The sequence below is a fragment of the Tursiops truncatus genome, chromosome 3 (assembly GCF_011762595.2).
Source record: "Tursiops truncatus isolate mTurTru1 chromosome 3, mTurTru1.mat.Y, whole genome shotgun sequence".
NCBI classification, from domain to species: Eukaryota; Metazoa; Chordata; class Mammalia; order Artiodactyla; family Delphinidae; genus Tursiops; species Tursiops truncatus.
The window spans coordinates 147,915,612-148,203,969 of NC_047036.1; the positions used below are offsets into that span (position 1 = coordinate 147,915,612).

At 45.7% G+C, this 288,358-nt stretch overlaps 1 protein-coding gene, 1 long non-coding RNA gene and 1 pseudogene across 11 annotated transcripts; 2 read left to right on the top strand and 1 right to left on the bottom strand.

The window, feature by feature from the left end:
- The first annotated feature begins 3,123 nt into the window (after positions 1-3,123).
- On the top strand, positions 3,124-5,471 carry LOC101324213 (CDK-activating kinase assembly factor MAT1 pseudogene; annotated as a pseudogene).
- Positions 5,472-66,578: 61,107 nt separating this feature from the next.
- Positions 66,579-80,575, bottom strand: STC2 (stanniocalcin 2). Of its 2 annotated transcripts, none has more exons than XM_033853576.2 (4): positions 80,424-80,575; positions 78,217-78,359; positions 75,212-75,423; positions 66,579-70,151 (listed from the first exon to the last, which is right to left on the bottom strand). In XM_033853576.2, exons 1-4 carry the CDS (start codon positions 80,572-80,574, stop codon positions 69,749-69,751), a joined length of 909 nt encoding a protein of 302 aa, XP_033709467.1. In that variant the 5' UTR covers position 80,575; the 3' UTR covers positions 66,579-69,748. The 2 variants fall into 2 exon arrangements, with proteins under 2 accessions (XP_033709467.1, XP_033709466.1); XM_033853575.2 differs by having other exon boundaries at positions 66,579-70,187.
- A 1,367-nt stretch (positions 80,576-81,942) lies between these two features.
- LOC117311657 (uncharacterized) lies at positions 81,943-222,431 on the top strand. Of its 9 annotated transcripts, XR_012330971.1 has the most exons (8): positions 81,943-82,118; positions 85,470-85,575; positions 91,120-91,214; positions 93,306-93,435; positions 96,549-96,931; positions 136,217-136,412; positions 221,789-221,869; positions 221,980-222,431. It is a non-coding gene; the product is annotated as an uncharacterized lncRNA (long non-coding RNA). The 9 variants fall into 9 exon arrangements; XR_012330970.1 differs by lacking the exon at positions 93,306-93,435; XR_012330972.1 differs by lacking the exon at positions 93,306-93,435 and having other exon boundaries at positions 136,217-136,400.
- The last annotated feature ends 65,927 nt before the right edge of the window (positions 222,432-288,358 follow it).

The window sequence follows — 288,358 nt, forward strand, 5'->3', positions numbered from 1 at the left end:
TTCAAAAGATGACTGTTTGGGAATTAAAGAAGACAGTGTAGTAAAGCAAAGATTCTTTGGCCCTTCTCCCATGGGGGGTGGGGTAGGTGGGTATGTCCTTTCCCTTTGAATGTGGGGCAGGTTTGACACTGCTTCAATCAATATAACTGGTAAAATACTATAGAAGTGACACCACATGACTTCTGTGGCTAGATCAGAAAAAGCCATGTAACTTCTGTTTTTCTGTTTGCTGGAACATTTGCTCTTGGAGCCATGAGGTAACAGATAAGAAGTCTGAGTACCCTGAGGCCACCATGCTGTGAGGAAGCTCAAGCCATAGGAAGAGACCACGTGTAAGTCCGCTGACTGACAGTTCCGGATGAACCAGCTTTCTAGTCATTCCAGCTCAGGAGCCAGACCTGTGAGTGATGCAGCTTCCAGATGATTCCAGCACCCAGCTGTTCCAGTTTTCATAGCTGAGGCCCCAGACTTCATAGAGCAGAGACAAGCCATCCCTGTTATGTTCTGTCCAAATTCCTGACCCACGGGATCATTGAATATAATAAAATGGTTGTTTTCATATCACTAAGTTTTGGGATGGTTTGTTAGGCAGCTGTAGATAACCAGAACATTGTTCAAGCAAAAAGATTTAGCATACTGTTTGCTTGGTAGTAGGTGCTTACTAAACAGGGGCCCTTAATAGTATTATTGGTGACGGAGTTAACCTGGAATGGAGAACACAAGGCTGTTAAGGGAAAAAAAGCAGACAGGCCTGCCGTGGGAAAGTTGATCCAAGATGATTTCAGGCCTTCCACCTGTACTGTGTCTTCATTTTGGCTCCAGTGTTAGACCCCCTTCCCTCCATAGTTCTAAACTGCAAATAACCACAAAAGAAGGTGGTTGGAGGGCCTTAGCATTTTCTCTTTTTGCACCCCCTGTCGTCTTTTTTTTTTTTTTTTTTTTTTTTTGTGGTACACGAGCCTCTCACTGTTGTGGCCTCTCACTACTGTGACCTCTCCCGTTGCGGAGCACAGGCTCCGGACGCGCAGGCTCAGCGGCCATGGCTCACGGGCTCAGCCGCTCCGCGGCATGTGGGATCTTCCCGGACCGGGGCACAAACCCGTGTCCCCTGCATCGGCAGGCGGACTCTCAACCACTGCGCCACCAGGGAAGGGCTCCCCCCTCGTCTTTTAAAAACATTCTAGAGTGGCGTTGGCAAAGGTTGTAAGCTGGAGTGGAGCTTGGGGAATGTAGGGGTGAGGAGCAGAGGAGGTGTGAGAAACCATTCTGTTGCTCCATCTATAAAGCCATAGTACTACAGTAAGCATAAAAATAATTGTGCAGAGTAAGAGTAACCCCTTGCCTCTGGGCGCTGCTTTTCCGTTTAGGAAGTGCCCGTCTTCCCGTGCGTTACCTTGTCTTCAGGGATTTGAGGGCAGAGAATACATTCTAACACAATTCCAGGCAGGTTGTGGGTGTACAGCAAATGCTTTCGGATAGATCATTTGAAACCCACCCAGCAGTGACTCTGGACGAAGTCTCTGCGCGTGCGCAGTGCCTCCTGCACAGGAAGGGGATCTTTCCGTGGTTGTGATTCAGCCTTCCAGTGCGCCCTGATCAGGTTCACCTGCTTATGTCTCCCTCCTCGGGGGGCTCAGGGGAGACAACTAAGGGGTGTTACATCTGGGGGCTCAGACCTGCAGAAGGGAAAGCCTTGGATGAAACACACATGGTCAGATTTAGAGCTGCAGCAGAAGTGTCGGAGATGGTGTCCAGGCCCCGGCAACATCCTGGGGCAACATCCTGGGCGGGGTGGGGGTGAGGGGGGGTTCCAGGAGAACTGGGCCTGGGCCTGGGTGCCGAACCTTCTCGGGTTTCCGTGGTGAGCGCCACCCAGCACTCTTTAGATCTAAGAGGCGTCTCCTTCCTCTGAAGAGAGATAAGGCAGAGCAGCACCAAGGGAACATCCGGATAGACTGTCACCGCGGCGCAGGCCACGCCCCGCTCCCGGGCTTCCTCCTCGCTCTCGCTTCTCTTGCACCTCACCTTGACCTTCTCACTTGCCGAGGCTGCCCCACACACGGGTCCGCCTGCCCGCTCTTCATTCTGCTGGGCTGCCTTAGCTGCTGGTTGCTTTTCCTAGAGGACCGGAAGAGAGGAAGGGAGGTTGAAAGAGAAGAGAGAGATTGAGAGCGGAGAGAGATGGTGATGGAGGTGTCGATGGTGGGGGGGCGGGGAGGCGGGAAGCGCGGGGAGAAACTTCCAGGGAAAGGAGTTCCCAGGTGTGACGGAATGCCCCCAGCCTGGCCTCGGAGGGCTGCTGTGGGTGAGGCGAAGGAAAACTCTCCTCTCCCTCCTCTCTCTCCTCTACTAGGAGACTGACAGCGGCCAGGTGTCAGGGAAGGAGACTGGGCATCAGATGATTTTTATTTTTTATATTAGCACTTTAATATCCATGCTTTTCAAGGTGGAAGTGAAAGGTATCACATACTTGACATTGTGATTACTTCTGTTTTTTCTAATTTTTGAATCTTATTTTATTTATTTTTTTATACAGCAGGTTCTTATTAGTCATCAGTTTTATACACATCAGTGTATACATGTCAATCCCAATCGGAGAGTGGGCATCAGGTGATTAAAGGACATTTAGCTTTGATGAAAACGTTCATCTACTTGTTTAACTATGGTGAGAGGGCCTTTCTTTTAATCGGCTAAAAGTGGCTGAGTGGGGGTGAAGTAGGCAGTAAATCATTCTATGTCAGAGGGAACTCTTCTGTGTGAAGCAGGGGCTCGAGCTCCAGCGGAGGAGTCCAGTGGATAATCTGCCTCTCACTAGCTTTGCGAGCCAGCCAACTCCTTCCCTTAGTTGTGAAGATGGGAAGAGTAACTATACCAGCTTCTCGTTGTTGTTGTGAAAATGAACCGTGACCCTCTGTATTCACTACCTAGCTCAAGACCAAACAGGGAGGGTAAAGGTTAATTTCTCCCTCCCCACACTTCCCCAGCTCGCTTAACCTCCTGTCTTTTTTTTTTTTTTAATGAGGATAATCACACCTGTCAATTTCAGGTTATTGACCAGAATAACCAGAAACCAGGGGAAAGATATTATACACAGGTAAGCAATAACTTTTCACTATTGGGAATATGCCTTTGAAGAAATTGCCTCCCCAGGGGGGCGGGGAGAGGTTTGTGAGAGGAGCTGGAAACTGCCCTGAGTGTGGCACTCCACTTAGAAAGAGCAACTTCAGGGTACAACTCTTTGAAGATCCTACTGTTGACAGGAAATTGAGATTCAGAAAAACGTGCTAAAGATATACAATAAAAGGGAAGAAGACTTTCCTAGTCTAAGAGAATATAATGATTTCCTGGAAGAAGTGGAGGAAATTGTTTTCAACCTGACCAACAACGTGGATTTGGACAACACCAAAAAGAAAATGGAGATAGACCAAAAGGAAAACAAAGATGTCATTCAGAAAAATAAGTTAAAGCCGACTGGGGAACAGGAGGAATTGGAAGAAGCTTTAGAGGTAGAACGACAGGAAAATGAACAAAGAAGACTATTTATACAAAAAGAAGAACAACTGCAGCAGATTCTAAAAAGGAAGAATAAGCAGGCTTTTTTAGATGAACTGGAGAGTTCTGATCTCCCCGTTGCTCTGCTTTTGGCTCAGCATAAACATAGACCTACCCAGTTGGAAATGCAACTTGAAAAACCTAAACCTATAAAACCAGTGACATTTTCCACAGACATCAAAATGGGTCAATATATTTCATTAGCACCCACTCAAAAGCCTGAGGAAGCTCTATATGAATACCAACCACTGCAAATAGAGACTTGTGGACCACAAGTTCCTGAGCTTGAGATGCTAGGAAGACTTGGGGCTTCCCTGGTGGCGCAGTGGTTGAAAATACGCCTGCCAATGCAAGGGACGTGGGTTCGAGCCCTGGTCCGGGAAGATCCCACATGACACAGAGCAACTAAGCCACTGCGCCTGCGCTCTAGAGCCCGCGAGCCACAACTACTGAAGCCCACGTGCCACAACTACTGAAGCCCGCGTGTCTAGAGCCCGTGCTCCGCAGCAAGAGAAGCCACTGCAGTGAGAAGCCCACGCACCGCAATGAAGAATAGCCCCCACTCGCCACAACTAGAGAAAGCCCACGCGCAGCAACAAAGACCCAATACAGCCAAAAATAAAGAAATAAAATAAATTTATTAAAAAAATACATTTGAACGATTATGGAAATGCCATGAATAATAACACAAAAATAAAATGTACAACAGTTAGTACAAAGGATAGGAAGAGGGAAAAAACTTTGCTGTTGTAATGTTCCTACACTATACATGAAGAGGTATAATAGTATTTGGAGATATTTAGTATAAACCCTAGAGCAACAGCTACAAATGTAAAGCAAAGAGGGATAGTCAGTAAGCCAGTAGCAGAGTAAATAATGAGATCATTAAAAATACTCCATTAATGAAAAGGAGGGCAGGAAAAGAGAGGCAAAAAATAAAGAAATGGTATAATTAGGAAACAAATAGCATGGTGGTAGATTTAATCTTAACTGTATCCGTAATTACATTAAATGTAAATGTTCTAAACAAGCACTATCCAATAAAGCTTTTTAAAATGGGAAAAAAAAAAAAAAAAAAGAAATTGCTTCCACGCGCCCTCCACCCCTTTTAAACAGTGAATTGCATGTTTGGTTTGTTTTAAGAGAAGGAAAGAAAAGGATGTAAAAAACAACAACAAAAACCAAATAGACACAAGGTCTCACCTTAAGGGAAAACCTTCCACCCGGATGTCCCAGTCTCCTGGATGGTGGAAGTAGAAAGAAACACCTTTTGCATTCCCCCAATAGGAACAGGGGCTCAGGGCAGGCCTTGGTCCACCAGCCTGAGTCTTTGATTTGGAGCGTTAGAAGCAGGGCTAATTCTGGACAAGGCAGTCTTCACCAAGAGATGGCCTGTTTCTAAGTTGCGGGGTCTTTAAGCATCATTCAGTACGTACAGTGAAAGAAGATCATCTTCCTGTAGGGTGGGGCAGGGGAGTTCTGAGTGGACTTCCTATCTTCCACCAGTTTTTGGCAGCACGATTCTAGATGGAATCAGATTCTAGCCAGGAATCTGGCAGTGCAAAGTTAGCTAGAAGAGAAGGATGTTCCTTTGTATCCTAGTTGGGCTTAGGAATCCCCTGGAGTTCTTGTATATTACAGATTCTTGGGCCCCACCTCAGAAACACCTATTTTGCGGGCCTCGAGAGTCTGCTCTTTAAACAGGCTCCCCAGGCTATTTTGATCGCACAGGTTTTCCTGTGTGCACATTGACAGAGCTTCAGTCTAAGTATTTGAGAGCAGTGTCCTGTCTCTCTGATGTGACAGACTCCTCAGGGATGCACCGTGGTTCCCGTTTCTAGGTAGAGAACAAGCAAGGCGGTCCTCAGGAAGCTGGCTTTCAGCGGCTGGGCAGGCTGGTGCAGCCCCATGGCTCTTGAGGCTGGCTGTGGCCAAACTTAATAAAAATGCAGACACTCTTTGGCTGATGAATTGATTTTATTCTTACTTATTTATTTTTGATGCATTGATTTTAATACTGTGTTTCCACAAAGCTCATTCATAGATTTTGTTAGTTTCACATCTCATGTTCTGGCTCCTTATTTTTAAAAATTTCCAGTTCTTGTTGTTTTATAAAATTATGTAAGTAGTGACTATATCCTCATTGTAAAAATTTCAAAATCCTAGATAAATCACTCCATTTTCCTAATCCCACTTCCCTCTCCAGAGATAGCTTGTTACCTGGTATGCGTCCTTCTAGCCCTGAGCTGTTGAATAATACCGTAACCGTACGCCACGTGTGGCTTCTGAGCCCTTGAAATGTGGGTCCTAAGAATTGAGATTTTGCCGTAAGTGCAATGTTCAGGATTTAGCACAAAATAAGTGAAATAAGATTAATACTTTTCTATATTGATTTACATCATAGTTTGGGTACATTGGGTTCCATAAGATAAATTTCACTTTGTAAAAACGTGGATCTTGAAAATTTTAAATTACATAGTGGCTCACATTATATTCCTATTAGACGGTGTTGTTCTAGACCTTTCATATATCTATACTCACAAGGACAAAGAAAAGACAACTGGGATCATTCCTGTGGCATTGATCAACCATTTGCTATTTTTCTCTGACCAAACTGCCTTGGAGATCGTTCCATGTTAGTATATATCGATCCACCTTTTTCTTTGAAATTGATGAAGAGTATTCCATATTACAAGCCTTGATTGATTAAACCATTTCCTATTGATAGACATTTGGATTGTTTCCATGTTTCCCTGTTACAAACTAACGAACATCGCCGCTCTTTGGCTTTTTAAAATTTATTTTTGAAATATATGTTATCTCTGGCTTTTTTTTTAATCCCCACATCTCTTGGCTTGCCGGGCTACCTGTGGCTTTCCAGATTCTTACTGAAAAGCATAGGTGGTGACCGGGCCAAAGGTAGAGGGACTGCCTAGTTTATTGTCCAAACAGGGACTTCTGAGAGTGAAAGGCAGTGATATCAGTGACAATTCTGGGACAACAAGAGGAACAAACTGGGACTGTCCTATGCGGAGTAGGGCATATGGTCACCAAAGCCACAGGAGTCCCTGCGTGTATCTTTACAAGATAAGGATGGGAAGCTCATCTAAACCCTTGTTTCAAACAAATGCTGGACTCTAGTCTCCAATTCCTTCGCCTCTTTCTGATAATGGGTGGGCACTGGGACCATCTTCTGAGGCTGGCAGTGGGGAAAGGATCAAAATTTCCAAAGAGAAAGGCTCAGTGAATGGGGAGGCCCATCTGCTGGAGGCCCCACCTTAAGGAAGCTCTTTGTACAAAGTAGATGGTGGACAAGTCAGTGGAGGGTTTGCAGAGGTTGATTTCATTCTTGACCACTCAGTGCTAACTCAGGGACAGTCTGAGCTGTTGTGACCTCGAGGTGAAACAGCCCAGATCTTGTTACTGGTTCCTTCAGGAAACCTCCACTGTCTTCCCTCCCTCCTTTCTGTGACTAATTTCTGAAATCTCTGTAACAGAGAAGGCATTGGATGAAGTTTCCCACTCTGGGAGGGCTGTGGGTGCCAGACTGGGGCGGGGGTGGTGTGGTGTGATGATGGGTGAGGGGTAAGTCCTGTGCACTCACATGTCATCCCTCAAGAGCAGGAACGGAGGCCCCCGGATTGGGTGGCGGCAGCTGGTGGGGTGTTGGGATAATCTTGCTGATGACTGGGTAGATATGAACCTCTTGTGTTAGTGGATTCCAGAAAGCAACGTGCTCCTTGATGAAAAGGCCATGGTCATTGTCTTGTGGGATCGGCCTGGCCTGGCTTTGACAGTTCTCAGCTGCTCCATAAATCTCCCATCAGTTCCATCTGGCCAAAAAGATGTCATCACCATTTTCTCATAGCGACAAAGAGTAAAAGGTAAATATTGAAGCAGCTCTGCCACCCCTGTTCAAGCCAAGGAGGTTGAACTTAACTTTTTCAGTGGAAGGTGAAATCAGTGTCATGTTGGGTTGTTTATGCTGTAGGATAGTTTATATTCATATATTAGAGATTATTATAAGGAGGTTGATTATGGTTCAGGTATGATCAACTATTCTGGGCACCCAGATACTTAATACCCAGAACGAGGAGTCTGAAAGTTGGAAGGAACCTTAGCAGTCATCCAGTTCAGTTGTTTTCAAAGTTTTGTTCTAAAGCAATGGAACCTTTATTGAAAATGATCATTTTATGAAGAATCCCAATTCATAAAATAGAAGGACTGAGTGCAGGGGAGTCCTCCTGTCTTCATGGTGGCTTCTGTTTGGAAACCGCTGTGTTGAAATTCTCTGTCTAGTTCCTAAATGCCCCAGCAATTGGTTGTTAGTGTCTTGCCTCTTGCCGGCATAACTCCAGTGAGAGGGCCTCGCTACCTTGGCAAGCTGCCTCTACAGTGCAAAGATCGGGCCAATGATCAGAAAGATTACTTTAATGCCAGTAAAGTCCTCCGACCTCCTCCTCTCCCAAATCTGTGCCCCCGCCCTCCGGTGGCCCATTTAGTCCCTGCCTTGGAGATGGTGAATATCTCAGGCTGCTGAGCCATTTTTGTGCTGAACAAAGATGGTTCCTTTTGTTGGATCATGTGGTTTATCTAAGAATCAGGAAAAGTTCATGTTGTCTGGAATGGAGTGGCCACTGTCGGGGGTCACACATCTCCCTCGTCCATCAAGAGCTTGAGGACCCATCTGGCCCTGGGCGGGAGGGTTCCTGGAGCGGGAGGTGGCAGAGACCCTGTTCTTGCAGTTTCCCCTCCAGCCAGAGGCTCCTTGGTACACAGGGACAGCGCAGCCTTCAGTGTTCCCCTGTGTAGCACTCTTGAGGTATTCAGCTCACAAGCTGTCTCAGTAATTTCCAGAATACACAAAAGCAAAAAACCAGAGGCATAGTTATCAGATGGGACACAAGGGGAGCTTGGGAACTTGACTGTGTCCTGCCTCTGGTTTTGCCTGAAGGTTGCAGAGCACTGTGTGTGTGTGTGTGTGTGTGTGTGTGTGTGTGTGTGTGTGTGTGTGTAGGTGGAGGTGGTTTGAAAGACAGGGGTTCTTATTGCACCCTGCGTGCTTTCTGCTGGCAGTCACCGGTAGCAGTGTTGTCCCATTCTGCTTCTTTTAAAAAATTTATTTATTCTTTTCTTTTATTTTTATTGAAGTAGAGTTGATTTACAGTGTTGTTTCAGGTGTATGGCAAAACTCCTAATTTATCCCTCTCTCCTCCCCCTTCCCCTTTGGTAACCATAAGTTTGTTTTCTATGTCTGTGGATCTATTTCTGTTTTGTAAATAAGTTCATTTGTATCACTTTTTAAAAAAGATTCCAGGGCTTCCCTGGTGGCGCAGTGGTTGAGAGTCCCCCTGCCGATGCAGGGGACACGGGTTCGTGCCCCGGTCCGGGAAGATCCCACATGCCGTGGAGCGGCTGGGCCCATGAGCCATGGCCACTGAGCCTGCGCGTCCGGAGCCTGTGCTCCGCAATGGGAGAGGCCACAACAGTGAGAGGCCTGCGTACCACAAAAAAAAACCTCTAAATGGGCTCTGCTAGTAATTTTTTTAGCCTTAAAAAACCATTTTATTTAATATGAACTTCCCTCCCATTTCTTTCTTTTTTTAAAAAAATAAACTTATTTATTTATTTGTTTTTATTTTTGGCTATGTTGGGTTTTCGTTGCTGCCTGCGGGCTTTCTCTAGTTGTGGTGCGCGGGCTCCTCATTGCAGTGGCTTCTCTTGTTGCGGAGCCCAGTCCCAGGCCTGCGGGCTTCAGTAGTTGTGGCACCTGGGCTCAGTAGCTGTGGCTCACAGGCTCTAGAGTGCAGGCTCAGTAGTTGTGGCACACGAGCTTAGTTGCTCTGCGGCATGTGGGGTCTTCCCGGGCAAGGGCTCGACCCTGTGTCCCCTTCATTGGCAGGCGGATTCTTAACCACTGCACCACCAGGGAAGCCCCCCCCCAACCTCATTTATTTCAGCTAGTATCTTTTAAATAATATTTATTTATTTATTTATGGCTGCATAGGGTGTTAGTTGCAGCATGTGGGATCTCTCGTTGTGGTGCACAGGCTTCTCTCTAGTTGTGTTGCGTGGGCTCAGTAGTTGTGGCACGCAGGTTTAGTTGCCCCGTGGCATGTGGGATCTTAGTTCCCCAACCAGGGATCGAACCCATGTCCCCTGCATTGAAAGGCAGATTCTTAATCACTGGATCACCAGGGAAGTCCCTCTGCTAGTATCTTTAGTAGCAAAAACAAAAATAAAAGAGCCCTCTGGTTCTTCCAGTCCAGCTCCCAAGGAGGGCTGGCTGCCTTCCCAGCTTCCTCTCTGCCCGGCCTGTAGACTCTGTTGTGCAATAATAGCTGCTCATGTTCCTGCCCCCTTGACAGATGGCACGATTCTCTTGGGAGTAAAAGGATTATTTCTACTAAACTCCATTATGAAGGAGAGAGTTCTGTGTTCAGGTGAATGACCAGAGACCAGGGAGAGGCGAGGTGGAGTGGGGGAGGGATACTTTGACCTCTACCATCTTTCGAGCCAGTGTCCTGGGCATGTACATTTGTCTCATCTGGTTGCTCCCTTTAACCAGGGATTCTTTTTTTTTTTTTGCGGTACGCGGGCCTGTCACTGTTGTGGCCTCCCCCGTTGCGGAGCACAGGCTTCGGACGCGCAGGCTCAGCGGCCATGGCTCATGGGCCCAGCCGCTCAGCGGCATGTGGGATCTTCCCGGACCGGGGCACGAACCCGCGTCCCCTGCATCGGCAGGCGGACTCTCAACCACTGCGCCACCAGGGAAGCCCCACCCTGGCCTTTTTGGCACTCTGCCCTGAGACCATGATGGAAGGAGGTTGGGCTGGCCTCCTGGAGGATGACAGGCCATGTGAGGGAGAGCTGAAGCCCCTAGCCAGCTGCCAGCACCAATGCCAGACATGTGAGTGAGGGCATCTTGAATTTCCTGGCTCAGGTGACTCTCTAGTTTGGGTTTCTCAACCTCAGCACTATTGATATTTGGTTCCTGCGTACCACAGGATGTTTTGCATTGTCTCTGGCCTCTACCTGCTAGATGAAAGTAGCACCCACCAACAATGTCTCCAGACATTCCTAAGTGTCCCCTGGGTGGAAAGATCACCCCTAGTTGAGAACTGCTGCTCTAGCTGAATGCAGCTGCATAAGTGAGTTCAGGGGGAACGAGCAAAGGAACCACCCAGCCAACCTACAAAGTCATGAAAAGTAATAAATTGTTGTTGCTTTAAGCCATTATGTTTTGGGTGGTCTGTGTTGCAGGGATAACTGAGCTACTTCTCCTCTAGGAGTTTCTCCCAGAGCTCTTTCTCTTTGTAAGCCTTAGCATCACATGCTAAGGATACTAATTCTTTTTGTTGAAGTGTTTGCTCTTTTTTCATTCCACTTTTATATTTATCATTTGACCTTCCCGTAAAATGGTTGGACAGACATTTTATTTATTTATTTTTAACATCTTTATTGGAGTATAATTGCTTTACAATGTTGTGCTGGTTTCTGCTTTATAACAAAGTGAATCAGCTATACATATACATATGTCCCCATATCTCTTCCCTCTTGCGTCTCCCTCCCTCCCACCCTCCCTATCCCACCCCTCTAGGTGGTCACAAAGCACCGAGCTGATCTCCCTGTGCTACGCGGCTGCTTCCCACTAGCTATCTATTTTACATTTGGTAGTGTATATATGTCCATGCCACTCTCTCACTTCGTCCCAGCTTACCCTTCCCACTCCCCATGGACAGACATTTTAAAATCTATCCCTAGCAGAGAAAAATGAGGAGCAAGACATTAAGTAATTGCTCAAGGTCACATGGCTCCTTAGAAAAGCCAGCGTCTCCGAGAGTCCTAGCCCAGTGTAACCCAGACCCTGAGATCGGGCTCCCTGATAGGAACCTTGCAATAAGTACCATCTTGGGCAAGTCACTTAACATCTGATGCTCCATTTCTTCATCTATAAAATGGGGAAAGTAATATCACTTACTTCATGGGTTTTTAAATTTTTTAAACAATTGTTTTTAACCTCATGGGGTTTTTATGAGGTTTTAATGAGATAGAGCCCAGGTTGGTAAACTTTTTCTCTAAAGGGCCAGATAGTAAATATTTTTGGTTTTCTAGACCATAAGGTTTCTGTTACAACTGCTCAGCTGCTGTTGTAGGTGAAAGCAGCCGTAGACAGTACATATTCGAATGGGTGTGGCTGAGTTCCATTAAGACTTTCTTCCCAAAACCTGTTTGTGGGCCAGATTTGACCCACAGACCATAGTTTGTCAACTGCTGTGATGGAGCGTGGAAAGGTCTTGGTCTTTGTTCAATATAAGGGGAGCACTCAGTAAACAGTAGCTATTATTGTTATTATTATACTATTATTATTACTTTATTCCTTCAGCAGTCCTGTTCTGCTTTTTATTTTTGTCCTTTTTCTTCCAGCATTGTTATTTGTTTCCATCTATTGGGAAGTAAGGAAAAATTCAGTTCCATTCTAGCCAGCTGTGGTAACCAGTTCCCAAGATGGCCCTCAATGATCATTGCTTCCTGGTATTCTGGAAGGATAAGAGGCCAAGTGGGGAAGAACTGAGGCCCCCAGTCCCTCTCACAATGAGTAGGGCTGAGCTGGTAACCCATAAGGTATTTAGAAATGATGATATGACCTCTGGTGCTAGGTCATGAAAGACATTGTGACTTTCTCCTTGCTCTCTTTCAGACCACTTGCTCTGAGGGAAACTAGTTGCCATAGTGTAAGGACACTCAAGCAGCCCTGTGGTCTATGTGGCAAGTAACTAAGGCCTCCTGCCAACAGCCAGGAACTTGCCAACCGGGTGAAAAGTCTTAAAAGTGAACCTTCCAGCCCCAGTTAAGCCTTCAGATGACTGTAACTGACTTCAACCTCACGAGAGACCCCCAAGCCAGAACGACCCTGCTAAGTTGTTCCTGTATTCCTGACCCACAGAAACTGTATGACATAATAAATGTTCATTGTTTTCTAAGCTGCCAAGATTTGGGATAATTTGTTACGCAGCCATAGACAACTAATACGCCACTGTCATCACTGAGAATTGCCTATGTTAGCTGACTGCTGTTTAGCTTGCGTCAGAGCAGAAGGACGCTTTCAGGTGAGAGTTTGCTGATCCCCTAATGCTTTGAGTGACAGAACAATTTGCAGAGCTGTGGTCACTTGGCCACTGCTGCTACCTGATTTTGAGGGTCCCCTGACCTCAAGTGTTCTGACTCCAACCTGACCATCTAGTCACATCTCCCAGAAACTTCTCATGCACCCCACATTCTAGCCACATCAAATGATTAAAACTGTGACTCATTATACATGTGTAATTATTATTAATTCGTATTAATAACATTACCACTCATGGCATACTCACAGTGTGCTTTGCCCATTCTCACTTAATTCCCCGCACAGTCCTACGAAGAATGTACTAGAAATAATTCCCTTTTTCTCAGATCGGGAAACCACTTTTCAAAAGGTTACAGAGCTAGGGGCAGAGCTAGAATTTGAACACAGCATGCCTGACTTCTGGGTCTGGGCCTCTCAGATACTTTGCCCTTTTTATTGCTTCTCTGTCTTTGCTCACACTGTTTCCTCTTCCAGGCGTTCCCTTCCTCCTTCTCCAGTAGGTGACACTTATATTTCATGACCCAGCTCAAATATCACCTCCCCGCTGACACCCTCCCTGACATTCTTAGCTGGTAACACACATTTATTGAAGACCTGTTCAGCGACAGTCACTGTTCCACCGTTGAGATGCAGTAGTAAAAATAAACCATACAAAAACCAAAAGAACAACAAAGTTCCTGCGTTTAGGAAGATGACATTCTGGTGGAAGAAAATGAACTCATGGACTCAAACTCATACATAAGATCATTTTAGAAGTAGAGCCCAATCCTGTGTTGATGGGATTTGGGGAGAATGAAGGAAAGGGAGAATTGAGAATAACACCTCAGTACTTAAGTGCCTGATTTAGGTAACTAGCATCATCTCTGGGGGTGCGGAAGACTTGAAGAAAATCAGGCTTGTGTGTGTGTGTGTGTGTGTGTGTGTGTGTGTGTGTGTGTGAGTGGGGTGAGGGATATGAAGCAGGAACTCAATAGCTCTCTTATAAATGTGTTAAGTCTTAGATTCTTATAGACATCCAGGTTTCTAATGGGCAGTTGTCTTCTGGGTCTGGAGTTGTACAGATGTGGAGTCCACCAGTGTACAGATGGTAATTAAAACCATGGCAGTGGATGAGATTAAGCAGAGAGAAAGATAAGAGGTCTCAGGACTAGTCTTTTCTTTGCTCAAGTTAGTTTTCCCCTCCTTCTAACTCCATCACGCCTTATTTTGGTACTTGTTGAAATGGTTTGTTCCTCAGTGGACTGGGAGTGTCTTGGGGGTGGGCACCAGATCTTACCTCTGCATCGGCCGTGCTCAGTGCAACGCCTGATCCATGGTAGGTTCTCACTAACTGTTAACTGGTGTCTTACTGTCATGTGATTGAGTAAGGAACTACTGTCTTCCTGGAGCTCTAGGTTTGCCATGGTCAAGTTCATGCTTTTGGTCTCCCAGAATATAGCTACACTGCAACCTTAAGGCAGTCAGGTATCTGATGCATCACTGCAGAAAAGACAGGTGGTCATCAGCCTTACATGTGTGGCAGTCAGGAGGTGGGATGGCCAGAGCGATGAGCTCTGCCTTAGAGGGGCTGTAATCGAGTGATCCAGACAGGACAGATAGGGAGAGCTCAAGAAGAAATACCACTCAGGATGGTGAGAGAAAGCTGACCATTCTCTAAGAAAATTTAAACACGTGTAATAGAACTATGGTTCAGCAAATCACAAGGACTTGAACTGTACAAGAAAAAATGAGAGAAGGGGAACAAAATGTATCAATGATGCTTATTTGAGGGGATATTTGAGATTTGTTTCTCAGGGAGAAACAAAAAAAAATGAGGGAGCAGGGATTCAATTGTGTTGAGCTGTTAAGTACCAGATGCTTATACAATTTCTATTAAATTTTTCTCTTCCGTGTTGTACGGAAAGATAGCAGAGGCTTGGCATCAAATGGCTAGCATTTGAACTCAGGTTTGTCTAGCTGTAGAAGCCACTAAGAAATGAAAGCTTGGGTGGCAGCATAGTATAGCAGAAAGAGAACTAGATTTGTAGATGGGGACTTGAGTTCTTTTGACCGATTGAAGATGCAGTCTTATTGCCTTCTGGTTTCCATTGTTGCTGATGGAAGGTCAGCTGAATGCCTGATTCCAGCTCCTTTCTTTTAGGTAATCCATCTTTTTTGCCCCTCTAGCTGCTTTTAAGATTTTCTCTTCATTTTTGGTTTTCAGCAGTCTTTTAAAAGAAATGTGCCTAAGTGTGGACCTCTTTTTATTTATCCTGCTTGGGATTTGTATAAGGCTTCTTGAATTTGTGGTATGATGATGTCTTTGATCACTTTGGGAAAATTCTCAGCTGTTATCTCTTCAAATATTGCTCCTGACATTTTCCCTCTCTCTTCTCCCTGGGCTCTTAATAACACACATGTGAGATCTCACTGGCTTTTACGTCTCTTGCCCTACCTTCCGTATTGCTATCCTTTTGTCTTTCCTACTGTTTTCTGGTAATTTCTTCTGACCTAACATAGTTCACCAATTTTTTTTTTTAAACTAAAACCATCCTTTGAGTTGTTAATTTTAGTTATCATGTTTTTCATTTCTAACATATCTGTTTGGTTCTGTTTATAGAGTTCAGTTCTCTGCCAAAATTCTCAGTTTTATGTTTTACTTCTTTTATTTCTTAGAATGTGGTAAGCATAGTTACTTTAATGGGAATATCTAGAGCTTATGTGGGTCTGTTTCTATTGTTTGTTGATTTTCCTATGTTTTTCTTTTTTTTAAAATACTGCTTTGTGTCCTTTATGCCTTAGTATTTTTTATTGTGTGTTGGGTATTGTTTTTGCAAAATTGCTTGCAGAATCGGTTTGAGACCTATTATTTTCCTTCTGAGAAGGTTTGTGTTTGCTTCTGCCAGGTTCCTGGGCCACCAACAATCAAGGATTACTTAAATCTAACTTCAGGGCTTTGGAATACCTAAAGCTGAGCTGTAGTCTCTGCAAGGGCCTGTCTACTTCTGGTTCACACTACTTGTAGAGAGCATCCCTTTGGAGTTCCAATCCAAGGCAAGTCCCAATCCTACTCTTGGTGGGCCTCAGATTCCCTCTCTGCCCCCTTTTCCCTTTGAGGCTGTCAGAAGTACCACTCAGCCTCTCAGCCACCACTTGCAGAATTAGCAATTGCCCCCAGGCCTTAAAGCAGCTCAAAGAATGGTAAGCGAGTTTTCTGTTTGTTTTTTTGTTTTGCTTTTTACTTTGAATAATCTTCAGTTTTATTAAAAACATAAACAAGTATTTATAAACAACAACAACAACTTAAGCTGACAATATATTTCACTGGATTTACCCCTTTTCTTTCTCAAAAGATACTCTGGCAGACAAAATTCTTACAGGGAAACCACTTCTAAAAAAAAAGCACATATAGATTTTTCTTTCAGTTTATTCTACCTTTGCATGCTTTAGTGATAAATCCTCCCACCTGAGGCAAAGCAGTCAGTATATAGGACTAATAGTAATAATAAAAAATAATACTTTGTTTTTACATTTACCAAGAAGAGGGGCAGGGTAATCTTGTTACTGCCTTTGAGTCTATTAATAATCTTCCAATTTTAAATGTGCCAGGGAAAGTGACAGACGGAGATTAGCCATATTTCTCTTCTTTATATATTACAAGAAAATTCATAAATTTCTTCCACTTGTTCATTTAAGAATTTGCTTGTTCTGCAGCATTGCTAATTATCCTCAGTAGAATGGCAGGTGGTCTCAATGACCTAGTTTCCTATAACTGGTAATGCGGGTTCACTCTTCCAGATTTTAGTTCCGGTCTCAGTTCTGTCACAAAGTACTTGTAGGACTGTGGGGCCGCTGGGCTTTCCTTTCCTCATTAGTTAAAAGAAGACAATAAGGGAATTCCCTGGTGGTCCATTGGTTAGGACTCTGAGCTTTCACTGCCGGGGGCCCAAGTTCAGTCCCTGGTCAGGGAACTAAGATCCTGCAAGCCGTGTGGTGTAGCCAAAAAAAAAAAAAGAAAAGAAAAGACAATAACAGTGGGCTTACTTGCCTCACAGATTACCATAGAAGCAAAGGAGATAAGCTACGTGGAAACATGGGACCCAATATAAATGAAAAGTGCTAAAGTCCATTTCTCCTTGATCCTCATCCTGAAATTTCCAGAGGCATCTGAAATCGTTGGGAAGATGAGCCCATGCTGACTCCAAGCCCGGGGTGATGGTGTCAAAGCAGTTTGCATCAGGCAGTCCCTTCTGTGACTGTCCAAGCATCAGGCCAGTTAATGGTACACGGTTCATTACAGCAGTCAAATAAATCTGGACCATCAGATGAGTTTTTATTATACTTTTTCTCACTCCTTTAAAAAAAAGAATTGCATTTCAGGAATCATGCCTGGATCCTTTCTTTTCTTTCATTTTTATCCCTAATAACTTTCCATGAGCAGATCCACAGTGGGCAGTAGCAAGGAACTTAGTTAAGAGCAAGCCTCCAAGCCTTGGCCTCCCTCGGCCAGCCAGGCCTGCCACCCGCAGGGGCCCCTCTGTGTCTCACTCTTATTTTGGCCTTGGTGCACTGTGCAGAACCAGGGCTGACCCTGCCGATCTGTGGATGTGTGGCCAAGACAGGTCCCAGTGTCCTGCCGGGGCTGTGCGTGTGAGGGGAATCAGTGATGCAACGTGATGGCATGTGTGACAGGGTGAGGGAAAGAGATTGCTGGCTGGGGCTCTAAGGGGTGTGATTAGATTACAGCTGGAGTTGCCTGTCTGGCAGAGATGGAAGACCTGCGTCTGTTGATTTCATATGGGGTGAAACCCACATTTACATACTGGCCAGTAGGCAGTGGCCCAACAAGTGCAGAGCCAGGAAGCTAATTCCACAGTGCTTCCCCATGCCTTTGGTTTTGAGCCTTTGTTCCTTTTCCTTCTCTGACTTTCTTTTTCTGGGCTCATGGGTCTCCCCAATGTTGAAACATCTGGGGAGAAATATTGTCAGCTACTGGGAAACTTGTCAACCTCAGCTCATGTTCCCCCTCCTCCTCTTACCTCCTCGTTGCCTTCTGTACGTAGGTAAGTCCTTTCAGAGGCAGGGTGCAATGCAGTTTGGTGCAAAGACCTTGGTGTCAGATTCAGTAGGTCTGAATCTTTGCTTGGCCACTTCTAGCTGGCTAACCTTGGATGAATTATTTAAACTCTCTGAGGCTCAGTTTTCTCATCTGTCAAATGTCTGCTGTGAGATCCATCTCTTAGTTGTTGTGAGGGCTGCAGTAAATAAAATGTATCCTGTTTCTAATATAGTGTTTGGCACACTGTATGCATTTAACAAATAGCATTTCCTTTTATTCTCTTGTTAGTTTGGGGTTCATTTCTGTTAAATATCTAAGGAAAACCTTTTATTATGAGGAGGAAGAGATTCAGATGTAGTTAGGATGCACTGTAGTTACGATCTCAAATGTCATCTTTGATGTCAGTCTTCTGGGGTCTGTTACCAAGGGTCTGTGGCAGATGAGCAGTATCTGGACCAAGGCTGAAGCCAACTGGACCAGGAAGGAACTCCATCAGGAGCCTCATGGATTCACCCAGGGTTGAAGAGGGAGCTGAGTGTTGACCTCTGTTTAGGGGCCTCCAGGCCTTCCACATGCTCATTGTGGAGCTCTGTCCCTCTCTCTGATTCTTTCTGTGGGTACCCTTTATGGGCCAGGAATCTCAAGAGTGGAAATGAATTATCCCTCACCAAGTCAGATACTGGTACATTTGTTTAAAGTTAATCCCCTAATGTAGAGTTTCCTAAGCATCAGTTGTTTGCCACAACTAGGCCAATATTATTTTTATTTAAAATTTTAATTTACCTTTAATCGAATATTTTAATTTGACTCTTTTATATTTTTTAACTTGAAAACTTTTCTCAGCCTTAACCAAAACAATCATATCCAAGAAATCATGGGTTTCTTTAATGCACAGGTGATTTTCAGGCCCAATGCTACTTCTTTAGAAAAGAAACTGGGGAGAAACCCATGGCATGATGAGTTCATGCAATAGAAGAAAAAAGTTATAGTCTTACTAAGCAACAAAAAACCAGGAAAGGCGGTCCAGTGGTTAAGACTGCGTGCTTCCAAGGTGGGGGGCGCGGGTTCGATCCCTGGTTGGGGAACAAAGACCCTATATGCTGCGCGGCGTGGCCAAAAAATTAAAAAAAATTTAAAAAGCCAGGAAAATATTTAGGTGTGTGGCTTTGTTATCTTTTTACATGTATATTTTACATAACTGAGACCACATAATACGCAATTTTTCCACTTAGTATAAAATTATAAGCATTTCCCCATGTCATCAAATACTCTTTTCGAATTAGATCTTGGTGTCTGAGCTTCCTGTGGTGGCCCTGGTGGCCTTTCAGCCTCACAGCCCCCTCTTTCGACAGGGTCTCCATCTCCCATGGGCCTGGGGGCTCTGAGGTGGGCAAACCTTCCGTCTATTCCATTTGCCACCTTGAGTCGGGGGATCAGACACTCGTACAGCTCAGGGTTTGCTCTTCACTGAGACATTTGTGGCTGGTCTTCATGATTATATTACGGGGAGAGAACACAGTGACTTTCTTCTGCAGTGACTATATGAAAGTCTGTGTGATAAAGCGACATGAAACTCCAAACAGAAATAACATTATTCATAATGAGTTGGATTCTCCAATCGAGAGCATCAGAGAACAGCCTCTCAGAATCCAATCAGGAGGAGTCTTGTTCGCTGCCACCCCTGGTTTGTGCAGAGATGACAAATGATTCCATTTCCTATTCTTTCTGGTTTACTCTGGACTATTCCCGCCCCCCCCCACCCCGCTTTTCCTGGATAGACAGAGGATGGTCATGATGCTTCCATAAGGAATCAAATGTACCCAAACTCACGAAGGACATATCTCTGAGGCCCAGCTGCCACCCTTGTTTCTGAGCCCCTCTGTGGCCTCCCCCATCAGCCTCCATCCACTGCAGCCCAGCCTGAGCCGACTCCAGGGTCGCCGGGCTCTGTTTGCAGCCGAGTCTGAGCAGGAGAGCGCCTCACGACCATCAGAAGGGATGAGTGTGCAGGGCCCTTCAGAAACACAACTGGGAAGTCAGGACGAACCACAGAGAATGTGGGGGTAGACATGACTGGAGGCTGGGGATTGCTTGTCCATCAAGCAGAGAATCAAGGAGCACAGTGAACCGGGCAGGGGAGGCCCGAGCTGTTTACACCATCTCCACCAGCCCTAATTAAATGTGCTGCTTGAACAGAATGGCTGAGAACAGCAAGCCCAGCAGCTTCTCCCAGACGGACGGTGGTCTCCGCAGGAGCAGAGGTGGCATCATTTGGAACCTCAGTGGCAACCACTCAGGGCAGCCAGCGTGTCAGATCTGAGCTCAAGAGCCTGTGGTTGGCGGCCACAGACCGACCACCCTGGCACTCAGGACCAGAATGTGGGAGGGACGTGGGAGAGGCTCCGACCTCCCAGATTGGAGGACCATAATGACACCAGTGATGGTAATAATACCCAGAAGTTTAAAAAAAAAAACAACTACAAATCTAGATGATTCCTTGTATATCATCACATGTCTCAACTAAGACTGGGAGACCAGGTTCTCATTGCTGCAAGCTCAGAATTTTCATGCTGCTTCTAGAAAAATCATCTCTTCCCAGACAGAGTGGCGATTAGAGGTGTTTTTCATCAGGTCTCTGTCTTCCAGTTGCTCCCCGCCCCCCCACCCCAACCCCCAGCTTTACGCTGGCTTACACTCTCAGCCCGGGCCACCCAGGGGCAGTGGGCTGCTGAAGGGGGCAGACCCCACAGCTGCTCCCTCCAAATTCTCCGGGATTCCAGGCCGGGCGCTGGGTGATTACACTGCTGTTATCTGGGATTAGCTATTTTCACTCCCTGTATTTATATCGTGGAAGCTGCAGCGTGATGCCGCCAGATGCCAACATAGGCAAACTGTGCCTTCCTCGTGGACCCACCTGCTGTTCTGCTCACAGCCGGCAAGGTGGCAGTTGGTGGGGACCAGACCTGCCAAGCCCTCCGCCCCCTTCCCCAAATGTTTAGAGATGTGAACTGAGACACACAGAGAGGCTGGGCTCTGGGGTAGTGGCAAAGGCTGGACCCAGGCTCCGGGAGGCGTGGGTGGGGACGCTGGCAGTGTTCCCTGCAGAAGACGCCTGTCACTGTCCTAATCCCCTGAAGTCTTCGAGTCTAGGAGGCCGCTTGCCTACCCCCCACCCCTGTTCCACTCCCACCCATGTGTACTCCCCTGCTCGCACGTGAGGAGTGCTGAAGGGCCCTCGTTTTAGGCGGCCCGGAAAAGCGCCAAGTGCCCGAGAGTCCCAAACTTAAGTGCAGGGGGATTAAAAGGCCCTGCTCTATTTAGCTTGGTCCGTCTTTGTTTCCACCCCTCTTTCCGCCCCCTCTGCCTTGGAGGAGCTGGGGAGATCCTGGCTTGCCAGCTCTTCTTTCAGGAAATGGAGAGATTTTTCAAAAGTATGTTATATCTCACGAGGATTGGGCTGGATGACCTCATTAGGTGACTTAAAAATGCAGTCTATCATTTAGCAAGTGGGATTTGCTCCCGGCCCCGCGGCATGGTGAAGGGGCTTCTTCCACCACCCAGAGAATGTTGCTTTCAGACTCATGCCTTCTCCTGGGTGAAAGGGGACAATGGCACGCCTTGGCTGCCCACTTTGGGTGCTTTCGGACCGGGTCAGGAAGATGCTCCGGATAGAGCCTGGTGGAATTCTGCCCCCCTGCGGTTTACCTGGGGTGTGTGAGGGAAAACAATATATTCACCGTGGCCTCCCATATACCCCTAGTGGGGCTCCCCTTCTGTCTGTGCTTCTTTGCCCAGGCCTGCCTCTTGGGGTGGGGAATCTCCAGGATGATAATGAATTATCCCTTCCAGGTATGCATTAAAAAATATTAATACCCTAATGTAGAGTTTCCTAAACCCCACTGTTTGCCATAACCTGGTAAGATAAATCGTGTATAAATAAAGGTATATAAATAAAGATAAACATAGTGAGTAAATAATATATTTATTGAAATACTATTTTTATTGAAATGGACCTACATGTTTTTTTATTTTAGCCTTGCCCCAAGCAATAATGTCCCCAAAATCATGGGTTTGAGACCCTAGTTGTATTTTGTCATAATATACTTTAAAGTCAATACTTATTAATTTTTAAAAAAATCCAGGTAATAATCAATCATGCATTGGAAAAATTCTGGCCTAACTCAAAGAAAGATGGGAAAATGTGGGAAATTCATGGAACCATGCTGCGCTGGCATACGGGGTGGACATACCTGGATGGGGGCTTATTGGTGGGTGTGGGCCGATGGGGAAGCCGAGGTGGGTGGTGGCAAAGGAGAAATTTCTTTTTTTTTTTTAAATTATCAAACTTTAATTGACAGAGTTATCTTACAGGATAAACAATAAGACAGCTGTCAAGGTTACACTTATAAAAAGAAAATCCAGCAGTGCAAATCTGATAGACTAAATACTTCCATCTCTTCCCAAACAGGCATTTGATCAAAAACAAAAATCAGAACAGCGTGTACCCCACAAGGAAATCATGATACTTACATATAAAGGAGAAACGTCTTGATTGACAGGAGAAGATAGCGCAGCATTTTATCTGGGGAATATTCATTCCTTGGGGTGAAAGGAGAGATACAATGAAAGCTCCAACCCACTCGTACAAAGACTCTGTCTCTGATGCACCTACCTTAACCTGGAACGGTGATTTCCCAGCTCAGCTTTATGGGACCAGAGATCATCTGGGGAGCAAGCTGAACAGAAGCAAAGGAGAAGGTAGCATCAAGGCCTGGGGCTGAGGAGTTGCAAGCAGAGTAAAGGAAAATGCAATCCAGCCATTACTCTAACCCTCCCAGTTCAGGGTCGCTTTGACATGGGAAGGCGCCCAGACACCTTGGAGGTACCTCTGGAAGGAGGTGGGTGGGTATATGTCTCCCTCCCCTGTCTTATGCCCTCCCCTATTATGTAGAAGAACTATAAGCTCATTGCTGTCATTTTGGGAAACAGAGAAGCAGAAGAAGAAATAATTGCGCCGATTGAAAAAAAGCACTGCTGATATTGAGGTGTGGTGTTTTCCTGTCATTTTCTGTATGTATTTTTTACATAGCTGAAGACACATTGTATTTCTGATCTGATTATTCCACTTAGTATAAAATCATAAGCATTTTCCCATGCCATGGAATACTTTTTACAAATTTAATCTTGGTAGCTAAGTTTCTTGTTTGTGTGCATTAAGGGTTTCTCCCTTCCTTCCTTCCTCCTTTCCTCCCTCCCTCCCTCCCTTTCTCTCTCTTTCTTTCTTTTTCTTTCTTTTTCTTTCTTTCTTTCTTTCTTTCTTTCTTTCTTTCTTTCTTTCTTTCTTTCTTTCTTTCTTTCTTTCTTTCTTTTCCTTTCTTTCTAGAACTATTATAAATAACACTGCAATTAATATCTTTGGTCATACAGCAACATTTCTAGTTATTTTCTAAGAATAGATTCCCAGAAGTGGTACCACTGTAGAGAGGTGGGTGTAGAATGTAGAAAACTATTTTGTGTAAATAAGAAGCAAATATAAGCATCTATATTATACGTGCATAAAGAAATTATTGAAGAATCCACAAGAAACCAATAACAGTAGTTACCTGGGGGCTGAGGGTGGGATGGGATCTGGCCATGTGAACTTAGAATCAAGGGAGACTTGGGAATTCCCTGACTGTCCAGTGGTTAGGACTCTGCGGTTTCACAGCTGAGGGCCCAGGTTAATCTCTGGTTGGAGGAACTAAGATCCCACAAGCTATGAGGCACGGCAAACAAACAAACAAACAACTCCCCCCCCAAAAAAACAACAAAAACCAAAAACCAAACCAAAACAAGAAACACAACAGAATCAAGGGAGACTTCTCGTAATACACATTTTTGCATATTTTGAGTTTGGAAGCATGTGTGTGTGTATTATCTATACAAATTAATTAAGGACAAACTTTCCTTAGTGCTTGATTGTAGAACTGAATGAAGCAAGGAGTCCCTCTGTAACTGACTTTTGTGTTTTCCTGTCACATCCAGTGCCAGGAGTTCACAGTCAACACTTGAGTAAGACAGGCTGGGGATTCTCAGTAGCTGGACTGTGGGTCAGGAAGGCAGTTCTGCTCCCCTACATCATCTGGGGCCTCAGACTCCTTCTGTCTTGTTGGTCATCATGTCCATGAACCAACCTGTGTGATGGGGGAAAGAGAAAGGATGTGGAGGGTAGGCAGTTTTCTTTTGAGGAAGTGATGTGGAAGTCACACACATCCCATCTTCTCAAGTCATTGTAAGCACTGGGTCAGGGGCACCCCTGGCTGCAAAGGAGGCTGGGAAATGTAGTCTTTACCTGGGCAGCCAGGGTCGGGTGGGTGTTCTATGATTAAAAGGAAGATGGGGGAAAACGAGACTGGTGGATAATTAGTAGCTTTGGCCACAGGGGCTTTTATTAAAAAAGGATGGCTAGAAATTATTGGCCATACAGGATTATTTTGCAGTCTTTTATTTTATCCAAACCCATAAAACTCTGTTTCTGTGGGAGCAATGAAAAGGACTGGGTAGTAATGGTTTATTATAATGATATATCTTTGTTTTCTTATAATTAACCCTCAATGAAATACTTTCTCTCAGATGACCAATAAGTCATAATAGCCAATTATTCAATTTGGCAGTTTTGTCAGATGATATACTTTTCACATACTTTGCTGGGTGCTGGGTGGGTGGGTTATGAAAGAAGCAGAGTCCCTGCCCCCTAGAAGAAACAAGATGCCATTCATGTGAAACAGGAGTGAGAAGAGATCTCCCATTTATTTACCATCTGTGAATACATTGTGTCCTTGTTGCGGACTAGGTAGGGATTATTAACACAGAAGAAACTGAGACCAGAGAAAGGAAAGAACTCACTCAAGGTCATCCAGCTTGGAAATGGCAGAACAAGGTCAAATCATGTCTAGACTTCAAAGTCAGTGCACTTAAGATAATTTTTAAAATTTTGTCAAAATTATCTTGCTCTCCCCCCTCCGCCCAGGCCACTCAACCGATGCTGACCCCCTTCTCCCAGAAAGAATATCTTTCAACCCAGTTAACTATTTATTCTGGCATTGCTTCCATGTTTCTAAATAGTATGTCTATTAAGCTATCTCTTGATTCATTAATTTGATGCATGGCAGATGAAGATTTTAGCTCACTTATACCTTCTCTTTCCCTTTCCCTACAATATAATTATCTAAATATTTTATAAAATCCTTATTCAGTATTTACATTTTATGACTTTGTAAGCATTGTCCGCTATTGTATCTGATAGTCTACTGTGATTAAATTTCCCTTCTTGTACAATATTTTTGTTTGCTAACTTTTCTTTGAATATTTGACCAATCATGTCCTGCCCTTCAACAGACCTGTAAACCTCCCCATATAATTTTTTATATGGTCAAACCTATTAGGGAATTCATCAGCTCAGTATTTTTCTCAAAGCCTTCCCTCCTCCTGCTTCTTAAACTTTCTGCACAGCTGTTGGTTGTCTTGGTATTTCCCTTCCTTCCTTCCTAGGATATCTGTTTGCCTTTCTTCCTGGATGTCTGTTTGCCTTTCTTTTGTGTTGGTTCCTTTCCCCCTTGATCCCTTGTTTTCTTGGAGAATATCCTTCAGTAGTTTTCTCAGAAAGGGTTTACAAGAGGTGAATTCTTCAGATCTCTTCAGATCTTCAGATCTCTCATACTTAAAATGTCTTAATTTTAATCTTTTCACTTATAGTCTGGCAGGATACAGAGGTTGAAATTCATTCAAATCTTCCTAAGATTTTGAAGTCATTCTCCATTTTTCTCTAGCTGTTGAGAAGTTGGTTACCATTTCATTTCTTGATCTTTTTGTATGTGACTTAGTTTTTTTCTCTGTAGGTGCTGTCAGCATCTTTTATTTATCCTTGCTGTTCTGCAGTTTCAGAATGATATTCCTTCATAAGATTATTTTCTCATTTATTGTGCTGGGAACTTTGAGGGCTTTTAAAATCTAGAGACTTATATCCTACAATTTTTGTGAAGTTTTCTTTATTCTTTTATGATAATTTTCCTTTCACCATTTTATCTGCCCTCATTTTCTGGAATGCCTATAACTTGGATTTCATGTTAGGTTTCCTGAATTGATTCTATAATTTAAAAAAAAAGTTAAAAAAAATTTTTTTGGAAGCAAGCCACCTAAACATTCATCAACAGAGAAATGGATAAAGAAGATGTGGTACATATATACAATGGAATATTACTCAGCCATAGAAAGGAATGAAATAGTGCCATTTTCAGAGACGTGGATAGACCTAGAGACTGTCATACAAAGTGAAGTAAGTCAGAAAGAGAAAAACAAATATCATATAATACCACTTATATGTGGAATCTAGAAAAATGGTACAGATGAACCTATCTGCAAAGCAGAAATAGAGTCACAGATGTAGAGAACAAACTTATGGTTACCAAGGAGAGATGGAGGGTGGGACGAATGGGGAGATTGGGACTGGCATATATACACTGCTATGTATAAAACATAACTAATGAGAAACTACTGTATAGCATAGGGAAGTCTACTCAGGGATCTGTGGTAAAAGGGAAGGAAATCTAAAAATGAGTGGATATATGTATACATATAACTGATTCACTTTGCTGTACAGCAGAAACTAACACAACATTGTAAAGCAACTATATGCCAATAAAATATATATATATAATTTCTTCTTAATCTTTTCTCACCTTTTGCCATCTCTTTGACTTTTTATTGGGGGAGGGTATTTCAGGAGGACACACAATTTAATCTTCTAATCCTTTTATTGAAAGATTTATTTCAGCTATAATTAAACAAAAAATTTTATTCTAAGAATTTCTTGTTCTTTGGCTTCTCTACTCGTGCTCTTGCTTCATGGGAGCAATTTCTTTCTTCTCTTATCATGCAGGGCATATTAATTATAAATATTTGAAGTTTTCTTCTGAGCCCTGCATTATCTCTGCTCTGAGTTTCTTTATGGTCTTTGTATGTTTTTGTCTCTGTCTTTCATGGTCAAGATGTTCTTCAAGATTCTGGTGATCCTTGTCTCCCGCTTCAAATTTAAATCAGAAAAAGCTGATCAGAAGTTCTGTGTACTCTTTTTTAAAAAATTGAGATATAATTCACATATTACAAAATTTATCCCTTTAAAGTATGCAGTTCAGTTGCTTGTAGTATATTTACAAGGTTGTACAACTAACACCTCTCTCTAATTCCAGAATATTTTCATCACCCCAAAGAGAAGCCCTGTACCCATTAGCAGTCACTTTCCCTCCACCCTCCTCAGCCTCTGGCAACCACTAATATACTCTCTGTCTCTCTAGATTTGCCTAGTCTGGGCATTTTATATAAATAGACTCATACAATATGTAACCTTTTGTGTCTCGCTTCTTTCACTTAGTACAATGTTTTCAAGTTTCATCTCTGTTGCAGCATGAATCAGTACTTCATTTTTTGATAAGCTGAATAATATTCCATTGTATGGATGTATGACATCTTGTTTATTCATTAGTTGATGGACTCTGTGTACTCTTTAAAGAGATTAAAAATTTTTTTTTTTCTATTTTCATTCCCTGTTCAGCCTCTATCTAATGTGAAAGCTTGAGACTTCCTGTTCCTGAATCTTTGTGGAGTTCTGTAGAGCAAAGTGTAGGTCCCTCCAGCCAATCATGCAGATCCTTGAGTTTGCCTTGCTTCCCCTCTGCTGGGTCATTTACATTTCTCTATGTACTTGAGTTCTTCTACATTGGGGTTAGTCTTACAGTTGTCTCCTGTTTCACTGAAAATGAAGTCTGTTCATGTTTCTTCTTTTTTGTCCTTGTGTGATTCCTAAGAAGAAAATCCTACCCCACCATCTTGAAACTGGGAGTCCACCCATGGCTGTACATCTTCACTGAAAGTACACAATGTGGGGACTTCCTTGGTGGTCCAGTGGTTAGGTATCCAAGCTTCCAATGCAGGGGGTGTGAGTTTAATCCCTGGTCGGGGAACTAAAATCTCACATGCCACCTTATACAGCCAAAAAAAAAAAAAAAAAAAAAAATAATGTGGATCAGGTGGTAAGTGCTGGTCATTCATGTAATCAATTCATTCAACAAATACCCACAATCACCTGCTATCTCTGGGCACTGTGCTAGCTCCTGGGGAATCGAAATAATAAGAGAGGTGCATCCCTACCCGCAAGGAACTCACGCATTAGGGAAAGATCTAGATCAGTAACCAGACAATTGCAATGCAGTGGTAAGTCTAAATTGGTAAGGGCAGAGAATGAGTGCACAGAGGGAGACGCAATTAGCCCAGACTTGGAATAAAGCTTTAACTTTCCAGGACACTTTCACGCATTCAAAAGAATCTGATGAGACAACAACCCTGCACTGTGTCCTTCCTGCTGCCCAGTAACATCTTCCTTTGGCGTGGAGACGGTTCCCTGAGTGGTCCCAGCTCCCTGCAGCCTCTGGGAGATAAAGATGCTTAACACACCGACTCTGCTTCTGTGGGAAGTTGGCCCAGAGCCTGATTCTCTCCTGGATGTAGTGTGGACACGATGCAGAGATCAACACTGATGGAGGAGGGCTCCAGGCAGGTCTGGCCCACGTGCTACGTGGTCCTCTGGACAGAAATGTGTTCTGACCCCAGTCCTGTTTGCCCTGGTTACTCTCAGTGCCTGAGTGTGCTAGAAAAGGAGGGTTACTGCACAGAAGCCCCTAGAACAGAAACCAGGACAAAGACCTCACTCCGGGGAAGCTGTGGCTGTCAGGGAGAATGAGTTGGGGGTTGAAGCTGAGAAATCGCCAAGTGTCACGAACTGAGATTCATCACATCACAAAGTGCTCCAAACACAACTGTCCTTTTTATTTTCAATATTATGCTTCCCATGTCTTTTCTCCTTCCATTCTGTCAATGTAAGACAAAAGGGGATCACCTTTGCATTAATATTAGCCGAGGTCAGGGAAGTGGCAGGGTCCAGCTGGACGCTGCATCCTGTTCTGGGCTTCTAGGGACGGGGATGCTGAGTAGTGAGGGGGCCCTGGAAGGGGCACAAAGGGCAGGGCTCCTCCTCGGCTTGGAAGCACTGCTGGGAGCGAGAGACTGGCTTTATTCAGTCTCTCTTCCAGGGCAGAAATAGACCTGGGGGAGGATGTATGTCGTGGGAGCCAGATTTAGCCAAATATATTAGGAAGACATTTCTAATCATGAATGTCTTCATGAAAGAACAAGCCCCTCATGGAGCAAGGATGATTCCTTTGCAGTTTAAGCAACTGGAAGTTGTTGTAGGGATGTCAGACCAGGTCACTTTGGTCCTTCCAAGTCTTGACTCTATAATCTCAATAATAGTTAAACAACAACTACTATCTGTTTGAGTGAGACCATGTACTGCTTTACATGAAGGAACTTATTTAATTCTCACAACAACCCTCTGAAGTAGGTGGTGTTATTATTATTTTTATAAATTTATTTAATTTATTTATTTTGGCTGTGTTGGGTCTTTGTTGCTGCACACAGGCTTTCTCTAGTTGTGGAGAGTGGGGGCCACTCTTTTTTCTATACATCTTTATTGGAGGGGCTTCCCTGGTGGCGCACTGGAGTATAATTTCTTTATAATGTGTTAGTTTCTGCTGTATAAAAAAGTGAATCAGCTATACGTATCCATATATCCCCATATTCCCTCCCTCTTGCATCTTCCTCCCACCCTCCCTATCCCACCCCTCTAGGTGGTCACAAAGCACCGAGCTGATCTCCCTGTGCTATGCGGCTGCTTCCCACTAGCTATCTATTTTACATTTGGTAGTGTATATATGTCCATGCCAGTCTCTCACTTCGTCCCAGCTTACCCTTCCCCATCCCCGTGTCCTCAAGTCCATTCTCTACGTCCTGTGTCTTTATTCCTGTCCTGCCCCTAGGTTCATCAGAACCATTTTTTTTTCTTTTTTTAGATTCCATATATATGTGTTAGCATAAGGTATTTTTTTTTCTTTTTCTGACTTACTTCACTCCGTATGACAGACTCTAGGTCTATCCACCTCATTACAAATAACTCAATTTCATTTCTTTTCATGGCTGAGTAATATTCCATTGTATATATGTGCCACATCTTCTTTATCCATTCATCTGTTGATGGACATCTGTTGCTTCCATGTCCTGGCTACTGTAAATAGTGCTGCAATGAACATTGTGGTACATGACTCTTTTTGAATTATGGTTTTCTCAGGGTATATGCCCAGTAGTGGGATTGCTGGGTCTTATGGTAGTTCTATTTTTAGTTTTTTAAGGAACCTCCATACTGTTCTGGGGCTACTCTTCATTGAGGTGTGCGGGCTTCTCATTGCGGTGGCTTCTCTTGTTGTGGAGCACGGGCTCTAGGCGCGCAGGTGCGCTTCAGTAGTTGCAGCATGCGGGCTCAGTAGTTGTGGCTCATGGGCTCTAGAGCTCAGGTTCAGTAGTTGTGGCACACGGGCTTAGTTGTTCCACAGCATGTGGGATCTTCCCGGACCAGGGGTTGAACCTGTGCCCCCTGCATTGGCAGGCAGATTCTCAACCACTGTGCCACCAGGGAAGTCCCAGGTGTTATTATTATTATTGGCCCATTTTACAGATAAAGAGCCTGAGGTGCAGAGACGTTGCTGTGAAGTTTTTGTTCTCTTTTCCATCTAAGCAGTCTGGCACAGTGGAAGGCATTATATTGTAGCGGTTGAGAGCTTGGGCTCCAGTGAGCTTGGACTCGAGTCTGTCACGCTTTCCCAGCTAAGGGGCTTTGGGAAGTTCCTTCCAGTCCTGGATTTCTCATCTGTGAAACAGACACAATAACAGTGCCTCCTTTGTGATTACCTGGACATACAAATATTAGCTAAAAACCAACCCAGCCCAAATTACGTCTCATGAAAAGTTCTCTCTTTTAGCCCTTTGCAGATTGGCCAACACTGATTTCACAGGCTCTGCTCACCTGAATTCTGGGGGTATATGGTTTGAATGCAACTCTTTGACCTTGGAGCTTTCCCACCCAGGCAGGCGCTCAGGTTTTGTACTCTCACCCATTGATGCTGAGAGGCAGGAAAACCAGAGCAAGGGAACACGAGACAAGCAAACGTGGAGACTAGGACCCACGAGCATCTTCTGAAGATGTTCCTGCCCCCTCCTGCCAGCCAAATGCTTTGCTCTGATCCCACCCAGCAGCAAAAGTGTCCAGAATCTTCTGGCACACGGATGTCATTTGTGTCGTCATTAGGATGAAGACAAGGGTCTCTCGTGAAGCTTTTTGCCGCCCCCCCTTTTTTTATTGGAATAAAAATTTTTATTAGTATAGTTGCTGTGCAATATTATATAAGTTACAGGTATACAGTATAGTGATTCACAATGTTTAAAGGTTATACTCCATTTAGCTTTTTGCCCCCTACTTGGTGCTTAAGGCCAAGCTCAGGTCCTGCCCATCGTGGGACCCTTCCGGTCTCCTCTGTCTGCCTCTCCGAGCAGTTTTGTGTGTGTGTGTGTGTGAAGCGCAAGCTTCAGGAAGGGAGACCGACCCAGGTTCAAATCCTGACTTGGCCACTAACAAATCATGCAACTTCAGCCTCCAGTTTTCATCTATAAAAAGTGGAAAGTAAATCCTACTGTCTCACGAAGTTGTCGAGTGCGTTACACGGGGTAATATACATGATGTGCCCAGTGTAATGCTAGGTACCTAACACATGGGGACGCTTTATAAATGGCAAATCATTATTGAGACAAACCTGGTCTGCCCAAATTAGGGATTATTATTATGGACTAGTATCTCCTTCCACTTTCTTCCATTCTCTTCCCCTCACGTTGAAATCCTGCTTTTCTATAGTAAAGAGAGATAACCTAATAAACGTACATGTTCTTATTTTCTACTGTGTTTTAATGAATCCTGGACCAGTGCTTGCCCCATCCCTCCAGTGGAACAGTTTCTCAGTCACTCTCTGGAGAATATGTGTATCTTAACCCACAGGTGTGTCTGTACTGTGGACGACCCATGACTTCAGTGGGCACAAGCGTCAGGACTGTGTTATTACAGAATCTGTGTGTTTTCTACCACATTATGCTCCACCAACGGCTGTCAACAGTCCTGAATATTAAAAAAGTGAATAAACAACACAAATACAAAACAGACTCTATGAAACCTCTAGTCCTCTCACCTCTGCAATTTAATTTTTAATTTATTCTTGTTTCCTTTTTCCCCCTACAAGCATATATAATTTTTAGATGGCTGGAATAAAAATATAGAGAAAAATTGCATTCTTCTTTCCGCTTAGGGAATTGTCTCACATTGCTGTGTTATCTTCATCATTAGAATTTTAAAAGCTCATTCGAGTAGACATATTATAATTTACCTAGCTATTGCAGTCATTTACGTCGCTTGTAATTTTTTATTGCTCACAGATAAGTCTGCAAAGGTGCACACAGGTCCCCTCTCCCCATCTTATGTTTGCTCCTTATCTGCCGAAACCCCTTTATATTTTCAGCTGGTGCCGTGTTTAGGTGGTGGAAAGCAGCACGCCTTTTCTTTGTCTCTAGAATTGCTCTCTCTGTGTTATGAGCAGCCTGATTCTGTTAGTCTGTGATTTGGTGATGGAGGCTGGAGAATTGAGGAGGGTGAACACTCCTGGGCAGGTTGAAATCTGAAGCTCAAGGTTGCCTTCAAGTGAGAACAATAGGAACTGCAGGGTTGGGAGCTGAGCCTGCGCCTTGGATGGAGTGGTGGTGAGTGTAGGGGTGGGGGAATGGGCAGAGTCCCGGGTGGGGACTTTGGTTTCACAGGTAGGGTTGAGAGAGGGGCAACATCCTCTGCACTCTTTTTTTTTTTTTTTTTTTTTTTTTTTGCGGTACGCGGGCCTCTCACTGTTGTGGCCTCTCCTGTCGCCGAGCACAGGCTCCGGACGCGCAGGCTCAGTGGCCACGGCTCACGGGCCCGGCCGCTCCGCGGCATGTGGGATCTTCCCGGACTGGGGCACGAACCCGCGTCCCCTGCATCGGCAGGCGGACTCTCAACCACTGCGCCACCAGGGAAGCCCTATCCTCTGCACTCTTGAGGAGACACTGATCTGGTTCAGAGATGGACCAGATGACAGTCACCAAGCTGGAGACTTTCTGGATTCAGTTTTCATTCTATTCAGCTTTATGGTTGATTTTCCTTCTAGGCGAAGGAGAAGGAGATAATAATGATGGTAATGAGTGTGGTCACCATGCATTAAATGTCTTCTATATGCCAACCTCTTTCTTAGGTGGTTTACGTACATCAATGCTCCCTTTTTGTTTCTTTTAAATTTTATTGAAGTATAGTTGATTTATAATGTTGTATTAATTTCTGCTGTACAGCAAAATAATTCAGTTATACGTGTATACACTCTTTTGCATGTTTGTTTCCATTATGGTTTATCACAGGATATTGGATATAGTTCCCTGTGCTATACAGTAGGACCTTGTTGTTTATCCATTCTATATAAAATAGTTTGCATCTGCTAACCCCAAACTCCCAATCCTTCCCTTCCCCACACCCCCCTCCCCCTTGGCAACCACAAGTCTGTTCTCTCTGTCTGTGAGTCTGATCAACACTCACTTTTATAACAGTGTTCTTATAACTGCTATTTGACAAATGAGATAATTGAGGCCCAGAGAGGTCAGGTCAGTTGCCCAAAGTCACCCAGCTGTCAGATGCAGGAGCCAGGTTCAAAGTCAAGTCTGTTGGGTTCTGAAGCCTCAACCATTTTACTACACAAGGTCCATCTGCCGCTGAAACTGTTAGGACAGTGTTGACTCGAGCCCAGTTTGGATTGGCAAATCCCCAGGTCATACATACCTGCTGCTTTCATAACTCCATGGGCCCTGCTGTTCACCCAGAGCTCCGCTTCACAGGCCCTGCTGTGTTGGGGGCAGCGGGCCTTACTAGCAGGATCTGAGCACCAAGCCCTCAGTACCCCGTGGATCTGTCCTTGTTCCTCAAAATCAGCCTTGGAAAATCAGATGGTGCCGGCCTCCCTGTAGCCTGGGGTGCCTGGGCCCTGTGCTCTGGGGCTGAGTCTGCCACCCTGCCCTGGAGGGAGGGTACCATGCAGCCAGGTCCTGCCAGCAGGGCCTCCTGCCTGTAGGGTGTGGGGAGTTAAGGAGGCTGGGCTAGTAGCAAGCCCTAAACTACCCTCCTCCTCCTTATCGATAAGGTTAAAAAAATCAAGAAAGTGTAAAAAATGAAAAGGAGACAAGCAAACAAAAGTCTCCACAAATCCCAATTTCCAGGTAAGCCCTGTTAATTAAAAAAAAATCAATACATTCCAATGGCAAAAAAATGCTTCAAAAGCACAGAAAGGCTGAAAAGCAAAAGTACAAGCCTCTCCTTCCAAACATAGCTTTCGTGAACTTTATTTTTTAGAATTAAGAAAACATCATTTTGGTAAATGTATGTTCTATTTTCTAGATGTCTCCCGAAGAAAGTCTGTAAGTACTGTGGAGTCAGCTGTCTAATTCTTCATGAGTTTAAGGCTATGGAAGAGAAATTTGTGAAAGCAAAGGAAGAAGAGAGAAAATTTTATCGAGGAAGGGTTGAATGTGAAAAGAGACTTCAAGAAAAGCTACAGTCTTTTAGCCAAGATTTTTTTTTTTTTTTTTTTATTCGGTACGTGGGCCTCTCAGTGTTGTGGTCTCTCCCGTTGCGGAGCACAGGCTCCGGACGCGCAGGCTCAGCGGCCATGGCTCACGGGCCCAGCCGCTCCGCGGCATGTGGGATCTTCCCGGACCGCAGCACGAACCCGCGTCCCCTGCATCGGCAGGCGGACCCTCAACCACTGCGCCACCAGGGAAGCCCTTAGCCAAGATTTTGAACGGTACAAAATTGACAATGAATCCAAAACGGAAAGGTTAGAACATGTTATTCTTTTCTGTCATTTATTTAGTTTGGAAGAAAAGTACAGAAAATAGACTTGACTTTGTTTTTCTAGAATTTCTCTATACCAAGTATAATTTACACCTTAATACATTTGAGTTTGTTCATTTATTGTTACTGATGACTAAATATAATTCTTAAATGTAATTGAGCATTCCTTTGAGGCATATATTTCTATCTGAATAATTAGAAACCAATTCATCAGTAACTATAAGTTGAGATGCGTTTATTTTACTTTTCCACAGGTATATATCTTAATTTTATCATTAGGAAGATTTGTCTATTAGAAATCAGGGGAATTTTGGTAGTTTTGATATCTGATATTTGTTTTTAAATGTCCTTGAATGTTTAGATTCATAGAATAAGTTTTTCATGTTATGGAAAGGATGCCAAAACATTAAAATTAGCACATGATTCTAAATCCCTGAAACTGGAATAAAATTAAAGATTGGGTTCTTAACGCCGTCAAGTCTAATCAGCAATTTACTCTGCCTAAAGACACCTCACTGAGCTTATATGAACACGTTTACAAAAGAGTTTTTGCTGTTGTTTCATGGCTTTTCCTTTGAATAAATATTTCTCCCTTTAAAATATCGACAGCTGATGTTAGTAGAACATGAACGAATGAATGTAGTGAGCATTGTGTTCTTGTAAAGTAGAAACTTTCTTAAGGATTCAGTACTTCTATTAAATTGTATTACAAATTTGAATAATTACATTAAATAGTGTAAATTCTCAGTTCTTTGCTAAGAAAGCTTGTTATATTTTCTTGAATTTCAAGTCTGAATAGTAAAGTATTTAATAATATTTGAGTGGAAAAATAAAAAGTTTAAAGTATTTAGTTTAAAATTTTAAATTTGGAGGGGTTTTGCCTGTCAAATTTTTTTGTTTGGTGTTTCCTTTACTTTCTTTAATGGTATGTTTTATTATATAAGTAATACATAAACATACGAAATAAAAGAAGTATATAGAAGAAAAGGCAAAACAAACAAACGAAAAACACGACCAAAACAAACAAAAAAAACGTAGCCTTCAAACGGCTGCTTGGGATTCCTTCAAGAATTGTCTTTTGCATAGACCAGCACACAAATAATACATATACTTATGTACACGTGTTTACAATTTACACAAATGAGGTTGCTCTACACCCATGTTCGGCACTTAGCTTTTTCTCATCTGACGTATGTTGGGGACTTTCCCGCATCAGCAGGGGCCACAGGCTTCATAAGGGCTGCTCAGGGCTGAGCCGTGTCTGCCGAGATCATTTTAGGTTGCCCCCTAATGGCAGGCACTGAAATTTTGGTTGTTCTAGTGTTTTCTTAAGCACTCCCAGCCAGGGTTCCCCCGACCCTAACAGCGCACGCAGGCTTAAACTTACAGGGCGGAGCCAGTGGAGGGTCCTTGGTGGAACTTGCTCACCCAGCAGTAGCAGCCTCTTGACCCAGCCCTGCCCGCCTGGGGTAGGCAGATGCGGGGAGATGCTGCCCCCTTGTGGCCTGGTGAGGGGGACCCTCTTGCTAACCAGGTGGGGCCCAGTAAGCCAGAATCCCACCCAAATCCTCCACCCAGAACCTCAGCTCATCAGCCCGTTCTTGCCGTGAGGGAGGGAGGAGAATCGTTGGTCCTCACTCTAATGGTTCACCCTTGCCTGTGGCTGAATCCAACACCCAGCCTTGTAGCTATGGAAACTGGTCGGAGCAAGTGTGCTCGGCTGCTGCTGTGTGTTTGGGGTAATGTTTGACAGTGATTGGGCCCCGCCCTGTGCCTGCTCTGGGTGCTAAATGTAGGAGCTCGCTTGTGCTCACATGGAAAGACCTCACTGGAGTCAGGTAAACCCGGATCTACCACTGATTTGCTGTCTATTTATGCACCCACCCGTCCACCCCATTCATCCACTCACCTACACACCCGTCTAACCATCCATCCATTCTTTCAATCATTCAGAATTATTTGTTGAGTGCCGACTTGTACACCTTGAGTGCTAAGCTCTGTGATTTTGGGTGAGTTACTTTGCCTCTCTGAACTTTTATTTTCCACATCTGTAAATTGAACACAATGACATCTAAGTCACATGGAGTTGTTGAGAAGATTAAATGGAATAGTGTAGGCGAAACACTTGGTACATGGTGTATACTCAGTAAATGATATTTAGTAGATCTGAGAATTAGAGAATGCCTCATCTGGAAGCTTACATTTTAGTGAGGGAGAACTGATGTAGGTACGTAGAGCAGTCAGGGAATTTTAGCAAGCACAGAATATTGTAAGACCATTGTGCATACTTGTGTGTGTGTGTGTGTGTGCGTGTGTGCACGCGCGCACATGCACATGGTGTGTCACAGACTGTAGGTCTGTGGGCTGAAGCAATGCAAAGTGAGGGGTGGGCTGGTTTGGGCTTCTTGGAGAGACAATTCTTTGATCAGGGTTTGAAAGATCGAGATTGCTAGAGAGAAGATGAGGATGTGTGTCAGGAAGAAGGGGCCGCACAAGCAAAAGTACTTTCTCCCACAAAAGTCCCATGCCATGGTTTTACTTGCGTCTCCAGCCAAGGCACCTGCCAAAAAAAAAAAAGGAAAAAACAGTGGTGGGCCCTGTCAAGACAACGTGTTTCCTGGGGGCAGTGAAGCAGCCAGCCTATTCTGGGATCAAAATCAGTCACAGCCATTTTTACTGCCCTCATCAGTCAATTGATGGATAAATTCATGCAATGACATTGCTCCGGTAGTCCCCTGTGAACCCAGATGGAATTTGTTAGATTGATTGCAGAGGGAATTTGCAGGGTTCCGGTTTAACCAATGATTTTTGAACACTGGCTATGTGCCAGGCCTCAAGCTGGATTCTTCACGTGCTATGAAGTCAGACTACTACATTCATTTTCAGAGGAAGAGACTGAGGGTCAGAGAGGATACATGACTTGCGCAGGACCACACAAGTAGTAGATGTAGAGTCAAGATTCCAACCCAGGCCTCCTGATTCATTGGTTTTCCCCTCTATCTCTTCTGTCCTTGACCATATTCTTTCTTGGAGTTTAGCTCCAGTTACAAATTACTTCCCCATAATTGAGTGTTCCATGTTGGCCTGAGTCTCCCTCCCATCAGGGAGGACACAGTGGCTCCTCCCCGTCCAGAGTGATTGGAGGGGACTCAGGAAAACCCCCACGGGGCTTCCTGCTCTTTAAAAGTTAACCCTGAGTGCAAGCTCTGAATTTTAGTCCCAGAGTCTATAAAGCAACTGCACATACATCGTGATAAGTCGTGATACCTGCGGGGGTCACGAGGATGTTTTTTATTGTTTGTGAGGTCCACTTTCAATTTCTTCACTTTTCTTAGCAAATACATTTTTTTTTTGTTTGTTTGTTTGTTTTGTTTTTTTGCGGTACGCGGGCCTCTCACTGTTGTGGCCTCTTCCGTTGCGGAGCACAGGCTCCGGACGCGCAGGCTCAGCGGCCATGGCTCACAGGCCTAGCCGTTCCACAGCATGTGGGATCTTCCCGGACCGGGGCACGAACCCGTGTCCCCTGCATTGGCAGGCGGACTCTCAACCACTGCGCCACCAGGGAGGCCAGCAAATACATTTTAAAATTAAGATAACTTGAATAAATCAAAGAAAATGAAAGGACTCCTAATTTCACCAGCCATTCTGACTCAGCATTTCCACATCTAAGAATTAGCCAGGTATGAACATCCCCGTCCCCCTACACCTTCCTGGGCCTGAGTGACTAAAGCTATAGGTATAGGGATGCTCTTGGTCGCTCTGTTTGTGTCTGCAAAGAAACTGGAAGCAATGTCCACCTACAGGGGGCTAGTTTCAAAAATAATGAAATTCTGTGGCACCATTCATAAGAATATGGTAGCAATATGCTAACATGGAAAGACGTCCAAGACAGAGTGAATCAGAAAGATAGCTGCCATGTGCATCTGGTTCCCATTTCATAAAAAAATACCCTACATAACTTCTGTTTTTATGTATAGAAATAATTATTTAGTTGAATATGCACGAAATTATTTATGGGGATGGGGGTGGTGGTGCATTTTCTGCATTTTTAACATTTCTCTAATTTTAAAATTCTGTGTCATGTGAGAGGCTGGCCTGCAATCTCTCCTGCCCCATGCAGGCAGGCAGTCTCCATCGTGGGAGGTATGGGGACGAGGTCAGCAGGGACTCGGGGTGTGTGGCCTCCACGGTGTTTGTTTGTCCTGACATCACAGGCTGTGTGAGTGGAAAAGCAGGACGTGGGGAGAGCAGCTGTGAGATGGGCAGCTGGCTGCACAGGATTGGGGGTCCTTCCCTTCTACCTGTCCTGGCAGACCATGGGCTAAGGCCACCTGTGTGAGGAGGCTCCCACATCTAGAAGGTATCTTACAGTCTATCAAGCTTGGTCCCTGCAACCTTTTCATACAGGGCCCAATAACCCTGTGACACAGGAACTATTATCTCTATTTAACAAATGAGAAGATTAGGGCCCAGAGTGGGTAAGTAACTTGTCCAAAGCCACACAGCTATTGGTAGAGCCCAGCCTTGGACTGTGGGTTGTCACTTCTCTCTCTCTCTGTCTCTGTCTCCATTTCTTTCCTTGGAAATTGGAAGGAGGCCTGACAGACTGAAGAGGCTGTACTTGACTGAGACTGAATCCCAGTGAGGCCAGAGATGGGGCCAGAGAGTCAGGAGCATTGCTCTGCATCAGAATTGCAAAGTAGCGGCTCAAAGGGCTGCTTTGTTTGGTCTGCACAGTGTTTTTAAAAGCTTTGAGTTAGTTACCAACATTTGAAAATCAAATTTCATGTTAAATTTAGATTTCCAGCTTCTCTTGAAAAAAATCGCATCCTCATCCCTTTAAGGCAGCCCATCGGCGGGACGCTTCCTCCCTTAGTCTGAATGTGCTGTTTCCAGGGCACTGCAGTCCCCACCGCTCCTTCTTGTCTCCTACCCTTGGTCTGTTTCACTCACTGACTAAAGCATAAGCCATAGAAATAATAGGTAAGAGTATGAGCCTGAGTGGATTTGAATTTTACCTCCTGGCCGTGTGACTTGGACAAGTTAGCGAAACTGTTTGCTGCCTTGGTTTACAAACCTGTGAGATGAGAATGATAATAGTACCTATCTCACAGGGCTGTTTGGGGAAGCTTAAGTGAGTTACTATATAAAAAGTGCCTGGTGCACTGAAAATTATATAAATAATTATATAATTAGTATATATATTTATATATATAATTATTTATATAACTATATGTAATTATATAAATAATTAACTATTATTATAATTGGTTTTGGCTGTAGGTATTTGCATTTTTAAACTGTTGCTCACAGTGACAAGTGCTTTTTTCTTGAACTACGAAGCTCTGTTTCGCTCTGGTCTCTTGTAAGAGTTTGCAGAGAGGGCTCTGAACTTGCCTGAGATGCTGGAAGAAGCAGAGCAAGGACACCGGTGTGAACCTGGGCTGTCTCCGGCCCTGGCTTTGGGGGCCGTTGCTCCTGGCTGGGATCCCGAGCTGACCCGGGGAAGCACTGAACAGGCTGTCACTCAGCGTCCCCAACACCGTGGCCTGTCAGGCTGAGCCCAGTTCCTTCTGCCCAGCACCAGACGCCTCCAGACCCCGGAGTCAGGAGGCCACCGAAACAAAGGACTTTATCTCACTCCGGCTGTCCTGCGGCTCAGCAGGGCTGCTGGGCCCTGCTCTGGACAGCATAAAAAGTCAGGCTCAGATGACAGAGGCAGAATTTAGAGCCCTTTCGGATGGCAGCTGGGATTCAAGCTGTCAGCTGGAGGCAAGTGATCACAGTCGGGCCGGTGGGGACTCTGGTGCGTGCGAGAGGGCAGGGGTGATGCTGTGCAGAGCTTGAGCCACCCTGCGCCCCCTTCTATTTATAATTCCCCTTGATAATAGGGCCCATTCATCCCCTCTGCAGGCCACTAATTGCTCTGGAGCGGAGGGATGACAGCCTAATTATTAACTTCACAAAAATTAAAGTTGGGCCGTGTCAACAGGGTCCATTTGCTGTCACCCAGATGCAGTTCGTTGCCCTTCATTGTGGCAAAGGGCAGTTAGAAACAAACCGAAAACCCTGGCCTGGTTCCAGCTCCAGCAGACTTTTATTTTCTGGCCTCAAATTATCTTGGGGAGGTTCTTCTTCGAGGAGACAGAATGCCTCTTTCCTCTTGGCTGTAAGCTGCGGTCAGCCTGCCACTGCTTCTCTGACAGGAGCTGACATTTTAGTCCCTGGGAATATGGGATCTGAGGGTTAGAAGGGACCTTAGCGAGATTAAAAACTGGCAACCACTGGGCCCAGTTCAGCCCACAGATATGTTTTATTTGGCTAGCAGAATGTTTTAAAAACTTGAAAAAAATTGAGGTAAAATTCCTATTACATAGAATTAACCATTTTAAAGTGCACAATTCAGTGACATTTAGTACGTTCGCACTGTTGTACAGTCATCACCACTATCGAGTTCCAAAACATTCTGATCGCCCCAAAAGGAAACTCTGGTCACTGCCCCCCTCCTCCTCCCCCTGGCCATCACCACCAATGCTTTTTATTTTTTTTAATTGAAGTACAGTTGATTTACAATGTTGTGTTAATTTCTGCTGTATGGCAAAGTGACAGAGTTATACGTATCTATACATTCTCTTTCATATTCTTTTCCCTTATGGTTTATCACAGGATATTGAATATAGTTCCCTGTGCTATAGTAGGACCTTGTTGTTTGTCCCTTCTGTATATAATAGTTTGCAACCACCAGTGCTTTTTGCCTGTTCGGGATATTTCATATAAACAGAATCATATGATAGGTGCCCTTTAGTGACTGGCTGCGTTCACGTTGCATAATGTTTTCAATGTTCCTCCACGCAGCAGCATGTATCGGGACTTCATTCCTTTCTAAGGCTGAATAATTTTAGAAAGCTTCTGAATTCGCTTATAGCAGCTCTATTGAGATGTAATCCATATACCTTCCAATTCACCGCTTGGAGCGTACAGTTCCATGGCTCTCACAGTGGCGTGCGTGAATCTAGAAGAGTGCAACCATCCCCGCAATTAAGTTAGTTTTCAACATGGCAAAGTCAGGAGGTTTCACAGAAAACCTTGAAAGACCAGAAGACCTGGTAACAACGGGGCCTCCCTCACAATACGAGGAGGGAGCCTGGCCTTCTAAATGGACTTGTGCTCACGTGTGGCCCCATGACTGGCCCGTCACTCGTTTGCTAACTGCCTGGGTCTGGAGGCGTGTGAGTGTGGATCCTAGCCCAGAGCCCTGCCTGAACAGGTGAAGAACCCGAGACCCAGCCAGGCTTCGCTGCTTGCTCAAGGTCACGTGGGACAGGCTGCAGGGAGAAAGCCTGTCTTCCCTCTCCCAGCCCAGGCTCCTTCCATTCCAAGGTGCATCTTGGCACAAGTGTCAAAGCTAATTATCAGAATCTCTGTCTTAAGAGAGGTGTGACCCTATGTCCGTGGCAGCCTCTGTGCTATGTTATTGATGAATGTGTCTGTTGGGGATGTCTGCCGTTTATTCCTTTCTGTGGTAATTGTACCCCAAATTTCCTTTGGGTAAACACCCCCAATAATCACATTGTTTGAGTAGGACAGCCTCTGACCACCTTTCCCAGGGGAGTGCTTGTGACTTCCCAGGCCTGACAGTCAGACCCTTGACCTCAGTGTTTGGATTAACGTTGAGGAAATTTTGTTGGAGTTCCTGGGAAATAGAAGTGCTCTCCCTGTTAAGGGTCTGGAGACTTGAGAAGTTGAGATGTGGGCTGAGGCCTGCTGAGGGCATCTTGCCACTTCTAGGAAAACCCTGCCTGAGATTTGAGCCAGTACAAGGGAAAGAAGAACCAAGGAGATGGAGAAAAGAGATCTCTAAAGATAACATTCAAACAGCTTGATACAGCTGTGCCTGAAACCGTAGTGTTTTCAGTTTTGTAACTTTGTAATTCTGTCCTCTTTCTTAAACTGGATTAAGTTGGGTTTCTGTCACTCGCATTGAACTTCTCAATACTAAATATATAAAATACTATTCACTCAAAAAAACATTAAGACTCACTCTGTACCAGTATTTTCACATACATGATCTCATTCAGCCCTCAGACTAACACTGTGAGGTAGGTAGCTAAAATTATTTCTAGTTTATGGAGGACAGATGGGGGTTAGGGAGGTGGCTTGCCCAAGGATACCCAGCCTGTGAGTGGATGACCTGGGCTTTTGGCCTCAAGTTCAAGGCTAGTTCCTCCACCACAGCTCCACTGTGCATCACAGGAAACGTTCTCAATTTTCCAAAGAGCGTAAACATGTCTTCCATCTTGCCCTCTCCCCCTCCTCCCCATGATAAAGGTATTCCAGGATAACTGTGAAAAAGTTGGAATATATAGAAAAGTATATTAAAAATCCCACCACGCACAAGTAACCCTCATTAACATTTAACATACTTCCAGATTTTTAGTGCAATTTTGTAACATGTGAATGTTTATGTAAAAAGAAGAAAGATCACCCAGTACATACAATTTTATATCTGCATTTATCACTTAAAACGATGTCATAAGTATGTGGACTGTTCTCCGCGTGTTTTTCTCTGAGTTAGAGGAAAGAGTTCTCCAGGGCTCTGGGGTAGTTTTAGGGATGAGCTCTCCACTGGTCAGTTTAGAGCTGCGTGTGGCACCTCTGCTGGGGTGGCCTTTTCCCTGCCTGGGGCCTGGCAGACCACTGGGACTCCACCAAAGGGCTGGCGTCCCCTGGTTTGTACTGGACTGGGCCCAGCAGACACCAGAACCCACAGGAGACCACCTGGTGATGAGGGAAGGCTTCCGTGTCTATTTCCTACACGGGCAGGGCGGGCTGTAATGGAGTTAGTGCAAATGTGAGTCCCATGTGGAGGTGGAGCGGGCTGTGCCGGAAACACTGGTTTTGCTGTTGGTGTGACTGACAGATTATCTCCTGACCTAGAAGGCGGTGAGGCTTCTTCCCTTTGCCCACTTGATCAAAAAAGCTCTGTTTTCTCCATGGCCGCAAGGTGGCGCTATGGAATTGGAAACGAATTCGCCGCTCAGGCTGTGGGAGAAGAAATAAGGCAAAGACAGATCTTCAGAGAGAAGAAGGAAGCAAGCTGAAAATGTACAGCTACTAGGGGTTTGTGCACCATGCCGGGCGAGGAGGGTGAGCAGATCCCAGGAAAAAGTAGAAGAACACTGGGAAAGAAAGATACAGCATGGGACTTCCCTGGCGGTCCAGCGGTTAAGACTCCGTGCTTCCAATGCGGGGAGGGGGGGGGGTGAGGTTTTGATCCCTGGTAGGGGTATTAAGATCCCACATAACAGGTGCGGCCAAAAAAAAAAAAAAAAAAAAAAAGATACAGCACGAATGGGATAATTAATGCTGTCATTGACACCTAACATGAGAGGTAGCGTGATGTAGAGGGAATTCCTGTAGGTTGTGGGGCCACACAGACTGGCTGTGGATCCAGGGTCAGGCACTTCCTAGTGGCGTGACCAAGGCTAGCCGCTTTGTTTCTGAGCCTGAGTTTCCTCATCTGTAAAATGGGCGGCCCTCGGGGTGTCGTTGCGGTAGGTACTGAGTTCTAAAAGGTTGGGCTGCAGGGCAGATGAGGAAAGGAGGCAGGGACTCTTGTCTGGATGGCTCCCACAGCCTGCTGGGAAGGTGCAGTGATCTCAAGTTCTACACAGTGTTCCATCCTCAGGATTCTCACTGGGGGTTAGGGTCCTGTCATCTTTCACAATGTCTGTCCTGCTGCCAGGTACAGAGAAAGTGCCCAATACATTCTGTTATATTGAATCAGTTGAGCAAACGTATACTCTCGAACATGGTCACGGGTTTCAAGTTGTGAAAAGGACAGTCACTACTACAGGCCATCAGATAAGGGGTCCAGGAATGCTTCTTGGAGCAGATGAGGTATGAGTCAGGCCTTGAAAACAGGTGGGGATTGAATAGGGAGATTGGAATCCCAGCCTGCTGGGCTCAGGGAACAGCATGGGCAAGGCCAGGAGGTGGGAAAGGGGGAATGGATGTGGTGTAGGGACCCGCTTTGCTGGTGTTGGGAGAAGAGGGGGAGATTGGAGCAGTGAGGAGGGAGGGGGGCCACGCGGGAAGCCCGGTGGCCCCAGCTGAAGCACTTGGACTCGTGCAGGCCACTGGGCATTCAGGTCCAAGGTGCCCGTCGTTGGGGTAGCCACCACATCAAGCCCATCTTGGTTCTGGTCCCTCCCGCCTTGCCTAGCTGCAGAGGCTTGAGGTCTGGAAGAACTGCTTCCTGTACGGCCACCTGCCATGTCTGAAGGGTGCCAGTGCTGGAAGTGGGGTCTGGATGCCCAGGGTCTCTTGAGGTTCAAGGCCTACTGCTCTCTAAGGCCTCATCTGCGAGGAGAGGGGAGGGCCGGTCTGACAAGTTTGGAGGGACTGTTCTAGCCCAACACACTCTCTGTCCGCTCCTCTATCAGATGGCCTCATGGAATGGGAAAGATCACAACTGCCGCTCTCCTCTCGGGGTGTGTGGTGAGAAGCCAGGAAGCCAGGCCGGGCAGCTGGCACTAGGTCTGTGTAAAACACAGAGCTTGGGATCTACGGCCGAGCCGGGATAGGGTTGCGTTTGTTAACAGGCAGCTCCCCAGACCCTGCCTATGGAGATGCTAATTCAGGGGCTTGTTGGAAGGACCTCAGTGCTGTTAATGCAAGTGGTCACTAACTGTACTTGGAACAAGAAGCAGGGACTTTGTGTGATTGTTGAAGGGAACCCACACCACTGCCGGACGGCATGGGTCTCCTGAGAAGAGGAACTGACATTTTTTGTGCTCCAATTCTTGTGCCAGGAACACACACATTATCTTGTTTAATCCTTTTCAAGCCCAGTGAGTCAGGTATTATTTTCCCCATTTTAAAGCTGAAATAGGGCTCAGAGAGGGTAAGTGACTTGCCTAAAGTCACACAGCTAGTAAGTGGCAGAGGCAGAATTCTAACCCAGGCCTGCCTGTTCCAAAGCCTTCTTTTATCATCACAATAATGATTTTGATAACAATGAATATATATATATACATACATACATATGTATTAAATGATTTTTTACTCATTTCTTTTTGAGCTATAATTCACCTACTACACAGTTCACCCATTTAAAGTATACAGTTCCATGACAATTTATATTTTTTTCCAAAGTGCTTCCCCATCCAGATATTATTTTAATAATAACGTTAATTGACATTTTCTTCAAGAGTTTATTTATTTATTTTTAAAATTTTTCGCTCATTGACATTTACTGAGCACTTTATTTTTTTTTTAATAACTTTATTTATTTATTTTTATTTATTTATTTTTTAACATCTTTATTGGGGTATAATTACTTTACAATAGTGTGTTAGTTTCTGCTTTATAACAAAGTGAATCAGTTATACATATACATATGTTCCCATATCTCTTCCCTCTTGCGTCTCCCTCCCTCCCACCCTCCCTATACTGAGCACTTTAAAATACACAAAATGCCTTTGCTCATGTCCTCTCAACTAGTTTCAATCCTATGATATCCTAGGAGCAAATAAAGCAGTTTAAAAAAAACATCACCCCTCTCTTACAGATAAGGAAACGGAGGCACAGAGAGTTTGTGGCTTGTCTAGCAGACAGCTGACTGACGAACAGAGGAAACGGAATGAGTCTGAGTCTGTGGACCCAGGTTGGTTAGTGACCATCCCACCTCACACCGACAGAGGCAGGCTGGAGTTTCTGCTCCATGTGGAGGCCTGCAGGTGCCTGGGGTGGTCAAGAAGGGTATGTGTGTGATCAATGGCTGTTGGGTAAGAGCACCCCAAGCCGGGGCCCTGGCAGGCAGCTGGGGTGGGATTGTGGCCTGGAGTGAAGGGGAAGGGACTTGCTGACTATTATATCATCTAGGCTGCTTTTGGCTGCAAGTACAGGAAACCCCACTAACAATGGCTTAAGCCATAGAAACATTTAATTATTTCACCGATAAAGAATCTGGAGAGGGCAGTTCCAGGTCTGGCTCAGCAACCTCACAATGGCTGCGTGAGACCGAGGCTTGTTCTTTCTTTCCACTCCACCAACTCTAGCATTGGCATTTTGGCCTTAGGTTTGTCCTCTAGGTCACAGTATGGCTGCCGATGCTCCAGGCCTCATGTCTTCACACAGAGCAGGAAGGATAGCAAAGAGGGTTTTTCTCCACAGTGTTCTTTTTTTAGTCAGCAACCTCAGAAAATCTTGGCAGACTTCTTACATCTCAATGACCGGAGCTTGGTCACATGCCCATTCCTGGACTCTCACTGGCAAGGAGGAACAAGATGGCCACGGTTGGCTCAGACGAAGCATAATTTATCCCCTAGGTCTGGGAGAGGGAGAGTCTGGTTTTACCCAGCAAGATGTGTAAACGATGTCCATTTTTATTAGCACTAACAAAAATGGGGCGGGCAGGTTGGGAGGTGATGTACGAGAATGCTTTTGGGGTGGGAAACTACCAGAGTCCCCCTAGATTGTGGTGGGGCTGAGTCTAGCATGGCCTGGTGGGGGTCCAAGTTTGGGCGAGAGGGGGCAGGCTGCCATGGCAGGTGTGTGCCGTTGATATGGGCCCACCTGTGAGTGAGGGCCTGGGTAGTTCCTAACTCAGCTGCCAGCAGGATGACACAGGTGGGAGGGGCTGGGTGCAGGGAGCCTTGCCTTGCAGTGGATTCAACAAGGCTAGTTTCTGACGTGGGGCCACTTGGCCCCTTCAATGGGGGAGAGAGCAGGTTCTAGTGTTTCTGACTCTTTACCCTTCTTTGGGCTTTGCTACTTGCCTTTGTGATCACTCCACATCTTCACCACCTGTCTTTTTTTTTTTTTTTGCAGTACGTGGGCCTCTCACTGGTGTGGCCTCTCCCGTTGCGGAGCACAGGCTCCGGACGCGCAGGCTCAGCGGCCATGGCTCACGGGCCTACCCGCTCCGCGGCATGTGGGATCCTCCCGGACCGGGGCACGAACCCGTGTCCCCTGCATCGGCAGGCGGACTCTCAACCACGGAGCCACCAGGGAAGCCCCCTCACCACCTGTCTTGATGTCGGGGTAAAGCTGGGGTGACGGCTGCCAAGGTAAGAGAGGTGGAGTTGGAGAAGAGCACGCAGCAGGGATGGATGTATCCAGGGCTGTGGCTCAGGGCTGCCCTTTTTCATTGCACAACCCATGGGGCTGCCACTTGCACGAATCATGGCATTTAGGGGCCCCCTGGAGCTGTGCGGGCACGTTCTGTAAGACCTGACAAAACCATACGTGTGATCTGCAGTGTGCGGACACAGGGCATGTAGGGGCTTGTCCTCGGCTTGGGTTTGGGACAGTTGGGGACACTTGGTGTAGCCCATAGGGCAGGGGGAGTCTCTGCATGGAACATGCCAACTACCCTCTCCTTCCCCCCATCCCGAGTCCCAAGGTGGATTGTATCCTCAGGCCCTCCTCTTTCCCCAGGTGCCTCTTGTCACCTTTTCCCTTGCTTCCATCTCCTTGCTTTTCTCTTCCACTCCCCGAGCCACCTTCACACTCAAGGAAAGACTCCGCTGCTGGAACCCCTGCCCACTAGGGTGAAAAGCTGGACAATTTTTGGTCCCTGCCTGGCTTTCCTCCATCTGTCTATGCCCCAGCATCCCTGAGCAACCTCCCTCCCACCTCCTGCTACCCTCGGCATCAGCCGCTGTGCTGGAGGGGTCCAGCTTCATCTTAACATCAGCCGAATCAAAGGCTCAGTGAAGGAGCGGGTGTCACCTAGGGTCAGGTGAGGCTCCTTCCCCCTTGGACCCTCTAGATTTCTCTCTCCATCTCAGGTCAGGGACTTTTCTCTCTGCTTCTCCATGACCCACAGATGGGCACCGTGGTTCTTGGGCAAATGCAGAGGGGGGCCGAGGAAACTTGGAAGAGGATCCGTGAAAATCCCTCTCCAGGTCTTGCTAAGGCTCTGGTGCTTGAGATTGCAAACAAGTAATGTCATCTTTCTATAGGAAGAATGACACATTGTTACCGCACGGCTCCTGGAAACCACCAGACTTTTTGTAGTCTGCAAGCCCCCAGAAAATTGGGGGGAAAATTGGAAAATTGAGTGTGTGATCTGTGTCAGACAGCCACAGGGACACTACTGCTACCACCACCCGTGTCTGAGAGCTTCCGGGGCACCCACTCATTTGACCAGATGCCAACATTGCAAGTCAGTCTGGTTTTCAAGCTGCTGTCTGTTATTAGCTTTTTTCGTTTCCTTGTCTGAACTTTTTACCATCGACTTCTGGACTGCTGAGGGACGGAGGGCAGATGTTTGGGCAATCTTGCAAACAAGGTGCCCAGGAGACAAGAAAGCGGAATAATAGGTAAAGGGGCAATAAAACTGAATGTTAGGTTCTAAGCCACCTCTCTTGAATCTGTGAATTTTGAAATGTTTTGCTGAAGACCTCTTTTTTAAAAATATTTATTTAGTTATTTTATTTATTTGGTTGCGCTGGGTCTTAGTTGCAGCAGGCGGGCTCCTTAGTTGTGGCTTGCGAACTCTTAGTTGTGGCATGCATGTGGGATCTAGTTCCCTGACCAGGGATCAAACCCAGGCCCCCTGCATTGGGAGCGTGGAGTCTTAACCACTGCACCACCAGGGAAGTCCCTGAAGACCTCTTTTCATCCCCTAAGCCTAACAACAACAACAATAACATCAATGATAGCAGTTACCAGCACTGAGTGATTTTTATGTGTCAGTCGCGAAGTTATTTAATTTAACATAGAAAGTATTATCTCCATTTTACAGATGGTAAAACTGAGGCCCAGGAAGGCAGCCAGGGTGGCTCTAAAATGCAGGTGCATTGTCGCTTCCCAGCAAGCTGCACTTCCATTCCGATCAGGAATTCCGACTCAGAGAAGGCCGGTGATGGGCCGAGGTCAGCTGCCAGGGGTGGGCCTGAGGGGAAAGAGCTAGAGGTCTTTTAAGAGTTGCCCCTCAGCTCCCAGGCTGGGTGTTCTTGCCCCAGGGGTTCCCCTGGCTGGTGGGTGGAGCAAGGAGGAGCCCCTGAAGCTTCCCCCAGGCTCACAGCCCTAATGGCTTTCCCTGCCTCATCCTGCCCCTGTCTGGGCCCAGCACTGGGCAGAGGTGACCGGTGGTTATTCCAACTTTCTAGGCTAGGAAATGAGACTTGCCCAGGGTCTCTAAACCCAGGAATGACAGAATCCCAGAGTCATCTGCTCACACCTGCTCTCCTGCAAGTGCTCTGGTGCAGCCCACCTCCCCTGCTCAACTGCTCTGACTGCACTTGGGAAGGTCTGGAGGGGAGTTCTCAGTGAAAAGAATCTTTTTTTTTTTTTAAAGAAATGTATATTTATTTAGGCTGTGCCACGTGGCATGTGGGATCTTAGTTCCCCCATCAGGGATCGAACCCGTGTCCCCTGCAGTAGAAGCGTGGAGTCTTAACCACTGGACCGCCAGGGAAGTCCCGAAAAGAATCTCTTGAAAAGGCAAAGGCAAAGGGAAGGAAGGATGGGTGAGGTTTGGGGATGGCCTCCCCAAATTGGTAGCCTGCTCTTTCTGCCTTGTGACGGCTCCTAACTGGATTCCCACCTGCATCTGAGCCATGATTGCTGGTGTCATCGTGTGGTTCCTTTCCAGGAACACTGGGTGGAGTTATCCTGATGTTTTTCTGAATTCAAAGAATTTCTCTAATCCCTAGAACTCAGGGATGGCCTTGACTTGGCCCTGGAGCTGCCAGGTTGTGTTTTCCTGGCCTTTGGTGAGTGGTTGGATTCCTTGGGTCACTCCTCTGCCCCTCATCTTTGCTTCCCTTTCCTGTTTCCACCCTGTCACCCCAGTCGTCCTAACCCCATTCCTGCCTTGATGCACCCGAGGTGCATTCTTGGAGGCTCTGCATTTGGCTTTCCCAGGGGCCCTGCAGTTTTGATAGCTCATGATGCTTCTGGTAGAACCTCCCTCTCCAGCCTTGGCATCCTGGCTGGCACCTGGCATGGCCAATCCCTGCCTCCCAGCCCACAGCTGCAAGGTGGAGCACGCCAAAGGGAGTGGAGGGATGGGTATAATAAGGCCCGGCAGCCCAGGCCCCTCCTCTCTCTTTAGTCCAGTGCTTCCCAGGACTCTGAGTAGTGCCAAAGGGTGAGCCTCTGGCAGTCTTAAGGTAGAACCAGGAAAAGGGGAACTAAAGTGAGAAACAAATAGAAAAAAGGATAATAGCCACTATTTGCTGAGTGCTCTGTGCTAGGTACTTTACGTAAGTTAGCTTACTTGGTCTCCACAGCAGTCAGCTGCAGTAGGTGTTGTTACTCATTCACAGATGAGGAGACAGAGGTTCACAGTGGGCCACTGACTTCCCCGATGCCCCACAGCCTAGTAATCGCAAAACTGGTAACTTTGTCTCCATCTTTATCCCAATGAGTCCATTTTTTATCTCCAGCCCAGTCTTTTCTCACAGCGTTCCAGACCCTCATGTGAGACTCAGTACATGATTCCAGTCTGACCAATCACTGTATTCCTCACCCCCCGCCCCCCGCCACAGTGATGATGACACAAATGGAGTCCATGAGGACCCTTGGGAAGGAGAAGCTCTTTTTCCTCTTTGATTGCCAGCAGGAAGGAGATTTTAAGCCTGCAGCCTCCAGGGTACGCCACATGGCATCTTAGAATGAAGCTGGTGTGGACGGAAGCAGGGCTGAGAGGAGGTGGCTGAGTCCTCATGGCACTGTCTGAGCCTGGATCCAACTATGCCTGAAGCTGGAACCCCTGACTTTTTTAGTCCAGTGAGGCAATAAATTCCCCTTGTTGGCTTAAGCCAGCTTAAGTTGGGCGGCTGCCCTGGCAACCAAGATCCTCTAATACAATTGCCAGGACTTGTCCTAATTCCCATTTAAGCAATTTTCTTAGATGTGTCGTTTGGAAGCACCTTCTGTACAAGGGCCTTATAGTCAGTCTTGCCCCCAGCTGGGATCTGCCCTTTGTATTTAGCTGTATGCTCCCTAGCCTAGTACATAGAGACGTTTTATCCAGATTTTTTTCTTTTAATTTTCTACTGCCTTTTTGAAAAATATAAATAATTTTGAGTTCTAGACTAACAGCCAGGAGCCCCTTCTCTCTTGCCTGTTCTGACCAGTCATATATTTGGTTCTCCTCAACCCCCTCCCGAAATGTGCAGCCCCTCCATCTCTCTGGTTCCTGTTGCCTTTATAACTACATATAATGCTCTGAGCAGGTACATACTCAGGTATATACTCTGCTCCCAGGTATGATGTAGGAGGCCAGGCCCCAGGTTTTGGGACACTTTGGTCTGTCCTGCTTCTAGCTCTCTGCCGGCCTCCTGTCCCCTCTGAGAGATGCCTGGGGAGCTATAAGCCTTCAGCTGGTGGCTCAGTTTTCCAGATTTCTGCTTCATCCAGTGCCCAGTTTAGACCAAAAATTAAAGATGCAAGCTCAGCTCGACTGCAGTTCTCCCTCCTAAGGTAGGTTTGGCCGTCTAGAAAGTTCTCTATAAGAAGGGTTGGCTTGGTTTTGGATGGCTGTTGGACCCAGCAGAACCTGGGTGGAGAGGTTCCTACTGTATCATACACTGGCTCACTTCCCTGAAATGATCCCCTCTTTCCCCATTTTGCCAACAGCAAAACTGAGGCAAAACCCCCTAAACTGACCTGCTTACAATCATAATTGAGCATCTGACCTTTGGACCTGGAATCCCACGCTGAGAATTTCTGCACCACGTAATTCCTCCTGCTGCTTTATTTGGTCTCTTCCCTTCCGAGCCAGGGGGAAACACAGCTGTTGGAGCTTTGGGGGAGGATGTCATGCTTATTAGGACCCCTGCTCCCCAGGCAAACAGTTCAGCGGGTGAACTCCTGACCCTTGGGCTGCTGCAGGAAGTGTGACGTAGTGACTCCGGCTGGATTCTCAAGTCTGTGGGGAGAGGAACACAAGCCCGACTGAATTCTTTCGTCCAGGAGGTTAAAAATATGTAAGGGAATGGCAGAGCTGAAAGTGCTGATGCACTGCGCTCAGCTCCCTGAGGAGTGGGCCCTGCTGGAATGCTGTGTGAGCATCCGTGTGCCTGCTGCTGGGAGGATGCCGGCAGGATCTGGTGGCCCTCAGAGGCTGCAGGTGTGGGCGCTGGGCCTCCAGGCCGCCGTTGGACACCTGCAGTCTCCCTGCAGGGCCAGGAGGTTTCACAGCTGGGAGTCTTGGCCAGAGCAGGTGGTGAGCTGCAAAGATGGGGTGAGGGGGGCAGATCTATCCTTGCTCTGGGAGCCCCAAGCTCTCTTCAGAAACCCGGCTTTCACTTCGGGAATCTCCTGTGGGGAGGCAGGGAGTGCCTTGGAGGGAGGGGAGCCATCAGACAGAATGGTGGGCCCCAGACGTAGGAATGGTTGGTGTGAAGTATGCCCAGCCTCCCTTCACCCTTCTGTCAAGTGTGTGTTAAGCTCTGCTGACTTTTGCTGCCCAGGGAACATTCCCCTTTCTTTTTGGTAACAGGATCTTGATATTTCTTTGAGGAAATCTCAGACCACATGATTAGGGTGGGGCTGGCCTCAGTTCTCTGGTTCCTGGCTTGGGCCTGTAACTCAGTCTGGCCAATCAGAGCACCATACCCTGAGTCAGCCTAGCCAATCAGATCAGCATATCCTGCTGGCTATAGGGGTGAGCCTGTGTCCCAAGCTAGACCAAGGAGGCATGTATTAGTCAGGATAGGCCAGATTAAGCTGCAGTAACAAATAAACCCCTCAGGATCTCTTTACAACAGAAGTTTTCTGTTTTTAATACCCCTCAACTGCTGGAAAAGAGAAGCTTTCTCTTTCTCTTGGGGTTGCTAAACTATAGGATCTATATCTAGGGAGCCACCCTAGAGGGACCCTGCCTTGGGATGACGCTATCACAGAGGAAACCAGAATAGAGAAAGGCGGGTTCCTGATAATCCATCTTTGAGCCCCAGGATCCAGCCATGCCTTCATGCAGTATCCCCTATATTTTTTCTCCTTTACCCCTTCCCTCCTCCTTCCTTCCTACTTGTTCTTTTCTTTCTTGGGTTAAGCTACTTTGAATTAGATGGTTATTGCTTGCAACCAAAATCATTCTAATATATAAGCCCAACCTCTATTTCTCCTAGTAGCTGGTTCCAAACTCACCTTCTCCAAGCACCTTCCCAGATTAATGCCCCTTCTTTCTGATTCACTTATTTTTCTGTGCTCCCTGGGGATTTATGACTTTTATTTGCACGGCATCATTTCATGCTTGTTTGTAGATTGTCACTTTCTCATGCAGTTCTTTTAAAATCTTAACTAGATTATTTTCAACTCAAAGACAAAGATATTTACTGAGCTCCTTTGAGTATACTGCATTGTGCTGGGTGCTGGGGTTGAGTGAGAGTAAGTCGTTTTAAAATAACAATAGAAGATTTGAATTGGGTCACAGATAAAACTCATGCATTAGGAAGGTCCATTCCAGCTGGGGGTGTCCAGGAAGGGGTCACGGTGAGCAGAGCTTTGTTCTGAATGTTGTCACAGAGTCCTGGGGCTGCTTTGAAGGTCACCTGCTTAGCTCTGATGATTTGGAGGAGAAGGGCCTCCTGAGCAGGGGGATGGGAGGGAGGTGGCCGGGCACATGCAGCTTCCTGAATTGCCTCTGAGGCTTCCCTGTCCTGTTGTCCTCAGACTTTCAAAGCTGCCTCAATTACAGAGTCAGGCATAGGTTCCATGACCGATCAGGGAGTATAAAAATTTCCTCTAAGCTCTCTCTGACTGAGAGCATTATGTCACCTCACTCTGACCTACAGCCCAGCAGGCCCATCTCCTGTCTTATTTCTCAACGACCAAACCTCAAGGTTCTACCTGGATCCTTCATTTGAGAGCAGATTTCTTCTGGGAACAGGGTCCTGCTGTGGCCCAAGTCTTTGCAGGGGCTGAGCCCTGTCCCTGAGCCTTGGGCTGGATCCCTCCTGCTGGCCTGCACACTCTCTGCCCATCCTTCCCTGTTGGCCTGCTGCTTTCCTATTGGGCCATCTGGGCTCTGAGCTTTGGCTGGTCCCCATGAGCCTGTTGTATCCAGACAGACCTGATAGGATGGGTTCTGGAGGCAGTAAGCTCCCTCTGCCCTCTGCCAGATCACCTTTGTTTCCCTGAGAGCCATCTTCGTCTCCCCTGAGACCTGGGGTGCAGGGAGAGGAAATGACTGCTCCAAGGTCACATGGAGGGTCTGCAGTTTTATCCAGAAATAGAGGTTAAACATTTTGGGATTCTCAGATGGGATGCAGCAGAGAAATATTATTAGAGCAGTGCAGAAGGACCTTCCCTTCTGGTTTTGGAGGAATTGGAAGGGGAAGGTTTGGAATTCTATATCCTTAGGCTCATGGCCCAGGCTTGACAAAAGCCCCTTCAGGATGGAAATAACTCTGCAGCTCCCAGCTCTGCTGTCCGTCTCCAGGACCAGCAGCACTTTTTCTTAGTCTGCAAACTGCTGTGCTGGTGTTTGCAGAATGGGTTCCTGCTTGCTAACTGTGTACTCTTTCAGTCCTACAGAAGGTGACTTCCTAGGAAACAGGACCTCTCATCCCACCAGGCCTCCCTGCTGTTTATCTTGTCTTCAGATGAGTCATTACATCTTGTGACTTATTGACAGGCCTGATGTGGCTCTGCAGAGAATCCAAAAGCCACGGGTGGCCACCCAGACCCCTCGGAGGAGTGCCTGTGTCATGGAGGAGAGAAACCAGGACTCGGTCTTAGGGATTCCTGAGGTCAAGTCTTAGCTCCTCCAGATATGACTTGGAGGAAGTTACTTAACCTCTGGGAGTCTGTTTCATTTTCTGTAAAGGAGGAATAACAATTTCCACCTCTCTGGGGTGTTGTGTGATTTTATCTTTTTAAACACTGGTCTAAACGTGGAAGGCTGGGAAAGATTTCAGACCTTGGGGCTATCTGCAATGTTGTTGTCGTGGAGTTATTTGGCCCTCTGGTGGGTTCTTGGCCCTGTGTGCACCACCCAATAATTTAATTCCGTATATCACCTCCTTAGTTTTCCTTCCGGCTCCCCTATTGTGGTGGGGGGCCTGTGGTAGTGGTTATGCACTCATTAGGTATTTGCTGTTGCCTGCCCAGGTGTGTGCTCAGGACCAGTGCAGCCTGCAATGCTGATCCAACCAGCAGAACTACTCTTTATTTTGTCTGTTGACTGCTCATGCTACTTCTTTTTGTTTCAATTTTTATTTTTTAATCAAAGTAATAGCTATATATAGTGAAAAATTTTAAACACAAGTCCTAATGACAGATTCTCCCCTCTTCCATGGTTGGCACATGGCTGTCCAGATTAGAGATTTTTTTTTTCCAGCCTCTCTTGCAGCTAGGAATGACCATGGGACTCAGTTCTGACCAGTGAGATTTAAGCAGAAGTATTGTGGGGCTGCTTTGGGGAAATATCCTAAAAAGACAGCTGGTAGGCACCTTTTTTCCATCCTACTGGTTGAAACGTGGATTTGATGGCTGGAGCTGGAGCAACCATACTGAACCATAAGGTGGTCTTGGAACTGTTACTTGTATATGGTTTAGCAGTGAGAAAAAGGAGGCTGAATCTTTGACACCTTTGTGGAGCAGCCCAGAGTTTTCTATCTGCAGACTTTTACATTTCTGTTTTAATTAAAGGATTTTGTTTTGGGTTCCTTTGCATTTCTTTCTGCCAAATCAGATCCAAATGACCTGCCCCACACCTCCCCACCATTGAATCCTACTCCCTAGAGACAACCACTTGCTGCCCTTTAGCTCATATTTACCTTCAGAAGTCTGAAGAACACAACTCACTGTTATTTCTTGTTTATTTGTGCACTTGATTTTAGACATTATCTATTGACTTCCTACTACAAACTATTAGGATTTAGCTCTCTTTGCTCACCCCCCAACCCTCTGCTACACACAGACGCTGCCCTTCTGCTCATCTTGCCAATATAGATTTCTGGTTGAATCCATATATGGTGTATTTATCCATTGTTACAACTGTGTAATTATTGTTCACAGCCAAGCTAGGTCCATACTACAGGGAGTGTCCTATGATTACATTTTCTTTTTTAATATAAGTTTTTACTTTTCATGGAATTAATAATGCATCTCTTTTGGTTTGTTTCATTTTCCTTTTCTTTTTCCAGTATGTTATTGGAGAATTAATTACATGTAGTAAAATGTATCATGAGTGCCCACCTTAATGACTTTTACATATGATATGCCTGTGACACCAGGACATATCTGTCACCCTAGAAGATTCCCTTGTGTCCTGTCAGTTAATACCTGTCTGTCTTGGCCCCCCAGAGAAAAACACTATTTTGAATTCTCACCCCATAGATTAGTTTTTCCTGGGTTTGAACCTTCTGTAAGTAGACTCATACCGCATATATTCTTTTCTGTCTGGCTTCTTCCCCTTGTCGTGCTTTGAAGATTCATCCACGTGGTTGTGTGTGTCACATTCCTTTCAACTGCCAACTCGAATTCCTTGGATGGAAGTATCATGCTTGGTTTATCCATCTCCTATTGGATGGACATTTGGGCTGGTTCCAGTTTTTGGCTATTATGTATAAAGTTACTCAATGTTCTTGTACTAATATATATATTTTTTAAAGGAAGGATTCTTTTTTTTTAATTAATTAATTAATTTATTTATTTATTTTTGGCTGTGTTGGGTCTTTGTTTCTGTGCGAGGGCTTTCTCTAGTTGCGGCGAGCGGGGGCCACTCTTCATCGCGGTGCACGGGCCTCTCACTATCGCGGCCTCTCTTGTTGCGGAGCACAGGCTCCAGACGCGCAGGCTCAGTAGTTGTGGCTCATGGGCCCAGTTGCTCCGTGGCATGTGGGATCTTCCCAGACCAGGGCTCGAACCCGTGTCCCCTGCATTGGCAGGCAGATTCTCAACCACTGCGCCACCAGGGAAGCCCCTATTTTTTTAATATTCGTACAATGTTCTTGTACTAATATTTTTGTGGCTCTATGTATTCATTTCTGTAGACATAGTCCTAGGAGTGGGGTTCCTGGGCCATAGGATGGGTATATGTTTAACTTTATAAGAAACTGCCACAGAGTTCCCCAAAGTGCTTGGACCATTGCTGCCCCACCAGCAACATGTGAGAGGGCCAGTTGCTTCATTCCCTTGCCAGCGCTTGGGACAGTCTGTCATTCATTTGATCTATTCTGCTGGGTGGATAGTGATGATCACGGGGGTCTTAAATTTGTATTCCTCATAGTGACTGATGATGTCGAGGCCTTTTTCATGTGCTGATTGGCTATTTGGAGATCTTCTTTTGTGAAATGCCCGTTCAAGTCTTTTGCTCATTTTTGGTTTGCTTAGTTTCCTGTACCTAATTTAACCATCACTAACTTACCCCCAAGCTCTCTGGCAGAACCAGGAAGTGATCGTCCGCAGTCCCAGTTGGACTGGCTGCTCAGCTGCCACCCTGGACTCGTCTTACTGTCATCCTGGGAAGCCCCTTCCCTCTCCCCTGTGCTAGGTCTCTGCTTCCTGGATCTGATTATGTCTTTGTTCTAATTTTAATCCCTCATTCTGGTGGCACACAGCCTTCAGGAGCTTCCTGTGGAAGGATATTTCGGAAGGAAAATTTTTGAGACCTGGCGCGCTTGAAAAATATCTGGATTGTACTCCACTTAATTGATGACCTGAATGGGGGTAGAGTTACTTTCCCTCAGGCTGCTGAAGCATTGCTCCTTTGTCTTCTGGCTTTTCCAAAGTCGCTGGTGAGAAGTCTGAGGCCGTACTGATTTTTTTTTTTTTTTTTTTTTTTTTGCGTTATGCGGGCCTCTCACTGTTGTGGCCTCTCCCGTTGCGGAGCACAGGCTCCGGACGCGCAGGCTCAGCAGTCATGGTTCACGGGCCCAGCTGCTCCGCGGCATGTGGGATCTTCCCGGACCGGGGCACGAACCCGTGTCCCCTGCATCGGCAGGCGGACTCCCAACCACTGCGCTGCCAGGGAAGCCCCGTACTGATTCTTGATTCTTTGTCATGTAATTCTTCTCTCCTCTTTGGAAGCATTTGGGCTCTTCCCCCTTTACCCTTAGGAGTTTTGAAATTTCACAAGGATGCATCTTATTGGGGAGTTTTTCATTCACTGTCTTGGGTCCTCTTTTGGCCTTTTCAGTCTGAAAACGCTCATCCTTCAGTTCTATACTATTTCTTAGATAATTTTCTCCCTACCATTTTCTCCATCCCCTTATTCTGGAACTCTTTCTGATTGGATATTAAATCTCCTAGACTGAGTCTCCTTCTCTTTCATAATTCATCTCTTTCTGAGGGATTTTCTTAAATTGATCTCCCAATTGTTTTATTGATATTTTTCATCTTCCTCTCTTATATTTTAATTTCCCAGAGCTCTTTTTAGATTTTCTAAATGTTCCTCTTTGTATCCACCTAAGAAATGGAATGACCGTGAATGGCTGAGGTACATCCATGAGGGTAGGCAGGAGGCCTGCTGAGGCAAGTCTGGTCAAGTATGTGAGTGAAGCAGGTAGGGTGCGAGACAATAGGGAGTGTTGGGACTGTGGTGGACTGGAATGTGGGCTCAGGACTGATGGATGTTTTGATCCTTTTTTTCTTTTTAATTAATTTATTTCTGGCTGCTTTGGGTCTTTGTTGCTGCACACGAGCTTTCTCCAGTTGCGGTGAGCAGCGGGCTACTCTTCGCCGTGCGTGGGCTTCTCTAGTGGTGGCTTCTCTTATTGCGGAGCACGGGCTCCAGGCACGTGGGCTTCAGTAGTTGTGGCTCACAGGCTCTAGAGCGCAGGCTCAGTAGTTGTGGCGCACGGGCCCAGTTGCTCCGCGGCATGCGGGATCTTCCTGGACCAGGGCTCGAACCCATGTCCCCTGCGTTGGCAGGTGGATTCTTAACCACTGTGCCACCAGGGAAGTCTGATGCTATTATTTCTGAAGAAAAGCTGGAAGTTTGGATTTTTGTGGCTTGTATGTGCCGGCAACTAATTTAACTTAAAAAAAAAATCAATGTTTGAGTCAAACAAAACCCGCAGGTCATACGTGACCTGTGAGACACTATTTTGTGAACTTCTAGTGTAGGCCTTCTAGTTTGCCAATCACTGTTACCTTCGTTCTCTTAACTTGTTTTGCACACAACCGACAAAGCCTCTTGCCAAAGGGCTGGTCATGGGTAGAACCTGTCTCAAGAATTAAGTGTTCTGTTGAAGGTTTTTTTTTTTTCGCGATATGTGGGCCCCTCACTGCTGTGGCCTCTCCCGTTGTGGAGCACAGGCTCCGGACGTGCAGGCTCAGCGGCCATGGCTCACGGGCCCAGCCGCTCCGCGGCATGTGGGATCTTCCCAGACCGGGGCATGAACCCGTGTCTCCTGCATCGGCAGGTGGACTCTCAACCACTGCGCCACCAGGGAAGCCCTGTTGAAGGTTTTTATTTTTTAGTTGTTGTCATTTTAAAAAATTAATTAACTAATTATTGAAGTATAGTTGATTGACAATGTTGTGTTAGTTTCAGGTGTAAAGTAAAGTGAGATATATATTCTTTTTTACATTCTTTTCCCTTATAGGTTATTACAAAATATTGAGTACTATACCCTGTGCTATACAGTAGGTCCTTGTTGTTTATCTACTTTATATATAGTAGTGTGTATGTGTTACTCCCAAATTCCTAATTTATCCCTCCCCACCAGCTTTCCCCTTTGGTAACTATAAGTTTGTTTCCTGTCTGTGAGTCTGTTTCTGTTTGTAATTAAGTTCATTTGTATCTTTCTTTTTTTTTAAGGTTCCACATATAAGTGATATGCTTGCCTTTCTGTGTCTGACTAGCTTCACTTACTGTGAAGCAGGTTTTAAAAAGCATTGACTATTCGGTAGCTGTGGGAGTGTGCTGCTCAGACCTCCTTGCTGTGAAGTGTGCAGTTAGTTCAGCCTCCACCTCCCACTCCTTCCAGGCCCATCGGCGTGTTGGGGCTGAGCCACCCTCTCCCCAGGCTGCTCCTGGAGATGACTGAGCCCACGAATAGGGGACCAGAGCCAGGCACGCCTGCCTGACACAGAGCAGCACGCTTTGCCCTGGGCTCCCCACTATCCTGGCTGAGACTTTCTCAGAGCTGCCCTGCGGTCCTACTCAGCCCTCCTTCCTTCCCTCTCTCCCTTCTCAGGTGTCAGCCCTGCACTGCGGTCTGAGGCTCTACCTGCCTGCTTCTTCTTTCCACTTGATCCTTCACAGTGTTTCTTCCAACAGATCTCTCGCACTTTTAATTCTGTCTCTGCCTTCCCTAACTGGCCCAGCTTCCGAGGCCCCAGGCCCTGGAAATACAGGTGTGTAGGTGCTTCCGGTGCTGCCTATGGAGGTCTGTGTTGAAAGTCCAAGGTTGAAGGAACCTCAGGGCAGCTACAGCTGGCAGAAGGGGCCTCAGAGGGCAGCTGGCCCCATTCTTTCTGTGTAGCTACAGTCACTAGGTGCCCGGAGATCCCCCTGCCAGGTGCTGGCAGCCATCTGAATGGCCCATAGGGACAGCATCTCTTCTCAGAGGTGCCGGGATAACCCAGGGTCTGGAGGGCCAGGAATTCTCTGCCGGTTTCCTGTTTTCTGTTAGAATGTCGGGTTATAGTCAGAGAGCTCTCTCACAAAGGGTCGGGGGAGGCTTCCCACCCCAGCCTTGCTTCTGGACAGTGGGGCAGTGGGGTTTGGTCAGCCGACCCCCTCCTGGGTCCTCCTCTGCATCTGTCATTGTGCTCCCCAGCAGGCTGACTTTCCTGCTGCACATCCTCCCAGGAGGATACACGATGATTTTCCCAATGACGGGAGCCTCTGGGTAAATGTTGAGTGACTCAGAAAGGCCGACGGCATTGACATGCTTGTGCGAGGGGTTCATAGTTCTTGGGCCATGCTGAGCTGAACTCTTCCTCCTAATCTCCCCTCTTCTAGAAATGTGAGTTCAGTGCTAAGGGAGAGGTGGACCTCAGCGTGAACCCAACGTTGGATAAGCCGGGGGGGAAGGAGATGCAGAGCTGTCAGACAGCAGCTTCTCTTTATTCTCATATCTCTTCTCACTCTCCATTGACACTTTTGCAATCAGGGTCATCTGACCTTGGCTGTTGGGAGTGGGGGATTGGAGTTGTGTCAGCTTCTGGGGAGGGAACCTGCTTCCACACCCCTCCCTTCCCCCCCAACCCCCAACCAGGGTTCAGTGGATAGAATGGAGCAAGGGAGGCGTTGCAGGGCATCATAGACCCTCCTAGGAAAGGATGGGGCAGCTTATCCCTTCTGTGCTCCTGACAGCTTATCCCTTCTGTGCTCAGGCTTGCCCTGCTGGGTGAGTGTGAGCCTCAATGTGAAATGAGTTTTTCCCTAACTCCTCTGTTCAAGAACTGCCCCCATCTTCAGCATCAAAAGTGTGGAGAAGTTTCTACCCTGCCGGGTCCTCCCCAGCATTTGTCCTGCAGAGGCGGGCGCCAGCCCGTGGGGACCACGGACCTGGAGGGCTTCAAGGGCAGTGGGCCTGGCAAGCCTGGAAGACACTCTTTATTTTAAAGGTGCTATTCTTGGTCTGCCAACCCTAGTGAGTCCACTAGCGTTTTGCAGATTGGCCCCACTTCCTCTGAGAAGGCATTTGGACCCTATCCTGGGGCTCCATCTCATTCCTTTGTGCCTTTCATCGTTTCCCTTTTTAAAAATACATTCCTCTTCATTTCAGCTGAGTCATTTTCCTCCCCCTCCTTCTCTTCTTGACAGTCCCGGGAGCCGGAAGGAGCCCGGTCCCAAATCCTTGGCTATTCCAGGCCAGATCTTTTCCAAATGTCCGACTCTCAGGAACCTTGGCATCCAGTGGAGTGGGCTCTGGCCCCAAATCTCTCTCCTCCCTCATCTCGGTCAGTCTCTGCTTTCTTTCTCATTAAGGAGTTTATGAACCGGCTTTTCTGTGGGTCCCTTGCCTTGAGGTTTGCAGAGAGAGATCATGGCAGGAAGGCCCTCTGCTCCCAGCGTGTTGGTTGCTGCCTGGCCCAACCTACTGCTTGGAGCTGCTCAGGGGCTACTCTCCCACCCTAGAGAGGGTCCCCACCTAGTTAGGCTCTGCCCCCTTATGCCTGGTTCAAATTCCCACTATGTGGGGCTGACCCCTCTATCCTGGCGATAGAATACTTTGTACCTGCCTCAGACAACCGCCAGGACAGTGGAAAGGATGGGGCAGCTCATCCCTTCTGTGCTCTTGACTCTAGGCTCAAACCTTCCGAAATGGCCAGGAGGAATAATCCCCACTGTTGACATGGCATCCATGGTCTTCAGAGCATCTCCTGTGTATTGTCGCTTTCGTATAGCTTCAGTCATTTCTCCTCACTACCCAGTGTGAGGGAAGCTGTTAGTTTCCTTATTTTGTAGCTGAGGAAACAGGCTTACAGAGTTTAACTGATTTGCCAAGATCTCAGGGTCAGTCCTGATTTATTTTTTCAGTCATTATTTTTTTTTTAAAAAGAGATTTACCGGGTACAAGACAAGTAAAGTGTCTGGATCAATATTATGTCTCCTGACTCTAAGATTATTAGGTTTCCCAGTGACTTTTAATTCTGACACCCACTCACTGACTCTCTGACATGTCAGTGCCCCTTACAAGGACACAAGGTTATATTTCCTTTAGGAGTTAAAGTGAATGGAAACTTATCTGATTTGACAATTTGGCATCCTTTTAGGACAAGAGGTTTCATTCATTCATTCATTCCCACTGTGTGATGGCCGGGCCTCTGGAGAGACATGAAACTGTGTGCAGAGGTCAGTGTCTGCCCTTGTGACAGTCATTACCAAGGATGAACTTCAAACCCTAGTTTAGATCTGCAGAATGTGCTGTAAAATCCTCCAGTCTGTCTTGGGGAAGCCAGTTACCATGGAAGAAGGGAGACTAACCACCCTGAGACAGCCATGGTTTGGGAGGCCTCGGGGGATGAGGTGTCACATGGAGAGGGAGAGAGAGAGAAGGGGATGAGGTTGGGGGCCAGGAGTACTGAGATGCCATCTTAAAGGGCCCATCCATCCATCTGTGAAGGCAGCTGAGGCCATCTGCAGAAGAGACCAACCGCCCAGCAGAGCCCTTTCTAAGTTTCTGACCCACAAAATTGTGAGCAAAATAAAATCATCGTTTCAATCTACTAAGTTTTGGGGGTTGTTGTTAACATTGCAATAAACAACCGGGACAAAATTCCAGGGCCTGGTCATCCGCCCTGCACGAAGCCCTCTTTGGTGCCCCCAGTCCTCTGCTGAGTATTCTGCATGACTCACCAGGGCAAGCAGGCAGGTGGTCTCCATTCTTATTAGGTTGTCACTTCTTTTTACCTGGCCACTCCCCCTTAGCTTCAAGAACTATAAACGATCCTGGAAACTCTCCAATGGAACATGGAGCTAGCCGATTCTCCTCGGCACCTTGTGAACAGTTGCCCTGCCTCTGAGAATTCCTGGAGGGGCTTCTCTTGTCTTTCCCATGCTTTAGTTCGCCCAGGCAGACCTGATGTTACGTGGTGGTAGGTGGGAATACACCCTCGAGTGCCAGGAGGCTTGGGTTCTCTGGGACATCAGAGTTCATCCTGGAGGGGCTCGTTCCACGCATAAGCTTAGGTTGGCTTTGTGGCTTTTATTCCCCCCATTCTCTTCAGTGAGTGACTTTTGAGTGTGTGTTCTTTCTGGGGAGTGATAAAAATTGAACTGCTTATGCTAGCAGCCATGCATGACTCCCAGCTCAAAGTTAGTATTGCTCTTTCCTCCTTTTTCGCCCCCCCCCCGCCCCCCTGCAAATACTTTTACATAAAACGTGTTCTCTGGACAAGGCTTGTCCCCTCCTCAGTAGGGTGCTTTCTTTTTTTTTGACTTTAGAATAAATTCAAATTTCCGTCTCCAGATTGCGGGACCCACAATTGCTCCTTTTGGAAACTTTGCTTAAATACTAGCATGTTTGGAAGATCTTCTAACCCTCCCACAGCCTCGTCATTCCTGAACCGGTGGACTGGAGCAGTCCTGAAGGTTGCGGGGAGGCAGCTGCATTTCTGAACTCGGGGGAATTAAACCCACATTTTCACATCAGGGTTGATGGATGGTAAGGCAGCGCAGGGTGAGCCCTGCCACCCCCTGGAGCTAGCTAGCCTTGCGATGGGCTCTAGGCAAATTAAGATGCCTTTGAGACTCAGTTTCTTTCTATGTAAAATAAGGCTCAGAAATAATACCTGTAAAGCACCAGGCAGCGCCTGGGGCACATAACAGATCCACAAGAAACTGCAACGATCACGATGAGGGTGATGACAGTGGTGAAGATTTCAGGGAAGCCTGACGTCTCAGGCAGTGCCGGCGATCGGGTGGGTTTAGTGGAGACAACTCAATATACATGGTGACACAAGCCAGCCACTCCCCAAATGATTTCCTCAGGGACACTTGAGAAGCACCTTAAAAAAAAATTACCCACATGCACAGAAAAGCGATGAGATGCCGTGATTTTCCTGTTCTTCCTTTAACCTGAACCAAAATCTGAGTCTTTGCAGAGAGGAAAGGTGAGAGCATCAATTTTCCTTTCCGTTCTAAAGCAGAACTCCTCAGAGGCCTGGTGCTATAAAGCTAAGAGTATAATTTATTCTTCCTCTAAGCCCTGTGTAAAATAGGAAGAATACTGACTTGTTTAAATTTAAAAAGAAATCAAATGTGGAGAATCTAGGCCTGAAGTGGGGGAAAGCATGTGGGCTTAGAGTCACACATCTGGGTTTGAGTTCAGACCCCGCCCCCCTCACTAGCCACATGGTTTGGGAGAAGTTGCTTTACTTTTCTATACCTTGGTTTCTTCACCTGTAGAATGGGGATAAGACCTGCTACTTGTGGGACATACTGGGGATGAGATTACGTATGCAACGTGCCTGGTGTGGTCCTGGGCACATAGTAGGTATGCCAATGGAGTAAATCAGGGACTCCAGCTCTATTGTGTTGAGGAAGAGCTGGGGAGCAGGCTTCCCTGCCTGTGCAGAGCCACTGAGCTTTTATTCCGGTGGCGTCCACTGCAGGCTCAGTCTGAAAGAAGGGGTGGCCAACTCCAAGGTCTGTGCACTCCAGAGGGAGATGTGAGGACCAACCTGATGGCCCTGGGCTGGTCACAGGAAGCTCATCCTCCTCTTTGTCTGGGTGATCCAGGCAGGGATTTTTTTTTTTTTTTTTGCGGTACGCGGGCCTCTCACTGTCGTGGCCTCTTCCGTTGCGGAGCACAGGCTCAGGACGCGCAGGCTCAGCGGCCATGGCTCACGGGCCTAGCCGCTCCGCGGCATGTGGGATCTTCCCGGACTGGGGCACGAACCCGTGTCCCCTGCATCGGCAGGCGGACTCTCAACCACTGCGCCACCAGGGAAGCCCCAGGCAGGGTTTTGAACAGAGTCCCTGTGATGGAGGAGAAGCCCAGGGCGGTCTTCTTCCCTGGGTTCCCCTCCCTGTAAACTGAACATCCAGAATTTAAAAAAAATCTTTATTGAAGTATAGTTGATTTACAATGTGGTGTTAATCTCTGCTGTACAGCAAGGTGACTCAATTATACATATAATATATATTCTTTTTTCATCTTCTTTTCCATTATGGTTTATCACAGGATACTGCGTATAGATCCTTGTGCTACACAGTAGGACCTTGTTGTTGTCTTTTTTTTTTTGTCTTTTTTTTTTTTGGCAACACACAGCTTTCAGGATCTTGCCCTGAACCTGGGCCACCACAGTGAAAGCCCGGAATCCTAACCCCTAGGCCACCAGGGAAGTCCCAGGACTTTGTTTTTCATCCATCCTATATATAATAGTTTGCATCTGCTTATCTCAAACTCCCAATCCTTCCCTCCCCCAACCCCGTCCCCCTTGGCAACCACAAGTCTGTTCTCTATGTCTGTGAGTCTGTTTCTCTTTTGTAGATATCTGAACATCCAGCATTTAAAATGGACTCAAACCCCACTTGCTCACAGCCATCTCCCTTGGCCCATCCAAAGCCCTCTCAGACAATAACGCTACTCAAGGGGAAGTCAATTATTTAAAACCTTTATTAACGCTTGGAGAAAGATAATGCAATGTGACAATGTACAGGTCCTGCTGCCTAAATCCATAACAGAAACAGATATTATGACTTAGCAAGCTCACGTGGTACCAATGTTGAGATCGGATGAGGGTTGTTCTTCCTTAGGAAATGGGCCCTGGAAGCATTGTTTTCCCATGTTGTTCTAACGAAGACTTTTCCTTGGTTCGAGTTGAAATTTCTCTCCGTGTGTGTGTGTGTGTGTGTGTGTGTGTGTGTGTGTGTGTGTGTGTGTCAAAGTATGACTATAGCTCTGGGCTGGCGTTTTCTATTTTAGTTTTGAGTGTTAGCATTTCACTCTACTCAGGCCTCTCACTTCAGAATAACAGGACTATTTATTGATACAAAGGAGAGGTGTTTGGATCATCTTGTTAAGATGCAAGGCTCAAAATAAACATCATATCTTTATTTGGAATCCACATCCTTCCTCAAAGGAAGGCTCAAGAGCAAATTTGTATGAAGTACGAAGCCCCAAGTTCAGGGCCTATTTTTAAGGATGACTTTGCTTACATTTTAGATTGTACAAATGCCTCTGTCCATGCTTACAGGAATTTGGATTTTCCTCAGTTTTGAGATAAAGAATCTCAGCAATAAATACGATTGTAGGCTTCAAAACATTAGGAACCAGAATGCAAGGATTTCTACCTGACTTTTGAGAAGAAACAAAACAGTGGCATGAAAAATATACAACAGAGATCAGGGAGGCGGTTCAAATCAACACAGTAAGCAATTTTATGCCTTGGGGGAAAACACTGAGATAATAAATACAAATGACACATATTTACAATAGAAGCAACACATGGGACGTCAGGAGCGAACACGAAAAACAGTTACACTGAGGAAAACGTAAAAGTGATGCCTTTCCCCCATCCAGCCCAGGAGCCGGCGAACAGATGAACAGCTGACCCAGCAACGCGAGAGAATTTGTTATTGCTTCAGCTTTTGAGTGATGTAAGGAAAACAGTCCACGTGCTGCGTGGCTTGAGACACGTTCTCAAGGCATAAGCAGTGAGGGCATCCACCGCTTACGTTCGTGGCTTGAACATAAACCGAACACGGTTTATGTTCGGTTGCCATGGCAGAGCCTGACACACTGGTCCTCCTCCCTCCGAGGGCAGAGCCAGATTAAGTGCACGGTCTCCTCCTCTTTCTGCAGCTCTAGCTCTCTCTAGGTGCTTCTCCCAGCCTTTTGTCCCCCTCCCCCGACACCCAAATGGTTTCTTTCCCACATGGATCATGAAAGATTGGGGAAATGACGCTCCGGCACCGGCACCGTGTCCTGGCAGCAATGAGATTGGATTTGGGTTATATAAACACTAGCTGTGCTTTGGGTGCGGGCATTCTGTGGAACAAATCATTTTCGAGTAGATAAATTTAGCTTCTTTATCTCTGGCCTCAGGTTGCTTTCAGGGAAAGCTATGAGCTGATGTAAATGGAGGATGCATACTTTTTTGCCCAGTCACTAGAACAGCAGTCAGCAAACCCAGGCCCAAGTGCCAAGTCCAGTTGGGTCCCTGTTAAATAAAATTTTAATGGCATGGAGACAAGCCTATTTGGTATGTGTTGTCTACGTATGTCTGCTTTCAGGCGACAAAGGCTTAGTTGAGTAGCTGCAACAGAAACCATGCAACCCGCCAAACCGAAAATAGTGTATTCCCTGTCTGGACCTTTATAGAGAAGGTCTGCCGACCCCTGCTCTAGAAGGACCTGGCCCAGCACATCCATCCACTCCTTGCAATACTGGGCTCCTGTCTGAGTACTGGCTGCAAGAAAGGATAAGCTTTAATTTGTGGCCTGTTGGGAAAGAGAAGTAAAGTCCTATCTCTGAAACCTCTTCAGTAACCACAAGACATCCACTGCTGACGATTTCTGTTCTAATCTTCTCCCTGTATCTTTCCTTCTGTCTCTCCTCTCTGCCTTTCTTTTGTTTACTCTGACTCCTTTTCTTATTGCTAAATTTTCAATCTGGATCTGGGAAATCTCGTCCCTCAGCGATTTTCAGCAGTCTCCTCCATTTGTGCAAAAGGTCGGCATTCCTTGGTGAAAATTACTGAGTAGTCCTTCTGTGTTCCCCTTTTCCATCCTCCAGCGTGGAGAGGCCAGCTTTCCAACTTGGCCTCATGGAATCCAGGGTGTGGTGCTTTATCTGTCTTGGCTGAGGTGAGATACCGAAATGCAAAAGGAAGTCTGTCCAATGCACTCCTCCTGTGTGCATTTTCCTCCAGGTGTGGCTTTGCCCTAAGTGGCAATGAGCCCACGTCAGGCCGTCAGATGTACGGCTACACTGCTCTTTGATTCCTTTTAAAATAGCACTAAAAACGATTCAGCCCCCAAAGATGGGTTGTTTTTTGTTTTCCCTTGAGCTGGTTTTAATGACCCAGTTGCTTTGTTTGAAAGCTATTTATTTAGACGACAGATAGGGAGATGTAACTGGATAAATAAAAAAAAAAGTGAAATCGAGACTTGAAGCAGTGGTTAAAATACAAACACACGGGGGCCACTCCCTCGGACAGGGTGCCCCAGACAGAACAATGGCTCAGAAATTACACTTAGAACCCTCACCCGCCCCTTCCCAAGTTGCTCCAAACCTCAAGGTCCCATGCAAGAAACTGGATTTGGTTTGGCCAAGCACCCACACGGCCCCTGCTTCCTCTCCACCCTTCTCCCGATTCCCAGGGAGATTTTCACACCCACTCCTAAACCGGAATCCAGCTGCCCTCCACCAAGACAGCACCAGAAGCTGCGGTCTGGGCCGCGATCCAGCCCCGGGGGTCACCCCCGCCCCTCCCCAACGCCTCCCACAGCAGAGGGAACCGCAGGCTGCCACCCAGGGGCTCCGCGGATGGAAAGAAGGCAAAGTTGCAATGAGGACGCCGGGTGGCTCCCTCCCTTCGGGATGTGCCGGTGCGGGACCCAGCGGGCACAACCGAGCCCTCGCTGCCGCCCAGGGAGTCTCCGCTTCACCTGTCCATGCCGCTTACATACACCTCCATCAAGTCCGCAATCCCCATCACATCCTGCGTGTGACATCCCCCCTCTTTAATGGCAAATGTTTTGGAATGTCCAGAGAGAAGAAAATGGACGGCGTGGAGGAAAGATTTCCCGGCCGGGCCTTTCGTTTCACCTCCGGATATCAGAATACTCAGACTGTTCATCCTCCCACTCGCTGCTTCCAGAAGTTCCCTGGGCCCCGTGGCCGGCCGCTCTGCCCCGGGTGTGGGCGTTTGCGTGGCTCTTGCTACCTCGCTCGCCCTTGGCACCTCGGCGGGTCTCCTGACTGCTGGGCTCCGAGAGGTGGTGACCTGCTTCGCCGTGGTGGCCCCTGGAGACCTTGGCCCTGTGGCCCTGGAGCTGGCGCTCGGGAGGCGCCGTGGGAGGCCTCTGGATGGCCGACGTGCAGAAACTCAAGATGGAGCACAGGCTTCCCCAGTTCTGCTCACACTGAGCCTGGACGCTGTGCGTGATGGCCTCCTTCACCTCCTCCCCACAGGTCAGCAGCAGGTTCACCAGGTCCACGTAGGGTCTGGAGATTGAGAGAGAGACCCAGGATGCGGTACGCCTGCAGAGGGCAGGACCGATATACCAGGGGAGAGGGACGTGACCAACGCTCGGCTTGGGTTTGGTTTGGTGGACGATCTTTCTGGAACTACCTGAAGCCTATTCTTTGGAGAACTGGTCTCAACCAACATTGACTGGGTGGCCATTACGTACGGGGCTCCATGCCAGGCATTGGAGAGAACTGGAGGCTGGGGAGAGAGCCTACCACAAGATAAAGGGCCAGTGAGGGACTTCCCTGGTGGTCCTGTGGTTAGGAAGCCACGCTTCCACTGCAGGGGACCGGGTTCGATCCCTGGCTGGGGAACTAAGATCCCGCATGCCATGCACAAATAAAAGGGCCAGGGACAATTCACAGGTGCATATGCTAGAAGTCTAGGAAGAATCTCTGGGGAGGGGGGCCAAGAATGCCAGCTGTGTGAATAAGACGGCAGGGGAGCTCTGGGTCTGTTTAGGGTGTGCTAACTAGGAGGGTTTTAGCAGGAGTGGAGCTGGGTCTTGGAGCCAGTGGAGTACTTAGGCAAATGGTGAAGGGCCTTAAATACCAAACTGAGGAGTGTTTATGGCAGGGAAGCGAGGTTGGCTGGCTTTGCACTGGGTATCCTTCTCCTAGGTGAGCTTTGTACGTGAGGCTCCCAAAACACCATCTAACCCATGGTCCGTGTTTGCCCCTGGTTTGGGCTCATGGTGATAAAGGGTGTTTTGGGAAGTTTCTGGGTGCACTCTCCTCTGTATCTGGAGGAGTCCGGAACAGGCAGAGAAGGGTGGGGGGATGTGAATTCCCACAGAGCTCTTCCGCTCCTTGGTAGCAGAGGCCGAGGTGGGGGAGTGGCTGTCTAAGCACCTCTATGCTTCCAATCTGCGCTTCCCCACAACGGGAGATGAGGGAGGGGAGAGCTGGCTGACAGGGGTCTACGTGCTTGGGACGAGAGCCAGCTGTCTGTGAAATAAGCACGCTGGGATCCCAAGGGGAGGGCCAGTTGCTCAGGCCATCCCAGCTGCCCCGGGGTGCTCTTTAGGAAAGTGCTGGATGACCACGTCATGCAAACCTTCCTCCTGAGGGTGGGAGGTGTGTGCAGACAACTGGAGCAGTGTGCCTGCTTCTTATATTTTGGGGCCCAGCTGGCAAAAGGTACCCCCCGGCAATGGGCTGTCCTGGCCCACTCACTGGCCTTTTTAAGATCCCCAAGGCGGGAGAGGGGTATGGAGTGTTCCACGTGGCTAACCAGCTTTCTTAAGCAGTCCTCACTGGCAGAATTTCTGGCTATCTCTGATCAGGAACATTGAAGCTCTGGGCCATCCCTTGGGGCAGGAAATCACTCTGGAACATGAGATCATTTGTAAGAAGAAGAAAAGAAGAATTTTTTTCCTCTGCGAGCCTGGACCACCTGGGGGGCTGCATTATAGCCCATTTAATCTTTTCTCTGCAAGTTGACAGTTGTCGCCAAGCAGGAAGAGCAGATTGTGTTTTGAGACTTGTGAAGTAGTTTACTGCCATTTTTATGAATTAGTCCTCAAGTTGTAATTGAGTGAACTGTCCTCATTTCATCGATATAAAAAAGGAGACGAGGCGGGTGTGTGTGTGTGTGTGTGTGTGTGTGTGTGTGAAAGTGGCTTTGGAAGCTTCTGGGCTGGGAAGGCCTGGGGCTGGGCTGAGAGTGGAGAGGAGGACTGTTTTGGCTGATAGAGATCAAGCTGCCTTTTAAGGCCTCCTTGATGCCTTCAGAGTCAGAGAGTCTGGGCACGGCTGATGGGCAGGGTGCTGGAACTCTCTAAGGCAGGCCCCTAACTGTGACGAGGACAGCAATGACCCAAGGCTGCTTGAGTTAAGAGATGAGGGCAAGGGGCAACACAAGGGACATGCTCCCTGCAGGTCTGTTTCCTTCCATCTTTTGAAAACTAGCAACTGACTGCCTCAGGGAGGTCAGGGTCACCGAGTATATCTGCTAGAGCAGCGTCGGGATTTTAGCGCCCGATCCTACCTGCCACCCCCTGGGGCTAGATGGGCAAATCGAGGAGGCTGAGCATCTGTCCTTTTGGGACGCTCTCCTTCACGTTTCTTTCCCCAGAGCAAGGGGAGGGCCCTCTTGGGAATGCACAGACTGCCTCTTGGCCTCCTTCGCCAGGGCGTCCTGCCCACCAGATGAGCTCTCCGAATCCCGAGGCGGTCCCGGAAGGCTAGCCCACGCTCTCTTCTGCCCTCAGCGCTGTCGGCTGGGGAGAAAGCTGTGAACTGTGGGGAGGGCTGTGTGTTCATCTAAGCTTGTTTCGAGCTGGCATGGTGCCTTCTCCGGCTGCTAGCTCAGCCCGTGTCTAATGACAAAGCCCAGCTCTCTCCACTGGGAGTCAGCAAGGCTAAAAGATTTTTTAAAATACTTGGAGCGGGACGTGGCTGGAGGCTGCCAGCACTCAGTGACAGGGTGTGTGGTGGCCAAGCCGTTGATATGGAGGAAGTGGGATGGGAAGGGGTGAGGGGAGCAGAGGGTTTGAAGGAAGTCCTTTTAACTGAACGTGTTTTGGGGTGAATGAGGATCAGGTTGAGGGATGCGGGTGACGTGCATTCTGGAGTGACTATGATTTCCTCCTCTCTAGAGGGAAGAGCAAATTCAGTTTTCATTTTCTTATCTGTGGCCAGTGTCACACATTCTTAAATGGTCTTCTTGATATTTGGGGACTGATGGGATCTTTTGTGCCCAAATCAGTTCAGATCGTTAAAAAACAAAAACCTCAGTTCAGCTTGAAGCACTAGCGGACGCAGTGTGTAGTCGTGGCTTCAGAAGGGAAGGTAGTGGGGGTTTGTGGGGAGCTAGGGGTGCCGGCTTAGCAGGAGGCAAGATGTACTTGTACGCAGCCACACTGAGAATTGAGAAAATGGCCCAGGTTTGCTTTCGGGATGGACCACCAGCATTTCCAGAGCAGGCCTGGGTGGGGGCTATGTGTTGGCTCTAAATGATGTAAGGAGTCCTTTGGAAGTCAGGGTCCCGTGGCCCCATGGACCGTGTTTCCATAGAGGAGATGTCAGAAAGCCACAGTACTTTCCCTCTCCTTAAATTCAAGGTGGGGAGGGTGGCAAAAAACCTCAAAACCTTCAGTTTCCCCACAGAAGACGTTTCTCCAGAAAGATAAAGTCTTCTTGGCTCCAAAAAGGTACCATAGAATTAAAAACAAGTGCCCCGTCATCCATGCTTGAGGCCAATAAACTATCTCTAAAGGATGATAGTGGGCTGAGGACAAATGAACTTCATGAGTTTCTCAGCCATGGGGTGTCTGCCTCTTGCAGGGGCACCTTGAAGGAAGGAAATTTCCCAGTGCTTTGCCAGTGTAATGGGGCTGTTTCTAAGAAAAGGGAAAAATCCCGCCACATTTGGGGACCACTGAGCCTTTAGCTGGTCTGGGGGGGAGAACGCAGCCTAGGTTACAAGGAGGTTTGAGGTCTATTCCCGACAACTGGCTTCAGAATCACCAATTCCCAAGTTGAAGAGTAGGAATTAAACCTCAGAGTAAGACCTTTAACCACTTAGCTTCACTTTCTTCCTCTGTTATATGGGGACGGTATTCTCTGGCTTGTGGCACTGTTGGGAAAGATAAATGAGATAATCCAGGCAAAGTCTCTGGCCAAAGGGCCTGGCCCACTGAGAAAATGATAGTTATTGTTATTGTTGTTGATGTTATTGTTGCTTTGTTTTTCTCTAGGGATTTGGAAGAATAGAAAATATTTTATCAGGCATTAGTGTAATTCAAGGAAAAGCCACATCGGTTTGCTCTTGGCAAGAGCTGCTGGCAGAGATTCATGGTGAATCTTATAATTCTAACACCGCACCAAGGGGTGCTGCAAGATACCTAGAGCCTCATAATCAAGTGGAAAGTGACAGGTGACGGTTGCTGTCCTCTGTGATCTAAGTGGTGTATGTGGGGGTGGGGAGTGGCCTGTTTAGCGACATAGCTGGGGGAGGCCGTGGCACAAACTAAGGAGCAAGAGTTCATAAAATTGTACTGATTTGGCTCAACGAGTCACTGTGTAAAGACTAACAGTGCTATGACTTGTACTGGGCTGCTTAGCTAGTAGCTTCCTTTCTAAGTCCCCAAGGAAGGCGCCATTGTAACCTTCAGGAGCTACTGTGTTAGAAGCAACTATGTACCCACATGCTTTACTACTCTGCAAAATTAGGATCCCATAGGGATGTTTTTTAAGGAAGGAGACGTTCTGGGTTTATGATCGAATTGCAAGTCTTCCGATAAGTACGTTCCTATCTCCTCACTTTGGCATAAAGGCGTTTAGCTGATTAAAGTTTTTGTCATTTGTTTTGCATTTTCTCTGGGAGGGCGTTAATGTTAGAGAAGGTGACTCGGACCTTCTAAAGGAAAGGAGAGCTTATGGAGGCAGGAAAAAAAGCGATTGGTTCGTAAGGGTGTAAGTTCTGGAGCCCGACCGCCTGGCTCCTTATCCTGGCTTTGCCTTTCATTGTCTGTGCAACCTTTACCGCAGTGAACCTCAGTTTTCTCATCTGTAAAATGGAGATGAGAATGGTACCCAGCTCACGGCGCTGTCATGTGGATCAAGTGAAAAATGCATATGAAGCCCTTAGCACAATACCTGGCACTTAGTACACGCTCAGTATATATTATCAGCTCTCGGCCGTCTGCCGGGGCACCTGCACGGCTACCTGGAACACTCAGCACCATTGGGATCTGGCTGAGGGGAAGACGAAAGGTATTTCCGAATTCTACACATCTCACGGTCGGTGAAAAGATTTCCTGTGGCTACTGCTTAGGATTTGGAAACCGATGGTGGAAATTTCTTTTGCTTTTCCTGAAGGCCAGCTGGAAGGGGACTCCCAGGGAGTCAGTGCGCAGCTTTCTGAGGTAAACCACAGCCTTCCCAGTTTGACAGGAGAGTTCAGCCTCTACAAGCCAGCCCCTCAAACCGAGGAAGACTCGCCCTCAGCCCCAGCAGGCCTCCCCTTCCTCTATCCTAGTTGCACCATTCCATTCCCCCCCAGCCCCCTGCCCCCAGAGGGCAGCACTCACTCGTGCAGCAGTAAGTCCTTGAAGTGGATCATCTCCACCATCACCCGGGTGTTCTCCTGGGCGGCAGAGCACAGGTCGTGCTTGAGGTAGCATTCCCTCTGTAGCTGGAACACCATCTCCTTGATGGCCGGGCACTTCCGGCTTATGCAGCCGAATCTGTGCCGCAGAGCGTGGGCCTTACACTTCAAGGCATCTTTGATGAAGGACTTGCCCTGAGAGCAGAGGGGACAGTGGAGGGAGAGGGGGGCGGAAGAGACCAGTCCTTGTTACACACTTCGACTTTTTTACCCTTTCTGGGCTTACAAGGGATTTTTCTGACAACTGAACTCCAAGGCCCTGCCGCACACAGACACCCTGGCAGGTGACAGGCTGAGGCTACATCAGGAGGTCCGTCCAGAGGGACGTGATACCCCCGCATTCGGGAGACAGACGCATCGGCCTCCTTCCTCCTGGCGCGCTCTGCTAGCCTTCCTGGTCCTGGGCCACCCATGACCCTCCATCCTCAAGGCGGCCCACTGTTGGCCGTTTGGTGGCAACACTTCTGGAACACAGAGGGGAATTTGGCCAGGCATAAATCCAGAACTCCTTGGTGGCGCTCAGCAGGAGTTTTTCTCAAGTAGAAGGTGCCTGCTTGTCCAAATCTCACATCTCTCCCCTCGTTCCTTCTTGGGATGTCAAGATCCGGTGCTAGCTGGGCCTCCCTTCTCTGTCTCAGTGCCTCCTGCCACCCCCAGCCCATACTCTCTCTTGTCTCCTCCTAGCCTTTAAGGAGGAGCATTCTTTTTCCTTTTTGAAAGCAATTCGACTCCTTGAAACTGTTAGGGTTATTGCCTCTAAAAGGCCCGCCTGGCACACTGCCTGGCAGCATCTGGGGCCTGAACTGCCCGACTGACGGCCCCTCCCCCATGCTCCCAGCCTCCGAGTGGCGAAGGCAGCCAGGCATACATCTGGCCTACAGTCCTCTTTCTTGGCAACCCCATTAGATCGCTCTTATCCTAGAAAGGAGACAGCTGTTCGGGGTGTGGCGGCGAGCCCGGGCCGGCAGCTCCCTTATCAACCTCTCGGGGCAGAGAGGCACTGTGGGATACCTACCCAGGGATCCCCGCACCCCGCTTACTATAGAAACAAGCTGTCGTTGGAGAGGTCACCCCCTGTCTTTTTAGATAGGCCCGGACGTACCGGAGTTGAGAAAGTAAATGGGTTTAGGTTGGAAGTGGGAAGCCAGACAGCATGTTTATTTCAGTTCTCTCCTTTAGAAGCAGTTGAAATGTCTACAGATAGTGTCTGATCACTGAAAAACCACCTCCCCGTAGCCCCCTTTCCTCTGACTCTCCAGTGGGAGCCAAATAGGATGGAGGGTAGGGTGTGCCAGTTTATTAAGTAGTTATGGCCTGAGATCTGACTTGAAAGGGATGCTTCTAACTTGAGAACAGACTGCTGTTGGTTGAGAGAAAAAAGGAAGATTAATTTATGCGAGGGCTGCAGTAATACGTTCTTGGTATTCTTCCCTGACATCCTGTGGGATTGCCCTGAAACACACATCTTTCCTCCGGATTTCCTAGTACGTTTCCTAATTCCAGTTAATCCAGAAGGGATGCTTTATTCGGGAGTCTCAAGGAGTTCAAACGTTCTACTCCTCTTTCCTTCCCCGGTTTCTGTTTCCCCTGCTGCCACCCCACATCCTCTGTAGGGGAGGCTGCCAGCCCCGTCACATTGCTTTCTGGTTCCCAGGCGTTGCTTTGTCAGGCTCTCTACAGGATGTCAGTACACGGTGACTGGCGATGTCCATAAATCACACCTAAACTGTTGGCCTCATCCAAACACTGTCATGGCTCGCCAGTGAAATGGGAGAGGAAGTCTGTAACAACTACGGGGCACTTCATAGTGCACATGTGGGCTGGGGAGGACATGAAGGAGATGAGCCTAACGCTACACTCCATCGGAAACGTGTTTGGATCGTGGGTACTGGAGCCATGAAGTTGCTTGTTGGGTTCATTTCCCGCCCACACAGCAACTGGGCTTTACCCTGGGGACCCTGGGATAACTGAAGTGGGTCAGGCGCCCTGACTATATTTATTATATAGAGCAGGACTCATTCAGGGTTCCGACTTTTCGGGTTGGGAAAGGAGGATCTGCTACTTAGGAGGGAGAAAAGTCTGCTCTTCTGAAGGCCCTGATTTATCCATGTTACCTGCCCACATGCCCTCAGAATTTATTTATTTATTTATTTATTTTTGGCTGCGTTGGGTCTTTCTTGCTGCGCGTGGGCTTTCTCTAGTTGCGGTGAGCGGGGGCTTCTCTTGTTGCGGAGCATGGGCTCTAGGCGTGCGGGCTTCAGTAGTTGTGGCTCGTGGGCTCTAGAGCGCAGGCTCAGTAGTTGTGGCGCACGGGCTTAGCTGCTCCGCGGCATGGGGGATCTTCCCTGACCAGGGATTGAACCCATGTCCTCTGCATTGGCAGATGGATTCTTAACCACTGCGCCTCCAGGGAAGTCCGCCACATGCCCTCTAGGAGACGATGAATTTCTACAAATTTTGTGTCTCTTTTATTCTTGAAAATAGCTTTCGGCATGGTCAGTTGGAGTCCCTGCCCTTCCCCCCTCAACCTACGCTCCTAAATGTGATGGGCCTCGCAGACTGGGTTCTGGGTAGCCAGACATCCTTAGGTGTCCCTTAGAAGGTGTTTATTATTTATTATGACTTCTGTCTTCTCTGCTAAGAATCCTCAGATAAGTGTTCAACTTGGTCTCCATTCCACTCTGTGTGTGGAGACACAGTTGAAGAGTGGAGAAGGATTTAGCCTACATGACAGGTCCAGAAAGCTGAACTCCAGGAGTGGAGTGGGGAGTCATTGGCAGTCTGCTGCTCACCTAGAAGGTCTCTGGCAAGTGCTAAAACCCACCATGACCATCAGCTAAGAAAATCTGTTAACAAGTCTTTCCAACGAACGTTTCGATCACGCTACGCTAACACAAAACATTCTTGGCGCTCAATGTGGTTTTTTACCTGGGCATCGAATTTTCCAGCGTTGTGCAGAAAAGTCATGCAAATTCCATGTAAGCCCCGTATCTCACAAGAGTTGTTCTCGAAACATTCAAACACGCCACACCCCACATCGCCAGCGTTGACCAAGCAGTGCTGGATTTCCGCTAAAATGAGAATTACATACAATCATATTCAAAATTCTCAGCCACGCTGGGGAGTGCAGAGAGGCGGGTTGAAATAAAAGTAATGACTAAAAGAAGATTTAAGAGAAAAAGTTAGGAGTGACTATTTCAGGATCTAAAAAACCAGGGAAAGAAAATTTCATCACTTCATCTACTTATGAAAATGTATTTGTAAATATTTGTAAAAAAATTAGCCAAACCTACATTGCGAAAGTCGCAATCAGAGGTTAGGTCTGAACACTCCATTTTTCATCCTTCTCATCTTATTAAAGTATTGGTGGGAATACTTAGTCTGAAAGCATAAGATATTTCAGCTTTCTAAACCCACAGACAAAAATAAAATTTCAACCCATCCGCTTGCTCTTTCCTTTCTGTACTTCATCAATGAAATACCCTTCTCTACTTGGATGGAGCTGCTGCTATTAAATGAAGGCCATTTCCTTCCTGACCCCCAAATGAAAGCGTCCAAAAAGCAGTTTCAATTCAGCTTTATGATTCAACATCTAAAAATCAAAACAAAATTCCTATTAAGGCAGCGCCTCCAAACCGTCCGCATTAAAAATACCAGGCTGGGGAAGCTGCGGTTTGCAAGCAGGCTCGGGGATAGAGTCAGATGGGGGCTCGTCTGCAGAAACGCAACCTTCGCAGTTAGAGGCTCCTTTTAAACAGAGATCCGGTGTGAGGTGACGCTTCATCCCCTAGAATTCCCGCGACCCGGGAGTTTGCTGCCCCCCTTCGCAGAATGTGGCTCTAATTCGTCTCTGTGAAAGGACAGGCTGAGAGGGAGTTAACTGTCAGGCTGCCGCGCGCAAAGCCTGTCTTCCTTCCCTCCCCCTACCCAATTCCTTGACTTAAACCAACCACAAAATTACATCAGAAAAGTATATTTTGGAAGAAGGGCGGGGTCGGAGGAGATAATCCACATTCAGATTAAATCTGCGGAGAGAATGAGGGGCGTGTATTTATTGAGGGTCACCAACTAGCGAAAATCACGTTCTATTCTCAGGGAAAGCTCTGGGACTTTCCCTGAGGAGAGGGTGGGCGAGGGTCCTAGGATGAGCGGGGCGCGGGCCGCGGGTGCTGGCACCCGCCTACGGAGGTGGGAGCCTCCCGGATGACCCCACGCGCGGCCCCGGCGCGCCGGCCAGGAGCGCGCAGGGCCGCGATTCACGCGCTCCGGGCGTCGCTAATGGGCACTCGTGCATTCCTGCTCGTGCGGTGAGCGCACGCACGCCGCCCCCGGTTTCGCAGGCCCCCTAAATAAAGGGAGGGCCGTGAAGAGCGAAGGAGCTGTAGGCAGATTTTCTTCCTCTCCAGGAGGCTGGGAAAAGGGCCAGCCCCGAGCCCTGCACGCCTGGCTGTGCTCGGCAGCTTGTGGGTGAGCGGAGAGCCGGTCAAGCAGCTGCGGCGCACGGTTCGGGCCGTGTCACCATTTCTTCCCTTGCTGACCTGCCCTGGAGCGGGGGACGGCGGCAGCACCGCAGAGGTACGCTTTTGCGCCACCCGCCCCTACCCCTTCCGAAAGGAATGCCCCCTAAGGGGAAAGTTCAAAATGCAATTTGTCTCGCCTACAAAGTTCTCGGATGTCGGGCATCTTTTGAGGAAGGGGAGAAGCGGTCCTGCCGCGGCCCGCCGGCTGGGAAGAGAAGTTCTCCGGGTTCAGGGCGCAGCCCCGCTCCGGGGACCCTCCGTGCCTCCCGCAAGCCGGTCAGGATGGAGCAGGGAGCTTTGAACCGGACCGGGGACTCCGGAGCCGGCACTGGCCGCGTCAGACGCTGCTTCACTTACCCTCGACCCAGGGAGGACAGCAACAAGTCCTGCCCCAGCCATTTCATCACCCTGCCAGCACGTGCGGATTCCGGGCGCGCGGAGCCCGGCGCGGACCTCGCTTTGCCTCGCGCTTTCCTTTGCACGTCCTACGCCACCCCAAGAGTTTGCGCGGCCCAGGGTGGGCGCCCAGTTCCGGGCGAAGCGCCCGGGGCGCTCTGCGTGGGAGCCGGGTGTCTTCTCCCAGCAGCTCCCCGCCGCTGGGGCGCACGCACTTACCTGTGTTCTGCAAGGACAGGCGGCCTTTCTGCTGGGATCCCCTGTCTTGGGGGCCTTCGGGCGGATTGGTGGCGTCGGTCCCTCGCGCCGGGTCGAAGGTAGCCAACACCAAAGCCAGGGTCACGAACTGGCGCAGCCGCTCGGCACACATGGTTCTTGGTGTAAACCTCCCGCCCGGAGACCTGGATTCTTTGTGCTCCCCTCCTCCTCTTCCTCCTCCTTCGCCGCTTCCCCTCCTCCTCCCACTCTTCCTCCTCGCTCGCCTTTTCCCTCCTTGCGGCCGCGGCTCGGATAGAGGTTACCCAGCGCCCTCCCGTAGCTCTCTGGAGAGCATGTGACCAGGCCGTTAGCGGCGCCGCGAGTGCCCGGCAGTGGCAGGGATGGTGCCTCAAATATCCCTGGAAGCTCTGGTGTCACTTGAATGAAGGAGTCGAGCAGGTGTTGTCCCGGCGGCTGGACCAATCCGAGACCCCCGCCCGTTTGACAACACGGTCGGGAGGCGTGGCCTGTGCCCAACTACTACGGGAGGAAGCCGAGCGCCGCTGGGAGCGCCTGACAAAGTTGCAGACCTGGCGGCGGCCACGCGTTTGCGTGCGTGTGTGAGTGTGTGAGAGCGCGGCCGGAGATGCATGCGCGTGTGCGGGTGCTCGAGGGCAATGGCCGAACGGACTTAAAAAAATAAAAGCGAATTCCAGCTCCGGTTGCAGCTAAAGAAGGGCGAGAGGGGACAGTTTGCGCTGGGACAGCGTCCGCCCGGTCTCCTGACTCGCATCACACCCGCATCGGGCTGGGAAAGTTTCCTCTTTCTGCCTGTTGGAATTCACTTGAGATTCCCAGCCCCGAGGATTGGAGAAGTTTCCTGGATACAGTGATGCTGGGGCCAAACTGGGCACATTTGGGAATTCCTGGCGTTGTGACGCTTTGCATTAAAAAAAAAAAAATCCCTCAAACTATTTAAGATAGGATCAGAGCACTAGATATAGGACTTAGCCTGAGCGACTGCCCCATCTCCCTCTTTTCGCCCCTCTTTGGTGGGCCTTGGTGCCAGATTCTCGCCCCTCCCTCAGTCCAGACGGATTCCGGGCTGGGCTGCAGGGATCCAGGTGACTGACTGGACCTGCATCATTTCCAGGCGGGGGGCTGGGAGGCCCAGGCAGCCCTGAGTCAGCCCGCCGAGGAGCATCGCGTGCCCCGGAGGCTGGAGCTTGAAAGGCAACTTTACGCGTCTCCAAACATACTCTTCCATTTTCTCAAAGCGCTACTCGCCACCCCATTCTGGTTCCCTTTACTCTTCATTCATCGGATGGAAAAGGTCAAAAAATTCTCCCCAAACCCTAAAAACAAAACCCGAGGAAATTCTCTCCGTCTCTTTTCCTTGTTCGAGCTCCCTCCCCAAGCACGGCCGGGGCTGGATTGCCCCCAACCGCTTTCTCCCCCGGCCTGCGGAAGCAGGGAGAAAGTTGGGCGCCGCTCGGAGCGCCTCTTCCCCCGCTGTGTGTGTACGTGTGCACGCTCACGTCTCCCCGGCGCCTGGGCTGGGGACAGGAACTGCTCCGGGCACCGTCAGTCCGACGGCGCTGCTCTGGGGGCTTGCAGGGCTGGGGGAGGGCGGGGACGCGAGCGCCGCGCCACTCACCCCGGGTTGACGCGCCCTCGCCCCTCCCCCGCCGTCTCCATCCTCCTCCTGGAGAACAGGTGAGCCCGGGTACCAGCTCCCACCCCCCGCGCCGGCCCCGGCCTCGGCCCCGCTCTGCTCCCTGCCCTCTGCGGTAATTCGCCGGGGAGGTTTCATCACCCACTGCCCGTGGCGACGCGGCCCTGGGTCTCCGCGGCGGGGCGCACTGCGAGCCTCGTTGGGGCAGCCATGTGACACGGTTGGGGGAGGGGGTGCGGAGACGCTGGGGCCGGGTCATCCTCCGGCCGCCGTTCGGCTTCCAAAGCTCCCTTCCCAGGGTTCCGGATGCACGAGGGCGTTAGGAAGGGGGGTGGGGGCAGGGTGGCCGCCTCTGGCCGCGGCTGTCCAGCGCATCCAGTGGCCTTGAGGTGGGAGGAATGAAAGGAGGGGGTGGGGAAGGCGCCTTCGGGTGGGCTCTCCCCGGGGTTGCAGCGCCTGGGACCTGCTGTCCACCATCCCCACCCGATTTCAGAGCCCAAGGAAATGGTCACTTTGAGGGTCCGAGTCTGCAGCAGTGGCAAGAAACTGGCCACTCATGCCCATGATTCCAATAACAATTACTTCTTGCAGCCTCAGAGCTTTGGGGGAAGGAGGTGGGGTACAAGTACATTCAAATAGGTGGTTAGCATTTCCCACCCTGCTTTTGTTTGCGTAGTTAACTTCCTTTATTAGTTTATGAAACACCGTCTCCTGTAGATCCTGAAAAGACAAAACGTAACCAAAAAAAAACCCGGCAGCAGTCTGGCCTCCCATGAACTCCATAAGCCTCTGAATTACCTGGGTAGGTTTTCTTTCCTTGGAGAGCCTTTTCTGTAGGTGAGAGCATGAGCTATATTGGCATTTAAAAGGGCATCTGGTCTCTTGGTTCTTTGAGCCACAGAAATAGGAGAGGTCCACAGGGTGGGAGCAAGCCGACCTTTGTTGGATGAAGACTCTCGGAGTCTTCTCGGCCACCTGGATCAGGGGCCAGGCAGATGGAGGTCTCTGGGCTCCTGCCTCCCAGAGCTGGGGCATGGCCTTTTGCCACCATGAAGCCCTGGGGCTGCCCTCAGAGGACCTGCATAATGGAAACATTCATCTTGGGGCTTTTTGCTCCAGTCTCACAGGGGACATTCTGGTCTCCTACCTTGTCACCTACCTGAGCCACCTGTCCCTTTAGAACTAAAAGGAAAGTAGTGAACTGTATTTGAGGTGTTGCAAGTTACAGGTACCAGTTCTTAAAAGTTTTATCGTCAGGCCTCTTGGCCAGGGCCAGACATCCAGAGAAGAATGCCCACCCCAGTCCGTCCCATCAGGGCTGAGAAAATTCTGCAGAATCAGGAGGCAGTTTCCTGGGATTACCAGTCTAGGCCACAGGCCTGGGGTGGAAGTGGGGAGGGGAGCTCAGGCTGGTGACTGTGTTGTGATCTCCCCTCGTTCCTTCTTCTAGCTCTGTAACTCAGGACTGGTTTGGCAGACTGCGGCTGGTGACAGTAGGGAGTGGGGAAGGGGCAGTAATAATGGTAGTAATTATTATTATTATTATAATAAAGGAAACATGAATTGAGAATAGATACTGGGCCACGCATTGTGCTTGCAGCTTTGGTGTCTCTCTAGGTGGGCATTGAGACTTGGGAGATGCAAGGACAGTCCAGCTGGTATTGCCCTGAGGCTCAGCAGGGAGTCTTGGCTGGCCGGACCCTCCTTCTCCGTTTAAGACCCAACTGGCAGTGGAAAGGATGAGGCAGGCTCACCTCGTGACATCCTGGGGCTTCTGTGGTTAATGCGTGGAACCCAAGTTTTCCTCTCTAACTCCACCAGTTCAATCCAAACAATAAGTAGGTTAATTCGAGTTAGACTTTGAAAGGGGAGAGGATACTGACAAGTAGAAAAGGAACAGAGGGTATCACAGGAGGGAGGACCAGCAGGGGTAAATGAAGGGAGGAGATATGGTGCGTTTTGTATCGGGAATGGGGGTTGCCCAGTTTGGTATTCAAGTGGAAGATAAAGCTGCCATCTGGGGCCTTGTTGTGGGGCCTTTGTGACAAATCTGTGCTCACCAGAGATCTTGTTTTCACATCCTGATGGCATTTAAGGATGAACCTCCAGGACCCTCTTAGACTAGATTCCCTTTTGGAGTTAGGAAAAGGTCAGGGGCCCAGTGCTGACACTGTGAAGGGGGATACGGATGAGAGGAGTGGGAAGTAATGAGTTGGAATCTTGATGTGGGTTGCTATGCCTAGAAAGGTATTCTTGGAGGATGGGAAGGTATGAGCAGGTGGGGCCTTGGAGGATGGGAAGTTGTTGGATGATGAGGCAATATCGCATAGGTTGATACTTGGTGTCTGGTCCAGGCTGTCTGAGTTCCAAAGCCAGAGTGGAAAACGTGGCTTCCTCGTGGAGAGCTCTTCCTCCTGCAAGCCACGCCCCCTTGGGGCCGACTGTCTGGGCTGACGGCGCCACCTTATGGTTAGAGAGGGAACTGTCTGACCAAATAGTGGACTCTCTCTCCCTGGCTCAAGGGCCTAGGGCACTAATACTGGGTCTTCCACCTGCTCGTCAATTTCCTTAGCAAATCAGTTAATACCGATTTAGGCAATCTCCCCCTTGCAACGACGTGCTTTAATCGCCCCATCAAGAAAATCTCTCTCAAACTTTTTGCTTTTCCTCCCCCATCCTTTGCTGTGAGCCCCAAATCTACCCTCATCATGGCTCCTTTGTGTCATGCCTCTATGAGGGAAAATGAAAAAAAGGTATCCAAGTGAAACTGGACAGACAAAATAACAATAGAATGCTGCTATAAGGCTCCGAAATTCTTGTAAGTAGAGGTCCCTCCCTAAAATGTCTCTGTCTTTCCCTTTATCTCCTTTCATTAAACCAGTGGTTTCATTAAATAGAATTCAGGAGAAAGGAGACTATATCTTCCATATTTGAGTTTGTTTATTGGTACTACAACAAAATTGCTCTCTACTAATTTTCACCGTAAAAGTCCAGGGCCCCAACAACATTATGAGTTAAGAGGGCTTTTGTGGGGCTGGTCTGGAAACCTCACCATCATTTATAATATTGTTTATTTAAGGAGAAAATATTCTGAGTTCCCGAAACAACCGACTTCCAAAGGTTTGGAATACACCACTTTTGTGAATTGGACATTTCCTCTGTGTTGTAGATTAACTGTCAAACCATAGTCATGGACTGACTGGAAACACAAGAGATGAAAAAGAATTTAAAAAAACCCCAAGAGAATAGGACCACTGTCTCCTCACAATAAATCCATTTACTGGAAAGAATGTAAAGCAGTAAAGTTCGGTGTCTGATTGTGGTCTGAGTTTTGTTAATGCCTTGCTCTGAAGCCTGCGGAGTATTCCAGAAGTCGTCTCCGTTTTCCTCAGGTCATGATTTTTGCTTCCGCACTGTGTGTGGAGACAGACTCTAGGAGAAAACGTCCCAGGCCAGGAGCAGCCTGATCTCCGTGGGGAGTGCTGGTGGAGCCCAGAGGTGAGCATCTATGGTCTTGGAATACTACGGAGCTTTCTCTCTGACTGGGTTTGGTCCTAGAACTATGGGTAAGGGAAGGGTCTTTTTGTGGGGCAGTTTACCAGGGAGTCAGATTTTGAAAATTTTCATGAAATGACCAAATCTATTAATGTGATTTAACCATCAGTATACCATCCGGGTCCATGGGACTCAATTTTAGTGTTTGAGTTTTTTTTTTCTGAGCAGTTCTAACTATTTGTAAAGTTTTATGTATCATGACTTTGGCTCTTTTGAAAGGAAATTTTTCAAAGATCAAAGAGAACGTTTACTTTTTAACAAGAACAGAATAAAACTCATTCTATCTTGAATGTACCATATGGGACCATTGGAGCCATTTATGAATCTAAGACTTCACGGGATCTTAGTGATCTGATTTTTCTTATATCTTGAAATGTTTTCCATTTTATCATCCTAGGAATTATTTCATCATTACCCATCAATTATTGCCAATTATGCTAAAAATACTAAAATAATAAGAAAATGGAAGAATGATGGAATCACCATCCAGAAGGTTGATGCAACAGTGAAATAAATCATCACGATTGCATCACCCTTCAGTTTTCTTATTACATTGCTTAGAGTATTACATCATCTTTCAAGAAGGTATAAAAGAGGATCTTCTTTTAAAAATAAATTTATTTATTTTATTTAATTTTATTTTTGGCTGTGTTGGGTCTTCGTTGCTGCGCACGGGCTTTCTCTAGTTGCGGCGAGCAGGGGCTGCTCTTCGTTGTGGTGCACGGGCTTCTTATTGCGGTGGCTTCTCTTGTTGTGGAGCACAGGCTCTAGGCGCACGGGCTTCAGTAGTTGTGGCACGTGGGCTCAGTAGTTGTGGCACATGGGCTTAGTTGCTCCGTGCCATGTGGGATCTTCCCAGACCAGGGCTCGAACCCGTGTTCCCTGCATTAGCAGGCGGATTCTTAACCACTGCACCACCAGGGAAGCCCCGAGGACATCATCTTTGTAGTTTTATTATCACTTTCATTGCATGCCATGGAGAATACAGAATTTTTCATTGCCTGCACAAAATGGTGAAGAGAAGAAAATTGACAAAGGAAAATGTTTTACAGTAGTTAGACAAATCAGAAGGGACAGCAGTGACGTTGACTCTGATGTTAACAGTAAAATTCACTCTGTAAGCAAAGTCTCAGAGTCTGAGTTTTACCATACAACAATCTGGATCAATTTTCTCACACTCCAGAATCGATCAATAAACAATGTATTTTTGAGGACAAAAAATATGGTATTCTCATCCAGTTAGTCATTCAACAAGAATGATTTCATCACCCAATATTTTGCAACAAGAACCTGGACTGTCCTGTTTTGCTCAAAGAAGGGGAGGCCAATCTTCTTGTACCTCTTGTGATGTTTGTTTAGCAAAATTTCCTTGATACAGTTTGAAAGGGACAAATGATGAAGTCGGGTGTGTTTACAAAGGTGATCCAAAGAATATTCTTACTAGTGTTTATAAATGTAAGAAAGAAAATGCTTTGCAATTATGGAGAAAAGAAGATGCCCGTCTTCTCTTTAGGAAAATTACAACCCATCAAAGGTTTGAAAAGTACTAGTTTTATGATGCAAGTGCAAGAAGAACCAGAAATAACAATAAATTAGAACTTATTAGAGATTTGCTTGAAATCTGAAATTAGTATTTGTGAGTTGGATCTGCCCCTGGTGCAGCTGATGAATAGTTAGTTGCATGTAGAGAATGTTGCTCATTTTGAGTTTATATACCTTCAAAGTCAGGAAAAGAGGGAATGAAGATTTGCTATATTTATTTATTTACTTTTGAAATATTTATTTATTTTGGCCGCGCCTGGTCTTAGTTGTGGCATGCAGGATCGTCTTTGCGGTGTGTGGGATCTTTGTTGTAGCGTGCGGGATCTACGACCCCGACCAGGGATCGAACCTGGGCCCCGTGCATTGGGAGCGTGGAGTCTTAACCAGTAGACCACCACCAGGGAAGTCCCTGCTATGTTTAAATTATTCAATTTTGTAATAAAAATTTAAAAGCTGTCCCTTTATTATTATTTCTGTAAATTACTCAGAAAAAGAAAAAGGCTTCATTGGACCAAACGATGATGACAGTTTTTTCCTGCTGTACTGGGGGCTGAGGTTACAGACGAGAATATTAAAACAAAAATCAAGTAAACTCCTTCAGGCAAGCAGGAGCCAGTGTAGAAGGAGCCAGTGAAGAAGCCGTTCCCCCACACCATCTTCCTTAAAAGTCCCTGTTAAGGATTGATGCCTGTTTTACAGTGGGGGGCTTTGAATGACAGACATTGTCATCTAACCTCTCTGTTTATTCTCCCCTTTAGTGGAACTCAGTACTTCTCAAAATTCAGTGGGGATAAGAATTATGTATAATAAAAACATGGATACTGTGTTTTATGTGTGGTAGGCAGGATTTTTAAGATTAATTTTGACCATTCAAGATTTTTACTTTGTTTGAAGACTTTAGAACCTACTTGTCTTAGTCTTCTGGGGCTGCCATCACAGAGTAGCATTGACTGGGTGGCTTAAATGACAAACATTTCTTTCTTTCTGTTTCTCTTGGCTACACCGCGCGGCTTGCGAGGTCTTAGTTCCCTGACCAGGGATCGAACCCTTGTCCTCGGCAGTGAAAGTGCAGAGTCCTAACCATTGGACAACCGGGGAATTCCCACAAATATTTCTTTTTCATAGTTCTGGAGGCTGGAAGCCTGAGATCAGGGTGCCAACGTGATTGGGTTCTTAGTGGAGGCCTGCTTCCCTGAATTATGCATAAAGAGAGGGAGAGAGGGGGAGAGAGAGATATTGAGAGAGAGAAAGAGACAGAGAGAGAGAGATCCATCTCATATCTCCTCCTCTTTTTATAAAGATATTAATCCCATCATGAGGGTCTGACCCTCATAACCTATCTAACCCTACTTACTTCCCAAAGACCCCACCTCCAAATACCATCACACTGGGGGTTAGGCTTTCAACATATGAATTTGGGGAGGACACAAACGTTCAGTCTATAGCACTAACCCACTCTGACATTCAGTCATTCAGTCAACTCTTGTGTGTGTCTGTGTGTTAGACCCCGTGTTGCATACTGGACAGCAAGGAAGAGATAAACCCAGGCACTGTCCTTACAGCAGTACAAATTTAGAGAGGAGGAAATAATAATTTTTACAGCACTGTGTGGTTGGCATTATGATGAAGATGAGGGCAGGGTACTATGGGAACTAAGAGAATGGTTGCCCTCAAGCACTGACCCCTCAATGGTTGACACCTCATAAAATGTGTCAAAGATGAAAAATGTTTAGTTTTTACGTTCGCTTGAAAAACAGGAACTGAAGAATGGTTAAGAGAATGGTTAGGAGGCATTTAGAAGGTGGAAACAGGGAGAAAAAGCATCCCAGGCAGCTGGACCAACATGCACAGAGGCCCAGAGGAGTGAGTGAGAGCAGGCAGGATGGAGACCTGGGTGGCCTGGTGTGGCAGGGAAGGATGGTGTTTTGGAGGAGAGGACTCTTGGCCGAACGTTGACTGGGATTTGATCCCGAGGGCCTGGTGTGTCTGTCTTCATCTGCAAGTAACAGAAAACCCAATGCAGAAGTCTTAAACAATAAAGATGAGTGCGTTACTCCCCATTCCAGAAAGTCCAGAGGTTGTGGGGCTAGTGAGGGTGCAGAGATGGTTTGGAGGAGGAGACCTCCAGGGGGGAAACACCTTGAGAAGTCACGTGGCAAATTGGAGATGCGAAGGTAGAGGCAATTTTTACAAGCTTGTGGGGGACAAACTGGCAAGATAACCAGCTTTTGCACTTGAGGGGTAGATGGGGAAAATGATGGAAGTTTAAGCCTTTCTCTCTCCTTTTTTTTTTTTGGCCGCACCGCGTGGCATATGAGATCTTACATGTTCTCCAACCAGGGATACCGAACCAGGGATCGAATCCATGCCCCCCTGCATTGCAAGGACAGACTCTTAACCACTGGACCGTCAGGGAAGTTCCTAAACCTCTCTTTTACCTCTCTTTTACCAGTTCCCCCTTCACCTGCCCTGTGCTCTTCCACTTCTCTTCCATCTCCCACCCCCATCTCAGTCAGTGCTATCGCTGCTTTTCTGGTTGCTCTAGCAAAAAAAAAGAAAATCCCAGGAGTCCTCTTTGTTATGAAAATGAGCCATTTTCTCCTTCCCTTCACACCTCTGTATGTAACTCATCACCAATTTGTGTTGTTTCTGACTCCAAAATACCTGTCCGAGTCTGTTTGCTTCTCTCCATTTCCACCATCCAAGCCTCAGTCATCTCTGTCTTGTCCTACCGTGGAGCTGACTATCTGCTCTCTTGCTTCCACTTTCGCTCACCAACACTCTCTCCAATCCTAATTCTCTGCACTGTGGCCAGACTGATTAAAAAAAAAAAACAACCAAACCAAGCAACCAACAAAAATAAACCCTCAACCCAATCCTATCACTCCATCGCTTGACTCCAGAGGCCTCCTTAGAATCCAATCCACACTCCTGACCACGGACCGGAAGGCCCTGTAAGATCTGGCCCTGGTGATTTTGCAGGCCTCAGGGGAACCACCCCCTCACTCATTCCCTTCCAGCATCTTTTTTCTATACTACAAATAAGCCAACCTCTTTCCTGCCTTAGGGCCTTCATGCAGGCTGTCCCTGCAAATCAGGGGCCTTGATCAGTTATTATCTTGTTTATTTATTTATTTTCATTGTTTGTTGTCTTACTGTTTTTCCCATCCAAAATGCATTATAAGGGCCCTGACGGAGAGGACATTGTTCGGCAAGTTCAATGTCAAATCCCTAGCACCCACTGCAGTCCCTGACTCACAGCAGATTAAGTGTGTGTGTGGTTATTGAATGATGAAATGCCTTCTGGTTCCATTAGCAGAACTGGGACTTCCAGAGAGGAAACCCCGTTTGGGGGAAAGGTCGTGGATGTAAAGAGTTAGTGGGCCACCCAGGTGCGATATCCAACGCACAATTCAACAGCAACCTCCCCTTTCTTGTGGCATTTCATAGTTTGGCCAAGCCCCTGATTCCACACTGCTTTTTGCTGAAATTATTTCTAGGTTGAAAGTGCTTTCATATACACGGCTTTTTTAAACCTCTCTACAGCCTTGGGAGGGAGTAGAATTATTATTCCCATTTTACAGATGAAAACCTCAAGCTCAGAGATTCTTGTCCAAGGCACATACAGCTGGAAGGGTCAAGTCCAGATCTGAACTTGGGTATTCAGATTGCCAGATCTTTGTATTTTATTATTGTTCTGAAGTCAGAACCCACTTCGCCATCCCCACCAGTGAATAATAAGTATTATACATCATGTTGCAAAACACTTTCATTTTGATGATGAACAAAGTGAACTTAGCCTGACGGCCAGAGGAATCCAGTGCCCATGTATGTGTGTGTGTGTGTATATATATATATATATATATATATATATATATATATATATATACACACACACACACACACACAAATATATATATATGTATATATTTTTTTCTCCTTAAGACCTTAAAACCTTGAGAGGCAGAAGAAGTAGGAAGAAGTAAAAGAGAGAAAAGTAAAAGAAAGTCCTCAGAAGAAAGAAATGCACAGGAACTAAGGTAAGATTACAATCTAAAAGGAAGCCAAAGAATGTTTTTTAGACTCTTCTTGTTTTTTTTTTTTAAGTTTTTTATGTTTTAAATTTATTTATTTATTTTTGGCTGCGTTGGGTCTTTGTTGCTGTGCGTGGGCTTTCTCTAGTTGCAGTGAATGGGGGCTACTCTTCGTTGCGGTGCGCGGGCTTCTCATTGTGGTGGCTTCTCTTGTTGTGGGCTCTAGGTGCACAGGCTTCAGTAGTTGTGGCACATGGCTTAGTTGCTCCATGGCATGTGGGATCTTCCCGGACCAGGGCTCGAACCCGTATCCCCTGCATTGGCAGGCGGATTCTTAACCACTGCGCCCCCAGGGAAGCCCACTCTTCTTGTTTTTTGGCTAGGTAACAAACAAAAAGAAGTGGGTAACAAGATAAATTAGGCATACAAAACTAAAGCAAGAGGGCTGATAATTGATGAGAAAAGAGCCCTCGGGGGATAAGGCAGAAGGAGAGAGAGGGAGAGGCGGACCAGAAGGGGATGCTCTGCAAGAAGCCTGGGTCCATCATCATCAACCTCGTGAAGGTCACTGCAGGCTGGCCGGTGCTGGGTGTTTAGGAGGGACAGAAAAGAGGAAGGTGTTGGGCCCTTGACGTCAGTTACTGATGGTGGAGATGAAGAAGGGTAAGGAGAGCTAATCTATGGAGTGTGGAGGGGAGGGACAGCTCTTGGGTAGGTAGGGATCTAGGCACTGTGGCCTTCAAATCTCAGCCTTGATGCCAGTTAGCTGTGTGATCTCATCCAGGTTACTTAGCCTCTCTGTTGAGGCTTGAATTTATGTCGAGCAGCCTCAGTCTTCTCAACATAAGTTCAAGGATAATAACGTGTGCTTCGCAGGGTCGTTGTAGGATTATGTGAGATAGCGTGTCAAATGCCTTGCTTTTGGCACCTGGCACTCACTGAACAGCCATTGTTTGCCCCAGTGATCAAAGCAGGCAGTGGTGGCTGTGGCCACTCTCTGACCCACATCCCAGTGTGAGTAAGAACCGTGACCTTCTGTTGCTTTGGACACTATCAGGTCCTCAGAGGACAGGAAACAGAGTTGGCGAGCTGCCCCCTCCTTCTACCTTGGTTGATGGTGAGACTGGGGTGGGTTTCATCTGGGGTCAGCTGTGTGGGTAGCAGCTGGGTCCATTTTTATTTGCAGGTTATCGTGTGCCGTTACTTAGCACATTTGCTTTTTCAAAATGCCTTAATGGAATGCTATAGTAAAAAGAGAAAAATCTTTCATTCGTATGTGTGTGTCATCCAAATGATATTTTTAAAGATTTATTTTTGTGTGTTCACGATGTTCTTGAATAATCTTTCCATAAGTACGGTCAAAGATAAAACACGTGGTACACAAAATCTGGTCGTGCATAGTTTAGAGTATGACTGTCTTTTGACCAGCCCTGGGCTACATTTCCCGAGTTCTGCACTGTGTTTCCTTAGGAGGGCTTGCGTGAGCTGGTTTGCTGACTGGGAAACTTTTGAACGCAGACCAAGCTAATGGTGGTACCCTCTGCCAGTGTCACCCTTTCCCTTTTTCCACCCACAGTCTGGCTCTCTGTCTGGACTCGTGGAGGCCAGACTCTTTGTGTCTCAGTCATTTATTCAACAAATATCCGATGGACACCTTTGCTGTGCTGGGTGCTGGGCTGGGCTTTGTGGGATATGGTGGTGAATAAGATGGGCAAGGTAGCTCGTCTCATGCTGCACATAAAGTAATGAGAAAATAGAGTGTCTAAGGGCCTGTGTCAATGAGCGTGGTCTGAGAAGGCTTCTCTGAATAAGGATTATTTCTATAAAAATCTGAATGACATGAAAAAGCCCACCGTATGAAGACAGAGGGAGGCTACTCCCAGCCAGAAGCAGAGTAAGAACCGAGGCCCTGAGGTTGGAACTAAGGTTGACTTGTTCGAAGAACTGAAAGGTGGTTAGTGTGGCCGAGGTCTAGTGAGTGATGGGGAAAGTGGCAGTAGATGAGAAATTTAAGGCCAACGGCCAGGGCAAAGGCCTGCTGTAAACAAAATACCATAGACTGGGCGGCTTAAACAACAGATATTTATTCTCTTCCAGATCTGGAGGCTGGGAAGTCTGAGATCAGGGTGCCAGCCTGGCTGGGTTCTGCTGAGGGCCCTCTTCCTGGCTTGTAGATGGCCATCTCCTTGCTGTGTTTTCACACGGTGGGGAGAGAGAAAGAAAGAGGGTAAGCTCTGTGGTCTTTTCTTTTAAGGGCGTTAATCCCATCATGGGATGCTTCACCCTCATGACCTCATCTATCCTAATTATCTCCCAAAGGTCTCACCTCCAAACAACCTTTCCACCAGGGGTTAGGGTTTCCACATATGAATTTTGGGAGATACAAACATTCTGTCCATATCATGAATTTCACTGTTAAGCATTATGGAACCCTTGAATCCTGTGCAGTTATCTTAGAGAGGGAGGGAGAGGAGGGCATTGTGGCAGCAAAAACACTTGGCCAAGGGCTGGGGGAGAGCATGGCTTGTTAGGGCTTATCTCTTTTTGCCTTACATCTCTGCTTCTCTCTGCGGATCCACTTTCTCTGCATTTCTGCGCCACGTGGCCAAAGATGGCCTCACCTAACTGTAGAGTTTCGCATCTCTGCCATCCAGAGATCAGCCCAGAGTGAGCTGGAATCTCTCTGTTGTAATTCCAAATTCCAAAAAGTTCCTAATTCCAGGGAGAGAATCTGATTGGCTCAGATCTCTGCTCTGATGCTTCGTGGTCAAGGGGGTAGGGCCGTGGGATGTGATCTCATGGACGGGTACCCACCCTGGGACTCTGTGGATATGGCTGGGGGAGCAGTTCCCTAAGATGGAGCCTCACTGGAATCAGGGCACCAAGAGGTACCCAAAGGTGTCAACTCTCAAGAGTTTGAGGGAAACGCAGCAGTTGTGAGTCTGCCTCTGTCCCCACTCAGCTACACCCAGCTCTCTGGGTTCCTAGGTCAGCTTCAGACTGGGAAGGGAGATGGTCCTCCCCAGGCACCACAGAGAAGACAGCATCAGGAGTTTGAGAGCCAAGGGAACCACACAGGAAAGCAGAGAGTAGGCGGAGCCTGGCTAGAGGGTGCTGAGGTCCTCGGTGCCACCACAGAGGAGCCTTGCTGTGTGGACTCCGCAGGTGGCTGTCAGGATTATAGAGCTGCCCGGGACGTGACGTGCTGGTGTCCGCCCTTTCCTCACACCTTTAGAAGTGAGGTCCTCTGGGGAAGACTTTCACTGCCACAAGGTCACCAGGGTCTGGAGTGACTCTTGGGATCCAGGTGATGAGGTTGGAGCAGAGGGAACATTCCAGGCTCCTCAGAACTGATTGAGATCTCCATGACTCATCCTGAGCCTCACCTTGGAGTCACCCCAGTGAATCCCGGGCTCCCTTTTCTTGTTCCCCCGCCACTGCTCAAGTCTGCCTCCCTCTCTTACACACTTCTGTTCCGTTCTCTAGCCGTTTCCTCGAGCGTAGACCTGTTCTTTCCAACGAGTTAACTGAAAGCTACCCGAAGTCAGGGGTGGCTGTGGGAGGTTCCCTTTTCTGTGTGACTCATACAGTCCTGGCAAATATTTGTCCACTGAATTGAAAATGGTTTGTGAGGGGACTTCCCTGGTGGTTCAGTGGTTAAGAATCCGCCTTCCAATGCAGGGGATGCGGGTTCCATCCCTGGTCGGGGAACTAAGATCCCACATGCCGTGGGGCAACTAAGCCCACACACCACAACTACTAAGCCCGCACGCCACAACTACTGAGCCCAGACGCCACAGCTACTGAGTCCACACGCCACAACTACTGAGCCCGCGCACCACAACTACTGAGCCCACGTGCTGCAATGAAGACTCGACACAGCCAAAAATAAATAATGAATAAATAAATATTAAAAGAAAAAAAAAAGAAAGAAAATGGTTTGTGAGTCTGACCTATTCTCAATTAACCGAGGACCAAAGTGGGTCTATGGGATGGGTCCATATCTATGCAGTAAATGTCAGAATCACCAATCATCAGTCATTTACTTATCGCCTTTGCGGCTTTTGCCATATTTGCATTCTACCCATGCAATTACTACTTACTTTCTGCTTTTCTTTAAAGCGGCGCACATTTTTCACTTAGAAAATTTATTTTAACAGGAAACTTTCTTCCATGACCGTGCATGAAAACGAGTATTTACCTTCCTGTAAACAGAAGGTGATTGTAAAAATAGATACACGTCTCTTAAATAGAAAGCACGTGTCCGTTGCCCTGTGAATCACCTTGAGAGGTCCAGTAACACACACATCACACTGGCCCCGGACACACTTCTGCATCTTGGGCAACTTGCCATTCTGTGATGTGTGGGCATGGCAGCCAGGGGCTGCCACTTGCTGTGGGCGTCACTGAAGAGGCAGCTTGGGTTACCAGCAAGAAGGCCCAAGGAAGGCTCTGATGCCTTTCTCTTATCTTTGGGGACTCCCTGCTGCTTCCCTCCTGCCCTGTTCCAGGCTCCTCCTGCCGGAATAGAGCTCACTCTTCTCCTTTCCCTGTCAGCTGCTAGTCCTGAGAAAAGCTATGGTGGAGGAGGTGAAGGAGGTGGATGAGGAGGAAGAGGGGGGAAGGGGGAGGAAGAGAGGGAGGGGGAGGAAGAGGGGGAGGAAGAGGAAGAGGGGGAGGAGGGAGAAGAGGGGGAGGAAGGGGAAGAGGGGGAGGAGTGGCAGACGGGGAGGAGGAGGAAGAGGGGGAGGAGGGGGAAGAGGGGGAAGGGGGGAAGAGGGGGAGGAGGGGGAGGAGGGGGAAGAGGGGGAGGAGGGGGAGAAGGGGGAGGAGGGGGAAGAGGGGGAGGAGGGGAGGAGGGGGAAGAGGGGGAGGAGGCGGAAGAGGGGGAAGAGGGAGAAGAGGGGGAGGGGGAGGGGAGGGGAGGCCTAGTGGCATGGGAAGGGGAACTGGGCCTGTAGAACAAAGGCTGGACAGTTGGCTTGGAGGCAGAGAGAGCAGGATGAGGGCCTGGAAGATGGAGGGGAGGGGGCTGAGAGGTGCAGAGGGTTGACCATAATCTTTTGCCCCAGGAAAGTGGTTTTGGCTGAGAACAAGAAGACAGCACCGTGCATACTTGTTTCTTGAGCCTTGAGCTGCTGGCTGGGTAGACAAGCACAAAAGCAACATTTTGGTTCTTATCTTGCAATGGGTAACCCTTCTGCAGGATGAAGGGTTTTACAGTACAAGGCAAGGTACAAATGTAAAAACAATAGGGTTGTTCTTAGGGTAAAGATTCTCTCCCTCGTTCTCTCTGTCTTGGATGTTTAGACTTGGCCTAATGACCAGTTTGGATTTCAGCAGGTTAAGAGGTCAGATGACGCAGCAGATCATCAATAAACCTCCAGATTCCAAGTCTGCCGTGTTCTGGCTCACTGTAGACACAGAGGCTCCTATTGCTGGCAGGGACCCTGGTGTGAAGCGTCTCTTCAGGGCCCCTTGGCCGAACTACTTCCAGCGCATCCGGCAACTCCAGAACCTGACCATGAGGCTGGTGAGGGACTCTCCCGGCAGGTGACCTCCTAGCTTTTCCAGGCTGCCGATGCCTGAAGCTGCAGCCCCTGCCTACGGGACCCCAGACCTCCGGCTCCTGTGCAGATATCGTAGTTTAGGACAAGTCTTTGCAAGGATGTTGGGAACCCGTGTGCCTGGCTGAGGACTGGAGGGGCCCTTGCGAGCTCCTGGTGAGTGTTCTTCTTGTGCCTCTAGATCAGGTTACTCAGAGGGTGACCCAGGCTGGTGTGCTTCTGCGTGGGTAAACCAGCCACCATAGGTATATGCTTGTGTTTGAGTTCTGAATTTATCTTTTTGCTTTATTTCAGACAAGTCGTTTAACCTCTCACATCTAAGTTGACTGTCTAGTTTGAATGCCAGTTCTGCCACTTGCTAGCCGTGTGACCTTGGGCAAGCTCTTAACCTCTCTGTTCCTCTATTTCTCTGTAAAATGGTGATAATTATTGTACCACATCTCTTAGGGTTGTGATGATTAAGAGGCTTGACGTACATTAGTATATAGAGGTCCTAGAGTTGTGTCCGCTGGGCCTTAAGGACCATGCAGAAGTGTGAGCTACTGACATCCTCTGGGGCTCCCGCCTCCACCACCCTCTTTTTTAAAGTAGTCTTTTATTTTTTCAAGGTACAGGTGTACCTCTTTTTCCACCACCCCTTTTGTGCTCGGCAGGTGTCTGAAGCAGTGTTGGTTGATGCCCACGTCCTGATACTGCTGCTACACTAACCTTTCATCCTTGAGCCTGGGTATCCTGTATCCCGCTGTGTGTGTATCATCCAGTTTGCGTCTGTTCCCCCACCCTCCTTAATTCTGTCAAGTAACAAGGCTCTGTTCCCCCCAGTCTTCCTGCCCTGCCCCCCATGATCCCCTGCCTCACCTTTCTCCCAATTTACTGCTGTCTTCATCCCTCTTCCTGCTCCTCCGCTTTCAGTAGCCCCACCCCACCTCCATCCTACTAGGTGTCCAGGTGTTAAGTAGGCTTCCACTGAAGTCTGGTACAGATCCACCCATCGTCTCCTGGGGGTCCTCTGCTTGCCCCCTCAGGGCTCCAGAAGGGCTGACTCCAGGGAAAAATTCTCCTCTCTGCCTCACACCCCTCCTCAACCACATGGCCCGTGCCCTTGGCCATAAACTCTTCTCTCAGGTTCCCTTGCACGTGGGAGAAGCCCTGAGGGCAGCCCGTGTTGCTTCCCGGGGTCCCTCCTAGCTGCTTGGTCACTGAGTTGCTTCTGCCATTTTGAAGGCCTTTCCTTCCACCCTGGTCCTCACTGAGGCTCTCCACTCCCTCTGTGGCCTGGCTGGCATCTGTGGACGGCCTGACGTTCTGGTTCCGTCCCCTTGGTTTCTGGGCTCTTTGGAGCCACCCTTCAAGGCTCAACTCTCCCACCTGTTCTCCTTTAGGTCTCTCCCTTGGAGACGTCATCAGTTACCACGCATCAGCACCGCTGGTTTCTCTCTATAGTGACCTTGACTCCTGCTCTGCGTGTGGCTGTGTGTCCCCGCTGGTCTCAGCGCGCGTACCCTCGAGACATCAAGACCCAAGCTCCCCAGCCTGCCCTCCAAGCTGACTGTTCCTCTTGATTCCCTCTGCTAACCACGGGGACAGGGAGGTCCTTTCCGGCTCAGTCTCCCAGCATTGTGTCCGCCCCTCCCATCCCTCTGGGCAGCCTGCCTCTTGCAGCTGTTCTTCCGTCCCCTCAGCTCCTCTCCTCTCACCAGCCTGGGATCTGGTCCTTCCCTTGGGTGGACTCGTGCAGATTTCTCAGTGGTCTGTTCTTCCTGGTCTATCCTCAGGCTCCCTCCAGATTGCAGTGCTGCCCATATCCTGGGAAACCCTTAACGACTCCAGGGGCCGGGACACAGGCCCCAAACCTCTCAGCACAGATTTCAGAGTCCCCGAGCTGAATCCCAAGCAGCAGTTCCCTTTCTGCTCCCTCTCTGGAGGCATCCTAGGAGGTTAGTTTTGTGTGTCAGCTTGTCTCGGTCATAGTCCCAGCTGGTTAATCAAACGCAAAGCTAAGTGTTGCCGCGAAGGTATTTTGTGAGTGTGGTTAGCATCTACAGTCCTTTTACCTTAAGTAAAGAAGATTGCCCTAGATGATGTGGATGGGCCCCATCCAGTCAACTGAGGTGTGCCCGAGAAGGAATTCTGCCTGCACACCGCGGTATCAGCTCCTCCTGCGTTTTCAGGCTACGGTCTGTCCTAACAATTCAGACTTGTCAGCCCCCATGATCACGTGAGCCGGTTCCTTACAAGAAATCATTCTGTGTGTGTGTGTGTGTGTGTGTGTGTGTGTGTGTATGTGTAAATATACATATACACATGTATATACATATACATGCCTATAGATATGTATGTATGTGTTCCTGTAGGTTAGGGTTTGTTTCTCTGCAAACCCTAACTGGTATACCCGCTCTGGCTTGGCCCAGACCTCACTTTCTGGAACTCTTCTCTGAGTAGCCAGCCTCTAGAGGCTGTGCCTTTCAACCTATTCCGAGTGCCTTGACTGTCTGGATCCCTCCTTGACTTTGCTCACATAGTGCCTGGTGGGGTTACATAGCTTTAAGTTTGTACACTCACTACTAGATTCTTTTTTTTTTTCCTTTTTCTTTTTTTGGCCACATCGTGTGACTTGTGGGATCTCAGTTCCCCGACCAGGGATTGAACCCAGGCCACGGCGATGAAAGCCCAGAATCCCAACCACTGGGCCACCAGGGAACACCCCACAATTCCATTCTTGAGGAGAGGTATTCCTCTTGTGCTTCTTGTTGTTTTTAATTGAAGTATAGTTGATTTACAATGTTGTGTTAGTTTTAGGTGTACAGCAAAGTGAATTAGTTTTACATACATATGTATCTATTTTTTTTCAGATTCCTTTCCTTTATAGGTTATTAAAAATATTGAGTATAGTTCCCTGTGCTATTACAGTAGGTCCTTGTTAGTTATCTATTTTATATATATAGTAGTGTGTATATGTTAATTCCAAGCCCCTAGTTTATCCCTCCCTGTTCCCTTTCCCCTTTGGTAACCATGTTTGTTTTCTGTCTGTGGGTCTATTTCTGTTTTGTATATAAGTTCATTTGCATCTTTTTTTTTTTTTAGATTCCACATATAAGCGATATCATATGATATTTATCTTTCTCTGTCTGGCTTACTTCACTTAGTATGATCATCCCTAGGTCCATTTTGTGCTTCTTTGGTTCTTCCTCAGCTCCCAGAAGAACTGGACACATAGTAGGTGGTCACCAAGTATTTGCTGGATGAATGAGTGTGGGGGGATTTGGTGGTAAGTTGGGGATGGTGGTGACTCTAAGCTGATTACACTTTCCTGGATTTTCGGCGGGGAGAATCAAGGGTATCTAACCCAAGGTCATTCTTCAAAGAGTTGGTTTGTTCTTTATGTGTTTGAGGCCTGCAGCTCTAAAATATACCCAGACTGCATTTCTTTTCCTTGTTCATTCTCTCCCTGCCCAGCAATGGTTTCCAGATCATAAGATAGAAATTCAGACGTAGCAGAGGAGATTAAGACTTGAAACTCCTGTGCTTCCAGACAGTCATTTGGTTGGTGGATACCTTGATTTTTGTAGTGCTTAGAACTGCATCTTGCTCATGCTTGAATATCATTCTTGGATTTGCCTCCTAAGTGGCCATTCCTTGGGTATCTCCAGGGAGTTCCAAGTGGAAAACCACAGAAGTGCCCATATACATCCGGGTAGCTGAGTAGACTGCAGGACCAGGGCATCCTCAGGACCTGGAGCCCAGTCTCTACCATGCAGGCTGACTCCTTCTGGGTCCCTGGTGATGTGTCATTCATTCAAGGAGTGCCTGCCTTGAGCTAGGGAGCTTTTCAGTTTTAACAAAAGCCAAGGCCTTCCTGGAATTTTCTTTTAAAGACCTAGTACATAACCCTGCTTTACCTCTGCTGGGATGTTTTGAAACCCTCCTGCTTTCTCTTTTAACCAAAAACACCACTCCTGTTGGTAGGCGAGGCAGGGTTAATGAGCCCAAGGACAGCATGGCAAATGACTTTTGAAATGGCCCAAATTCCTTTAATTTTGTCGTTTTATGGAAAGGTCAAATAATTGGACAAAAAAGCCTTCGATGAGTTATATTTAGGGTTTACAAAAAAGCACACTTTGTTGATAAAATATGAACTGTTTGAAAGATTTATAAGAGTCTAAAATCCTGCATAGCCCTTGAGAATTTGAAGCAGCAGGAAACCACTGTGATATTTTTAAAACAAGTATTTATAAAAGTAATTGGGTACTCTTGATGTGGAATAAGGAGGAAAAAAAAAAACTGGTAAGGAAGCTATATTGGACTTGACATAAAAGCGAGGTATGTAATTTGGGAGCAGAATGAAGGGCGAGGGACGCGCACACACAGTACCTGCGGGCCTCTCTCGCTCTGAAGAGCTGGTGGCAGGGACAGAGCGGTGCTGGGAGGGAGGAGGACTCTTTGGGGCCTGCGGGCAGTGCCCAGGTATCGGAGCTAATTTCTGAAACCCCAGTTTAAAACTCCGAGGCCCTCTAAAACTGATTACATGCAAACGGGACAGAAAACACATGTTTCTGAAAACATTTTGGTTAAAATTAAAAATGTGGCAGAGACTGTGCCAATAATTTACTTGAGAATATCCCAACCAGATGCTGCTAGCCCGTAATTCTGAGTAATTTGCCAAAATTATGTATTTACTTTCATCCTAGAGATGAAGTTAAAATATGCATGGTTTTTGTTATTTGTGATGCAAAAAAAAAAAAAAAAATCCCGTGTGATTTCTGCTAATACCGGATGGAGGACAAAGAAATGGGCAGGACGTCTATTAGCTACTACTCAAACCCGTAGTGGAGCAAAAACGCTGTCAGATCCTCAAAGAGTGCAAGACCCTAGGAAGTTAGGCAAACATTTTTGGGTAGGACGTTAATTCATGAAATGACAACCTTGCATTAAGAAAGTGTTTCTACTGGCAATCGAGTTCTAATTCCTGAGTGGCTCAGACTCGTGGACATATCATATTATGTGATGCCAAACATTTGGATGAAAGTGGAAAAAAAACTTCTGTCAGCTGTCTGGATTTCTATTCTCTATAAAGCCAAATAACCAGATAGTGGGGCTAGCTGGTCGGCAGACATTTTTTTGGGTTCTTATCTAGATATTTAGCATCTAACTGGACAGAGGCAATTTAGCGTAGTGGGTAAGCATGCAGGCTCCGAAGCCAGATTACCTAGGTTCGAATCCTGGCTTTGCCACGTATGAGCTGTGGGGTAGTTACTTAAGTTCTCTGTGTTTAGTGTTCTCATCTGTAAAATGGGTGTAATAACAGTATCTACCTTGTAGCGTTGTTCGGAAAGTTAAATGAGTTAATACTTGGTATAGTACTTAGTATAATACCTGAACGCAGAAAAGCCCTCAATAAATATTATTCATCTTCATTCTTTATAGTATTTGAGACCTAGGGGAGGGAGTCCTTGCATTTATGCCTTTTGTGCCTTTGACAAACGAAGAGTGTTACTTGGAGGGGGAGAGATTTTTTTAAAATTGTAAAATACACATTTACCATTTTCACCATTTTTTAAGTGTCCAGTTCAGTGACATTAGTATATTCACATTATTGTACAATCATCATCATTATCCATCTACAGAAGAGAATTTTTTATTATAAAAATACCATCTGGAATCCACGGCCACCTGTCCACACCTCAGCTTGGCCCTTGTCCTCTGTCTCCTGAACTATTACAGTGACCTGGTAGCAGGCTTCCTGCTCTCTCTAATTCATATGTAGCTCTAGACTAGTCCTTCTAAGATGCAAATCTGATCTATGTTAGTCCTTTAGGGTCTTTCCACAGCTTCCCACCCCCTATACCATTCCTACAGTATAAAGCCTGGCCTTGCTAGCATGGTATTAATTAATTAATTAATTTTGGCCATGCTGCGTGACATGCGGGATCTTAGCTGCCCCGCCAGGGATCGAACCCGTGCCCCCTGCAGTGGAAGCACAGAGTCTTAACCACGGGACCACAAGGGAAGTCCCGAGGCACTTAAAACTTCATGCCTGAGGGCCCAGTACTTGGTACACAGGCTCCAAGAAGTGTTTGGAGGTTTCTGAACATGTGCTATCTATTCAGATAGGGAGAGGGATAGAGGGATCCAGGAACCACGCCCATTTTATGGATGAAAGGTGGTGTGGCTTTCAGCCTGGGATGGAGCCCCACTTATGACTGGGTGCTGTTCGGCGTCTGTCTTATTGCACACAATTTGAGGGGCACCAGGAACCAGGCGGCATTCTCTGCTCCAGTCTCCTGTTTGGGGTTGGTCCATGCATGTAATATGGTACCACCAATGAGCTGGGTCTAAGGATCCAGTTCTGCCTCTGCTCCTCATTTGTGAGGGGGCCCGATCATTCTTCCTTCGTCTCTAAAGTGAAGTTGGGCCTCGTTGGTCTCCGCGGGAGTGGATGAGGCCTGGGAGGGTGCCGGGTGCTGGCTTCTCTCCAAAGGGTGGGGAGGCACGGTCAGAGGGAGAAGGAAGGTCCTCCTTATTTTTCACTTTGCCTAGTGAGCTGCCCGGGTACCTGCTCACATGCAGAAAATGTGCAGCCCAAGGTCTGGTCCAGAGCAGACCCCAGTTAGGTGTCTGTGGATTGAAGGAATGATTTCGCTTGTCAGTGACACTTTGGACGGTCCTTCATTTGTGAACTGTACTCTCTTCCCTTCGGGTCTAATAATTGGCACCCACCCCCCATCGTCTCCCCTCTGCGTTAGCTAGCATGCCTTACATTAGCTATCCACTGGCCTGTTCTTATTCCAAAGTTCACCTTGGGGAATTGACACGTCCTGGATGCTTCAAAAAATAACCTAAGTGCTCACTAGGCTCCATTCCTGCAATTTGCTGTTTCTTACCCTTGCCCCATTGCTTTGGAAATGATCCCGGAGCTCTTTTACAGATGGGACAAGGATCTCCCTGGAGGAGTGCAACTTCTATACAGCTCCCCCTACACCCCCCAAATCTGTGGAGAGGCTGCTCTTTAGGGCACCTCTCCTTTTGACCTGTTTTCTGAGTGATTCTCATTCTCACGTGAAGGTGGAGTCTCATGCCAGCTGCCCCCAGGGAAGGCTCTGCTTATCGTCTTGAGTGAGGAAAGGTTGCAAAGCTGCTATTTTTTAGTATCTGCAGTGTGATCTGAGGGTACTGACGACGATAGGATTAGGCAGGGAAGATCCCTGCCTGCTAAGAAGTTTCCATCAAGTCTCCCTTTTCTGCTATTTTCCTAGTTTCAAGAAAGGCTCAAAAAGCACCCCCCCTCCACACTTTGGGGGGAAGAATGGTACCATCTGTAGGACACACTTGAGAGCTTGTGGTCATTGTCACAGCTAGCAGAGCCCAGCCCAAGAATGCGTGGGTTAAATTGTCCACCCCATCAGAAGGAGGGGTTGGGGAAGTGACCTCCCCCTTGGTGCTCAAGGGACGGGCCACGCGGGGCTGCCGGTACTGTGCCTGACGGTGCTGGTCATTGACAGCCGGTGCATTTGCAGGGAGTATATGGACTCAGCAACCTTTTTTCTTCTTTCAAATCTGAGGAATGTGTGAAAGGTGAGAGTGTCAGGCCAGAAAGGAGTGGCCGCTAACTGTGTCTCTGGCTCTCCCACCCGGCCTGCCCAGGCCACTCCCCGGCCACAGCCCCATTGGCTGTCAGTTTGTCAACAACTCGGACTGAGGTGCTCTGTCTGTGGGGCTCTGTTGGCGCAGGGGAGACTTAGGAGCAAGGGGTGGAGGGTCGGCTCCCAGGAGACTGTTTATTTCTGATGAGGAATTTTGCTGGCAGTTCCCAGGTTGCCGCTGGGAAAACAAAAATGCGTTAGTGGTGGTCTGGTGCTTGCACGTGCACCCATGCACACACCCTTGCCCGTGCGGACACACACGTGCGCCCGCACCTCTGTGTGCACACACTCACGGGCCTTCGTGCCCCTACACACGCCATCCATGCACGAACACGAGCACACACTCACGCACACATGGACACACCCTCACCTCGCAGCTCCTTTATTAAGTAGAACGTAAGCGTCAAACAACACCCTATTTCTAGAAGCAATAAACCTAGGAGAAATTAATACGATCAATGCCAACCCCAAATCTCATACTTTTCTCTCTACTCTTGTAACTGAATACTTCATCATTTTCTTTCTCTCTTTCTCATTCCTCTTTAAGAAGAGAGGCCGCTGCTTCTCACTCTTCCTTTGGCTTTGAAAGCTGCCCTTGAGCCTTATTTTCGGCTCTGACCAGAATGAAAGCTCTCACTCTGCCTTTTCTGGGTGTGGTGGCATTTTGTGGCATCTGGAATCAGCCTGCCTGGGTTTGTAGGGCAACTCTGACACTTATTGGCTGTGTGAACTGGGGCAAGTCACCTAACTCTTCGTGCCTCAGTTTCCTTGTCTGTAAAATGGGGATAATAACGGCACCACCTTTTGGGGGTGTTTTGAGAATTAAATAAACACTGAGCCCAGTGACTGGCACAAAGATGTATCTGATAAATACTAATAATGATTAGTTTCCTCCTGCCCCTGACTATTCTTTGGAGAGGCTCTTGGCTGTCTTGGCCTCTTGTAACTCCGACACTCAAGTATTTGTGCTTTGGGGAACAAACCATCTTTCTTTTCCACGTGAGCTGGAAAAGAAGGAGCCAGCATGATTAGACACATTCTTCATGATTCCTTTCTCCAAGCCGTAGGCTTCTGTCTACCTGATTGTCTCTGTTTTTACCCTTTTGAGCTATAGTGGGGATTATTCCTAATTTGCATCACATGGTTCCTTAGCAACCCTCACTAATATAGGATTAGGTACAAAAATACTTTTGGTTAGAATTTCAAACATCTTAATTTATTGTAGACCATTGCTTTAAAAAACTATTTTCTTTGATTTTTTCCTACCTTATTTCAAAAGTAATGCAAATTCATTGTAAAACATTTAGAATACCCAGATAATCTGAACAAAAATCACCCTCCTGTCAGCATCTTGCTGTACGTCCTTCCAGTTTTAAACATGTATATACATATATATTTCTACCAAATGGGAATTATTGTGCCATTCTTTTTGTAAATAGCCCCTACCTCCATTTCATAATGTCCATCTATCCATAATGGGTTTTTTTTCCTAAATAAATTTGTTTATTTATTTATTTTTGGCCGTGTTGGGTCTTCATTGGGGCACGTGGGCTCTCTCTAGACGAGGTGAGCGGGGACTACTCTTCGTTGCGGTGCGCGGGCTTCTCACTGTGGTGGCTTCTCTTTGTTGCAGAGCACGGGCTCTAGAGCACAGGCTCAGTAGTTGTGGCTCACGGGCTTAGTTGCTCCGCAGCATGTGGGATCTTCCCGGACCAGGGCTCGAACCCGTGTCCTCTGCATCGGCAGGCGATTCTTAACCACTGCGCCACCAGGGAAGTCCTATCCATAATGTTTTTAAATGATTGTTTTAACTTTTTAAATTTATTTTTTATTGACATATAGTTGATTTACAATGTTGTGTTAATTTTTGCTCTACAGCAGTGATTCAGTTATACATATATAAACATTCTTTTTTTTAAATATCCTTTTCCATCATGGTTTATCACAGGATATTGACTATAGTTCCCTGTGCTATACAGTAGGACCTTGTTATCCATTCTATATATGATAGTTTGCATCTGCTAACCCCACACTCCCACTCCATCCCTCCCCCACTTTAAAATTATTTTTAAAAGAAGATAATATTTTAAATCAAATGAGATGTGGCTTCTCCAGGAAAAATGCAGTATCTGTGTACACTCTAAGTGGAGAGGAGGGGGCTGTGTGGTGGCAGTGAGCTGGACTGACTGCACCTCGTGGTGGCCCAGCCACGGACTCCTGTGGGAAGGGCAGGGAGGATGCAGTTAGAATGTGGGTAGGAAGAGCATCTCCCCATCCTGACTTTTCTTTTGCAACCAGAGATGGCTTTCAGCCCAGGTGCGAGCGGATAGATCGACAGCCTGCTGCCATTGGCATTTACCAACACCAGGGTAGTTACGGGGAAATATGAACCCTTTGGGACCTGGCCATGGGGCGGAGTGATGCAGGGCTCGCTTCCCAGGGAAGCAGGCAGTGGTTCACATAGACGCTGGAGCCAAACTGTCTGTGTTCAAGTCCCACTACTGCCGCATGTTAGCTTTGTGATGTTGGGCAAATCTTTCTCTGTGCCTCAGTTTCCTTATCTATGAAATGAAGATTATGAGTGTATCTACCTCATAATGTAGTTGTATGGATTAAGTTAATATGCACAGACAAAACACTTAGAACAGTGTCTGGTCTATAATAAGTACAGCATGAACTTTGCTTGCAGATATTACAGTTTTAGGGCAGTGGCTCTGTCCCACCCAGATCAATGGAATCAGAACCTTTGTCATCGTCGTGGACCCCAGGCAGAAGGGCTTGTTGTTTTTTCTCCCCCGGATGATCCTAACGTGCAGCTGAGGCTGAGAACATACAGTGGAGAGGGAGCCGGCTGCCCAGCCCAGTCTTTGATTGACAGCAACACTTCAGTGTTGCGGGGGGGGGGGGGGGGCAGGTGGCAGTAGTTGGGAGCTGCCTATTGCTAAGGTAGTTTGATAAGGAGGCCACTAGACTGGGGTGGCCTTAGCGACCTTGGTAGCCTGCATAAGCAAACCCAAGCTTAAGCCAGAGTCAGTGCAACTGAATCTAAGAAAACAAAATCCAAGAACAACAAGTTATCAACAGCCAACTAGATTTACTTGAATCTGAGAAAATGAAACACAAGAACAACTATCCTATCAATCAAATAACTAGATTTTCCCAATTAAGGTAACTGTTTAAGCTACAGCCAATTAAATGACTGCTTTGCTTTGCTTCTGTCTCTCCACCCTAGCTCCTGCCTTCCTTGCTTATATAAAGTCTTCAAAGTTTCATGTGCCTCAGTTCACCTTTTTTCACTCTGCAGAAATGAGGATTGGCCCTGGCAGCTCAAGGCTACACGGTGCAGTAGTCCCCAAGCCTAGCCCCTGAAGAACTTGGAGAAGAGCTTCTTGGGTTTGATTCTTGAACTTGGAGATTCCTGGAGATTCTTATTCAGAGGGTCTGCAGCAGGGCTGAGGGATCTAGATTTTGAAAAGCTCCCAGGATAATGGCTGGACTAGCCGTTGCCAGTTACAAATCCTCCACTTCTCTGAGCCTCAGTTTCCTCAGCTGTAAAATGGGGATCACAGTACACCTTGCAAGGTGCCTTTATTCAGACCTGCTGGGGCCCCACAGCTGACAGGGTTGATATGGGGACAGTAGTGGCAAGCAGCTGAGTAGGCCTCACACCTGTGTCCTCAGGCCGGCCGTGCCCCCAGGCCAAGCTGGAAGGGACCGGGATTCACACTCAGGTGTGGCCCGTGCTTGACCGCCACACCCTTGGGGCCTCTTTCTGAGCCCCCAGGTCTCCTGTTCTCCTGTGTGGGGAACGGATCTCTATGGTATTAGATGTGTATGGCTGCTGTAACGAACTCCCACACCTTAGTGGGGTAAAACAACACCAGTTTATCATCTTACTGGTGTAGGTTCTACATCCAATATGGGTTTCACTGGGCTACAGTCAAGGTGTCAGCGTGGCTGTCTTCCCTATGGAGGCTCTAAAGGAGAACGAATTTCCTTGCCTTTTCCAGCTCAGAGAGGCTGCCTTTCTCCATCTTTAAAGCCAGAAAGGGCAGGTTGAGTCCTTCCTGAGACAGCGTTACTCTGATCTCGTCTTCTGCCTCCCTCTACCACTTCTAAGGATGCTGGGGATTCCATCGGGCCCTCCGGAATAATCCAGGGTAATCTCCTTATATTAAGGTCTGCTGATTAGCAAGCTTCATTCCCCTTTGCCATGGAAAGTAACATGTTCACAGGTTCTGGGGATTAGGATGTGGACATGATTGGGGGCCATTTTGCTGCCCACCATTTCTATTGTCTTGAACAATTTTTTACCTTTTTAATTAAAAAATTTGTTATTGGAGTATAGTTGATTTACAATGTTGTGTTAGTTTCAGGTGTATGGCAAAGTGAGTCAATTATACGTATCCTATATCCACTCTATTTTAGATTCTTTTCTCAGATAGGTCATTACGGAGTATTGAGTAGAGTTCCCTGTGCCATACAGTAGGTTCCTAATAGTTATCTGTTTCATATATAATAGTGTGTATATGTCAATCCCAATCTCCCAATTTATCCCTCCCCTGCCCTTTTCCCCCTGGCAACCATATGTTTGTTTTCTACATCTGTGACTATTTCTGTTTTGTAAATAGGTTCATTTGTACCATTTTTTTAGATTCCACATATAAGTGATATCATGTATTATTTGTCTTTCTCTGACTTATTTCACTAAGCTTAATATACTCTAGGTCCATCTGTGTTGCTGCAAATGGCATTATTTCGTTCTTTTTTTATGGCTGAGCAATATTCCATTGTATATATGTACCACATCTTCTTTATCCATTCCTCTGTTGTTTTTTTTTTTGCGGTTACATGGGCCTCTCACCGTTGTGACCTCTCCCACTGCGGAACACAGGCTCCAGACGCGCAGGCCCAGCGGCCATGGCTCATGGGCCCAGCCGCTCTGCGGCAGGTAGGATCTTCCCGGACCGGGTCATGAACCCGTGTCCCCTGCATCGGCAGGCGGACTCTCAACCACTGTGCCACCAGGGAAGCCCTATCCATTCCTCTGTTGATGGACATTTAGGTTGTTTCCATGTCTTGGCTATTGTAAACAGCGCTGCAATGAACACTGGGGTGCATGTATCTTTCTGAATTATGTTGTTTTCCAGATATGTGCCCAGGAGTGGGATTGCTGAATCATATGGCAACTCTATTTTTAGTTTTTTAAGGAACCTCCATACCATTCTTCATAGTGGTTGCTACCAATTTACAATCCCACCAACAGTGTAGGAGGGTTCCCTTTTCTCCACACCCTCTCCAGCATTTATTATTTGTAGATTTTTTTGATGATGGCCATTCTGACCACTGTGAGGTGATACCTCATTGTAGTTTTGATTTGCATTTTTCTAATAATTAGTGATGTGGAGCATCTTTTCATGTTTGAACAATTTTTTAGATCATTTTCTGTTATTGATTTCAGGTGGACTGCTTTCAGATGTAAACTCTCTATCCAGATGTAAACTCCCCAAAGACTAAAATTGTAACTTGTTCTTACATGAATTGCCTACGACCTGATCGTCAGACCCAGACTCCTGGTATCCCTGGGGATATGGGAGAACTTTCCAGGGGATGTGAGCAAAGGTAGTTCCAAAGGAATCCACTTAAGCGTCCTTTGCTCAAGCACATCTTCCTGAGAACGTACCCACTGTGGAGGCCAGTTCTCCTTTCCTCCTACTCCTTCCAGATGCTTTTCTCTCACTTTCTCAAAGAAAGACTCAGCCCTCCCCCACCCTAAAGTGCCAAACAGTGACATTCAAAATACTGATGTCTGTGAAAACCTCATATTGTTTAAGACTGTATACACCGACATTTGTAATATATCTACAATGCCTTGATCCTATGTGTAGAAATAATAATTGCAATGATAGCTCAATCCAAAGGAAAAATTATTAACATTCAGAGCCTAATGGTTGCAGAAATAAAAAAGTAAATTAGAATTTCAATTTATATATTTTTTCCTGCATAAAATTATGATAGGATGATTGATAAAAGACTTTCTAGCATAAAAATTACAATACGATAAAATTCTGTGAGGAAAAGTAAATACGATTTCAAGGAGGAGAAAGGAAAAATGTAAACTTTTCTGACTCGTAAAGAAGCGTTTGTTCATGTAGTTTTTCAAATAGCTGATGGTGCGTATCAAATTGCCACGGCATTTGGATTCCACTGGAGACATAAGAGTGATGTAACCGTTTTATATTTTATAAAGTGTCAGTATTTACAATACAGTGGGAATCGCATGTTTTGCACTATTTAAGTTTATGATGAAAATGTGCAAGGGCCTACACAGGGTATCGAAATTCTTTCAGGAGTAATATGAGCTTTAAAGTTTAAAGGCCATCGGCCCTATGACACATTATACATGGTGGGTGCTTAAAAATGTTTGTATTTGAAGAGGGATTTAAGTGAAGTTTGTAAAACATTAGAAAGAATACAGTTACAGTGGTCATACAAGCTTAAAATGAGAACGTTTTCACGAATAAGATTCTCTGGTGGACGGCTTGGATGTGCACCCTTTGACAGCTGGTGAGCATATTTGGGGTCTCTGTGTGTTTCATTTTTCCAATAACAACTACTTCTTCTGTTCTCTGCCACCGGTCGCGCTACCTTTCAGTTCCATGCTGACACTAACTACCCAGAGTTAGCACAGATCTCGTGCTTAAGGGCTCAGTCCCACAAGACTGCCCCCACTTCAGGTGCCAGGTGTGAATGGGGGCCCCAGGCTACCTGCACTCTGTCTGGCCAACTACAGATTGGGGGTTCCCATGACCCCCATCCACACTCAGGTTCCATAATTTGCTAGAATGACCCCAAATTCAGGAAAGTGCTGTACTTACAATGATAGTTTTATCATGAAGGATAAAACTCAAGAACAGCAGAACAGCTAAATAGAAGAGATGCATAGGACGAAGTTGGAGGGAGACAGAGCTTCTGTGCTGTCTCCGGGGTGCCAACCTCCCGTCACATCCATGTGTTCACCAACCTGAAAGCTCCCCCAGCCTCATGTTTCCAATTTTTATCCCAGTTTCACTACAGAGGCACGGTTGATTAAATCATTGGCCATTGTCGACTGGGCTCAATCTCTAGCCCCTCTCCTCTCTCTAGAGGTCAGGTCTGTGCAGGGTTGGGTGGGGCTGAAATTTCCAACCCTCTACTCCTGTGGTCGGTTTCTCTGGCATCCAGCTGCCATCCTGAAGCCATCTAGAGGGTCTGCCAAAGGTCACCTCATTAGCATAATTTCAGGTAAGGTCAAAGGAAGTCATGAGGAATAACAAAAGACATTCCCATCACTCAGAAAATTCCAAGGGTTTTAGGAGCTCTGTGCCAGCCAGGACAGAGACCAAATACTATATATATAATTCTATTATACCACACTGACATCCTAAGAAATCAGGAATCTTCTTTCTCAGTCTGGGAAGTTGGGGGATGGCTTAAGGGAGTAGGGGCATATGTGACCTTATGGCCTTTGTCAAGTCTCAGCACTTGGGAAGGCTCTTGTTAGAGATTTTAGTTGCTCATTTAACCAACCATGCAACCAACCACACCACCAGCTTCACAGTGTGCTGGGTCCAAGGCTCTGGGGGCCTAGGAGCCAGGAGATGGAGTTTGGAGAGGGGGCAGGAAGTACAGAGTTGAATTAAGCACAGTTCCTGCCCTGAAGGAGCCTGCAGTCCATGGAGAAGTACACAGCCTCTTGGCCTTTCCAAACTTTTCCTGGACATCATCTCTCTCTGCTATCCTCTGCTATCCTGTTAGGATTGTGTCTCACCGATAGAACATGCTTCTGGTGGAAGGGGATTTTGCTGTCCACACTGCCTGCCATTGGGAGCAGGGTGCCCAGTGTGGCAGCTGCCTCTCTCTCTCCCCCTGCACATATCCCCCCTGGATGACCCCTGTACCCTCCCTCACCTATGCTCTAGGCCGCCTTGGTCTGTTGATTCCTCCTTAGCAGGGACAAGTCCATTTTTAGGAGTGATGAGTGGATGGAAAAATGTCACCAGTCACTCATGACAGATGCCGCCAAAGCTTAATTAAGACCAGACAGTTTCAGCTCAGGAACTTTATAGATGATGTGGGAAGAATGCTTGATCACAGAGCAAGGATTCAGGGTCTCAGGCAAGCTCCTGTTATGCATCTGTGTGTCCTTTGTGCAAAGAGGTCAGCTCTACAGTGTAGGGGCTGCAAAACGTGTAACATGTCTTTTCTGCCCTCGTGGAGGTTACAGTTAAAATTTTTAAAATTGGCATGTGAAGAGAAAAAAGACATTAAATTATATTTATATTCCTACTGCCAATACCTCCTCAGAGAGAGAGGGAGAGAGAGAGAGAGAGAGATTGGATTTTGGAGTCTGTCCCTGGTGCTCGGATTCTGTCTCTGTCTGCTAAGGGAGGCTGTGGGTCTGTCTGCTGGGTTTAAAATTCTGTGAATAAGGGTTGAATATGGATTATGAATTAGATCCCCTTTGATGTTCTAGAAGAGATGCCAGCAAAGATTAGAATGCTGATTATCTCTGATCTCTAAACTGCGCTTCCTGAAATGGGATATCAGACACTGGACCACATGACGCCCTGGTTTGTATTTGGGTTATATGCATTTTAAAATTAAATGAGTTAATGCATCTAGTGGCGTAAATGATAAAATACTATGCATTTGTTATTGCCAAGACTCCAGTAAAAACAATAGCTCCCAATTTAAACTGAGGCCAGCTACGCTATTTGAAAATATCTTCAAGATGAAATGCAAATTTAATCATGCTATTCTTATGCTTAAAGATCTTCAATGGCTCTCCCTTGCACTTGAAGTAAAATCCCATCTCCTTACTGTGGCTTCAGGCTAGGCCTCTGCCCACCCCTCCCAGGACAGCTCAGGCCATTTTACTTACTCTGCTCTCTGCTCTGGCCCTACTGGTCTTTCAGTTTCTGGAGGGCTGTAAACTCAGCAGCTTTGGGGGCCTTTGCATAGATTGTGCCTTCAGTCAGCAATGCCTTTCTTCTTATGCCCATGCACGGTATGGGAATATCATACCATATCATACTCTCCTCCACTTTGCATGATTCGTTTCTCCTCATCCTTCAAGTCTTCTCTTAAATCTCACCTCCTTAGAGGTTACCCCCCCACCCTCTGATCTAAAATAAGTTACCCCATTATTATTTCTTATAGTGTAGTAGATTGAAAGGTGACTCCCAAGTTCCAGGTTCCACAGGCCCCCTGGAACTTGTGAATGTGACCTTATTTTGAGAAAGGGTCTTTGCAAATGTAATTAAGGATCTCAAAATGAGACCATCCTGGACTACCTGCGTGGGACCTGAATCCAGCAACAAGTGTTCTTTAAGAGACGCACAGAGGAGAAACTCATGGGGAGAAGAGGAGACAGCCACATGAAGAGGGAGGCAGAGATTGGAGTGATGCAGCCACAAGCCCAGGAGCATGTGGGACCACCACGAGATGAAGGAAGCAAGGATGATCCTCCCCTAGAGCCTTTGGAGGGAGTGTGGCCCTGCCCACTCCTTGGTTTTGGACTTCTAGCCTCTGGAACTGTGGGAGAATACATTTCTGTTGTTTTCAGCCACCCAGTGTGTGGTACTTTGTTCCAGCAGCCACAGGGAGTTCATACACACAGCATCCTGTTCTTTTCTGTCATATTGCTTACGACGAGTTCCTTTCACGTTGTGAACTTGGTGATCTAGTTATTATCTCCTTCCAACTCCTCAACATCACTTGTCACTGTCACATTCGGATCTTTTCCCTTTCCTGCTCCATCTTCAGTGCCTGGCACAGTATCTGACACACAGCAGATGCCCAATAGATATTTCTTGAATGAATGAAAATAAATAGCACGTCTCCTTTTTTAGAATCGCTAAAGAAAGGGCTACCTTCTGGAGAGCCTTGGACTCCTTGCGGTTGGAAAGCAGGCTTCTCAAGTGCTTGACATCACCTGAAGATGGCAGGTGACAAAGAGCTGCTCCTCCTTGTAAGGGTTATAACCATTCCCTCTGAAGTTGAGCCCATGCTTTTAAATCTCCTTGCTAATCCTTTCTTTATGCAAAGGGGAGACACTTAGCTTTCCAATGACTTTGTCCGAATGACTCCAGACAACCATGGGGTTGGGGGCAGCCTAACGTGGAGCCTGGAGGTAAATGCAGAAGGCCCAGGCACATCAGGTTTCAGTAGGATTCAGTGCCAAAGAAAACACATTCTTTAAAGAGAAGGGTAATTGCTAAAGGCTTTGTCTAATGTTAAGGCGGAGGGGACGGACCATTTGAACTGGTTTAGTATTCATGATAATATATGGTTCAGGACTCAATAAAAGGGTATAATTCTATTCAGGGATTCCACTGAGCTCATAAACCACGGGAGTGTGGCTTGTCAGCAGAATGTAGAGATTGGGTTACCACGGAACTTGTCAACAGGGACCACTCAGGGCTGTTGATCACTCCCGAGAAAAGATTATCATGGGGCTTCTCTGGACTGCGTGCCTAGAAAAATCGGTGCCCAGATAATTCCGTTAAATTGTGTATGTGTCTGTGGTCCCAAAGTATACCAAGGATCACAGTGGTACAAACGGTTTCATTGCATGGTATTTGTTAATGAAATTTATGTACAAAACAATTTGTCCCCAGAGATGCCATAAACAAACAAGTGAGTGTTTCCTGGAACTCTGGGTGAAACAACCTTTACCTTTAATCAAGAGTCATGACAGTAAATGTGAGAGTGCCATGGTGTGGGGCAATGGGGAATAGTGGGGACTATGGTCAATTAGAAAGTGAATATCTTGCTTACACCCAGGGTTTGGCAAACAAAACATGTCTGCAGGCCACTGTGAGATTTTGGTTTACATACTTATCTTTCCATTAGACCAGGGGTTCACAAACTATAGGACCTTGGGTCAAATCTGGCCCACCATTTTTATAAATAAAGTTTTATTGGAGCACAGTCCATTTGTTTACACACTATCTAGGGTTGCTTTTGAGCTACAATGGAAAAGCTGAGTAGTTGTGCAAGAGAACCAATGACCTTCAGAGACTAAAATAGTTATCATCTGGCCTTTTACAGAAGAAGTTTGCCAACTCTTGCACTAGACTGTGAGCTTCTAGAGGGCAACTTGGCACATATTCTTAACTCAGTAAACTTGTTTACTTTGAGGAGGAGATTTTATATTAGCCATGGCAGGTGTGTTGTTTCCCCAACAACAATTTTCCTCTTCTTCCTTGCTAATGGGGTAGCGATGGGCTTTAGGAGTAGGGTATGGGCTTCTCCCCAGTCCCAGAGGGCGAATTTTGTTTAGTTCAAGCCAACTATGGTAACCCTACTCCTCCTACTAGTTCTGTGCTTTAGGCATAGGTTTGGGATGGGATTATGGCCACTGGGAGGCAGGAAGTGTAGACTTCCCCGATGATGGAAGTCTACTGGTGGTTTCTGAGAAGGGAAATCTAAGGGATGGTTTCACATCCTTCAAAAGGGACCCAAGGAGTGCTGGGTACTTCTGCCGTCCGGACATTGTTGAGGGAGGATTTAGCACTTGCAGCAACTGTAGCATCTTGGGACAAGCCCAAGGGCAAAAGCCAAAGTTGAGGATTGCAGAGTGAAAAAACATAGAGCCTGGGTTCTCAATGACATAATGAAAACCAATTTAATCAATCCAGGATCTATCTTATTTTTTTTTGGTGGTTAAATGTCCTTATTGCTTATTCACTTTTAATTGGGTTAAGAAGCTTATACCTTAAAAAATTAAAAATATTATGTGGGTGGATCTGGTTATTCTTTCTTCTGGAGTTTCTAATTTTTATGCCTGCTTACTAGGAAGGTCTCCTACAGATTTTATAAAAATGTTCCTCTGATATTATTTTATTTTTAATTTAGAACTTTATTAAGAATTAATTTTTTTATATGGTATGAGGTAAGGGTCCAACTTCATTTTTCTTCCAGATGGAGAAATAAAAATTCTTTGAGTGTGTGAAGGTGAATGAAATCCAATGTACTCATAGAGTTTTCATAAAGATAATATGCTATTTTCTACACTGGAAACTAATATGACAAGATTGGTTTCTTAAAAATATCTTAGAAAATGGCTAACTTAGTTGATGATTTTTAAGTGTGATATTGATGTAACTAGAGTGTTCTCTAATTTCCAAGAAGGAACCTAAAGTAACATGCAGATCCTTGCCAGAAGTTATCAATTTTAAGACAGACCATATCATGTCAGGGAAACACACATCCTGTTAAGTTTATCCAATCTGGCCCATCCCAAGGAAAAATATTGGTTTGTTTCCTAGTGCTGATTTAGAATGTTGAAGAAAAAAGTCAGAGTAAAAATGTATCAGTATCTTGCATTGACATAAAGGAAAGAGTGATTTTGAAGTGCAGAAGGTCCTCGAATCTGAAGGTTATTGGTACTGGGAAACAACCTTTCAGGTAAATCTGCTTAAAATAGGGGCTAATATTCCTTATTGAGTCTAAACCAAACACATAAACAAGCAAACAAAAACCCTTTGACATGTGCTTTGTTAATTAAAAGAGACCTTCAATAAATTGAACTGATAACTTAGTAGGAGAAGATGTTTGCAATACACACACCAAAGATTAGTATCAAGAGTATAGAAGGAACACCTACAAATCAATAAGAAAAGAAAGTAGAAACATGGGCAAAGACAGAAGTTTCTCAGAAGAGGGAGCACAAGAAGCCAATAAGTTTATTAATTCTTATTCATATTATTAGGGTCAAGGTCGAGACCTCAATGAAATTCCTATTCACACCCATTTAATTTGGAAAAACCTACCATACACTTAACCAAATTTAGTTTATAATTGCAACTGTGCACTAACTCTTAGAATGTATAAAGTATGAGTCAGATGTTTATTTTTTTGGTGTAATTAAAAAAATCACATCATCAGATGCATTACTTGATATCCAGAATCTTACTGTAAAAAGGATCAATGTTGACAAAAATATTTGAGGAAGTCAAATTTTGATGTTTATGTCATTCCTTTTGAAACTCTTATTTTCGCATCATCCCTGCAGACTTTTCAATGATAAGCTGTTTGACTTTGGCCATATCCTCCTTTGCCAATAATCTTGCATTTGATTTGAGCAGTTCTCCACCATCACTCTCCTGCAGTTCATGACTTCTTGCATCCTTGGGATGATTGTCAGTGTCACTTTGCAGTCTATTTGCACTGAAACAACATTGCATTGTAGGGCCTTTGCAGCTTCCTTGGAGATTGACAAAGAATTTGCCTTAGAATTGAGATTGGGGGGTTGGGAGGATGTTTGCAGCTAGAGTGGCTCCTAGTTGCTTTTGTCTGTCTAGCAATCATTTCCCCCTTTTGGACATAGAACTCTAATTTTCTTGGGGAGACTTACCCTTCCCAACTCTCAGTCCATGTGATTTGACCGAGGCTGCTCCAACCTCCACCACCAGAGGTGGGCATGTGTCCCAGGCCTGGCCACTCAGAACACTTGCATTTCCATGACCACAGTGATTGGTTCAGAGGTGAGCATGTGACTGAAACCAGGCCAATGAAATTTCATTCTATGACTTTTGATGGAGCCCTTGGAAAAGGGCATGTCCCTTTCTCCTGGGATTGCCGAGCTGCTGAAATGTAAGCCTGGACATGCTGTGGTCCTCTTTGCTGCCACTTGGGGAAGGCAGATCTGAGAACAGAGCCAGCAAAAAGACCGCCGTGTGCTGTCACGGAGGGAGATAGTTTCTTCTTGACATTTTTTGAGAACCTGGAGAGGTTTTTGTTTTCTAGTTTTCTTATAAATTGTGTGAGCTGGGCTTCTTTAACTTGCCCTCAAAAGAGGCTGGTGGACAAATATGATATCAGAATTGGGATTAGAACCTACATTTCTTAGTCTTAGTTCACTGTATTCTCCACTTGGGTGCTTCTCCCATAATCACTTATTCAGTTTACCTTGATTCTGGATTTGTGATCTAGTGAGAAGTAATGTTATCACATGTGGAAGAAATTGCCTTCTATGCTGAGTGAACGTTGTTCACATGAGCCAAGCTGGTTATCTGGAAAAACACTCACCCTCAGCAGGCTTGTGTAATACCTCCAAAAAGAAACTTCACAGGGGAAGGTGATTGGGAGTTAGAGCTGGTATGGAAAAGTGTAGGCCTTTGGGGGGTAGAGGAACTGCTATGCAGATCCCACTTCAGCTCATATGTGGCTCAGTAAGAAGCAAGGAAATACAATTGGGCTTTCTTTCTCTTCTTCCTGTTTTACCAAATTTTGTGCCACTGAACATGGCTAGAAATGGCATAAGAATGCTAGTACCTTAGTTTTAGGTTTTGGGGGGAAAATAAGCAATTTGACAAAACTCTTACAAAATGCTTCTGTTCTTGCAAAGTGCTGAGGGGTACAGTGGATTAAACTAGGGTATATGTATCAGACAGGTTAGGCTTGGTTTTGCTGTAGTAACAAACAATTCTTAAATCCCAGTGGCTTTTTTTTTTTTTTTTTTTTTTTGCGGTACGCGGGCCTCTCACCGTTTTGGCCTCTCCCGTTGCGGAGCACAGGCTCCGGACGCGCAGGCTCAGCGGCCATGGCTCACGGTACCAGCCGCTCCGCGGCATGTGTGATCCTTCCGGACCGAGGCACGAACCCGCGTCCCCTGCATCGGCAGGCGGACTCTCAACCACTGCGCCACCAGGGAAGCCCCCCAGTGGTTTTTAACAACGAAAGTTTATTTCTTGTTCATGGTACATGTTCATTATTGGGTTGGCAAGGGCTCCTAGGCAGATAGAACAGCCACCATCTTCATTATGGTCAGTCACCATCCCAGATGGGAAATAGAAATTAAATGACACATGTCACTCTCACTCACAACTCATGGGCCGGAACTAGGCCCCACCTAACCATTAGAGGACCAGAAAGTACAATCCTACCATGTATTGGAGGGATAGAACTGGAAATATCTGGGGAAACAGCACTCCTGATGTCCATGGTGGCTAAGTTCCATCCTTGTCTTTGATGGAGGTAGGGGAATAAAATATAGAAGGGTATAGAAACGACAGTGATCGCATGGAGGTGGGGAGAAAGGTAGAGGTGAGAGGATGCTGGGATGGAATGAACAGGCTTCAGGGTCCCATGAGTGTGCGATTCAGTCTTCTGAAACTTGAGTTACCGTTTGTTGCTTAAAAATACAGAATTTTAGATCTCACCCCAGACTGGATAGAATTAGGGTCTGCCTTTTAACAAGATCCCCGGGCAATTTTTATGCAGGTTAAAGTTTGAAAAGTTCTAATATGTATGACAAATAAGAATATTTTAGGTAGCCTATGGACATATTTTTATCTTAATAATGATTAAACAATTAATTGTTTTAATAATATTTGATAATTCTTTCTGTTTTTCCTTTTATGGAATTAATATCAGATAAAACAACTTATTTCACCAAAAGTTAGTCAATTTGAGAAAAATATTAACTTAAGAGTAGCACAGGTAGGACACCAATATGGGACAAAGTGTTAAAAATGGTACCTGGGGGCTTCCCTGGTGGCGCAGTGGTTGAGAGTCTGCCTGCCGATGCAGGGGACACGGGTTCGTGCCCCGGTCCGGGAAGATCCCACATGCCGCGGAGCGGCTGGGCCCATGAGCCATGGCCGCTGGGCCTGCGCGTCCGGAGCCTGTGCTCCGCAACGGGAGAGGCCACAACGGTGAGAGGCCCGTGTACCGCAAAAAAAAAAAAAAAAAAAAAAAAAATGGTACCTGGATGCCTGAAGTCTGGGAAATCCTACCCCACAGGAGATGCTCCTCCCAACCTCCCATTTCCCCACCCTGGCATCCCTCCTCCCAGATTTCCTGACCTCACCCATCTCGCTGTTTGCTTGCAGAGTCCACTGGGACCAGCCTCTTAGTAGTCACAGGTAGAAGGAGACATGACAAAGACACAGATGGAGTTTGGGCATGGAAGGGGAAATAGTCATTCAAATTCACAATATCTGAGTGGGAGAGGGATTTATCTGGAAATATCAGGCCTAATAAATATTAGGACTCTGAATCATCCAGCTAATTTCTTCATTTTCCCAGTCTCTGTATATGCATATGTGTGTACAGTCTCAAAATTCTCTCTGTTAAAAGTTATCAAACTAAAATTGAAAATCCCGAATGAGAGCATTGATGTCCAGAATAGTCTTTTGCTAGTTTCCATTTTAAGCTGATCCATTAGAAACAGTGTCTTTCTCAGTCCTTACTGGTGGGGGATGATGGCTTCATAAGGTGATGCCTTTTTTTGTCCCTCATGTGGTAATGCCCCCCCCGCCCCCCCCAAAAGATGTCCATGTCCCGATTCCCCAAACCTGTGAATATGTTGCATTATGTGGCAAGAGGGACTTTGCAGGTATGATTAAGGATCTTGAGATGGGAAGATTATCCTGGACTATACAGATGGGTCCAATATAAACACAAGAGTCCTCTTAAGAGGGAGGCAAGAGGGTCAAAGGCAGAGAGGAGATGTGACAGTGGAAACAGATGTTGAGGTAATGTGCTTTGAAGATGGAGGAAGGCGCCACTAGTCAAGGAATGCAGGCAGCCTCTAGAAGCTGGAAAAGACAAGGAAACCTATTTTCCCCTAGTGCCTCAAGAAGAAATAGGCTCGATGACACCTGGATTTTAGCCCCATCAGACTCATTTTGGACCTCTGACTTCCAGAGCTGCTAGATGATAAGTGTGCGTTGTTTTAAGCCACTAAGTTTGTGGTGCTTTGTTACAGCAGCAAGAGGAGGCCAATCCACCTCAACTCCCATTGCAGGGGCAGTGAAGTAGATACGGACTCCAACAGCCCGTGGGGACAGCCACAGGGACACCTTCTCAATTAACACCCCCCAGATGGCTATTATCCCAGGAGTCTCATTGACCCCAAAGTCACCTGTGCAGTCAAGTGCCCCTTACAAGCAAAACTCACTTAAGTATGTATGTATGCCCATCTGAAAGACAGACAAGCTGGGCCAAAAAGATACCTCCTTTTCAAAGACCCTGTTAGCATAAAACAACCTCTTCAAGTCACTCTCATAGTGATGTCGAAACATGACAAGCTAGCCCTGGGTGGGGGGAGTGGGGGGGTCCCACTTTCCTTCCCCAAATCTAAGTAGAATTTTGTATATTTAGGGAGAAGAATGCATGGTGGCTTCCTACTAATTCCCCCAATTCTTCTGGTCCCACTTTGCACTTTATTTTTAAATTTTAACAGTGTTTTTTCCCGTGGTCCCAGAGGCTGAAGGTCATTTATTTCCTCCTTTTTGACAATGGTATGAGAGCCACATGAAATGAACTCACACGTCCTACTTTTGTTTTGCGAAGTATAACAAACAAGATGTTGTGCTGGAGCTTCTCGCACACAGAAATCTGAGTTCGTTCTAGTTGTGTGATGACTTTAAGTCAGAGTACTGCTCAGAGCCTTGTTTCCTCAGCTACAAAATAGGAGTGATAATTCCAAATTCTAAAGGTTGTTGTGAGGATTAAATTATTAAATGACATGTTGTAGGGAAAGTACCTACCTCCATGTTCAACTGACGTTGCTCAATAAATAGCAACTGTTATGATACTTTTCTTCTTAAATGAAATGTGGTGATCTCATATTAGAGTTTTGACTTGAGATATGGCATTTTATGAGATTTTCCCCCTGGCATCCTAGGCACAGTAGTTTCTTACTGTGCATCCCCTGCCCTCCACTGTCTTTGTGGGATGGGCATTGTTGGCTGAGTACTTAGCATCTACTGTTTCTTTCTCCATCCCAACAGAACCTGGTTTTCTGGTTTCCACTTCTCCCCTGAGGCCTCTGGGTCCCACAGGATCTGAGTCCATCCCCGCCCCAAGGCCCTGATTGGCCTAAGGGTGATTGTCAATAATTGGTTCAGGAATTTGGATACAGTCCAATGATCACATGGCATTGTCCCAGGAACAGTTATTGGATCAGGGTGGGCATGTGGCCTAAGCTGGAATGAGGTACAAAGTCTTCTTTCTCTTCCTAGATATAAAAAGTAAGCAAGTGCATTTATCACAGGCTGCAGTATGCCACAATGACTGAAGCCAGCTTGAAGTGCAGAGTCAGTGTGTGGAGGAAGGCTGAACCCAGAGAGCCAGAGGAGTTCAGATAGAGCCCTGATCATATCATACCTGAAGCCCACACCATCTCTTGACTCCCTGTTGCAGGAGATAGTGTGTCTTCTGAGTGTTCAAATAAGTTTGTGCCAGGTTCTTTGTGGTAGAATTCTCTCCTCTATGTAAGTGGGCAGGTGCTGTATAAAAACACTATTCCCTATGTTATTCCCAAGCCTACAGAGCACCCTTTAAGGGATCAGGGCAGATCTGACCACGGCAAGGCTAGGTGAGTTTAAGGAAAAAAATTTAGACTAAGGATTATGCTTGCACCTCATGGAGGTAAAAAGTCCATTGAAGATAGGGTGACGAGTCCTGGGAGTGCTTCAGTGGGAAGTGAAATAAGACATGAATTTACCCCTTTCTACCAGGAACTCCAATTCCCTGTGAGAAGTAGCATGGCTCTGAGAGGCAGCATGGCATGGTGGGAAGAAGCATTCAGAATTGAGACTCTGATCTGGGTCTGGATCCTGACTCCCCCACTCCCTAGCCGGTTTACCTTTGGGCAAGTCACTCAGCCTCTCTGATTTATTATTTATGTGCATGCCTCCGAAAGTCTTGTATGTGCTGAGCACCATGCTAGGTCCTTTTTGTGGATTAGCTCACTTTATCTTTATGCCCACAAATTGGGTATGTTTTACTAATGGGGAAATGGGCTCAGAGAAATGAATAACTTACCAAAATCACAGAACAGAAAATGATGAGACTGGGATTTGAAGCCAGATAATGGGACACTGGAGACATCTGGTCAACCCAAACCACCACATCGTACTGTCTGTAAGCTTCAAAGGAGCAGGAGTGGCTGGTTGCATGAGGCAGGAAGCTGAGGATAGTGACGGGAAAGCTTTAATACCCATAGCTCCTCCATTCTTTTATTTTTAACTCACTTCTACAGCCATCCCCAACACTATGATTAGCTTAACATTTTACAACATGGAACGTTTGCTAGGGGCCTCCTAAGTCAGGTATTAGGGATGCAGGAAGGGTTGGGAGCCAAGCTTCTTTACAGTTACACTTCCCCAATTCCACTAACACCACTAAGCAAGACCTACACACACTTGATAATGGAGAACTATCCCGAGAGCCCCCTGCTGAGGCTGAGAGACCAAGCTCTTCCTTTAGAGGCTCTGAGTTCCCATGCATCTCATGTGCCTGGTCAGTTCCAACCACAATCCTGTCCTCTGGCTCCAAGTGGACCACAACTTGCCAGCCCCACACTGCAGACCAGCAAACTGAGTCCCACACCTGCTAGGAAAGCCCCAGATCATCACCTCCAACTGAAAATGAGACCTGGAAATGCTGGGCCCACCCTCACCAGCTCCCAGCCAATCATTTATCTGAGTCCCATATCTTCATCCAATAAATGGGATGGATGATAGAGGGTCTGCCCACCTCACACTGTTTAAGACCAAGAAGGTCATATATGTGAAAGCACTTTGTAGACGGTAAAGTGTTCTACAGATGTGACGGTGGCATGATTAGTAGTTATGTGATCATTTTATATTCCTTCTCCTCATTTTAATGCCTCATGAAAAATGCCAACAAAAAGGCCGCCAAATCTGTGTGAGATAGTAGATAACAATGGTAAAGGTACAGGCTCTGGGGCCCCCAAAGAGTTGGGCCTATGCACTGACCAGCTGTGTGATGTTGGGACATTCCTTGCACTCTAAGGCTCAGCTTCTTTGTGTGTAAACAGCAGGAGGGTGATACCCATGTTATGGTTGCGAGAATCCATTTGGATTTAAAGTGCTTTTAGGAACATCTGTTTTGCCTGAGCCATCATCAATCACTCCCCCTTGTTCTAGAAGCAGCACCTGGATTTCTCTCTGGGGGATGTCCCTATTGCATGCAGCCTTAGTGGGGTTGCCAGTCAAAGAGCCCTGGCCTCCCCTCTCTGATGTGCATCCGAACCTTAGCCATGCCGTACGTAGCCTCTCTGCAGGGAATCTGACACCTGCACGACGTGAAGACAGGACACAGCTGGAGCTGATGAGGATGTGGTTTGGTCTTGCCGTGGAGAGCCCTGGAGCTGATCTGGTTTCCACTGGGAGACCTAGTTCATCTGTTTTTCCTTCAGTTCTGTGAGAGCCCTTGGAGCCTTCTGTTATCACCCATCTTTGGCCAGAGTGGATTTCCTTGCTAACCTTCTGAGCACCCTACCTGATCCAAAAGCTTAGAGCAAGAGCTTACCAGGTACATATTACACACGTAACAAACAATAGGTCTAGACTCAGCGACTTAATCATGCACTCATGGGATCCTGAGGCCTGTTCGGTCTACACCAGCATTCCCCCTGACCCCACCTTTCTTTCCTCTTTTGTACGATTGATGCCCTTTTTATTCCTCCTTTACATGTTATTCCTCCTCCAACAAAGACAAAGCTCAAGGCCCAGAACTGACCTATTATGGTCCTCATGAATGCTGCTCACTAAATATTTTTATGCCTTCTTGGATGTTGACTAACCTTATTTGAGGTGGTTGGTTGCTCTATTGGCCTGGATACTCTTGCCAACCCACAGTGAATGTGTACCATGAGCAAGAAACAAACCTTTGTTGTTAAAAGTTACTGGGATTTAGGGATTGCTTGTTACTGTGGATAAACCTAGCCTAACCTGACTGATACATATACTCACTTTTCCTTTCAGCTCTTTGCACGTTGGAAGCACTTAGGAAGTGATTTCTCAAACTACTTATTTTCTTCTTCAGACCTACAGCCACCATAAGGGCACTCTGATACCATTCTGAACCACGTTCAGTGGCACAGAATTTGGTAAAACAAGAAGAGTAGGAAAACCCAATCCTATTTCCTTACTTCTTACTGTGAGTCATGAGGACGTACACTGCACTTCAGTGGGGTCATGAGGATGATGAGGTTCTCAGGTGTAGACGTATATCCCATCATTCAAGTGGGGACTCACTCAGCCAACATGTGCCGAGCTGGAACTCTGTGCTGGATGCTGTGCTAGCTGTAGGCAGGTGGGGGAAAATGTGGGTGAGAAAGCCAACAATCTGAGCCCAGCACTCCTCTGGATGTGAGCCAAACGGCCCGGGAGTAGAGAGGCAAGAATGACTAACCCCAGTTTTGGAGATTCAGGTGACACTTGAGTCAAGTCCTTAAAGAGAGCAGGACTTACCTGGGCCAAAAATAGCTTGGGAGCAAAGCCAAGAGCATGAAGCGTGTTGGTGGGGAGAATTTTTGGCCCCCAGCTTCCTGGGGATGTTAGACAGTAAACCCCCTGGAACTGTGGTGTTCAGAAAATTTGTGCAGGAAAGTTAGTAGGTTAGCTCTCCCAGCACTTTTCTTGTTGAGAGACAGGGATCTGGGCAGCCAAGGAAGCAAGTTTTCAAGTGTTTCAAAAAGAGCAGGCACTTGATCTCAGATGATGCCGAAACGAATGGGAACCACTAAAGCCAGACATTCTCCATGGTGCTTGGAGGAAATTAGCAGCCCCAGGAGCCAAGAGGGTGTCAGGCGGGGACTTGGGGGTGAAGAGTATGTGAGATGAAGGGGCTTGGGCATTGCTGTGGTTTCAGTTTTTCAGATGGAGTTGAGCATGGGTACGGCCACCACGAAGTTACTATTTTTAGCAGAATGCTTCAGGAGACCGACAGATCATCAGAGAGAAGGTCTTGTGCCCAAAGGGGAGGAGCCTCTAATTTTGGCAGATCCGGGACACCCCCTAAAGTAAATATATATGCTCTTCTCGTATCGTGCATGATGAACGTGAAGGTTTTCAGTAAAATGATGATCTTAATACCCTTTAATGATATAAATACCATGAAAATGAAATGTGCTCAACCTTGTCAGTAATCAGGGAAATGATGAGCAATGATTTGTACTGGCGTTGTTAGATTGAATTCCCAAGTTTGTGCAGGATCTACCGAGATATAAGCTACATTCTTTCCTGCTGGACTTAAACCTGGAGGGATACAGGCTGATGCTGTTGCAGCCATCTTGCCACCATGAGGGGTGAGCTTGTCTGAGAGTGGAGCCACACTGGAGGAAGGAGAGATGAGATGGAGAGAGAGAGAGAGAGAGAGAGAGAGAGAGAGAGAGAGAGAGGGAGAGGGAAAGAGGGGGGGGGGGAAGAGAGAGAGAGAGAGAGAGAGAGAGAGAGAGATCAGGGCCTGATAGTACCATTGGAGTCCCAGGATCAAGCTGTACTCGAGGCTGGTACTCCCCTGGACTTTTCAGTTAAGTAAGCTAAGTTTGAGACTGATTTTCTATCTCTGGCAAGAATTCTAGCCGACACAAGCATAGTAATGGGGGAGAAAAGGCTCATGATATTTGTCAATTATTGAGTGTTTACTACATACTGTTATAAGCACTTCATGTGTATTGCTTCATTTAATCCTCCCAACAAGTCCATGAGTCAGGGCACTCTTATCCTCATTTTACGGACAAGAAAACTGAGGCTTATACAGCCCAAGATCACAGAGCCAAGTTTGGACCTAGGTAGTCTGGCCCCAGAGCTCATACTCTTAACTACTGTCTTATGAGAACTCTTGGTGCTTTCTCTGCGGTTGACCAAGGCTGGCTTGGCCTGAAGGTCTGTGTATGTGAGTACGGCCAGTGGGATCCTGGACATTCAGTCTGTAAGGAAAACCCACATGATGTTTTCAAATTCATTGTCTTTCTACGTTTAGAAGATGATGATGATTTTCCATACTGCAGTACAATGCTATGGGCTTAATTTGGTAATTAAATGTTTGTTGCTGGGAGTGAATAAATTGTTCTCCATCACCAGGAGATTTTGTCATGTCACTTTGAAGTTGGAGAAGCAAGGCGCCTGCTTGTTCACGGCGGCATTCACTTCCACATTGTAGCCTCATGTAATATATGCTGACGATCTTTCCCCATTTGTAGTCTCTGGGAAGATGTTATTTACTATCCCTGATGCTAGAGGAAAAAAAATTAGGTCACTGCCTCACACATCTTCCTTAAACCATCCAAACACGTTCTTCTTTAGGCAGAGATACATTTTCTGAAGAAGAGAAAACCGGCGCTTTTTTTCTCTTCTAGTCCAACTTTTCTAAAACCAAGACTGCTGTGTTCTCGAATGTTTGAAGCTAGCGTTCTGAAATGACGTCAAATGTATTTCTTTTTCTTTTATGAAGTGCGTGAGCTGCAGCCTCTGTTCAGCAGTAACATCATTATATTTTTATAAAGTCCCGAAATCCTTTAACCCCTGAAGCACAGACTCTCTGCACCTCCTCTCCCTCTTGCCATTGGAGGACATCCAAGATGCCCAACTGGCCTGCCCCGCCCACTGCGGGCCATCTCCAGGATGCTCAGGGTTTGCACTGCATGGTGCACACAGCCGGGGCACACAGACCTGTGCAAATGAGCTCTTTTGAAAGCTGCCATCTCCAATGTCGGTGTTTCGTGGACGAAACCTTATAAAGAGAGTCACTGGTCCACCTCGTTTCTGCCAAATTATGTCAATGTGGAATTAAGCTTTTTTTTTGCTTGTTTTTGCTTTGGGGGAAGTCATAATCTTTTTGAAATAATTTACTTTGTTGTTTTCAAAAAATATGCAAAACATTTGGAACGGGTTTCTTTGATTCTGATTGTACCCTAAAAGAATGTAGAATTTTCACCCCTTCTGAAATAAAAAAAAAAAAAAAATCCTGTTACATGAAGATCAATCATTAAAGTCCTTTTAGAGTCCCATGAAACACTTATTCTCAAAATATTTTATGTGAGGGGATACTGAGAGAGCATGTATACAGAGGTTTTGAGTCAGATTAGGGTCAAATCCAAGGACTTTACTTAGTAGTTGTGGGACTGGGCAAAGTACTCCACACTTCTGAGCCTCAGTTTCCCTCCTCCATAAAATGAGGAAAATAACATCTCTATGCAAGGGATGAAGAATACGATAAGCATCTGAGACATAGGAGGTACTCATCAAGTGATAACTGCTTTTTCAGTTTTTATTATTTTTAATGCTGTATAGTTGATTTACCATGTTGTGTTAGTTTCTGCTGTGCAGCAAAGGGATTCAGTTACACATATGTATACATTCTTTTTTTATATTCTTTTCCACTATGGTTTATCACAGGATGTTGAATAGTTTCCTGCACTATACAGTAGGATAAACCTTGTTGTTTATATAATAGTTTGCATCTGCTAATCCCAAACTCCCAATCCTTCCCTTTCCTACCCCCCAGATGACTGCTTTTATTATTGCCCTTCGTTGTGGTTTTTTCCTCTACATGAGATTCCCATAGGAACTTAAGTACCAACCATAAGCTTAAGGTGTGGAAGCAGGGGTAAAGGTAATGTGATGCCCAGGTATACGTTGTGTCAAGCAAAATTTTACGAGAGTTAGGACTCAAATCCAAACCCAAACAAACAGATATTGGAAGCATTCATTTGCTTTCAGAAAGTTTCATCTTTAAGCTGTAAACTTCCTGGATTCATTCATGACTTCCTGTTCAGGCTACTTTGTGGAGTGTATTCCAGACACAGTCTGGGGTCTGTTCTCCAGGATCTTGTCCTGGACCCAGAGGGGACTGCACTTTTTTTTTTTTTTTTTTTTGCGGTACATGGGCCTCTCACTGCTGTGGCCTCTCCCGTCGAGGAGCACAGGCTCTGGATGCGCAGGCTCAGTGGCCATGGCTCACGGGCCCAGCCACTCCGCAGCATGTGGGATCTTCCCGGACCGGGGCACGAACCTGTGTCCCCTGCATCGGCAGGCGGACTCTCAACCACTGCGCCACCGGGGAAGCCCGACTGCACTTCTTTTGAAAAGCAGATTTAAGGTAGAAGTCAGGGTGCCATAAGAGGAGACAGAAAAGCAGAAGAAATGTGGAGGAAAGAGGGGAGGGGAGTGGGCCTGGAGGAGGGGCAGCCTCGGAAAGCAGGGGACGTCCCTTTAGGAAAACCCTTAGGAGAAAGGCACACAGCGGGGTGGGAGAGGAGAAGGAGAGAGAAGAAGGGAGAGGAGTCTCAACTGCTGGATGAGAAAGGCCACGTGCAAATGGTTAAAATATCGCTCACTTCTATTATATCATGAAAAAAAATGGCAGTGACCAGAGCTGCCTGGATTAGGAAAAAAGGGTGTAATTCCATCTTGGGGCTTCTGGTGAATTGAGCTTGTGGTTCTGTGGTTTATGATGTCACCAGAACCCCTGGCTGGAATTACAGCCTTTTAATTTACAACTTGGTAAGTGGGGAGGCCGAGGGTCCATCATCCCTGCTTGAAATGTGGTGAGGACCCCAGGGTTGAGGTTGGCCTGGGAGTGAAGGTCTGGAGGCTGGCCCCTTGTACCCTTAGTGGATAGATAGTCTTGGTCAAGCCACTTTTCCTGTTCTGTCCTCTGTCTTCTCCCCCCGTCTCCCCATCCCTCCCTCCTCATCTCCCCGAGTTGCACAGCTTGATTTTCCTATGATTTATTTTATAAAAAAACCCATGTAAGCTAGATTCCTCTGGCCTTCACTCTCATTAAGCTCACAGTTCAAACCTTTCTGTCTCAAAACCCATGCAAGAAAGGCTCAAATGTGACATCTCTGACTTCTAAAGGAAGAGCCCCACAGTGAACTGGGGAGCTTATCTCTGTCTTTTGTTCTACCCCCCAACCTCCCACTTCATCATGCATGCCAAGGTCAGGAAGTGATGGAGCTGGTGGTACCACTGGTCCGGGGGTGAAGCCTCAAGAGTGACTGTTCACAGCCTCCTCCAGCATGGCAGCATTTGGTGCCCCAGTGCCTTTGGTTATCCTAGCTCCTCAGCCTCCATTTCTTCTTCAACCTTTAACATAGGTTTTCTGAATATTTATTATGTACCAGGAGGCCCTGGACTCAGATCTTGGGATAAAATGGAAAGCAAGATAAATATGACTGCTGTCTTCATGAAGGCTCCTCCAGCCTGCTTGACATTACCATTTTGGGATGGCATAGATCTCAAAGTTAGAATGTCCCAGCCCTTATTTCCAAATTCACCCATCCTTAAGGGTTCCCTGTTTCAGTTTCTGCCACTATCATTGCCAAGTTGCTCAAGCAGAGATCCAGAGATCCAGGAGTTTCGTGTCCGATTTCTCCTTTTCCCTCATCCCCAACAGCCACTCTATTGGCTAGTCTTGTCCATGGTACCTCCAGGATAAAACTCTTCTGGACCACTTTTCTCCATCTCACTGACATCATTTTACTCCACCAGCTCTTCATGATTGCAACAGCATCCCAATGGCACCTCCCACTTCTTTATTGTTCTCTCTAATCCAAGAGTTCTCAAAGTGGGGTCCTCAGACTAGCAGCAGTAGCAACACCTGGGAACTTGTTAGCAATTCATATTCTTGGGCCTCCCCCAGACCTATTGCATCAGAGTCTCTGGGAGTGGGCCCCAGAAGTCTTGAGTTTTACAAGCACCCCAGGTGATTTTGATGCAAGGTCACATTTCAGAACATCTTCAATCCATCCTCTGACCAAGCAGGGTACTTTAAAAAAATGCATTCTCTTATTTTTTTTAAATTTTGTTTTATTCAAGTATAGTTGAATTAAAATGTTGTATTAATTTCTGCTATATAGCAAATTGATTCAGTTATACATATGCATACATTCTTTTTCATATTCTTTTCTATTATGGTTTATCACAGGATATTGTATATAGTTCCCTGTGCTATGCAGTAGGATTCTGTATATAATAGCTTATCCATTCTGTATATAATAGCTTGCATCTGCTAATCCCAAACTCCCAGTCCATTCTCTCCGCCACCCCCTTCCCCCTTGGCAATCACAAGTCTATGTCTGTGAGTCTGTTCCACAGATATGTTCATTTGTGTCATATTTTTTTTTTTTTTTTTTTTGCGGTACGCGGGCCTCTCACTGTTGTGGCCTCTCCCGTTGCGGAGCACAGGCTCCGGACGCGCAGGCTCAGCAGCCATGGCTCACGGGCCCAGCCGCTCCGCGGCATGTGGGATCTTCCCGGACCGGGGCACGAACCCGTGTCCCCTGCATCGGCAGGCGGACTCTCAACAACTGCGCCACCAGGGAAGCCCCATTTGTGTCATATTTTAGATTCCACCTATAAGTGATATCATATGGCATTTGTCTTTCTCTTTCTGACTTATTTCACTTAGCATGATAATCTCTAGGTCCATCCATGTTGCTGCAAATGGCATTATTTCATTCTTTTTCATGGCTGAGTAATATTCCGCTGTATATGTATATAGTACATCTTCTTTATCCATTCATCTGTCTGTGGACATTGAGGTTGTTTCCATGTCACTATTCATTCAGGTGAATAGTGCTTCTATGAACCTAAGGATGCATGTATCTTTTTGACTACAGTTTTCTCCAGATATATGCCCAGGAGTGGGATTGCTGGATCATAGTCTTTGAGGAACCTCCATACTGTTCTCCATAGTGGCTGCACCAATTTACATTCCCACCAACAGTGTAGGAGGGTTCCCTTTTCTCCACACCCTCTCCAGCATTTGTTATTTGTAGAGTTTTCATTTTTTATAAATTTATTTATTTACTTTTGGCTGCGTTGGGTCTTTGTTGCTGCACGCAGGCTTCTCCCTAGTTGTGGCGAGCGGGGGCTTCTCTTGTTGCACAGCACGGGCTCTAGGCATGTGGGCTTCAGTAGTTGTGGCATGCGGGCTCAGTAGTTGTGGCACGTGGGCTCAGTAGTTGTGGTTCGCGGGCTCTGGAGCACAGGCTTAGTAGTTGTGGTGCACAGGTTTGGCTGCTCCGTGGCATGTGGGATCTGCCCGGACCAGGGCTTGAACCTGTATCCCCTGCATTGGCAGGCGTATTCTTAACCACTGCACCACCAGGGAGGCCCTGTAGAGTTTTTAATAATGGCCATTCTGACTGGAGTGAGGTGGTACCTCATTGTAGTTTTGATTTGCATTTATCTGTGCATTCTCTTATTTATTCCCATTTTACCGATGAGGGAACTGAGCCCTGATCTTAGAGGGTAAATTGGATTATATAACTTCCAAGCCAAAAATCCATCAGGAACCTCCCACTGCACTTAGAATAGAACCTACACCATCTGGCTGTGGCCTCTCTCCCCAGCTTCCTTTTGAGCAATGCTTTTCCTTGGACTCACTTGTTTCCAAACATTCTTATCTTTCAGTTCCATGAACATACAATTCCCTTTCTAGCCTCAGGGCCTTTGCACATACCATTCTTTCTGCCTGGAACACTCACTCTCACTTTATATGAATAGCACCATCACCTCATCATTCTTACTCAGCAAAAATGTCACCTCCTCAGAAAGACATCCCCTGACTGTCTTAAAATAGATTTCCCCAGTATTCACCATTTCAGTTCCTTATTCATCTCTTCACAGCACAATTAGAGGTAACTTTATTAATTCTTTTTTTTTTTTTGTCTCCTCCGCTAGGAACATAGGAGCTCTGTCTTTTCACCACCAAATTCCTAGTACCTAGTACCTACCATGGAAATACAGCATGGAATGAATGAATCTATGAATGAACATAGCCTAGATTATTTTGCTTTGCCAACCAAGTCCTTAAGATCTCAGCTCAAATATCACCTTCTCTGGGGGCTTCTCTCGTTGCCCTAAGCAGAATTAAATCCGTGATTTCCCAACACTCTGGATGGTACCATCACGACACCCATTTCCTTGTGAGGCTGGGGAGGGGGGCAGTGGGATGGCAAGACTGTGGCCTTTGAGGCACAGAGACCTGGGTCCACAAAACAGCCTGTGTCACACCCTGGCTGCTCACCACTTCCCCTCTCTGAGTTCCCTCATGTGCGCGATGGGGAGTTTCTCGTGAGGATTCAATAATGTGCCTGGCACAGGGCAGGTCCCTCAGAAGTGGTAGCTGTTAGGTTTTAGAGTGAGTTATTCATATAACTCTCTTGCCCAAGAGCTTGGGAGCTCCTGGAGAGCTGGCCTGTGTCTTGTCATTTGTGCTGGTTGAGGGAGGAGGCACAGGGAGTCCCCTGCATGCCCTCCCCATGCATGTCCAGGGCATGGTTTTGGTGGCCAGCTGGCCAGAAGACAGTGAGTAGGCAGTCTCTCTCTGTGGGCGAGCCTGGCCTACGAGTCACAGGGAGAAGGAACACAAGTGGTTTGAAAAGCAAGCTAGACCTCTTCACCTATGTCCCCCTCCAATGAACATCACAAATGGATGAGGCAAAAACACATAGAAAATCATGGGATCATAGATTGAGTTGAATATCCCATTTGCCCAGAGATGCCATCGAGTTGTTTTGCAACGCCGCTTGGAAAGGCCCAGTGGGTGTCTTTACCACCTGAAACTGCTTCCTTCCAGCTATTGCCCTCAGTTGCATGGATGGCGGGGAATGCAGGAGACACCAGATTCCAAGGAAGTGCATCAGGCATTTGCCTGACCCTCACTTGGTCCTAAGTGAAGTCTGCTTTTCTCTCGTGAGACTCCTGGTGTACGTAGATGCCGATGCTGCCTGTCCGGTCCACCCTCTTTCCCAGAGCCTCTTGAACTGTTCCACCCACTGCTGACCTCTGCCCAGGCCCATGAGCGGGAGACTCACCTCTGAGTTCAGCCGTGTCTGCCATCTTGTACTGTGCTCTGTCTCAGGGGCACTTTGAGGTCCTGGCTTCCTCTGGAGGCAGGGCTTTGCCATTGGTCAGCTTCCTGAGTGTTCTCTGGGCACAGCACACACTAGGGGGACCTCTACTTCCAGGCATCCCTTAGTGTATATCTGTATTTTCCACACCTGAGGCATTTGGATCTCACTTTCATGATTTTTGCCGTAGTATGTTTGCAACTGCAGTTGCCCCTCATATCTGTGGGGGATTGGTTCCAGGACCCCCATGGATACCAAAATCCAAAGACGCTCATTCCCTTTATAAAATGGTGTAGTACAGTCAGCCCTCTGTATCCGTGGGTTCTGCATCTGTGTATTCACCCATCCATCCCCGGCTGGTTAATCTGCAGACGCGGAACCCGTGGACGCTGAGGGTCGACTGTACTCACATTGTTCCTTCATATTTTCCTTTGAACCTACTCACTATTTTTTTTTTCTACTCACTATTTAATATCAATAGATTTATTTAAATGGTAAATTTATACCACTATCTGCTTTATTCGCACTGCCAACTGCCATGAAACCATAAAAATAATACAAAAAAAGCAAAATCACTTTATGCATTTCCATTAGATCTGCCAGAGACTTGAGCTTGAGGGCTTCTTTCTCTTTGTTGAAAGTGAGAACAGCAAGTTTTTAGAGATGTGTTAAACTGCTACTTTTTCCTTGAAATATTCAGAAAGTTTGAAAGAGAACTGAGAACAAATGAATCCCTTGATTGAATGTTTTTTAAGGCTATGTCTGGTACCGCCTAAACCATTTTAGGTATAGTGACTATAGTTAGCAATACTGTTTTATATACAGTACTTCAAAATTGCTAACAGACTGGATTTTAAATGTTCTCACCACAAAAGAGGAACGTTAATTATGTCATGTGATAGAGGTGTTAGCTAAAGCTATGGTGATAATCATACTGCAATATATAAATGTATGAAATCAACACATCGTATACCTTAAACTTATACAATCATATGTAAATTATACCCTAATAAAAATAACTAATACGGGCTTCCCTGGTGGCGCAGTGGTTGAGAGTCCGCCTGCCGATGCAGGGGACGCGGGTTCGTGCCCTGGTCTGGGAAGATCCCACATGCCGCGGAGCGGCTGGGCCCGTGAGCCATGGCCGCTGAGCCTGCGCGACCGGAGCCTGTGCTCCGCAACGGGAGAGGCCACAACAGTGAGAGGCCTGCGTGCCGCAAAAAAAAAAAACACAAAAAAACAAAAACCCTAATACATAGTTAAGGCACAAAGGGTTTTAGCAAGATTAACTCACCTATCTTTGGAATAATCCTGTGATGGTGTATAATAATTATCCCGCTTTTCAGACAAGGAAATCAAGGCATCTAGTGGCTAACTTGCCCATGTTCATACAGCTATTGGGTAGTGGACGCAGAATTTGAACCCAGCTAGCTGCCTAGTTCTGGATGCCTTCATCTCAGATGCTACTCTCGCAGCCTCTGGGAGGTCCCACTTATCCTAATACTTTGGGGATGCTGGCCGTGTGGAGAGCTATGGATGGCGAGGCCAGGCCATCGCTTCCCTGGGCATGGTGGGTCTGGCTCAGGCAGAGCTGCGTGACCCATCGACAGAGCTGCTTCCTCCTGGGGCCAGGAGCTGTGATCATCATCGAGTCTGTGGTGCTTCTGTGTCTTTAGCTCTGTTCTGTTCATTGAGCACCTGCTGGGGACTGGGGACGTGGACACAGATACGTCCCTTGCTCTCGAGGAACTCACAGCCATCCAGTGGGGGAGCAGGACCATGAATGGACACTGAAAGAGCCGCGTGATGGAGTTCTATTACAGAGGGGAGCACAGCGGGGTGGGCTGGGCTGCAGGCACCCCACTCAGGTTGGGAGGTGGAGAGGTAGGTGGGGTTTGGAGAATGCTTCCTGAAATGAGGAAGGAAACAAAGAATGTGCAGAGCAGAGGGAAAGTGAGAGAGAAGGCACGGGGCTGACCAGCTGGGTATGGGCAGGGCAGCATGCTTCTCGACTCCCTTGGAGAACGTAGGCAAGTCTGGGTTCCCTTCCTGCCCTTGCTGGGAAAGTCCTGAGCAGCACTGCAGGGAAGAACTTGGGCCAACTCTCCTCTGTCATTGCTTTTTCAAAAGGCGCAGATTTGAAATGTATGCCCAGCGACCAGTGAAGACCTCCGGCTCAACAGAGAAAAATGGAAGCTTTGGTCCCCGGTCACTCCGGCGAAGAAGCAAAGATCACCGCAGTCTGATATTTACAGACTCCGTACCACTGTTGCAGCCTGTGATTCTGAGGTGCAAAATTGGCCAGCCCAGAGAGGTAATTTTCGGGGTGAGTTTGTTTATTTTAAACCCCACACTGGCAGTTGGGTCAGATTTTTATGTGATGATTTTGTGTTCTGCATATAAGGGAGTACTGCTCGTTGGCTACTATGAATGTGTCCAAAACATCTCTCTCCAGAATAAACTCGTGCTTTGCTGATGAAATGAAACATACCGGGGCCACACTCAGAATAGAACGTGCTTGGTGTGGCGATCCCTGGTGAGCCGCTAACCAGAACCCAAGAACTTGGAGCTCCTTCCCGAATGCAGGAGCCTTCAGAACATGGAGCCGAAAGGCTGTGCTGAGTGGCAGGCTGTGAACATCTGGGGGGTATGCAAAGGCTCCCTGGAGTATTTAAAGGATGCCCGCACTCTCGTGCAGCATTTGATAAGTGGTGGTGGAGGACCAGTTTTGGCACAGGAGGGGAGGAAAAACAGTCATAATTCAGACCTTTTACCCAGGGCAGTTTAGGTTGTATCTAAGTGGAAAATGGAAGTTGTTTGGAAATCTGCTCAGGACACACAGGCAGGTGGGAAACCTGACCATCACTAGTGAACTGAAGGACACTGTCTGTGTGGCCTCAGTAACCTTTTTTGTGCAAAACTCGGACGTTTAGGCTGTCAGGGAAGCCTTCAGATCACTTTCAGATTTGAAGTCCAGCTAAAGGAAAGGTAAGTAGGAATTAGCTGAGGTTGTTTTGCTCAGTGTATTGGGCCAGGTTCTTCACCTGCAAGAAACGGAAACTCTCTGGGAATTTATCGGCAGGACATCGGGTGCACTGAGGATCGAAAGAAAAGCTGAGTGCCTGAGTCCTGCAAAGCAGGGGACCCAGGACAATGCTGGGGACCTGGGTAGCAGGACTTAAATGCTGTCTCTGGGGCTTTACCAACCATCAGAGTCTAACCTTTTTTGGCCTTGTATTGCTCTATTCTAGCTTCGAAATTTCTGGGTAAACTGGGTCTAATCGACCCTGTCATGGGTCCAGCACCCACTCCTTGGGCAGGGGAGCACAGGGAGCCTGAATTAACTGGCCCCCCCAAGACTATGCAATGGGGAGTGGGTAGGGAGAAAAGAAGAACAACTCCCCCCCAAAAAGTGTGTTGTTACCCAAAAAGGGGGGCATAGGTGCTGGATGGGCTAGCATTAACAGATTTCTCTTACTCAGAGATAACGAATAAAAAGGTGACAATTTGGACTGTCACACGGCCTATTTTTTGAGGTCATAGTGAGCATGAGTATGACATTTGGTCTTAGCCTGATCCTATGGAACATTTGCTTAAATATTCCAGTCGGCTCGTGTGGGGACAAGCATTTCTACCTGTGGTCCACGACTTGGCCGTAGTGCAAGGTCCTTGCTATTTCAGCCATTTGTCTTATCCACTCTTGGTTAGGCTGGAATGAACAGGATGAAGTGAAGCTGAAAGGACTGGAATAATGATATTGTGGTCTATCTTTTCAGTTTGGGAGTCATAACCATGATTTTTTTTTTTTTTTTCTTGGTCAGGGTTCTTTGCACATGTTCCCTGGACCGGCAGGGCAAAGGAACAGGAGGAATATGAGGGGAATTGACAGTGACTTTTAAAAATGGCTTGGTTAACTCATGGCTTAGTTAATTCCCTCACCCTCTTGGGTTAGGTAGGCAAGTTACATTGTTAAATTTCCACTAAGTACTGTTCTTACCAGGCACTGACAGTGGAGAAACAGCTCTAAGCAGCATTTTCCAAAGCATATTTTATGGGATATAGACCTTGAGATCCTTAAAAAAAAAAAAAAAAAGGGAGTCTCAAATAAGCCTGGAATATGATGCAAATTACACGGTTGGATATTCATGATGCACATTAGCATATTAAAGGAGCCGATAAGTCCTGCAGTGAATAAGCCTGTTTAGTTTTGTCTAATTTGGCATTTCTAAACATTTTTGACCACAGAACATTTAAAAATAATACCTGTTACTAAATAACATCTCTGGCTTTGAGGAATGCTGACACTGCTCTTTCACCTCTGTTGCTCTGGAACACGTGGGTGGGGTCATTGGTCACGTCTTCATCTTCTTGGCACTTATAGATTTCTACATGGTGACTTCAGAGGTCATGTTTCCTTATATTTGATCATTGTAAAGTAAACCTGAGGCCTCACAGCATACTTCCATGTTGCTCCAGATTTGCTGTGCCAAGGTTCTTTTCCCCTGCCACCAGTGTTTGTCAGGTGCCAATTCCAGAGTGTTCTGTGAGGGCACATTTGGGAGCAGAGAACGAATAAGGGATGGACCCTTCCTTAAAGAGCCACTGGGCTCACAGAGGAAGAGTGAAGAGCAAACAAATCACTAAAAACGGTAGAATGAATAACAGTAAACAGATGCTCTGTGCCAGCCCCAGGATGGGCTTGGCATTCTGTGTGCATCTGCTAAGGACACGTAAATTATGTACATCGTACCTAAAGCTCAGCCACTCTGCTCTAGAAGCATTCTTTCCCCTTTGTACAGGTAAGGGAACTGAGGTTCCTGGAGGTCTGTCTCTTGCCTAAGATTTCACTGTCGGTGAAAGATGGGAAAGATGGAGGCAGGTTTGAGTCTGAAGCCCAGGGTCTTTCTAAACACTCCATGCCGCTGCCATTTCCTGACCAGATTTCCTAAACCCCAAAGCTGGAAAGTTTCTGAGACTGTCATACGTGAGAGTGGGCTCAAATATTTAAATGAGTACTGTCTCAGAACACCTGAGCTGTGATCCTTGTCAGCAGTGAGAACTGACAGCAAGGCAACTTTAGTCTTTAAAAAAAAAGTTATTTCTAATTGCATGAGCAATTCATAAATAAGCTCTTCTAAAAAATAAAAATATCGCAGGTGAGCTATTCTATAACAGCTACCCTGGTCTCCTAGTCTCTTCCCCAAAGGTAAGCCACATGATCAGTTTGGTAGGTATTCCTCCAGACCTTATGTACAAATGGATATAATATGGGAACTATCACACTAAGTGAATTAGCTTGCAGATTTTCTGTTTTCATTCAACAGTATATTTGAAGCTCTTTCTATGTTAGTATGTATACCTACATCATTCTTTTCTTCAACTTTTTATTCTGAAGCAACAACTTCTTTTGAAACACGAAAGTTGCAAGAATAAGAATAGTTCAAAGAATCTTCAAATATCCTTTCTCCAGATTTCACGTTTGTTATATATGTGTGTATATATATCTATGTATATAGTTATACCTATGTATAGAGTATGTATGTATATAGTGTATATGTACGTATATGACTATATGTAATGTATATAGTTATGTAAGTATAACTATATAGACACACATTATATATATAATTTAATGTTATTACATAGATAAAGTATAATTTTCTTCTCTGAATCATTTGAAAGTAAGTAGTGTACTTCATGTCCCTGCTCCCCTAAATACTTCACTGCATAAAAGTAAAGATATTCTTTTAAATAGGCATAGCAATTATCAACTCCTCTAAATATAATATTGACGTGCTACTTTGACCTAGTCTACCATCTTTATGCCATTTTTGTCAATTAATTGAATAATGTCCTTTGTAGGATTTTCCCCTCCAATCTAGGATCCAGTCTAGGATCAGATATTGCCTTTAGTTGTCATGTCTTTCTTGTTCTTCTATTAATATGGAACAATTTTTACAGTCTTTCTTTGTACTTTATGATATTGACACTTTTGAAGAATACGGTCGCTTTTTATAAAATGGGCTGTTTCTTATTTGGGGTTTTCTGATGTTCTCTCATGATTAGATTGATGATTAGATTCAAGTTAGGCATTTTCAGCCAGACTATTATATAGATGATGGGTCCTTCTCAGGGGACCACATCTGCACACTCACAATGTTCATCTGCCCCTCGTTGGTGATGCTAATTTTGATCACCTGGGCAAGGTGTGGTCTGAGTTGTCCACTGTAAAGCTACTATTTTTTTCCCCCTTTTTTCCCCTGATAGTTCCCCGCAACTATCATGCGGTCTATTGGAAGGCACTTAAGACCGTGCAAATAACCTTCTCCTTGTCAATATTCCCCCCCCAGATTTAGCATCACTTGATTTTTTTTTTAAACTTTTTAAACTTAATTAATTATTTATTGATTTAGTTGCGCTGGGTCTTGGTTGTGGCAGGCAGGCTGCTCAGCTATGGCTCACCGACCGGCTCCTTAGTTGCAGCACATGGGCTCCTTAGTTGTGATATTCGACCTCTTAGCTGTGGCACGCATGTGGGATCTAGTTCCCCGACCAGGGATCGAACCCGGGCCCCCTGTATTGGGAGCGTGGAGTCCAGTGCACTGTGCCACCAGGGAAGTCCCACACTTCATGATTCTTGCCTGAACCAATCTCTGTTGAGATGGCTGCAAAATGATGATTTGCTAGCTGTAACAATCCCTCCATGTATACCCATGGGCTTGGCCTTCTCTTGTAAGCTAGGGCCTTCCCTTCTCCCTATGTATTTGTTTATCTATCTACTTAGTATTGTCTCAAAGATTTGGCCAGATTTGCCAGTAGAAGCCCCTTCCTGGTTCTTTGTGACACGTACCCATCTTTTTTTGGTATTTCATTACTTTCTGGCATTACAAAAATGTTCCAGGCTCATCTTGTACCTACCCTGCCTCAGTCCTGGAACCATCCATTTCTCCAAGGACCTCTGGTTTCTTTCAGTAGGGGATGGTATCATAGACCGAGATCTGTATGCTGGCATGTTCCTCTCTGCTGGATCTCCTTGCTTCTCTCTACTACGTTCTTTTTGACTGCTGCCCGCTATTTCTTAGAATGGCCACACCATAGTTTATTTCTTGCTCTGTTGATGGATGTTTAGACTGCTTCCAGTTTGTTCCTATATCTCTCAGTTAACATTCTTGTGCACACTCTTTGTGCATTTGTGCAAGGAATCTCTCTCCAAGGGTGGGTGATGAGAAGCAGAATTGCTTGTTCTAAGGTGTGCATGTTTAAAATGTTGCTAGATATTTCCAATTTCTTCTCTACAGAGGCTCCACCAATTTAGAGCCCAACAAAGAGGATATGAGAATCTTTCTTTTTCCACACCCTTTCTGATGCTTGGTATTATCAAACATTTTGTTTCGATATAATCTGAGGGGTGAAAAGTGTTGTCTTACTGTCTTCATGTTCATTTTCCTAATTGTGAGCTTTTCATGTGTTTATTCGCCGATTGGCTACCTGTCATTTCACTGGAGGAAGCAGAGAAAGCTTTGAGGGCTGTAACAGTTGAGCCAGACCTCACTGGATGAGAAGGCTTTCAGGAGGTAGGCAAGACAGGGAGGCTGTTTCAGACATAGGAAACAACAGAGCCAACCACAGAGCAGTTATGGCCAAGTGGTCGTAGACTTTGGATACCCCCCTTTCCTGGGGTGGGGCTCGCTATTTCATCTTGGCACTGCCTCTTTCGTGGTCATCTCCACGACAAGCTTTGCAAAGAGCCTCCAGAGATGGGCGGTTGACTCCCTGGCCTTCTATTTTAAGATCATATTAGAATTCACACACACCTTCCTTGTCTGGGTGAAATTTAATGGGGCTGAGGTAGCCAAATGTTTTCCTTAAGGCAGTAAAACCAGCTGTGTTTACCAAAATTGAATCAGTAGAGGGTGGAGCCAACAAAGGGAAGGATATTGGTGAAATGACCTGCAGTGGGATATACACTGATTGACCAAAGGTATTAAGCAAATGAACCTCTATCCGGAAACAACAGATGGAAGCCCAGCACAACGTGGGGTATAGTGATTAGGACCAAAAGAGAGGCCAGCTTTTCATTGCGGCTCAGTGGTCAGGGGCTTGGAGGAAAAGCAAGATAGTGTTTAAGAAATAATGATGTCTTATTATGAGAATCATTTTGCAATATATACATATATCAGATCATTATGTTGTACACCTTAAACTACTATATGAAACTGGGCCCAAAACAAGTGAAAAGAAAGGGAAAGAACAATGAAGCTGGTTACAGGGTTGTGATGGCATTCTGCTAAGACATGGGTGCAGGGTCACTTCATAAGGTATAGGAGAGGCCTTCTTTCATAGAAAAAGGGGCTTCTGTGGGAAGAAAGAGCAAAAAGAAGGGGCTTCGTCTGGAGCATGAGGGGTTTAGGTCAGAGGTTTGGAACTGATGGGGACGATCATAATGGTTGAAGTGATTTCTCAGGGAAGTTTCTGAAATGTCCTCTTTGTCTCCAATAAAGGCACAGATTCTTTTCTGCTGGAATGATTTGGCCCGTGTGAAAGACCCCCCGCCTGCCCCGGATTCTGTCAAGTCAGGGCCTCTGTGGGTGACGGCAGGTGCAGATGCTCTTGGCAGGTACTGGGTTACGGCTCGCACATCCACGTGCTTTCTCCGTCCAGGAAAGGAGCCAGACCAGCAAGACCCGAACTTTTCATGGGGTAAATGGCCTTTGGGGCTGCAGATGTACTTGGGCAAATGGCAAAGTATTTTTTTTTTCCTAATGGGTATCTCAACTTACTTCTTATAGCTATAACATGAGTTAGGTATTATTTTCCTTATTTTCTTCTTTTATTTAAACTTCTAATGTGACAGATTTTACACTCACAGAAAAGTGAAGGTCTAATATGATGAGCACCCACGTACTCACCACCTAGATGCAACACTTCCGTCTCTCTTTCCTTTGTCTCAGTATATGTTCGTGTATGTGCGCATTATATCTATACTTATATACACTATCTCTGTATCGATAGTTTTTCCTTTTGGCCGAATCTTTTTAAAGCATGTTGCGAACGTCACGACACTTCACCTATTCAGGAAACAGAAACTGCACCTGCTGTTTGAGGGGAGAGAATTTACTCTAATGACTTAACTAGATACAAAGTCATTGGCTAGGTGACCAGAAGAATAAAATGAGAACTCCAAGGAATCGCGGTGGAGGTAGTTTCAGGAAGCATCCTTTGGGTTGGTGGCATAAAGGACAAATTGGGGTTATTAAGCCAGACACCTACAGGAAGGCTCCCTGTCGCTGAGACTCTCCTGTCGGAAGCCGAGGGGCTGCTCAGCTAGCGCTGGTCTCCGGGTTGTGGCGCTGGGACCAAAACCTCTGAGGAGGGGGCTGGTTGGAGGCTGCTGGTGTCTCTATGGGGCTGGATTTCGTGGCTGCTGTGGGAAAGAAGTCCTGCTACTGGGGTGAAGAAGCAGTGCTGGGGGGCAAAAGAGGAACAGGAAGCAGATGGAAAGGAGCGAGTCTCTTCTTCCTCCTCCAGCCTTGCATACTCTCTCTCTCTAGCACCCACTTTTGGCAGATCCTTTCATGTGGGTTGCAGAGTCCCAGACCCAGCGTCACAAGGCCAAGTATAGCACGGTGAGTGTGGAGTCAAGACACAGCATTTTCATAACTGGCACAAACCTTAAGTACCCTAGCACGCGTCTCCTATATTAAGAAGGTTCTTTTACATATACACAATAGCATTATCATGCCAAAGAAACATTATCATTATCATTCATAGGCAATCATTTAATAGTAATCATAATATCAATTAATATGCAATCCACGTTATTCTTCCAAATGTGTTTTATGGCTGGGATTTTAGTTTTTTAGGGATTAGAATCCAGTCAGCATTCCCGCATTGCATTTGCTTGACGTACCTCTTTAGTTTCATTGTAGAACAGTCTACTGCTTCCCTCCTTCTTTTTAAATAACCATGACAAGATAGGCCAATTGAGTTGTAAAAAGTCCCACATTTTGAACATCTGAGTGTTTCTTCACGCTGTTGCTTTACTTGTTTGTCTGTCCCCTGTATTTCCTATATCCTAGAATTGAAGTGTAAAGACTTGATTAGATTAATTCATTTTTGTCAAGAATATGGCGTAAGGGGTGATGTGCCCTTCAGTGCGATGTGTATTATAACACGTCAATTCTAGTGTCATCTTTTAAGACGTTTATTAACTTCAGACATACTTTTGTATTCCTGGGAACAAAGGCCGAACGATTCTCATGAAAAGAGGGGATTTGCACTGTAACAGGTTCTGCCCGTTAGTTCTGGTAGAACTTGCCCTTGTCCCCCTCGTGCACTGAGCCCTCCCCGGCTATCCTCCTGCGTCATCTGGAAATGTTCTGTACTATGTACTGGAATGTCCACTCATTGAGACTATGCTTTATCCCCCAAGAATCCTGTTTTGTAATCTTCTGGGTTCCCTACGAGCCCTGCAGGGTAGAGTGTAGGGTATCACCACCTCCCTGGCCATGCCGCGCTTGGCTCTGTGCCACCTCTGAGTGCTCTGCTGCAGAGACAGCTGGGTGAGAACTGACTCCAGAAAAGGAGTTTTCTCCTCTTTTCTTGTCTGCGGTTTTCCTCTTCGTGAGTTCTTCCAGGGGCTGCCTTGTAAACCTTGCACTCTGTCATGTCCTCACCCCTCTACAATCATGCCTTTCTTGCCAGACACTGTGGTCTGTCTCAGCGTTCCTGATGCTCTCCCTGCTTTGCCTTTCACCACCTGGGGTCTTGGCCATCCTGACCTTCCTTTGGCATCACTGAGTAGAGCCACCTACTTTGGATCCTCTTTCTGGGTTTGATTTTCATCCAATCCATTTCACTTTCCCATGTGTATGAGTGGAGGGGTCAGGCATGCTTGTTCTGAGCCAAGTCAAAAGATTGGAGTTCTAAGTTTAGTTCCTTAACTTGGATACCTGCAGGGCTCCAGGTAGAGTGAGGTTTTGAGGAAGATCAGGTGTAAGAAAACCAGCAGCTCAAGTTCAAGGAGAAATGGCAACAGACCCACAGTTTCTGCAAGGTTGGGGTTCTGATGAACTGGAGAGCTCATGAAAACAATAACGGTACATTCTTTGTAGCTCCTCCTATCAAGAGGTGAACTCTATTTCCCTAACCCTTGAATCTCGTTGATCTTGTGGCTTGCTTTAACCAATTGGACATTAGTAAAAGGCATGTAGTCAGAGGCTTGCAAAATGCTTGCCTATTGAGGCTTGCCCTCTCTTGCCGATGGAGGAGCACCGAACTAGCCTGCTGGACGGGCCATGTGGAGGACAATTGAGGTATCCCATCCAACACCTGTCAGCCTCTGATTGTAGCCATATACATGAGCCTAGATGAGACCAACTAAAGAAATTCTAGCTGAGCCCAGGCCAAACTGCTGGCATCCAGAATGGTAGCTAATAAATGATTGTTTTAAGCCACTAAGCTTTGGGGTGGTTTCTTACGCAGCAAAGGCTGACTGGTACATGTGCCCTCTGACGGGGGCAGCTCCTACTCAGCCTCGAGCTGCCCTGCCAGGATATGCACCCAGTATCACCATGTCTTCCAATTGTTTTCAGAGAAAAGTTCAAGATCATTTTTACATGAAGTAGTCCAACTATTAAATGCTGGCACTAATTAAAAAAATATTCTAGAGACCCCCCCAAAACATCTGGGAGCTGGACCACAGTGCCTGGCAAGAAAGGCATGATTGTAGAGGGGTGAGGACATGACAGAGTGCAATCTCCCTGCAGCCTTCTTCCTTCTCCCTACTGGCTCCATTGTTTGCCTCATAATTCTCCCCGATCCAGGGGAAGTGGACTTTGGAAGGGGGCACACGAGTCAGCGGCAGCCTCTAGGGACCCCTGGGATCAAAAGCCTCATCTTGGCCTGCCTTCTAGCACTGAGTCAGTTAGGGCTATTTATGGAAGGATGAGGATGCCTCTAGAAAAACCCCCAAGGAGGGCATTTCTTTGGCTCGTCCCTCAACACTCGAAGAAAATGCCACCTCCTCTGAGCTGCTTCACCACGTAGTTCATTCCTCCACCAGGGCAAGTGATAAATTCGGTACTTTTTTCCCCTCTCTTCTATCTCCTTCACTCGACTTGGGGGAGCTTCTGGAGGGCCGAGTCTGGGGGAATTATTTACCTTTCCGCCTCGCTGCTCAGACTGATGCTGTGTGTGGAAGGGACAGGCGACCTGTCGAATACCTGGAATGTTCTCTTGTGCCCCTCCTCTCTGCGGGACAGGCTGCGTCTTGCCCTACTCCCAGTCACCTTTCCTTGAAACTCTCTATAAGAGTGAGTCATGGAGCACAAATGTTCATCTAGCTAAGGAATTCTAAATGGAATTTTCTTACACTTTGGTCAATGTATGGAAAAGCAACAAACAAACTAAAAACAACCCCCTAAAGCAAACACAGAAGTCCTCCCCATGTCAAATGTGTCAGAGGCAAGCTCCCGAGATGGGGTGTCGAGCTGGCTCTCGGCCTGGGAGAGTGATTTTCCTCCTTGAGGCCTCGGAACTGTTGGGGCCACAGGGCAGCCTGACGTGGGCCTCTGATCGAGGTGATTTAACGTGAGCGGGGCCTGCAGCGTTTTATTGGGTCTGTGCACTCCAGGCCAGGCCAAACATCTGGCTGATTAGGGAAGAATAAAGCCGCCCAGTGTCTGGTCCCATAACTCCTTGTATTCCCATTGAGAGTGTGAGTGCGCGGACACATTTTTCCATTTTTTTCCACATATTTCACCTCTCACAGTCTAAGACTTGGCGTGGACTGGGTAGGCCAGAAAAACTTTGAGTGTGGGCCATCAGAGACCCTCAGGGGAGTCCCGGGGAAGAACAGATGTGCCCGGTGGGGCCTCCCGCTCCGTTCTGCACTGGCTGGCTGAACCCAGCTGGTGGAGGCTGCCTGGTCTTGGCAGGAGCCGGGCGGGAGGTGCACGGCTCGCCTCTCTCCACTAGGGGGTGGGGCAGTTTGGAGTCCAGCGTTGAGGCTGCTTGCACGAAACTCACCGGCAAGGAAACCAGGAGGCTCAGAGGACTCTTCGAGCCCCAGGGATCCGATGGGGGGGCCAGGCCTTTTGATGAGTTGCCTCCTAGCAGTAGATCTGGTTCTCGGTGAAGGATGAATAATTGGGTCTGGCCCAGTGTGGCTCAGGTGGGCCAGTGAGGGCAGCTCCTCTGGGCTGTGACCCCTGCAGTCCTGAGCTTCTGCCCCATCCCCGGGCCCTTCCCCATCTGTGATGTCTCTGTCCTTTGTCACAGGCTAACCATAAAAGGTAACTGGGAGCCGGGTGGAGGACATGGGGATGGGCTTCGTCTTTCACCACACTGCCATATGGGGCCTTGGGCTTTCCCATGGCAAGGGGAGTCAGGGTGCCTGGAAGCCTGCTGCAACTTGGAATATTTCCCCAATTTCCTGCTTACTGCCTGAATTTCTGGCGTGAGAAATTTTACTCCTTTGTGTCAAGGTGTGGGTGCTGTGGTCTCTTTTACAAATGCAACTCTTGGGGCTTCCCTGGTGGCGCAGTGGTTGGGAATCCGCCTGCCAATGCAGGCGACACGGGTTCGAGCCCTGGTCCGGGAAGACCCCACATGCCACGGAGCAACTAAACCCGTGCACCAAAACTATTGAGCCTGCGCTCTAGAACCCGCGAGCCACAACTACTGAGCCCACATGCCACAACTGCTGAAGCCCGCGCGCCTGGAGCCCATGCTCCGCAACAAGAGGAGCCACCGCAGTGAGAAGCCCGCGCACTGCAAGGAAGATTAGCCCCCGCTCGCCGCAACTAGAGAAAGCCTGCGTGCAGCAATGAAGACCCAACACAGCCAAAAAATAAATAAAACAAATCTATTAAAAAAAATTGTAACTCTTTCAGAGAGAAGGAATACATTAAGAAAAGGACATTGTACGTCTTCTTTGGAGAAATGTCTATGTAGATCTTCTGCCCATTTTTTGATTGGGTTGTTTTTTCTGTAATCTATATGGATAAATAATCTGAAAAAGAATGAATTTATATATATGTATAACTGAATCACTTTGCTGTACACTTGAAACTAACCTAACACTGTAAATCAACTATACTCCGATAGAATTTAAAGTAAAATAAAATAATATTAGGAAAAAAAGAGAAAGGACCATTATAGTAGACTTAGAGTGAATTAATCTATCACATTGCTCTCCCCCCCCCACTCCCCCAGGGCCCTTGACCTTGAAGCAGAGAATGGAAAGGAAGGACAGGGACTGGGGCTGGGAGAGAAAGAAGTATTAGGAGGTCTGGAGCAAGTGGAGAGGAGTAACAGTAGAGGCCTCTTGGCAGATTTCTGGGGAAGGAAAATGGAGTAGAAAGAGGGTTTTTAGAACGGAAGAGGGGAGCTAAAGAATGAGGTGGCAGGACATTGAAGAAATACTCCATGATTTAATTTCAGGCTGCCTTTCTGCCCGAGCTCCTTGAATTCTGAGCTAAATTTTTAGTTTCTCACTCTTCTCAACTTCCCCATCACTTCCTGAGGGATTGACAGAAGGATGAAATGCAAACTCAAGTTCCTGAACTCTCCGAGTCTGGATTTACTAGCTGGTAAATGGAGAGAACTATACTCACCATTATTCATGCAAGGAACCAAGCACTGTATCTGTAAGGAAATACTAGTCTATTGATGCCATAAAAGAGTAGCGTGTCTTCCTTCATATGTATATGCAATAGTACATAAATAGTAAAAATGCTACTGTTGCTGGGAGATTGCAGTAAGGGTTCTGGTGAGAATGGAAGGTCAGGAAGATGCTGGCCTCAGCCTGTGAACCACCATCCAGTTGTGTCAGATGTTGCCATCAGCTGAGAGGAGGGAAGAGGGGCCAGATTGGCTTCTGAGATTTTCAGAGAAGTAGCCAGACTTTTTTTATTTGGGGGGCAGGTGGGCTACATATAGACCCAGGCTTTAAGTACTCAAGCATTTTTTTTTAAAGCTAAAATAGACAAGCAATGTACAAACACCACTTTCAGTGATTTACACCCAAACAAATAATTTCAGAAAACCACAATCTACCAAAAGTACAAAAAGCAAACCCCGTAAAAATGCAAAATGGAACAAACAGGATGTTTGTTTTCCTATATGCAGACAGGCCTTTCCCATCCTGTGGCCCAGATGCTCTTCCCTGCTCTGTCTTCACGGAGTGAAAGGAGGGCCAAAACATCTATGAATCCACCCCTCCTCCATCTAGGGCACCTTGTAGCAAACACATAGAAAACAGCAGGACAACCTATGTAGATAAGGATGCCAGAGTGAAGAGAAGCGAGGGTAAGGCAATAGGAACGTATCTGAGGTAGACTTGTGCAAAGACATTTGAGCTTTAAAGTCCTGCGCAGTTTCTGAAGGTGGACTACAGGTTTGGCTGGGAGCTTAGTGGCGGCCAAAGCAAAGAGGGAAATAAGAGCCACAAGGGGACTCACACTGTCCATCAGCTGAACCTATGTCAGCTTGCTTAGCAGAAGCACGGTACTTCCTGGAACTGAGGCTGGGCTGCTTTCTTCCCTACGTTTTCAAGGAGGGAACACTGTGTGATGAAGTTGAGGACTTCCTGACCCCAGCGCCGCCATACACGGAAGGGTGAGTTGTATATGCCGCACCAGAAAAATCCCTCCGTGGAGGCAGATACCATGTAAGCAAGGCCCATCCAATAAAAACGATGGTACAAGAACCCCAGACCCTCTGGCCCAAACATTCAGCTTTTTCATGGTCAGATTTGACCCAAAAGTAAAATTTAGAAAATGTGGAGCAGTTGCCTGCAAGGTGTGTCCTGTGGGCTAATAATATGCAAGATGTGAACAAAGGTGAAACCAAGGTAAAAGGGCTATTTTTGTAAACTGCAAACACCCTTGGAACCTTTCATGGGCTGCGGCACTTATACCTCTATGGTTTGCAGTGTTTCCAGAACCTATGGAACGGCTTAACTCTGTGCTGTCTGTAGGATCTTGGGAGTCCCGTGGAGGGGGAGGACTGAAAACAAAAAAGACCTCAAAGCCCCAAAGCTAGAGCTGCACAGTTTTGTTCCCCGGCTGCACCTTGGCCTCTAACTCATTTTTGAAAGGAATGCTTGTGGGGTGTCACCTTGGATGGCACTCTTCTGAAGCAGCGTTTCCTGGATTGGCTATAATTTTCCTAGAGAATGTAAATTAATAATATAAAGCAATTTATAATTGCTTTAACAGTAAATAGGCAACTAAGCCCCACCTAAAATGATCTTGCTTCTGTCCAGTGATGAGCCTGCCTATCGCCATGGCAAATCCAGCTCTCCAGTCTCCATGGACTGCCACACATCCTTCCACTAACCCTCCGTGGATCTGGGATGTCATCCCTGAGATGTGATGAGAATTGGGCAGAGAAGAGTCAGTGGTTATTCTATGGCCCAGCCCTGGATCACCACAGTCCTGGGCTTGATGTGTCAGTGAAGGGCTGACCCATTCACTCGGGCCGCCCACGAAGCGCAGGGTGGGGTGGGGGAGAGCTTCGGGGAAACTTCTAGATATGAGCTGGAAGAAATTGAACGTGATTCCCAATTTCTGAAACTCCTCAGTGGGTCCACTTCTTTTTCTGCTTTGTTTATGTCTTTTTTTGGTCTTCTTGAAGGGATGTTTCCAGATGGGATCCTTCAGGTTGTATGAGAGTGGATGAGGTTCATAGCCTATCAGATCATCAGCATTTCCCCCAGTTTTGTGGCCAACTGTTTGGAAATGTTTGCTTTCCAAAGGCAGCCATTCATTTATCTCTTTCTGCAGCAAACATATATTCAGTGCTGGCCATATGCAAAACAAGAGGGAGCAGACACACACAAATATATACAAAAGTCATCTGGAAGTTACGTAAATCTCTGTATGAATAGCATAAACCAGATTTCCAGCCCAAAATGGCAAGCATCATGGGTTTGACAAAGAACATGTATACAACAGACCCTATTCTTTCAGTAAAATGATTTTTAAACAGTTTACAATCAATGATTGTTTACTTACCAAACCAGTCTGATCACTAAATATGGGCATGCCGATTTGGGACAGTGATGTGGATGAATTTTGACTTTCTGATGTCAGTCTGATTTTGAGTGTCCTCCCTCTGCTCTGGACCTAAGGCCTTTCTCTGTCCTTTTCCTTTATACCATTGCTCAAGACTAAGACCTTTAATATACTAGCATAATCCCATTCAGCAAACATTTACTGGCTATAGTGTCTTAACATCTTTACATTGGAGAAACTTTCATCTGATCCCCTCCAAAGACCTTCTGAAACCCACCTTGTGTACAAAAACTTCCCCTTGGGAAATTTTCTCTTTAGCTTTCTGCCAAGCAGGGCTCTAAATGAAAAGAGAACACCCGCTTCTATGAGTATTATGGTTAAGAGAGGTTTTGCCGTAGATCATTTCCAAGCTAGGTGATGTACTGTGCTCAGCAGCGGTCTGAACAATCTGTGATTTGGTTGGTAGGAAAGGCGCAAACAGTGGAAAAACATTCCCAGGGTGGTTAAAAGCCAGTGAAGATAAATTTCTTTTACAGTCCCATTATTCATAAAAAAATGATATGTTAGAAATGAAATTCTTTCTACACGTTGGGTCAAAGATCAAAAGGAGCTGTTGTCTGGATTCGGGGAAAGATCAATAATACAATAATAGGGGATGTTGTGAGTCTGGAGTGTGGACAGTCGTTCATTCACTACCATGCGTAAAATAGATAGTGGGAACATGCTATAAAGCACAGGAAGCTCAGCTTGGTGCTCTGTGACGACCTAGATGGGGGGCATGGGGCGGGGGGTGGGAGGGAGGTCCAAGAGGGAGGGGCTGATTCACTTCATTGTACAGCAGAAACTAACACCACATTGTAAAGCGGTTACACTCCAATAATAATAATAAAAAAGATTACAGTAGAAATTCACATATGAATGAAAACAGTGTCTTCCTGACTTCCCCAAAGCCTTGCATGAACTAAGGAGACCTTCTTTCCAGCACGTGGATGTGTCTGACAAGGAGTATGAATGGATTTGCCAATTGCAATTTCTGGAAGTTAGCACCTGCATAGGAGGATCTCCTTAGAGACAGTGGAGAAGGGATGTTAGTGGATTAATCCATTAGCATCCTGTTTACACTTTCTCTTATGTCTAACTTTCCCCTTAATTGCAATGTTGTATTGTCCTGAAAGTCTTAGTTCTGTAGCCTAAATGTTTTGTGCTGGCTTGCGCTGAGAGGGAAGATATTTCTGGCTAAGGATGTGTGGTCAAATAGGAGTTGTAATACTAGTGAAATTCACCTCCAACATTAGCCAGTCCGTATTTACTGAGCAACTTCTATGTGCCAGGCATGTGTGTGTGTGTGTGTGTGTGTGTGTGTGTGTGTGTGTGTGTTCTAGCATCAGAAGAGTTAGGCAGGGCACTGAGGATCTCTAATTCTCCCTCGTTGTTATTTTATCTCTTTTCTTAGCGTTGCACATCAGCATTTTGCAGCTTGCAAACAGCATTTTCTCTTTAAGTATACCTCTTTCTTTCTCTGAAAATCTTAATTTCACACTGGCATGAAGCAATGTTATTGGAGAACAAAACCATCCTCGTCCTAGAACCCATGAAGTCTGGCTTCAGACTTTCCACCTTGAGTTTTCAAGATGCAGTCGTTTTCTTCTAAGAAAATAAGGGAGCAAGCTTCTTGTCTTCTTTCCTGTGGGTAAGCGTAGGTTATGACTTTAGAATGTTGTCTTTGTCCAACAAGTTTTGCAACGCAATGACCTCATCTGTATGAACTCAGATTCCGTGGTCTTATAAAAAAAGACATAGAAGATTAATTGGAGGGGTTATTTGGAACAATTGATACTACTTTATCTTACTTGATATGTCTTTGGTTCTTAACTTGTTGAGTTAAAGATGTTTGCTTCCTAATTGATTACTTGAAAATGATTCTTGGATGCGTTTTGGCACTGGGTTTTTTTAATTTAAAAAATACAGACTTTTAATTCCAAAAAATGCAGAAAGGAGAAAATTTAAATAGCCTATGATCAGATATTTAAAAATCCAATGTGGCTATATAGCTATATTTATTTATAAAAGTGGGTTCATATTGTACAAACCATTTGTAAACAGTGTTTTTCACTTCATATATCATGAACGTTTCCATGTTGTTTCGTATTTTTCTCTATCATCATTTTAATATCTGCATAGTTATTCCCTGTGTATAATGCCATCATACGTTAAACCAGTTGTTCATTGTTTGGACAGTGAGGCTATTTCCAACTTTTTGCTTTTATAAACAATGCTTCACTGGACATTCAAATGCATGTATCTTTGGCCATGATGATTTTCCTTAGTGATAAATCCTTAAAAGTGGATTAGCTATGTCAAAGTTTATGCATATTTAAAAAATTATTAATAGACTTTGCAATATTGCCTTCCAAAAAGGTTTTACTAGTTTACCCTCCTATGAACAGTGTATGAGGTTCTTTACCTGTCTGTCCTCTTATCAATAAGTATTATAAATTTTTTTGGATACATATTTGCTAGTTTGATAGGCAGAAACGTTATCTGACTTTTCATTGTGTGTCCTCAATTCTTAGTGGGGATGCAAATTTTATATTTATTAGCCGCTTGTATTTCTTCTTTCATGAATTGCTTATTTATGTCTTTTGCTCATTTTTATTACAGTGTGGTTTTTCCCCAAGTGCTTCTTATATGTTAAGATAGTAAATATTTACTATCATTAATATGGTAAATATTTTCCTCTCCTAATATAATTTAAGGTAATTTCTCTTTTTTTACACATAAGTTTTTCAATTTTGTGCAGTGGAGTCCATCAGTCTTTCCCTCTGTGGTTTCTGCCTCTATCATATGCTCAGCCTCTATTTTAAATGCTATAAATGCAGTGCATACCTGCTCCTTATGAAGGGTCCAAATGATGGATACGAGTGTAAAATGGAAAGCAGGGTTCCGTCTCCTGCTCTCCATTCCTATACCCCAGAGTAACTACTATTAGCCATCTGGATGCCCTTGGTCTTTATAAAACAGGAGTAATTGATCTTTGGTCAATGGAACGACCATTTTCACTTGTTTATGCTGTGGTGGTGCATCGAGCTGTTGGTAGTGGCGTCAGCTCCCCATCCTCTGCACGGCATTCTCTTTCTCCAGGCCCTAGGACTGGTGTGGTCTGCGTGTGTTTATGGCTGGGGGGCTCTCAGCCTCTTGGCGGTGGGACCCGGTAAGCAGCTTGTCCAGAGGCTGGGTTGGAATAAGAACGGGACAGTCCCGCTGGCCCAGTGTGCTCTCCTCTGGTGCCTGAGATCTGGAATCAGGTGCTTTCGTGTGGGTCAGGCCTTCCAAAAGGCGACACGCCCAAGGGGCCCCTCCGTGCCCAGCATCAGGTGAGCTGAGTCAGGCTGTTCAAGAGCCTGCCCTTGGCCTCTGGTGACCACAGCTTCAGAGTAACGTGCCTGAGGTCACCTGGGCAATAGGACTCGAGGCTCTGTCCTCTTCCCCGAGGCTTTTACGCGATGCTATTACAATGGATCCATCTTGAAATGCTTTTGTCGATACAAGGGGAACTGAACGCTCTGAAAATTTCTGATTCATCCTTATGGAAGGTTAAAATAAAGTAACATTTTTAAAAACCACATTTAAAAGAAGCCAGCCTCTATTCTTCACATAAAGCTCCCGAGAACACTATTACACACCCCATGGAGCCACACAGGGAGGCAAAATGCTCCTTCCTTCTTGATTTGAATCGAGAACTTGGATTGGATGAGTATTGGTTTCATTCACACAACATTTTGATGTCTGATTTTTGTACCTGTTCAGTAGTCTTTGAAAATATACAGGTTAAGCTCAGGTTCAAACTGGTCTGCTATTTTTTTTTTCTGGGAATAAAACACTTTTGTTTGTTTCATTGCTTGGTAACAAAATTAACGCTTGGGTCCAGCTCAGGGTTTGGTAATGGGGGATGGGTTGTTTGGGTCCCGGATTGACAATGTGAGCTCTTGATGGGACTGAATTTCTTCTGTCCCAGGGGGAAACTTCTCCTCTGTTAGCCGGCTGTGACGCTGTCACGGCGCCTGAGACGTGTGTCAGGATTCCCTAGGAAGGATGCCTCACCTCCTGGCCAGGTAGTGAATGGGGCTCTGTGCAGGGAATGGAGCTGGGCAGAGCAGATGGGTGGGAGTGGGGGACAAGGGGGAGCCTCAGCAGGGAGTTACTCCTCCACTCGCAGACCTGGGCTGCCCAGAGAGGCAGCCCCAAATGCCACTGGTCTTTCCTTTTGCCTGACCTGCGCCTTCCTGAAATCCTCTCACAACAGATGAATCCATCAGCAGATGCTTGTGAGGAATCGATGTGCGATAAACGCACCATTGGGCTGAGGGTGTGTGTCTGCAGAGCAGCGTGGTATGACCTAGAAGTTTATCATCTTGAAGAATCCCCGTCTTGGCACATCTGGCTGGGTGAGCTCTGGCAGGTGACTTCTTTTTTTTGAGCTGCCCTTCCTCATCTTTCGAACGGGGATAACGAGATAACAACTTGCAGGATGGCTGTGAGCATCTATAGCAATTTGCATATAATGGGTTTCTTAGCATAGTGCCTGGGATTCGGTAACGTGCTTAGCTACTCTTAGGAGTTTTGGGTGGCGAGACACAGCACATATGCATGGACTGTGACCCCAAAATATCAAGCTGGTATAAGAACAGTGAGTGGCGCAGACAGGTAAATGTTGCAGGAATTCAAAGCAGGATGTGTCCCCAAGGGATGGGGACAGAAGGGCAGGCTTCCTGGAGGTTTGAACTGGGCTTTGAAGGAGAATTCCGTGGAAAGGAAGGTGAAGGCAAAGCAAAGTTGGTGTGCTCTGCCCAGAGCCCAGATGTGTGCATCACCTCTCCACTGCCTTTGTTTTAGATGTTAAGAGCCCTGACCAAAGCCATATGGGGCTAGAGGCAGTTTCCTCTCTTGTACTTCATCCATCGGTGTTGCTATTGGTTATTATGCTTTCGGTTGCAAGTGACAGAAAACTCGAATCAAACTGGCTTAAGCAGAAAACCAGAAGAAAAGAATCACCACCACAAAACCCCAGCAACAACAGAGAAGAGCATGCGTTGACTTCCCTCTTGAGCAAACCCTCCCCGTGGTGACTCCTGGCCTTTCCAGGCTTAACCCAGCTTCATACCCAACAGAGAGAAAACATCTCTCTTCCCCCAAGTCCATCGTCAGGTCTCCTTGGCCTGGCTGTGGTCATGGGTCTGCCTGCAGTCAATCACTGTGGCCCAGGTGTGTATTTATTTTGTCATGCCACCTGCTCATCATCGAAGCCTTCAAAGTGACATGATCTTGGGGGTTCTTACTGGTGGGAGGGGGAGTGGCTCCTGAGAAAACAAAAGCTGCAATGCCACTTGATGCTGGGACAAGGTCTACACACTCCTCGTGGTCATTTTATCCACAAAGTCAGGAGAGTCACCACCGCCAAGAATAAAAGCTTATCTAGTGGCAGCAAAAGAACTAGAAAGTCAGCTCTGGCTGCCCGTGTCCCCAGGAGCGGAAGAAACTGGAGGGCCTAAGGTGTGGTCCTGGCACAGGGCATGGTGTGGCCCATCCAAGACGGGTCTGGAGAGCTGCTTATTAGAGTCCCAGGGCACTGGACCGCTGCAGCTTCCGGAGGTAGTGTGGTCAGACAAAGGAGAGGGTGCAGAGTGGAGGGATCTGAATGCATCGTGCAGGCTGACTTTGAGTCCAGGGCTCGGAGTGGGGAGGAAAGACCTCGTGCCTGAGAGTCCCTTATCACCCCTGCCTTCCTTCTTCTCCAGCAGGGAGCCAGGCTGGTTTCCCTTCCCATATCACAACCCGGGTGCTGGGTATTCCAGAGCCAGCTTACTCTCTGGTCTGTGGCTGCCAGGATGGAGGGGAGAAGTAACAGCCTGTGTGCTGCGTGGAGTCTTCTGGGGGTTGGTGGAGATGACCTCCAGGCTCCCCTGCCCCTTGCTCTCTGGGGGTGCTCAGAGCCCACCTGGCCTGGCCGGTTTGCGCCTGGTGTCTTCAGTTATATCCCTCAGAGGATTTGTGTGCAGTGATGAATGAAGTGGGTGCTCCAAGGGAAGGTGGTCAGGGATGGGAAGAAGACATGAAACCCAGCAAGAGGGTGGCTTTAGATACAGCCCACGAGGGTGGCTTAAGCCTGATCCTGCTAGGGTGTAACTCACCTCTCAGAGTTGGTGCTGAGCAAGAGAGCTGGGCTTTCATACTCCCACAACTTTCAGTTGTTGGCCAAGGGGACATGAACTCCAAGCACTTCTTGAAGGTTCAGGCTTTTGGAAACAAAAACACGTGGAAAGTGGGGGAATAGGCACCAGAAACAGCAAAAGGCACGGGGGTGGGAGTGTGGTCTGGATGGAGCAGGGACACTGTCTGTTCCAGTAGTGTCTTCTGTTCACAAAACTCCACTGCATGTGTTCTTGCTGAGACACATGAGCAGGATTTTTCCCTGTGGGGAACAGTCCAGGAAACACTCAAGCCTCTGTATTAACTGGATCTGAGAAGACTGAACTAAACACAATCAGCTCATCATACTGACTAGGACAGGGGTGGCTTCAGGCATGGCTGCACCCAGGTGTCTAAATGACACACCAGGAGCTCTCACTGTCTCTTAGCTCTGCCTTTCTCTATGCTGGCTCCATCTTCAGGCTACTGCTCTCCTCATGGTGGCAGGATGACCTCCAGCAGCACTGGGCAGACTTAAGTCCAATGGAAAACTTTCAGTAAGGAAGTAGGCTTCCAGTAAGGGCCCTGGGATGAATTCTGACTGGGTCATGCCCTCCCCTGAAAACTCTCTGATGCTGTGAGTGACCAGGCCTGGGTCACCTCACCCCTGGAGTAGTGTATGCGTGTGTGTGTAAAACTTTCCCAAGGAACACTGGAGCTCTGTTACTAGGAGAGGAGACTAGGTTAAGGCTGGGGCTCGGGCCCCAAAGTCAGGCATTCTGGGCCATGTGGCAGAACCACAAAGATGTCTCGTCCTCCCCTGATGCTCATGTGACCTGTCCCTGACTTGGGAGGCTGGAACCAGGGGTTCAGATCTCAGGGGCTAGAGTCTCCTTTCTGGCTTGGACTGTGTTGCTGTGTGCATTTATTCACTGTACTTTTTCAACTTAATATTACAGAAGTTATATGAAGGCGTATTATAAACATTCAAACAATATATAATGTATATAAATATATTTTTAAAATATATAATATATAAAAATATTTACATTATCTATTACTATATATATTTATATTTATACTTACATATATAATAGAAAACATATAAAATATAAAATGCAAATCACTCATAATCCTAGCCCCAAAGAAACTTAACCGTTAGTCGGTTTTGGGAGTATCACTCTCTAGATACCCCTTTCTCCATCTCAGTGACCCAAATTTCCACCTCTTTCTTTTCTTTTTTTTTTTAATAATTTATTTATTTATGGTTGTGTTGGGTCTTCGTTTCTGTGCGAGGGCTTCTCTAGTTGTGGCAAGCGGGGGCCACTCTTCATCGTGGTGCGCGGGCCTCTCACTATTGCGGCCTCTCGTTGCGGAGCACGGGCTCCAGACGCGCAGGCTCAGTAATTGTGGCTCACGGGCCCAGTTGCTCCGCGGCATCTGGGATCTTCCCAGACCAGGGCACGAACCCGTGTCCGCTGCATCAGCAGGCGGACTCTCAACCACTGTGCTCTCAACCAGGGAAGCCCCTCCACCTCTTTCTTTAATAACCAGATGAAATCACTCCAGCCCCTCTCTCTTGTGACTTCTGAAATCTCTCTTATTTTTTTGGCCGTACCGCTCAGCTTGCAGGATCTCAGTTCCCTGACCAGGGATTGAACCCGGTCCGGCCATGAAAGCACCGAGTCCTAACCACTAGACCACCAGGGAATTCCCAAATCTCATCTTCCTTACATTGTACCTTGTCACTTCTTGCCTTGAGCCCATCCATCTGTGTGTCCATTAACATGATTTTTACTGAGTGCCTGTTAGATCAGGAGTGTATTGTAGGCACTTGAGATGCATTCGTGATCAAAAGCTAAGATGCCTGCCCTGGTGGAGCTTATATTTTCGTGGGGTCCAGGCAATAAACAATCAACTAACAAATAAACCATTCTTGTAAACTGTGGAAAGCCTTCCAATAACAGGGTTATTGCCTCCTTCTTCCTCCCCTTCCCCTCCCTCTTTCTTCTTCTCCACCCCTCCTCTTCCTCCCCTCCTTCATCATCACCGTCATCATCATATCATCAACCTCATCACCACTAACACTTATTCTAACTGTTCTAAGCTTTCCACATGCATTAACTTATTTAATCCTCACAACCACTCTAGGAAGCAGATGCTATTCTTACCCCCATTCTACTGATGAGAAAATGAAAGCACAAAGAGACTTAGTAACATGCCCAAGGTCACATCACTAAAAACTGCTAGAGCAAGGATTTGAATGCTGGTGATTTGATTCCAGAGCCGGAGTGGTAGCTGTGGCCCTCAGTACATTATAGCATCATCCAGTATTCTGATGAACATTGGTTTCATGAGACAGTAATAGACATTCCAGAAGGAAAAGGGGGTAGTTAAACGGTTTAGGAAAGGCTGGGCTAAATAGGGAAATAAACAGCTTTCTTTACTGCAGACCTTCTCAGAGCCTTTAATTTGCTAAAGTATGAATCTCTAGTGGCAGCAATTTCCAAACTTAGCTGACTGTGCTTTTGGGGGTGGAAACACCTTTCAACATTGCATGGCACTGGTATGTCACTGAATGCAGTTTAAGCAAGGCTGCTTTGTGGCTTATTTTTTCCTTGCCATGCCTACTTGTAGTTTTCAGACCTCATCTTTCTCCGACAACTGCTGAGTATCCTTTTAGTACTCACTCTACTCAGGTGATCCATGCAGGGTGGGTGGGTGAATTTCACGTGGAGCATGTTGTTCTGACACTTGATGCTCAACAGCATTTGTCTCTGGCAGTAATGAAATTGGTGTGGAGCAGAGCAGGCACTGAGCCGGACCGGTGGCGTGATCCAGAAGGGCAGGAGGGCAGCAGGAGGGCAGCGAATACACGCCATGTATGGTCTGCTGAAATCCCACGTGACAAGGCAGGGGCAGCGTCTGGGTCTCAGACAAGGTGTGGGGTCCTCACTGTGGTTGGTCTTTAGAATCCAGGGTGGACCCAAGGAGTAGGAGACTGTCCACGACGTGAGCAGGTCTGTCCAGGCAGTGGCTTCATCCATCAATGGGGCTCACTGTTGCTCCCAGCCGGAGGAGCTGTGCCCTCCCCGTGGCTTTTGGCACCTTCCCTAGTGTGGACCATAAAGGCTGGAAGATTTGTGTTCCCAGAGTGAAGCAAGACTCAAGTTTTGCTCTCAAGTTGAACTTGCAGGGATCCTCCTGGGGTGATTTCCATGCCTGGGTTCTTAAGACTTTCAGAGCATAGGAGAAGGCCCACAGGGCAGCAGTTTAAGACAACATGTGGTCCTGACCTGGTCAGAACTAAGCTTGAATTCAGTCTGGCGGTGCAACTTCTCAGAATCCCAACTCTGAGAAAGAAAGTGTGAAGGATAGAAGGTGAGTTTTGAAGAGAAGAGATGCAAAAACTGAAAATCTTAAAAAAAAAAAAAAAAAAAGAGGAACAGTGGCAGGACCCTGTGGGGCTTTGGAACTGTAGGCCCTGGAAGACTCTATGGGAAGTGATCAAGTGCAGTCATCGTGTGGATGAGATGACGAGTGACCTCCCAATGTCCATTCTTCCTTTTCAAGTCGCGCTGCTGCCTGGCTAGTCCCAGCCTCCCTTGCAGCTAGGTGAGGTCATCTGACTAAATTCTGTCCAAGGAAGTAGAAGGAGTAGTATGTGGTACTTCAGGAACTGACCTTAAATGGGAGGGAATACCCTTCATCTCCTCCTTCTTCTTCTGGCTGCTTGGAATGCAGACGTGATGCCCAGACTTGAGCAACCATCCTGGACCATGAGATGACCTGCCAAGGATGGTGAAGTACAAAGACAGAAGGTGACACTGTGGAGCCACCACAGCAACCCTAAGTTGTCTATCTCTAGACCACTTTTATGTAAAAGAGAAATAAATGTCTGTCTTCTTTTAAGTCACTGTTATTTCCAGGGGGCTGTTGGGGAGTTCTGTTATAGCAATGGAACCGACACAGCCATAACTCTACCTTTCTAGCCTAGATGGGTGGTAGCCTGAAAAGTAAAATTCTGGAGATCTGAGGTCAGAGTAGAAACGTGGAGGCCTCGGGGTGGTGACACGTTCTCCTGACCGGCTCGGGCTGCTGCTGTCCACGGCCCCGCTTTACTCCTCCTTTTTTTGGCCAAAGCAGTGAAAGAGATGGACATAGGATGGTGGGGAGGGGAAGCTATGACTGGTCCTAGTGAGGATGGGTTGCCAAATGTCTTATTCTGAAAAGGGAATAGGTTTCACATGGACAAGATGGAAGAACTGCTTGTTCCCTCTGGAAAGTTCTATTAAAATGACCAACCCAGACACACTTTAATATTAATGGGAAATTCCTCCCGTTGTTTATGAAATCATTTTTGAGTTGATTTTAAAAAGAGAGGAGGGAGAGAGAGAGAGAGAGAGAGAGGAGAGAGAGAGAGAGAGAGAGAGAGAGAGGAAAAAAAGCCGTTTGCTAGCTAAACGAAGCCCAGACAATTATTTATAGATGCATCTGAGTGGCTTGTTTTAACACAGAGTGGCTGTCTGAAAAGACTCCACTTTGACACTGGTAAGCACCCCTGGCACTAAGAATAAATTTATGAATGTCTTTTATGAGAGTCAACAAACTAGACAAATAACCCCACAGACCATCCTTCACGACGAGAACCAGAACAAAGACAGTCGTATTTGTCATTCCCTCGGGACAGGAACGGTGCCAAGCTGTGCAGCCCTCCCTGGGGCCGGATGTTCCCCTCCAGCTAATGTGATTTCTTTGGGCACTGCCACCGTGGCAGGCAGATGCCTGGTTTATTTCCATTCCTCCACTTCTCTGATTTGCTTGGGTAGCTAAATATCTCTTTCCCAGGAGAACATCTGCTCTTTTAAAAATGGAAAAAAGCAGGAAGACCTCCAAGCCGTCAGACTGGAACTCACCCTCTGGAGAGACACACCAGAACCTCATACAATATGGCTCCTGGGGTCTGTGCCACATCTCAAGAGAGGGCTCGTGCTACCCAAGCCCCATCAAGACTCCTGGAATTCTATCCTGTTCAACAGAATTCAAGACAGTTCAAATTCCATGCAGGGACGCCTTACGCTTCTTCAGGGCTTTGACCAAGTTGAGGTCATTTTTCTTGCTGTCTCATTTATAGATGACTTCTTACTATCAGTCACACCAGGGTTTGGTTGGAAATGAATCCACCACAGTTCAGAGGTGCAAAAAAATATGGTGGAAAACCTCACAACTAGTCAGTCAGAGGTGCTTAAAAACTGACATGCTTCTGAATGAAAACAGTCTCTTTGGGGAAAATAGTCTTTCAGAGCTCCCTCCCTTTCCCCGGGGGCCTCTGGGTGCCAGGGGATGCTCCCCTAGCATTGTGGCACTGGGGGGGTACTTCTCGCTGCAGCCATGCCGTGGGCTATGCTGTGGCTGGTCCGGCCTGGTCCCTGGCATCCCATAGTGTGTGTAAGGGGGGTTTTGCTCACCCGTCTGTCTGTGTGTGGGTCACAGCAGCACCCACTACTGAAGTCTCTGATCTCTCCACTTCCTTTGGTGGTGAGGGTCCTGTGTTTGAATGCAGGCTGGTTCCACGCCACGTGTCTCTGCGGGTCCACAGATACTCACCCTCCTAGGAGCACCTGACCACACCAGGTGGCATTTTCCACTTGCTTGGCCACTCACTGTTGCTCTGGGGACATTCTTTGAGATGGTTTCTATATTAGTTTACTCAGGCCACCATAACAAAATACCACAGATGGGGCGGCTTAAACAACAGACATTTATTTTCTCACAGTTCTGGAGGCTGGAAGTCCAAGACCACGGTGCTGGTTGGCAGGGTTGGTTTCTCCTGAGGCCTCCATCCTTGAGCTGCCGATGGAGGCCTTCTTGTTCATGGTTGTCCCTCCATTAACTCGGACCCTGGTGACTCTTCCTCTTCTTATAAGGGCACCAGTCAGATTAGATTAGAGTCTCACTCTAATGGCCTCTCTTTAAACTCAATCACCTCTTTAAATATCTTATCTCCAGATATGGTTATATTTTGAGGTACTGGGGGCTGGGACTTGAACATATGAATTTGGGGGAACACATTACATACAGTCTGTAACAGTTCCCTTCCCCTTGATGTACCTTGATGCGTGTACCTTTCTCTTTTTTTTTTGCTGGATGGCCAAGGTGGGATTGCTGGGTCCTTCAGAGATCAGGCCAGGCCAGGGGTGTCACCATCCCACCTGGTCTGTATCTCCCTGTAACCTCAGCACCATCCTTCAGACCTGAGGAGAGGAAGCCCCGAGACCTCCCCTCCTGTTAAATCCTGTCTTTTCTCTCGATGTAGCTAATATGTCCAGACCACCACGTGGTGTTCTTTGCAAGGGAAGCAGTTTGGAATTTAGAAATAACCTTTTCTCAACAAAGCCTGACTTTCAAAACTACTTTCTTGCGCTTACAAATCTTGTTTGAAATTCCCCACTTTAGCACAACGATTGCCTGGCCCTCTGAAGCAATGCTTCAGAGCATTGGGGGTGGGGTGGGTGGGGTATGGGGGCTGCAGGGCCCCTTGATTTACAGGGAATGAAAAATAAATTTAGATGATATTGTCAGAATTATGATTTCTGCTTCATACGTCATGTGACTTTCCGTTCAGATCTTTTTAAAGTTCATTTTCTTTTCATTGTGAAAAACAGTACATGTTCATTTGAGGAAATTTGGTAAATAAGTTCAAAGGGAAAAACACATGCTTAGGCTTAACATCCAAAGACAGCCACTGTTATCATTTCAGCCTATTTCCTTTCATCTCTTTTCCTATGGGTAAGTTTTAAGCTTTATTTTAAATTAAATTAAATTTAATTTGTATTTTAGAAAACTGGTGGGGCTTCCCTGGTGGTCCAGTGGTTAAGACTCCGTGCTCCCAGTACAGGAGAACCGGTTTCGATCCCTGGTCAGAGAACTAGATCCCGCATGCCACAACTAAAAGATCCCACGTGCTGCAACTAAGACCCAGTGCAGCCCAATAAATAAATATTAAAAAAAAAACGTAATATTTTCAAATGGTTAAAAAATAAAAACAACATCCTATGGTGTACAGTGAGAAGTCTCACATCCACTCTGGTTTCTGTTCACCCCACGCCCTGTAAGTCATCAAAACCCCCTAGTTTTTTGGTGCTTCCAGAGTTTCTTTATTCAAATACAAATCGAATATACACTCTTCTCTCTCTCCTTTCTTACACAGAAGGTATTAGCGTTCTGTAGTCTTCTGAACCGGGACAACTCCCCGCATTAGTATTTCTTTAATAGCTTCCTGCAGTCCGGATGCCCAGCTCTTCCCATCCCTAGCTGTGACACTTTGGGCGAACCCCTTCACCTGCCTGCGTCACGCTTCACTAGTGACTCAGGTCTTTGAATTTATGGGAGCTAATTCTACTTGTCCCCTTTCCCTCTTCCTGGTAACAAACCCTGCCACCTGCTCTGCCACTGCAGCCCTGGCCACAGGTGTGGACATATGACCCAGGCCTGGACAATCAAACGACAGTCATTGGTTCTGGGATGGTCATGTGACTCCAGCTGGCCAGGCCTCTCCTCCCGGCGCTGATGGGAATGCCGGCCTCCTGCTCCTTTCTGGGCTTGCCGTGCTGGTGTGATGTGAACTTGGTCATTTCATGGTCATCTTACCCATCACATGGAGGGGACCATCACTGGTAGGACAGAGGTGGCAACATTCAGAGGGAAGCAGAGAAGAGAGATGAAGCGCCCTGATGATTCATTAGAGTCTTGGATTTAATGCTGCCTCGACATCCACCACACTTTTCAAGTTATGAGAGGTTCAGCTGCACTCCTGTCATAGCCGGGAGAGTCCTAACTTGTCCTGCGTTCAGTGAAGCCCCTTGGGGAAGGAGGGGAGCTCACTGAGAGGCGGGGGTTAAGGGCATAGGCTTTGGAATCACACCTTGCCTCTCCCACAACTTCGTATGTGGCCTTGGGCAAACCAGGACCCCTTGCCATGTCCATTTTTGAACCTGAAGCATGACATGATTGAATGAGTTGATTTGTGTCAGGTGCATAGCCCAGCACATGGGCCATCACACTCTCACCAGTTCCCTCTTCATGGCACCCCATCCCGTCTTCCCTCTCACCAGCCCAGTTTCTGTGGAACATGCATTTGAGTTGCAAGAGTCAGCATCAAGGTGGTGGGAAATGACCAGTGACTTTTCAATCAGCAGACATCTAAGCCTGCGCAAACAAACAAAACCAGTTTCAAATGAAAGGCACTAAAATAGAGCAAAACTTTAAGGTTGGATTGAAAATGAACAGCCCCCATGTGCAGGAGGCCATCTTTCTCCTTCAAGAGTTCTCTTAAGGGTCAATAAGGGTCTCTCATCAAATGGTTTCCCCAATACCAAGTTTTCTTTTTTTTTTTTTTGTCTTTTTAAAATCTCCCTGTAATAGTCTGCTAGAGCTGCCGTAATAAAGTACCCCAGACTTTGGAAGACTTAAACAAAGAAATTTATTTCCTCCTAATTCTGGAGCCTAGAATTCCAAGACCAAGGTGTTGGCAGGGTTGGTTTCTTCTGAGGCCTCTTTCCTTGGCTTGTAGAAGGCTGCCTTCTCCCTGTGTCTTCACGTGGTCTTCCCTCTGTGTGTGTCTGTGTCCTTATTTCCTCTTCTTACAAGGATACCAGTCATATTGAATTAGGGCCCACCGGAATGACTTCATTTTACCTTAATTATGTCTTTAAAGATTTTAGCTCTAAATACCTTGCATCCTGAGGTACTGGGGGTTTGGACTTCAATATATGAATTTTGGCCTCCGCAGTTCAGCCCATAATACTCCCTGAAAGGGGCTTTTCGCCACTGCCCCAGACTTCCTAGACTTCTCTCCTTCTTGGAACTCCCTTTCCCTATACCTGAACTCCAGACAGATGCCACAGAGCACGCGCTTTGGTAGAAGTGGCAAAGCGGCTTTCATCAGAGTCCTAGGACCCTGGAAAAGGTGAACAGCACAAAAAGCCTTCTGAAATTGGTGGGCGTGGCAATGAAGGGGCGTGGGTGGGAGTATTTTGGGACCGTTTGTCCTTTGCACGTATTAAAGGCTGGCCTAGTTTAAAATGGAGTCTTTCCTATTTTTTTTTTTTTAATTGTAGTTTTGAAAGAGGGTAGATGATTAGTGTCTGTGTGCAAGAGCCTGTCTTGGGGTAAAAAATAAGTCAGTGGACAGTTCTATAACTGGGTATAGACAATCTCAAAATGCTGGATAAAGGAACATAGCAAGATTCTTGGCCTTTTATTTTCTAATATCTTCAATATAGTTTTAGTTGATCTGTCATCTTTAGCTTGGAGTCATAGGAGAGACGTTATTTCGTTTAGTTTTGTCACCAGGAGAGCAAAGACAGTTGATTGTAATCATGACACATTGGGAATAAGTGATGAAGAGCGTCACTTTTGTTTTGACTGCTGGGAGCTGAGCTTGCAGCCTGTAGTCAATGATTGTGTAGGGCTGGCACCTTGAGTCTCTGTGTGTGAACTTTCCCTGACACTATCCTACTGCCCAGCCTTTCTTTTCTGTATCTATGATTTCACTCTCTTTTTTATTACATTAAATATGTTTTTATAAGCTTTCTTCAAATCCATTAATCATTCAATCTGTCCATCCATCCATATATAATTATTTGGGAGTATGTTCCTGTATCTCAATATGATGTTGGAAGTAATCAAGCTTTAACCTTAATTAGAGGTTGAACCTCATTAATATTCTATCCAACCATATTTAGCTCATATCTTTCAAATTGAGATTAAAAATAAAAGCAGAGATTCTTTTCAAAGGACAAATATGCTTTCTATGGCTTTGAAACATACTCTTTTGTAGGTATTTTGACCATACATATCTGCAAATATATGTACACACACAGATACACATATATATGCAAAGGTTAATATAAGACACATGTATTTAGAATTCTGTCGTTTGGCATGATTAGGATTTGTGTGCTATTTAGTTTTGTCAAATGTTCTAGTTAATCACAAGTTACTTTTTATATCATATAAAAGCTATCAATTAAAATAAGAATGTGGGACTTCCCTGGTGGTGCAGTGGTTAAGAATCAGCCTGCCAATGCAGGGAACACGGGTTTGAGCCCTGGTCCGGGAAGATCCCACATGCCGTGGAGCAACTCAGCCCGTGTGCCACAACTACTGAGCCTGTGCACCTAGAGCCCGTGAGCCACAACTACTGAGCCCATGAGCCACAACTACTGCGTCCGCGTGCCACAGCTACTGAAGCCCGTGCGCCTAGAGCCCGTGCTCCGCAACAAGAGGAGCCACCGCAATGAGAAGCCTGTGCACCGCAACGAAGAATAGCCCCCGCTCACCGCAACTAGAGAAAGCCCGCACGCAGCAATGAAGACCCAACACAGCCACAAATAAATAAATAAAAAACCCAAAAAACAAGAATGTGTACACCTAAAACGAACACAACATTATAAATCAACTGTACTTCAAAAAAAAAAAAAAAGAGCAGAATAAGGAAACAAACAAATAAGCAAGAATGCAATCAAACATTTTACTCTAAAGTTAGACCAGGCATAACTGAATCTTTCTTTTTAATTCAAGAGGTACTTTAGTCCTGGGCTGATGAATGTAGCTGTATCACTGGACTAGAGATAAACTAGTCAATTCTGGACCTTCTGTTAAGTTAGGGGAATATCTACCAGAAATTGCAAGCATGTGATTTGGGGGCTATGTTTACACTGATGGCACGATGTTTGACATTTTTTAAATGAGACGCCAACATTTAAAAAATTGAGAGAGTTCACATAATAATCTAGATTTTAGGCTTCTCTTAAGTGATCACTGGTCCTGGACTCTAGAGGCATTGCTCGTCTCTGTCCTGCCTGGTTCCTGGTGGTGTTTGAGATTGCAACTCCTGAATATGCCTTCATAGTTTATTGCAAATTCTTAATAAGCAATGATCAAGTTATGAGGATGATCTGTGCTTTGCATCTGTTTGGTACTTTTTATTTTTCAAAAGACTTTCAAACACAGTAGCTCCTTGCCACAGCCCTGTGGGATAGGCAGGGCATGACTTGCACCCATTTCCCAGTTGGGGAAGCTAGAATTCCTGTACAGAAGACACTACCCTCCATATTTAAGAAGCCTTGTTACCCATGAATTTATAAAACCTCTTTTGAGATTACGTACATTTTTTCCTTTCAAATGAAAATGTATTTATGTTTTTTCCTGATTATATAAACAATACATTCTCAAAGGCAAAAAGCTTAATGAATACAGAAATATAAAAAAAGAAAGTAAAAATTACCTGAAATATTTTCACACAGAGATAATCCTGTTAATTTTGGTGAACTCACTTCAAAACCTCCCTAAGCATATGCACAGCTGTTTGTAGTTACATAAGTTTACCCTAAATGAGATAATATTAATGATGTGGCTATGTAACCTACTTTTAATTTTAATCAGAAATACATCCCAGACAGCTTTCCATATCTGTACACTGAGATGTACATAATCATTTTTAAAGTAACATAGCATTTCATTTTGGGTGAAAATGAGATACACACTGAGATATCTTTATGGAGATATCTTTAACCATTTCTCCCTGGTTAGCCATTTAAGTTGCTTCCATCTTTTCCATTATAAACAAGGCTGTAATGAACATCCTTGTGTATGTATCTTTGTCCACTTGTTCAGTGAACCCATAAGGGCAAGTTACTAGTTTGAAGCTGTGTATTTGTGCCTACTTTAATCATCAGCTTTGGAGAGAATGTCCTTCAAATCCACATGAGCTCTTGGAGTTGAGGGCCAAGTCTATATTGAAGGTGTTCTAGCTTCTCCAAGGACAAGCTGTGTGACCAAGGGGATTGAGAATTCCACAAACCTTTACTGACCATCTTTTATATATATTAAGAAATATATAAAGGCAAATGAAACACGATTTTACATCTTGACACCTCCTTGATCTTGACACCTAATGTAGAAGTGCACACACACACACACAAACTATAATACAATATGGTAAGTGATGAACTTGTAGGCAAATGAGTCAGAAGGCAAAATAGATGATTATGCATGGGAAAGTTTGAGGCGATAACATTCTTGCTAAATCTTGAAGGATGACTAGGATTGCAGCAAACAGAGATGAGGAAAGGCACTGGAGATGGAAAGATGGTATGAGACAGCCTGAGCTCAGAGGTTTGGGGAGTGGGTATCCTGGTATGGCTAGTAATTAGTAATGGGACCTGGAAAGCCTTCCTTGGGGAATGAGTTTGTAAAGCTCCCTTGGCCTCATCTTCCTCATTCATGAGGGAAATAATTTTGTCTGTTTCACAGGGTTAGAGGATTGAAAAAGGTAATGGATGTAGGTGCTTGAGCGCCCAGTCGGTGCTGTCATCGTGATCATTATTATCTGTTCCCTTCACAATTCTGCTGAACTCTCCGTTCAGCCTTTAGCTTTCTGAACAGAAGTCTGGTCATCTTCCTGGGCAACTGTCCTGTGCCCATCCTCTAGGTGAGCTCCCGGGACCATCTCCAGCTCCTTTGCCATCCTCGTTGAGAATTCCAGCTTCAGATGTGGAGGCAGAGAGCAAGGAGGCTCACATTATTTGTTTCAATATCTTTACTCTGAAAAGTTTGTTTCTGTGCTGAAGACTGTTGGACATCAAGCTGGACTTCTAATTTGGAGATGTGGAAAAGCCATATAATTTCAAATATTTTCTATGAAGTGCTGTAAATTTTTAGGGCCAGGAAATTGTGCTGTCTCAGGATGATGAAATAGAAAAACCCACAGGTGTGGAAGACTTTGTTTTGCCACAAGTCACAGTTGTACGATTTTGGAGAAATCCTTCATCTCCCTGGGTCTTAGTTTCATGATGATACTGACGATGGTGGTGATGATGATGGTGATGGTGGTGGAGGAGAATACTAACCACAGTGAGAGAGGCATGTGCCAGGCTCTTGACATATATTATTTAATACTCACAACAACCCTATAATGTTGGTATTATTATCCCCATTTTACAGATGAGCAAACTAAAGTCCAAAGATGATAACTCAGAAGACTATATAAATGTCAAAGTAAGTGTCAAAGTCAAGTTCAAATCCAGGGCTCTTTAGCTCAAAAAATCAGTGATCCTCACCCCTCCCTCCCTATGTTTTTTCTTCTGGGAAAATGAAGAGATTTGGTGATATGACCTCAAAGGATGCTTTAAACTCTAAAATCCACAGTCTATGGAGACGTGCCCACCCCCATCCAAAGGTTGTTGATATTATTGAATATAACGTGGTATCTTTATTCCAAACAGGTTGTTCTAGCCCACCTGGCAGAGCAGGACAGGGCAGCATACATGAAGGATGGAAAGTTGGTGTCATGGGCATCTATATTTATTCTGCCTCAGAGTAAGAAGGGTAGAAGGGACGGTTCATGTCCACGCTTTCTGATGCCAGGTGGGATTAAATTCATCATTTGATTTGGGAGGTTTTGTTGTTGGCTGGTTTCAGCCACACCTTCTGAGCTAGTCACCTTTTATAGACAAGGGAGCTGGGGTGTTTTTTTGCAGGGAAAGCTACTCCACAGACAACCAGGGGGCCCTGCACAAGCTCAGGAAGGATGCTGGCCCGAAGTTACCCAGATTGTTATTCAATTCATTGACCCACACTCGAGAGGGTCAGCAGCCTGAGCCCTCCCCGCGGGAGGGAGGCTGTCCTCAGCCCAAGCAGAACTGGATTGACCAGTTTATTAGAGAGGGGTTGCTTTATGGGTGCGGGAATCTTTATTCCTGGCCTCTGGATTCACAGACCTGAGATTGAATCCAGCAACTGCCACACTGGCTGGCAAAGTACCTGGGATGCGGACAAGCCTCGTAAATGAAAAAGGTATTTAAAACTCTTAGTGTCAATGGGGCTAATTATGCTTCCTCCATCTCTTAATTAGATTTATTAATTGAATAAAGTGTAACAAATATTTTGTGTGGTAGAATAGACATACATGATATTTTTCATTTAACCATTTGTAAGTACGCTATTCAGTGGCATTAAATACATTCACGGGGCTTCCCTGGTGGCGCAGTGGTTGGGAGTCCGCCTGCCGATGCAGGGGACACGGGTTCGTGCCCCGGTCCGGGAAGATCCCACATGCCGCGGAGCAGCTGGGCCCATGAGCCATGGCCACTGAGCCTGCGCATCCGGAGCCTGTGCTCCGCAACGGGAGAGGCCACGACAGTGAGAGGCCCACGTACCGCAAAAACAAAAAAACAAAAAACATTCACGATGCGGCGTAGCCATCACCACTGTCTGTGCCCAAACCTTTTTCATCATCCCCAACAACAACTCTGTGCCCATTAAACAGTACCCCCCCTTCCTCCTTCCCCTGAAGCCCCTGGTAATCTCTGTTCTACACTCTGTCTCTGAATTTGCCTATTCTGGGGACTGCAAGAAAGTGGAATCATGCAGTATTTGTCTTTTGGTGTTTGGCTTATTTCATTTAACATAACATTTTCAAAGTCCATCCGTGTTGTAGCATTGCAATATTGTGATTTATAAGAAATATTTGGTTGTATATATGGGGTCTTCAGCCACAGTTCTTGGCTCACAGCTCCCCAAACACTTGGAATTTCCTAAGTGTTGCGAGTGATCAAGGGGTCTTTTGTCATGTTAATGAAGTGACTTTTGGAAGGTACTGAAGAACCAGGGGCTGGTTGTCATTGAGCCAACCTTGTGTTTAGAAGGTAGAAACTTTCAGTCCCACCCCCTGACCTCCGGGGAGGGGAGAGGGGCTGGAGATTGAATCAGTCACCTATGGCCAATGATTTAATCCATCGTGCCTATATAATGAAGCCTCCATAAAAATCCAAAAGAATGGGGTTCAGAGAGCTTCTGGGTTGATGAACACGTGATTTGAGGAGCTTGGTGCATTCCTGGAGGGTGCAGAAGCTCCGATGTTTTCCCGAATACCTTGCCCTCTGCATCTCTCCCATCAGGCTGTTCCTGAGTTAAATCCTTTTATAATAAACTGGTGATCTAGTACGTAAAATGTTTCTCTGAGTTATGTGAGCCCCTCTAACAAATTAATTGAATCCAAGGAGGAGGTCGTGGGAACCTCTAATTTATAGCCAGTTTACCAGAAGCACAGGTAACAACCTGGACTTGCAACTGGCATCTGAAGTTTGAGGTGGGGAGATGGTCCTCTGGGACTGAGCCCTTAACCTGTGGGATCTGATGCTTTCTCCAGGTAGACGAGTTAGAACTGAGTTGAATTGTAGGACAGCAAGCTGGTGTCTCGAGAATTGCTTGTTGGTGTAGGGAGCTCTCAACCCCACCGTGTTGGAAATTAAGTGTCAGAACTAAAAGAAGCATAGATCAAAATGTCACTCCTTTTCATGGCTGAATAATATTCCACTGTATGTATATGCCACATTTTTTCCTCAATTTTTTTGTTTTTACTGCGGTAAAATTTCTCATCGTAACCATTTTTAAGTGTACAGTTTTGTGGTATTAAGTATGTTCACATTGTTGCACAGCCATCACCACCATCCATCTCCTTAACTCTTTTCACCTTATAAAACTAAAACTACCTATTAAACAATAATTCCTCATTTCCCCCTCCCTGCAGCCCCGGCAACCTCCATTCTACTTTCTGCCTCCGTAAGTTTAACTGCTCAAGGTACCTCCTATAAGTGGAATCATATAGTATTTATCTTTTAGCGATTGACTTATTTCACTAGCATAATGTCTTCAAGCTTCATCCATGTAGTAGTAAGCGTCAGAATTTCCTTCCTTTTTAAGGCTGCGTACTATTCCATTGTAGGTATGTACTACATTTTGCTTATCTGTTAATCTGTTGATGGCCACTTGGATTGTTTCTAAACTGTTGTGACTAATGCTGCTATGAACATTGGTGTGCAAATATCTGTTGGTCCCTGCTTTCAATTCTTTTGGATATATGCCTAGGTGTGGAATTGCCAGGTAGAGTGTACCAATCTTTTTTTTTAATTATATTATTTTTGAATTTTATTTATTTATTTATTTTTGTAGTACTCCATGTGTTTCTTTTCTTTTCTTTTTTTTAATTTTAATTTTTTTTATACAGCAGGTTCTTATTAGTTACCTATTTTATACATATTAGTGTATATATATCAATCCCCGTCTCCCAATTCATCCCACCACCACCACCACCCCTGCCGCTTTCCCCTCTTTATATCCATACGTTAGTTCTCAGCATCTGTGTCTCTTATTTCTGCTGGCAAACCGGTTCATCTGTACCATTTTTCTAGATTCCACATATATGCATTAATATACAATATTTGTTTTACTCCTTCTGACTTACTTCACTCTGTATGACAGTCTCTAGGTCCATCCACATCTCTACAAATGACCCAATTTCGTTCCTTTTTATGGCTGAGTAATATTCCATTGTGTATATGTACTACATCTTTATCCATTTGTCTGTCGATTGGCATTTAGGTTGTTTCCATGACCTGGCTATTGTAAATAGTGCTGCAGTGAACATTGGGGTGCATGTGGCTTTTTGAATTATGGTTTTCTCTGCATATATGCCCAGTAGTGGAGTTACTGGGTCATATGGTAATTCTATTGTTAGTTTTTTAAGGAGCCTACATACTGTTCTCCATACTGGCTGTATCAATTTACATACCCACCAACAGTTCAAGAGGGTTCCCTTTTCTCCACACCCTCTCCAGCATTTGTTGTTTGTAGATTTTCTGATGATGCCCATTCTGACCAGTGTGAGGTGACACCTCATTGCAGTTTTGATTTGCATTTCTCTAATGATTAGTGATGTTGAGTATCCTTACATGTGTTTGTTGGCAATCTATATATCTTCCTTGGAGAAATGTCTATTTAGGTCTTCTGCCCATTTTTGGATTGGGTTGTTTGTTTTTTAATATTGAGCTGCATGAGTCGCTTGTATGTTTTGGAGATTAATCCTTTGTCTGTTGCTTCATTTGCAAATATTTTCTCCCATTCTGAGGGTTGTCTTTTTGTCTTGTTTATGGTTTCCTTTGCTGTGCAAAAGCTTTTAAGTTTCATTAGGTCCCACTTGCTTATTTTTGTTTTTATTTCCATTACTCTAGGAGGTGGGTCAGAAAAGATCTTGCTGTGATTTATGTCAAAGAGTGTTCTTCCTATGTTTTCCTCTAAGAGTTTTATAGTGTCCGGTCTTACATTTAGGTTTTTAATCCATTTTGAGTTTATTTTTGTGTACGGTGTTAAGGAGTGTTCTGATTTCATTCTTTTACATGTAGCTGTCCAGTTTTCTCAGCACCACTTACTGAAGAGTCTTATTGTCTTTTTTCCACTGTTTATCCTTGCCTCATCTGTCATAGATCAGTTGACCACAAGTGCGTGGGTTTATCTCTGGGCTTTCTAATACTGTTCCATTGATCTATATTTCTGTTTTTGTGCCAGTACCATATTGTCTTGATTACTGTAGCTTTGTAGTATAGTAGTATAGTCTGAAGTCAGGGAGCCTGATTCCTCCAGCTCCATTTTTTTCCCTCAAGATTGTTTTGGCTCTTCGGGGTCTTTTGTGTCTCCATACAGATTTTAAGATTTTTTGTTTTAGTTCTGTAAAAAATGCCGTTGATAAATTGATAGGGATTGCATTGAATCTGTAGATTGCTTTGGGTAGTATAGTCATTTTCACAATATTGATTCTTCCAATCCAAGAACATGGTGTATCTCTCCATCTGTTTGTGTCATCTTTGATTTCTTTCATCAGTGTCTTATAGTCTTCTGAGTGCAGGTTTTTTACCTCCTTAGGTAGGTTTATTCCTAGGTATTTTATTCTTTTTGTTGCAGTGGTGAATGGGATTGTTTCCTTAATTTCTCTTTCTGGTCTTTTGTTGTTCATGTATAGGAATGCAAGAGATTTCTGTGCATTAATTTTGTATCCTGCAAATTTACCAAATTCATTGATTAGCTCTAGTAGTTTTCTGGTGGCATCTTTAGGATTCTTTATGTATAGCATCATGTCATCTGCAAACAGTGACAGTTTTACTTCTTCTTTTCCAATTTATATTTCTTTTATTTCTTTTTCTTCTCTGATTGCCATGGCTAGGACTTCCAAAACTGTGTTGAATATTAGTGCTGAGAGTGGACATCCTTGTCTTGTTCCTGATCTTAGAGGAAATGCTTTCAGTTTTTCACCATTGAGAATGATGTTTGCTGTGGGTTTGTCATATATGGCCTTTATTATGTTGAGGTAGGTTCCCTCTATGTCCACTTTCTGGAGAGTTCTTTTATCATAAATGGTGTTGAATTTTGTCAGAAGCTTTTTCTGCATCTATTGAGATGATCATATGGTTTTTATTCTTCAGTTTGTTAATATGGTGTATCACATTGATTGATTTGCGTATATTGAAGAATCCTTGCATTCCTGGGATAAATCCCACTTGATCATAGTGTATGATCCTTTTAATGTGTTGTTGGATTCTGTTTGCTTGTATTTTGCTGAGGATTTCTTTTTTTAATATATTTATTTATGGCTGTGTTGGATCTTTGTTGCTGCTCACCGGCTTTCTCTAGTTGCAGCAAGTGGGGGCTACTCCTTGTTTCAGTGCACGGGATTCTCACTGTGGTGGCTTCCCTTGTTGAGGAGCACGGGCTTTAGGCGTGTGGGCTTCAGTAGTTGCAGCACGCAGGTTCAGTAATTGTGGCACCCAGGCTCTAGAGCACAGGCTCAGTAGTTGTGACAATGGGCTTTGTTGTTCCACGGCATGTGGGATCTTTCCGGACCAGGGATCGAACCCTTGTCCCCTGCACTGGCAGGAGGATTCTTAACCACTGTGCCACCAGGGAAGTCCCTTATTGAGGATTTTTGCGTCTATGTTTATCAGTGATATTGGTCTGTAATTTTCTTTTTTTGTAGTATCTTTGCCTGGTTTTGGTATCAGGGTCATGGTGGCCTCATAGAATGAGTTTGGAAGTGTTCCTTGCTCTGCAAGTTTTTGGAAGAGTTTGAGAAGGATGGGTGTTAGCCCTTCTCTGAGTGTTTGATAGAATTCAACTGTGAAGCCATCTGGTCCTGGACTTTTGTTTGTTGGAAGATTTTTAATCACAATTTCAATTTCATTACTTGTGATTGGTCTGTTCATATTTTCTATTTCTTCCTTGTTCGGTCTTGGAAGGTAATACCTTTCTAAGAATTTGTCCATTTCTTCCAGGTTGTCCATTTTATGGCATAGAGTTGCTTGTAGTAGTCTCTTAGGATGCTTTGTATTTCTGCGGTGTCAGTTGTAACTTCTCCTTTTTCATTTCTAATTTTATTGATTTGAGTCCTCTCCCTCTTTTTCTTGATGAGTCTGGCAAAAGGTTTTTCAATTTTGTTTATCTTCTCAAAAAACCAGCTTTTAGTTTTATTGATCTTTGCTATGTTTTCTTTGTTTTTATTTCATTTATTTCTGCTCTGATCTTTATGATTTCTTTCCTTCTACTAACTTTGGGTTTTGTTTGTTCTTCTTTCTTTAATTCCTTTAGCTGTGAGTTTAGATTGTTTATTTGAGATTTTTTTTGTTGTTGTTTCTTGAGGTAAGATTGTATTGCTATAAACATGCCTCTTAGAACTGCTTTTGCTGCATCCCATAGGTTTTGGATCATCGTGTTTTCGTTGTTATTTGTCTCTAGGTATTTTTTTATTTCCTCTTTGATTTCTTCAGTGATCCCTTGGTTATTCAGTAACGTTGTTTAGCCTCCATGTGTTTGTGTTTTTTCCCCTGTACTTTATTTCTAATAGTGTTGTGGTCGGAAAAGATGCTTGTTATGATTTCAATCTTCATAGATTTACTGAGGCTTGATTTGTGACCCAAAGTGTGATGTATCCTGGAGAATGTTCCCTGTGCACCTGAGAAGAAAGTGTAGTCTTTTGTTTTTGGATGGACTGTCCTATAAATATCAATTAAATCTATCTGGTCTATTGTGTCATTTAAAGTTTGTGTTTCCTTATTAATTTTCTGTCTGGATGATCTGTCCAGTGTTGTAAGTGAGGTGCTAAAGTCCCCCACTGTTATTGTATTACTGTTGATTTCCTCTTTTATAGCTGTTAGCATTTGCCTTATGTATTGAGGTGCTCCTATGTTTGGTGCATATATATTTATAATTGTCATATCTTCTTCTTGGATTGATCGTTTGATCATTATGTAGTGTCCTTTCTTGTCTCTTGTAACATTCTTGATTTTAAAGTCTATTTTATCTGATATGAGTATTGCTACTCCATCTTTCTTTTGATTTCCTTTTGCATGGAATATCTTTTTCCATCCCCTCACTTTCAGTCTGTATGTGTCCCTAGGTCTGAAGTGGGTCACTTGTAGACAGCATATATATGGGTCTTGTTTTTGTATCCATTCAGTGAGCCTGTGTCTCTTGGTTGGAGCATTTAATCCATTCACATTTAAGGTAATTATTGATATGTATGTTCCTATTACCATTTTCTTAATTGTTTTGCATTTGTTTTTGTAGATCCTTTTCTTGTGTTTCCCACTTAGAGAAGTTGCTTTAGCGTTTGTTGTAGAGCTGGTTTGGTGGTGCTGAATTCTCTTAGCTTTTGCTTGTCTGTAAGGCTTTTGATTTCTCTGTCAAATCGGAATGAGATCGTTGATGGGTAGAGTAATTTTGGTTGTAGGTTCTTCCCTTTCATCACTTTAAATATATTGTGCCACTCCCTTCTGGCTTGTAGAGTTTCTGCTGAGAAATCAGCTGTTAACCTTATAGGATTTTCCTTCTATGTTATTTGTCATATTTCCCTTGTTGCTTTTAACAATTTTTCTTTGCCTTTAATTGTTGTCAATTTGATTACTATGTGTCTTGGTGTGTTCCTCCTTGAGTTTATCCTGCCTGGGACTCTCTGTGCTTTCTGGACTTGGGTGGCTATTTCCTTTCCCATGTTAGGGAAGTTTTCAAATATAATCTCTTCAAATATTTTCTTGGGTCCTTTCTCTCTCTCTTCTCCTTCTGGGACCCTTATAAGGTGAATGTTGGTGAGTTTAATGTTGTCCCAGAGGTCTCTTAGGCTGTCTTCATTTCTTTTCATTCTTTTTTCTTTATTCTGTTCCGTGGCAGTGAATTCTACCATTCTGTCTTCCAGGTCACTTATCCGTTCTTCTGCCTCTGTTATTCTGCTATTGATTCCTTCTAGTGTATTTTTCACTTCAATTATTGCATTGTTCATCTTTGTTTGTGTGTTCTTTAATTCTTCTAGGTCTTTGTTAAACATTTCTTGCATCTTCTCGATCTTTGCCTCCATTCTTTTTCTGAGGTCCTGGATCATCTTCACTATCATTATTCTGAATTCTTTTCCTGGAAGGTTGCGTATCTCCACTTCATTTAGTTATTTTTCTAGGGTTTTATCTTGTTCCTTCATCTGGTACATAGCCCTCTGCCTTTTCATTTTGTCTATCTTTCTGTGAATGTGGTTTTTGTTCCACAGGCTGCAGGATTGTAGTTCTTCTTGCTTCTGCTGTCTGCCCTCTGGTGAATGAGGCTATCTAAGAGGTTTGTGCAAGCTTCCTGATGGGAGGGACTGGTGGTGGGTAGAGCTGGGTGTTGCTCTGGTGGGCAGAGCTCAGTAAAACTCTAATCCACTTGTCTGCTGATGGGTGGGGCTGTTCCCTCCCTGTTGGTTGTTTGGCCTGAGGCAACCCAGCACTGGAGTCTACAGGCTATTTGGTGGGGCTAATGGCTGACTCTGGGAGGGCTCATGTCAAGGAGTACTTCCCAGAACTTCTGCTGCCAGTGTCCTTGTTCCGCAGTGTGCCCCAGCCACCCCCCACCTCTACAGGAGACCCTCCAACACTAGCAGGTAGGTCTGGTTCAGTGTCCTGTGGGGTCACTGCTCTTTCCCCTGGGTCCTGATGTGCACATTACTTTGCGTGTGCCCTCCAAGAGTGGAGTCTCTGTTTCCCCCAGTGCTGTCCAAGTCCTGCAATCAAATCCTGCTAGCCTTCAAAGTCTGATTCTCTGGGAATTCCTCCTCCTGTTGCCAGACCCCCAGGTTGGGAAGCCTGACGTGGGGCTCAGAACCTTCACTCCAGTGGGTGGACTTCTGTGTTTTAAGTGTTCTCCAGTGTGTGAATCACCCACCCAGCAATTATGGGATTTGATTTTATTGTGATTGTGCCCCTCCTACCGTCTCTTTGTGGCTTCTCCTTTGTCTTTGGATGTGGGTTATCTTTTTTGGTGAGTTCCAGTGTCTTCCTGTTGATAATTCTACAGCAGTTAGTTGTGATTCTGGTGCTCTCAGAAGACGGAGTGAGTGCACATCCTTCTACTCCACCATCTTGAACTAATCTGGGTGTCCCAATTTTAAATGTACAACTTGATGATAGTTTACATATGTTTACTTGTAGAACCACTACCTAAATCAAGATTTAGAATATTTCCATTACTCCAGGAGGTTCTCTAGTGCCCTATTATGGGCAAACCTGTCCCTCCCCTGACCATGATCCTTCCATGTTCTCAGCCTCAGGGTCCCGCCCTGTCCAGGCTTAGAGATTCATGGAGGGTTAACTAGGTGAGTGAATTAAAGGGTCACACACGCATATACATGGATACACATGCATGCACATACACACACACACACACACTCACAACTGGTCTCTCTGTAATCTTGTAGGTCAAAGAAATAACTTTCAATCCATCTTTTCATTTGGGCTTTTTTGGTTCATTGTCTTCTGAGATGTTTTTAGAGGACACAATGATTCTCAGCTCCTCTTTACCTTTTTGAGGATAGACTTGGAGGTCCAAGAAAGTCATCTTGGTGGGATGGATTTTGAATTCCTGGGTCTGAAACTGTAAAGTCAGTAAGAAGCGAGCCACTGAAATGAAGGAGCCTCATCCGGTAAGAGATGAGAAGTCACAGGGCCCTCTCCTATAGGACATGGTCTATCTGCAGTGGTGGGTGGAGGAGATCTTTGGCTAACCTGGTGGCCCATCAAGGCCCCTTGAAGGAGGGGTGGGTTGTAAAGAATACAAAGGGTAAAGGGGGACCAGGAAGGCTTTGGGGGCTGAGGTGGCCCTGCGGCTGCCTGTGACCCTCCCTGTATCTCTTGAGATTACTGTGTCCACAGTGTCCTTGCTTCTTGCTAGGTCCCTGCTCTTTCCCTCACTGCTGTCTGGGGGCATCACCCTTTGCTCTGTGTATCTCTCTGATACTTCCATTTATTCACATATTTGGCCTCCATGGTTTCGGTTCACCATGAGCCCCTATAACTTAGCTCAGCTCCCACCAATTGCTGCCCCAACATCTCAGGATGTCCCCGGTCAGATTCCTACTGGAGGAGATGTGGTTTCTCTTCTTATGTCAAGCCGAACCAGAGGGAGCTGCTCAGCCTGAGACAGGCTGTCTGTGGTTAGGACCCTTTCTCGGCTCTAGGGCAGTGCAGGGACTTAGGTATAAGGCAGCCTTGGCAGGCATCCTGTTGACCATTCTCAGTCTCCTGCCTTCAGGGTATCATTCCCACTTCACAGCAGAGGACATGCCCAGCCCAACGCACAGCCTGTGTTGATGGCAAGGATGGATGTTGATGTTGGTGGTTGGAGGTGGTGTGGGGTGGGTGGGGGAAAAGAGGAGTTAGGGGGACTTAGGACCAAGTAGAAGGCAGTATTTTTCTCATTATGATTATTTCTATTCTCACCTATGTTCATGGAGTCCCTCCTGCCTCTGGAGTCCCATGGTTCTCCATGAATTCCCTGTGAATAGTGTTCACACTCCCAGTATGGTTATTACTTTCAGTATAGTTATTGTTATTTTAATTGATATATAATTGGCATATAAAATTGTGTAAGTTTGAGGTGTACAAGGTGTTGGTTTGATATATTTATATATTGTGATATGATTACCACTGTGGTGTTACCTAACACCGACCTCTGTTGTGTCCCATAATTATCATTTCTTTGTGGCAAGAACAATTATGATCTAGTCTTTTAGCAACTTTGAAGTTTATAATACAGTATTGTTGACTATGATCACTGTGCTGTGCACTAGATCCCCAGAACTAATTTATCTGCTGGTTGTAAGTTTGTACTTTCAAATAACATCTCCCCAGTTCCCCCACTCCCAACCCCTGGTAACCACCATTCTACTCTCTGTTTTTACAAGTTTGACTTTTTTTAGGTTCCATATAAATGAAATCATAAAGTATTTGCCTTTTTCTGACTTTTCTTACGTGGCATAATGCCCTCAAGGTCCATCCATGTTATTGCAAATGGCTGAATAATATTCCATTGTATATATGTATGCTACACTTCTTTAACAATTCTTCTGTTGACAGACACTTAAATTATTTCCATATCTTTGTTATTGTGAAGAATGCTACAGTGAACATGGATGTGCACCAGTATAATTATTATACATAACACTAACCTTCTTGAGGTCTGTGAGAGTTCCAGTTCCTCCATATCCTCACCAACACTTGATATGGTCACTTTTTATAATTTTAGCAATTCTGATGGGTGTATAGCAAGCCCTTAAGGAAATTAAATGATTTAATGTGCTTACATTTGTTTCCCACATGTGTTTATTCTAGCACTTATCTTTATTTTTACATTATTATTATTATTTGGTAACACAGGTGATCATGCATGAAATCAATAAGACATTGTGTAAGGAATCTTTCCATTGCATATGACAGAAAACTCCAATTGGATTAATCATAAGAGGGAATATGTTGATTCACTCAAATGATCTGACTGAGCGCCTTCAGGAGCAGCTGGATCCAGAAGTAATGTAACCTAGATCAAAATCTCCCCTCTGCTTCTTCTGACTTGGCTCCAATCTCATATTGATCCTCTCCTCATTGTCCCAAGATGGTTACCTATACCCGCCCCCGGTCCTGGGGCTGCATTACTCCTAATCATATCCAGCAGAGAAGAAAATATCTCTTTCTACAACTGTTGAACAAAATCCTGGGTTTTACTTTTATTGGACCAGTTTATGGAACATGAAGCACTTTCATGACCAAGACAGTAGGATTATATGAATTAACTTTGACCCAAGCCAGGCACCCAACCATAGAGTAGGAGGGTGGAATCAGTTTCCCCCAGGCACCTGGGAGAGGCATGGATATGGGAATAAAGGTCCAGGGCTGCTCCTGAGAAACAGAATGCATGCTGCGGCATCTGGAATAACCCATCTCCACTGAGTATGTTATATGGTTCAGAGCTGGAATGGACCCGAGTCCTTTTGTCCTCCTAGTTTGCACTGCCCAAGGACAAACCAGGTCTCAGCAGGAGCAATCCCTAAATTAGGGAAGCACTTACCCTGTCCGTGTTGCTGAAATGTTCCTCACTTCCCTGCTCAGGGCCAGACTGGAAAGCCCAGTGGAGCCTGGCTTTGTCTTCCCCACTGCTATCATTTCTTTCTTTTTTTTTAGTTTTTTTTTAAACATCTTTATTGGAGTATAATTGCTTTACAGTGGTGTGTTAGAAGACCCCGAATAGCCAAAGCAAACTTGAGGACGAAAAATGGAGCTGGAGGAATCAGGCTCCCTGACTTCAGACTATACTACAAAGCTACAGTAATCAAGACAGTATGGTACTGGTACCATTTCTTTAAACTCAATCTCAGCTGCAATGCAGTTGCCCCAGTTTCCAGGTTAAGCCTTCTGGCTCTTGAGCGTGAGTTACACTTCAGTTATTTGAATGAGCTATGATCTGTCCACGGCTGCTTGTTGGAGGATTCTGATCCGAGCCTCTGCACCCACACCCTCCTCGGCTCTTTCTTCAGCAGCTATGCTGCCTGTCTTACTGTAACTCTCAGGGAACCTCCTTCTTCCTTCCCAGCTCTCTTCTCTGCTTCTATTGCTCCTTTTCTTCTTTTGTTTTCCTTCACTCCATCTCTTTTTTGTTCTGCCTGCTTTTTTCTTCCCTTCGTTCTAGTTGCTGATGTTGGGGAGGGCTTGCATTTTTTCTCGGTTTTGTTTTAACATTTCACATTACTGATGGGTGTTCCTTTTATTTTATTTCCATCTTGAAAACCTGGTCATTCGTGGCCAGCCGGATCGGGACCCTGGCACACTCAGACATTTCTTGTTCTTTTGTGTGTGGCCACTGGCTGTAAAAACAGTGTCTTGAGTCTCCAACTCTGTACTTGGAGGCAGGAAATCTGAATTTTAGCCCTGAGTCCCCCAACTAAGTGCTTAAGTTTCCTTCTTCCTGAAGAGGCCAAAGGCTCCCAGTTCTTCTGAGATATTTGTGCAGTGCCATGATATGCCCACAGCAACATACCAGGCTGTTGGGAAAAGTAAACCAAGGTGAATCTAAACAAGCTGCTCTCTCTGCCCTCGAGGGCTTTGCGGTTGCAGACAAACATGGATTTGGACACCCCATGCTCTCCTGGCCCTCAGAACCCAGAGCTTCTTCCAGGTGCCAGGCTGCATGCCGTGCACTCCATTTGCAATCTTGCTCATTCCTCCCTGAGAGTGGACGTTGATATCTTAGCCCCATCTCCTAGATGAGGAATACTGAGGCACAGAGCCTCAGACTGACTCGTCCAAGACAGTAGAGCCTGCCCTTGTATTCAGACTTCTTTGCTCTGCCGTGTGGTTCTTCTTTCCTCCACTGACCACAGATTCCTAACTTCTGCTGTATAGCTTCTACAGAACCCATCTCCTTTGTATTTGTGGGAAAGGAGGTTGAGGAGGACAAGAAAAAAGTAAGGAGGATTAGAGGCTAAGAAAGCCCGCCCACACCTGCTGCCTCTGAATGCACTTGCTGTCATGGTCCAAGTTGCTGGGGGGAAAGGGTTGCTGAATATTCCTAGTGTCAAGATTTAATTTTTCTAGTGTGGGCAGTGGGCCAGAGAGTGTCTTCCCTATAATGCACCTGCATGCTCACTGAGGAAATAGCTATCGATTTATATTTACTCTGTGCAAGCCACACAGGGTTGAGAGCAAAACCAAGATTTGGGTCAATGATTTCTTCTCTGGAGACACCTCTAGTCTAGAGTACATCAGTGGCGATTCTGCAGGAAAGGATGTGATCTTTATCCTAAGAGAAATAATAATGATAGTGGTATCATCAAACTCTAGCAGTGTCCTTCAAGTCTGGCTCTGTCCTTAGCATTTTGCATGTATTAACTCATTGTTACAGTGCCCCCCAGCAGGTGGGTTTTGTTCCCATCTGTGCTTTATAGGTGAGGAAGCTGAATCAAGAGAGGTAGTGGCTCTGTCCTGGGCACACAGATAATAAGTTGGAAGTAGGGATTTGAACCCTGGCAGGATGGCTCCAAAGCACAGCTGCACTCTGTCTCCTCCAGTGCCCCAAGCACTCAGAAAACCCACTCCACTCCCATCTGGGGGTTCTGAGGAGGATTTTTGCAGGAGAGACATTTGAGCTGGCCTTGCAGGGGAGGAAGGGGGCTCTCCCCCTGTGGACATGTGGGGGGCAGTCCCTTGGGCTGCAGGGCGGCCTGAAGCAACAGCAGGCTCTCCACCCCCAGGGGCGGGAACCAAAGCCTGACATTTTGCTTCTCCAAATAACTGCATCACCTCGCGTGACTGCACTGGCGTTAACGGTCATACATCGCCCGTGTCTTGAAAACGTCAGCGATAGTGCATGTACATGGAATCCCAGGAGTGGATTCTGTGATGCACCTGAAGGCTTTTCCTTCAGTGCTTCTCCATCTCCTGCTCTTCAACTACTCAGAGTGCCCTTGTGTTCTAGTGGGGCAGGACTGGATCATATGAGGAATGGATGGGTTTTTATTCTGTCCTTTGATGTGGTGGCCTCTTGGGTACTTAGGTTTATCTTCTGCAGGCTAACATGTCTCAGATCACTCTGCTCACTTCTTGAGACCATGGAGATCTCCCTCCTTTCCTCCCTCCCTTCTGCGTGCCTGTCTGGAGGCGGCATCTCCTCTGGGCTCAGCCCTTTGTGGGCTGCTGCCCTGTGGGTGGGTAACAAGGAGGGTAGAGTCTGGTGGGGAGAGGATTGTGCAGTTGGATGATCTCAAACTCATGTCATGCCCTCTGGAGGTGTGTAGAAAGTGCAAAGCGACAGGGGGCCAGTACGGACTTCTGTTTGAGGGGTTACAGGAGGTTTCCAGGGGGGGAGGTGAGGTGTGGCTGACTCCGAAAGGACAGACAGGCAGATAAGGTGGAGGGGATTATCCCAGGAGTTACGGAATGGGCACAGCTGACAGCAGGCTTTGAGGGGTGACACTAAATGGAGGGGAGGATTGGACTCATCTCTGGATCCTCAGTGAGGGTCACACCTCAGTACGCTCGGTTTCCAGGTGAGAAAGGGCAATGCAGGTTCTGACAATCACTTGGGATCCTTGGGCCCTGGCTTCCCTTTCTGCTCTCTCCTCGCTGGCCTGCAATGGTTGCAGAGCCCATAGCAGAAGCCTAGCCACGGAGGCAATAAGTGGACTTTCTTCATGTGATGGAGAGACTTTGGAAGAAGGCTCCAAAACGAACACATGCACATTTTCTCTTATTTTTGGTCAGATGGATAACAGAGGAACACTTCCCTGCTGCACCACTTGTGGACACATCCTGTTCCCCGTAACCGCTGGGCAGAGCCAGTTCCTCTGAGACAGTCTCTCGATGAACGTCATGAGCAAAGCGTTCTGAATTCTTATTGTTTCCCATGAAGATTGCCCTCAGCCCTGATACGAGCCAGGTTCTTTCCCCATCTTCAGCTGCATAGTTCAGCGCTGTCTGGGGTGACAAGACACCCCGGGTTGCCCAGGATGGAGGGGTTTCTTGGGAAACAGGACTTCCAGTTTCAAAATGGGGAAAGTTCCAGCCAGACTGGGACAAGTTGGTTACCCTAATTCCACAAATTCTGGCCCCATAAAACCCCTTGTTCTTGCACGGCTGGGTTGATGGAGGAGTCCACTGAATAGTTCTGGGGGTCACTTGGCACCTCACCTCCACGGGGGCTGCAGGAGCCATTATGCAGTCACTGCAGATTTTTCAAAGCCGGCCAGAAGCTAGGTCCTGCCTGCGCTCGGCTCTGATTGGTCCTGACGGTATCATCCATAACCCTGTGGCCTAAGCACTGTCGCCAGGGAGATGGGGTATTGTCATCAGCCGGGCTGGCGGACCCTTCCAAGTGGCACCAGGGGAGAGAGAGGAGGGGCAGGCTGCTGTGATGGGCCACCCCACCAGAACAGGCCAGGGAGGTTCCCCAAAGGAACTAGGATGCTGGGAAGACAAAGGCGATAATGGCCCTACAGCAGTCGCAGCGGAAAAGAGCACGGGCTTTGGAGCTTCCACGCCTTTGTTTGAATCTCAGGAGCGTGCGACTCAGAAAGTTGCTTCTTTGTGCTCCAGAATCCTCATTTATAAATGGGAATAGTATTTCTCACCTTGCAAGTCTTGCTGGCATATTACGGGCATATAATAAATGGTGTCTGTAGTTATTATTGGTATTATGAAATCTGACCTCCGGCCCCCTGCCCTAGCTCCCTCCCTCCGCCACACCAATGCCGTGGGCATTTTGCCACCCGGTGGGGCTCACTCTGGGCTGCTTCTGATATATAGTTCCACTCTGTGCTCTGAGGACTCCGGGGCTCCTCACGGGCACCTCAGGGGCTTCTGGGGAGGATGCAGGGTGCATGGGGGGCTTTGGAGGGCTTGGCTGTGCAGTAGGACATCCCAGGCCCAGCATCTGTACTTCACTTAGAGCAGTTCAGCTCTGGGGAACCACTCCATGTTTGGTTTTTCAGAAGGGCTTCGTTTCGAGAAAGGACTTAAAAATACATCATTGTACTGGACCTTACAGGGATACTACACACATTAGGGAAGCAAAAGTCGCAAATTGTGGCAGCCTTGGCTGGCTTTCAGGGTTTTGCTGACCCCACTCTCTCCTGGCCTTGGTCACAGAATCCGCAATGACCCATGATGGGGTTCTGCCGGGGAGATGACATTCTCCTCTCCCTGCCCTGGGGACTCTATGTTTTGAGTCAGTTCTATAGTTTCTGCAGAACTGAAAGCCATCACTCGAAGTCACACCTGGCCTCTTATTATTTGGTTGGTCTAAGCAGGTTGTTCTGTTCATCCTCCCATTACTTTCAAACAAAGAGGGGATGATGAAGTGACCGCTTGAATTCCACAGGCAGGAGAGCCCAGGAGTAGGCGTTGCCGGGGCAACAGTGATTGGCACAGGAGACAGGGGGATGAAATCATCACTACCCTTCACACCGGACAAGGGTCCCTGTTCTTTTAAGGAGGTGTTGCTCTAACATTCCTGTGGACAGAGAGGAAGCATCAGTTTCCTGGTTACAAATGTAACGCACATAGTAAGGTCCTCCTTCCTGTTCTGTGTGGATATCCCATACGCCCTACGGGGCAACAGAAAGATGAAGACAACCGGCCTGAGGGCCTCTCAGCCTTGGGGACCCCTCTGCTTTGGGCAATCTTCTCTGCCTTGCCATCCATGTGGGAGGCCAGTGTCTTACCAGCAGTCAGGTACAGGAGGTACCCACTTTCCAGGTGTGGTACCTCCCCCAGACTAAGACGTCATGACAGTTTCCTCCTTTCTTAAGTATTTCTGTGAACTTTCTCAGAATCACAGGCCAAGGCCTGGGTTCTGTAAAGGGGACTTTAGCTGATTTATTCCCTGTATGCACGGGTTGTGGGGCAGATTTTTGGAGAATTCCTACAGTCATTCTCCCGACACCCTTCTCTTCCATCCTCCCCTACGTACCCTTCTTGCTCTGCCTTTGTGCCTCTGCTGTCTGTCACCCCCGCCTCCTTGGGACCCTCCACATAGAGAAAGGCCGACTCTTTCATGAGTCTGCAGACACTATAGACTCCAGTTAGATGGGAAGGGGGTTTTCCTCTGCTCAAGCTTTAGAGAAGGGATGTAGGGGTGTGTGGTAGTCAGGTTCTACCAGAGAAACAGAGTGTCTGTGATACAGAATGAAGGATTGATTTTAGGGATCTGACCTTATGCACTCGTGGAAGCTGGTACAACCCTCCGTAAGGCCGTTGCCTCTGCATCTGGCACTGGGCTTGAAGTCAGAAGGGCTGGCTGTTGGTGAGAAGGTGGCTGTGAAGTGGGGGAAGCCAGGGTAAGCTGGGACCCACAAGGAGGTGCTGGGACCCGCATCAGTTTCATCCACCTGCAAACACTCCACCTACGGGACATGAATGCCCTGCAGGAGAAGCTGGTGCGCTTTGTCGCAGAGCAGCACTCCTGGCCCAGGACCCAGAGAAGCCGAAAGAGGAGATCCAGTGGGGACCGAGGAAGCTGAAGCCTGGCTGCTGCCCGACACTCACAAGGTGAGTGACGATGCGCTCAAGCTGTACCTTGACCTTGAACGTGGATTCTGAGCCTGAACGTGGCTGCAGCTTCATGTCCATCTTCCAAATCCTGCACAAATTTCTCCTGTGGCCCAGAATTCTACGTGCATGGAAGAGAATTCTGGGAAAGATCATTTCAGCTTGGCTAAATCGACGGGGTGCAAAGTAGTCACCACACGGGGAGACAGCGGGTGATTTCAACCATAAACCACTTTCTCCTTATGACCTGTGGTTGGTTTCTTTTTAATTTTCTAAGGGCAAACACCCCTTAGCATCATGCAGACCACAGAAAATAACACCATGACCACTATCTTTTCCACAGAGACTACACAGTTTCATTTCCCAAGAGGAAAATGTATTCCTTCTAACGGCAGTTAACCCTATTCCATGTGAAGTGATCAGCCTGGCGGAAGACGGTGCCTCTTTCTTGGGCTAGTTTTCATTATGAAGGGTCCTCCACCTTAGCTCTGAATGCTTCCAGTAGTTTCTTCAAAATGCCCACATTTTTGCCTGCAAGGCTCCCTAGAGGCTAATATCCTGACTGTCTGTGATGGTTAATTTTATGTGTCAACTCGACTGGCCTGATAATCCTTACCCCATTCAACTCGCCTGTTTGGCCTGTGCAGAAGACAGACGGATTTTGGAGAATGACAGTGGATTATCTTAAGCTTAACCAGGTGGTGAGTCCAGTGGCAGCTGAAATACCAGATGTGGTTTTACTGCTTGAGCAAATGAACACTCCCCCTGGTACCTGGTATGTGGCTATTGATCTGGTAAATGCTTTTTTCTCCATTCCTGTCCATAAGGCCAAACAGAAGCAATTTGCTACCCGTTCACTCTGCTACCTCAGGGGCGTATCGACCCTCCAGACCTATGTCATCATTTAGTTTGCAGGGATCTGGATGGCCTTTCCCTTCCACAAGATATCACACTGGTCCATTACATTGATGACCCTATGGGGACTGGACCTAGTGAGCGAGAGGTAGCAACTTCTCCAGACTTACTAAGAAGAAATTTGTGTGTCAGAGGGTGGGAAATAAATCCAACTAAAATTCAGGGGCTTTCTACCTCAGTGAAATTTCTAGAGGTCAGTGGAGTGGAGCATGTCGGGATATCCATTCTAAGGTGAAGGGCAAGTTGTTGCATCTGACTCCTCCTACAACCAAGAAAGGGGCACAAGATCTCGGGTATCTCTTTGGATTTTGGAGGCAATGTTTTCCTCATTTGGGTGTTGCTCTGAATCATTTACTGAGTGACCCCCAAAGCTGCTTATTTTGAGTGGAATCCAGAAGAAGAAAGGCTCAACAATAGGTCCAGGCTGCTGTGCAAGACGGTCTCCCACTTGGGCCACAGGATCCAGGAGCTCCAATGCTGCTTGAAGTGCTCGTGGCGCTAAGGATGCTGTTGTGAGCCTTTGGCAGGCCCCTCTCGGGGAATCCCAGCACAGGCCTTTAGGATTTTAGAGCAAGACCCTCCCATCCTCCACAGATAACTACTCTGCTTTTGAGAAACAGCTCTTGGCCTACCCCTGGGCCTTAGTAGAGACTGAACATTTAACTTTGGGCCACCAGGTTACCATAAGACCTGAGCTATCTGTCATGAGCTGGGTGTTATCTGATTCACCAAGTCATAAAATTCGGTGTGCATAGCAATATTTCATACTCAAAATGGGAGTGACATGTACGTGGTTGGGCCTTGAAGACACAAGTAAACTACATGAGGAAGTGGCCCAAGTGCGATGGTCCCCACTCCTACTACACTGCTTTCTGTCTCCCAGCCTGCGCCATGGTCTCATGGGGAGTTCCCTATGATCAGCTGACAGAAGGAAAGAAGATTGGGGCCTGGTTTACAGGTGGTTTTGCACAATAGGCAGGCACGGCCTGAAAGTGGATGGCTGCAGCACTACAGCCCGTGTCTGGGACATCCCTGGAGGACGTGGTGAAGGGAAATCCTCCCAGTGGGCAGAACTCTGAGCAGTGTACCTGGTTGTTCACTTTGCTTGGAAGGAGAAGTGGCCAATGAACTATTGATTCATGGGCTGTGGCCAATGGTTTGGCTGGATGGTCAGGGACTTGGAAGGAACATGATTGGAAAACTGGTGACAAAGAAATTTGGGAAAGAGGAACGTGGATGGACTCTCTCTCCCTCTCGCCTCTACTGCACTCCTCTCAAGCCACGTGGCTCCTTTTGGTTCCCCAGACACTTTGCAGTTTGTACTTGCCCTTCACCCCTTCTTGACCACTAGGTAAGTGGCCTTCCCAGTTATCTCTGGCTCCTTACCCATTCATTGCCCTTCCAGCTCTCATCAGTCTGTACTTGTTTCTTTCTTCATGTGTGTCTGTTACCTGTCTCCCCTACTAGAATGCGGCTTCTTGCAGGCTTAGCCTCGTCTGCCCTGTTCATTGTGGTCTGTGCTCTTGCCTAGCAAATGTGGAAAGCACTTGATAAACATTGCTCAAATGGGTGAGTGGAGAATGCGGTGATGCTGTAGAGAACGGGGGAAAAACACTGGTGCAGGTCAGAGGGGAAGTGTGTTAATGGTTCCGTTGGTCAACCACACCATTGGGATGCCTACTGGCTCAGACCCCAAATGGGCCCTTGAGAACTTGCAGTGAAACTTTTAGTATGAGAGCAAATATCACAAACCTGACATTCCAAATGAATACCCTGGTTGTATGAGCCATATGCAATTTTTCATGCCAACAATCATAATATGAATTGAGTGTTTACTATACACTCAGCTTTGACTGTGTAATAAACAAACACAGAATCTCAGGGGTGTTCAGCTCACCTGTCCACGGGTCAGCCGGGGTTTTCCTGATCTACGTGGAACTTGGCTGGGTTGGGCTCCTGCTGCAGGCTGGATCCAGGTCTTTTCCACATGCTCCTCCTTATACTAGCTGGTTCCTTAAGCCAAGGCAAGATCAAGAGAGGGCAATGCCAGGCACACAGGCATGTTGCAAGCCATTCTTAATATTTCATTGGCCAAAGCACATAACGTAGTCAAGTCCAAAGTCAGGGGCAGGGAAGGTTCCTCCCCACCCCCTGAAGCAATGGCAAGGGTTTGGATGTCTAACACTATAGTATACCATACTCCTATATATAGTATATATACAGTATATATAGTATAGTATATGATATACTATATATATAGTATACACTAGTATATACTATACTATATATACTATAGTATATACTAGTATATACTATACTATATATAGTATAGTATATACTAGTATATACTATAGTATATATAGTATAGTATACTATATATAGTATATATAGTGTAGTATATACTGTAGTATATACAGTATAGTATATACTATATATAGTATACAGTGTAATATTCTCTATATTACATATAGTATAATATATAAAACATATATAGTATAATATATAAGTAATATATAAGTATAGTATAACTATATATTGTATAATAGATACATACATTATATATAGTATACTATATGTATATATTATATATAATATATAGTAAATATATATTATAATATATAGTATATATAATATACTATATTATTGAGAGTAAAGAGATCAAGAACCCTCAAGATTGATGCTGTGGGTCATCATACGTAGATATGCACTTACATAAAGGCATTCCGTGCTGTGCAGAGGGCAAAGCTGCTGCCGAGAATCTGCTTCAGTTATGATGGAACATTTCAATTCCATCATCTGCCACATTCTCTAACCAGAGGTCTTTTAGCACAAGATAGGCTGGTGGGAAAGGGATCTGTGTGGAGGGCTTGATGCCATGTCCTGTTCTGTGTGTATCTGTGTTTGTGTGTTTATAGAAAAATTCAATACTTAATTGTATGGTTGGCCTGCTCACCACTAATTTCTAAAAGAGACGTTCCGAAGCCATGGTTAGGTTCGCTCATATCTCATAAAAGCCATAACTTGGCTGCGGGCACCCAGAAACTAATCCTGTGTGGAGACAGGGGCAGCAGCCACCTGGGAGGGCTTGATGTTCTGGAAGACTCACACTGTGCTGAGAATTATTGGTCACCTCTCCAGCATCCATTTCCCTTCCTGCTTCCTAAATGGATCCCAAATTTCCCAGCATGTGGTTTGCAGATCCAGAAGTGGACTTTTATTGGTTGAAGACAATTAACCTAATTCTTGCTACAGTGAATTGGTTCAGGAGTGGGAATGTGGTGTGGAGTTCTTTTAAGGTTGTGGAGAAGAGAAACTCTCTTCCCCTTGAGATACAAATGAGGAAGATGAACCCTGTTAACTCTCTTGTGACCATGAGAGGAGTCAGCCTTAGGATGAAGACATGCTGAGGAAGGTCCACAGAAAGGTAGAAGGAAACGGATGCTGAGCAACATTTTTCAGCCACTTGATCAGCCCATACCTGAAGCCTATACTACCTCCAAAAATCTTTAGTTCCCTTTAAAGCTTGAGCCTGAGTAGGGTTTTCTGTTACTTGAAATGAAAATAATGTGCACTATTACACCCACCCAGCCAAAGTGTTCTTTCCTGGTCTGCTCTGTTACTGGAAACACCCACTAATAAAATCGCTGCTCTGGGATAAATCATGCTACCCAAAATACTTCAGGAAACATTACTCTGGAATTCCCACTCATCTCAGGAAAAGTTCCTAGTCTTGTGGAACAGACAGATGTATCATGTCACGACAGGCTGGCACAGTCTGTGCTGGGATGGAGCATGGACATGTGTACGTAGAGTGACAAGGACTCCAGAGCTTGACTGTAGCCTCATGTTGCCTCCCATTATTTCAGTAAAAGAAGCAAAGTGCCTCCTCATTGGGATATAGGCTCTTCCCAGAGGACTGTGGGAAGGTTTTAACTAACAATATTTATGGGGCATCATCACCCACCAAGCACTGTTCTAGATAGTGGAGATAGCACAGTCAGTCTTAGTCAGCTTGGGCTGCTATAACAAAATACCATCTACTGGGTAGCTTATACAACAAACACTATTTCTCATGGGCTCCCTTGCAGATGGCTTCCTTCTTGCTGTGTCTTCACATTGTGGAGAGAGAGGAAGAGCAAGCTCTCTGGTCTCTTCTTATAAGGACACTAATCCTGTTATGAGGACCCCACCCTCAGAACTCATCTAAACCAATTACCGAAGGCCCCATCTTAAAATACCATCACATTGAGGGTTAGGGCTTCAACATATGAATTTGAGGGCAGGGGTGGTGGGGGAACACAAACACTCAGTTCATAACATGCCTTGAGCAAAACAGAGCCCCTGCTGTCATGGATCTTGCATTCCATAAAGGAGGCAGACAATGAGCAAACCAGCAATATACAATGGATGACGGAAGAGAAGAAAAATAGTGAAGAAAAATAAAGTATGGCAGATAGAGAGTTGTAGGAGCAGAGGGAAGACCTGTGTTAGGAGGTGATGGTGGAGAAAAGACCTAGGAGGAAGTGAGAGGGTGAAGCATGGAGCCAGGAGTGGGTAGAGTGCTCCAGGCAGACAGAATAGCAAGGACAAAGACCCAGAACTGGGACGAGGCCGGAAGGCTAGAGCAGAGGGTCTAGGGACCAAGGGGCTGGAGGTGAGGTCAGAGAGTTAGTGGGAACCATATCCTAGGTCTTCTAGGCAATAAGATGAGGGCCTATGGAGGGTTTCAAGCCCAACATGATTTGATGTATGGTTTTAAAGGCTCCCACTGGCTGCTGTATGGAAAAAAAGACTCTAGAAAAGTTTAGGGGGTTGGATGGTGGTCGCCCAAAAGATATGTCTACATCCTCACCCCTAGAACGTGTGAATGTGACCTTACTTAGAAAAAGGGTCTTTGCAGATGTAATTAAGTTAAGCATCTTGAGATGAGATCACTCTAGATTATATGGGTGGGACCTATTCCAACCCAAAGTCAAATGTCCTGTAAGAGAAGGAAGAGAAAACACAGACACAGAGGGAAAGGCCACGTGCAAAAAAAGCAGAGCTTAGAGTGCTGCAGGCACAAGCCAAGGGATGCTTACAGCCATCGGAAGCCAGACAAGGGAAGGAAGGATTCTCTCCTAGAGCCCCTGGAGGAAGCATGGCCCAGCTGACACCTTGACTTGGCACTTCTGGCTTCCAGAGCTGTGAGATAATAAATGTCTGTTGTTTAAGGCACCAAGTTTGAGGAAATGTGTTAAGCAGCCACAGGAAACCAGTGCGAGAGGAAAGAGTAGTGCAGGGCATCTGGAAGAAGGCCATTGCAATAATTCAGGTGAAACACGAAGCTACCTTGGCTGAGGGGGGGAGCAGTGAAGGGCCAGAGGGTGTCCTATTGTGAAGGTAAGCTAGTTGTGGCCTGAGTAACTGTAGAATGAAAGGGACGTCTTCAGAAGAAGTGACTGGGAGCATCAGGTTAATGTGTGTGGGAAGGTCAGGAGTTGAAGATGTGTATTCGATGCCACCCAGGTGGCAATGTCAAGTAGGTAGTTGGATATATGATCTTGTTACCTGCACTGGAAATAGAAATCTGAGAGTCATGGACATATGGATGGTACTTAAAGCCAAGAGCCTGGATGCTTGCTCCAAGGAGTGAGAGTAAACATAGAGGAGGAGCTTTTGGACACACTGTATTACCAAGGAGGCCAGGGAGGCGAGAAGGATGGTGTCCTGGAAGCCAAATGAAGGAAGTACAGGTCTATTCAAGACAAACTGGACATAATTTCATCCTTCGGTAATCAAAATAAAAATTGTATTACTCAAGAATTGTGGCTTATATCACCTCTTTCTCCCATCCTTGAGGACATGAAGAAATGTATCATGACTGCCATGTCAATCATCTATCTGGGATATGCTACACAGGTCTGGGCTACAGACCCAGGATCAACATGGGCCATGGGAGAAAAGGGGCACATGTGGAAGGTTTATAAGATGATGGAAATAAAAATGATAGCTCCTTGAAGAATGGGTTTTGACTACTTGTTTGTATAATCCAGTTACTGAGCAATACATTTTTGAAAGTGTTTGGTACTTTTTGGATCACGCTGTCATTTAAGAGGAGGGTGTGGCATCTTTGTCAATGCTGCTGGAGATCAAGGCAGTGAGGGCTGGGTATTGACCACTGGATTGAGCACCGTGGGGATCTTTGGTGGGATTGGAAGGAGCCATTTCCAGGGGGTGGTGAGGCTGAGAGCTTGACTGGAGTGGATTTAAGAGAGAATGAGAGGAGAGAAACTAGACAGCTCGAGTTTAGTTAATGTTTTAGAAAATCTACTCTGTGAAGGAAAACAAAGAAATATGGAGGTAGCTGGAGGGGGAGGTGGAGGTCAAAGTAGTTAAAAGTATTTTTTAGAGAGAAGAAAGAGCAGCATGTTTGTAAGACGATGGGGAAGATTCAGCAGAGAGGGGAACACCAAATATGCAGGAGCCAGGGGAGTTCATTGCTGTTATAATGCCCTAGAGGAAGTGAGAGGTGATGGCGTCTAGGCATCCAGGGCTTGGGGAGGGGCTGGCCTTTGCAAAGAGCCCACTCAGTGACAGGAGGAAAGCAGGGAGAAGGGACAGGTGCAGGTAGGTGAGTAGATCCAATGGGTTTGCGTGTGGAATTTCTCTCCTGACTGCTACTGTTTTCTCACAGAGGAATGAAAGCAAGGTTATCAGTTGAGAGTGAGCAATGGGGAGGAGGTTTGGAAGCTTGAGGAGAAGGCACAGAGAATGTTCCCCAGGTGAGCGGGGGAGAACCTGAGTAGGGAAATATGGGATTACTGGGCAGGGCCAAGGGATATTTGAGATTGTGATTGTTGAGGTGAGTCCATCAGCACAGCTGGGTGTGTCTCTCCAGCTACGTTCAGTTGCTAGGAGTGGGCACAGAGTAGGCGGGAGGTTGGGTTTCATTAGGCTTTTCCTGGGCAAGAAGAAGGAACTATGGGTACTGGGACTGACCATGTCTGAAAGGGAGTAATGACCCTGGAATCTAACCAGGCAAGGGGGACAGGTTCTCTTGGTGGTTGGGTCATTGATGGAAGTGCTGATGGGTTTTTAAGATGGTTAGAGTTGGGTTCATAAGGGGTGTAAAGTGGAAAGACAAGAGATAGTGGTCTGTGGGTGGGGTGTTTGAAATTGGGATTCTAGAGAGAGTGGAGTGAATTAGTGTGTTAAGTCTGTCATAACAAAATGCCTTGACTGGGTGGCTTCACAGCAGAAATTTATTTCTTCACAGTTCTGGAGGCTGGGAAGTCTAAGATCAAAGTGCTGGCGAGGTAGGTTTCATTCTGAGGCCTCTTGTCTTGGCTTGTAGGAGACCTTCATCTTGCTATGTGCTCACATGACTTCTGTCACACTGAGGGACAGAGAGAGATGGCAAGTTCTCTAGTGTCAATTCTTATAAGGGCACTAATCCCATCATGAGGACCTAACCCTCATGACCTCATTTAACCCTAATTACCTCCCTGAGATCCCCGTCTCCAAATACCATCCCATCAGGGGTTAGGGCTTCAACACATGACTTTTGAACATTCAGTCCGTAACATGCAATTATTGACAATGACACAGCCTAAGCATTGAAGATTATAGGATGAAGAACAGTATAATTGGAGGCAAGGAGGCCGAGGAACTAAATGGGAAGGGTATTGGGAGAATTGTCTTCATGGAACTGAAATTGCTAAGTGTTATGACAGGAGTGGTTTTTGGAAAGAGAGGCAGTGAGGCTGGTGCTAAAATCTTTAAGGAATAGGGTTGGGTGGAGAACGCTGCTGTCTCTGGGGGTGAGTGGGTGGAGTGCTTAAGAAGCTGGACTCTAGTGCGAGCTCCTGAGTTTGAATCTTTTCTGTGTGATCTTTGGCAAACTACTCAGCCTGGGCCTTAGTTTCCTCATCTGGAAAATGAGGCTGATCATCATACCTACCTCATGGGGTTTTGAGAGGTTTAATGAATTAAAAAATGTAAAGCATCACAGGGGTGGGGCAGGGCGGGGCTGGGGGTCTAGTCTAGTGGCGTGAGCTTCTAAAGGTTGATGAGCTTTTTTTAGGGAAGTGGGAGAGATAAAGGCCTGAACATGGCAAGTAGGATGTCTCCTCCATCTCTGGGCCAGGGACACATGGATTTTGGGAAAGAGAAGAGCCACCTTTGAGCAGACAGCAGAGGTAGCAGAGTTTTCAAGAGAGAACTGGGTTTTGGTGAAGGGAAGATCCAGGGAAGAAGATGAAAATTGAGAATTTTGCTGAGAATGGACAGTGAGAACCACAGGACCCAAGGCTGGGAGATTGGGAGGGGTCGTAGCTGGGTCACAGCAGAGTGTACAAAGCTCTTTGGGGAGGAGAGACCAGGTGATGGGGGGTGGATGGGAGTCATGGGCTCCGGGTAGTGACTAAGGCACGGTGGAATTGGTCTTGAAGATTTCTTAGCCTGTGGTGCTGAGATAAAGAGTGCTGGTATGTGTGTGTGGTGATGGCAGAGGGGCTGCCTTCCCAAGGGCATGTGGGTCCCTGCTGCGGAGCTGAGCCAAGGGTGAGCATGTCCCTGGCACTGGAGTCAAAGTCCCTGAGGATGGGTGGGGGATGGGAGGGACTACAGCGGGGACTGGTGCACTGGTGGGTACCCAGGAGGTGAAGGGACCCATGTGTATTTTTTACAATGCAGACCTTTACCCTGAGAGTCAGATCTTTGCTTTCTAAAGATCACCCAGGATGTGGGTGGATGATGGATGATGGATGATGGATGATGGAACAGGAAGAAATCCATCCTCATCAATGGATGAGGCACAGATAACGAAGACCAGAAATCAGTAGGTGGAGGTGACAGGAGGATGGAGGGTAGGAGCGCAGATCTGAAAGAACTTTAAGGATCTATTTCCTGAGCAGATCTCTGAACAAACAAGGCCCAGTATGGTCACTGGAACCCAAAGTTGCTGATAAGAGGCTGAAAAGTAGGCAAGGAGTGGGGGCCCGTTGCCAAGGCAATAAATTGCCATTTTTAATGATTCTTTTGAGTTTTCCAGAGCCTCAGTTTCCCTCACTACTCCACTGACACAAGAAGAATATATCCAGTTTCCTTTGGCATGTCAGCAGTGGGGAGTGAGTGCACGGGCTATTGATATGCATTGGAGCACTCTGTGAAGAATGTCTCCAATTTGCCTAGTGCAGTCATATCAAAGCACTTTCATGTCCGTATCTCATTTAATGTTCATGACTCTGTCCGTCAATAGAAGCAGATGATGATGGTGAAAACAGAGATCATGAAAAGGCGGCTAACGTTTATAGTGCGCTTCTTCAGTATCAGTCTCTGTACTAAGCATTCGCCAGCATGGTCTTATTTGATTCTCACAGCAATCCCTCACAGATGGCAGAGTTGAGTAGTGATGACAGAGATTGCCTGACCCACACAGCCTAAAAGATCTACCGTCTGGCCCTTTACTCCAAGTTTGCTGAGCCCTACACTAGACTATTTTTTTATTTGTCTATTTCTTCTTACCTGTTTATTTCTCTTTTTACCAGCCATAAGATAATATATAAAATATAAAAGTAAAGGAAGATTATTCCTAATGTAGCATCCTGTTTTCATGGGCATTTTACCAATGCCAAGTTGCAAAAGAAAGAATAGTTAAGGTATCATCAGGTGAGTTTTTTGATGAGGTCTACTCTTAAAGTAGTGACACCAAGTTCTCATAAAATATTTATGATATATATGATACACCTACTGTGTTCCAGGCACTATTCTAAATGTTGGATTTTTCCCATCTATAAAGTGAAGGGATTGAAATGAGAGGACTTAATTTAAGGTCTATTCCATCTCTAACACATTCTAAGCCATCCTTTTTAGAGCCCCCTGCTTCTAAGCAGATGTAATGTGTACACAAGTGGTACACACCATCAAATGTGCCCAGGGAGGGGACCTCCTTTTTAGAGATCAGCTGCATAAAGTGGGTTTATACCACAAACATACAGGTACTCTATCTTAAGAAATGTGTTTTGGCTCTTCCAGCCACTGCAAAGGGAGAGAAGGAGCCTTGCATTCTCTCTTTGGTACGTGGGCCTCTCATTGTTGTGGCCTCTCCCATTGCGGAGCACAGGCTCCGGACACGCATGCTCAGCGGCCATGGCTTATGGTACCAGCCGCTCTGCGGCATGTGGGATCTTTCCAGACCGGGGCACGAACCCGTGTCCCCTGCATTGGCAGGCGGACTCTCAACCACTGCACCACCAGGGAAGCCCCATTCTCTCTTGATATGCCTGGTAAAGCCAAACCCAGCTAAAGGTCGCCAGCAACCGTTGGGCATCCTATGTTGGGACTCAGATAAGGAGTTGTAATGTCACCTCCTGGCCACTAGAGGACTTCATCCTATTTAAGCAAAGGAAGACTTGTTCAGGGCCTTTCTGCACTGGGGGAGATTTGCTCATCTTCCCAGCACTTAATTCTCTGGTGGCCTTATGTATGGCTACTTCTTGAGCCATAAAGCATCAGAGCGTATTCAATGCTGAATTGCTAAGGAGTTCACCTCCAGCCTGCTTGTTATGAGATAGCTCTTTATTATTTTGAGCACAAATCCATCTCTCTGAAACTTCTACCAGTTGGGTCCCTCTGAACAACACGAGGTTTGTCCTGCTTCTACATCACAGTCCCTTCCAAGATGCTCCGCGGTGGAGAAGGCACGACGAAATGGCTTGTAGTTAACACACATTTACATAGCACTTACAGTCTATACTAGGTACTGTTCTAAGGACTTTACAAATGTTACCTTACTTCATCCTCAAAACCACCCTATGAGACAAGTGCTCTTATTAGCCCCATTTTACAGATGAGGAAACTGAGACACAGAATAGTTAAGGAACTCTCTGAGAGTCATGCAGCTATTAAAGGGTGGGGCTGAGATTTGAACTCAGGCAGTGAAGCTACAGAGCTCATATTTTTAACTAGCGTTCTCCGCTCTGCTGCCTCGAAGGAGAGGGGCCAGATAAACAATGACATATTTTAAAAAACCATTTTAACCTACTTTTTCATTGTAAGTACATAACATAAAATTTGGAAAATCAAAAAAGAAGAAACAAATCACCCACAATCATACCACACAACCACAATCGCAGCAATCAGTCTTGTGTTTTTGCTTTCCTTTTCTATGTCCTTGTGTATTTTTTTCATAGCTCTGTGCATGCAATTTGTATTCTGCTTTTCCACTTAACATATAATGTTTTAATGTCATTCCATAATTTTCATAACCAGTATTTTAAATATTGCGAGAATGTGTGTATGTGCTGACATAATGGAGTTCTAGGGGAGCTGGCAGAAAAGAATGTCCCAAGAAGGGAGTGAACAGTACAAACTGTCAAGGCAAGGATGCAAAATGCCCATGGGACCTCTGATCACGCACAACAGCAAAGGCCACTGTGCTGACACGTCATGTCAATGGCACTGAGTGAGGAGGCAGCAGCTGGTGATGCAGTGCCTCATGGCATTTGGAGACTAAAAACAGCTCTGTAAGGTGACAGCATGTGGTAGAGGCTCCATGGGGGAGAAACGGGGCTTATATTCACTGTAGCATCTTGTACTAGCATGGATTCAGAGAAGCTCTGAGTTCTAATTCCACCTCTGTTAGTTGTGTGACCTTAGACACATCAGTTCACTTCTCTGGGTATCAGTTTCCTTAACTATTTCATGGGAAGAAGAACAGTTCTCATGAAGGGTATTGAGAAAAATGGTATGTTATGTCAGTGAGGGATGCTTTTGGCTTCAAGTGATAGCAGAACTGATTTACAGTGGATCAAGCAGTAAAGACGTTTAATTAGCTCACATAACAAGAAGTTTGGAGGTGAGTTTCCAAAGCTAGCACAAGGGCTCAACAATGTCATCAAGGAGCCCAGACTTTTCTCTCTTGGTAATCCACCATCCTTAGAATGTTGGTTGTATTTCTTGATTTCTGGAACAGTCATTTCAATGACTGGATCTCTGGTGGAACCATATTGACCCTTCCTTATAGAAGCCCAGTATTAGGGAGATACTCTTGTTCCGCCTGACTAGTAGGAAGGCTGCCCCTATATCCTTTTGTACCACTCTTTGCATGGATGAGGGAGCTTCTCTGTGAAGGAGTACCCTGGTCATGCTCAGAACCACTTCTAACACCATTGCCTTAGTCTGTTCGGGCTGCACAGACTGAGTGGCTTAAACAACAGACATTTATTTCTTGCAGTTCTAGAGGCTGGGAAGTCCAAGATCCAGGTGTTGGCAGTTTCAGTTCTTGGTGAGGGCTCTCTTCCTGGCTTGCAGATGGCTACCTTCTTGCTGTGCCCTCACATGGCAGAGAAAGAGCTCTGGTGTCTCTCTTCTTATAAGGGCACTAATCGCATCACAGGGGTTCCACTCCCATGGCCTCATTTAAACCTAATTGCTTCACAAAGGCTTCACCTCTGAATGCCATCTCATTAGAGACTCAACATACAGATTTTGGGGGGACACACACATTCAGTCCATGAGACTAATCTACTCTGTCTTCATTATATCCTGGGACCATGCACAGTGACTTTTGCAGCTTTGTCAAAAGCTATAGATTCCCGGACTTTCTTAGATGGTCTTTCTCTGCAGAAAATGCATTCCTCCCTATCGAATCTGCAGGCAGAAGATTTGCACTTTTAAACCAGTTGTCACAAGTGTTACTTATTTCGTTGTGTGCTTGAATGCTGGTCTCATCTGCTAGCCTGTAAGCCCAAAGCAGAGACCATGTTTGCTTTGTCCACTGTTCTATTCCAGAGCCTAGCACAGTGCCTGGCATATAGTTGGTGTTCAGTAGATATCTGTTGAGTGAGTGAATCAGAGTCTTCCGCAGCCTGAGCTCTTGGTAGTATTTCTGCATGTATTTGTGGCTGTCACAGAATCTATGTTTCCCGAGTCCCAGTGACTTGTTTGCACAAGTCCTCTCCCTGACCAATAAGGACACTTATTTTAGAAGCCACTCCATAATCTCATGGTGGGTGGTGACAGATTCTATAGCAGATGCTGTTGACACTTGTTTTACAGCCACCTGGCTATCTGAGTTCACCTGCAGCTGAGGTCGACAGTATCCAGCACACTGACAGATTTCCACCTCCAGCTACCTGGGGGCTCTCTCTGGGGGGTGTTGATGCCTCTAGGGGAAAACCTCAACCATTTGGGGATGAGAGCAAATGGGTAAATGCTCCAGCCTCCCCGTCCTCCAATGGACCTAGTCTGAGGATGTTGCACATGGATTCTGAAGAGTACCCAGCAGGACTTAGCTCCATTTGTCTGAAGGCATAACCCACCCATCACTGCCTCTCCTCCCTTTCTTGTCCATCGCTCTGTGCAATTTTCTGAGTATCTGTCTCGCTCCCCAGAACCTCTGACGTTGCTCTTCAGTGTGTCCCAGCACCTTACACATCATCTTTCGTGATCAGAGTAGGTTCTCAAGAACTATTTACTGAATGAGGAAATCTTTGTAAAGTGTGAAGTATCAGACACAAGCATGATGGAATCAAGCCAAAGATAAAGCAGCTCCCCGATGACTTAGGAATAGCGTCAGATCAGTTCATGTGAACTTCTTTGAGGTCAAAGGTCTTGAAGACGCCATCCCTTGAGTACTTCCCGTGCCCCCTCTCTGTCATTTGGCCCTTGGCTTCTGCTACCTTGGACTGTTCAGAATTTGCAGTGACAACCAGCAGGGGCTTCCCACAGCTGTCCCCTGTCCTCCTGCATGGCATTGATGGGGTGTACCATCGAGGGATTGGGTTCAGTGTACATTTTAGAATCATGGCAATCATTTACAGTCACGTAACGGACACAGGGCTGTTGAAGTGAACATGTCCACTGAGGAAGCTGGGGTCATGAGTCATCACAGCAGGAACATCAACTGGGAATCAGAAAACCTGATTCACTGGTCCTAGAACCTGGGCAAGTTATTTAATAAGAATAATACAGCAATATCCACAACAGCCACTAGCATCTATTGAGCACTGACTGTGTGCCAGGCACTGCGTTTGGCACTGGCACGTGTTATCTAGCTGAACTCTCACAGCAACCCTGTGAAACAGATACTGTTCATATTCTCATTTTGCAGAAAAGAACCCCAACAAGGTTCAGAGAAGCGAAGAGGCATCCTGCAGTCCTGCAGCTCGTGAGTGGCAGCGCCAGCTTTTCCCTCCGGATTTGCCCATCTTGGATTTCTTAATCACGGCAGTATCCCTCTGGGGGCCTCTGTTTCCTCTTCCGTAAAGGGGATGATGGCGCTAGTCACTTAGGAGTTCCAGGCCCCTGTGATTTTGCAGCAGAATCTCTATCTTAGAAGACAGTAGCAAGTTGGTTAGGCACTGAACTTTAAAGTGAAATCAACCCACTTCTGAAACATTAAAAAAAAAGAAAGAAAGAAAAGAAAACAGACAGGAGAATGTTGCAGCATTGGCCACTACAACAAGAATAATAGTTAAAATGAAAACTGCAGTGAGATATCATCTCACATCCATCAGGATGGAGACTATAAAAAACAAACAGATAAATAAACAAACAAAACCTGGAAAACAACAAGTGTTAATGAGGATGTGGAGAAATTGGGACACTTGAGCATTGCTGGGGAATTAAAATGATATAGCTGCTGTGGAAAATAGTATGGCAATTCCTCAAAAATTTAAAAACAGAATTACCATAGGATCCAGCAATCACACTTCTCAGTATGCATCCAAAAAAACTAACAAAGAGATATTAGCACCCTCATGTTCACTGAAGCGCTATTCACAAAAGCCATGATATGGAAGTAACCTAAATGTCCATCAATAGATGAATATATAAAGAAAATGTAGTATAGGGACTTTCCTGGCGGTCCAGTGGTTCAGACTCTGCTTCCACTGCAGGGGCACGGGTTCAATCCCTGGTCAGGCAACTAAGATCCTGCATGCCGTGTGGCCAAAAAAGAAAAAATAATGTCGTATATACATAAAACGGAATATTATTTTGCATTTAAAAAGATGGAAATTCTGACACATGTTACAACATGGTTGAACCTTGAGGACATGATGCTAAATGAAATAGACCAGTCACAAACAGACAAATACTGTATGATTCCACTTATATGAAGTACCTAAAGTAGTCAAATTCATAGAAACAGAAAGTAGACTGGTGGTTGCCAGCAGCTGGGCGTGGGAGAGGAATGATTGCTTAATGGGTACAGAATTTCAGTTTTGCAAGATAAAAACATGAGACTGATTACACAACAATGTGAATACACTTCGAACTACTGAGCTGTATGTACACTTAAAAATGGTTAAGATGGTAAATTTTATGTTACGGGTATTTTATCACAATTTAAAAAAAGAATTAAAAAGAAAAAAAGAAATGACAGTAAAGGCTATGACTTCAGAGAGGGTACTACTGCCCGTCCAGAGAGCCACAAACCCGGCACATCAGGAGCTTGACTGCAGGGGAAAGTGGGTCTTGTCTTGGAAGCTCTCCGTGGGAGCCCTTGGTTGGGTCAGTGGCCCAATCAGCTGTGACAGCTGAGCAGGGGAGCATTCAAGGGCCAAGGCCACGCTCATGCCTTACATGAGCCCTGTGACATCTGCACTGCCCGTATCATTTCAGGAACTCGAGGACTCCAAGTGGGGAGCCCTGACAGCTGGGTTGGGGGGTGGCCGGAAGGGGAAGACGTTCTTCACATGGCCCTCAATCAGCAGCCGATGGCATTTGGCCTGACGCATGCCTTTGTGGCATTGCTCTGGAATGCATTTAAGGGGAAAGGACCCTCTGTGACAAAATAGTTCTTTGTTGTTTTGGAAGGGGGGGTGGTTTGATTTGTTTTTAACTCTAAAGTTCAGACATATCCAATTCAACTCTGTCATATCCCTGAATCCTGGGGGAGGTGGGGAAATGAGGTGGTGACATGCTCAATTTTTTTTTTTCTGCAAGAAAAAAATGAAGGTTTAACCACTTGCTGAGAAAATGATAAATACATGCATAAATAAATACATGCTATGCAGTATTCCTGACCAACAGTGATGGACTTTGCCACACTCAAATGTTTGGTGTCACCAGCTCAACAATGATGGAGGCCAGCAACAGAAATTCCAGTGGAGGAGCATGAAAATTCTATGCCTTTTCTTCACATTAAATTTAGACCTTGAAGATAAAAGGATGGAGAGAAGCAACTGCACAGGGCAGCTAACAAAGGGAGTGTCTCAATTAAGACCCTGTCTGGGGGGGAGGGAAAGAACCCAACTCCACTGGCTGAAGAAACAAAAACAAATTTATGGGCTCATATATCTGAGATGCTCAGGATAGTTTGACTTCAGGCACAGCTGGATCCAGGTGTTCACACAAAGTATTTCTACATCTGTCTCTTTCCATCTTTTAGCCCTGGTTTTCCTTTGTGTCTGCTTCATTCTTGGGCAATCTGTCTGTGTGTGGCGCTCCAGCAGATCCAGGCTCAAATCTTACCAGAAAGAGTGCTTCTCCTCCCTAATACTTCCTGCAAAAGCCCCCTGGTTGCCTGTTTTGGGTCTGGCCTGGGTTATGTGCCCATCCTTGACCCACTCACTGTGGCCAGGATAATGGAATATGCTGAATGGCTATGCTAGGACCAGGAACCCACACCTAGAGTCAGAGAGCAGGGGAGCCTTCCTACACCACAGGGCTGATAGTAAAGGTAGAGCAGCTCCCCACAGGGCGTCTGGGCCTGGTGCCAGAGGAAGGAGAAGGGGATGTGGGGCAGGCAAACACAATCGTTCACCACAGGGGGCACGTGAAGAAAAGCAGAAGCCAGGTCCCATCCGGGATTCTTTTGATTTCCTTGGTCCATCATCATTGCAGGCTGCTGGGGGCTATTGATGGAGTGGCCGCTCTTCTCTCTTCTCTTCTGCAAGGCTTGTAGTTGCATCTTTTTAAAAAATATTTATCATTCTTTAATTTTTTCCTGGCTTTGCTGAGATATAACTGACATATAACATTGTGTAAGTTTGAGGCATACAACGTAATGATAGGGTAGGTGTATATATGGTGAAGTGATTATCACAATAAGGTTAGTTAACACATCCATCACTGCATATAGACACAATTTGTGTGTGTGGGTGTGTGTGTGGTGAGAACTTTTAAAATCTAGTCTCTTAGCAACTTTCAAATATACAATATAATAGTATTTTAACTGTAGTCACCATGCTGTATGTAAGATCCCTAGAACTTATTCATCTTATAACCAGAAATCTGTACCCTTTAACCACCTTCACCCATTCCACGTCCTTGAACCCCGTCGCTTTGACCCTGTTCTCTGTTTCTATGAGTTTGGTTTTCTTAGATTGCATAATAGGTGATATCATACAGTATTTGTCTTTCTCTGGCTTCTTACTTATTTCTCTTAGCATAATGCCCTCAAGGTTCATCCATGTTGTTTCAAAAGGCAGGATTGCCTTCTATTTTTAAAGCTGAATAATATTAATATTATTATAATATTAATAATAATACAATACATATACACACATATATACATACATATGTGTGTGTGTGTATATATATATATATATATATATATATATAAAACATTTTATTTATCTATTCATCTGTTGATGGACACATAGGTTGTTTCCAGTTCTTGGCTATGGTAAATAATGCTGCATTGAATATGGGGGTGCAGATATTTCTCTGAGATAGTGTTTCATTTCTTTTGGATGTATACCCAGAAGTGGGATTCCTGGATCACATGGTAGCTCTATTTTTAATGTTTTTGAGGAACCTCCATGCTGTTCTCCATAGTGGCTACACCAATTTACATTCCCATCAACAGTGTAGGAGGGTCCCCATTTCTCCACACCCTCTCCAGCATTTGTCATCTCTTGTCTTTTTGATGATGGCCATTCTAACAGGTGTGAGGTGATATCTCATTGTGGTTTTGGTTTGCATTTCTCTGGTGATCAGTGTTGAGCATCTTTTCATGTGCCTGTTGGCCATTTGAATGTCTTCTTTGGGAAAATATCTGTTCAGGTCCTGGGTCCATTTTTAAATTGGGTAATTTGTTTTTATTTTTGGTATCGAATTGCGTGATTTCCTTGCATAGTTTGGCTATTAACCCCTTATCAGATATGAGGTTTGCAAGTATTTCCTCCGAATCTATTGGCTGCCTTTTCATTTTGCTGATTGCCGCCATGTCTTGACTTGGGGCAATCAGGAGCCTTGTGGTCAGGATGCCAGTAATGGTGTTTTTGGGCAACGGCAGTTCTGCTTTGCGTTTTGCTGTGTACAAACAACTACAAACATTTATTTTCTTGCTCACGGACCTGGGGTTGACTGTGTCCTGGTTGGGACTGGTCGGGCTTGGCTCTGAGCCACAGGTTAGGTCCAAGTCTCTTTGGACTGGTGGCTACTTGGGGCCTACCTTTCTCATGGAGGATCATGAAAGCGTCAAGGACATACAAAACTGTGTGAGCCTGGAAGAGTTCACATCACGTCTGCTAACATTCCTTTGGCCAAAGCAAAGCAAACCAATCCCAGTGTCGGTGCAGTGGGAGTGCATCCTCTGCATTCCCTGCTCTGCAAGGCCATGTGGCAGAGAGAAGAGAGAAGAAATGGGAACAGCCGTCCAATCCACCATGTGTTTTCTTTGTGAGACCTCATCCGTATCAGGTTTCTCATACAGAAACAGCTTCATGATTCATCCAGTCTTTCAGATAAGGGAGATGCTTTTTTGCAAGAACTTGAGTTTCTTCCTTGAGATCAAAATCAAGGTTGAGATATGTACCCTGAACCCGCTCTAGTATTGTTCCACAGAGTGTGTAAGAGGATGGTCTCCATATTACCTGTCTGGACTCTCCTGCTGAACAAGGGAGTCATCAGGTCATCAGGACAAGGGTCCGGCTAAGCGCAGGGCCAGGAGAGACCCGACCAGATGGCTGCAGGGCCTGGGGCCAAAAGTGAACTGGAAGATCCACCCTGACAACCAGGCGGCCAGTCTGGCTAAGGTGCCTATCTAGAGGGCTAAGCAGAATGAGATCAAATCAGGGCAAATGGACGGAGCTCAGGGGACCAAGCCAAAGCAACAGGGTGCTGGACAGATTGCAGGGTGGGAGCTCAAGAAAGTTCTCGAACAATAGGAATTCTCAGCCTGGGAGGGAAGGAAGTATTAAGATCTGGAACATGAGTTACTTCTTCACTGCTTTTCACTCCAAGGAGGAAACAGTAGCTGGACAGTCAATTTTCCTTCTCATTCCTGCTTTGGTAGATTTCTTAAAACTGCTTAAGGATATCAATATGGGTAATTATTTGCACGTCTTCCCAGTGCTGGTGTGAAGAGCTCATAATAGAAACACTTGCAAAGAAACATAGTGTGAGAGTTACTTTTCATTTTAGCTCCTGGAGTAAGCTGAGTATTTTACAAGATGAATGGCTGCTACTGAAATCATCTTCCCAGCTGCTCTGATATTTTGTCTTATAATTAACTTTCCTAGTGCAGAAGTTGGTTTGTTACATTTGAGTAACTGGAGGCCCAGCGTATCAACTGAAACTGCAGAAAAAAAGACACGCAGTTACTGTAAACGGGTACTTCTCTTGTGACAGAGCTGTTCTGCTTAGTTGTCTTACATAGCAAGGGTCTGGGGGGCAGGGGGCAGGGGGCAGCAGCAGAGCAGCTGGAGGAAGGACGTGGGGTGGGGGGGCGGGCTCTGGGAGGGCAGAGAGCGAGTTTCTCCTATAGCGAATGCAGGGCTTTCTGCACAACCGAGCGTCCACAGAGGGAAAGGATCACATTTCTGGATCTGGTGTGAGTGAAGAAGCAGAAAGCCTTTACTTTCCTGTACAATTGGAGGTTGATATTGGTACCAGATGGGAGATAACCAATTTATTATTATCATTTAATAATAATAATACCAAGATCTATGAGGAACTCACTGTGCCCCAAGCAGTGAATGCATTAATTTATTCAAAGTAACCCAGTATAATAGGTATTATTATTCTTCCCATTTTACAGATGAGAAAACCATGGATGAGGCGGTGAAATAAGCTGCTCAGGGTTACTCATCCAGTAAGTGGTAGAGCAGGAACCCAAATCCAGCTTGCACTGAAGCCCATGGTGATTTGTCCAGTATAAGCTCCTAGCATGACATGGTTGTAAAAGCCACAGGTTGGGCTTAGCCAGAGATCCTAGACACCCAGTATAACAACACAGGGCTCCCCTACACAGATTAGCTCCCCAGAGTGCTGAGTGCTGGGGAGGGCAGGCTGTCCAGAAAAGGCCCAGGGATCCGGCCTTTGAAGGATCAGGGGAAGGGGCTGGGCTTTCTAAGCAGGAAAGGAGAAGGACCATGAAATACACATGGTGGTTGCCCTTCCAACATCCATGTACCCTTCTCCCACTATGTAACAGCAGCGAGGGGGTTGGCAGATTGACCCACAGCTTGGATGGGCCCTGGTTGATCCATAGCGAAGCCAATCAGGAAAGTCCCATCCCTTTGCCTCTGTGACTGCTTCAGAGATGGGCCGATCGAAGACATTTCAGGCCAATGAGATGGAAGGTGGAAGGATTTAGTAGGGGTGTCTAGGAAACTTTAGTAGGGTGTCTAGGAAACTTCTGAACTTTAATGAGGGGGTTCAGGAAGGGTCCTTCTCTCTGTCCACCCCCCCGCCCCAACAGTAGGCAGAAAGCAGGTAGTCTTGCTGGTTATTGGCAGCCGTCCTGTGACCACAAGGGCAGCCAGCCTTGGGAGATGGCCGGGCCGCTAGATCAATTGCCCTTCCATGCAGCAAGCCCACCTTAATTTGCGACTGTCTTTCAGATAAGTCTATAAATCTCCTTATTGTTTCATCCCTTTTGAGCTGGGTTTTCTTTTTCTTGAAGCTAACAACCTTCTAACTGGCAGAACCTGGTCTATAAAAGGAAGATTAACTTTATTTCCTTATCTCCAGGAAAGCAGAATTAGAACTTGGGGGAACTAGATATCTTCCTTGAGGTAAGGAGCTGCCTTGTCATGAGTGCTCCAACATTTGAAACATCCAAGCTATAGCTGGGGAATAGCAAGGAGATTTCTAAGGGGGAAGAGAGACACTGCTGCTGGCATGCCCCCCACCACCAGGGTCGGGACTCTCAGACCACTTAAAAGTGGGAGCAGGATTCTGAGGCAGGGGATTGATGCTAAATGTCCCTTCCTGCTGCTGGATAATAGCTTCTCAAAAGAAAACCAGGGCATCTATTTAGTTTTTCTTGTACTGTCATGGCCTCAAAAGAGGCCAAGATTGTTGAAATCATTCTTCCCATAACTCTCACATTTTAAGAAGGCAGGTCAAATTGGTGCTAATTTAATGTATATTATAGCTGACACATCGGCTTTAAGTCAAGTTGGTGGTGCAGTTGCATTGTACTTTATAGCAAGACGGGACCTTTCCTATAATTAATGTGACTGATGAAGCAATGCCCATTTACCAGGCAGGCCACGTAAATTCTTAGCACAGTAAAATATTATAAAGTTTTATGGTTGTGATATCTTTGCTCTCCTGACGTACTCAGAGTCATATTTATGATTTAATTATTGTGAAGTTCAGGGTTAGGAATGCTTCCTAACCTTGCCATGGCAATGTTGTCCTTGCAGGGGAGAGAGAAGCCCAACTGCGTTAGTTGTTCTTCTGATTCATAAACATGTCGCCTGTTCTAGGTTCCTTTCACAATCCCTTCTGGATCTGTCCTTTATGAATTTATTTCAACATTTAGAAAGCATTGACTGTCTCCCGTGTATACTGCCTGCTCGCTCTGACAAGCTGTGCTGTCTACTGCTTATCCTAAACTTGAATTTCCTGAGCCGCTAGCATCTTCAGCACCCTCCCCTTGGACTAGTCTCATAGGTTATGGCAAGCACAGCGCTTGGTCACTGTCAGCAGTGGCCTTCTTCCCTTCCCACCTCATGTCATCTTAACTTAGTTTCGTGTAAATGGCTCATTTACTCTGCCCCGCTGAGTCTCAAGGCGGATGGACGGTGCCAGTGGATTTTGCTAAATGAAGATGGAATTGAGCCGAGACCATGGAATATATTGGTGCTACTTTGGCAGCATTTTACATGGTGCAATGAAGGGAGAACTTGACTCCTGGCTGCCTTGCCCAGTATGTGACTCTAGGCAGGAAGATGAGTGAAAGAAAGGCCATATTGCAGGAAATATTTTCCTTGTTGTTACTGAGTCAAGAAGGACGCAGCGTAGGCAGTGGGGCTGCTTATTTGAGTCAGTAGAAGCAGATTTTTAGCTCCTAAATCAAATGACTAGTCCTCAAATGTCAGGCTCTTATGCTTATTTTGTGACCTGGAAGATGAGGACGGGCCAGGGAGAACCAGGGCATGTTCTCAAGAGTCTGGGATAAGAAGCACCATTTTCTTGAATGATCTCTGCTTCATGTAGAATTAGTCCATTGAATTAGAAGCCTCCTGAATCTGCTGTTAGCTGCCCTGAAGCAGGCATGTTTTTGTTTTTTTTTTTGCGGTACGCGGGCCTCTCACTGTTGCGGCCTCTCCCGTTGCGGAGCACAGGCTCTGGACGCGCAGGCTCAGTGGCCATGGCTCACGGGCCCAGCCGCTCCGCGGCATGTGGGATCTTCCCGGACCGGGGCACGAACCCGTGTCCCCTGCATCGGCAGGCGGACTCTCAACCACTGCGCCACCAGGGAAGCCCGAAGCGGGCGTGTTTGCCCCTATCTTAGTTCAAAGCTGCAGATGGATTTGCCCAGTACCAACAGGTGACCATAAAAACTGCTTAAGGTTTGCTTGTGGGCCACCAGCCCCATAACTCTGCGTGCTCAGCTCTGCACTGAACCACCCATTCCTATTATGCATCTTAGGAAAAGGGGACTTTTAACCACTTGAATGCTTGTTCCTGGCCAGGGCACTTGGTAGCAGAGAATCAGAGGAATTAAGGACCTGAGCAGCAGGCCTCAGTTCCAGCTTTTGCTCTCCAGCCGAGAGGAGCCACTGCACATTTTTGTACATAGTCCTCTTTCTCTCTGACTGTTTGCAAAGGTGGTCTTCATTAAGGCCAGAGTTTGGCCATGCGTTCCTCTCTCTCGTGCTCCTAGCCACCTTGCAGGGTCTGTGTCATCCCTTTTACTGAATGGATGAGGGAACTCATGCCCCAAGGAGGAAGGTCCCTTACCTGGAGTTGTTTTGAGATGACAGAAGTGGGATTCCTACCCAACGCTGAAGTGCTACAGCACTGTCTATTGATTTGCTTACGTCTAATCGGAGGAGCTCTTAAAAAACGATTGGAAGAAGTTTGCTCTAAAGTTCCTTGCCCATGCCAGCTGGCTTGGCTTTCCATTTCATTTTCTGATGCTTCTATAAAGACCGGACACATACCCTCATCCTCTACCCATATAAGGCTCCCTCAACAGAGCAGAGAGCAGTGGGCTGCCAGGGCCCAGGGAGGTGAATGGGGGGGTCACTGAACCTCATTTAGTGAAGGGCCTTGGAGGTGAGACTGAAGAGAATGTGGTGGTCTATATTGTCTCAGGAAGCATTGAATTTAATTCTATTACTTCTGCAGGTGTGAAAATAATCTTCATGTCCTTCCTTTTTCTGCCTCTCTTTCTTCCTCTAAACTTTCTTGTGTATATTGGCCTATTTTATTGATACTTTATCACAATTTCCCCATGGTTTTAATGATCATTTTTTTATTTCTTCTCTTGTAAATGATCAGTTTGTGTTTTCCAGCAACAATTCTAAGCCTGGATCAGTAACAAAGAAAGGTGTCTCTGTTTTAAAGACTGCCCTCACTTTATGTCTCTGGCCTCCTGATTGCCCAGAAACTAGGCATTCTGGGAAATATTCTCCTCACAGGATCTTCTTCCCATCTCATCTACTGGCATTGCTGGGTTTTCTCTCCTCATACCTGTTTCATTAGCACCAAATTTCCCTGTTCCTTGGCTCATAATGGTGCACCAGGGAGCCCCCTCACCACTAAATGAGATTCTACCCATGCTTGAAAGCCCATCTCTAATGCTGCTGCCTCTGTGAGGCCCACCCAGGGTTACCCCCAACTAGACATAGCCTCTCCCTTCCTCACAGCCATCAGCACTGCTATTCTATCTATAATCATTGGTTTTTTTTCTTTAAAACAGATCCTTTCCCTATTTCCATATTTTCCTAGTTGTAAAAGTAATTCATACCCATCATAGGAAAAAGGGACATGAAGAAAGCCACAAAGAAGAAAATAAGAATTAAGTGAGGTAACAATAAGCGCTAACATTTGGGAAAGTTGATACGTAGGCTCCCTTCTAAGCTCTTTATGTGTATTAATCCAGCTCATTCTCACAGCCTCTCCTCAAGGGTGACATTATTACCATCCTGATTTTACATGTGAGGAATGACATTTGAGGTGGTCATAAAGTGTCTCAGATGTCAGCTGGGACCTGTATGACAAGCTCGTGTTGAACTTGCTGACCCAGTTCTGTGGCCATGTGAGCTGGGGAGTTCTGGGCTGAGTCACTGGGCTTCTCCTGCCCTGGGACTCTTGCGTCCCTGAGTCCTGAATGGGCATCCGCTCCTCCCTATTGGATGCTGGCTGTCAGGAGAGTCTGACTTTCACATGCCACCTCTGTGCTTCTCTTTCCTTCCAGTTCCTCATATGTGACCTCTCCTTGGGTCAGACAGAGGCTGCCGCACTTCAGGAGAAGCTGGGTTTTAATTGTGAGAATAAAAAGTGGAAGAAATAATACCCCAAAGCTTTTAAGTTTAATTCAGTCCCATTTGTTTATTTTTTTCTTTTATTTCCTTTACTTTAAGAGGTGGATCCAAAAAAATATTGCTGCTATTTATGTCAAAGAGTGTTCCGCCTGTGTTTTCCTGTAGGCGTTTCATAGTTATCTGCTCTTACATTTAGGTCTTTAATCCATTTTGAGTTTATTTTTGTGTATGCTGTTAGAGAATGTTCTACTTTCACTCTTTTACATGTAGCTGTCCAATTTTCCCAGCACCACTTATTGAAGAGACTGTCTTTTCTCCATTGTATATTCTTGACTCTTTTGTCATAGATTAATTGACCGTAAGTATGTGGGTTTATTTCTGGGCTTTCTGTTTCACTGATCTGTTTTTTTGTGCCATTACCATACTGTTTTTTTATTTTTATTTTTTTATTTTTTTGTGGTACGTGGGCCTCTCACTGTTGCGGCCCCTCCCGTTGCGGAGCACAGGCACTGGACGCGCAGGCTCAGCAGCCATGGCTCACGGCCCCAGCCGCTCTGCGCCATGTGGGATCCTCCCAGACCGGGACACGAACCTGTGTCTCCTGCATGGGCAGGCGGACTCTCAACCACAGCGCCACCAGGGAGGCATACTGTTTTGATGACTGTAGCTTTGTAGTATAGTCTGAAGTCAGGGAGCATGATTCTTCCAGCTCTGTTCTTCTTTCTCAAGATTGTTTTGACTACTCGGGACCTTTTATGTTTCCAAACAAATTTTAAAATTATTTGCTTTCCACATGCCAAACCCTGTTCTGGGAGCCATATGTCTATGAATTCATTGACACCTCACACGATAACTGCCACTAGGACCTCCAGGTTACAGAGGACGGGATTCAGCACAGACACGTTAAGAAACCAGACTGAGTTACATAGCTAGAATGTAGTGAGATTCAAGCTCGGGTGGGCTGCTTCCTGAACCCAATTTTAACTACTTGCTCTCCAGCCTGAATCCATGTCCAGTGGTGAGACAACCAAAATGGGCCTTTGTGAATCAAGAGTGGGGGCCTGAGGGGAACAGGCACAACTTCTCTGTAACATAGGATTGGAATGAAGATCAAGGAAAAGCCTCAGGGCCTCTCTCCACCCTAGACCATAGGAGGGTCCTTGGGCTGGAGGGCAGGCGTGGGAAAGAGTGATGTGGGGTGAGCATGACACAGAGAGACCTGGATGGAGTCCAAGATTGAATAGACTCTTAAGATGAACTACTTTTTTTTTTTTTACTTAGTCTTATTTTAAAAGAAAACTTCAGAAGCTTGAAGAACTAGTTATATTTTTCTATGGAGAAAATAAATATCAATTTAAATAAAATAATAAAAACAAAGAACTTTCATTTTTGCATTCCACCTGTGGGATCTGTCTCTCATTTTGTGGATACAGTTGTAATTGAACCTCTCAATGGCACAGATGAGAAAACTGAGGCCTGGTGACATGCTCGAGGCCACCCAGCCAGCCAGTGACTGAGCTTGGAATCCAGCCCAGTTTGTCTGAATTATTCATGCATGTGGGTGACTCTATCCATCCATTCATGTGGACCCACAAAAATGTTTGGAGTGTGAGCCCAGCTCCAGGTGTTGTGGCAGATGCAGAGAATACAATGGAGTGCCTGTTCTGGGGGACTTGGATCTAATGGGGAGACAGTGTTCTAACAAGCCATCTTGGTGTTGAGCTGTGTGACAGGGCTGCGATAGAAGCAGGTGCAAAGGATCATGGGAGACAGGAGCTCAGGGTCTGGGACTGTGCAACTGGATCCCGGTGCCACCCCTTATCCAGGGCTAAGGATAATTAAATGACAGCAATTAAATGACAGCCACCAAATTTCCTCCCCCTAAATTTCATCATGTGGCATAGTATAGTGTTAAGAAAGGACACCACCTCTAGTATCCCTCAGACTTGAGTTCAAATCCCAGGTGTGCGAAGCACTGGCTCTGTGACATAGGCGTGTTCTGTCACCTCTCAGTTCCTTCTGTAAATGAGTTTGGCAGGACCCACTTGGATCTTAGGGATGTGGGAAGAAATGAAGTCATACACCTACAGCACTGAACAGTGCCTGGCCCAAAATATACTCAAGAAATGAGAGCTATGATATATTATTCTAGATGGGTTGTTGCCTGCATGTCTGCCGTATCCCTTCCTCACACCAAATCATAGGCAAGTTTTTCCTCTTCCCACCAATCTATCTGATAGGACAGAGCCCTGGTGTGTGTGTGTGTGTCTTTAAAATAGCCTTCCCCTTGGCCTAGGACCCTCTGGCCAGAGTTTCGTGCATGTCCTTTGTCAAAGCACTCACTTCTCTTGTGTATGCAGATGAGAAGTTGATCCTTAAACACAACCTGGGGTGACTCCTATGAACACAAGTCAGCCTAAAAACATGGTGACCCGATGGTTTGGGCCTGGCAACTGGGAGTTGGGCTGAGTCTCTCTGACTTCGCTTCTGGAGGCAAATGTAACTCCAACATTACCTAAGCTGGGCAGTGAGGAAATTCTCATGTTTCCAACACTTTCAACAATGCCCCATTATGCCTGGTGACTCACGAATAGGCCTGTGTCCACGGAACAGCATGTGTCTCTCTGCGGTAAGTACAGTGCCTTGCTGTATGTTTGAACTAATTTCATAGGCTTGTCTCCATCACGGATGTTACTTGCCCTCTTTTCTGACGATTGCTGGAGGCTTGTTGCGTCAGAGAAAGCCAGAAAAGGAAAGGGCTATGGTTCTTTTCACTGGGCAACCCAGCACATTGGAGATAGTGCCTGGGAGGGAAACTTGGGTTCAAGCTGAATTAAAAGCAAAGTCTTGGGATCTTTGCAAAAAGCCACTTACCTTAGGTGGCAGGTCAAAGAAAACTCTCAGGTCACCCATCACTGTCACGGTTAATGCTGAAGCCTTTCTTTCCCTTGACAGGCAGGGGAAAGGGCAGCTGAATATTGAGACAGCTCCTTGGGTATGCCAGGGTCAGGGAGACACGGCAGATTGTGTGCAGAGATGACCGATCTGCTGTGTTGTCACCATCATCAACTTGGGCAATTTCACAGGGAACCGAGAACCCCAGGAACACAGACTCTATTTCTAACATTCCAAAGGGAGGGACACACTGCTGCCCTCTACTCAGTCCCAAGGACACCCCGGCCTGTTGCTTTTACCTACTGCTTGGCACAAATGCCTTGGCTGTGCTAAGCTTCAGCCCCTTTTAAGGGTCTCATGAAATGAGTGGACCCAGGGCCTTGCTTGTGCTGTTTCAGACTCTGCACAATTGCAGGTACCAGAGTGCTTGCATGTGCCCTCTGCTGCCTGGTGAGCTCCCAGTCCCCCACCCGTGGCCAGCAGAGACTGCAGTTTCCCCAGCAGGCCTTCCTGACTGCCTTGATCCCTGCATGAGTTTCCACCCTTTATTATAATCCTCAGAATGAGAATGAAAACTCCTTGGCAAGGTCTTTGCTTACAGCTCCGTCTCCTCAGCTACACAGTGGATTTTCTGAGACCGGGGACCTCGACTGTCTCGCTCACTGTTGCGTTCTCAGCACACGTGACATTTTCTGGCAGGTACAAGGCACTCAGTAAATGTTGGCTGGGACACGAAATGAAGAAATGAATGAATGAATGTCGTCCTCAGGTAATATTCTGTATATGATGAGGCATATTACGTTTCCAGGATACTGGAAACTCCTATAATGATCCATTCCAGTGTGTTACTATACTATCCAAACAGAAGGCCCCCTTTAAAACTCACACCTGTTATCACTCATCAGTACCTTCACATGAATGACTTTACAGTATTTCAAGATACTTGACAAAATGCACTGAGCCTGGTACTGATTTGGTTTGGAAATAGGGGAGTATGCCTATGTGTGAGGCAATGGGTGAGCAAGAAAGACCTGGAGTGAGGCTGTGGGGTGTCATCTAAAAGGGCCCCTTATGGGCATGACACCTAGGAGAGTGGCGCCTTGGGGAGGGGACAGCAGGGCAGAGAATAAAGGAAGGGACTCCCTTACATCTGGCTGGTTATTGGTGGGAGGCAAAGAAACTGAATGCAGGTCCAACTCCTTTGCTTCTGGCAAGCATGTAGAATTGGGCCAAAGATGTTCTTTTTGGAAGTAATTCTTTCATCTGAGCTGAACAAGGGCCTTCGACAGGTGTGCTGGGTGTCCCCCGCTTGGGGACACTGAGCCTCAGGTTGCTCCTTTGTGAAGTGGGGACAGCAATTAGATCTCCTTCACAGGGCTCTCTGGAAGGTTAAAGGAGCCGATGTGTGTGAGAATAGCGCTCAGTGACTCGCGAGGGATGGAGTGTAATTTACATGTTCACCACTCATCAACCTTCAGGGCGTTCAAGCACCACAAGCACTTGGCTGCCCGCTGATTCTGGGGAGCTGTTGGACACCCTCCTTCACACCCCCAAGTCCGATCCCGTGACCTCTGCCCAAGACTCCATTAGTGTTAGGGTCCTACAGTCTACAGGTTAAAAGCGGTTCAAGGAGAGCTGGCTTGGTTTTGACTGGCATTTGAGAGCATCGCAAAATCGCTGACATTTGTCCTGATGTGTGGGTGTCTGTACCAGACCTGATGTTCAAGTTTTTTGACTCTCAGTCTAGTTGGAAGCATGGACTCTGCAGCCAGAGGGCTCAAGTTCAAATTCCAGCTCCGCTACTTACCAGCTTTATTAAAAATCATAGGCCTGTTGGGAGAATTAAATGTATTATGCAAAGGCACTTGAAGCCGCGCCTAGCATGTAGCCCTAAATAAGTGTTTGCTGTTCTTGTCGTTACTTTTTTTTCCTCCCCCACTTCCACTGTGATTTCCTGTAGAGAAGAGGCCTGTTCTCTTCATCTTTTGGTTCCCAATGGCTATGTCAGGCTTGGCATAGGGCAGGCACTCAATAAATGTTGGACGAGTACATGGATGAATGGGTGGATGGATGGGTGGGTGGATGGATGGATGGGTGGGTGGATGGATGGGTGGGTGGATGGATGGAGGGATGAATGGATGGACGGATGGACAGGTAGATGAGCTACTGTTTACTTCTTGAGTACATGGATGAATGGATGGGTGGATGGATGGATGAGTGGATGGGTGGGTGGATGGATGGAAGGACGGGTAGATGAGATACTGTTTACGTCTCGTAAACTTTATGATCAAGGCCTTAAGGGTGATGAAAGAAAATGTGGAGGGTGCTGATGGTACAGTTTGGAGAAGGGGCAGAGCACAGTGCACACTTCCCATTAAACCCCCTCTCCTGCAGAAATGCCTGAGGAATGAGGGGAGAGGGGACCTGGCTCATCTCATCTGGGTTCCACGGCTGCCCAGTGTGGGCTCTGTGCCATGCACGTTACAACACTACCCACCTCTTACTCCTCACAGCCACCCTAGGAGGCATACTATTATTGGCTCCATTTTACAGATGAGGAAGCTGAGGTTTGGAGAAATGAAGTGACTTTCTTAAGGTCACACCCAGGACTGCTAATTCCAGGACCTTCATCCTCAACCCTTTTGCTCCACTGTTGGGTCTGTTCCTCAGTCACGTGACTCACAGTTTTGCTACATAGCACTGGCCGAGGACTTACTCTTTGGAAACCCTTCTTTCATCTGAGGTGAACAGAGACCTTTGACAGGTGAACATGCCAGCCCTGAGTGCTGGGTATTCTCACCTTGGGGTCTTTTACACCAGCTTCTTCTTGGGAAAATTCTATGGTTTCTCCAGAGCAGTTTGGCTGAGTTCACTCCATTCACAGGCAATGATAAAGCTGGTATCTGGTAAAGCACACCCTGAATTCGGAAATGTAATCGTAGAACGTGACATTGAAAAAAAGGGGAGGTACCGCAGAGTGGAGGAAACACAGTGCTTATTGAGTGCTTACAACACACCAGCACTGTGTATACTTTCTCACTAGTCTTCACGTCAACTATGTGAAGAGCGTTTTATCACCTTCCTGTTTTGGGTATTGGGTCTCTGGCCTGCTCGAGCCATATAGCTAATAAGGGCTCCTCCTGAGATTTGAACCCAGGTCTCTCAGGCTTCCAAACTCTCCCCTTTGCCCTGATCTTCCCTGGGAATGTGCAGCTGGCTGTGATGACGAGTGGGGTTTCCACAGGTTCATAATTGTCTGTACTCATGGTAGAGTTAGAAGTCTAATCTAAGTACGAGTCAGTTCACAATTGCTATGTTCTCCACCATCTGACAGCTAGATCATTTACCCAGTCTCAGCGAATGCTGGGTTCTCCCCGCTCCACCCTCCAGCTTTCAGAGGAAATTTCATCACTAAAAAGAAATCCCAGTGGTATATACTCCAAAGAATCAAAAGCTGGGACTCCAAAAGTTACTTGCACAGCCATGTTCATAGCAGCATTATTCTCATTAGCCAAGAGGTGGAAGTAGCCCAAGTGTCTATAAATGGACGAATGGATAAGCGAAATGTGGTATAAACATACAATGGAATATTATTCAGCCTTAAGAGGGAAGGACATTCTGATACGTGCCACAATATGGATGGACCTTGAAGACATTATGCTACGTGAAATAAGCCAGACACCAAAGGGCAAATACTGTATGATTCCACTTACATGAGGCACTTAGAGTAATCAGATTCTTAGACACAGAAAGGAGACTGGTGGCTGCCCCAGGCTGGAGGAGGGAATAGGGAGGGTTTTGTTTTGTTTTGTTTTGAATGATAAACATGGCTTGTATACACTTTAGTTTTTTAATTTTTATTTTATATTGGAGTATAGTTGATTAACAATGTTATGTTAGTTTCAGGTGTACAGCAAAGTGATTTAGTTATACATACACATATATTATTTTAACAAATAATGCCATCCTCATGGGTGTGAGGTGATATCTTATGATTTTGATTTGCATTTCTTTGACAATTAGTGGTGTTAATATCTTTTCATGTGCTTGTTTTCCATTTGCATATTATTGCAGAATATCTATTCAAGTTCTTTGCCCATTTTTTAATCGACTTATTTGATTTTTTTGTTGAGTTGTAAGAGTTCTTTATATATTCTGGGCATTAACTCTCATTAGATATATGATTTGCAAATATATTCTTCCATCCCTAGGTTGCCTTTTGACTCTGTTCATTATATCCTTTGATGTATAAATGTTTTTGAGTTTGACGTAGTCTTATTTATCTATGTTTGCTTTTGTTGCCTGTATTACTAAGAACTATAAGTTGTATTATCATGTTATGTATGGTACATATACATATACATATATGTGAATTATGAAGTGTAATAATTAAACAATGCTGAATCTCTTACACTTTTAAACTGTAGTATTACCTCTTTAATTATCTTTGCACGTGGGCTTCCTTCTTTCCCTCCCTCCCTCCCTCCCTCCCTTCCTTCCTTCCTTCCCTCCTTCCCTCCCTCCCTCCCTTCCCTCCCTCCCTCCCTTCCTTCCTTCCCTCCCTCCCTCCCTCCCCCCTTCCTTCCTTCCCTCCTCCTCTCTTTCCTGACATGTTTATCAAACACCTACCATGTGCCACTCACTCTGCCAGACAATAGACATGATAACATGTGATCTGTGCCCCAATGTACTTCTATTTTCTTTCGTTTTTACTGTTTTATCGGTGTATACACACTCTCAGTTTTGTCTGTTGCTGATTTACTCTCCCTTTATTTTCTATGCTGATTTTTTTTTCAGAGCAGAATGGACCCATGGCTTCGGCTTTAATTTCCGGTGCTTTACAAAGGCTGAGCTGAAGGCTGCACCACCAGAAGCTTGGTAAGCTTGGGTGACTGGCCTTGGCTGGTGGGACGCTGGGAATTTCAAGTGGGCAGGGCCCCAGGGAGTCAAGTGAGTGTTTTCACAGTTTTCTGTGTTTGGCATTGTAGGAATTTGCCTGGCCTGCTGGATGGAGAGAGTCTGACTCGGATTCTGGGGGCTTGGAAAGACAGTCAAAAGACTCTTCCCTTCCCTGAAATAGCCACGCATTTGTTTAACGACTTGAAACCATTCTGATGCTGGAATTTCCCTCTGTGTTTATTTTCACATCTGGGTGATGGTCTTCTGCCACTGGAGGACTTTTAGTGAATCACTTCAGAGTTTGCTTTTAATGTTTCCCAGATGAGAGGGGCTGGCACTCGTCTGTTTTCTGAGGCCTGACAGGGCAGGACTGACCGGGCTTCCCGGCTGGCTGCCTGGAGCTGTTCCTTGGGGGAAGTGGACAGGCATTTCTTGTCTTTCTGGGAAACCTGCTCCTCTGAGCTCCTGATCCCCGGGCTCTCTTTCCACATGAGGAGGGGGAAAAGGTGGAATGGAATATAAATAAAAGAGATAGACTAGTTTTAACTGGTCCAAGATGTTACGGGCTGCGCTCTCGGTAGCCACTGGCAGCCGGCACCCCTCTGTGTTCCCAGGCTCTGGTTTGCGGTGTCACGGGCTCCAAGAGACAAGGCTGGTTGGGGTCGCTTCCAGAGGGCAGCCTGGGAAGCTCAGGAAGCTGTTGGCTCAGCTCAGGAGTCATTGGCTGCCAGGTGCCTTCTGATGGACGCCTGTTCCCAGAGCCCAGTGTGGCCAGGGTCTCTATGACCATGTCAGGTCCGTGGTTCCCGCTTACTCTTAGCCTGACAGACAGGCTCCATTGCAGTTGCATTTCTGCTCTGTGTCCCTCTATCACGCCCCCCTCCACCCCCCATACTCCATGTTCCAGCCACATCTCATACATTCTTTTGGGTGCTTTCTAGTTGTCCATACCCCAGAGCCCCCTGCACCCTGCTCTGCCCAGCTCTGAGCCCCAGGAGTCAGCCCACTAGGGATGCATCACCCAGGCTCCCCTGCCTCGCCCTCTGGCTTCCTGCTGGTGTGGGCCTATAGGGAGCACCACAGGAGCTCTGGGGGTAGGGGCGGGGGAGACAGAGGTGGAGGGATTTATTCCCCTGGCTCCCTCCCTGTGAGGTCATCTCAGGCTGGCTGCGTGACTTGGAAGTCTCGCATCCTCTTAAGGTGGCCTTCTCTACATAGTTTTCTCTTTCTGCATCTGGGTAACTGTTGCCTTCTTTCATCCTTTTGGGTCCAGGGGTGGTACAGCACCTAGAATCCCACACTAACTTTTGTGGTTTTCCTGTATCTTGTCCACACTTTTGTCAATAGTCTGTTTGCTAAATCCTTCTTGAATTCTCTTATTTGACTGTTCCTGCTGGAACTCAGACAGAGATAGATAGATAGATGGATAGATAGATAGATAGATAGAGAGACAATGTTATTTTATATATCTGTACCGCTTTTCCCATGTTTATTCCCTCTACAAGAATTCCCTTCTTCACCTTGGCTACCTGATGAACTGCTTCTTATCCTTCAAAATCCCAGTGAAACACCACCTCTGTGAAGCCTATCTTGAGTTCTCCATTAAAGTTCATGACCTCCCCCTTGGCCTTCTATCTCTCTATGTGGTATCCATCATGTCCATATACTTAACATCTCCATCCTAACCACTTGCTAATCAGACATGTCCAGACTTTCCCTCACCAAAATTTTACAAAGTTTAATTCCTTCCAAATGTGATAAAGCGACTGTCTAAAGGGCCTGCTTCAGTGCCTGGCCCAGATTAGATGCTCAATAAATAATAGCTATTATCAGAAAATGTCATACTAAAGTGTGAATGGCTATGTGTGTTAATGCATTATCTCTTCCAGGAGCAGCTTACATTTATAAGGGACTTTTTGGTGTTAATAGAGCCTCCAATGAATCTCTAAATTGGCAGAGCGGGGTGGGGGAGTGTCAAGGGGTCTTCCTTTGGGGTTTCTCAAATTATGTTGTCTAAGGCCTCTCTGTCTGTAGGTTTGAGAAAACAGAGAATCACTTCAGGTCAGTCTCCAGCACGTAGAGGCTGCTTGGAAAGGGGACAAGTTGCTCAATAGTGGCCTGGGGGGAGCAGCGTCTATGGAAAAAGACAGATGTGACTGGACACATCTCTGCTCGGCTATTATGCCCTTCCAGTGCTAATGGAATGTGATTTTCTAAATTGTGGCTGGATGACTTCCTTCTCTTGTGGTTGAGTTTGTAATAACATAGACTATGACTCTAGTTTTGCCAAAGTGGAAAAAAAAATGGCATCCAATGGATTTTTATGGCGGGTCTGAAACATTAAAAAAAATATTATTAAAGATGCAGCTCAATAAGCCTTTAATGTCCTGCTTTGGGGCTGAGGAGCCAAGGCACAGGCTTACAAGCTGGGTGTGGGCAGCGGAGGGATACTACACCTGGGAGTAGTTGGCACCTGGGAGGTGCCAACGCTGGTTAAGGCCCTCTGTGCAATATTGCCTAAAAATGGAGCTGCCTACGTAAATACAGATCCAGAGTATTTTGATCTTCTATGGCTTGGGGCAGAGATCAAAGCAAAGCGTCTCACTCTTCATGAAGTTTAAGAAGCCAGGGAGCCTGCTGTGTTCCAAGAAGTCCAAATACATCCTTCCCAGACTCCAGAGAATCACAGCTCACATCTTAGGTGGTAGAGAGGCCAGGCTAAGCGAAACCACCTCTTGCAAGCTGGCCTCTTCCCTGCTCTGTGGAGAAGAGTGGGCCAAATGGACACCGTGTCATGATCAAGAGATTTGGGGACATCTTTTCTAAAAGGGTCCCACAGATGTCCATGCAGCTGGCAAACTGGCGGAATTCTTGGGAAGAACCCAAAGTGGTGTTTGCTGAGTTAGGGGTGTGGACGCTGAATGTCTTGGAGCGGTCAGGACAGAAGGTTTCTCACGGAGGTGATAACCTCAGGTGAGCAAAATGGATTGTGGGAAGCTGTCATATAGCCACTGTGAGGACCCCGGAAGGGAGGCTTGTGAACTGGGCTGCAAAGTGGGTTTGTCCTGGTTATAATTTGCAGCCCAAACGGACCTCCTTTCTGCTTTGCACCTGGGCTCTCCAGTCCCCATATAGCCATATGGTCTTCTCTACCACCCAGCATGGCTCTGGTTATGCACACCTTCTCTTGCTCTCTGGTTGAATCTCCAACATAGTAGATGCTCAATAAATGCTTGTCAATGGGATGATGCTGAACTTTCATTGGATAGATTCTTAGTTGTCCCCCAATGCAGCTCCTTTCACCTCTTCTGCCTCAGTGGTTATTTTCTTAGATTGAACCCAGTCTCCGGAGACCCCTGCCATTGGTCAGAGGTGAGTGACATGCTTGCTTTGCGTCTCTGGCCTCCGGATGGCGTTACTGTAGTTCGAGCTTTATGACTTGTGAGGCTCTGACTCCAGGCCTTCGCTCCACACTGCAGTGCAGAGTAGGGCAAGCTCTCTGAGCAAAGCGGTGGTTGAAATCACCCTTGTTTCAAAGAACTGCATATAAATATATTCAAGGCATTTCAAAAATTTCCAGTCAAAACATTTTGGGAAGAGCAGCCAGATTTTGTAAAGAAAAAAAAAATGGGGGCAGTTTAATGGGCGAAGATGTTCTGAGTAATTCTATGCTTGAGTGACTAGCCAAGTTAAGAGGCGGTTCGACTAGCATTTTCAGGAACTGAGGTCTCCAAGCTGACTTCTCATCGGAGTGTCTTCAGCGGGTCATGTGGAGAGGCTCTGGTCATCTCACTCAGGGGTCAGACCTGCTCAGAAAACAGTTGTCCCTCCCCTGCCCTCCCACGATGCCGTCACGCCTGCAGGTTTCTTCCTCAGGAAGGTGACAGGTGAATATGGTGGCAGAAAGATTTGCCTTAGGATTGGTGTGGACGAAAATGATGGAGTATGCCTAGCTCTGTTCTTTCTTCCCCCGACACCTGGAGAGCAATGGCAGAGAATCAGAGTGGTGCTTGCCCACCTGGAAGTAGTGGGATGAAATGGGTGCCCCTGAGGGGGCCCACGCATGCAGTTCTGGTGACGGTTTCTCCACCTCACCTGAGCACATCAGCTCCTGGCTTCCGACTTCCTGTTCTCTAGGGCAGGTGAACTGGGTAAAGCAGACCCCGTGGCTGAGATGGTGAAGATGCTGCTGTCAGCTTTCATATTTATGAAGTGTTCTGTGACCCGAGGTAGGTCTCCTTTCATCTTTGGGCCTCAGTTTCTCTATTTGTAAGCCATAATATGGCAAATGTTCTGGTGCAGCCAGGAGAAGACCATGTTCCACAGAGTGGTTTGTCCTCACCGGACCCCATTTGCTCCCATCTCTGTAGGGGTCGCCTCTTACCTGGCTACTCCCCAAATCGATTTCACTCTCAGTTGGTTGTCAATTTCTCTCCATCTTAGATGTAGGTCGATAACTTAAGGAATATTTTCTTTAAGGACTCCCTAAACATAAAAAGAGGATTCTGGAAGATCAGAAGCCTTTGAGCTGCAGATGAATCTCCAATGATAATACTTCAGCCGAGATGTTTTTCTCCTTTTTTTCAAAAGGGAGTCTTTTCTAAAATGCCTCAAGTCCCATCATGGTGGTAGAGGAGCTGTTATATAATTGAAGTCACGTAGTTTGCTTTTCCCGCTTAACATTATAGTGTAACTATTTCTTCTTGTCATCTAAAGTATTTTTCGAAAATCTTTTTATAAAAGATTTTCAAACAATGCAGAGTTGAAGGAATTTTAGAGGCAGCACTTGTATACCTACTACTTAGATTCTATATGCATTAATTTTTTTTTTTTTTTTTTTTGCGGTACACGGGCCTCTCACTGCTGTGGCCTCTCCCGTTGCGGAGCACAGGCTCCGGACGCGCAGGCTCAGCGGCCATGGCTCACGGGCCCAGCTGCTCCGCGACATGTGGGATCCTCCCGGACCGGGGCACGAACCCACGTCCCCTGCATCGGCAGGCGGACTCTCAACCACTGCGCCACCAGGGAAGCCCTGCATTAATATTTTACTCTACTTGTTTTGATCATGTATTCTCCATCTAGCCCTTCCTTCTACATCCATCAATAATTTTGGGGTGCATTTCAGAGTAAGCTTCAGAAATCAGTACACAAACCTAGTATACTTCAGCATGTGTGTTGTTAACCAGCGCTCACTCTTTGCTTACAGTTTTTTTGAACACACAATAAATGCACACATCTTAAGCACACTATTTTTAGATATTGATTTTTTCAATGGCATATCTATTGCAATCTTTTATTTCCACACTTTCTTCCTTAGCAGTTAATTAATTTATTAAATAACAATGGCTAGGTGACTACTCTGTATTCCCCATTTGGAAGTCAGAGGCCTAAGCTCCTCTATTCTTTACTGAGGAGAAGTAATTTTTCCCCACCCTGATTCCCATCCAATTTGATTTCTCAACCTCCTGGCAATGGACGTAGACGTCTCCTGAGTTTCCCTCCAACCCTTGGTCCAAGAGTGCCCAGAGCCACTTCTTGGGCTCTTCTGCTGAAGCCTGGCCTTGTCCAGCCAAACCCAGAAATGCTTACTCTGTTACCATGTAATAGTTAAATAATTATAGACATCAGCTACCATGCTAGCGGTTGTGAGGTATTTCTCAGTTTCTGAAGTTTGCCTTCATGTTATTTGAGACCTCCCTGCAGCTCAGTGGGGTAGCTAGTATAACCATTACACCCATTTCTCAGAGGGGGATACTGAGGCTTAGAGAGGGGAGGTCCTGTGGCCTGGGTCTGGATCCAGGCCTGTGTGGCTTCATGCTCTGAGCTCTTCCCGTGGCTCCACAGAGCTTTCACCTGAGCTGAATTCCCAGGCTGTGTGTCACTAAATGTGTCAGAGTAACTTGCTAGGGAGTTTTATTTGGGCATAATGTTAAACTAGCCAGGGGTTTGCACATGATGTAATTTGCTGTTCGTGTGACAGGCAGACGTGTGGTCTGGTAGAAAGAGCATGTTTTGGAGTCAGCCAACCTGGGCTTTTCGTATAAGAGCCGTGTGACCTCAGGCAAGTCACTTATCAAGAACCAATGTTTTTTTAATGTTTACTATTATATGTGCCTGGTGGGGGACACATATAATCTCATTTAACTTCCTCTCCCAACACTCTACCATTATCTTTGAACGGCTTTATATAGATGAAGAAACTGGGGCACAGAGAGATGAAGTAACTTGCCCAAGGTCACACAGCTGAGGAACCCAGGCGCTGGGGCCTGTTGTCCTAATTGCAGTGCCATATCACTGCCTCTGCACCCTGGGGATTACCAGCCCCCCCTCCCCCCACAGGTGCTACTGGGCCTATGAGGACAGATGTGTAAAGTTTTCTCTCCAGAGGGAAGTAAGCTGTGGTCCCTGCATTCACGGTCCAAACACAGAGGCTACAACTGGATGCCGCTGGACCAAATTTGATCCACATAGTGTTTGCTACAGAGTTTTGTTCTTTTGATTCAGATTGTCAACACTTAAAAATTAAGAGCATGGGGCTGGCAGTCCAGTGGTTAAGACACTGCGCTTCCACTGCAGGGGGCACGGGTTCGATCCCTAGTCAGGGAACTAAGATCCTGTGTGCCGTGCAGCATGGCCAAAAAACAGAAAAAAAAATTAATAGCATGCACATAACAATATCTTTTTCTAGCTTACCTTAAAAAATCTGAACATCTGGTCAAAGTGAGTCCCTATCTGGGCATGAAGCAATTGTCTGGCACTGAAGCAAAGCTGATGCCTGCTCTCCAGTTCTCCACAGTCCCCACTATTCCCTCTTGCCTGCCCCTTTCTGAGGTCAAGCATTAGTGGCCATTTCTCATCCTGCTTGCAACGTGGCTTTTTTGATACCAGGCCCATTTCACTCATGGTCTCCCTGGCCCCTGTGGGCATGTGGGTTTGTAGACAGAGCAAAACCAAATCACTCAGTTGGGGGCACATTTTTATTATTTTCCAGAAGGGAGCCACAACTCAGGTCATTTGCTATCTATGAGATTCAAAGGTCAGGGTGTGCTCGTGACAGTAAACTCAGGTACGTACCCAAGGAGTATTTGGAAGGTGTTTATTTCCCAGAATGTCACAAACCAGTGGTCTTACCGAGCGTGGTGCTTTGGTGAGTGCTGTGGCTGTCTCTAGGGCTGTCAGCTTTTTCTTCCTTCCCTCTTCCTTGTCAACTTTTGTCTTACCATTTTCAGTACCTACCCTACCCTGGCCCAGATTTTCCTCATGGTTGCCCAGGGCAACCCTCATCATATGCCCAGGTCCCCAGGACTCAGATCTGAAAGTGGAACGATGTTCCCTGGGAGAGGTAACATTAACACAGCATTTCCCCAAGTGGAGCTAGCATTTAGGTGATGCACAAACATTTTTTAAAATGTTAATTATTATGTATTTATTTTCACGAGTACTAGAAAAATAGAATTAGCACATCAAATCTCTGATTTTTAAGACTACTATTGCCCAGGAGGAAGCTAAGTTTTAAAAAAGAGTTATTTTAAAGTTGATTTAAAGAGAAATAGTAGGTAAATGCTGCCACAGGTGAAAAGTCACAGCAAAAATACACAGCGTCGACACATAAATGACTGAAGTTTGGGGCCTCTGTCTTCCTCTCCATCCTCTCTGGGCCAAGTCCAGGGGTAGGAGACAGGGTCCCCCTCTCTCATCTCTTAAGTCACCTCCATCTCTCTTCCCTCCCCTGAGTCTGGGGAACCTTGACCTGGATTTGGCAGGAAATTTGCCCTTCCTAATCACAGCTTCGCCTAAGTCTTTTGTGCTCTCTCTGCAAATAGGCCCTTTGTGGTCTTGAAGGGACTAGACTTTTGAAAGTCAAAACAGGAAAAGATTCTTTGTGCAGTGTCATCTTGGGGTAGAGAATGTAGAACACCCTGGTTCCTACATGAATGGGGGAATCATCATGGGGTGATAGGAAACGGCAGGAACCAAACCAAACCAACCAAACAAAACCCTCATCCGTGAGTATTTTTGATGAAACATCCCACTCTACGTGGATGTGGCAACTTGTACGGACGGCAGGTGTTGGAAAGAACATAAGGACTGAATTAAATGAACTTGGCCAAATTACTCCATCTCTCTGATCCTCAGTTTCCTCATCTGTATAATGGGAATACAAATAATACTTAAAAGGATTACATGAGATAGTATATTCAGAGTGGTATGTATAAGTACTCAATAAATGATAGCCCAGGTGGTGATGACGGTGATGATGATGATGATGGAAGGACTCTAAGGTAGGCTCTTTGTTCAGGTGTTGATGTTAATTTAGGGAGAAAGATGAGTTGTATCTTGAGGTTTTGTATTGGATTTTTCGCCCATGGGAACATCTTGCCTGAGGGCATGATCTGTTGGCATATTAACGGCCATGCCCTCAGGCCACCATTTTCCTATGTCTTTGTTTGATCTGTGGGGACAGGGAACATTCTGTTCTGTTGGTCATAAGATAAGATTTTACGAGTGGAGGGCAGCTCTGGGCACTTGGCTGCTTTCTAGATTGGGTAAAAGCCAGTACGGACCGGCTCTAACCCATTGGGTTACATCCAGTAGAAGCCGCTCTCCGTCCTGGCACCCATGCATGGATACACAGTTAAGTCTAAGTCTCAGCAGGTCCAGTGGAGGGAAGGGGACACATGAGTACACGACCTTGAGTGCAGATTGCTAGAATTCTCGCCAATAAAGCATTAGTATAAAGGACAGAAATGGTCAGAAGAAACGAGCTTGGCTTCGCCCAGAGAGAACTCCGCATTGAAAATAGATTACTCTGTTTGGTAGGTTTGATTTAGCTTGCAGTTATTTCTATTGACTTTTGTAACGACCACAAAATAACCACTGGTTTCTATAGTTGATGCTCCCCTCAGTGGTTCCCAAAGGATCCACTATGCTGACATCCTGACTTTAGCCAGTGAGACTGATTTCAGACTTCTGGCCTCCAGAACTATAAAGGAATGAATTTCTGGTTGTTGTTTTTTTAAGCCACTAAGTTTGCAGTAATTTGTTACAGTGGCCCCACAGGAAACTAATATGCATGATTTTCCTGCATTCAGTCAGCACATCTTTGATGCACATCTTCTCTGAGATGTCAGCCATCCTTTGTTCATACAGTGCTCCTGGCAGCGTCAGTGGGAGATGCCGCATCCCATGCAGCTATAGCTAAGTCAGTGACTGGTCGAGGCACGTGGCTCCCTGCTCCTCAGAGGCTCCAGCCAGTTTTGTCTGATAGCAGGGTTCTGCATCTGAGCTCAGGGGTCTCCTCCACGGGAGGAGAAGGGCCAGGGTGTCCTGGGAACTATGGGATGGGGAGGCTATCATGCACCTGTAGCTTCTTCCCCACCACAAGAACCAGAGCCAGGGAGCTGTTGCGGGCATCTTGACCCATGTGACCTGAATTCGTTTCCTAGTACCATAAAGACAGTGGCTTAAAACAGCACAGATTTATTCTCTTACAGTTCTGGAGTTCAGCAGTCAAGGTTTTACAGTTCAAGGAGTCCAGTGTTGGAGGCCTTAGAGGAGAATTCCTTTCCTTGCGTTTTTTACCTTCCAGAGGCCACCTGCATCCCTTGGCTGGTGGCCCCTTGCTCCAAGTGCATCACTCCAACATCTGCCTCTGTCATCACATGGCCTTCTCCTCCGACTCTCACTGCCACCCGCATCGCTCTTATAAGGGTCTTTGTGATTCTGTTGAGCCCACCTGGATAATGCAGAATAATCTCCCCGTCTCGAGATCCTTAACTTTATGACAGCTGCAGAACCGCTTTGGCCGTGTAAGGTCACACTCACAAGTTCTAGGCATTAGGACAGGGACATCTTTGGGAGGCATTATTCACCTACCACGTGCCCCCTCAGGGCAAGGGATTGCCGTTGCCCTTTGGGTTGCCCTTTCGTAGAACACTGGCCCACAGCTCTCTCTCTCTGGAAGGCGGTAGATTGTAATCAGGGCTGGTGGCCAGCCTTTCTCTGTGTCCACGTGAATACCACTCAGTTTGAGAGCCACATGTACCTGGGTAATGAGGTCTTTAAAGGCCTTTTGTGAAAAGAACACAGAAGTGTAATCATGAGATTTTGTAGCAAGCAGTAATTATGGTGGGACTCAGGACTCAGGGAGCCGGGTTGCAGCAAGCCCTCTGGGAAGAATTCAGAGACACCCATGACGGAAGGCCTCTTGATTTTGTTTCCGTGGTGCTATAGCTGCTTTTTCCCCTGAGCGCATCCTTACTTCTCTGAAGTCAAGTCGAACTTTAGTCCAAAGGCCGAGGTAAGTTCATACTGACCAGGACGCCAGTTTGTACTCTCCTGTCTGCCACCACAAGAACATTATATGCGGCAACCGGAGTTGGGGTTCCTCTCAAAAAAGATCTTGGGCTGCAGCAACTGCATCAGATTTAAAGGTCCATGGGGTCAGTCGAGGTAGGCGGGGTCTGCAAACACAGCTCTGAGAACAAGTGGAGTTTGCGGTGAGTGAGAATGAACGGAGGGGCAGCATGGTGAACACTTCATCTTTTGAAAGGGAAGCTGCGTTTGGAAGACGCCCGCGGGGTAGATGGTGGGGACCAAGCTACTCGAAACTTCCGTGATAGCATGTGTCTTGTGCAGGATAAGCTTGGTAGGGAATACCCAGGCAGCCTTTACTTATGAAGTAGCTAGAAGTTTGGTTTAAATGACAGAAATATAACTTAAACTGTTTTAAGCAAAATTTTGGCTCAGATATCTTAAAGAGTTCATAGATAGAGCCTGTCATCAGGTATAGCTGGATCTGGAGGTCCAGATGTGCCATCTCTCCCTATCTCTCAGTCCTGCTGCGTTCCCATTAGCACCACGGTGACTCTGGACTTGCAGCCTATCAGCTAAGCAGCCTCAGTGGAAAGGGACGGTGTCTTTCCCAATAATTTCAACTGGAGTTGTTGGACTGATTCCCATTGGCTTGGTTTGGGCCATGTGACCATCCTCAGACCAATTATCATGTGGCCAGGAGGGTGTGGTGCTCTGATTGGTTGGCTCTGGGTCTCCTGTCCTCCCCTAAAGCAGGGGGTCAGACTTAACTGAACCACAAGGCCTGAAAGTAGAGGAAGGTTGGCTTCCCAAGGAAAATTGGGTGTGGTTAACAAAAGATGGATGAGTAGATGCCGACGAGGCAGAAATAGCAGAATGTCCATGGCAATTTACAACATCGAAAGGGTTTATTAAAAGGCAACAATTAGCTGTTAGATTACTTCCTAGTAGAAGGGGAGGAGGATGCGTATCGCTTTTTTTTTTTTTTTTTTTTGCCGTACGCGGGCCTCTCATTGTTCTGGCCTCTCCCGTTGCGGAGCACAGGCTCCGGACGCGCAGGCTCAGTGGCCATGGCTCACGGGCGCAGCCGCTCCGCGGCATGTGGGATCTTCCCGGACCGGGGCACGCACCCGTGTCCCCCGCATCGGCAGGCAGACTCTCAACCACTGCGCCACCAGGGAAGTCCGCGTATCGCTTTTACAAATCTTTCTGACAACATTTGCATCATAACCCTTAGCCCTGCTCCTCAGTTAGGGTGACATATCCCATTAGACTTCAAGACAACTGGGATTTATTTCACGAACCCTACAAAAGTGGAGAACAAAACACTACTTCTGTTTAAAAGAAAAAAGCATTTATTTGGAGATTCTTGAAATTCAGAGCATTATCTTTCCCAAGTGGACGTGAGTTTTAGGGGGCAAAATGAACAAAGGATGCTTATACACATGTATAAGTTGTACCCTGAAATACCATTCATTAAACATCTCTCCAGTGAGAGACTCTGGGATGGTCCTACTGCTCTTGGACACTCAGGCTCTCCTGGTGCTTCTAATAAGGGGAGGCTTGTTCTGGCCATGGTCCAATGACGCTTGCTGCATTCTATCTCCCAAATTCCCCGTCAATTTCCTGTGGAATTCTTCCCCTTTTTTCTTTCCCTTTTATCTTTTTTTTTTTCGAAATTGTTAAAATTCCTTTCCAGCCTGAATCTGCTTCCTAGCTATTTATAAGAGCTGTATGCCACCCAGAGGTGGCGAGTTTCTCAAACAGAGACGTGTACATTTTATCTTTTTGTGTCCCCCCCCCCCTTAATTTGAATGTGGAGTGAAACGTGACCAGGGTTTGGTCAGGTACCACCACGTCTAGAGGATGGTGGTAGTAGTTAGGATACTTTGCTTTGCAAGTAACGAAAAAGCCAAAAACTGGCTTAAAAGCTTTGGGAATTCATTGGCTCAGATAAGTGTCTAGGGATAGCAAGCCTTCAGGCACAGTTTGATCAGGCTTCAGCACTACTTCTGCCCATGAGGGCAGGCATTCTCACCTGCTTTATTCACTGATGTAACCAAGGCACTTAGAACAGTATCTAGAATAATAAATAGTTTTTGAATGAACAAAATTATCTCAGCTCTGCATTTCTCTGTGGGTTGGTTTGGCCTCAGTCAGTATATAGATCAGTGGGTGAAGAGTCAAAGTCTTCTCTATCTCTGCGTCTTTCTTTCTCTCTCTCTCTCCTTTTTTCTTTCTCTTTCCTTCTTTCTCTCTCCTCCCCTCTTTCCCAATACTGTTCCCACCTGCATTATTATGTTACTAAATCCTCACAATTGCCCAAGAGCTCTAGCATTTTAAAGAGAAGGAAACTGAGACCAGAGCTCTACCTTTGGACAGTCCTTTCCCCCTCCTCTGAAAGACTGATGGCAGATATCTCTCCTCTAATTTCTCAGCCCAGACCTTCCCTTTACATTCCAAATGCGCAGCTGCCTCTCGGCCAGCTGAAGAAGGAGCTGAAATTTATTCTCTCGTCCTGCTGGTTTATATACGCTCAAATTGGCAGCAAAACCTTTTCTAATCATAACTGCTGTCAGTGTGTAAAATGGGAACGCGTGGCAGTTCCACCAGTCTACGGGGAGAGCAGAAAGCCCTGCACCATCGTGGGGAGAAGCTCATTGCCATCGTCCCCCGGCTCCGCCTCAGGCCAGGTCTCTGGAACGCTGATGGGACTCTGCTGACTCCAGCTGTGCTGAATTTAAACGCTTTTATGCCTATGGAGCCTCCCATAGCTCACATTGTCTTTTCTCAAGTGACTAAATGCACTTTGATTATGAGTTAGCTGGATTTCCAATATCTATCTCAAACATTCAGTTTTCTTCATCCTCTTAATTAAAAATATCTCATGTCCTTGGGCTGAACCTCCAGAAGGAGGGACAAGAGTGTCTCTGCTTCTCCTGACATTTCTTATGGAGTGTATATCAAGGAAACACCCCTGGGGACTGTTGGGCCCTCATACCCTTCTGGAAGACTGACTTTGATGAACCAAATTTGAGGTGAGAAGGAGGCATGAACAGTAACCCAATGAAAATTACGTGGTTTGAGCTTAAACCAAGACCTCCAAATCAAAGGCAGCGTGTGACAGACCCCACGTCGTTGCCAGAATTTTAGAAACCGGCCTCTCTTGCCAGGCTGAGAATCCACAGAGGTTGGCCAGAGATAACAGGGAGGAGAAGCCAGAAGTCTCTGCAGTTGTGGTGTGGAATTTGCAGGAGCAGCCTGGGCCAGCATCCACAGAATTGCGTGCGTGCTCCACAGGGTCATGTTAGCACACCGTGTTTGCTAACTCTCTGTGAACCCAAACAAAGAGGAGACACCCTTGGCAACCTGAGTTGTGCCTTCCTCTCGACTCCCCAGATCGGGCATTATCCTGACAGGTAAGCTGGGGAGCTGTGTGAGGGAGGGCAGAGGAGATGGGCGAGCGTGCACCTGGTTGAACCTTGATAAGCGGGAGGGGGCCCATCTGCGTGGAGGTCCCTGGGTGGTTGAGGACTTTCCTTATCTAGCATTTTAATTTTTTTAAAATCAGTTTATCGTGACTTGAGCCGTTGATTACCTTTTTTTTGGTCATGCCACGCAGGTTGTGGGATCTAGGGATTGAACCCACGGCCTTGGCAGTGAAAGTGCAGAGCCCTAACCACTGGACCGCCAGGGAATTCCCTCTAGCATTTTTATTAATGATATGTAACATAGGCTTATTACATTTACAGATGAAACAAAGCCAGGATAGAAAGGCAATTCTGTAGGTGGCAGAAAGAAAGCTCCAAAAGATCTTAGGTTCCAACCAAGCATGAAATGTAACAGAGATCAATGTTAAATTTCACTTTACACCCATGAAGTCAATTCCATCATCTTCACATCACTGAGGAAGGCTTGCCTTTAACTCCCTTCCTGAGTTTCCAACTCTGAGGGGCTTTCTGTTTGCCCATATAGGTTCCTCAGGTCCACAGACCTCCCCACTGGATACCTTTCCTTGCTGAAGTGGTTTTTGAAGCCATATGGGAATGTTGCAGCTGACCCCATGCTGTGTCCTCTTATGCCAATACCTTCCAGCTCTAAGGAACCCACTTGGGGGACAGAGTGGGAACTGGGTTCCCAGAGCCACAAATAAGATATGAAACTCCATGGACTGGGAGTCAGGCAAAGGCTTCACCAGGGCTGTGGAGTAGGCTCTGCCACTGAACAAGAGGTGGCCACCGCGTGCTGAAAGCTGCCACCTGTGGAATGGGCCTTCCAGGCCACCGTAGACTCTGCTCTTCCTGACTTCCAGTGCCCAGGCTATCCACTGCCCAGTCTTGGAATTCTGGGGTCTGGTCTCTGCCAGTTCTGCTTCGTTTGTTTCTTTAAAGATCTGTATCCCACACAGCTAAAGATGTTTTTAAGGGTATATATATATATATATATATATATATATATATATATATATATATGTAGTTTAAATGCTCTCTGTTATATTTTTTTTCATTTTTTTCTCTCCCAATTCAAATCCATATATATACAACCTTCTGCGAATATTGGATAGGGAACCAATTACTCTAGGTTGCAGTAATTACTTTTATATAACTAGAGTTGGGAACTTGTGAATCAATTCCATGCCCGTTAGCAATATAGGCTTCAGCCAAGCTATTTTTTTTCCTTTCTTTTTTAAATAGGACTAGACAGTGTTGAATCCGTGAAAAAAAACATAACACTTTTTTTTTTTTTTAAAGCTGACAGCACATTCCATCTACTCGGCAATGTAGAACTAATGAAGATGGAAGTATATGGAAACCTATAATTGAGTCCAGTACGTAGCAAGCGTCGTTGAACAGAACGCACAACCAGCTGAGAGCACGTGTGCGAGGGGTCTGATCCTGTCCGGGCGGCCAGCACTCGGAAATGTTTCTGGATGATGTCTTGGGCCACGATCACCATTCACGTAACCAAGGCAGAATAAAAATGGCTTCGAGCGAAGTCAGGGAACACCCGACTTGCCTTTGATAAGGGTGCCCTTTGGTTGAAGGGTAAGGATCTAGGAAAGATAATTCTGAGAAATAGACGTGTTTGGACTGGACCCCTTCTCGGAGCTTTCATTCCGTTTCCCTTGACAGTGTTTGTCAGCTTCCTGCGTGGTGGCCTGAGGTGTGTCTCTCCCTACATCACAGAGTTGGGGCAGCCCCTCAGGGATCTGCCTACTGGTCCCTCGGGTTTCCAGCGCTCAGGGCAAACCCGGTCAGCCCTGCTGACGTAGTTCCTGTATCTCAGGACCCCTTTGATGTGTGGATCCGCGTGAGAGGGAGACGAGAGTGGAAATATGTGTTTTCCTTTCAAAATTCCTCATTGATGATTCACTGCTGGGTGTCCCCGGTGCCCCCAGCTGCTCCGTCCCCTGCACTGGCTCCCTTCGGTTGAGTATCCTGATGGTCTGTCCTCGGCTCTGCATCACTTCCTGGCTGGGGAGGGAGAGAGCTGCGCAGGCCCTAGAAACTGTGCTCTGAATCCACTCCTGCCGAAGAGGAAGGTACGGAGCGTTCCTCTGCAGGCTTCTCAGACCAGCCAGCCGCACAGAAGGAGCACCAGCCTCAAAACGGGTTGAATCTGAATGCCTCCGCCCGCTTCCCCCGGGACCCGACGCTCCCCCTTGTCCCCTGATCAGCCACACATTTACTTAGTCCTTTGGGTCCTCTTCTGGGCCCCTGCCTGATGGGAGATCCCTGGGGCTGTGCTTGTGTGGAGATGGTGGTGGTTCTGCACAGCGATCCCCACCACCCAGCTGCCCCCACTCTTCTTCTGGGTCCCTTGGGCTGAGGGTGGGCTCAGCTGCACTGTGGTCTGGCATTCTCTTCTAGTCCATGGAAGGTGGCGTGGCCTTCCCTGGAGAACCCGGCCAGATGTGCTGCCAGGCCCTGTCCCCGAGGCCTGGGAGACCAGCGATGAGAGCCACAGGGAAGCCCCTCGGCGCCTGCCGAGCAGGCGGCCTCCGTCTGGACATCCAGCCCTTTCAGCTGTTGAGCTCTTGTTGGAAGACGCATTCCAGGGACATTCTTTCTGTCTGGAGCAGGGACTTGGCCTGAACGACGAACCAGAAACTGGAACACACTGCACCAGTTTGCTCAACCTCGAACCAAATCCAAATATTTTTTATATCGCTGAGAACCAAATGAGTTCTGGGGTTTGGTTTGGTTTGTTTTCCCACCAGAGAACATTTAGTGAACAAGGCTGAACCGGAACAGGACTCGTTTGTTTTCTCCAGTGACTGAGAGGCAATGGGAAGAAAACCTCGTGTGAATTTTGGACCCAGTCAGCTCATGGACAGGAAAACACTAGAAGGCATGGTTCGGTCTGCAGAGATGGCACTAGGGCGACTCCAGGGTGGAGAAGCGACAGGGGCAGTTCTCTGTCCAGCAGACAGTGCAGAGTTGCAAATCCACGTCTCTGGGGAGGGTGCTGTGTGGTATGGTGGCCCAGAAAATGCTTACCAGCCAGCCGTGATGAATACAGGATGCCAAAGCTGGGTACAGCCGCCTATAGAAGGTAGGGGCTTTGATAGAATGATGCAGCAATTGATTTTTCCGAATTTTTTTCCTGGTCTATTCTGGTCCAGTCAGTAGGCATTTAATTACTACCTGGCATCATGCTGGGGCAGGTCCAAAAGAAGTAACAAAGGCATGACCCCTGCTCTCTCGGAGCCCCTGGTGTGCTTTGGGGGTGTGTGTGTAACACTACACTGTACCATGTAGAAGATGCAGTGGTTTAAATAATGTAACCCCAAATTCATGTCCACCTGGAAATCCAGGCTGTGACTTTATCTGGAAATAGGGTCTTTGCAGATGTACCTAGTTAAGGATCTCGAAATGGAATCATCCTGGATTTAGGATGGGTCCTAAATCCAATGGCTGGTGTCCTTATAATAAGAGGGGAGGACACAGAGACACACAGGGAGAAGGGGGCCACATGAAGACAGGCAGAGATGGGAGTGAAGTAGCCACAAGCCAAGGAATGCCTGGGCCACCAGAAGCTAGAAGAGGCAAGCAAGGAATCTCCCATAGTGCCTTTGGAGGGAGCACAGCCTTGCTGATGCCTTAATTTCAGACTCCAACCTCCTGAACCATGTGGGAGAATAAATACCAACTTGTGATGATTTGTGATGACAGCCACAGAAAACGAATACAGAAGTCCCTGGGACCCCAAGGGCCCGCCACACCCATGCCTCCTTTCTGAAGAACAGTGGTGTCTTCTGTATGATTAACCACATTTGTGTCACGTGACCTTGCTACCCTGAGCACACGTGATGGGGCCAAGGATTAGCTGGTCATGTGAGGATGTCCATCCATGAGGTGCCTGGCCTCTTACCACCCTGTCCTTTGAAAAAGGGAGACACACACGCTGAGTTGGGTGTTGCTGGGAACTGAGATATGGAGCCATGTGGCAGAAATCATGAGAAAAGCAGAGCAGGAGAGACAGGGGGAGAGAGAGAGAGAGAGAGAGAGAGAGAGAGAGAGAGAGAGGGAGAGGGAGAGAAAATATGTTGAGCAGGGCAGCGTCACTAGAATCAGAACCACATTGCTCCCGCTGAGAGGATGGGTCTCTGTTTCATTCTCCAAGAAGGCTGAGTCTGGCTACTACTATGATTGCGTTTGTTTCCTGGGCTCCTTCACTTCCTCTGGATTCTTATAATTCATCTCCCAAGTCCCAAGAGAACGAGAACCCAGACACTTTTCTGATCCCTGCAATCTGAAAACAGCCCAACCAACACACAGCACAAGTGAGACCACTGTAGAAAAACAGGAGCTTACATATGGTTGTGTTTAATCTAAGGGCCACCCAGATAAACTACTTCCTGGCTGTGTTACCCTATGCAGGTTGCTTAACCTCTCTGAATCCCGATGTCCTCATCTATCAAATGGGGTTAATGCCGTCCTTCAGAGGATTTTGTGAGGGCTAAACGAGCTATAGAGAGTGAAACATCCACTACCATGCCTGGCACAAAACAGACCCTTGACCATTTCCTTCCCTTCAAGTGACAGCAATTCAGAGGCTGGACTGGGGTCTGGGTCTACAGTGCTGGAAACTTCTAGTGTGAACCAGTCTGGCAAATGGGGTTTTGAAAACACTTTGGTTGGATTCAGTTCAGGGTTCACTAACAAAATTTAAATTTAGTTTGGTTGGAAATTTAGCAAGTTAAGTGTGGTTTGGGGTCTCCCTGCCTTTGTTTGTTTTTATCTTGATTCAGTTGATGTGCCTGAAAGAACCCATCCAGAGAGCTTTAAGTCAGTCAGCAGAGATCTTGCAGAAATAGATTTTTGGAACCCACTAGCCTGCCCAAACATTCCCTAGCCTATCAAACGTATTTTAGAAGTCCGATAACACTTACTACGTCTTTGGACCTTAACAGTGTTATGTAGCCAGATCAATGCTGACCTCACCCACGTTTCCCAATGCCCTGCCCTGCCCCTCCAGCTCTGAGCCTCCCCCTCCCTCAGTTCTTAAGAGAATGAAGAACATAAGACTTTTTTTTTTTTTTTTTGGCGGTACGCGGGCCTCTCACTGCTGTGGCCTCTCCCGTTGCAGAGCACAGGCTCCGGATGTGCAGGCTCAACGGCCATGGCTCATGGGCCCAGCCGCTCCGCGGCACGTGGGGTCTTCCCGGACCGGGGCACAAACCCGTGTCCCCTGCATCGGCAGGCGGACTCTCAACCACTGCGCCACCAGGGAAGCCCCATAAGACATTTTTTAATGTTGGCATGTGAAATCATTTTCATCATGGGCACAGTGACTTAAGAGAAACAAAGGAGAGTTTAGGCAAAACAGATCATATTATCTGACGCAGCCTGTTTTGCCTTCAGGAGGTTGAAATGTGTTTCAAGTTCTACACCATATTTTTCATCCATTCTCTCCACAAGGCCCCATCTCCTCTTCCTGACGGTTGCGCTCAGCAGTCTCGTTCTTTAGCTGAGCAGTTCTGATAGGTGAGTCCCTCCAGTGCACGCTTCCTGATGCATTTACCTAGTGCTGTGCTCCTGACGAAGTGGACAGGTTGTGAGTGGCAGGAGAGAAGAGTCTGGTGTGAATGGCCGAGAATACCAGCTTTAGCTAGGGGCAGGTGAGGGGCAGTGGGACAAGAAATGGGGATGTACACAGAGACTGCAAGGGCTTCTACAATGTTTTCTTTCTTTAAAAAAATAAAGATCTGTGCAAATATAGCACACTGTTAAGACGATAAACTTGGTTAAAAGTTAAAAGCTATGTGTAGTCTCGAGACATGCTTATATGTTTGGAATACCTTATAATACAGCTTTTTTTCTTTTCCAATATAGTTTAAGACATAATATTGAATATTGAATATAGTTCCCTGTGCTATACAGTAGGTCCTCGTTGATTATCTGTTTTATATATAGTAGTGTATATATGTTAATCCCAAACTCCTAATTTTTCCCTCCCCTTCCTTTCCCCTTTGGTAACCATAAATTTGTTTCTATGTCTGTGAGTCTGTTTCTGTTTTGCAGATAAGTTCACTTGTGTCATCTTTCAAGATTCCACATATAAGTGATATCATGTGATATTTGTCTTTCTCTGTCTGACTTACTTCACTTAATATGGTAATCTCTAGGTCCATCCATTTTGCTGCAAATGGCATTATTTCATTTTTTATGGCCAAGTAATATTCCATTTTATATATATATATATATATATATATATATATACATACCACATCTTTATCCATACATCTGTCAATGGACATTTAGTTTGCTTCCATGTCTTGGCTGTTGTAAACAGTGCTGCTATGAACATTGGGGTGCAAGTATCTTTTCAAATTAGAGTTTTCTACAGATATATGCTCAGGAGTGGGATTGCTAGATCCTATGGTAACTCTATATTTAGTTTTTGAAGGAACCCCCATATTGTTCTTTATAGCGGCTGCACCAATTTACATTCCCAACAGTGTAAGAGGGTTCCTTTTTCTCTACACCCTCTCCAGCATTTATTATTTGTAAACTTTTTGATGATGGCCATTCTGAGTGGTGAGAGGTGGTACCTCACTGTAGTTTTGATTTGCATTTCCCTAGTAACTAGTGATGATGAACATCTTTTCATGTGCCTGTTGGCCGTGACAGCTTTGTTTTAAAAAATACTGGCAAAGAGAGGTGTTGGATTTAAAAGCATTTTCAGTGTTAGGAAGGTTTTTAATAGCAGTCTATACAGGATTTGCTCTGTGTGGATGGGAACTTGGTTATTGAAATACGCCTCGCCTTTGAATGACTTCCTGAGCACATCATTGAGATCAAGGTTGAAATAGCCTTTTCCTCCAAACACAGCCACATGTCTGAGCCGCAGACACAATGTAGACCCTTGAAGGGTATGAACGTTTCTTCAAATGAGACCTTCTTTATGGTGGTATTTTTATACTTTCCAGCCAGAGCCAGTTTATTTCTCAAGATTGTTCCCTGCTGGATACAAAGAGAAGTATTTGTGCAATCATTACCCATGGCCAGGGCACTCGTGCCTGGGGGTGAGTAACCCATGTGGAGACAGTTTGTGGGGTCCCAGATCAACTATATGTCGAGAGGGGACCACTGCACTCAACCCCTGTGCGTCGGGCTTGTGTACGTGTTCTCAGATCTCAGTCCATTGCTCATGGATGGTGCTCCTGGTGAAGACCCGTGTAGCCCCGGGGGTGGGGCAGGGCAACAAGTTCGTGCCAAGCACCAAGGCAAGCTTTAATTTGCTTCAGAGATGGTTGAGGACTATAGGGCAGCACTATTTATGGAGCCTTGAACCGCTTCATTATGACCCATTGCCGTTCAGACGTTTTTTTTGTTTCTCTGTTGAGGTATATAATTACCCTTTCCTTGGCAATGAACTTCCAGACTGTGGAGAGGCCACACACACAAGGACCTCCTACAACTAGCGGTAACCTGCTTGACTTTCTAGGAGGAGCTTCCTGGTGATCTCAGCCAGTCCTCTGGGCAACAGCAAAGGGCCCTGGTGGGCTGAGTAGGTGCAACGGAGATTTGGAAGTCAGAGGTGGGCTGCCATGTCTTGGGCTTGTCTCAGCACTTGGATGAACTGCCTTTTTCTCATCTTTCTCCTGGCCGTGATAATATCCAAAACCAAATGTTGCTGAGTAAATGAAAGAGCCCACTGGCAGCTAATCTGAGCAACAAAATAAAGTAAGTATTGCATTATAATCCAAAGTATAAAATAAGTATCCATGATTTAGTACTGATAGAAACAAATGATTGATAAATGAATAAGTGAGGGAGAAGAGACAACTCTCCCTTGCAGATGAATTCCAGGTAATTTATGCAGATACTTCATCCTAAAGGAGGGGAGCGTATGGGCTGCACACAGCAACTTCCTTCCAAGTAAGAGGGACTTTACAATGGAGAGACCTGACAAACAAAACTCTGCTAGGCGATCAAGGTCAACGTCAGCAATCACAAATCATGTTGATAGCATGTACCCTTGATATGCTGTGATGAAAATAGCACTTTACCTCTGTGATCTTCCTTCCCCAAAACCATAACCTCAGTCTAACCATGAGAAAACCACTGGTGTTTTTCCCATGGTTAGATTTCCCACAAATCCCAATAATAGGGCATCCTACACTGTACCTTAGCAGTGCTCCTCCAAACTGTCAAGGTCATCAAAGACAAGGAAAGTCTGAGAAACTGTCACAGCCCAGAGGAACGTAAAGCGCTGTGAACAGCTAAATGTCACGTGGCATCCTAGGTGGGATCCTGGAACAGAAAAAAAAACAAACAAACATAAAACCACGGAAATCTGAATAAATGATGAAATTCAAAAATGAGATATGAATATTAGTTCATTAATGGCGACAAATGTACCATACTAATATAAGATGCCAATAACAGGGGAACTGTGAGTATGGGGTGGAGAATTAAATGAGAACTCTGTAGAATCTTTGCAATTTTTCCTGTAAATCTAAAACTGCTCTAAAAAATAAAGCCTACTGATTTAAAATTTTAAAGAAAACAGAAAAAGTATGCAGAGATGATTATAGCAAACATTTGTGTTCCACGCATGCACATACAGTTAAGATTTTGTCATATTTATTTCAAGCTTATTAGGTAAATAAATTATTCAAGATGAAAAAATGTTGCTGGGAGGATCAACTAAAACTATGGATGTGTATATAAAATAGACAATAAGGATTTACTGAATGGCACAGGGAACTATATTCAATATCTTATAGTAACCTATAAAGGAAAAGAATCTGAAAAAAATGTATACTTGAATCACTTTGCTGTATACTTGAAAGTGACACAATATTGTAAATCAGCCCCACTTCAATAAAAAAAAAAGCTTTAAAAAATTCTCTTAAACCACCTCCCACCACCTCCCAAAAAATATGGATGTGAAAGGACTACAACATCTCTCTTGGATCGAAGATAGTCACAAGTTCTTTGTCTACACTGAGAAGTGGGCTGTATTTCTCCACCCTCAGAAGTGATGCTGTGCCAGTGCAAGGTCTAGCTTTGACAAGACTGGCTGCTTCTGCTCTCTCCCTTCTGGAACCCAGCTGCCATGCTGTGGGGCAGCCCAAGCAGCCACATGGAGAAGCCCACGATTCTTCACTTGTAGATAGCTCAGGTGAACTCCCAGCCACGTGAGTGAATCATCGGAAAATGCATCTTTCAGCTCCTGCCAAACTGACCCTGCTGATGCCACTTGGAGTAGTTATGAATTTTCCCCACCAGGCTCCACCCAACTGCAAAATCATGAGCAAATAAATAAATGATCGTTGTTGTTTTAAACCACTAAGTTTGGGGATGATTTATTAACATAGCAAAAGATAACCAAAACAGCATTGTACAAAAAGAAAGATTTGACTCCATGTCCTATCATTATTTGCTTTTTATTCTTCCACAGGTTGAGATGTTTCCCAAAATGCTTCACACATTTTCTGGGATGACCCCTTTTAAACTATTCTGTAGATGCTTATTGAGGCAGGAGATGGATGGGCTCCAGGATAGGCATTTACAACTGGCCTCCTATTTACATTTATTGGGGCGAGAAAAAGATGGGCTTCAGGCTGGACACTTGCAACTAGCCTCCTGTTTGCATTTCCTGAGACAGGAGCTAGGTGGGCGCCAGTTTAGGCATTTACAATCAGCCCCCTCTTTGGTCTCCGAAATGGAAGTAACAACAGAAACAGGGTAAATAGCCAGGCTTTGTCTCCTGTGGACACCTTAAGATAACAGTCATGGCAGGAACAGAGAGGGGCTAGACGCTGTTTAAGGAAAGCTCACATATTTCCCATCCTTGGGGCAAGGGAGACACTGCACATGTGCAGAAAGGCTCCTTGGGGGTCAAAAAGGAGGGGGCACCACCCTCACATAATATGTGATGCTAAGGCTGCCCCATAGGCCTCTGGGCTGGAATCCATCTTGGAAAAAAGTTGCGCACCCATGTTGGGGAGGGCCCTAGGGTAGGTCAGGCGTGGAGAAAGAACCAGATAATTGGCCAAAGGTAAACAAAGACCGGGAAGAACTGACTTATATAAATGATTTAACTTCCTCTTTACTGCGCTCCTCCTCATTAGGGAGGATGCCCACACCCTTTCTCTCCAGGTGTGCATCTCTGCCTTGCTTCTTTCCTCACTAAACAAGCTGTTTCTCTCTGTGCTCTCCCACTTGTTCTTGTGCTATGTCGCTAATAATAAACTTTGTATCTATCTGTTTTTACAGTTTTTCCCTCCGTGAGAAATGCATTTTTCAGTGGGGGCGAGAGCCAGGGAAAAATAGCTTCTAGCCTCTAGCCCTTGCTGGTCTGGTGGCTAAGATTCCTGGTTTTCATCCAGGCTACCCAGGTTCAATTCCTGGACAGGGAATTGAGATCTAGCTTCACACCACCGCTCACCGCTGCCTCTCCAAGATCGTTATGTCCTAGCTCTTTGCCGTGGGGATAGGTTCTAGCCACGGGTTCCTTTTCAGGGAAGGGTTTCCTGAAGAGTGCCCTGCAAAACAGAAGACCCACACAATTCTCTAGAGCTGCACTGTCCAATAGGGTAGCTATATATGGCTACCAAGCACTTGAAATGTGGCTAGATTCGAATTGAGATGTGCTGGAAGCATACAAAACTCACCAGATTTTAAAGCCTTAGTATTAGTCTTCACAAAAGAATGGAAAATATCTCATTAATGATTTTATATTATGTGTTGAATTGATAATATTTGGTTATATCGTATTAAATAAGCTATATTATCAAAATTATTTTCACCACTTGCTTTTAATTTATTTTAATGTGGCTACTAAAAGTTTTAAAATTACACTGGTGGCTCACATTAGATTTCTATTGGACAGTGCTGCTTTAGAGAAAAAGGATCTGGGTCAAAGGTGTGGTTTGGGAAATGCTACTTAGTTACACCTTCCTGGAGAATTATAGGGCATGCACATTCAAGGCCCTAAGTCCTGCAGTGAAGTGTTTAACCCTGGGGTATGATCAGGATATCAAAAGAAATAGACCTATTTAATTGGCTCTTCTCATGACTAGCTTCTCTTTGTCGTTCAGCTCCCAATCCAAATGTCTCCATTCCAGGCGAGGCCTTCCCTGACCACTCTGAGTCGCCCCCTCCTACCTGATGCTTTTCATCACCTCATTTTGCTTTATTTTCCTTCATCTTCTTTCTCCTTGGCTGAAATTTATCTTCTGCATCTATCAGGGTCCTGATAGGAAACAGGGAGCAGTCAAAGCGGGTCATTTGAGGAGTTTAATAAGGGGCTATTTATAAAGGTGGGGGCAGAATTTTGAGAAACACGGGATGCTGTACGGTCCTGATGCTGGTCTCAGCTGGGAACTGATGCCAAGTGTATGAGGCAGTCATCAGTACCCAGGGAGGGAGACTGGATGAGAGGGCTGCCTGCAGGTGGGGTCCTTCAGTCGGGGGACACACTTTATTTAATCCTCCATTGATTGACTCGTTTCCATGCCTTGGCTGTTGTAAACAATGCTGCAATGAACGTAGGGGATGCAGATATCTTTTTGAGTTAGTGTTTTCATTTCCTTTGGATAAATACCCAGAAGTGGAATTGCTGGATCAGATGGTAGTTCCATTTTTAATTTTTTGAGGAACCTCATACCGTTTTCTATAGTGGCTGCACCAATTAACATTCCCACAAACAGTGCACAAGGGTTCCCTTTTCTTTACATCCTTGCCAACACTTGTTATCTCTTGTCTTTTTGATAGTAGCCAACATACTGTCTTGTTATTTGATAGTTGAAGACCCCCAGCTTTGTTCTCTCTCCTCAAGATTGTCTTGGCATTTTGCCCTGTGCATTTCCACATAGATTTAACTCATCAAGTTCCACAAAAAAACTTCTAGGAATTTGATTTTAATCGCATTGGCTGTGTAGTTAAATTTGAGCTTAAATTGAAGTCTTTATAATATCGAGTCTTCTGATCCATGAATATGGTATGTCCCTGCATTTATTTAGTCTTCCTTAATTTCTATCATTAATGTTGATATTTTTATGCTGATACAAATAGTATTCTTTTGAAGTTTTATTTGCCACATGCTTTTGGCTGTTACATAGAAATAAAATTGATTTTTACATACAATTGTCTTTATACCCAGGGACTTTGTTAAATTCACTTATTAATGATGACCTTTCTAAATAGTTTGTCTGTAGATCCTTTTGTATTTACCAGGTACAAAGTCATATTTTTTGCAAATAATGATGGTTTTACTTTTTTCTTCTGAATTGTATACTTTTTCTTTTTCTTGCCCTTTTGTACTGACTAGAACCTCTGGTTCAATATTTAATAAAAATGGAAAAACAGGCATCCTTGCTCATTTTCATTCTCAGGCATAAAGCTTTCAATAGTATCATTAAGAATGATACTTGCGGGGCTTCCCTGGTGGCGCAGTGGTTGAGAGTCCGCCTGCCGACGCAGGGGACGCGGGTTCGCGCCCCGGTCCGGGAGGGTCCCACGTGCCGCGGAGCGGCTGGGCTCGTGAGCCGTGGCCGCTAAGCCTGCGCGTCCGTGAGCCTGTGCTCCGTAACGGGAGAGGCCACAGCAGTGAGAGGCCCGCGTACCGCAAAAAAAAAAAAAAAAAAAAAAAAAAAAAAAAAAAGAATGATACTTGCTGTAGGTTTTTCAGTAAACACATTTTATTGGATTAAAGATGCTTAATTTCTATTCCTTCTATTCCTGTGCAAGGAGGATTTTTCAGTTAGTCGTGAATGGGTGTTGAAATTCATCAAAAGCTATTTATACATCTACTGAGATGATCATATTTGTTTCCTTTATTCAGTCAATATGGTAAATTATAGTAATTTATTTTGGTATGAAATTGTCCTTTCATTCCTGAAACAAATCCAACATGATCATGATTTATTATCATTTTTATCTTTCATTGAATCTAATTTGCTAGTTTGGTATTTTTGTATCTCTGTTCATAAGACTCACGGACCTGTAAATTTTTTTCCATTTCAGGTCAGTTTTTGGTGTCAAGGTTACAATGACCTCATTAGACAAGTTAGGAAATATTTTCTCTTTTTTTTTAGCCCCTTCAACTCTTTATGTAAGATTGGTGCCATTTCCTCCATAAATATTTAGAAGAATTTACTTAGAGGAAAACCATTTGTGCCTGGAGGTTTTGTTGTATAGATGTTGTTGATTACAGCTTCAATATCTTTAATATGTATAGGACTATTCCAGGTTTTTTATTTCTTCTTGTGTCAGTTTTTTGTTACTTTTGTTTTCTGAGGATTTTTCTTTTTATCTAAAATTTTAAATTTGTTAATAAAAATTGTTCATAATATATTGTCATTATCTTTTAAATATCTGTAGGCTTTGGACTGATGTCCTCTTTTTCATTCAAGTTGGTAATTTGTGCTTTCTCTATTTCTCTCTTACCAGAAACCTAATATTATAATCATTCTTTTCTAAGTACCAGCTTTGGGCCATGTTGATTTTCTCTTCTGAATGTTTGTTTTATATTTCATCAATTTCTTCTCTTAGTTTTTATTATTTCCTTCCTTCTCATTTCTTTAGATATAATTTGCAGTTCTTTTTTTTGAGATAGGTAACTAGATTTTTTATTTTTGTCCTTTCTTCTTTTTAAATATATGCATTTAAGACTATAATTTGTCTCATAGCAGGGCTTTAGTCATATTCCCCATGTTTTGATATATTTTCATTATTATTTAGTTAAAGATATTTTCCAATTGCCATTGAAAAGTTTTTCTGTGACCTATTTAAAAGTATATTGCTAAATTTCCAAGCATTTGAGGAATTTCTACTTTTTTTTTTTATTGATTTCCAGCTTAATTTTCTGTGGTCAGAGAACATATTCTGAGTGATTTCAATCTTTTGAAACTTCTTTTATGGCCAGCATAAATGTTCCATGTACATTTGAAAAGAATGGACATTATTTTGGGCACAATATTCTGCACATGCCAATATATCAAGTTTGTTAATTGTGTTATTTAGATTTTATATATCCTTACTGATTTTTTCTGCCTATTATATCTTTTATGGAGAGAAGTATTTCTCATTGTTAAAGTTTTTAAATTCCCAGTGTTACAGAGAGATCAGCTCAGTGCTTTATGACTGCCGAGGGGTGGGATAGGGAGGGTGGGAGGGAGACTCAAGAGGGAGGCGATATGGGGATGTAAGTATATGTATAGCTGATTCACTTTGTTATACAGCAGAAACTAACACAACAATATAAAGCAATTATACTCCAATAAAGATGTTAAAAAAAAAATTCCCAGTGTTAGTTTCCCACTATGAGTGTGGATTTGCCTATATTTCCTTACAATTCTGTCAATTTTTGTTCTGTGCATTTTGAAGCTATGTTTTTAGTGTACATACAAATTGAGAAATTTAATGTTTTCTTGGAGAGTTAATCCTTTTAATCATTATGAAACTTTAATTTTTATCCTAGTTATGCTTCTTGCCTTGAGTCTACGTTGCTGTTGCTACAGTATACCAGCTTTCTTTTGGAAAATTCTTGCAGAGTATATCCTTTATGATCTTAATTTTTAATTATGTCCTATATTTAAGGTGTATCTCTAGTAAGCAGCACAAAATTAAATTGTTTTTTAATTTTTTTATAATTATAGACTTTTAATTAAACTACTTAATCCACTTACACTTAATGTAATTAGTGATATATTCGGCTTTATATCTACCATCATGATACTCATCCAAGCTACTGGATAATAAATGGAAATGATAGGCCCTCCTTCCTTACCCATTTTCTTCACTTCTCTCTCTCTCATTCCTCTTTCTACCTCATTGTCTGTTTCTTATTTTTGTTTTTCTTTGCCATGTCTCTCTCTCTTCCAGACTTCTAAATATTCCAGTTTCCTCTTCACAGACCTCAGAATTTTTCCTCTCTACATATTCCTTAGGTTATCTTATCCATTCTTAAGGCTTTGTATAGGCTTCCAACTCCCAAATTTATAGTTCCACCCTACACCTCTTCCCTGAACTCCAAATACCTATGTCCAATGTCATACATCATTATCTGGATGTCTAATAGGCATCTCAATACTAATGTTTCCAAAACTGAGGTCCTAGTACACTGAGACCTTCCATGTTATTCTGTCTGCAGTCTTCCTCATCTCAATAAATAACAACTCCATTTTCTCACTTCTTAGGCTCAAACTGGGGATCATTCTTGACTCCTCTCTTTTCTCTTACAGTTGATATCCAATCCATCAGGAAGGCTTGTTGATGATACCTTCAAAATATACCCACAATCTGACCACTTTTCCCCACCTCCTCTGCTATCAGCTTGATCCAAGCCTCTGTCAGTTCTCACTTGCTTTATTGCAATAGCCTCCTACCTGGTCTCCTTGCTTCCAATCTAGCTCCCATGAAGCATGTTCTCATAGCTGCTGGAATGATCTTTACATAGCACACATCACCTCACACCATTCTATGCCTTCTGTCTTAATCAGAGTAAAAGCCAAAATCTTTACTATGGCCTACAGCCCTGAATTGATTTAGCTCCATGTTACCTGTCTGACCTCACCATCTACCACCCTTCCCTCATTCACTCCGCTTTAGCCAAACTGACCTCCCTGCTGTTCCTTATAAATACCAATCATCCCATCACCTCAGGGCCTTTGCATGTGCTGTACCTTCTCTTCCCTAATATCTTTGCATGGCTCACTCATTCATTTCCTTCATACCTCTGTTCCAATAGTCACTCATGTACCATCTTATATAAAATATCAAAGAAGCCCTCATTTCCTTTACCCTGTGTCATTTTTCTCCATAGCCCTCATTACCACCTGATATATTATATATTCATTTTTTGATTAATTTACAGTCTGTTTTCCTCTACCATAAGCTTTGAGACAGAGGAACTTTGTTTTATTCACTGATGTATCTTTAGAATCTAGCTCAATATCTGGCATAGAGTGGGCTACCAGTAAATAGTTATTGAATGAATGGATGAATGAAATGCATTTTTACAGCAATCTTGTGAAGTTGACAAGGGTAGATATTGTTATCTGCTTACCAAGGGTAGATATTGATATTCAGAGGAAGCTGAAGCTCAGAGCCGTGAGGTGATTTATAGAAACCACAGAGCTGTGAAGTGGCTTAGCTGGAACTCAAACAAGTCTCTTTCTGCTCAGTTCCATGCTGATTCCATAGCCACACATATCTCAGCCATGGCAGATTCCATACTGACAGCCAATGATGACAAAAAATGGAAAGCAAGGGTCAGCCAGACTCTGAAGTCTCCTTTGCTTCAGTTTCCACACAGATCAGCAATACCAAAAAGTGGGGGTGGGAGGGGAAGGTCTTTTGTTGTATGTGGTTTCTTCAAAGTTTGCCATGGGTGGAAAAGAAGTGGGTGCTGAGTGAGTCCTAAGTGTCCTCACTACCAATAAGGATGCTTCTCTCAATTTAGACATATTAAGAAAGCATGTAGGTCCCAGAAATCATCTTGCAACCAAGAGGAGAGATAGTTTTAGTTACAAGAGAAAGACTGCTGGATGAATAGAGTTAAGAAATAAAGAAAGAAAGAAAGAAAGAAAGAAAGAAAGAAAGAAAGAAAGAAAGAAAGAAAGAAAGAAGGAAGAAAGGAAGGAAGGAAGGAAGGAAGGAAGGAAGGATGGAAAGAAGGAAGGAAGGAAGCAAGGAAGAAAGAAAGAAAAAGAAAGAAAGAAAGAAAGAAAGAAAGAAAGAAAGAAAGAAAGAAAGAAAGAAAGAAAGAAAGAAAAAGAAAAATTGGCTTCTTGGTTTGAGATGCTGGATCAAGCCATACCTGAAGTAAGACCTACCTCTGGACTTAATAGTAAGATGAACCAAAAATTCCTTTTATTGTTTAAGCTAGTTTGAGTTAAGGTCTCTATCGATTGTCACAACACACACATGAGAAAAGGAATATGGACCATTTTATTCAACACTCTGTTCCCAATGCCTAGCATGTTAACCTGGCATGTAGTAGGTGCTCAAAATATATGTTGAAACGATAATGAATGACCAAATGTCCATTTTTCACTGCTTTTGACATAGTCTGACTAAAACCCCAAATCTAGTTCTAGGTTTCACAATATTCATAAGAATAATTAAATTGTTTATAGTGTGTGATTTTTTTTTTCTTTTTGCAGTACGTGGGCCTCTCACTGTTGTGGCCTCTCCCATTGCGGAGCACAGGCTCCGGACGCGCAAGCTCAGGGGCCATGGCTCACAGGCCCAGCCGCTCTGCGGCATGTGGGATCTTCCCGGACCGGGGCACAAACCCGTATCCCCTGCATCAGCAGGCGGACTCTCAACCACTGAGCCACCAGGGAAGCCCTATAGTGTGTGATTTTTAAAGAAATATGTAAAAAACTTTGGAGCCAGACAATTCTCAATCTGTGATCTTGTAAGCATGTAATCTCTCTGGAACTCAGTTCTCCGATTCACCAAACAGTGGTGATAGTCCCCAACGCACAGGTGTATGGTGGGACTGAATGAGTAACCTCCGTAAAGAATATAGCTCTGTCTGCCACCAAGTAGGACTCTGGTAGATCTTGGCTTATGCATGGTGCCAACAACATGTGTCATGGGATGCTTAGGGCAAATCCAGCATGTAAGAGGATTCCTCATTATCATCCAAGGAGATATAGGAGAAAATTTGGAGCAGTGAAAAAAGTTGGCTTTGGAGCCAGATCTGAGTTTGAATCTTGTCCATTTAATACTCAACCAATCTCTGTGTACTTTGTGCCAGCAACTGTTCTAGACACCTGGGGTCCAGCAGTGAAAAAGACAAAAATCTAACTTTGTGGTGCTTTCATTTCAGTGTGGGAAGCCTACAGTAAACAGTGGAATAAGTAAGATCACATCTGTGCTATAAAGAAGAATAACAGTTTATTAACTCTGTGATCTGGGAAAGGTTATTTTTAACTTTGGCTTCTTTCACTCAGCACAATGCATTTGAGATTCATCCACGTTGTTGAGTTTAACTGTAGTCTACCATTTTTATTAGGAGGAGAATTCCATTATTGGATGCATCGCAGTTTATCCATTCTCCAGCTGAAATACTTTTGGGTTGTGTGTTAGAATTCTCCAGAGAAACAGAACAAATGGGATGCGAATATGTAGAGAGAAAGATATTTTAAGGAACTGGTTCCTGCAATTGTGGAGGCTGACAAGTCCAAAATCTGCAGGATGGGTCGGCAGGTTGGAGACCCAGGAAAGAGCTCAGGTTACAGTTCAAGTCTGAAGGCCATCTGCTGGCAGAATTTCCTCTTGCTTTCTGAGATTTTGTCAGGAATAGATATTGGTTGGATTTTTTTCAACTGCTGTTTCTACATTTATTGAGATGATCATATTGATTTTCTTTTGATATTATGGTGAATTACATTGATTCTATTTATATATAATGCTAGGTTCAATTTCCTAATATTTTATTGAGTATTATTTTATCTATACTCATGAGAGATATTGGTCTCTAGTTTTCTTTTCTTGTGATGTCTCTGGTTTTGGTGTCAGGGCAATGCCAGCTTCGTATAATGAGTTGGGAAGTGTTCCCTCATCTTTAATTTTTGGAAGATGTTGTGTAGAACTGGTGTAAATTCTTTCTTAAATGTTGGTAGAACTCACCAATGAAGCCACTTGGGCCTGGGGCTTGCTTGTGTGAAGGTTTTAAACTAAAAATTTAATTTCTTTTTTAGGTATAGGGCTATCAGGGTATCTATTTATTCTTAAACAAGTTTTAGTAGTTTGTATCTTTCAATGAATTTGTTCATTTCCTCTTAATTGTAGAAAGTATTGGCATAATGTTAAAAATTCTCTTGTTATCTTTTTAATATCTGTAGAATCTGTACTGAGGCTACCCCTCTCATTCCTAATACTGGTAATTTGTGTCTTTTCTCTTTTCCTGATGAGTCTGGATAGATGTTTATTATTATTTTCATTTTCTCAAGGATCAAAGAAACCTGTTGGTTTCATTGATTTTATATTTTCTGTTTCATTTGTTTAGGTAATGATCTTCATTATTTTTTTCTTCCACTTACTTTAGGTTTCATTTACTCCTTTTTATTTTCTAGTTTCTTAAGATCAAAACTGGTGTCACTGATTTGAGACATTTCTTCTTGGGCATTTGGTGCTATAAATTTCCCTCTAAGTCCTGCTTTACCTGCATCCTACAAATTGTGGTTTTTTGTATTTTTGCTTTTCAATTAGTTCAAATGCTTTATAATTTCTCAGTTGATTTATTCTTTAACTCATGAGTTATTTAGGAGTGTATTACTCTGTTTCCAAGTATTTGGATATATTTCTGTTATTCATTTCTAATTTAATCCCACTGCTGTCAGAGAACATACATTATATGACTTGAATTCTTTTAAATTCATTAAGGTTTGGTTCATGGCCAAGAATACAGTCTATCTTGGTAAATGTTTTACGTGCACTTGAAAAGAATGTGTATGCCACTGCTGTCAGATGAGCTTTATTGTTTCTGGTATTATCCTTTGCTCTGACATGTACTTTGTCTGATATTAATATAGCCACTCCAGCTTTTTTTAAGAATTAATTTTAACATGGTATAACTTTTTCCATCCATTTACTTTTAACCTCTTTGTGTCTTTATATTTAAAGTGGGTTTCTGGTGGACAGCATATAATTGTCTTGCTTTAAAAAATATCCTATCTGGGGCTTCCCTGGTGGCACAGTGGTTGAGAGTCCACCTGCAGGGGACACAGGTTCGTGCCCTAGTCTGGGAAGATCCCACATGCCGTGAAGCGGCTGGGACCATGGACCATGGCCGCTGAGCCTGCGCGTCAGGAGCCTGTGCTCCGCAACGGGAGAGGCCATGACAGTGAGATGCCCACGTACCGCAAAAAACTAAAAATATCCTATCTGATAATTCCTACCTTTTAAAGGGTGATATTTTTATCATTTCCACTTAATGTGATTATTGATATGGTTAGGTTTAAATCTACAAGTTTGCCATTTATTTTCTTGTCTCCTGTATTCTCTTTGTTCCTTTTCTTCTCCTTTTCTGATTTCTTTCTTTCTTTCTTTCTTTTTTTTTTTGGTACGTGGGCCTCTCACTGCTGTGGCCTCTCCCGTTGCAGAGCACAGGCTCCAGATGCACAGGCTCAGCGGCCATGGCTCACGGGCTCAGCTGCTCCGTGGCATGTGGGATCCTCCCGGACCAGGGCACGAACCTGTGTCCCCTGCATCGGCAGGCAGACTCTCAACCACTGCACCACCAGGGAAGCCCCTGATTTCTTTTTGATTGAGTACTTTTTATTATCTATTTTATGTTTTTTTTTGCTATTAGCTATTATTTTTGTTGTTATTTTAGTGGTTGCTTTAGGCTTTATAGTATTCATCTGTGTCTTATCATAGTCTATCTTCAAGTGATATTACATTGCTCCATTCTTATAAGAATCACACAACAGTATATTTTTGTGTCTTCTCTCCAGCCTTTACATTATTGTTTTCATACATTTTACTTGTACATTTTATAAACCCATCAATACAATGTTATTATTTCTGCTTAACTAATCGATTAAAAGACTTTAAGTATTAAGAAAAAATCTCATATTTATCAACAGAGTTATCAGTGGTTTCTTTTTTTTATTTCTTTGTATAGATCCATATTCCCATCTGTTATTGTTTTCCTTCTGTCTGAAAGTATTCCTTTAACTTTTCTCATAGCATGGAACTTCTGGTGATAAATCCTTTCAGTTTTTGAATGAAGTTTTCATTTCTCCTTGAATTTTGAAAGATATTTTCACTAGGTATAGAATTTTAGGTTGACAGGTTTGTTTTATTTATTCTCTCAGTATTTTAACAATGTTCCTCCCCTATCTTCTAGCTTGCATAATTTCTAATGAGAAATGTACTGTCCTGCTTATCTTTGTTCCTCTGTATATAATGTATCTTATTTCCTCTGGCTGCTTTAAGATTTTATCCTTATCACTAGTTTTGAGCAGTTGAATTATGATATATTTTGAAGCAGTTTTCTTCATATTTCTTGTTCTTGGAGTTTGTTGAGCTTTTCAGATATGTGGGTTTTTATTTTTCACCAAATTTGGAAAATGTTTTACCATTGTTTACTCAAGTACTTTTTTTCTGTTATCATTCTCCTCCTTCAGAATTCTATTTACACATTTACAACTCCAAGGCTGCTTGGGGTTGTCACACAATTCAAAAATGCTTCATTCACTTTTTAAAGTAATTTTTCTGTCCATGTTTTACTTTGCATGGTTTCTATTGCTATGTCTCAAGTTCGCTGATCTTCTCTGCAATGTCTAATTTGTTATTAATCCCATTCAGTGTAGTTTTCATCTCAAGATTTTTTTTATTTGTGTCTCTTTTTCTGTGTTTTCCATGTTTCTACTTAACACATTCAATGTTAAACTTTTGAACGTATGGGATACAGTTATAATAACTGGTGTCATGTTCTTATCTGCTAATTCTAACACCTGTGACGTTTCTGGTTCAGTTTCAATTGATTTCTCAACTCCCTATGGGCCATATTTTCCTGCCTCTTTGAATGCCTGGTAATTTTTGATTGGATGCTAGACATTATGAACTTTAATTTCTTGGTTGCTGGATATTTTTGTATTTCTATAAATATTTTTCAACTTTATTTTGAGATGAGGTTAAGTCACTTGGACACAGTTTGATCCTTTCAGGTCTTGCTTTTAAACTTCTTTTAGGCTGACCAGAGCAGCATTGTGTCTAGGGCTCATTATTCTCCACTATTTAGTCAGGACTCTTCTTACTGCTTGACCCAGTACCCTTTGAACTATGAGGTTTTCCAGTCTGGCTGATTGTAGCAGGTACTGTTCCCTCCAATCCTTTTGGTGTTCTTTCCCCAGCTTTGTGTAGCTTCTTCACTTTCATACACTGATCAGTACTCTCCTGAATACTCATGGACACCCTTTGCAGATTTCTGGGGTTCTCTCTATGCAGCTCTCTCCTCTCCAAATTCTAGCTTCCTATACTCTTAGCTTTATCTCCTAAACTCAGGGTCCTCTGGGCTCTGCTTGCTTCTCCCTCCCTATGCCATATCTTGTAATACCCTCAAGGTAGTAAGCTGGGACAATCATAAGGCTCATCTCATTTGTTTCCAGTCTTGCTGGGGGTCACTATCTTTTTTGCATGATGTCTAATGTCTTGAAAATCATTGTTTCATATATTTTGTCCAATTTCATAGCTGTTTCAGGCAGGAAGGTAGATCTGGTCCCCTTTACTCCATCATGGCCAGAAGTGAAGTCTCCATTTGTATAGTTTTAATGTTTTTGGACTATCTGGATTACTCTTCAACTCTGGGGTCATGTTGATTTACAAAGGCTACAGTGTTCAAAATTAAGGTTTACAATGTTCACAAATACTTCCAAAGTGAGCAAAGAGAACACACCAGGCCACCTCTTTTTGCCTTAGCTACTTGTTATAATCATTTTGCCATTTTAGAAAACATTTACAAAGTATAATTATTGTATGGGGCCCTAAGAGAGATGCAGTTCCAGGCCAGTGACTCTTCTAATGAAGTTTTATCACGAGAAAGAGACATATCTGATCATACCACTTGTTTTAATAATAAAAGCTAAACTAGCTTATAAATTTTTAAGATAACCAAAGGAATACAGAATCATTGTAAAAAACACTTAAACAAGTAAACGTATATAAAATGAAAAGTAAAAGCTCTTTCTCTCTCTAATCCCCCAAATCTTACTCTCCAAAAGTCATTATGGTGACATTCTTGAAATTTTTTCTATCACTGAATTGTATATGTGAGAATTTAAAGGTTCATTCTGTTTCTTAAGGCAATTGGCTATTTAGTCAACTTGATGTGTAAGAGAGAAATTGTCGTCTCTTCCCTTCACTGTCTTGCTGTCTATCGCTTGCATGAAACTTCTGTTTTCCTAAACAGTGAGTACTCAGACACTAGTTCCTTCATCCAGGGAAGAAAGGATCTCTTGAATGTCAGTTTCTCAGGTCAGGTACTACATCACAAAGGGTGCGAGGGATCTTGTAGATGGAATACTAGATTGATTCAGTGTCATTCCATGCCTCAGTTTATCTCATATTCCCTGCAGATAGGCTGAGAACTAACTAGAAAAAGCTTGAAAAGTTCTTCGGAAGTGAAAAATGTACCAGAAGCCTTGAAGTCTTTCTCACCATGGTAATCTGCAGATCCAGTCATTCTTTCAGAATTCCAGCAGTTCTACCTCGCTGCTTCATGCTGATTCCATTACTAAGGGCTCCTGGGGGTTCCTGATTCATCAAAACCTCATTGCTCTCACTGAGTGTGTATCTTTACCCAGGATGTGATCACAGCAACCAGAACTAAATTAAACTTGTCAAAGTAATAAAGAAGAGTCCTTTAGAAGGATGGTTTATCCTGACCTTTTCTTTCAAATTGAGACATCTTCCTGTTTCATGAGAATGTTAAAAGGGAGAGAGGTTCCCTTGACCTTTATTTTTTACCCATGGCAAAAAAAAAAAGATTCAAAAAGATGAGATCTTATTAACATTACTATTTAAATATTTATCCATCAAATTCAGTGAATGGCAACTAAATTTCTTTTTTTTCTTAATATCTTTATTGGAGTATAATTGCTTTACAATGTTGTGTTATTTTCTGCTTTATATCAAAGTGAATCAGCTATACATATACATATATCCCCATATCTCCTCCCTCTTGCGTCTCCCTCCCAACCTCCCTACCCCACCCCTCTAGGTGGTCCCAAAGCACGAGCTGATCTCCCTGTGCTATGCGGCTTCTTCCCACTAGCTATTTATTTTACATTTGGTGATGTATATATGTCCATGCCACTCTCTCACTTCGTCCCAGCTTACCCTTCCCCATCCCTGTGTCCTCAAGTCCATTCTCTAGTAGGTCTGCATCTTTATTCCTGTCCTAGGTTCTTCAGAAGCTTTTTTTTTTTTAAGATTCCATATATGTGTGTTAGCATAAAGTATTTGTTTTTCTCCTCTTTCTGACTTACTTCACTCTGTATGACAGACTCTAGGTCCATCCACCTCACTACAAATAACTCAATTTCGTTTCTTTTTATGGCTGAGTAATATTCCATTGTATATATGTGCGACATCTTCTTTATCCATTCATCTGTCGATGGACACTTAGGTTGCTTCCATGTCCTGGCTATTGTGAATAGAGCTGCAATGAACATTGTGGTACTTGAGTTTTTTTGAACTATGGTTTTCTCAGGGTATATGCCCAGTAGTGGGATTGCTGTGTCATATGGTAGTTCTATTTTTAGTTTTTTAAGGAACCTCCATACTGTTCTCCATAGTGGCTGTATTAATTTACACTCCAACCAACCGTGCAGGAGGGTTCTCTTTCCTCCACACCCTTTCCAGCATTTATTGTTTGTAGATTTTTTTGATGATGACCTTTCTGACCGGTGTAAGGTCATACCTCACTGTAGTTTTGATTTGCATTTCTCTAATGATTAATGATGTTGAGCGTCCTTTCATGTATTTGTTGGCAATTTGTATATCTTCTTTGGAGAAATGTCTATTTAGATCTTCTGCCCATTTTTGGATTGGGTTGTTTGCTTTTTTGATATTGAGCTGCATGAGCTGCTTGTAAATTATGGAGATTAATCCTTTGTCAGTTGTTTCATTTGCAAATATTTTCTCCCATTCTGAGGGTTGTCTTTTGGTCTGTTTATGGTTTCCTTTGCTGTGCAAAAGCTTTTAACTTTCATTAGGTCCCATTTGTTTATTTTTGTTTTTATTTCCATTTCTCTAGGAGGTAGGTCAAAAAGGATCTTGCTGTGATTCATGTCATAGAGTGTTCTGCCTATGTTTTTCTCTAAGAGTTTTATAGTGTCTGGCCTTACATTTAGGTCTTTAATCCATTTTGAATTTATTTTTGTGTGTGGTGTTAGGGACTGTTCTAATTTCATTCTTTTACCTGTAGCTACCCAGTTTTTCCAGCACCACTTATTGAAGAGACTGTCTTTTCTCTATTGTATATTCTTGCCTCCATTATCAAAAGTAAGGTGACCACATGTGTGTGGGTTTATCTCTGGGCTTTCTATCCTGTTCATTGATCTATATTTCTGTTTTTGTGCCAGTACCTTACTGTCTTGATTACTGTAGCTCTGTAGTATATTCTGAAGTCAGGGAGCCTGATTTTTTCAGCTCTGTTTTGTTTTTGTTTTTTTCCTCAAGATTGCTTTTGCTATTCAGGGTCTTTTATGTTTCCATACAAATTGTGAAATTTTTTGTTCTAGTTCTGTGAAAAATGCCATTGGTAGTTTGATAGGGATTGCACTGAATCTGTAGATTGCTTTGGGTAGTACAATCATTTTCACAATGTTGATTCTTCCAATCCAAGAACATGGTATATCTCTCCATCTGTTTGTATCCTCTTTAATTTCTGTCATCAGTGTCTTATAGTTTTCTGCATACAGGTCTTTTGTCTCTTTAGGTAGGTTTACTCCTAGGTATTTTATTCTTCCTGTTGCTGTGGTAAATGGGAGTCTTTCCTTAATTTCTCTTCCAGATTTTTAATCATTAGTGTATAGGAATGCAAGAGATTTCTGTGCATTAATTTTGTATCCTGCTACTTTACCAAATTCATTGATTAGCTCTAGTATTTTTCTGGTAGCATCTTTAGGATTCTCTATGTATAGTATCATGTCATCTGCAAACAGTGACAGTTTTACTTCTTCTTTTCCAATTTGGATTCCTTTTATTTCTTTTTCTTCTCCGATTGCAGTGGCTAAAAGTTCCAAAACTATGTTGAATAATAACGGTGAGAGTGGACAAGCTTGTTTTTTTCCCGATCATAGAGGAAATCGTTTCAGTTTTTTACCATTGAGAATGATGTTGGCTGTGGGTTAGTCACATATGGCCTTTATTATGTTGAGGTAATTTCCCTCTATGCCTACTTTCTGGAGGGTTTTTCTCATAAATGGGTGTTGAACTTTGTCAAAAGCTTTTTCTGCATCTATTGATATGATCATATGGTTTTTGTGCTTCAGTTTGTTAATATGGTTTATAACATTGATTCATTTGCATATATTGAAAAATCCTTGTATTCCTGGGATAAACTCCACTTGATCATGGTGTATGATCCTTTTAATGTGCTGTTAGATTCTGCTAGCTAGTGTTTTGTTGAGGATTTGTGCATCTATATTCATCAGTGATATTGGCCTGTAGTTTTCTTTCTTTGTGACATCTTTGCCTGGTTTTGGTATCAGGGTGATGGTGGCCTTGTAGAATCAGTTTGGGAGTGTTCCTCCCTCCGCTATATTTTGGAAGAGTTTGAGAAGGATAGGTGTTAGCTCTTCCCGAAATGTTTCACAGAATTCACCTGTGAAGGCATCTGGTCCTGGGCTTTTGTCTGCTGGCAGATTTTTAATCACAGTCTCAGTTTCAGTGTTTGTGATTGGTATGTTTATATTTTCTATTTCTTCCTGGTTCAGTCTCGGAAGGTTGTGCTTTTCTAAGAATTTGTCCATTTGTTCCAGGTTGTCCATTTTATTGGCATAGAGTTGCTTGTAGTAATCTCTCATGATCCTTTGGATTTCTGCAGTGTCAGTTGTTACTTCTCCTTTTTCATTTCTAATTCTATTGATTTGAGCCTTTTTTTCTTGATGAGTCTGGCTAATGGTTTTACAATTTTGTTTATCCTTTCAAAGAACCAGCTTTTAGTTTTATTGATCTTTGCTATTGTTTCCTTCATTTCTTTTTCATTTATTTCTGATCTGATCCTTATGATTTCTTTCCTTCTGCTAACTTTGGGGTTTTTTTGTTCTTCTTTCTCTAATTGCTTTAGGTGTAAGTTTGCTTTGTTTATTTGAGATGTTTCTTGTTTCTTGAGTAGGATTGTATTGCTGTAAACTTCCTCTTAGAACTGCTTTTGCTGCATCCTATAGGTTTTGGGTCATCGTGTTTTCATTGTCTTTTTTTTTTTTTTTTTGCAGTATGCGGGCCTCTCACTGTTGTGGCCTCTCCCATTGCGGAGCACAGGCTCCGGATGCGCAGGCTCAGTGGCCATGGCTCACGGGCCCAGCTGCTCCGCGGTACGTGGGATATTCCCGGACCGGGGCACGAACCCGTGTCCCCTGCATTGTCAGGTGGATTCTCAACCACTGCACCACCAGGGAAGCCCTTCCACTGTCAATTTTTTCTAGGTATTTTTTAATTTCCTCTTTGATTTCTTCAGTGACCTCTTGGTTATTTAGTAATGTATTGTTTAGCCCCCATGTGTTTATATTTTTTAAAGATCCTTTCCTGTAATTGATATCTAGTCTCATAGTGTTGTGGTCGGGAAAGATATCTGATATGATTTCAATTTTCTTAAATTTACCGAGGCTTGATTTGTGACCCAGGACATGATCTACACTGGAGAATGTTCCATGAGCTCTTGAGAAGAAAGTGTATTCTGTTGTTTTTGGATGGAATGTCCTATAAATATCAACTGAGTCCACTTTGTTTAATGTATCACTTAAAGCTGTGTTTCCTTATTTATTTTCATTTTGAATGATCTGTCCATTGGTGAAAGTGGGGTGTTAAATTCCCCTACTATGATTGTGTTACTGTCGATTTCCCCTTCTATGGCTGTTAGCATTTGCCTTATCTATTGAGGTGCTCCTATGTTGGGTGCATAAATATTGACAATTGTTATATCTTCTTCTTGGATTGATCCCTTGATCATTATGTAGTGTCCGTCTTTGTCTCTTGTGATAGTCTTTATTTTAAAGTCTATTTTATCTGATATGAGAATTGCCACTCCAGCTTCCTCTTGATTTCCATTTGCATGGAATATCATTTTCCATCCCCTCACTTTCAGTCTGTATGTGTCCCTAAGTCTGAAGTGGGTCTCTTGTAGGTAGCATATATATGGGTCTTGTTTTTGTATCCATTCAGCCAGTCTATGTCTTTTAGTTGGAGCATTTAATCCATTTACATTTAAGGTAGTTATTGATATGTATGTTCCTATTACCATTTTCTTAATTGTTTTGGGTTTGTTATTGTAAGTCTTTTCCTTCTCTTGTGTTTCCTGCCTAGAGAAGTTCCTTTAGCATTTGTTGTAAAGCTGGTTTGGTGCTGCTGAATTATTTTAGCTTTTGCTTGTCTGTAAAGGTTTTAATATCTCTGTCGAATCTGAACGAGATCCTTGTCAGGTAGAGTAATCTTGGTTGTAGGTTTTTCCCTTCATCACATTAAATATGTCTCTTCTGGCTTGCAGAGTTTCTGGTGAAAGATCAGCTGTGAACCTTATGGAAATTCCCTTGTATGTTATTTGTTGTTTTTCCCTTGTTGCTTTTAATATTTTTTCTTTCTATTTAGTTTTTGATAGTTTGATTAATATCTGTCTTGGCATGTTTCTCCTTGGATTTATCCTGTATGGGACTATCTGCACTTCCTGGACTTGATCGACTATTTCCTTTCCCATACTAGTGAAGTTTTCAACTATAATGTCTTCAAATATTTTCTCAGTCCCTTTCTTTTTCTCTTCTTCTTCTGGGAGCCCTATAATTCGAATGTTGGTGCATTTAATGTTGTCCCAGAAGTCTCTGAGACTGTCCTCAGTTCTTTTCATTCTTTTTTCTTTATTCTCCTCTGCAGTAGTTATTTCCACTATTTTATCTTCCAGGTCTCTTATTCATTCTTCTGCCTCAGTTATTCTGCTATTGATTCCTTCTAGAGAATTTTTAATTTCATTTATTGTATCTTCATCATTGCTTGTTTGCTCTTTAGTTCTTCTAGGTCCTTGTTAAACGTTTCTTGTATTTTCTCCATTCTATTTCCAAGATTTTGGATCATGTTTACTATCATTACTCTGAACTCTTTTTCAGGTAGACTGCCTATTTCCTCTTCATTTGTTTGGTCTGGTGGGTTTTTACTTTGCTCCTTCATCTGCTGTGTGTTTCTTTGTCTTCTCATTTTGCTTAACTTATTGTGTTTGGGGGTCTCCTTTTCACAGCCTGCTGGTTCATAGTTACCATTGTTTTTGGTGTCTGCCCCCAGTGGCTAACATTGGTTCAGTGGGTTGTGTAGGCTTCCTGGTGGAGGGCACTGGTACCCATGTTCTGGTGGATGAGGCTGGATCTTGTCGTTCTGGTTGACAGGACCACGTCCGGTGGTGTGTTTTGGGGTGTCTGTGACCTTATTTTGATTTTAGGCATCCTCTCTAATGGGTGGGGTTGTGTTCCTGTCCTGCTAGTTGTTTGACATAGGGTTGCAGCACTGTAGCTTGCTGGTCGTTGAGTGGAGCTGGGTCTTAGCATTGAGATGGAGATCTCTGGGAGAGTTTTCGCAATTTGATATTCCATGGGGCCGGGAAGTCTCTGGTGGACCAATGTCCTTGGCTCTCTCACCTCAGAGGCACAGGCCTGACACCCGGCCAGAGCACCAAGACCCTGTCAGCCACACGGCTCAGAAGAAAAGGGAGAAAAAAGAAAGAAAGAAAGAACAAAATAAAAGTTATTAAAATTAAAAAAACCTTAAAAATAGAAAAAAATTAAAAAGTAAGAAAAAGAAAGAAAGAAGAGAGCAACCGAACCAAAAATCAAATCCACCAATGATAACAAGCACTAAAAACTGTACTAAAAAACCAACCAAACAAACAAAAAAAAATGGACAGAACAAATGGTAAAAGCAAAGCTATACAGACAAAATCACAAAAAGAAGCATACACACACACACTCACAAAGAGAGAAAAAGGAAAAAAAATCTATATATAAAAAAAGGAAGAGAGCAACCAAATCAATAAACAAATCTACCAGTGATAATAAACTCTAAATACTAAACTAAGATAAACATGAAACCAGAAACAAATTAGATGCAGAAAGCAAACCCCAAGTCTACAGTTGCTCCCAAAGTCCACTGCCTCAATTTGGGATGACTCATTTTCTATTCAGGTATTCCACAGATGGAGGGTACATCAAGTTGATTGTAGAGATTTAATCCACTGCTCCTGAGGCTGCTGGGAAAGATATCCCTTTGTCGTTTTTTGCACAGCTCCTGTGGTTCAGCTTTGGATTTGGCCCTGCCTCTGCATGTAGGTCACCTAAGGGCGTCTGTTCTTCACTCAGATAGGATGGGGTTAAAGTAGCAGCTGATTAGGGGGCTCTGTCTCACTCAGGCCGGAAGGAGGGAGGGGTATGGAATGTGGGGCGAGCCTGCAGCTTCAGAGGCTGGCATGACGTTGCAATAGCCTGAGGTGTGCCCTGTGTTCTCCCGGGGAAGTTGTCCCTTGATCACGGGACCTTGGCAGTGGCGGGCTGCATAGGCTCCCGGGAGGGTAGGTGTGGATAGTGACCTGTGCTTGCACACAGGCTTCTTGGTGGCTGCAGCAGCAGCCTTAGCATCTCATGCCAGTCTCTGGGGTCCATGCTGATAGCCGTGGCTCATGACCATCTCTGGAGCTCGTTTAGGTAGTGCTCTGAATCCCCTCTCCTCATGCACCCTGAAACAAAGACAGAAGAAAAAGTCTCTTGTCTCTTAGGCAGTTCCAGACATTTCCCCAGACTCCCTCCTGGCTAGCTGTGGTGCACTAGCCCACTTCAGGCTGTGTTCTTGCAGCCAACCCCAGCCCTCTCCCTTGGGGTCTGACCTCCGAAGCCAAAGCCTCAGCTCCCAGCCCCCATCCACACTGGCGGGTGAGCAGACAAGCCTCTTGGGCTGATGAGTGCTGGTTGGCACCAATCCTCTATGCGGGAATCTCTCTGCTTTGCCCTCTGCACCCCTGTTGCTGCGCTCTCCTCCATGGCTCCAAAGCTTCCCCCCGCCATCCCCATCTCCACCAGTGAAGGGGCTTCCTAGTGTGTGGAAACTTTTCCTCCTTCACAGCTCCCTCCCAGAGGTGCAGCTCCTGTCCCTATTCTTTTGTCTCTGTTTTTTCTTTTTTCTTTTGCCCTACCCAGGTATGTAAGGAGTTTCTTGCCTTTTGGGAGGTCTGAGGTCTTCTGCCAGCATTTAGTAGGTGTTCTGTAGGAGTTTTTCCTATTTGTGGGGAGGAAGGTGACCTCCATGTCTTACTCCTCTGCCATCTTGAAGCCCTCCCTCTAAACTTCTTGACATTTAAATTGTTTGGTGTTTTGCCATTCACAATTTGCCTTTGCAAATAAAAGGCTCGCACAATTCTGAGTTGGAGGGACTCAGAATTGTGACATGAGAGCATCTAAAGTGCCATATCATGATTCAAATGTATAGAAAAAAAAAGGTGATTGTAAGAAAAGAAAATCCATTTGACTATAGTGTTTGTGGCATCTTCCTTCTGCTGTTCCAAGTGTTGTGATATAAGGTGGTTAAATCAATAGCTATTGGATGACTTGTTCCTTCACTCCACTCAAGTCTCTGTTCAGAAACTATGACTACTCAGTCTAAAGTATCCCTCACTTGTTACTGTGTAAATTCCTATTCCACTTTATTTTCCTTTGTAATACTTATCTCCATCTGGAATTATATTATTTGTTCACTTGTTTATTGCCCGCTTCCTTACTGGAATGTCAGCTTCATAGGGCAAGGAATTCATCTGTCTTCTTCATCATGCTATCTCTAGTGGCTAGAACAGTGCCTGGAAGGTAGCAGGCACTCAGTAACTAATTGTTGAATAAATAAATATACGTATAAATGGATAAATGACTTCTAGAGAAGATAATTTAATTTTAACATACCACTTAGCCCAATAGGAGTAATACTAATATAGATATGTTAATGCTATACATTTAACTAATTTGATTCAATCTATAAAGAGTTATTACTAATCAAACTTGGAATGAGAAGGAGGAAAGAAAAGATTGGAGAAAGGGAAGAGCGCTGATAACCTCAACTCACAAAGTGAGTGGTTGAGAAACATGAAAAGTGACAGAGCAAGAAATGGAGGTTTAGGTTATTTAAAGTTGCAAAGGTAATCAATGGATAAAGCGCACACACACACAAACTTTGGAAGGCAGAGAAGGATAGCAAGGAGTTAGAAGTGAACGATATATTTATCTTTTATATTAGAGGCAAGAGTTATTATCTAGAGTTGATAAAGTAAGGGAAAAGGACTAAGCATATATCTCAGAGTCATAGAGTCAATGAACTAAATAACTTTAAATAGAAACAGTAAAAATTCTCAGCAGCATGTAAACATGCTACTTTTCTCCCATCTGAAAACAAATTACCTTTCATTCCCCATTTAGCTTCTGTCCCATTTCTCTGCTCCTCTATAAAACAAAACTCAAAGGAGATTTATACTCCTAATTTTCACTTTTTCTCCTCCCGTTCTCTCTTGAGTCACTCCAATCAGGCTTTTGTCCCTCACAATGCCACTAAAATAGCTCATCAAGTTCACCAATAACCTCTATGTTGCTAACTCCAAGTCAATGTTCAGTCCTTATCTGTCAACCCATGAGCAGCATTTGACCCAAGAGTCACCTCATTAACAGAATAAGAGACAGCTTTGTCACTCTCACCACTTAGGAAATTCCAAGGGTTTAGGAGCTCTATACCAGAAACTGGTTGAAGACCAAATATACACTTTATATTATAAATCACAGTATCACAGTCTGTATCTCTGGAGAGTCAGAAGCTACTCAGGGTAAGATAGGAGGTAGAGGATACTATTCTACTATCTCTATTACCACTCACTCCTCCTGACATGAGTGAAAATGAAAGACAACATATGAAAATTTGTGGGAAGCAGCTGAAGCAGTATTTGGAGGAAAATTTATAGCACTAAATGCCTGTCTTAAAAAATAAGAAAGGTTGCAAATCAGTGACCTTTGTTTCCACCTTAAGAAACTAGCCACCCCTCCCCCACAAAAAAGAGCAGATGAAACCCCAAAAAGCAGGAGACAAGAAATAATAATGATCAGATTAGAAATCAATGGAGTAGATAACTGAAAACAAAATCCAACATTTGTTCTCCCTTAAAACTCTCACAAAACCCAGAAGAGAAGGGAATGCCCTCAATTTGATAAAGGGAATCAATGAAAACCCCCCAGCTAATATCATGTTTAATGATGAGAGACTAAATGCTTTCTCCTTAAGATTAGGAGCAAGGCAAGGATGTTCACTCTCACCATTTCTGTTCAAGATTGTGCCTAAGATTCTAGCCAGTGCAGTAAGGCAAGAAAAGGAAATAAAAGGCATACAGATCAGAAAGCAAGAAGTACAACTCTCTTTGCTTGCAGATAGCATTACCGTCCATGTAGAGTATCCTGTGGAATCTACCAACAAAAACAAATCTTGAACCAGTAGGTGAGTTTAGCAAGTTTGCAGGATACAAAATCGATATACGAAAATCAGTTATATTTCTGTATAGTAGCAATACACAATGGGAAATTGAAATTTAAATACTTATACCATTTACCAAAGCTTCAAAGATGTGAACTACTTAGAGATAAATCTGACAAAAAATATGCAAGACCTGCATGTGTAAACGTTAAAATTGCTAAATTATGGAAAGATATTATGTGTTTATGGATCAGAGACTCAATATTGTCAAGAAGTCTATTTTCCCCAAATTGATCTGTTGATTCACACAATTAAAATCAAAATCCTTCTGACAGAAATTGAGAAGCTGATTCTAAAATTCATAGGGAAATGTAAATGACCAAAAGAGCCAGATGTTTGAAACAGAACAAAGTTGAAAGATTTACATTATCTGACTTTAAGACTTATTAGAAAGCTACAGTAATCAAGATAGTGTTAGCATCAAAACAAGGAAATAAATCAATGGAACAAGTTTGTAAAAACTTGATTGTTTATGTAAAAAAATCAAATTTGAGCCATACTTTGCCTCATATATAAAATTTACATAAAAATGGGTTATATATATAAATGTAAAACTGAAACCAGGAAATTGCTTGAGGAAAACGCAGGAGACCAGGACTCAGCTGGGTTCATCCATTTCCTTGCATACTTCTCAGAGCTAATCATGTAACAGAAGCCTCCAGGGTGATTTTTCAAATGCAGTTTTTAAAAATGGGTCTCTTAGCCTCATCCCAGACCCAGTGAGAAAAAATCTCCAAGAGAAGGACCTAGGAATCTGTATACGAACAGTTCTCTGTGGTTAAGATCAGGCAAGTTTAGGAAACTCTGCTTCTAGTGTCTCCAGGGTTTACCATCAGTATCGCCTCTATTTCCCTGACCTCAGTTCACTTCCTTCTTCCTAACCTTCTCTTCCACACCATAGACCACTTACAAAGAATAACAGTAAAGTTTCTTTCTCATCCTGATAATATCTGAGTTCAGATTAATTTTTAATTTGTTCATTATTATTATCATTACTATGCTATTACTGCTTCTAGAAGGCACCGTTGACTGGTGACTATGCAGCCCTACACTACAAGAACCCTACAAGTTTGGCACTACCTTCCCCATTTTACAAAGAATAAAACTGAGGCTCAAATGCATTTAATAGCTTGCCCAAGCACACCCAGCTCACAAATCATTAGACCAATGATGTGAACCCAGGTTTTACCTGATTCTAAAACCCATGTTCTTACCCATCACATCTGCATTGATTTAGAGGCACAAGGAACTCTTTCCCATAAGGTTGGTTCATGTACTCATAACTATTACAGCTAGATATTGATACTGACTGAGTTCCAAACACTCCATAGGTAACAAAGACGAGTGTAATCTTCTCATCTTGCCCTGAGTAGCTTCTAACTCTCTGGAGATACAGATCATGATATTGTGATTCATAATAAAAAGTATATATTTGGTTTTCAACCAGATACTGGTACAGAACTCCTAAAACTTTTGGCATTTCCTAAATGGTGTGGAAAAAGGTGTCTCGTTATGTTAATGAGGTGACTTTTGGACCTCACCTAAGGGTGGGAGCTGGTTGCCAAGAGAACCAACCATGTGATTAGAGGTTGATCCCCAGGGAGGGGAGAGGGGCTGGAGGTTGAACCAATTGACAGTAGCTCATGATTTAATCCATCATGCCTGTGTAATGAAACCTCTGTACAAACCCCAAAGGAGGGAGTTTGGAGAGCTCCCGGGTTGGTGAACCAGAACACTCCATGCACCACCGTGCCCTGGCCTCAAACTCCATGGGGAGAGAAGCTCCTTTGTACAGGACCTCACCCTATGTACCTCTTCATCTGACGGTTGATTCATATCCCTTGATATCCTTTGAAATAAACTGATAATCTAGTGAGTAAACAGGTTTCCTGAGTTCTATGAGCTGCTCTAGTAAATTTAATGGAACCCAAGGAGGGGGTCGTGGGAATCTGCTTTGTAGCCAGTTGTCAGAAGCACAGGTGACAACCTGGACTTGGGATTGACATCTGAAGTTGGGGGCAGTCCTGTGGGACTGGGCTCTCAACCTGTGGGATCCGACTCTACCTCCAGGTAGATGGTGTCAGAACTGAGTTGAATTGTAGGACACCCAGCTGGTGCTGGAAAATTGCTTGCTGGTGTGGGGGAACCCCTTCCCCCTACACATCGGAATTGGGTCCAGAATCCTTACAGATGATAAACAGAAAACTAAAGAAGAACACCAGGACCTGGTTATTAAGTGCAATGAGAGAAATTACAGAAAAGACATGGAGAGGAAGTGGACAAGGCCACAAAGAAAGGGAGGGTGAAAGAAGGCAAGGGAGGTGGAGAAGGCATTTGGGATGAGCCCTGAACCCAGAGTTTGCCCCCGTGGAGGACGGGGACTGTGTATAATGGCTTTGAAAACACTGACAAGGAGACCACCTAAATACCCACCTGGGGAGCAAGTTGAACAAACGAATTGTGACACATCGAACCTATGGAAATACACACCAAAATGCGTTTGGTTTTACTTATGGATGAGAAAAGCTATGGCGCCTTGCCAAGAGAGAAAGGCAAGCGCAGATAAGCGTGTATTATAGGATCCCAGTTTTGCAAAAGCTACCAGCCCCAAGACAAAAGGCCACCTGTACACATATTTTATGTGAGCAGGAGAGGAGAAAGGTTACACGTCAACATGTTTTAAGCGTGGGAAGCGCAGATGAGAAGGGGATGGGGAGAGATTACAGAGTAGAGCGGACACATGTTACTTTCGTAAATTTTGAAGAGAAATTGAAGAGGGAGAAAACAAGTTTGTCCAGCATAAAGGATGAACGGAAGCAGAGGCATGGCACTAGGAACAAGACGAAAGACGTCCCGCCCTTCTGAGTGACGAAGCGGGTGGCGAGACTCGGGAGGAAGCAGGCTCCATTGGGGAGGTGACACTTTAAAAGAAGAGACTTGTGGCTTCTAAGTGGGGAGGCTGTGTGTCCTGGGGTCAAGGCTCCAGGCCTCCTTTGTCAGCCATGAGGACAGGACAGGCGGAGCGCCAGCGGCCCTCTGCGGGATGGCAGGTGAGGCTGAGCCTTGGTGATGGGGAAGGAGAGGAAGAGCGAGACACTGCCTGGACAGAGGTTGGGCGAGCTGCCCATCGGGGCTGCTGCAGGGATGCAGGGAGGGGGCACCAGGAGGGCTGGGGGGAGGCCGGCAAGCAGCTGTTGACCCCGGGGCCATTCCAGGGTCTGGGCAGGGCGGCAGGTGGCGGCGCTGACACAGACCCCCTAGAACAGTAAATCCTCCAGGCGTGGGGGCTTGGAGAGAAAGGCTGTCAGCAGAATGGAGCTCTAGTTCACAGGGGGCTGCGCAGAACTCATTCTGTTTGCAGCTTGCTAAAACTCCTTTCCTCTTCACCCTGGCAGGCAGATGCCTCTGTCACTCCAGTACTAGGCATGTATGGCAGAGGGAGAGGGGCCTGCCTTAGCCTTCTCACCAAGAAGCCCATACGCGGTGCAGACTCGATGACTCTGATGCCCAGGGCAGGCACCTCAGGAGAAGCACCTGCACCCCATTTACCTTTCTCCCTGGCTCACAGGGTTGCAGGCTTTTCCTGGGACCACACCCCTTGCATCACTGCAGAGGGCCACCTTGCCCCTGTGAACTTCTCTGGTCTTCTCAAGGTACCTTGAAGCCCTTTGCTCTCCTCCCTGGCATCCCTGGAATCAATTTCCTCTTGCATGGAGCTGAGGTGAAGAGGGGTGGGATGGGGTGGAGGATGTCTATGGGCCTGACTTCGTCTCAGCCTGCCTCCTGCTGACTCCCTCTTCCTGGCCCCTGAGTCCTTCCCACTTGCCCAGCAGATCCCCTTAGCTAGGCTTGGTGTGTGCATGGCCTGGGACCTGGGGGTGAAGGAGATCCCCCCGCCTCTCCAAAGGAAATAGATACAGAATCCTGGGCACAGAATCACATTCTGGAAAGGAAGCTCTTGGTGAGCTTGAAACCTTGGTTTTCCCTCCACGTCCCCCACACCAACTCCCTGCCTGTTTTCTTTTGGCTCCGAAAGACAAAGTATTAGATCAGGACCTGAGGACTCCCATGTGGGGTTGCCCCAAGTTGGCATATGCCCAGCTGGACATTTGAGAGCTCCCCAAAAGCTGGGTTGCCTCTAGTATGCCCTCGACCACAGATGCCCAAAAGCTTTTGGGTAGGGAAGGGACCCCCAGCCACGAATGGCCTTGGTGTCCACAGCATCATGTTCTTTCTCTGTCCATCTAATGGCTCCTATAAAAGAAAATCTTCTCAGACCCAAAGCTGCTTCTTCTGCTCTCCTCCCTCTGCCTCTGCTTCCCTACAGAGTTTATTTTTCAACATGGGTTTAACTTCTACCCTAACACCTTCTGCTCTGATGCTCCCCCGACTCTGTGCAGGACCTTCCATCATCTACAAGGGCATCTCCGCCTGGCGTCTGTCACTCGGCACTTCAGGTTCTGAGCTCGTTCCTTTCTGAAGGCACATTCTCATAGTGGTTGGCAGATTCCCTGCCCTCATTCTCTCCCCACCTTCCCCTCCATGAAGAGCCCCGATTTTGTTCATGAGGAATTAAAGCCAGTTGCGGCAATTCCATTCTCTTCTGTCAGTGATTGGCCCAGGAGTGAGCATACTCTTGGGTCTGAGCAAGGGGATGTAAGGGGGACTCTGCTAGGAGACTTCCAGGGAACATTTGTCCTCTTTAATAGAAAGATAAAGTTAAAGCCTGATAGTCCCACTTGTTTCCTTCACACTTAGGGTGCTGTCCAATGGGCAAAGGGTGTCTGCGTATGGAGGCTGCAACAGCCATTTTGCAACCATGAAAGACGAACCGCCACCAGATGGGAAGACCCGAAACCCTGGTGACTGGCCCTGCCTTCCTCTGGGCTTCTTGCAAAGTAAGGCCTGTATTGTTTCAGCCACCCTTCATTTGATAATCCATTACTTGCAGCTGAGAGTATTCCAAGTGCTACCCAGGGTACCCAGACATGATGGATCTGCCTCCATCCCTTTAAAATCCATCCTGTTTATGGTAGCAACATTCTCTTTCTGCAACGAGGCTTCAGTCATGTCACTTTGCTTATCTAGAGTTGGTGGGAGTTCCTGATGATCTAGCAACTTCCTGGCAGGTCTGGCTTAAATGGAGAACCTCTCAGGGGAAGCTTGCAGCTAATGAAGCCACCATGAAGGCTACTACATCTTTAAAAGTCCACGTTGATGTTGGTTCCACTGGCCATAAGGGGCTCTCACTGAGACCCGGAGAAGTGATTTTCAACCATGCATTAGAATCCTCTGAAGTCTTGTTAAAAACACGTTGTTGGGGGGACTTCCCTGGAGGTCCAGCAGTTAAGACTCTGCGCTCCCAATGCAGGGGGCCCGAATTCGATCCCTGGCTGGGGAACTAAGATCCTACATACCGCAGCTACTGAGCCCGAGCGCTGCAACAAAGAGCCTGCATGCTGCAACGAAGACTCAGTGCAGCCACAATAAATTAAAAAAAAAGAAGAAGAAAAAGAAAGAAAAAAGTAGAACCAGAAATGCATCTTAAGAAAACAGGTTCTACTTTAAAAAACCAAAACCAACAAGCAAAAACACATTGTTGGGTCTCATCTCAGAGGTTCTGATTCAGATCTGGGGGAGTGTCAATTCACAGCATGTTTTGAAGTCATGGGCAGGCTTTGGGCAGTGGGGACTTGTTGAAGGGTTTTAAACAGCAGGGTGTTATCGGGCCCCTGGGGTTGGCTTTGTGACGCATCCTGGCTTCCTCCACTCGCTCAGGAAATCACAGAGGACGTCTCCCCAGTGCTTTAAATGGGGCAGCCTTTAATCACGAACATGCTAAGTGCCCTCTTAGAACCTGTTTTCCCTCAGAACTACACCAAATTCATGCTTTCACTCAAGAGCTTTAGGTGGCCACCTCCTGTGTGCTGGGCCCTTTATAGATAAGAGCCTGCATACATGTCTCCTCATTTGACCAACCCTATGAGATGGCAGAAAGGGTATTATAAACTATGTTCTCCGAAGGGGGACAGGGGACTTGGTTGAGGCCCCAAAGGAGGTAAGTGAGAAAACCAGGACTTGGACCTACATCTTCTTTTCCAAACCTGCTGCTCTGCCTGCCACAGCCTGCTGTTTTTTCCTCACATCCTTGGTGGGTCCAGGCTACCCCTTTGAGGCTCTGATGGGCACTTCTGGTATCTGATTTCCAGGAAGAGGGAACCCCGGACACACAGCCCCAGTTGAAGAGAATTCTCCTCTTTGTGCACACAGATGGGGCTTTACAAAACTTACCACAAAGCCCGGCTAAACCCCTTGCTGGAGTGTCAGTGTGCAGAGCACCAAAGAGCTACGTTGACCATGTCTGGCCCCCATGTCTTTCGCCCAGTGGACACTGGCAGCCGCCTCCAAAGGCAGTGCCCTGGTCATCTGTTTCTAATGAAAACTTCACAACCAAACCATTTCGGCCACCTTGCATCTACTGTTTGCATTTATGTGCAATACGCGCTGTGCTTTTCTGGTGCCCAAAGGGGTAAACAAAAACGAAAAAACAAAACAAGAAAACCCCTTGGCTTATTTGAAGAGGGAGGGGCACTTGGGAGAAGTCTCCTGGAAGCATGTTTGAGCTGGTGTGGGAGAATGTCTCTGAGTGTTTTCCGATGGAGACCTCGGAGGCCAAAATTCTATAGCCTTGAACAGGAAGAGTCGGTGGCAGGCCCATGTGTCTTATTGTTTCTGAACCTTGGACAAAATTAGGAGCAGCTGCTCTGGGCCAAGCAGGAATGCTTTATGATGTGCTGACATCTCCAGCAGATATTATAGCGAGCGCTGATGCCATCTGGGGAGGATGCGAGTTTATGACTTTCCCCTCTGCAGCCCCCGGAATGCAGGCTTCCCATGTGCCTGCTGCCGACAGTAAAAAGCGAATCTGTTAAGAGTCACCTTTGCCCAGAGTCTGGCCATGTCCCACTCCATTCCTCGAGGTTTTGGCCTTCAAAGGAAACAGCAAATCCTTCCCTGGCAGCACACGCTGCTTCCTTCTGATGTTGCTACCGCGCTGATAGAGGAACTCCGTGGTCACATCCCACTGAAAGATGCATCATGGCTCACGAGTAGAGCCAGCTCAGAACTGGGCTCCATTCCGGCTCTGCCCCTTTCTAGTTATGGGACCTGGGCCGGCCACCTTGGTCTCTTCGCCCTCAAAAGAGGGCTAATAGAGTAGCAATCAGATGGTAGCTGTTATTGATCAAGAGCTTAGTTGCACTAGGCATGGTGCTAAGCTATTCCTGTGGATTTTTTAATTTCGTATTTACAAGATTCCCATGATAGGCACCATTTTACAGAAGAGGAAATGAGGCTCAGAGAGGCTAGGAAGCTTGCCCAAGGTCACACAGCTGGCAGGTTTCAAATCTACCAGACTGCAGGGCAGACCACTCCGATTGACAGTCTCTTAGATTTTCTTTTGAACTGCTGTGAGGATCAGATGCTACTCAGATCAGCGTTACTCAAGACCTGGCTTGAGCTGCAGCTCCATTTGTATTAGTTCCCTTGCCCTGTGCCCACCTCCAGAGTAAAGAAAGCAGAGAAGCAGACAATGGCACAGGGCGCTGTGGCTCAGAGCTGGCAGGGAGCTCAGTGCTAGGCTCAGGGGCTGGCTGCCCCTACGCATGGGCCACCACCAAGGTCTTCAACACTGCTCTGAGTTAAAGAGCCATTTTAGTTTGACTAAGCTTGAGCAATAGCTTGTGGGAACGGTATGCCTGAATGGTATGGTGGTTAGAATTTGGCATCTGAGATGCGATAGCCCTGGGCATATTAATTTGCTGCTCTGAGCCTCAGTTTCCTTACCTGCAGAGTGGGATGATGATAGTTCTTATTCTTCAGGGCAGTTGTGAGGCCCAATAAGATGGAGCATATAAAGCATTTAGTATTATATCTGGTATAGAATAAGCCTTCCACGGAGAGTAGTCACTATTATCCTACTCTAAAGACTTCAGGGGACCCCAATAAAGATGTTAAAAAAAAAAAGAGGGAGGGGATGTGGGGATATATGTATGCTTATGGCTGATTCACTTTGTTGTACAACAGAAACTAACACAGTATTGTGAAGCAATTGTATGCCAATAAAGATCTATTTAAAAATAAAAAAAAAAGAGACTTCAGATGAAAGGCAGAATAAGAATAGGGAACTGAGCCTTCATGATGAAAATATTTTAGGAAACAGAAAGACAAATATCAAAGAAAGACACAACTGTAATTTTACACCCAGCAGACCTCCCCTACCTTTCTGTCCTTCATTCTCTGTGTATCTATTTTGAGCCTTCCTTTTAAATATCTCTAACCTTTTCTCAAGTGAAGCAAGAAGTCTCATTCCCCTCAAGGGAAATATGAGATTCTAAAGACGCTGCCGATGTCCAGCTTCTTCTGAGAAAGGCAGAGCTTCGCATCGCCAAGAGCACAGGCTGTCCTGTACTCTAAGTACCCTGGTCAGAGTTTTCTGTGTGTTATGCTTGAGGCACATAATTAGTTGTTCCTTTTTCTTGAGGTCTTTTAAAGAAACCCTTAAATTCCCACAGAGTCCATTTGAATCATATAAACAGTAAAAATTCTTTTTGCATTAACCCTAAGGGGGGAGTGAGTGGTTTACAGAAATGTCCAAGAAGCAATCATTTTATGGAGCTGAATGCTGTCATGGGGCCCACACCAAGAATTCCACCCAAAAAGGCAGAAGAATTATATTGCCCGTGGAAGACAGATATTGATTATGACTGACTCAGTATCCACCTCCCTCTGCCTTGCTGACAATATTCTGATTTTGGTTAGAGCGGCAATGAACTCAGTTCCCAATGAAATACTCACTTTCTCAGACAGCCTTGTATCTAGGGGAAGTCATGTAACATGTTCATGGCAATGAGACATGTGCACGTGGGAGAGGTTCGGGAGCTCTGTGGAAGGTGTGTGCTTACTTTCTCCCTTCTCCCTTATTTCTACCTTGAGCACAGTCATGACAGGTGGAGCCATACCTGTCATTTTAAAAACAAGTTGAAAAGGTGAAGAGAATTGCAGAAACAGTGGTCCTGACACCACTGAGTTGATGAATCCTATCTCCAGCTGTATTATGTGAGAAAAACTCCCTCCTGGTGGAGGAAAGGGCTATGGTGGCAGCTGGGTCTACCTGATGACTGAACTGCTTTAAGGCAGATACCTGAAAGAGGGCAATGTGGGGTAGGAGAAACCCCCAGATACCAGAAATCCCACCCACCCTGACCCTTCCCTTCTCATAAAGAAAAAAAAAATTATCTAAGTCACTTTAGTTGCATTTTCTGTTACTTGCAGCCTAAAGTATTCCTAACTGATAAGCAGGGCTCCAGATAACCTTTGGAAACCCAGATAAGGAAAACTGGGAGGTAAATTTGGGGGTGGATTTTACTCTCTGACCATGGTGTCTCCACCCTTTGTGGTTAGAGCTTGGCTGAATCCTTGTGGATGAACTCTTGGAGAGCAGCAGGGTGTTGTCAGAAAATCTAGATCAGGAATTCTAGCTGTGTCACAGGCAACAGAGGCAGCGAGGGCCCCTGGGTCATAAACTCATAGGTTTTCAAAGAAGGATGTTCTCTCAGAGAGCACCCTGAGCCTCACACCACCCCCACCCCTTTTCCCCCACATCCACTGCTGGGTTCCTAATTCAGTTTTGTCAAATTACTCACCATTTCGTAAACATTCCATGCCTTGGGTGATCCATCTCCTTGGCTGTAAAGTTCCGATCATCTTTTCTTTCACTCCCTGTTTTGGATTATCTTTCAAGGTCCCACTTGGTGACCTCTTCTGTCCGGTCTTTCTGACCATCCCCACACAGGATGCACTGCTCCTTCTGCTAGGTCATCTCAGTACCCCACTCTGGCTTCTTTTCCAGCCCTCACTCATCCAGTAAGTGCCTGTCCCTTGGTATCGGGCTAGGCACTTAGCACAGGACACTGCAATTCACTGTAGACATGTTTATGTCCCCCGCGAGAGTTGGATTTCTTTGAGGGCAGGATCCATTTATCCTGACCACTTATATTTTTTTCCAGAGCTTAGAGTTGTACATGGAAGACAGCATCCAGTGTTTGGGTGTTCAAGTCTGGAGCTTCTTAAAGTGTGTGCTTTGGAACATCAATTTCCAGGATTATCTTAGGAATTTCACACCATGGGTAAATAGGTGTGGAGAATGCCAGACTGTATGAGATTTCTCAAAGCCTTAACCACACGTGAATCACCAAGAGGGAGATTAAGTATGCAAGGTTTCTCCAGTGGATTTGACCATGGGACCTCTTTCTCAAAGAGAACATTGAGGGACTAAAATGTTGAGGAATATGTTTTGGAAACCCTAAATCAGACGACTCCTTTGTTTTAAAAAGGAAGGGTAATCCAGTGCCTTTCTTAAGGTCTACCAGCTGGCTAGAGGCATAGAGGAGACCTAAGACTGAAAGCCCTTGAAGGCATACCTCAGGGGTCACCCAATGGACAGGCAGTGAACTGTGGTTGAAAAGGCAGCCGTCTGAGGGGTCAGGAAGACCTGGGCTCCAATCTGGGTTTTCCACTTCCTACCTGAGTCACCATAAGCAAACACTCCAAACTCTCTCTGTCTCAGATTTCTCATCTTTATAATGTAGCTTATCTCCCACAGCACTTGTCATGTCTGAAGGGTCTACCCTGTAATAAAGGCTCAATCAATGTTTGCTATGGAAGCCAGAAGCATTCTCCAGGCTTCTTGGGATGTGAGGAAAGAGCCTGCAGATAATTGGAGGTAAACATTGAAGAAGCGTCAACAGCACCTTGGGTACATGTGCAAATGATACATAGAGATGCAGCCAGGAAAGTCTCCCTAGGTGAGAGGCATGAACTCTCTAGCTCAATATTACCAGTAGGACAAGAGTCTGGTTCATTCTAGAATCTTCCTCCTTGCACCTGTGGACTGATGCATAAACAACATCCTAACATCCCTCAGTCCTCAAAACCAGCTTCCTTCCCCATCCTGGCGGCCATCTTCCCATGATCCTCCACACCCCGGAGTGGGCAGCAGTGCAGCTGGACCTGCACATTCCTCCTCAGTCCTCCATGACCTGACCTCTGTGCATCTCTTTGCCTCTTTCCTTCACTCTCTCTGTCACTCTCTGCTTTAGTGACACTGACCCTCTGTCACTTCCTGGCATCCTCAGGCTCCTCCCTCTCACCCCAGGGCCTTTCCTCTGTCTGGAAGCCTTCCCTTCTTTCTGCTGGTCTAACTCTTCCTTCTGATCTCATCTCAAATGTCACTCCCTTAAGAGAAGCCTTCCTCCAAATGCTGCCATGACTAGTCCCTCCGCTGTCACCCATACACACCATTTCTTCTGGTTTTTCTTCATACTAAATATTATTAGCAATTATATATTTATGTGATTAAAAACATAATGTCTATCTCCCATTCTGGAAGGCAAGCTTCATGAGGTTTACTTTGCTGACCATTGTGCCCCTGGGGCCTAAGCAGAGTGGGCCACAGATGCCCGTCAAATATTAGGTGAAATGACTGATGAATGATATACGGTCTAGACAACGTTTCTGGCTTCTTTGGGGGTGGTCCATGGGTCCCACACTTCTCTGAATGGGATTGTTTCCTTTATGGATCTGGGAGGGATGGGCAGGGAGGTTTGCCAAGCCTGCTTCTTTCAGGAAAAGACTAGTGTTTGAACCTTGGTGTATGAATGGCCAGGCAGAGAGCACTGCAGGAGACCTGTCACCAGTGGGACCCCAGCTCTGACACTCTACAAATGACCCATTGGGGAATCCTGGGAGAAAATTCTTCCAACTTTCAATAGAGCATTTTCTGAATATTTGACTGCAAATTTTGGAAGAACTCATGTCTTTCATTTTGCTTCAGCCACTGGGAAGCTCAAGTTGAAATTGCGGCCACCTCTTACAATCCAGTGACAGCTCAAGGCTCGCAGTTTGCACGGCAAGCACGCTCAGAATTCATTTTCCTTTCCTACCTCCATTTCCTTTAGTTCTGATTTCTTACTGCATTCATTTTGTATCCTGAAGCACGTATGCAACAATCAGCCATGTCGAATCCTTTCTGCAGTGATTTGGGTATTTTTTTTTTTTTAATCGAGATGACGTTTGTCAACTAAAGCTTAACCATTTTGAAGTATAGGGTTCCGTGGCATTTTTAGTACATTCACGACGTTGGGCAGCTACCACCTCTAGCTAATTTCAAAACATTTTCATCACTCCCAAAGAAAACCCCATAGCCTTTAAGCAGTCGCTCCTCACCCCCTCATCCCCCCATCCCTTGGTAATCACCAATCTGCTTTATGGGTTTTCCTATGCTGGGTATTTCGTATAAATGGAATCATCCAATACGTGACAGTCTGTGTTTGGCTCCTCCCACTTTGCATAGTGTTTCGAGGTCCATCCACGTTGTTGAACTTATCAGCACTTCGTTCCTTTTTAGGGTCTGTTTCGGTAGTTTGATTAGGAATGTGAGTCAGCAGAGGCTGAGAGCATTTATTTGCCTCTAACATGTGAAAGGAGGAAAAAAAATCTCTCTAAAGGGCTCTTTTAGAGTTCACAATAGGGATTCCCACCCAGAAAACCAAAGTACCATGGACAGTCCAATAGTACATTCCAGAGGTCTTGGGACCTGGGCACGAGCTGCTTCTCTCCAGAGATAGTCTCCCGGAATAGACAGAGGTGTCAGTCAGCATTAAAATAACCTTGGCAGAAATCCTCATGCCAGAAAGATAGCCACAAACATAAGCGCCAAGGTACATGGTGGCAGGGAAGGGGGTTCTAAATTAAGTCTTGGGCTATGAGTTATACTGACTTGGGTCTGGTGGGGCTGACCGGTCCGTTCTGTCCCTTTTGGGTGCACATCCCTGGTTTGGCAAGTGGTGGGTGAGAAGGGCCTTGCGAAGACCAAGGTGGAAACGCTGCCGATAAGTGTGGTATGGTTTCCAACACCAAGGCGCTCCATCCAGGCCAGAAATGAATTGAGGCGGGGAGAAATAAAGGGAGGCGCATGGAATTCAGCTTCTTGACTGGGACTTAGAAAAGCAAATTAACGGCCGCTTAGCTCATGGAAACGGGCTCCGTTGATGTGTTGATTGATTATTGACATTGGAGATGATCAGAGAGATGTTAGGGGACTCAGACAAAAATGACTGCAGAGGGCTTCCCTGGTGGCGCAGTGGTTGAGGGTTCGCCTGCCGATGCAGGGGACACAGGTTCGTGCCCCGGTCCGGGAGGATCCCACATGCCGCGGAGCAGCTGGGCCCGTGAGCCATGGCCGCTGAGCCTGTGCTCCGCAAAGGGAGAGGCCACAATAGTGAGAGGCCCACGTACCGCAAAAAAACAAAAAATAAAAAAATAATAATGACTGCAGACACCACTGTGAGCCCAACGTAATTTCCTTCTATGATATATCATGAGATTGTTCCTCTTTTTGACTCTCATAACAATATGAAATGATGGTTTGGGCATTTGGGGAAGTCTTAGGGCTAAGATGAACCTCAGAACAGATTCCAGCCATGTCATCTCTAGTTATGTCAACTTGGGTACATTTCCCCTCTGACCCTTAGTTTTTTCATCCTTAAAATGGGAGTGATATAGCATGGTAATCCAAAGAACTACTGTACGGATTAAAGCGGACAATGCAGGGGAGACGCCTGGCATCGTAGAATGTGTTCCTCAACGCTTACTCTCTTCTTCTTTCTTTATCTTCTAAATGTTAAGGAAAAAACCAGATCTTTAGGTGAGCACAGCTATGAGTGATGTAATGTTCGACCCCAGGGTGGGATGCAATGAGAAAGCAGAGGGATAAGACAGGTGAACGCCTTATAGATGAGAAGACTCCAAGACCTCAAGTTGCAAGAGACAAAGTAAATCTATGTGAGAAGCAATTTCAGAATAACCTCAAACAGTGTCTAACAAATGTGAGGGGGCCTGTGCCATCTTTGACAGTCCGTTGGTGGTGTCTCCTCTGGAGGTCCTCGTCCGAAGCCTCGGTGGGTGGATGCCATCCCACAACACTCCCCATCCCAGCACTGACACATCACATCAAAATGATCTGTTTGGGGCTCTGGGCTTCCCTCCTCCAACCTACTGTGAAAACTGCCTGGCACATTTTTTAGTGTTGTAAGTTAGCATTTAATGGGTATTTACTTTGTGAGAGGGCCTGTGCTAAGCTCTTTGTACTGAGCATCTCCTTTTTTCATTACGGCATCCCTAGAAAGTAGACATTGTATTCTCCCAGACTAACAGAGGAGGGACAGAGGACTCAGAAGCAGAATATACTTGCCCAAGGTCACAAGGGGAGCAAGTGGCAGAACGGCTCTTGGACTTAGGAAACTGGATCTCAACGTCCCTGCCTGGCATCCCAGACCCACTGGCACTTTGGCCTTCGTCATTCCCGCCTACTGGGTACAGCAGGAAGGGAAGCAGGAGCAGCGTGGGCCCGACTGGCTGCTGAGGAAGGCTCCGAGGAGTCGCTGTGACATTGCTGACCATGTTTGCCCTGAAGGCCTGGGTAATCACAGGAGACAAGGAGACCAAAAGCTTCCCAGTGGCAGCAAGTTGTCATAAGCATTAAGGGCAGTGGAAGTGGGCAGCAGAAGCAGGAAGACCGAGGAAGATTCTGTGGATGAGGAACGGCAGCCCCAGAGAAACTGTCACCCCATCACACGAGCTGGGGAGCACTGGCTGTGTACAAGCTCAGTGGCTCCGTTGTGGGCATGACGGGGAGCAGGAAATTCGTCACCTGTTACTTAGAAAGAAAGCTTGAGAGCAGGGTGCTTGGGAGGGGAGGTCGTCCCTTGGAGCCACTCCTGGATTTGAGAGATGCGTAACTTAGGAGATGCGTAACTTAGAAAGTCGCCTTTCCTCTCTGGGCCGCAGATTTCTCACCTATAACCTAAGTATAATAATAGTAGCTACGCACCAGAATTATCCCCAGGATTGGAGAGAACGCATGCAACATAATAAGCACTATGCTTCCCCCACAGATAGAAATGGGAGGTAGCAACGAGTGGTATTAATACGCATGTCATCTTGACGGAGTGTTAGTGTAAACCTAGGTTTCCTTCCGATGGCCTCGCCAATTTTGGCAAAAATCAAGAGTACCCACCTGTTTAGTTAAACTTTGGAATCAGCCTCAGAATGGAGAGTGAAGAAAGTTGGTGTGTGTGTGTGTGTGTGTGTGTGTGTGTGTGTGTGTGTGTGTATGGGTGTGTATAGTTGGTAATTGCAAACTGGCAGAAGGATATGATCATGCTATAGAGCAGGTCTGTACCAAGTGCAGTGCAGGCACAAATGACGGGATTATTCACCCTGTTAAGGCAGGGAGAAGGATGTGACATCAGTATGGGCTCTTGGCAGATGGTATGAAGTCAGCAGGTAAAGACGAGAGAGAGAAGCAGAGTGCTGGCGGGGCTCACCTTGTTCAAGGAGCAAGGTCAGAGGGAGCAGAGACAGGGAACTTGGAGGATGTGGCAGGATGTGTGGCTGTAAACACGGGCCCTTTCCCAACTCCAGCCTCAACCAGGGTCTGGCTTCCCACCCCAAGGCCCCTTGGACACTCGGCCACGGTTGGCCCCATCCTCCACCCTTCCCACCATGCCACGTGGGCGACTCTGCACTCAAGCATCCACGTACTCCTGGCTGTGGGTCTGTCCCAAGGCCCTGGGAAGAGAGGAGCAAACAGGTGAATGAAGTGGGAAGGGAGCCAGAAGCTGGGCAAGGACCCAGGGGCGGGAGCCTGGAAGACAGTGTTCTTTGAGCTCCCAGACCTTGGAGGACCCGTGTAGCCTCTGCTGTGAGCCCTGCCAGGGTGACCTCTGGCTGTCTGCAGTGTCTCCGTGGCGCTGAGCCATGGAAATCGAGGGTGGAGATTGTTCTTGGCGAGGCCCGCCAGGGTCTGGTACATCTCATTATTTCCCTTGGAGGCCTCCCTGGGTGTGCTGTCTATCACAGGCAAAGATGTCCACGGGGGCCCCCATTGACTCTGACTTGTTTTCCCAAAATTGCGGCTGGATGTGCTCAGTACCATCTGCACTATCTCACCGGCCACCCCGCCCGCCCATCTGTTTACAGGCTGTCAGGCGGCTGGCTGGGGTGAGGGGGACACTGCGTGACCACGGAATGTACAACGTCGGCAGCTTCCAACAGGAGGACCCTGGGGTCTTTACTTTGCTCGCTGAGAGATGGGCCCCATCCACTGCGACCTTAGCCTATGCTAACGACAGCAACAACAGCAATAACACCAGTGATTGAGGGTTTATTAGGTACCAGGTACTGTACAAACATCTCATTAATCCGTACAGCAATCCTGCAAGACGATGGGGTGGCAGGGGTAGCTGTTAGTCTGTTCTTCCTGATGAGGAAGCTGAGGCTCAGAGAAGTTGTGTAAATTGCCCTAGGGGCCACAGCCAAGTAACAGAGCCAGAAGCAAGCCCCTGGAAGCACAGGACCCTCTACGCAGGAAAAAGCCCCCTCCTCCTGGTCTTGGGATCGTGTACTGATCTACCCTGCTGTGCCCTCAGACCCACAGCCCATCCACAGTTCCCTACTGGCCATTCCTGATGCCCCATCTTCTTTCCAGCCTCCCTGTCTTTGTCCCCAGGGTTTTCCCCACAAGTGTCCCTGGCAGTATCTCAGAGGAACCAGCCTGGTCTACACAGGGAAGATTATCTCTTCCTGGCATTTCCTGTGTCCAGCGCCACGGAGTTGATGATAACACTTGATTCTCAGGATACCAGCTCATTGTGAAAGATGCCAAGAATACAAAAGTGCATAGAATCAAATTCTCCTTTCCCTCTCACATCTCCTCCACCCCCAGCTTCCCCAGAGACAGCCACCATGTTTGCTGTGTGTCCTCAGATGTTTTTATGTATGTGAAAAGATAGATATAATTTACACAAATGGGATCAAACCACACTCCGTTTGCCTCTCCCTCCTCCGCCCCCAGCCCCGCAACTCTTCTCTGTCTTTCGCCACTGTGTTCTGTGTCTGGGAGTTCACCCTCACAGATGGCAGTGCCCTGGCTCCCATGGGCTCCGGCGTCAGGGGGAGCTGGCCAGTGGGACACCCCAGCGGCAGGAAATGGAAGGGTGGGAGGGGAAAGAGGCGGAGGTATTTACTCCCTCCTTCTCCCCTCCTGCTTCTCCCCTACCTCGCTGTGGTTCTCCAAGTGGCCGGACTCCCTGAGGCCACAGGCCATGTTGGGCCCTTCTTCACAGCCCAGCTCTCTCTGGACTCAGTAACTTTGGGCCTCCCCTTGTCCCCTGAGGCTGAGGCAGGGCAGTGACTTCCTGCTGTCTCTGCCCCCTGGGTGCTTCACAACCCCTGCTGGTCCCCTTACCCTTGCCCAGCACCATACCTGTCCCCTTCATGGCATCATTTCACACCTTTGCACACTTTGCAGCATGCCCTCTGCTTGCTAACGGAGTCCTGTGACACGCATGCTATTCTGGAACTTCTCTGCCCCTTAGCACTGTATCATGAGCATCTTTTCAGAAGTCCTAGCTGCATATCTATTCTTTTATATATATATATATATATAAATTCATTTATTTATTTTTGGCTGCATTGGGTCTTTGTTGCTGTGCGCGGGCTTTCTCTAGCTGCGGTGAGCGGGAGCTACTCTTTGTTGCAGTGCGCGGGCTTCTCATTGCGGTGGCTTCTCTTGTGGCAGAGCACGGGCTCTAGGCACGTGGGCTCAGTAGTTGTGGTGCGTGGGCTCAGCAGTTGTGGCTTGCGGGCTCTAGAGCACAGGCTCAGTAGCTGTGGCGCACGGGCTTAGTTGCTCCGCGGCATGTGGGATCTTCCCGGACCAGGGCTCGAATCCATGTCCCCTGTACTGGCAGGTGGATTCTTAAGCACTGTGCCACCAGGGAAGCGCTGCCTATCTATTCTTAAAGCATGCATGCTGCTTCTTCCTGGGAAGATTGTAATCTAGAACTTGAGACCAAAAATGAACAGTGACCAAGTAAAGAGACGCGTGTGTTGGTAAAGGCAAGTGGTGGAGAGGGCTGTGGAGGGCATGAGTGAACTCTCATGACAGAGACCTATAGGGCGACCTGCTGACTGGTCTCCTGTCATCCCTACGGACCGTAGTCAATTTCCTCCATGGCCCATTGATGGACACTTAGGTCTTGTCCACAACTTCACTCCTGCAAACAATGCTGCAACATTCTGGTACCTATGCCTTTGGGCCTTTGTCCTAACAGAGCTGGAAAGGCACTTCCCAGATGTGAGACTGCTGCAAAGAGGTGGGAGTGAATTTAAAAGTTGCTAGGGGGCTTCCCTGGTGGCGCAGTGGTTGAGAGTCCACCTGCCGATGCAGGAGACACGGGTTCGTGCCCCGGTCCGGGAAGACCCCACATGCCGTGGAGCGGCTGGGCCCATAAGCCATGGCCGCTGAGCCAGCACGTCCGGAGCCTGTGCTCTGCAACGAGAGAGGCCACGACAGTGAGAGACCCACATAACGCAAAAAAAAAAAAAAAAAAAAAAGTTGCTAGGTTTAATAAATGATGATGAAGGAGCACCTCTTCCCAGGGAGGCCCATACAAGACGAAACCACAACTTGCTTGCACCCTAGGGAGCTTGTCCAAGGGAGGGCCCCGTGAGAGCTGAGCCCCTCCGGCCCCCAGGACTGAAGCCCCATCATGGACTTTCTCCTTTTATTTAAAGTGGCAATAACATGACTTGCCCACCATCCCCTCCCCTCCCCTGCCTTCTATGACCATGTTTCTTCCAAGGAACCTTGGCGTCGATAAAAGAATGTTACAACCAAATACAACAGAGATTTAAAAAAAAAAAAAAATCCAAGAGAAAACATGGAAGCAATTACACTTCAACTTTTCTGGTGCCTCAGTTTGAATAGATGGTTAAAGCGCACCTAGTCTGTGTTTGCTGGGAAAACATTAACGGATACGATGCAGCCCCTCCGCCCCCTGAGGAGCACACAGTCTGGGGAGGGGAGGGGAGGAGTTAAGGACAGTGGTTTCCAACCTGTCAAGGGATCTCTTGCATCAGCATTATCTCAGAGCTTTTCAAAACACAGATCCCAGAGGCCTACCCTGGGGGCTTTCCATTCAGCATGTCTGAGGTGAGGTCTAGGACTCTGTGTGGGACTCCCGTGGAGACTCTGACGTTCAGGGAGGGTTGTGAGTTGCGGCTACGACACATCTACATGGGTACGCAACGTGGCTGCTTGTGTGACGTAGAGATGAGAGAGCTGCATGGCCCAAGGGTCAAATCTGGTATTCTGTGTGGCCTGGAGTTTGGGTTTGTGCATTTCAAAAGAAAAAAAAAATTAAATTAGTTTCCAGCCTCTAAAACTCAGGAGATCTCTCCTTAAAATCTGGATTTCAACTATTTGAAAAATTCTAACAACTTGGCTACCGTATTTGGT

Coding starts and splice junctions, on each gene's coding strand:
- STC2 (XM_033853575.2), bottom strand. CDS start 80,574: ATGTGTGCCGAGCGGCTGCGCCAGTTCGTGACCCTGGCTTTGGTGTTG. Junction 78,360..80,423: donor CCTGTCCTTGCAGAACACAG/GTAAGTGCGTGC, acceptor TTCTCATTTTAG/CGGAAATCCAGCACTGCTTG. Junction 75,424..78,216: donor CTGGAAAATTCGATGCCCAG/GTAAAAAACCAC, acceptor CTCTGCTCTCAG/GGCAAGTCCTTCATCAAAGA.